Below are 281,966 nucleotides of genomic sequence, written 5' to 3' on the forward strand. Positions count from 1 at the left end.
GTCACGCGTTCCGGAAGAGTTTCTTCTGCTGTTTCCTCCCCTACTCTTCCTTGAACCCGCAGTATCTCCACTTTTATTAAACTATCTCTCCCCAGACTATCAGTGTGCTCCCTTCCTATTCCGCCATCTTGCCGGGAGTCCTATCTCTAATTTTATTGATTTGGGTCTTTTCTCTCCTTTTTTTAGTTAGTTGGGCCATTGTCAATTTTGTTTATTTTTTTTAAAACTCTTTGTTTTGCTGATCTTTTGTATTGTATTTTTGGATTCAATTTTGTTGATTTCTTCTCCAATTTTAATTATTTCTTTTTTCCTACTAGTTTTAGGTTTGATTTGCTGTTATTTTTCTAGATCCTTGAGATGCATTGATAGCTCATTTATTTGGTGCCTTTCCAGTTTTTTGATGTAGGCACCTATTGCTATAAACTTTCCTATTAACACTGCTTTTGCTGTGTCCCATAAGTTTTCATATGTTGTGTTATCATCTTCAATTGTTTCCAGAAAGTTTTTGGTTTTTCTTTTGATTTATTCTGTGACCCACTCTTCATTCAGGAGCATGTTGTTCAGTCTCCATGTGTTTGCATATGCTCTAGAGATTCCTGAATTGCTGATTTCCAGCTTCAATCCATTATGGTACAAAAGATGCATGCTATGATTTTGATATTTTTGAAGTTGCCAATCCTTGCTTTATGGCTTAGTATGTGGTCAGTCCTAGAGAAAGTTCCATGTATTTCTGAGAAGAATATGTATTCTGCAACTGTAGGATGATACTTCCTGTAGTTATCTATTAGATCCATTTGGTCTATAGTGTCAATTAAATCTACTGTTTCCTTGTTGGTTTTTTGTCTGGTTGATCTGTGACTTGGGCCATCTTCAGCTGCTTTCCCAAGTCATAGCTGAGAGCTGAATGGAAAGTGTAGCAGGCAGGACTCAAACCTGCACCCATATGGGATGCCAACACTGCAGGCAGTGGCTTTACTTGTTATGCCATAGCGCGACCCCAGCAATGCCTCTCTGCCAGGCATGTTGGGAAGCAGTCCAGCCACAAAGGCGCTGCATGTATTATGCTGGCCTCCACTCTGGGTCATTCAGGATAACCTCAGCATTTCTACTCTGAACTTGTGGGGAGTCTTGAGAGCGATGTGGCTCTGAGGCATGTGGCTTCTGGGGATGCTGGCAGCCGGGCAGGTGTGAATGCCTCAGGTTATTGACTGGAGAGATGATCATCACCTCTTCATCACTCATCTTGCATTGTGGCAGCTCCCTGCTCATGGCTCTTGACTGTTGTCACACTCCATGTCACCAGTGCACATGTGGCCTCCCAGCTGGGCTTTGGTTTTCTGCTGGAGTCATATCTCTGCCAGCTAAGGAATGGAAATTGTACTTTGACTCTGTTTCCCTCTAATCTCTCCCTCTGGACTCTGAAGCTGTGATATGAATAGAATGAGAGGGGATGAAGAGCAGCAACAGGGGGTGCTGAGCCAGGCATATGGTTACCCAGTCACCCAGTGGGATGAGCCCATATGGCTCTGCTCCCTCCTCTGTCTCAGACAGTACTTCCTTTACATTTGTCCATGAGGGTACACATCCCTTTAACAATCTACTAAGCTGAATTCTTCCTGCACAATAATGATGAGTCTGCTGCTAAAACCCTTGAAAAAGTAGAGCCTTATGATTCTATAATACCTGGCTCCAGAGGCCTAATTGTGCCATAATTTTAACCTACACTGGTGTGGGAGTTCGTACCTGTGCAAGAGTCTAATGATGTAAATCATGTCTTGAGTTTTTCCATTGTGATCCCCATCTGTCAACAGGGGTGAACATCAGTGAATGGCTGCTGTCCTTTCTTCATTCCTTTTCCTTAAGATTCATTTATTGAGCCTTTCTCCCTAACCTCCTCCCTAGTCCTACCTCTGGATCCGTAATTCCCTTCAGTTCGTTCATTGATGAAGCTTGGACTGGTGACACTGACTACGGCAGCCAGGGTGGCGAGGAGGAGGTCTGTTGGTCTCCGTGTTGAGATTGCTCTTAGAAGACATGCCTGTTTTGTGTATCTGGGCATGATTTTGCCAATAGAATCTCAGATTCTTTTTTCAGTATTTTCAAAGGCCCTTTCCCTCCTAGTGTCATATGTTGAGCTGTGATTATTTGTAGACTAAACACAGCACACTGCAATCATAGAGGGATTGTGCAAGGTGCTTTGTCTGGGTCACTACAGATGAATTCTCAAACTTCTCCTAGTTGATGCTTATTTGTTTATAAAATGGAACCCACATTGCATATCTGTGAACAGGTATTTTTAAAATGATGTTAGGTATCCCCTCTCCCAGGTCTGTGATGAGTCTAAATGTGTCCTGGATCCAGAGGCACACACACCTGAGCTGTGCTGAGCATTGCTCCCAGTCTGTGCCAGGGTTCTGACCCTCTATTCCTGCAGCTTCTCTTTCCCTGGAAGTGACTTTTGAGTGAAGCTACAGAACCAGCTGTAAACGTGGGGCCCTTTCCCCTTTGTGGTACATGAAAGTGTGAACACAGCAGATGATTAGGACAACTGCCTGAATATCCAGTCACTGACCCTTTGAATCAGGCTCGTGGTAGCTTTGAACCAGGTACACATAGCTGAGACCCTGTCATTTGTTCTGTTCATGATTCGACATGCCAGATATCTCTTTGTTCTATTTGGTGGCTCTCCTAAAGAGTGCCCAGTTCCTAAGGATCAAAAATAATGCAAACCTTCTCCAGAGAGTACCACGATCCCCATAAATGTACTTCTAAGAGCAGATAGGCAGAGATGATGGAGTTTCACTTGCAGTTTCTGAAAACACAGGTGGAAGTAATGAGATAGAATAGCAAGTAGGCCATGAAAGGATACACAGATATGAGTACTTACATAGACAGTAGCCTACATTTTGAGTCAAGCTTTCTGATTTATGAAGAGATTTCAAATATATTTAATACAGCAATCTAGGGGATGACTTATTTTTTTTATAGAAGAGAAATTTAAAATTCATGGAGAACAAATAGTTTGCCTTAGGTTTTACAATAAATGTAAAGACGTGGAAATTTCACCCAGGTGTGTATGCATATGTTTGTTTTGTTCATGTGTGAGCATTATACATGTGCTTTCATGTGTATGTGTACGAGATTATCAAGGGACATTCAAAAGTGCATGGGAAATGTGTTGTATAAGAAATGCACATATTTCAAAACTTTTTGCAGCAAAATAAACATCATTTTTAAAGTTTACTTTTATTTGAAAGAGAGACACAGCAGAAAAAATGGAAGGGAGTAGGGGAAAAGAGAGAGAGAGAGGAGAAAGATGTCTTCATATACTGATTCTCTCTCCAAATACCTGAAATAGCTGGGGCTAGATCAGGCTGAAGCCAGGAGCCAGGAACTCCATTTGGGTCTCCCACGTGGGTGGCAGAAGCCCAAGTACTTGAGCCATGAGCTGCTGATTCCTGGATGCACAGTAACAGGAAGTTGGATCAGAAGCAAAGGTGAGACTTGATCCCAGACACTCCCAAGTGCTGGCTTACCAATGTCCTCCCCTACATTTTAATTTTAATTCCATTTTCCATGAACTTTTTGAAACATGGCATTTGTTGACATTGAAAACATGAATTTGATTTGTCAAAATATCAGTAGGGATAGTGTGCTTATGGGGTCTCCCTCTCCCTGATTTCAATGGTCCAGGTGCTCCTGCCCAGATATTGATCAAAGCACCCTGTGGACCTGACAGAGATAACAATTTAGCTGATATACTTATCAACACAAAGACATATACATGCATAGCTGAGTCTAGAGTGCTCTATTCTTCCAGGCCATTTCACTCAAAAAGTAGCATAAAAGCTCTGTCAGGGCACACTTTCACAGGAATCCAATTAGAGTTTCTCTTTTCTTAGGCCTGATTGACCCTTTTCTACATTTTCCATGCTGTGCATATATTTTTTAAAAAAATTTAAAAAACCAGGGCTGGTGCTGTGGCGTAGTTGGTAAGGCTGCCTCCTCCAGTGCCGGCATCTCATATGGGAGCTGGCTTGAGTCCTGGTTGCTCCACTTCTGATCCAGCTCTCTGCTATGGCCTGGGAAAGCAGTAGAAGATGGCCCAAGTCCTTGGGCCCCTGCACCAATGTGGGAGACCCAGAGGAAGCTCCTGGCTCCTGGCTTTTGATCAGTGCAGTTCCAGCCGTTACAGCCATCTGGGGAGTGAACCATCGGATGGAAGTCCTCTCTCTCTCTCTCTCTCTCTCTGCTCTCTGTAACTCTGCCTTTCAAATAAATAAATCTTAAAAAAGTTAAAAGACTTACTTATTTGAGAGGCAGAGAGACAGAGAGTAAAAGAGATAGAGATGGAGATTTTCCATCTGTTAGTTAACTCCCCAAGTGCTCACACCAGCCAGAGCTGGGCTAAACCAAAGCCAGGAGCCAGGGACTCAATCTGGAATCAGAAGCAGAGACAGGGACTCAATCTGGATTCCAGCTCTTTGTTATGAGATACAGGTGTTCCAGGTGGTCTCTTCAACATTGTGCTCAATGCCTGTCCCCTGTGCTTATTTTATGTAGCCAAATGGCCCAGAGTCTTTGGGCACTTACAGCCTTGCCACTGACTAACTGGATATCTTTGGTGAGTTCCTTAACTTCTCTGTGCCTCAGTGTACTCATCTCCAGAATGGAAAGCATAAAAATGTCAGAGTCACTTCATGACTCATCGGACTGTTTTGAGGATTGAAGGCTCCTAGTACACACAAATCAAATCTAACAGAAAGGCACTAGTTACAAAACATCACAGGACAGTGCCAGATGCAGATTAAATGCTCAATAAATGCTACCTGCTTATAGTACGCTAGGTAGTGCTGATTACAATGTCCTTAACAGAGTCCTCTGGGAAATTGTATTACAGCTTTTGTGCAGGGCACTGCCATGGAAGCTGGCTTCCCTCCAGGATGCCCTGCACAGAGCTGGGACCTGAGCACTGCCCCAGGAGCACAGCTCTTGAGTACGAGTGATTGGTGTCATGGTCCTGCTCACTGGTATAGGGAGGATATTAAATGTTGTGTGGCAGGAGAAGAAACTGCCTGGTCAAGGTTCAACTGTAAATGTATACTGTATGTGTGAAGGTATGAATACCATAGCAGCTCCCAAGAAGCGTGTTCAGTACCTGCTTTCTCTTGTTTGGGACAATGTAGGGGGCATTTCTACTGATCCTGTATGGGATCAGTTTTGGGTGGTAGAATTTAGGTGAGGAGCATAGAGGAGAACTGGATCGGCTGATTTCTTATCTTGGCTCTGCTGCGAGAGCAGGATCAGTTATATGACCTCCCTGGACCTCAACATTGTCATCTGTAAGATGGAGATAATATTAGTACCTACCCCACAAGTTTTTTTGTTAGGATTGCACACAAAGTGATTCAAACCCAGAGTAAATCCTACACAATATTATTACTGAACATACAAAGTGAACTCCCTAGGAGTTGGTGAGCATGGAGAAGGTGTAACTGATATGAAAGTGGTACCTTCCTTGGTTGTTTTAACATTTGCTCTAGCAATGAAAAGAGTTCTCACCAACACCTTTCCCCTCTCCTATACACGTCAGACTACCTTTCCCAGCCTCCCTTGCAGGAAAGTATGGCCATGACACTAGGTACTGGCCAGTGGAACATGGGCTGACATGATGTGTGCTACTTATAGGCCTGGCCATGCAAGCTTCTAAGGTATCATTCTCCTCCTTCCTCTTTTCTTGTCTGCTGCCTGGATACTGAGATCCTAGGAGATGCTGGAGTCACAGGATATTTCTGCCCACCCCCTCTTCCAAACCAGATAACTCTAGTTCTTGAGCCTTTCCAGAGTGTTACTGGACCCTATGGTACAACATTTCATGTATGTCATAGGTACAATTCTAATAAGGTAACCATACTTCCCTGTCTCTCTCTTTCCCTCCTCAAACTCTTTGCTTCCTTCCTTTCTTTTTTTCTTAATTTTTTTTGCAAAAGCATAATTTCAGACTACTCTATAATCACAGACTTAATGTACCACTAACCATAATATTCAACAAGTAACAAAACAGACCATAGTTCCACAGGATTATAAACAAGGGCAAAAAACAATAATCAAATTTCAAGATGACCATTTTGTTCCTATATATTTTTATATTCTATATTAATTACTACATATCAGAGAAAACATATTTTTAATCTTTTTGGGACTAGCTTTTTTCACTAAATATAATGATTTCCAGTTGCATCCATTTTGTTGCAAAAGACAGGATTTCATTCTTTTTTATGGCTGAGTAGTATTCACAGTGTATATATATCACATTTTCTTTATCCAGTCATCAGTTGATGGTCATCTGGGTTGATTCCATATCTTACCCATTGTGAATTGAGCTGCAATAAACAAGGGGGTATAAATAACTCTTTTATATGTTGGTTTAATTTCATTTGAGTAAATTCCCAGAAGTTGGATAGCTGGGTCATATGGTAGATCTATTTTCAGATTTCTTAGGAATCTCCATACTGTCTTCCCTAATGATTGTACTAGTTTACCTTCCCATCAAAGTGTATTGTGGCACCTTTTCCTCCTTGCCAGCATTTATTATTTTTGATTTTTGAATGATAGCCATTCTAACTGGGGTGAGGTGAAACTTCATTGTGGTTTTGATTTGCATTTCCCTGATGGCTAGTGATCCTGTGCATTTTTTCATGTGTCAGTTTACTATTTGTAATTCATCCTTTAAAAAAAATCCTGTTCTTGTCCTTTGTCATTTATTAGATTATTGGTTTTATTGTTAAGTTTATTGAACTCATTATAGATCCTTGTATTAATCCTTTACCAGTTGCATAGTGTCAACTTTTTCTCTCCCATTCTGTCAGTTACCCCTTCACTTTGTTGAGTGTTTGTAGTGCAGAAGTTTTTAGTCTGGTGTAATCCAGTTTGTCTATTTTTGTTCTTATTATCTGTGTTTCTGGAGTCTTTTCCAAGAAGTCTTTGCCTATGCCAATGTCTTGCTCAGTTTCCTGATTTTTCCTCTAGTAATTTGATGGTATCAAGTCATAGGTTATATCATTGATTAACTGTGAGTTGATTTTTTATAAGGTATAAGATATGGGTCTTGTTTCATTCTTCTACATGGATAGGTGCAATTTTCCCAACACTATTTGTTGAAGAGACTATATTTGCTGCAAAGATTGATTTTAGCTCATTTGTCAAAGATTAGTTGGTTGTAGCTATGTGGATTAATTTTTGGGGTTTTCCAGTTCTGTTCTATTGTTTTACATGTCTATTTTTATGCTAATTCCGGGCTGTTTTGGTTATAACTGCCCTGTAGTATCTCTTGAAAGCTAGTATTCTGATGCTTCCAGCTTTGATTTTGTTTTGAGATGGCTGTAGCTATTCTGCATCTCTTCTATTTTCATATGAATTTTAGCATTTTTTTCTGGGTCTGAGAAGAATGTCATTGGTAATTTGATTGGGATCATATTGAATCTGTAATTTGCTTTGGGAAGCAGGGACATTTTGATGATATTAATTCTTTTAATCCATGAACATTGAATATTCTTCCATTTTTTGGTGTCTTCTGTTTCTTTCTTTAATGTTTTTTAATTTTCATTGTAGAGATCTTTAACCTCCTTGGTTAAGTTTATTCTGAGAAATTTAAATTTTTTTTAGCTGCTATGAATGGGGCTGATCTTACAAGTCCTTTCTCAGTTATGACATTGTGTGTATATACAAAGGTTATTAATTTTTGTGTGTTAACTTTGTATCCTGCCACTCTACCAAACTCTCTTATGAGTTCTAGTAGTCTCTTAGTGGAGTCTTTTGGTTCTTCTATGTATAGAATCATGTCATCTGGAAATAGGGATAATTTGACTTCCTTCTTTCCAATTTATATCCCTTTGATTTTTTTCTCTTGCCTAATGGCTCTGGCTAGAACTTCCAGAACTATACTGAGTAGCAAGGATGAGTAGGCATCCTTGTCTAGTTCTAGATCTTAGTGGAAGTGCTTCCAACTTTTTTCCCATTCAGTAAGATGCTGGCAGTGGGTTTGTTGTATATGGCCTTTATTGTATTGAGGAATGTTCCCACTATATCCAATTTGCCTATGATTTTTTTTATCATGAAGAATGTTGTATTTTTTTAAAGACAGAGTTAGAGTGAGAGGTAGAGACAGAGAGGTCTTCCATCTGCTGGTTCACTCCCCAGATGGTGGCAATGGCCAGAGCTGAGCTGTTCCGAAGCCAGGAGCCAGCAGCTTCTTCTGGGTCTCCCACATGGGTGCAGGGACTCAAGGACTTGGGCCATCTCCTACTGTTATCCCAGGCCATAGCAGAGAGCTAGATTGGAAGAGGAGCAGCCAGTACTAGAACCAGCACCCATATGGGATGCCGGCACTTCAGGCCAGGGTGTTAATCCACTGCGCCCCAGCCCCAGCCCCAGCCCCAGAATGTTGTATTTTATCAAATGCTTTCTCTGCATCTATTCAGATAATCATATGGTTTTTACTCTTCAATTTGTTAATATGATGATTACATTTATTGATTTGCATATGTTGAACCATCCTTGCATCCCTGGGATAAATCCCACTTGGCCTGGGTGAATGATCTTTGAAATATATTGTTGGATTAGATTAGCTAGCATTTTGCTGAGGATTTTTGCATCTATGTTCATCAGGGATATTTGTATATAGTTCTTTTTCTTTGTTGCATCTTTTTCTGGTTTAGAAATTAAGTGATGTTGGCCTCATAAAAGATATTTGGGAGAATTCCTTCCCTTTCATTTGTTTTGAATAGCTTGAGAAGAATTGGAATTAATTCTTTAAAAGTTTGGTAAAATTCAGGAGTGAAGCCATCCAGTCCTGGGCTTTTCTTTGTTAGGAGGATCTTTACAGTTGTTTCAATCTCCATCTTGGTTGTTGGTCTGTTTAGGTTTTCTATGTCTTCATGTCTCTATTTTGATAGACTATGTACAGAAATTCATCCATTTCTTCTAGATTTTCCATTTGTTGGCATAGAGCTCTTTGTAATAATTTCTGATGATTTTTTAAATTTCTGTGGTATCCATTGGAACATCTCCTTTTTCATATCTAATTTTATTAATTTGGGTCTTCTCCCCACTATTTTTTTTTTGTTTAGCTGAATCAAGGTGTATTAATTTTGTTGTTTTTTAAACTTTTATTTAATAAATATAAATTTCCGAAGTACAACTTTTGGATTATAGTGGCTTTTCCCTCCATAACCACCCTCTCACCCTCAACCATCCCATCTCCCACTCCCTCTCCCATCCCATTCTTCATCAAGATTCGTTTTTAATTATCCTTATATACAGAAAATCAACTTAGTATATACTAAGTAAAGATTTCAACAGTTTGCACCCATGCAGACACACAAAGTATAAAATACTGTTTGAGTCATAGTTTTACCATTAATTTGCATAGTACAACACATTAAGGACAGATATCCTACATGGGGAGTAAGTGTACAATGACTCCTGTTGTTGATTTAACAATTGACACTCTTATTTAGGATGTCAGTAATCACCTGAGGCTCTTGTCATGAGCTGCCAAGGCTATGGAAGCCTCTTGAGTTCACAAACTCCGATCTTATTTAGACAATGCCATAGTTAAAGTGGAAGTTCTCTCCTCCCTTCTGAGAAAGGTACCTCCTTCTTTGATGGCCCATTTTTTCCGCTGGGATCTCACTCACAGAGATCTTTCATTTAGGTCATTTTTTTGCCACAGTGTCTTGGCTTTCCATGCCTGAGAAACTCTCATGGGCTTTTTAGCTGGATTCAAATGCCTTAAGGGGTGATTCTGAGGCCAGAGTGCTGTTTAGGATATCTGCCATTCTACGAGTCTGCTGTGTATCTTGCTTCCCATGTTGGATCATTCTCTCCTTTTTAATTCTATCAATTAATATTAGCAGACACTAGTCTTGTTTATGTGATCCCTTTGGCTCTTAGACCTATCAGTATGATCAACTGTGAACTGAAATTGATCATTTTGACTAGTGAGATGGCATTGGTACATGTCACCTTGATGGGATTGATTTGGAATCCCCTGGCACATTTCTAGCTTTACCATGAAGGGTAAGTCTGAGTGAGCATGTGCCGGACTGTACATCTCCTCCCTCTCTTATTCTTACTCTCATATTTAACAGGGATCACTTTTCAGTTAAATTCAAACACCTAAGAATAATTGTGTGTTAATTAAAGAGTTCAACTCATGGTAATAGGTAGAACAAAAAATACTAAAAGGAATACTAAAGGAATACTAAGTTGTTCCTTGACAGTCATGACAAGGGCTCATCAAGTCATTGTTTTTCAAAGCATCCATTTCACTTCTACAGCTCTTCATTTAATTGATCTTTTGTATTTTTTTGGCTTCAATTTTGTTTATTTCCTTCTCTAATTTTAATTATTTCTGTTTCAGATTTGAAGCACAAACTATATGTTATTAATCTACCTTTAATAAATTAAATGATTAATTAGGAATTCAAAGTATGTGTAGCAACTTTAAATAATTTAAAAAGGTAGATGGGACCTTTCTCTTCAGTTTTGCTCATAAGTAGCTTCTTTCCTTGTTGTTCTACTGCTGAGGCTCATGAGGCTGGAAGAGGCCAGCGTGCTCCTTGCAGCATGATGTGCAGGGTACTGAGTACCACATGGACACTTGTGTTAGATGAACTGTACATTCTCACATGCACTGGTGTCTGAGGCTCACTGATCTGATGCTCATCTCTAAATTACTTCTTTTCTACATCAAGAATGAAATTCTCATTGCCTTTGCTTCTCTAACAAAGTCACTGAAACAGCATTCATATGTGTTCCTAAGATTTACTGTGACTCCTTTTTTTTTTTAAAGATTTATGTATTTATTTGAAAGTCAGAGTTACACAGCAGAGAGAGAGAGAGAGAGAGAGATCTTCCATCTGATGGTTCACTCCCCAGTTGGCCACAATGGCCGGAGATGTGCCTATCTGAAGCCAGGAGCCAGGAGCTTCCTCCAGGTCTCCTACATGGATGCAGGGGTCCAAGAATGTGGGCCATCTTCTACTGCTTTCCCAGGCCATAGCAGAGCGCTGGATTGGAAGTGGAGCAGCTGGGTCTTGAACTGGCTCCCATATGGGATACCGGTGCGTCAGGCCAGGGCATTAACCCACTGCGCCACAGCACCAGAACCTGTGACTCCTTTTCCAAAAATGGATCAAGAGGAATTTGGATTGAACTTTACCTCTTTAGGTTCCCTAATTGAAAAGGTGCCACATCTGAGAGGCCACTTTCTCCTCACAGTTGGTGAGGAGCAGTTCATGCCAGGCTTCTGGTTGAACCTGAGAAACTCTTTTGTGACCAGTTGTGACCATTAGAGGGAGCCTAGGCCTTGTGAGAACAGGAAACCCTGACAAGATAAGGATGACACCATAAAAAGAGCAGCCAAGCATAAATTCTCTTATTCAGTTTCTAATTTTACCAATTATGGAAATAATATGCCTGGTAAACACATTTTTATTTCCTGAGGGCACATAGAAAAATCCCATAACCCTGCAAGGGTTCTTATGAAACATTTATTTTTACTATCATTATGAATGATTATACATATTTATGATTTTTTATATTAACAGTAACAAAATATTTACTAATAACTTGTTAGTAGTAGTAATATTTCTAGGTTAGCTGGGAGGCATGTGTGACAGGCTACATCAAGGGACCTGAGGAGAATTAGGACATGTTTTGTGATATGGACATCAACCCCCAGGCAGCTGCTCTCTGTAGCTCCATCGTTGGGTCTGTGGGAGGGTTGAGGGTGCTCCAGGACTCAAAAAGAGATCTTCAGAGACTGGGATCTCCATTTTTTAAAAACTAAATTAGCCTTATCTTGAGTGTCTTCTTGAGTTTGAGTCTTTGCACTTGAATGAATGGGCAGGGAATGAGCCCAACGGATTAGTGGTGATGATGGGGGAAGGCTGGGCATTGAAAAACTGGGCCCAGCACACAGAATCTACTCTGGGTTCCTCTGTCTGTGACATCTGTAGTTCTTGTTCCAGAAGAAGACAGGATAGCCACCTATTCCTCTGGATCTATGGAGGACATGAGTTGTAGCTGAGGACATGCATTGATCCAGGTGATTTCTCCTCATCTGCCTCACACTCCTTGTTGGAGGCAGGTCAGGCATCATTGTCCTTGGTCACCAGGTTGAGTCCAGCCCTCCTTCATGGGCACCAACAGGGTTCAGAATGCTGTGCCTCTCTCCTTGGTGAGACCCTGGCTCTCCTGGGATCTTGTAGGTGACCCAGCAGCCTCACAGACTGGTTTGGCTAGCATTTGGTCCCACAGATCTTTTATTGTTATTATTATTATTATTTTTAAGTAATACAAATTTCAAAAGTACAATTTTAGAAATATAGTCAATCGGGGCCAGCACTGTGACACAGCAGGTTAAAGCCCTGGACTAAAGTGCCGGCATCTAATATAGGTGCCAGTTCTAGTCCCAGCTACTCCTCTTCCAATCCAGCTCTGTGCTATTGCCTGGGATAGCAGTAGATGATGGCCCAAGTGTTTGGGCCCCTGCACCCACGTGGGAGACCTGTAAGAAGCTTCTAGCTTCTGGCTTTGGATCAGCTCAGCTCCGGCCGTTGCGGCCATCTGGGGAGTGAACCAGCTGATGGAATACCTCTCACTCTGTCTCTTTCAAATAAATAAAATAAATCTTTTTTTTTTTAACTTTTATTTAATGAATATAGATTTCCAAAGTACAGCTTATGGATTACAGTGGCTCCCCCCACCCCCGATGACTTCCCTCCCACCCGCAACCCTCCCCTTTCCCGCTCTCTCTCCCCTTCCATTCATATCAAGATTCATTTTCAATTTTCTATATATACAGAAGATCAATTTAGTAAACATTAAGTAAAGATTTCAACAGTTTGCACCCACATAGAAACACACAGTGAAAAATACTGTTTGAGTACTCGTTATAGCATTAAATCTCAATCTACAGCACATTAAGGACAGAGATCCTACATGAGGAGTAAGTGCACAGTGACTCCTGTTGTTGACTTTACAAATTGACACTCCTGTTTATGGCATCAGTAATCTCCCTAGGCTCCAGTCATGAGTTTCCAAGGCTATGGAAGCCTTTTGAGTTCTCCGACTCTTATCTTATTTGGACAAGGTCATAGTCAAAGTGGAAGTTCTCTCCTCCCTTCAGAGAAAGGTACCTCCTTCTTTGAAGACCTGTTCTTTCCCTTTCCACTGGGATCTCACTCACAGAGATCTTTCATTTAGTTTTTTTTTTTTTTTTTTTTTTTTTTTTTTTTTTTTGCCAGAGTGTCTTGGCTTTCCATGCCTGAAATACTCTCATGGGCTCTTCAGCCAGATCCGAATGACTTTAGAGCTGATTCTGAGGCCAGAGTGCTGTTTAGGACATCTGCCATTCTATGAGTCTGCTGAGTATCTCGCTTCCCATGTTTAATCGCTCTCCCCTTTGTTTATTCTATCGGTTAGTATTAGCAGACACTAGACTCGTTTGTGTGATCCCTTTGACTCTTATACCTATCAGTGTCATCAATTGTAAACTGAAATTGATCACTTGGACTAGTGAGATGGCATTGAATTGGAATCCCCTGGTATGTTTCTAACTCTACCATTTGGGGCAAGTCAGCTTGAACATGTCCCAAATTGTACATCTCTTCCCTCTTAAAATAAATCTTTTTTGAAAAAGAAATATAGGTATTCTTCCCACATACCCACCCTCCCACCCACACTCCCACCCCTCCTCCTCCTCCCATTCCCAGTCCCATTCTCCATTGAGATTTATTTTCAATTAACTTTGTACACAGAAGACCAACTCTATACTAGGTACAGATTTCAACAATTTGCACACACATACACACACACAAACTACGTGATAACTAGTTTTACATTTATCTCTCATAATACAAGTCATTGAGGACAGAGGTCTTGCATGGAAAGTTAGTGCACAGTGACTTGTTGTTAATTTAACAATTAACACTCATATATGATGCCAGTGGCCATCTGAGGCTCTTAACATGAGCTGCTTAGGCTATGGAAGCCTTTTGAGTCCACAAACTCCATCAGTATTTGAACAAGGTCATAAGCAAAGTGAAAGTTCTCTCCTCTCTTTAGAGGAAAGTACATACCTCTTTGATGGCCACTTCTTTCCACTGGAGTCTCATTCATAGAGATCCTAGAGATCCTTCATGTAGGATGGTGGATTTTTTTTGCCACAGTGTCTTGGCTTTCCATGCCTGAAATGCTCTCATGGGCTTTTCAGCCACATCCAAATGCCTTAAAGGCTGATTCTGAGGTCAGAGTGTTACTTAAAGCAATCGTCATTCTATGAGTCTGCTGTGTGGACTGCTTCCTATGTTGGAACATTCTCTCCTTTTTCATTCTACTTATTATTATTACCAGGCACTTGATCCTATTTATATGATCACTTTAATACTTAATCCTATCTATATGTTCATGTTAACACTTAATATGATCACTTTAACAATTAAGATGACATTTTTACCACCAAGCTTAATGTTATTTGGAGTCTCGTGACAAGTTTTTAACCTGTATTCTAAGAAGTAAGTCCGAAGGAATGTATGCAGAACTGTACAACTTTACGGTTGCAAACTTCCTCCTCACTAATTATTCCTATTCTTATTTTTTACTGAGTTCTATTTTCAATTGACTTTAAACACATACGATTAACACTATGTTAAGTAAAGAGTTCAACAAATAGTATGAAGAAAAGAAAAACTAAAAAACAAAAAAGCTAAACTGTTCCTCAATAGTCAAGACAAGGGCAGCTCAAGTCATCCCTTCTTGAAGTGTCAATTTCATTTCTACAGATTTGTTTTAGGTGCTCTATAGTTATCATTGATTAGGGAGAACATATGTATTTGTCCCTTTGGGACTGGATTATTTCACTGAGTATGATGTTTTTCAGATTCCTCCATTTCATTGCAAATGACTGGATTTAATTTTTTTTCACTGTGAAGTATTCCATAGTATATATATCCCATAATTTCTTTATCCAGTCTTCTGTTGATAGACATTAGTTTGATTCCATGTCTTAGCTATTGTGAATTGAACTGCAATAAACATGAAGGTGCAGATAGCTTTTTTGTTTACTGATTTCATTTCCCTTGGGTATTTTCCCAGGAGTGGGGTGGCTGGGTCATATGGTAAGTCTATATTCAGATTTTTGAAGTCTCTCCATACTGTCTTCCATAGTGGCTTTACCAGTTTACATTCCCACCAACAGTGGATTACTGTATTTTTTCCCCTACATCCTCACCAGCATTTGTTATTTGTTGATTTCTGTATGAATGCCATTCTAACTGGGGTAGATGAAACCTCATTGTGGTTTTGATTTGCACTTCCTTGACAGCTAGTGATTCTGAACATTTTTTCATGTGTCTGTTGGCCATTTGGATTTCCTTTTTTGAAAAATGCCTGTTTAAGCCTTTGGTCCATCTCCTAAGTGCGTTGTGGAGTTTCTTGATTTCTTTGTAAATTGTGGTTATTAATCCTTTATCAGTTGCATAGTTTGCAAATAATTTCTTCCATTGTGTCAGTTGCTTCTTCACTTTCCTGACTTTCTTTTGCAGTACAAAAGCTTCTTAATTTGATGTAGTCCCATTTTTAAAAATGTATTGGCTTTTATCTACTTTTGAGTGCTATCTTTGTGCTTTTTTTAAAGATTTGTTTATTTTATTTGAAAGAGTCACATAGAGAGACAAGGAAAGGGAGAGAGGGAGAAGGAGAGGGAGAGGAACAGGAAGAGGGAGAGGGAGAGAGAGAGAGAGAAAGAGAGAGAGAGGTCTTCCATTTGCTGGTTCACTCCCTAGCTGGCTGCAAATGCTGGAGCCGCGCTGATCTGAAGCCAGGAGCCAGGAGCCAAGAGCCTCCTCCAGATCTCCCACATGGGTGCAAGGGCCCAAGGACTTGGGCCATTCTCCATTGCTTTCCCAGTTCATAGCAGAGAGCTGGATCAGAAGCAGAGCAGCCAGACTATCCCATTTGTTAATTTTGGCTTTGACTGCCTGTGCCTCTGGAGTTTTTTCCAAGAAGTCTTTACCTGTGCCTATGTTTTGTTGTTTTCCCCAATGTTCTCTTATAATTTGATGATTTCGATCATAGATTTAGATCTTTAATCCATTTTGACTGTATTTTTATATAAGGTGTAAGGAAGGGGTCTTGCTTCATACTTCTGCATGTGGAAATCCAGTTGTCACAGCACCATTTGTTGAAGAGACTGTCTTTGCTCCTGGGATTGGTTTTAGCTCTTTGGTCAAATATAAGTTGGTTATAGATGTGTGGATTGATTTCTGGCATTTCTATTCTGTTCCATTGGTCTATCCATCTGTTTTTGTACCAGTACCAGGCTGTTTTGATTATAACTGCCCTGTAGTATGTCTTGAAATCTGGTATTGTGATGCCTCCGGCTTTATTTTTGTTGTACAAGATTGCTTTAGCTATTCGAGGTCTCCTGTGTCTCCATATGAATTTTAGCATAATTTTTTCTAGATCTGAGAGGAATGTCCTTGGTATTTTGATTGGTATCACATTGAATTTGTAAATTGCTTTTGGGAGAATTGACATTTTGATGATACTTATTTTTCCAATCTATGAACATGGAAGATTTTTTCCATTTTTTACCCTCTTCTATTTCTTTTTTTAATGTTTTGTAATTCTTGTCCTAGAGATCTTTGGTATCCTTGGTTAAATTTATTCCAAGGTATTTGATTTTTTTTTGGTAGCTATTGTGAATGGGATTGATCTTAGTCGTTCTTTCTCAGCTGTGGCATTGTCTGTGTATACAAAGGCCTCTGAATTTTGTATATTGACTTTATATCCTGCTACATTACCAACTCTTCTATGAGTTCCAATAGTCTCTTAGTGGAGTTTTTGGGTCCCCTATATTTAGAATTATGTCATCTGTAAATAGGGATAATTTGACTTCCTCCTTCCCAATTTGTATCTCTTTGCTTTCTTTTTCTTGCCTATTGGCTCTGGCCAAAACTTCCAGGACTGTATTGAATAGCAATGGTGAGAGCAGGCATCCTGTCTGGTACCAGGTCTCAGGGTCCCACAGATTTTAAGGCCACCTGCTGACTTTTGCAGGGACACTCTTAATCCAACACTGGTGGTCTTTGTATCACTCAAGATGTAACTTTTAGAGATAAAAGCAGTTTATGGCCAATGAAGTCACACAAAATTGAAAATATTCTTAATAATGAGACATTTAAAAAACTTAAAATATTGAAAGTTGAACGTTGGTAGGAGACCTTTCAGGTAATAAGCACAATCTTCACACCACCGTTAAAAACAGGGATAAAAGAGAAAGAAAAGGAAAATTTTGGGGACTTGGTAGTGCAGGTGGGGTACTTTTCTCAAACTCATTTCAGCAAAAATTAATGTGTTAGTGGAGGGAAGAATTCTGATTTAAGGAAAAAAGGGTGACCTCAGGAAAGATTTCCAAACCTGAGCCCAAGTACGTTCTCCCTGAAGCTGTCTTTCCTCCACTGTCTCTGCCTCTCTCTGCGGTCTCCTCCCTTAGTGCAATGCACTTCTCCGTGTCTCCAGCACATGGTTAATCCTTTAGCAGGTGTCAGGCCAGAGCATCCATGTAGGAGCCTGCGAGAGCAGACTTACATCATCAGTCTCTCCTGCAACCAGCCCAGTGTGCAGGCTTAACAAAGATGCACCCATTGGAAAGGTGCCTGTGTAAGCCCTTGCTCACTATTCACTCCCCAAAAATCTTAAGACCTGCACTGCTCTGTCTCTGACTGGTTTTTATGTGTTTCTAACAAGGCCAAGTCAGTTATGAGCTTCTGAAAGGGAGCACTCAGTCTGTTCTTCCTTGAATGCTCCCTGGCATCCACTATAGAACTGATAGCTTGGAGAGGGTTTTCTAAATACCTTCTGATCAGCTTTGTAAACAAGTGAGACTCCATTCACAGCTAATTAGGCCTTTCTTTCTCAGGTGTCCCCATTCTCACCGGCTTGCTGTGGCTCCTCCCGTCCCCCAATGCCACTGCATGTGGTTTGATCACTCAGCCAAAAGAAGGAAAAGAAGAAGCCATAATGAAGTCCCATCACAAAGTGTTTTCAGAGAAAATCCTCCTCAGGACCTAAAAAATGTGGGTTAAACGTCTCCAATTCCATAACAATTGTCCTGAGACTCAATAGTGTCCTCTTAATTCTGAGTGATGGATCCAACCCAGCAAGTTGGTTGTGAGAGTGCTTTGCCTCAGTTTTCCCATATGTATAATGGGGTTAATAGCTCCTGCCTCCTACTTTCCCTCCAGTGAGATAATGCTATAATATGTACTGCAGTCTCCAGATGAAAGGCACTATATAAATACCCAATGTTATTAAAGGCCCTTGACATATGGAAGATCATGGAAACTCCATTGCTTATGATGTTCACAGCAAAATACATAAAAAAGATTGCAGTATGCCCAAGGATTTCTTGGCTTCAGGACTTTGGAGCTGCCCTTGAGAATCAGGATATGTTTGTGAAATAAGGACATAGAAGAAATGTGGCAGTGATTTCAAATCCTTTGTAAAAGTCTGAAACAAATTTGTGAAATAACTTATCCTGGTGAATAAATCAAAATTGTGAACTCTTGGAACAAAAAGCTGTAGCAGCTTGCCTCGCCTTTTGTCACTCCTATCCTTTGCCTGGGGTGCTCACTTTTAAATTTTTGACTTACCCATCTCTAAATAAACTTTTTATCATTATATTTTTTGATTGACTAATTTTAGATATTGGTTATTGAATTTTGACCATTGATCTCTTAAGATTTTACCACCCCACATTGCCTTTCCATCAGTCTTTACATGCAGTCGCATCACTATTTGATTACTTTGATCAATTTACTTTGAAACTTCAAGTCATAAACTTACTGCTTTATTTTTCATTCAACAGCAGTCAGTATTTTGGAGTAGGTGGGTGTTTGGCCTAGAGGTGAAGAAACTGGTTAAGATGTTTACATCCCCTATCTAAGTGCCTGGATTCGGTTTCTGGTTCTAGCTCTCTATTCCAATTTCCTGCTAGTGCAGACCGTGGGAGGCAGCAGGTGATGGCTCAGGTATTTGGGTCTCTACCACCCACATAGAAGATTTGAACTGAATTTCTGTCTCATAGTTTCATACTACCTAGTGTTGGCCACTGCTGACATTTGGGGGAGTGAACCAGTGAGTGGGAGTGCTCTCTGTTTACTTCTCTGTTTCTTTTCCTCTCAAATAAAAAAAAATCCAGTTTTTTTAAAAATCCTCCACATTACTTTTGGCTCTTCTTCCTGCTTTCCTCTCCACATCATTTGAAATTTTACATCGGTCAGGTTGATAATATGGTTATCCCTTGGTATTTACGTGGGGTAGGGTCCAGGAATCCCTGAGAATACCAAATTTATGGATGATAAAATCTCTTGCCTAAGAGGACACAGTGTTTGCATATCCTCATGTGCACATCCTCCTGTATACTTTAGATCATCTCTAGAGAATTTAATAATACCTAATCCAATGCAAAGGCTGTGTAAATACTTGTTACACTATATTGTTTAGGGAATAATGGTAAGAAAAAAAGTCTGTACACATGTAATACATGTGCAGTTTTCTCCCAAATGTATTTGACCTGTGGTTGGTTGAATCCACAGGTGTTGAGTCATGGATATAGGTACTGTATATGTTTACATTCCTTTCAAAACCATAACTGCCCTTGGTAACTTGTCTATGGAATTAGTCTAAGAGCTGAAGATCCTTTTTTTTTTTTTTTTGACAGGCAGAGTTAGACAGTGAGAGAGAGAGAGAGAGAGAGAGAGAGAAAGGTCTTCCTTCCGCGGGGTGCGCTGCACCAATCCAAAGCCAGGAGCCAGGTGCTTCCTCCTGGTCTCCCATGTGGATGCAGGGTGCAAGCACTTGGGCCATCCTCCACTGTTTTCCCGGGCCACAGCAGAGAGCTGGACTGGAAGAAGAGCAACTGGGACAGAATCCAGCACCCCAACTGGGACTAGAACCCTGGAGGCCAGTGCTGCAGGCGGAGGATTAGCCCAGTGAGCCGTGGCGCTGGCCGATGGCTCAACTTTTTAACACTCTGAGGCTCCATGAGCGAGATCTTGGAAGAGAGCCATATTTCATAGAGTTTGTTATGGTGAATTTTCATACCATTTGGGTTTGTCTCACTCTGAAGCTGTTGTTCTTAACTATTTCACGTGGCTACCTTCCCTCAAAAGCATGAAGTCAAAAGGCATAGGGGCCAAGACCTAATCCAGGACTGCCTGTCTTCAGTGGCCAGAGAACTAAATCCTCATGGAGGATTTAGAAAGAAGTTTAGTGGTCATAGAGCCTAACACTTGGTTCATAGGTGAGGAGACTGAGATGAAGAGGTCAAGGGCTTTGCTCAAGGTCATATGTAGCAGGACCTTTAGTCAACAATGACTTCAAAATGCCTTTTCTTGTCAATATCAGCACTGAAAAATTCATTCTTAATGAGCAAAGTGTTCTGCCTCTATGACTTTTTGTTATTACTAGCAATATTGCAGGTACTTTTTTGATATGTACACTTTTCCATTTCAGGAACTGAAAGATACTTTCTACATCAGTATCTATCATGCAACTCTTCAGCAAAATTGTTTTAGTATGCACATGGGTTCATCATTGCTCTTCTGTAGCATATACTGTTGATGGCATCTGATCCAAGAATTCCATCATTAGCTTCTTCACTTTCTCTTTAAGCATTATATTGTTTTTCTGGACCTTGAGGCTAGTTTTATGGTTTGGGAAGTATTCAATTAATTAATTTTTATTAAATGCACAAATCTCTCTAGGTTTTGTTTTTTCTCTTCTTTTTTTTTTAAAGATTTATTTATTTATTTGAAAGTCAGAGTTACAAAGAGAGAGAAGGAGAGGCAGGGGGGGTGGTTTCCATATACTGGTTCACTCCCCAGTTGGCTGCAACAGCTGGAGCTGTGCTGATCTGAAGCCAGGAGCCAGGAGCTTCTGGGTCTCCCATGTGGGTACACAGGCCCAAGGATTTCGGTCATCTTCTACTGCTTTCCCAGGCCATAGCAGAGAGCTGCATTGGAAGTGGAGCAGCCAGGACTCAAACCCATATAGGATGCCAGCACTGCAGGCAGTGGCTTTACTACTATGCCATAGCACCAGCCCCTGTGATTACATTTTGAAATACCGTATTTCTATTATTTTAATTATAACTTTCAAACTTCATTGAATCATATTTGGGGTCTTGATCCAACTTGAAAATTGGGGGTATAGTAAAATGCCATAGTTAAGTGAAATGATAATTTAACAAATGTGAATAGTAAGAGGCAAATGAGAAAATGACTGGAGCTGAAACAAGCAATCTTCTTTTGAATATTTGAATACTGGCTAGAACAGACTTACCAAGTCTTTGAGGAGGATGAACAACTTTGAAAAATGTAACCATTATTGGAAATGTTATGAGATTTCTATGACAATCTTCACTTCCTAATTGGCAAAATAACAAATAAATAAATAGTAAATCCATTGTGTTTCTCCAGAAATGGCATCACCATTTGTAGCAAACTTGATAAACCGCTGATTAACATTTGTAGTTGGTGGAGCCCACTTAAACAGTGCTTGAAGAGGTTATTCTAGAAGTGTATGATTATCATCTGGAAATTAAAACATAAAAGATAGATTCTTATACTTTGGACATCCTTGGAGTCTTTCACAGCACCATTTTAATTTGTCTTAGAGTGAATACTTATTCCTGGATTTAAATCTTTGTCTAAATCAGAGGCACACAGTGATTCTTCCCAGAGATTTAAATCCAGGAATAAGTCTTCATTCTGAGACATATGTACCTAAATCTGTATACATGAAATGCATGAAATCTGTATATCTTAAGTAAAATTTAAAAAATAAATAAATAGAGGTACATTTAGGAGGATCAAATAAAAACTGAAATAACCCTAAAACTGGCAACAGTACCAAGCCTTGTATACTATACCTGCACTTTCTCTGTAAAATAACAACAAAAACCAAACCAAAAAAATCTGACGAGTTTCACTGAAAAATATCTTTGATGTTGTTGAAACAGTAGAATTATAAATTTTGTTAAATCCTATTCTTTCATTATTCATCTTCCTAATATTCTATGACAAAATAGGAAGTATTTTTTCTTAATTTTAATATTTGTTATTGGGGCCGGCGCTGTGGCGTAATGGTAAAGTAGCTGTCTGCAGTGTCAGCATCCATATGGGTGCTGATTTGAGTCCCAGTTGCTCCACTTCTGATCCAGCTCTCTGCTATGGCCTGGGAAAGCAGTAGAAGATGGCCTAATACCTTGGGCCCATGTACCCAGAAGAAGCTGCTGGCTCCTAGCTTCGGAATAGCTCAGCTCTTGCTGTTGCCACAATCTGGGGAGTGAGCCAGCGGATGGAAGACTTCTCTCTCCCTGCCTCTCCTTCTCTCTTTGTGTAACTCTGACTTTCAAGTAAATAAATAAATCTTTAAAAAAATTTGGTATTACTATGAAATACTTGCTTGTTTTCAAGGGTACAATGTAACATTCCAGCACATATTACTAAAAACTGACCTCACTAGGCAACCAGACCACACCAGGCAACCAGGCTTTTCATTTCCTTATCCTTCCGTTATCTGGAGACCTCCCACTACTGTTCTTTGTACAGAATATTATATGTCAGCATGAGGCATAGTTACCCCACTGAGCTGCAGAACTCCAGAGTCCTTTGCATTTACTTTATTGTGTTTTGATAATGTGTAAAGTCCTTCTATGGCATATTACATTATGATGACTGACTCAAAGAAATGGAGTCAGATGATTATTTGAGCTTCAAGCTGAATTAGTGTCTTTGTTTCATGGAGCACCACTTTGTTTGAAAGAATTACTGACAGGCAAAATATAATTATGCTAAATTGGAGTTAGGAGGCATTTAAAAAAAATGAGCAAAGCGAGCCTACTGATTCAAGGAAAATAATAGAATATTTTTGACAATGATGAAATTAGGCTTTTGATTAAAAATTAAAATTTTGAAAAAACTGATATGTATCATCATGAGCTTGACAGTTTCCCTAGTACTTAAAAACTTTCCAGTGGTATTAGTCAGGCAGTTACCAAATGCAATTTTTTCTTATTATATTATGAGCTGCATCAGCATTTGTAATGTCTTTATAATTCAGTGAACTAATATTTCGCAAATGAACAGTATATAATATTACAAAATTATGCATGGGCCAAAGGTCATTCCAAGTATAAGGCAGATCAATGAATATTAATGTAAAACTCTATGAAAAGTTCAATAATACAGTTTCAGATTCCACATTGAAGTCAGCCTTTAAGAAACTGTCACTTTCCATTTAGGATTTAGTAACAAAGAAGAATGTTCAAAATCATTTGAAAAGAGAGTAGAATGGTAGTTGCCAGTGGCTCTGGGAGGAGAAATGGGGAATTGCTGTTTAATAGATGATAACGTTTCAGTTATGCAAGATATGTAAGTTCTAGGCATCTGCTGTATAAACTGTACCTACACTCGTAGTTAGCGATGAAAATTGTGAACTTATGGATTTCTAAAAAAATTTTAAAAATCTAAAACAACAAATTTATCTGTATAGGATATTGAAATACTTCATGTTAGGTTTTCTTCATTTTTTCCCAGTGAAAAGAACACATCAGAGTGAACTGCTGTTTTTCTACAATACTTCTACCACCAAGGGTGTGGGTTTTCCCCATAGCAGCAACCAGTTCTCCAACTCTTGACACTGATCAGGTGTCAGATCAGTTCAGTTCTGATGCTCTCTACCCCGAGTATGGGCATCCCAGACTTAAGGACTCAGTCCCAGGAGATTGCCTTCTCTGCAGAGTCCAGTCACAAATGTGGCACCCAGGTTGCCCGCACCACTACCCTTTTGGCTACAAGTTCCCACAACAAACTCCTCAGGTTTGGCAGCTTGTAGGAATGGCTCACAGAACTGAGGAAGTGACTTAACTGTTTCCAGTTTTCCATAAAACATGCAACTCATGAGTAGCCAAATGGAAGAGAGGTACAGGCAAGGTCTGAGGCAGGGTTTAGAGCTTCTGCTCCTTCTCTGGGCACATTACCCCTCCAAGGCCTTAATGTGTTGACCAACCAGAGTGCTCGACAAACCATGGATGCTTCTTTGTATAGGCACAATTGATTAACTCATTGCCTGTTGGTGACTTTGATCTCTACCTCCTCTCTTCCCACAGATTAGGGGCCAGGCTGAATGTCCCAACCTCTGTTCACTCCTTGGTCTTTCTGGTGAGCAGCCTGCCACCTGAAGCTATCTGAGAGTCCCCAGCCACCAGTCATCTCACTGAAACACAGGTCACTCTATCCCTTTGGAGATTCCAAGGGTTTTGGGAGCTGTGTGCTTGGAACTGGGGACAAAGACCAACTCTGTGGCTTCTGTTGTACCACAAACTGAGTGAAGAAGCAGATATGAGAATCCATCAATCTTCTAATAAGCCTAACGTTAATGAGACTTACAGGAATTTGTTATACTAAGCTCATTTTTTTTCTGGTAATTGTAGCTATTTTCCTTAAGCATATACTGTTTCTGTTGGCATGTATGGGCTTACTTTTGTGACCTTAAAATGAACTAGTAAATACTTTTAAATAACTCCATTTTAATTTTCGATAAGCTGATTTTGATAGATTTAAGTGAAATAAATACAGGTTCTTTGGGCTCATCAATACCTTTTAAGAATGTAAAGGGGGGCTGGCATTGTGTTATAGCAGGTAAGGGTGCCATCTGAGATGGCAGCATCCCATATAGGTTCCAGTTCAAGACCTGGTTTCTCCACCTTCCATCCAGATCCCTGCTGATGTACCTGGGAAAGCAGTGGAAGATGACCCAAGTGCTTGGCCAAGTGCTCCCAGCTTTGGGGTGGCCCCGCCCCAGCCATTATGGCCTTTTGGAGAGTGAACCAGCAGATGGAAGATATCTGTCTTTCCCTCTCTCTCTCTGTAACTCTGCCCTTCAAATAAATAAATAATTTAAAAAAAAAGAATGTGAAGGGATCCTGAGACTAAAATGTTGGAGAATGTTTGCTCTCAGGGATGATTCTTGCGTCTGCAGGGTGGACTTCCTGTTATTTCAACCGGACACCTGAGGTGTTAACAAGATATTGTCAAGGTCCCGTAGATACCTGCAGGCCATCAAGCATCCCACAACCTCCCAGCTGCTTGGTCTCCAGTCTTTCTCTTTCTTTCTCTGGCTGGTAGAGTTGTTGGCTCGTTATCCTTGTGTAGCATTGCTCTGTACATGCCCAGGATGGCACAGTTGTTAAATGGAACATTTTAATCCTTTAAGATATGAAAGCCCTTTGGGGAGTATTCGGAGTGGTCCTGTCTTCATTTATCAGTGTTTGTTTGAAGTGAGACTTTGAGGTTGAGTTGCAGGAGGTGTCCTGGAGTGCTAGGAGAGCTGTCTGGCATTGTGGAACAATCCAGTGCAGCAGATGCTTGAGGCTCTCTGCCTTTGTCCATGAGGCCTTCTAACCATTTGGTGTCCTTGATTTCCCTTATCACTGTCCATGTCAAGCTGAATTGTGATGAGGGCTGGTTCTTTTCCACTTTCCTTTTTGAAAATTTTTATTTATTGATTTTAAACTTTTAAACTTTTATTTATTTTCACTTTTTAAACTTCTGTTTTCATTTTATTAGAGAGAGAAAGCAAGTGTATGCTTTTCCATTTGCTGGTTCACTTTTCCAAATGCTCACAACAGCTAGTATATTGGTGTGATTAAATATTTTGATTATACTTAATTTAAATTTAATAACTGATAGCTCAGTCCATGGGAAACATTTAAGCACATTTGGAACAACTTGAATATGTGAATCCACTTTTTCCCCTGGTCAAACTCAGGAGCCTGGAACTCCACCCAGGTCTGCCACATGAGTGGCAGGGACCTAAGTACTTGAGTCATCATCTGCTGCCTTCCATCACGTGCATTAGCAAGGAAGCTGGAGTGGACTTGAATCAAGCACTCCTGTTAGGAAGAGGGCATCCCAAGCAATGACTTAGCTGCCATGCCAAATGCCTGCCCCATTTTTCTTTATTCTTCAGTTGATGCTGAGCTCCTTGGTGGCAGAAGTCACACTGACCTTTCTCCTTGCTGTATCCTCTGTCCCTAACACAGAACTTGGCACATTGTTGGGTTTCACTATCTCTGCTTTGAACAAATACATAAAAAAGCTGTGTGCATGTCTAGAGGTTGGGAGGAATGTCTTGGATTGAAATGTATAAGAACTTCTCTTTTAAGGTCATATTAGCTCAATACTTTGATTAAAAATCAAATCCCCCCCCTCCCCCCCCCCGAAAAACTCCTCCAGTAATGAAGACCAGTGATTCTGAGAGAAGGCTAATGCCATGTATTAAGAGGTTGCTGTGGACATGGGGAAATGCTACATACTGTTTTAGGTAGAATGCTAGCAGTTCTCCCTGTAAAAATGGCTGCTTTTAAGCCAATGGGCCTTTACTATAAAATGCTTTGGGCAAATGAAGCCTTTGATGAAGGTGTGTCGCTTCCACCAATGACATGAAAGATGACACCCTAGATGCGGTCTCACACCACATGAAACAAATCTGTAGGAAGAAGTATCAACACATGAAAACCCCATTCTCTGTCTATATGTGTCTTTCATTAGGGTTTATTGTGGTCTCAAGTGTTCATTCATAAGCATTTATGAAGCACTGCAGAGGTGTTGTTGGGAGATATAAAACACTGAGCAGGTATGGCTACTGTTGTTCTGCTGGAGCTTGCTGGTAGCCAGGGCACAAGTCACAGTGACAGGGCAGCTTATGTAAGACCCACAGCACAGTAGTCATGGACAAAGCAACATTCTGTGGTAGGAATTGAGGTCTGAGGAATTTGAGATCTGTAGAAAGGGGGACAGAGTTGCATTATGGGAAATATTTCTGGAAGAGCAGGATTTTGGTATAGACCTTGAAGGAAGAGGAAGCTGCAGACTAGAGAAATAATGGTATTTGAGGAAAGGAATGTGAGCCTGAATACACTGGAATGGAATTGACAAGACACCTGTTGGCTAGAACATAGGCAAGATGATAAGAAACAGATATGAGATTACAGAGCTATGGGCTGTGGGGAGGTGCCAGCTGCAGGGAGCCAAGATGTAGTTGCAGAATTTTCACTACAAACTGAGAAGTTTGAATTGGATATGAGAAGTATCTAGGAGGCACTAAGTGGAAAGATGCCACATGGAAAACAGAGTCTGACATGGGAATTTCTGGTACAGAGAGAAGATGAGAAGCAAAGCTTGGAAGCACTGGAGGTTCGAGGCCAACTTGGAAGTTGCATTCATTTTAGAGCAGCGTTGCCCAATAGAAATATGTAATACCAGCTACATATGTAACTGTAATTTTCTTGTAGTCACATAAAAAATGTAAACAGGAAAAAAGAATAAACTTAATTTAGTCAGGGATTTATCATATCCCAATCTTATCCTAATATATTAAAAATACAGAATGTATAATCCATATTTAAATTATTAAAATATTTAACAGTTTTTGAACACTAACTTTTGAATCCCTATGTGTAATTACACTTCTGGCACATCTCAATTTGGATGTTAAACTTTTATTGAACATACTGATCTGTGTTTAGATTTTATAAGATTTCCAAGGAAAAAAGTAGATTCATATATTCATGTTTTTCCAAACATGCTTAAATGTTTCCCAGGAACCTAATTAAGTAATAGCTATTAAATATAAATTCATTAAAATTAAAATATTTAATAACACCAATATACTATATAAATATATTTTATTGACTCAATATATAAAAATAAAATATATTTTATTAACTCAATAGCCTTACGTGGTCAGTGGCTACCACAGAAGTGGTAGCTTAGGTTTAGAAGCTTGCTCTGGAGTGACAAATGGGATTTCCCTATTAGAATTGTGCTTTTCCTAATGCTGTAAGGGGCAGAGGGAGGAAATTAATTTCTTTGTTCAGAAAGAATAAAGATGATCTCTTTGTTCTAAGATGTTAACATTGTAAGTTCTCTGAGACGGGACAAAGGTCTCTGCCTCTGTCTAATCGTGCCTGGTACGTGGTAAGTGCTTGTGAGCTACCATCTGATCTAAGGAAACCACTTCCACTTCACTCTGAGTTCTTCTCAGCCTTCTCAGAACACGGTGGTGGTTCTTATTTGAATTTGCACATCCTGCTCATCCTCAGCATCTGATTGGAGAGAGAAGGTGTGAAAGCACACCTGATTTCAGAGTTTCTGACTCCTCCCAGGGCGTGTGGAGCAGAGGCTGAGAAACGCAGGGAGCAGGAGTTGGGGATTTGCTCCTCTTTCCCTGTGCTGACCCTCGTTCCTTTCCAACCCTGTTTCTCTCTCTCTCGTGTTATGATTAATCTCTGTGCTGATGCAGAAAATTGTGCCACAGCTTTATATCAGCCTGAGAGCTCTGCTCTTGTCCCATTATTTCTTCCAAGAGCCTCAGTATTGGTATTGGTAATGGTAATGGTAAGATCAATACCCTGAGGAGGTCCCTCTGATTCTTAGTGAGTACACAGAGTCACTGGGGGCCCTACCACCACTTCCAGGCTGTTTCAATCACCATTGGGTCTAACTCAGTGACATGTGTCCTGAGGCTTGCCACTGGCACTCACTGACTGGTTTCCAAAGTAACCCTCCATGTGTACACTTTTTAAAACTTACGTTTTTTTTAAAGTACACTTTTGGACTTACAACATGGTTGAATAAGTACCACACAGTTCCACATATCCATCTGTACTCCTTGACCTCCGGCACAAAGTTTCCACTATTAACATGTTGCATTGGTGTAGCATGCTTGTTGAAACTAAAAAAAAAAATCAGGGGCCAGTGTCATGGCTGCCACCTACAATACTGGCATCCCATATGGGCACTGGTTTGTGTCCTGGCTGCTCCATTTCTGATCCATTTCCCTGTTAATGGCCTGGGAATATTGGTGGAAGATGGCCCAAGTGCTTGGGCCCCTGCCACCCATGTGGGAGCCCTGGAAGAAATTCCTGGCTTCCACCTGCCCCTGGCCATTGCCACCATCTATGGAGTGAATCAGCAGATGGAAGATTGATGCATCCCTCCCTCCTCCCTCCCTCTTTCCCTCTCTCCCTCTGTCTCCCTCTTTCTTTGGAACTCTGAATTTCAAATAAATAAATCTTACAAAACTAAAATAAAACAATAATTAGCACATTATTATTAGGTAAAGTTTGTGGTTTACATTAAGTTTCACTCTGTATCAGTTTTTTTGTACTTTCTGCAAGTCTTGACAAATGTATAAATGATATGTGTCCATCATTACAATCACATACAGAATTGTTACCATTCTGAAATCCTCAGTGCTAGAAATAAAAAAGGCAATAATGTTTATGATGAGAAAATTATACACAATTTCAATTGTGGTGTCTATAAGTGCAGTTTCATTGGGATTCAGACACACCCACTTGTTGATACACCATCCTTTGCTTCTTTCACTTTGGAACAGGGTTAAGTATTTGCAACGGGGACCATCTAGAAATACTTACTACCTGGCCTTTTCTAGAGCAAAGCTAGAAATACTTACCATCTGGCCTTTTGTAGAAAATTTTGCTGACCCCTAGTATAGACTATAGTTTCTGGAAAGTTCATTCATTTGTTCTGGAAGGTTGTCACCTATTAGCACTTATGAAAAGGATTTGAATTTGCTTGGTTTTTGCTCTAACATAGTTGATTTGAGTCCCCTCCAAAATGTGAGTGAATTTTCCATTTCCGGCTTTCTCCTGGGGTCGCTAGGATCCCTTCTACCATTTTGCTGATGGGTCTTTGGCACATAGGTCTGGATTTTTAAATAAGTGGATCTTGAAAGGGGCTGTACAGGCTGTATGTTCAAAACTCACAAAATTGTGGACCAAAAATTAATTCATTTGTTCATGTGCTCTCTCTCCTTGCCTCTGACAGATAGTTTGGGCTTTTTTGATGTGTGCAGTACTAGTGAAAAATGCAGCCCAGTCTTCAAGGAGGTGAGAAATGAGTGTGGTCACAGACAGATGAAACAGGTGTAAAGCAATGTGGTAAGTGCTATAATGAGGCTCATGAATGAGGTAATAGAATCCTAGGCCCACCAATCATTTATTTAACAAGTATTTAGTAAGTTCCTGTTAAATGTCAAGTATTGTGCCAGGTGTTGGGAATATGACAGTGGGCAAGGCAGATCTTAAAGAGCTTTCAAGTCTAGCTTATATTTATCATAAGTATGGGAGGGACTGGGGGGCCCTGATGCAATTCTCTTATGTTGTGCAAGGATCCTTGCTATGGCTTTCATGGCAAATTCTATTTACTCTGATGTGGTGTATCTTCAATGATATGAAACTCAAGGATTGACTTATGTCTAATGTTGAGTAATTATAAAAGTTGGTTGCTATACTTTCTTTGGAGTGAATGTATAGCAGAAATTAGTCATTTCAGAGCTGAAAAGTTGCTTGCTAGAAATCCTCAATGGATTTTTTTCATGTGATCAAGCAATGTGTTGTCATTGACTGAAATATGAACTCCAGAAGTACAGGGATTTTTGTCATTTGTACATGATGTTACTCGCAGCACACATATGAAGATTGATACTTCTATCAGGATTAATTTCTGAAATGAGCACAGAAAGTTGGTATACAGTTTTGCAAAAATCTGAGAACTTCTGATTTTATCCTATTTCTGCAGAGAACCAAAAATAATAGGTTCATTACTTCTAGTAATAAATAATTTGTGTGTGCATATGTGTCTGAATGTGAGTAAATAATAATAGCTAGCATATACTGGGTATTGGATATATGTCAGGTTTTTACAAATTTATCTTCTTTCTCCTGATAAAACAGCATGTGTGTTAATTCTTATCCAACTGGTGAGTCAACTGATATTTAAATAACCTACTGTGGCTAACAGTAAAAGCTTAGGCTAATGCTGTCTTTGTACCTTCTTGTGGCCAACTGTCATTTTTGCCTATGTTGGCAAGAATGTTGAGTATCCCAGAAGTTTGTCTCCCCTGATACAGGAGGGTAACTGGACAAGTTACATTGAGGGAACAGTCAAGCAAAATACAAGCCATCTTTGTCATGCTGTGGCTGTGGCGCCCAGGGCCACTCTGTGGGAGCCATTGGTAGGCAGTTCACCTATGTTAAGGACAGTAACACTGCTGTCTAATAGCCCTATTTTCTCTCAAATCTGTTCTTGCCTTCCTTCCCCCAACATTTTTACTTAACATGAACTACATTCCACAGACTCTCTTGTCAGCTAACTTCTGGGTGGTGAGGACAATAGGATGCATAGGCAGAGGAGAGCAGAAGCCAGGATATTTCTGCTTCTCCTGATCTGTCTTGGGTGGTACTCCTGCAGTGGTTGTCTCCTCTAAGGCCACCTTCCCTGTTATGGTCTCAGATCTGACAGTTTCCGCTGAGGTTTCAGCTCCACCCGGGCATTCTAGCATCTGAGTTCTGATAACACTGCCTCTCTGTTGTTTCACAGGGCTTAGGGATGAACATCATTCTGCTGTTGCTTCATGGGGTTGCCTCACCATCTTATGCTTAGCTTTCAGTTCTTGTGTTCTTTGTGCAATCAATTCCTTGTATTGAATTCTCTCTGTTGAAATATATGGAGTTGTTTCTGTGCCCTGACTATATTGCCCTAATATGCAGTTAAGCCCTCCAGTTTCAAGGGCTTTGAGCAACACAGTTTTTAAAAATTTTTTAAAAATATTTATTTTAGAAGGAGAGAGATAGAGAGAAAGAGTGAGAGAGAGAGAGTGAAAGTGAGCAAGTACGAGTGCTCCTGTCCACTCGTGCCCTCCCCAAATGCCTTCACCATCCAGAAATGGGCCAGGGCTGAAGCTAGGCACCAGGAAAGCAATCCAGGTCTCCAAGTAACTTGAGCTATCTCTGCAACTTCTTCGGGTCTCTAGTGGCAATTAGCCGGAGTTAGGAGCTAGAACCTGGAACTGAACTCAGGTACCCTAATGTGGGATGTGGGCATCTTAACCATTAGGCTTAATGCTGGCTCCATTAATAGTTTTATTGAGTGCTTAACATATATGGTCAGGCAGACCTACATGATTCCTAGCCCATGAGTGTTCTCCCTAGTGAGTCTGCTTTCTGTGGGTCCTTGGAGCTTTCTCGGCTGCTCTGACAATAGAGGGCACAGAGTAAGAACCACACTTAGCAGGATTTTATGGGCCAGCCATGAAAGTGTTCCATAACACTTCTTTCCCATTCTGAGGGGCAGGACACAGAGGGAGGCTGAGCAGTGTGGTCTTGGCATGGGTGCAGGAGGAGAAGGAGACAGGTTACACGATCATTTCCTACATTGCATGATCATGTACTACACTAGAGTGCTAGAGAAAGCCATCTGCATATCTGGCCAAGCTGGCCTGCGTGTGTACAGTTTGCTGTTCACTCCTTATCTCTCCCATTTGCTCTTCTCAGCTTGCCTTGTTCATGCATAGCTCAGTAGAGAGGCATTCAGTAAAATCTAGGACAAGGTGATGCCTACTCTCAGGGCATCTCACAGAGGAGGGAGAGGTAGATTGGGATATGTTCTGAACCAGCTTTGCAGGTGGACCAAAATATGTCTCCTAAGATCTGAGAAATTAGTACTCAGAGGTAACCATCAGCTGATTGGTGATACCCGGGTGTCCTTTCACACACTCCATCAATGAGGGTAGGAATTGTTCCGGATGCATTATCATGGTATACGTTTTGCTGCTCAGAGAGTAGATACCATCTGTAGCAGCATCATCGCCAACTGAGAGTTTGTCAGAAATGCAGTTTCAGTGGTAGGCATACGGCACAGCAGTTAAGATGCCGCTTGGGAATCCTGCAACCTTTATATGAGTTTCTGGTTTGAGACCTCACTTATTCTGGATGCCGGCACTGCAGGTGGTGGCTTTACCCGCATACCACAGAGCCGGCTCTGCTTTACCTTTTTTTTTTTTAAAGATTTAATTTATTTATTTGAGAGGCAGAGTTACAGACAGTGAGAGGGAGAGACAAAGAGAAAGGTCCCCAGATGGCTGCAATGGCCGAGCTGCGCCGATCTGAAGCCAAGAGCCAGGTGCTTCTTCCAGGTCTCCCATGCGGGTGCAGGGGCCCAAGCACTTGGACCATCTTCTACTGCTTTCCCAGGCCACAGCAGAGAGCTGGATTGGAAGAGGGGCAGCCAGGACTAGAACCAGTGCTCATATGGGATGCCTGCACCACAGGTGGAGGATTAACTTACTGTGCCACAGCGCCGGCTCCCCCTTGCTTTACCTTTTAAACAAGCTAAGATTTTGGACAGCTGGAACGAACACACTCTTAGTGTTTCTAAAAGCAACAGAAAAGTGGAAGAAAAGAGCAGAGGGAGGGAGGGAAGCAGAAATGCAGACAGGCAGGCATGGAGGCTGGCAGATCAAGGTCATGTAGCCCAAGCAGCTTGAGCCAGCCATTCCCAGGCTGTCCAGGGATAGAAATCACTGGGTGCTTGCTCAGCTCTTGGCTCTTTGCCTATGGAGCCTAAAACCATCTATCTCTTATTCTCAAGTATGGCTGTTGGCAGTGAACCAATTCTTGGCAATTTATGAAACAGTAAAATGATTTTAATTTTTTTCTTGCTTCTCTGCCTGCATGCAAAACTTCCTATTCAGCAGTAAAGGCAGCTCAAGTGCCAACTCTCCTGTGATTTCCTGAATGCAAAGCTCACACCACGACTTCAATTTCCTTCTGGACTGACCCTCCAGGGCGCTAAGCTCTGGTAACTCTGCCACTGCCAGCTCCTCTGCACCTTTTTATAACCTAATCTGCTCTGCTACCCACTCCACTCTTTGCAAGGAGGAGGATGCCAGCCAGATCATCAGATTAATGAGCGAATTGTTCTTGGGTGCTGTGAGGAAGGTATAAGACTGGGTCTGATAATAACACAGGAATTCTACTAGAGGCCTTCTAGGATCCTCAGTAAAGTCCAGGAAGCACTTGAAGGAAGGTTTCTGTTCAGGGGGAGAAGGCAGTGGGAAGAGGAGGAAAGAATTTCCTCCCTGCCCTGCTGGGCAACCACATTATCTGGCTGTGTGCAGTGCTTTGTTTCATGCAAATTAATTTGGCAAAAACAGAAATCTTTCCTAGCCTGGAATCTTCCCCAGGGCAATGATGCGTTTACCCCATGGCAGGCTGTGTGTGTCAAGGATGAGGAATATCTCTAACGATTGTAGCTCTCAACAGGGTGGGGGATGGACAGGTGTGTGTGTGTGTGTGTGTGTGTGTGTGTATGTGCATATGTTCAGATCTGTGTTCCAAATTTGATGGTAAAAGTGGAAGGAGTTGCTATGTTTTGAGGAGGATTCCTTGGTGTTTATAATTCTTGTTAATAACTGCCTTAGAGTAAAAATTGAGTCAGTTTTTCCATCCGTTCATTCATTCAGTAAACATATATGATGTGCTGTATTTACTTACTTATCCTCTAAGCACTTGCTTAAACCTCACTCACTTATGAATTTACCCAATTCTTGCCTGTCCTCCCTCCACCCCACTCCTAAAGTGGGAGAACTCTGCTGCCCCTCTCCCTTTAAAAATTAATAGGCTTGGGGCTGGCACTGTGGCATAGCAGCTAAAGTTGCTGCCTGCAGTGCCGGCATCCCATATGGGCACCGGTTCGAGTCCCAGCTGCTCCATTTCTGATCCAGCTCTCTGCTGTGGCCTGGGAAAGCAGTAGAAGATGGCCCAAGTCTTTGGGTCCCTGAACTCGTGTGGAAGACCCAGAAGGTCTTGACTCCTGGCTTCAGATCAGCCCAGCTCTGCTGGTTGCAGCTATTTGGGGAGTGAACTAGTGGATGGAAGATTCTCTTTCTCTTTCTCTCTCTGTCTCTCTCTCTCTCTCTAACTCTGCCTCTCTAACTGTGCCTTTCAAATAAATAAATAAATCTTTAAAAAAGTAATAGGCTTTATTTTTGAGCAGTTTTAGGTTTATAGAAAATTTGAATACAAGGTATAGGGAATCCTCATATACTCCCTACTCAGTTTCTCCTTTTTAAGCACCTTGTATTTAGTGTGATGGATTTGTTAGGGTGATGCGTCAACACTGATACATTATTATTAACTAAAGTTTGCAGTTTGCATTGGGCTTAATTGTGTTGTCCACAGCAAATGTGCAAGGTATCCGCTAGCACCATAGCTTATAGGATGTTTCGCTGCCCCCAAAATTTCTCATCCACCCCACTGTGCTTTCTCTCCTTGTTCTTCTCTAGCTCCACCCCTTCCCCCTATGTCTTCCTGGCCACACAATACTAGAGTAAGTTGACACCGACTTGACTGGAGTCAAGGTGGAGCTGGTTTTTAGGTTACCTTGCTCCACTTCAGCATCTTGGCCAACTTATCACCCAGACACCTCTAAATCTTACCAAACTTGACAAGAAATTCACCCTGTCTACCCAATGGAAAAAAACAGTAGAAGCTGAGAGGCTGTATGTGGAAAAAGTTACAAAGAATCCAGCCCTAAACTGGGCAGTTTGTTTTCCCACTGAGCTGCCTCTGGAAATTTCCCAAGAAATGCCTGGATTTTAGAAATAGCTTTTGTTTCATCTTTGTGACTCACTCCTCTTGAAGAAGCCCAGGTCCTTTAATGGAGTGTTTTGGGGGTATAATTTTAGTGGTGCCACATGTGTCTAATGAAGCGATAATTTGTGGATGCATAGGGTATATGAGGCAACAGTGGGGGCCAGTTTGGGGATCACTGAGCAAAGCCAAGACATCAGCCTGATTGAACAACTGCCCATTTCCCAGGCCCCTCTGCAGGCTGCATGTCGGGTGCTGGGGGAGCTGAGGTTGGGAAGGACACCAGCAATCATTTTATGTCACTTTTCAGTCTTCAAGTGCTTGTTCGGGAAAGCAGTATGGCCTTGGGTGGTCAGTCTGGTTTGCAAGATTGTGTCTAAATTTCCGGACAGAAGTTCTGTGTGAGCTGTGAAAGTTCATTTTCTGGTGGCTACTGGTCTTCTGAAGCAACAATAAAGTTAGATTCCATATGACCTGCAGGGCCACCCCTGAGGGCAGCCAAGAAGGCCAGGACTGCCCTTGACCTTGTTCCAAGAGCTTCTCTGATGTAGCTCTTTCTCTATTCCAGATTGTGGTGAGTTGCTGTCTCATGCCTCTACAAGGCATGAAGCCCCATCTACCCACTGGTCTCAGTAGGTGCTTTTCCTAACAGACCTGTTGCTACTGCATTCCTACTCATCCACAGGTCCCGCTGGACTCTTAGCTCCTTTTTTATTCACTGAGGTCTGGTCAGTTCCTGCAAAAAACGCCTGACAAAATATATAGGCTTGTTGAAGAAATGAATGAATCAAATGGGTTCTTTGTTCCCATCAATGACACTGTTATAAACAAAGAGAAGTCTCAGTGTCCTTCTTGGCAATGTCATTGTTGCCTCAGCAAGTGTTCTCCATTTGGTCACCAATTCCTGTCAATTTTAGTCCTAAAAGGTGTCCTGAAGTCTCTAATTTCTTTATCCCTACCTAGGTTGAAAATCTGAGCATTTCTTTTCAGTGTTGCCAGATAAATTACAGGATGCCCATTTATGTTTGAATTTCAGAAAGACAGCAAATAACTTTTGAGTTTAAATATATCCAAAATATTTCATGGGAAATATTTATGCTAAATTACTATTTGTTGTTCATCTGAATTTGAAATGTAATTGTATTAATTTTTTTTTTGCCAGGCAGAGTTAGACAGTGAGAGAGAGGCAGAGAAAGGTCTTCCTTCCATTGGTTCACTCCTCTAATGGCCATTATGGCTGGCACTACGCTGATCTGAAGCCAGGAGTTGGGTGCTTCCTCCTGGTCTCCCATGCGGGTGCAGGGCCCAAGCACCTGGGCCATCCTCCACTGCCTTCCCGGGCCACAGCAGAGAGCTGGACAGAAAGAGGAGCAACTGGGACAGAATCCAGTGCCCCAACCAGGACTAGAACCCGGGGTGCTGGTGCCACAAGTGGAGGATTAGCCAAGTGAGCCACGGTGCTGGCCCTGTATTAAAATTCTTATTCTGAAATATAACACAATTTGCCATTTCTATCATTTTCAGGAGTACGATTCAGTGATGTTAAGCACATTGATGTACAACTATCATCGTTACCCTTTTCTGGAATTTTGTTATCACCACAAAAGGAAACTCTGTACCCATTAAAAACTAACCTCAGGCACAGGCATTCAGTGTAGTAGTTACAGTAACATTTGGGACACCAGAATCCCACATGGCAGTGCTTAGGTTTGAGTCCCAGCTTTGCTCCAGATTCTACCTTCCTGCTAATGTGCACCCTGGGAGGCAGCAGGTGATGGGTCAAGTAAATGGGTCCCTGTCACCCTTGTGGGAGACCTGGATTGAGTTCCTGGATCCCAGCTTTAGCCTTGGCCCAGCCCCAGGTGTTGAGATCATTTGGCAAGTGAGCTAGTAGTTGAGAGCACTCTCTTTTTATATTTCTATCTCTTTCTTTCTCATTGTCTAAGATAAATATAAGAATAATAATAATAATAACCTCCTGATTCCCTATATTCCCTAGCAACATCTATTATAGTTTCTGTCATGAATTTGCCTATTTCAGGTAATCTATATATATGATGTCATACACTACTTGTCCTTTTGTACCTTAACATTTTCCCCCTTAACATAATGTTTTCAAGGTTCATCCATGCTGTAGCATGTACCAGAATTTCATTCCTTTTTGGGGCTGAATACTCCCATTGCATGTATATGCCATATTTTGCTTAACTGTTTATCTTGTTTATGGACATTTGGATTGTTTCCACATTTTGGCTAATGTGAGCAATACTGATGTGAACGCTGGTGTCCAAGCACCTGCTTAAGTGCTTGCTTTTAGTCATTATGGGTTTGTAGCTGGAGCTGGGATTGCTCAATCATATGGCAACTCTATGTATAACTTTTTGATACTTTCCTTGGCAGTGGCACCATTTTATGTTCTACCAGCAAGGCACAAAGGTTCTAATTTCTTCACATTCTCACCAATATTTACCCTTTGCCACTTAAAAATATAACAATAATCTTAAGGGGTGTGAGGTGTTACATTATAGTTTTGGTTTGCATTTGCAAAATTAATGATATTGAATGAATGTATTTTCTTGTGTTCATTAGACATTTATATACCTTATTTGGAAAAAAAAACCTGTACAAGTCCTTTGGCTATTTTTTTTTTGTTGTTGTTGTTGTTGTTAGAACAAAATGGGTATATTTCTATTAGATTATCTGATACAGAGGATAGTGTGGTACAGATGAGTAGTATGAATAACAAAAATACAAATATATATTACTTGAAACAGAGAAAAATGCTTACACATCTCATTGGATCACTAGGAAACAAACTCTTGCTTGACTGTATTTCTGAGCAAAATCAAAACTGAGGCATAAATACTCATCTTTATTTACATGTATTTGGAGACAGATAGGAAGACACTACTCGATTTCTTAAAAAATTGACCTTCCCTTTAAGGCCTGGCCACAGAAGTATAAGCAATGTAAATGAATACACCATTATCAGTTTTCATATCATACCTATGACATCTGTGTATTCTGAGATCACACACATACCTGCCACTATACCTGGGAAGGGTTGCTTTATCACAGCTACATTTCAGTTCTTGGCAGGCAGGACTGAGGAAAAATAATTTGAAACAAGTATTATATCCTATTTAGAAGAGATCACTAATATTCCCATAAATAACTGGCTATAATAGAAAGACAACTGCTTGGAAATTATCTTTTTCACTTTGGTACAGTTTTCATATTTGCGATTTACATAGTTGATTCATTTCCTCATAGTACAATCCTGCCACAAAGTAATAAAGTATGAGATAACTATTATTCCTTTGATATCTGCATTTTTCAAGTTTTATACTTTATTATATTCATGGTAGTTTGGCAGTTCTTGCATTACAAAAAATGGGTAAAACTGTTCTAAAAATGTAGATGTCTATAACTACAATGGGACTAGCTGGAAAGGAGACAGGAAAAGAAAAAAGGAAGAGGAAAAAAAGGAAACACGCTCATATGCAGGGAATGTGGTTCAAGTCTTTGGATTTAAAAACAAGTTCCCTAGAGAAGCTGACTATAATGGAATTTCCAGAAAATCCCCTTTGCCCCTCACAAAGGACCTGAAAAGCCCCAAGCCAAACTTTTGAAAACTACCATTATGAGATGCTATAAATGATGATCAAAGGAGGAATGTGTCTTCCATTGAACTGTAGTTTGTAGCATGGCCTCTTTACCTGTTGGTGGATCAGTAAAAAACATTTGAAGTACTAGAAGTTCTGAAGGACAGGGGTGAAAAAAGACTAATATTTATCTGTCTAAGTCAGACAGGGCTTCACAGCTAAAAAAAATGTTCTTTGTTTCTTTTTTAAACACCCCAGGAATTTATTTCATGTTTGCTTGAATACATTTTATATAGAAATATTGAGATTGTTATCATTTACTCTAAGTGCCCCTGGTATATCACAGGGATTCCCTGAATTACAAAGGGCTGTAGATTTGGAGACATCAGAAATGGAAATCACAAGCCCAATTTTAGGACTGTTCTCAGGTTAAAGGCTTGTCTCCAGTGAAATTAGACCACTCCCTTAAAAAATGCTCAATCTGTTGAAATACTGTGTGAAAACAGCAGACATTTACAGGGTGTATTCTTTTCTGGTCTTTTGGAAAATTTAAATACTTGCAAATAAAAATTCAGCTTTGAAGTTTTCAATACTGGAAGTCTAGGGTTTGCAGCCAGGAAGGGCGGCTTTGTGTTCCTTAACTTGGACTGTCTCCCACAGGGTTCATCTTCAGTTTTGGCTTCCATTTCTCCTGCATAATCATCTCCATCCACTTCTGCATTTTCTCTCTGGAACCTCTCCAGCTGCCTTGCAAGTTCAGTCTCATCTGAACCATTTGAACGTTAAACGTACCTCTCTTTTCCTTCCTCTTCTCTTTGGTAACAGCCATAGCTTGACTGAGGACAGAGAACTTCCGTTCTGTCTGGGGTTGTTGTAGTCACCACATATTGAGGAGGAGCTGTTAAATTAATTTTGATAGGCATGGTTCCATAGAACAATTCAAACCTGCTCTCAGGGCTTCTATAGTATCAATGTCTTCATAACCATAACAAGCTATTTCTTTTCTTTTTTCTTTTCTTTTTTTTTTTTTTTTTGACAGGCAGAGTGGAGAGTGAGAAAGAGAGACAGAGAGAAAGGTCTTCCTTTGCCGTTGGTTCACCCTCCAATGGCCGCCACGGCTGGCGTGCTGCGGCCGGTGCACCGCGCTGATCTGATGGCAGGAGCCAGGTACTTATCCTGGTCTCCCCTGGGGTGCAGGGCCCAAGGACTTGGGCCATCCTCCACTGCACTCCCTGGCCACAGCAGAGAGCTGGCCTAGAAGAGGGGCAACCGGGACAGAATCTGGCGCCCCGACCAGGACTAGAACCTGGTGTGCCGGTGCCGGAGGTGGTGGATTAGCCTATTGAGCTGTGGCGCCAGCCCCATAACAAGCTATTTCAATATCTGCTCGAATTTTCAGTCTGTGGAGTCAAATGCCTATTAGTGCTATTAACGAGTACTTTCAGTTCATCTTCATTCAAATCTAAACTATCTGGGGCTGGCACTGAGGCAGCCAGTGCTGTGGTGCAGTAGGTTAATCCTCCACATGCGGTGCCAGCATCCCAAAAGGGCACTGGTTCTAGTCCCGTCTGCTCCTCTTCTGATCCAGCTCTCTGCTATGGCCTTGGAAACAGTAGAATGTGACTCAAGAGATTAGGCCCCTGCTCCCATGTGGGAGACCCAGAAGAAGCTCCTAGTTCCTGACTTCCAATTGGCTTGGCTCCGGCCATTGCAGCCATCTGGGGTAGTGAAACAGTAGATGGAAGTCCTCTCTCTCTGTCTCTTCCTCTCACTGTCTTTAACTCTGCCTCTCAAATAAATAAATAAATAAAATATTTAAAGAAAATCTAAAATACCCCAAAATAGATGGGTCTGATACTGCATGTTTGAACGCATCATAGGCACCATATCCAGGTCTCTGGAACAGGCCTTCCAGTTGCTTACCCTTGGTGTATTCTAACACCTCAGCAACATGACAAAGAATGTTAAACGCAGCTTTAGATTTTGTGAATTTGTCTTCACATTTGATTGTCTCCTTTGGAAAAACTCTTCTTTTGGACAAATCAATATATCTTTTTTTCTTTGTCCACCCTAGTGACAACTACACTTCATTCCTGCTCGTTTGAATGAGTTTGTTTATAGAACAAAGTCTTCTGGATAATTCACTCAGAAGAATCATGCCTTTGATGTTGTTTTCCAACAAGCTGATGTAAACCCCCATTTCAGCAATGGGTCCTGCATCATCACTACCTATTCTACCTCAGGAAATTTGGGTTGATAAAATCTACCACTTAGACCTGGCATTCTGAAGTATGTGTGTGAATCCCAAACTGAGGTCCCACATTGTGCCTTCCAAATGGAAAGACCCAGAAAATTTTTTTAAAGATGTATTTATTTATTTGAAAGTCAGTTACATAGAGAGAGGAGAGGCAGAGAGAGAGAGAGAGAGAGGCCTTCTATCCACTGATTCACTCCCCAGATGGCTGAAATGGCTGGAGCTGAACTGATCTGAAGCCAGGAGCCAGGAGCTTCTTCTGGGTCTCCTACGTGGGTGCAGGGGCCCAAGGACTTGGGTCATCTTCTACTGCTTTCCCAGGCCATAGAAGAGAGCTGTATCAGAAGTAGAGCAGCTGGGTCTGGAACCGGCACCTGTATGGGATGCTGGCCCTGCAGGCAATGGCTTAACCTACTATGCCACAGTGCCAGCCCCTAGAAAATTTTCTAAGCAATAAAACTTCAGGATAGATTTCTCTCTCTAACATTAAATATGGGGGGAGGGGTGGCGGCACTATGGCACAGTGAGTTAAAGTCCCAGCTTGCAGCAGTGGCATCCCATATGGGTGCCAGTTTGAGTCCTGGCTGCTCCACTTCCAATACAGCTCTCTGCTATGGCCTGGGAAAGCAGTAGAAGATGGCCCAAGTATTTGGACCCCTCCTCCACCTGGGAGACCTGGAAGAAGCTCCTGGCTCCTGGCTTCAGATCAGCTCAGTTCTAGCTATTGTGGTCATTTGGGGAGTGAACCAATGGAATGGAATGCCATTGAACATTATCATCTTCAGACTAGAGAACCTGAATCTTAAACACTCCAACCACTTGGCTATAGGTGGTGTGGTGGTGAATTTCTACTCTGATCCTCAATTACCACTCCAGAAGTTTTTCGATTGAAACTGATGGCGTTCAATACATGTAATAAAAATCTGTTGCCTGTCTGTAGTTGTAGCAAACACAGTATAGAAGCTGTTGGAATAGTGATCTTTCACATAGGCTCATAAAGCACTGTCAGAAGATTCTCTCCACGACTTCAAGCTTTCATCTATCTCTTCTGGCTTGGGATCACTTGCTTTTTTTCTGTTAAGTGATCAAACTTAATGAAATTTTGTTTCTTGGATCTAAAAACCTGCTTTTACCCATGTCACTGTGCTCTGTAATTGAGAACTGATCTTCATATCCTCTATCTTCACAGGTGTGAACTGATCCATGTTGTACAGGGAAAATGCATGTGCTGCCCCTTCTGTGAGAAGACTGTCATTATTCATTTAATACCTCGTTAAATTTCCCTGGGAGTGCTGGGGTGCTGAATGTAGCAGCTATGGGTGCCTTTTCCTCATCTGACATTTGATCCTTGAAGTTGGCATCTCAGGCTGCTCTGTTTTGCCCATTTTTGAATTAGATTGTTTCATTTTGTTATTGTTGAATTGGAGGAGCTCTTTATATATTTTAGAAATCAATCTCTTATGATATTACATGATTTGAAAATATTTTCTCTCATTATGTAGATTGTCTTTTCAGGGATCTGTATTTCTATTTGTTGAATCTATGCATTAAATATGAGTTTTTCTGTATCATTGGATCTCAATCAGGATGAGTTTGTCCCAAAAGGACATTTAGAAACATCTGGATAAATTTTTTTAAAAAAGATTTATTTATTTATTTGAAAGTCAGAATTACACTGAGAGAGAAGGAGAGGCAGAGGCAGAGGCAGAGAGAGAGAGAGAGAGAGAGAGAGAGAGGTCTTCCATCCGCTGGTTCACTCCCCAATTGACTGCAATGGCCAGAGCTGCACTGATCTGAAGCCAGGAGCCAGGAGCTTCTTCTGGGTCTCCCACATGGGAGCAGGGGCCCAAGGGCTTGGGCCATCTTCTGCTGCTTTCCCAGGTCACAGCTGAGAGCTGAATTGGAAGTGGAGCAGCCAGGACACAAACCAAACTCCATATGGGATGCCTGCACTGCAGGCGGCAGCTTTACCTGCTACACCACAGCACCAGCCCCTGGAGACGTATTTTAATACCTCAAACTTGGGAGGATTGCTACTAGTATTTTAGTGGATAGGAGCCAAGGATACTGCTAAAATTTCACAATGCACAATACTGCTAAAATTTCTCTTTTCTAACAAATACTGTCCAGTCCAAAATGTCAACAGCGCCGAGGCTTAGAAATTCTGTAGACGGCTGATTCTTAGATCACCACCTTCTAAGATCTTTGCAAGTGGCAGCTTCCAGGATGACACTGGTCTTAGAACTTCTTTCACAGTCTTCCGAGACTCAGGTTTACTGCTGTTAGTGGATAAAAGAAACCTGTGGCAGCAGCAGGAGCAAGATCACTGTGAGAGGTATTTACAAAAACAGCTGTTCCCTGGAAACAAAGTAGCCATGAACTTGCTTGACTCTCAGAGCTTCTGATGTGAAGCTTAAGACAAAATAAGTGTGTACTGAGCAACAATCCTATGACCTAGGTACTGTCCTAGGCACTTTACAAGTATAATCTAATTTAATACAACAATGATTTTAGGCACTATTTCCCTTTTACAAAAGGAGTCTTTAAAAAGTCCATGGAAGGTGTGTATTATAAGACATATAATGAAGAAACTATATGTGGATTTCAAAATTTTTTTACACCAAAACAAATTTATCTTTTAATTACATTTTCCCATGAACTCTTTGAAGTACTCTTAGAAATGAATAAATTAAGATTTAGAAGGGTTTTAACTTTATTAAGTGCTTCTTAGCTTAGGTTTTTTTTGTTCCACTTATATATTCTTCATACCAATGTGTATAGTATTTATAGTCTAATATGCACTAGAACCCATTTACTAGTGTTTTAATTCCATTTTTTAAAATATACCCCCAAATATTCCTACTATTATTCTTTTATTAAATTAATGCTTCCTTGTTCGAGATGTGATCACATGTGCCTGCCATCACCACCTGCTGTGATGTGATACAGTCAAGAGAGTCCTCAGCAGAAGTGAGTCCATACAGCCACCATGCCCTTGAACCTATGAGCTAAATAAACCTATTTTTTCATAAGTAGCCTGTTTCAGATATCCTGCTATGGTTGTGAAAACTGATTAATAAATAAGGTCTAACATGTGTCAAGTGACACTTTCAGAAAGAAAGAAATAAAAACATTGAATTATAAAATATGAAATTTTCTAGAACTAAAGACATTCATAGGCAAAGAGTATGACATATCCAAGCAATTTTTAAAAAAATCAATGTCTTGGCATATTGTGTTGAAATCATAACATAGCAAAGACATAAAAAATATGCTGAAAGTTACCAGAAGGAACAGTTGGATCACTGCAAAAGAATGGTAAGTAGACTGGCAGAAAGCTTCCAAAGAGTAGCATCAGAGGCAAGAAAAACAGTATCTTCAAAATACTGAAAGAAGACAACTTAAAATACTAGCTAACCCATCATCTATGGAAAAAGTTAAGACATTTTTACACAAACAAAGGGGAGCATATAAAGTACATTCATTAGCAGTAAAGAAAGTAAATCCAGAGGGAAGAAATGATAGGTAAGAATGAAAATTGAGGTGAAAAAGGAAAGAGATCTGGGGTGGGTTCTAGGCTCAGTGTTGTCTAATAGCCCTCGATGAGAATCACCTTAATCACTTCAAGGACACACCCTCAAGAGCCTAAGGATCTCTTTTTAAATTTTTATTTATTTTACTTATATAAAGTGGACAATTTTTATCAATTTCATATAAACAGATTTAAGAACATAATGATACTTCCAACCATACCCTCCCTCCTGCCCCTTCTCCTGGCCTCCATCCTCCTTCTTTTCTTATGTTTTCTTTTAATTTTTACAATGACAAACTTTCAGTTGATTTTATAACCACAAATTGAACCTTCCACTAAATAAAGAATTCATAAGTAGTAAGTAGAAAAACCACTGTTCCTCAAGAGTATAGACAAAAGCTGTAAACAATAATTAAATCTCAAAGTGTCAATTTTGCTCAGATACATTACTTCTTCTGTACTCTGTATATTAATTACCACAATCACAGAAAACATGATATTTGTCTTTTTGGGACAGAATTATTTCAGTAAGCATAATGATTTCCAGTTGCATCCATTTTGTTGAAAAAGATAGGATTTCATTCTTTTTTTATGGCTGAGTAGTATTCCATAGTGTATATATATAGCATTTTCTTTATGATGGACAAGTGGGTTGATTCCTTATCTTAGCTATTGTGAATTGAGTTGCAATAAACATGGGGGTACAGACAACTCTTTCATGTACTTATTTCATTTTGTTTGGGTGAATTTCCAGGAGAGGGATGGCTGGATCATATGGTAGAACTATTTTCAGATCTCTGAGAAATCACCATACTGTCTTCCATAATGGTTGCACTAGTTTACAATATTAGTTTACATTATTACATTATTAGCTTATATTATTATTACATTATTACATATTAGTTTACATTATTACATTAACAAAAACATTGTGGTTTTTGTTTGCATTTCCCTGATGACTAGTGATCCTGAGCATTTTTTCTTGTGTCTGTTGACCATTTGAATTCCATCCTTTGAAAAATGCCTGTTCATTTCCTTTGCCCATTTCTTAACTGGATTGTTTGTTTTGTTGTTGAGTTTTTTTTTTTAACTCTTTTAGATCCTGTATATTAATCCTTTATCAGTTTTATAGTTTGCAGTTATTTTCTCCTGTTCTGTCAGTTGCCTCTTGACTTTGTTGAGGGTTTCCTTTGCAGTGCAGAAGCTTCTCAATGTAATCATGGTTGTCTATTTTTACTTTTACTGCCTGTGCTTTTGGGGTTTTTCCCAAGAAGTCTTTGCCTCTGCCAATGTCTTGCAGTGTTTCCCTGATGTTTTCCTCTAGTAATTTTATGGTATCAGGTAATAGATTTAGGTCTTTGATCCATGTGAGTTCATTTTTGTATAATGTGTAAGGTAGGGGTTTTGTTTTGTACTTCTACATACAAAGATCTAATTTTCCCAGAACCATTTGTTGAAGGGACTAGCCTTTCTCCAGGGATTTATTTAGTTATTTTATCACAGGTTAGGTGATACAGATGTTTCGATTAATTTCTGGGCTTCTATTCTGTTCCATTAGTCTGCATGTTTATTTTTGTGCCAATACCAGGGTGTTGTAATTATAACTGCCCTATTGTATGTCTTTAAATTTTGTATTTTTATGTCTCTAGCTTTGTTCTTTCTTTTAAGATTGCTTTAGCTATTCTGGATCTCTTAAGTTTCCATATGAATTTTAGCATTGTTTTTTCTAGATCTGAGAAAAATGTCATTGGTATTTTGATTTGGATTACATTGAATCTATAAATTGCTTTGGGTAGTATAGAATTTTGATGATATTAATCCTTATAATCCACAAACATGGAAGATTTTTACATTTTTTTGGTATGTCTTCTCTCTTTAATTCTTTGTAATTGACATTGTAGAGATCTTTCATCTCTTTGGTTAAGCCTAAGGAACTCTTACTAGGCCCTACCTCTGTGAGGTTCCACCATCACCTAACATTGCCTGAATCACAAGAACTCTGAAGGAAACAAACATATCCAAACCATAGCAGGCTTTAATTTTTCCTATCTCAGCCACTCTTTCATATTGCCCATCTTGTTATCTCTTTTTGCTTCATTTTGTTATTTTTATATCCAATTATTTTATTCATTTAACATGTTAATTTGAAAATTCTCAAAAGTTTAAAAACATTGAAAAACATACACAGTTTCACATTATTTATGTATTATTTGAGTAGCAGTCCCAATAGCATGTAGATATTGCCATGGAGGAAACACGGTGTGAAGGCCATGAGTCACTGCCTCTTAAATGACAAACAGTAATGGATGTGCTCTCATACTCCAACACAGAGTGTGTACATAGACTTCAGCACCTTTAATTTTGTGTTTGATCTTATTATTTTCAAAACTTTCTGCATTTTGAATCTCTTATTTATTTTAATTTATACAAGGTGAACAAATTTCATGTATTTCATTAAATCTCTTTACAACTTAACTTTACCCATAATTAAGCTGTCTTCTGTTACTATTTTAAGCATTCAAATATTAGCCATGTGGTTAGCTAATGTCCACAAATCTAAAACTGCAAAATAAAACTACTTAGCCAATTTATGAAGGACATATATTTTAAACTTCAAAACCACCAAGTGCTTTGTGAGTAGTGTGAGTTCTATGTAGAGAGAGGTGGCAATTCTTCAGTTTCCATGCTGTGGACAAACTTTTCAGAAAAGTGTGTGAAAAAAATGGCTGACAAAATTTGTAAAAATTTTTTCAAAAAATTAGTCAAGAATTATAAGAGAAAATATTCTCCAATTCTAATTTTATTTGTACTTGGAAAATACATCAGAAATCTCCATATGCCCATGACCAAGGTTAATTTCAATATATACTATTACTCCAATTTACATAGTTTGCTCTGAACAAAAAAGAGGGAAATGCCTGTGGACTGCCAGCTGGCCTTGACACCTGGGATGCATTACTGCTTGCTTGTTCATGATGATGCATGATTTTCATTTGCCTTTTATCACCTGGCCAGCTTTCTGAGCGTAATAGTGACTGTGAGCCAATGCAGCTGTGGGTAGAGCTGTAAAGCAGCATGTCAGCTGAAGAGAAACATGGCCCACATAATTAAAAACCAGAATTACCACCCAAATCACCACCAAGATGAACTGGACTGATGTGTTTACCTTGATGGTGCATGCTGGCTTTAGTTTAAGGGTGGCAGAGCCAGGCTTAAAGCACTTAGCATGTGTTCTTTGTATTGGAAGGGTCCAATATCTGACATAAAAATGACATCTGTAGGCATTGCAGCTTTGGGAATTATCATACAATTATCATACAAGTTATAATACAAATTATCATACAATTAGGTGACCTTGGAATAAGTTCTGGATAGGTCAAGCTGATATGTCAAGTTGGTATATATATTATATATATATATTATAAATATATAGAGACAGAGAGATATTTCATCAGAAGTGGACAAAGAACACTTCTCCCAGCTGATTTTTCATTGTGCCAATTTTGTGCAATATGTGTATCCAGTAAAGCAGTTAGCCAAGTTAAACCAAGTTAGTGGTTTAATTCTGAAATCTTCTCCAATAATCAAATGACTCCAAACAAGGACCTAGCCAATCCTACTCATAAACGCATAATGTAGTTGTTCATGAGTCTTCCAATGGGGTTGCTCTTAGCAGCAGCATGGGGACCACTTTCCCTGTAATTGATTAGCAGCCCCTCCCAGTTAGTTTTTTATGATTAATCATCCAGTTGATTTATTCTTTCTTTAGGTGTCTAATAAGCTGTTTGAATCATTTACTATTGGTAATTTCAGTGACTGCCTTTTCATTTTTAAAGATCTTATTTTAAAAATCTAACCATTCTATCAGCTAGTATTTGCAGACACTATTCTTGTTTATGTGATCCCTTTGGTTCTTAGTCCTATCATTATGATCAATTGTGAACAGAATTGATCACTGGGACTAGTGAGATGGCATTGGTACATGCCACCTTGATGGGATTGAATTGGAATCCCCTGGTATGTTTCTAACTCTACCGTTTGAGATAAGTCAGAATAAAAAAGGGAGAGAATGATCCAACATGGGAAGTGAGATACACAGCAGACCCATAGAATGGCAGATGTCCTAAACAGCACTCTGGCCTCAGAATCAGCCCTTAAAGCATTCGGATCTGGCTAACAATTCCATGAGAGTATTTCAGGCATGGAAAGCCAAGACATTCTGGGGGAAAAAAAACGTAAATGAAAGATCTGCACGAGTGAGATCCCAGTGGAAAGAACGGGTCATCAAAGAAGGAGGTACCTTTCTCTGAAGGGAGGAGAGAACTTCCACTTTGACCATGGCCTTGTCTAAACATTATCAGAGTCAGTGAACTCAGGGGGCTTCCATAGCATTGGCAGCTCATGACAAGAGCCTACGTTGATTACTGATGCCATAAACAAGAGTGTCAATTTGTTAAGTCAACAACAGGAGTCACTGTGCACTTACTCCTCATGTAGGATCTTTGTCCTTAGTGTGCTGTACATTGAGATTTAATGCTATAACTAGTACTCAAACAGTATTTTTCACTTTATGTTTCTGTGTGGGTGCAAACTGTTGAAATCTTTACTTAATGTATGCTAAACTGATCTTCTGTATATAAAGAGAATCGAAAATGAATCATGATGTGAATGGAAGGGGAGAGGGAGTGGGAAAGGGGAGGGTTGTGGGTGGGAGGGACGTTATGGGGGGGAAGCCATTGTAATCCATAAGCTGTACTTTGGAAATTTATATTCATTAAATAAAAGTTAAAAAAAAATCTAACCATTGCTTTCATTATACCCTTTTCTTATTTTTTATTGATTAATAAGTTTTTTAAAAAAGATTTTATTTATTTGAAAGTCAGTTAGAGAGAGAGAGAGAGAGAGAGAGAGAGAGAGATACATCCACCTCTTCCACCCACTGGTTCACTCTCCAAATGGCCACAATGGCTGGGGGCTGGGCCAGGCCAAAGCCAGGAGCCAAGAGCTTCCTCTGGATCTCCCGTGTGAGTGCAGAGCCCCAAGTATTTGGACCATCCTCTGCTGCTTTCCCAGGCACATCAGCAGTGAATTGGATAGGAAGAAGAATAGCTGGGACTTGAACTGGCACCCTTATGGTATGCTGGATCTGCAGAAGGCTGCTTAACCTGCTGTACCACAGGACCAGGCCCTGAGTTATTTCATATCTTTTAGATAGTGGTTCTATTATCTCAAATTTCTACTAATCATGCTATTTACTGTGTCTTCCAGCTCATGAACATGGTCAATTTTTTCTTCATGTTTTTAACATTTTGATGAACTTCCTTCTTTTTCTCATAAGGAAACTTCAACGTATGGGCTGTGAGAACCTCCCATCACAGTGCTTCTCATTTACTTCTGTAAAAATTAAGCAATGTGTCACTAGCTTGGATTAATTATAAGGAGAATTTCTTGGCCTAGGAATTCTGGGACTATGAGAATAACAAAAGACAAATAACCAAGAAAAAAAATGAATCATTAAGTTCCTGTGAAATACAGCCCTTAGTTTTCAAATTTTCAACTGAGGGTATTTTTATTTTTAATCCTATTTAGACTCCAGGAAAAACCAGTGAAGTTCTTTGTTGTCATTCATTGTTGTGTATTTTTTTTTTTATTTCTTGTTCACTTTTTCTGCTGGAAGTGATCCTGGCTCTGTGTGTGTGTGTGTGTGTGTGTGTGTCTGTGTCTGTGTGTGTGTGTTGGAGGGGGTTTTCAGCTCCAACTTGGTCTTTGCAGGACCAAGAATTGAGCTCCAGTGCTCAGCAGATGGTAAATTCTAAGCCCCTCAGTTACTGAGTTCTATCATTAACTCAGGGAAGTCACAAAGTTAGCTCACACTATTCACTGTCCTCACTGTTCTATGACTTTGTTTTATATCTGATATCTCTTTATTTCTCCTTTTATCTTAAGAGTTCATCTATTCCTTTAAAATAACAATATTTTATGCAGAACTATACTGTTTTGCTGTTACAAACTTTATACATTTCACAATCACAACTTTAGAAACATGGTGATTCTTCCCACAGTGCCCGCACATCCACCCACATTCCCACCCCTCTTCCTCCTCCCTCTCTTATTCTCACTCTTATTTTTTTTACCAAGATCTATTTTCAATTGACTTTATACATATATGATTAACTCTATGTTAAGTATTCAACAAGTAATATAAAAAACATACAAACAGTAAAAAATGTTCCTCAAAAGTCAAGAGAAGGGCTATTCAAAGTAATTGCTGCTAAAACTGTCAGTTTCAATTCTACAGGTTGTCTTTTAGGTGCTCTATTTGTTATCACAGGTCAGGGAGAACATATAGTATTTGTCCCTTTGGGACTGGCTTATTTCACTAAGTATGATGTTTTCTGGTTTCATCCATTTTGTTGCAAATTACTGGATTTCATTTTTCACTGCTGTAGTATTCCATGGTGTATATATCCCATAATTTCCTTATTCAGTCTTTAGTTGATGGGTATTTGGGTTGATTCCATGTCTTTGCTATTGTGAATTGTGCTGTAATAAACATGGGCATACAGATAGCATGTATGCTGATTTCATTTCCCTAGGATAAATTCTCAGGAGTGGGATGATTGGGTCATACGGTAGCTCTATACACAGATTTCTGAGGCAGCCCCATATTGTCTTTCACAGTGGCTTTACCAGTTTACATTCCCACTAACAGTGTATTAGGGTACCTTTTTCTGCACATCCTTGCCAGCATTTGTTATTCGTTGATTTTTGTGTGAAAGTCATTCTAACGGTGTTGAGGTGAAACCTCATTGTGGATTTCATTTGCATTTCCTTGACAGCTAGTGATCCTGAGTATTTTTTCATGTTTCTGTTGGCCATTTGGATTTTCTCTTTTGAAAAATGGCTGTTTGTGTCCTTTGCCCATTTCTTAGCTTGGATTGTTTGTTTGGTTGTTTTTGAGTTTCTTGATCTCCTTATAAATTCTGGCTATTAATGCTTTATCAGTTGCATAGTTCGTAAATAATTTCTCCCATTCTGTCAGTTGACTCTTCACTTCGTTGATTGTTTCTTTTGCAGTGCAGAAGCTTCTCAATTTGATGTAATCGCATTTGTCAATTTTGGCTTTGATTGCTTGTGCCTCTGGGGTCTCTTCCAAGAACTCTTTGCCTATGCCAATGTCTTGCATGGTTTCACAATGTTCTCTAGTAATTTGATGGGTCATAGATTTAGGTCTTTATTTTGTGTGGATTTTAGTGAAAGTTGCAAGGTGGGGGCCTTGCTTCATGCTTCTGCATGTGGCCACCCAGGTTTCCCAGCACAATTTGTTGAAGAGACTGTCTTTGCTCCAGGTTTTGATTTTAGTTCCTTTGTCAAAAATAGGTTGGATGTAGATACCTGGATTGCTTTCTGGTGTTTCTATTGTGTTCACTGGTCTATTCATCTGTTTTTATACCAATACCAGGCTCTTTTGATTATAATTGCCCTGTAGTATGTCTTGAAATCTTTCTCTGCATCTATTGAGATAATCATATGGTTTTTCTTCAGCAGTGTGTTAATGTGATGTATCACATTGATTGATTTGTGAATGTTGAATCATCCCTACATAACAGGGATAAATCCCTCTTGGTCTGGGTAAATGATCTTCAAGATGTGTTGTTGGATTCAATTCACTAATATTTTGTAGAGAATATTTTGCATCTATGTTCATCAGGGAAATTGGTCTGTGTTTCTCTTTGTCTGTTGCCTATTGTTCAGGTTTAGGAACGAAGGTGATTCTGGCCACATAGAAAGAATTTGGGGCCGGCGCTGTGGCTAACTAGGCTAATCCTCCGCCTTGCAGCAGCGGTATACCGGGTTCTAGTCGGATTCTGTCCGGTTGCCCCTCTTCCAGGCCAGCTCTCTGCTATGGCCCGGGAGTACAGTGGAGGATGGCCCAAGTCTTTGGGCCCTGCACCTGCATGGGAGACCAGGATAAGTACCTGGCTCCTGGCTTCGGATCAGCGCGATGCGCCGGCCGCAGCGCGCCAGCTGTGGCGGCCATTGGAGGGTGAACCAACGGCAAAAAGGGAGACCTTTGTCTCTCTCTCTCTCACTGTCCACTCTGCCTGCCTGTCAAAAAAAAAAAAAGAATTTGGGAGGATTCCCTCCCTTTAAGTCTTTTGAATAGCTTAAGAAGAATTGGAATTAGTTCTTCTTTAAAAGTCTGGTAGAATTTAGTGGTGAAACCTTCTGGTCCTGGGCTTTTCTTTGTTGTGAGGGCCTTTATTACTTTTTTTCTTTTTTTCATTTTTATTTAATAAATATACATTTCCAAAGCACAGCTTTTGGATTACAGGGGCTTTTTCACCCCATAATTTACCTCCCACCCACAACCCTCCCATCTCCCGCTCCCTCTCCCATTCCATTCACATCAAGATTCATTTTTAATTATCTTTATATACAGAGGATCAGTTTAGTATATATTAAGTAAAGATTTCAACAGTTTGCACCCACACAGAAACACAAAGTGTAAAGTACTGTTTGAGTACTAGGTATAGCATTAATTCACATTGTACAACACATTAAGGACAGAGATCCTACATGAGGAGTAAGTGCACAGTGACTCCTGTTGTTGATTTAACAATTGAAACTCTTGTTTATGGCATCAGCAGTCACCCTAGGCTCTTGTCATGAGTTTGCAAGGCTATGGAAGCCATTTGAGTTTGCCAACTCCGATCTTATTTAGACAAGGTCATAGTCAAAGTGGAAGTTCTCTCCTCCCTTCAGAGAAAGGTACCTTATTCTTTGATGACCCGTTCTTTCCACTGGGATTTCACTCGCGCAGATCTTTCATTTACGTTTTTTTCCCCCCAGAATGTCTTGGCTTTCCATGACTAAAATACTCTCATGGAATTGTTAGCCAGATCCGAATGCTTTAAGGGCTGATTCTGAGGCCAGAGTGCTGTTTAGGACATCTGCCATTCTATGAGTCTGCTGTGTATCCCACTTCCCATGTTGGATCGTTCTCTCCCTTTTTTATTCTATCAGTTAGTATTTGTAGACATTAGTCTTGTTTATGTGATCCCTTTGACTCTTAATCCTATCATTATGATCAGTTGTGAACTGAAACTGATCATTTTGGCTAGTGAGATGGCATTGGTACATGCCACCTTGTTGGGATTGCATCTATGTTCTTCAGGGATATTGGTCTGTAATTTTCTTTCAATGCTGCATCTTTCTCCAGCTTAGGGATTAATTTGATCCTGGCTTCATAGAAAGAATTTGGGAGGATTCCCTCTTTTTTGATTATTCTGAATAGTTTGAGAAGAATTAGAGTTAGTTCTTCTTTAAATATCTGGTAGAATTCAGCAGTGAATCCATCTGGTCCTGGGCTTTTCTTTGTTGGGAGGGACTTTATTACTGATTCAATTTATGTCTCAGTTATGGGTCTGTTTATGTTTTCTATGTCTTCATGGTTCAATTTAGTAGGTTGCTTGTGTCCAGGAATCTATCTATTTCTGATAGATTTCCCTGTTTGCTGACATACAACTCTTTGTAATAATTTCTGATGATTCTTCTTATTCCCTTTTTCATCCCTGATTTTATTGATTTGGGTCTTTTCTTTTTTTAGTCAGTTGGGTGTGTCAATTTTGATTATTTTTTCAAAAAACCAGCTCTTTGTTGGGCTGATCTTTTGTAATTTTTTTTTTGGATTCAATCCTGTTGATTTATTCTCTGATTTTAATTATTTCTCTTCTACTAGATTTGGGTCTGGTTTGCTGCAGTTTTTCTAGATCTTTGAAAGCATTGAAAGCTTGTTTATTTGGTGCCTTTCTAATTTCTTGATGTAGGCACCTATTGCTATAAACTTTCCTCTTAACACTGCTTTTGCTGTATCCCATAGGTTTTTTTTTTTTTACAGGCAGAGTGGACAGTGAGAGAGAGAGAGAGAGAGACAGAGAGAAAGGTCTTCCTTTGCCATTGGTTCACCCTCCAATGGCTGCCGCAGCCAGCGCACCGCACTGATCCGAAGCCAAGAGCCAGGTGCTTCTCCTGGTCTCCCATGGGGTGCAGGGCCCAAGCACTTGGGCCATCCTCCACTGCACTCCCTGGCCACAGCAGAGAGCTGGCCTGGAAGAGGGGCAACCGGGACAGAATCCGGCACCCCAACCAGGACTAGAACCTGGTGTGCTGGCGCCGCTAGGCGGAGGATTAGCCTATTGAGCCACGGCGCCAGGCATCCCATAAGTTTTGATATGTTGTGCTGTTATCCTCATTTACTTCCAGAAAGTTTTTGATTTCCTGAGTTGCTAATTTCCAACTTCATTCCACTGTGGTCTGAGAAGCTGCATGGTATGATTCTAATTCTTTTGAATTTGCTGAGACTTGCTTTATGGCTTAGTATGTGGTCAATCCTAGAGTAGGTTCCATGTACTGCTGAAAATAATGTAAATTCTTTAAATGTAGGATTGAAAGTTCTGTAGATATCTGTTAGATCCATTTGGGCTATAGTGTCGATTAAATCTGCTATTTCCTTGTTGATCTTCTGTCCTGTTGATCTGTCTGTTTCTGAGAGTGGAGTATTGAATTCCCCTAGTACTATTGTATTGGAGTCTAAGTCTCCCTTTAAGTCCCTTAACATATCTTTTAAATAGACCGGTGCCCTGTAATTAGGTGCATGTACATTTATAATGGTTACATCTTCTTGTTGAATTGATCCCTTAATCATTATATAGTGTCCCTCTTTGTCTCTCTTAACAGTTTTTATATTAAAGTTTATTTTGTCTGATATTAAGATGGCTACACCAGCTTTTTTTTTTTGGTTTCTGTTTGCATAGAATATCTTTTTCCAAACTTTCACTTTCAGTCTGCATGCATCTTTGTTGGAAAGATGTGTTTCTTCTAAGCAGCAAATAGATGAGTTTTGTTACTTAGTCTATTCAGCCAATCTGTGTATTTTAACTGGAGAGTTGAGGACATTAACATTGAGGACATTAACATTCAATGTGACTATTGGTAAGTAGTGACTTTACCCTGCCATTTTCCTAAGATATTTCTAATATATGCTTTGATCTTCCTTTGATCTTTTACTGGGAGATTTTCTTCCTTTACCTTCTTTCATATTGATGACCGTGTTTCTGTGTTTCTGTGTGCAACACATCTTTAAGCATCTTTTGCAGGGCTGGACGAGTGGCTACAAATTATTTCAATTTCTGTTTGCTATGAAAGGTCTTTATTTCACCTTCATTCACAAATGATAGCTTTGCAGGATATAATATTCTGGGCTGGCAGTTTTTATCTCTTAGCACCTGGGCTGTATCTCGCCATTCCCTCCTAGCTTGTAGGGTTTCTGATGAGAAGTTTGCTGTGAGTCTAATTGGAGATCCTCTGAGAGTAATCTGATGTTTCTCTCTTGCACATTTTAGAATCTTTTCTTTATGTTTTACTGTGGTGAGTTTGATTACAACGTGTCGTGGTGAGGATCTCTTTTGGTCATGTTTATTAGGGGTTTTATGAGCTTCCTGTACTTGGATGTCTCTGTCCTTCTCCTAACCTGGGAAATTTTCTGCTGGTATCTCACTGAAAAGGCCTTTTAATCCTTTCTCTCTCTCCATGCCTTCAGGAACTCCTAGAACCCGAATGTTAGTTTTTTAATAGTATCCTGTAGATTCCCAACAATATGTTTTAGATTTCTAATTTCCTCTTCTTTTCTTGGTTTCACTGTATACTTTCCTGTGCTCTGTCTTCTAGGTCTGATATTCTCTCTTCTACTTCACCCCTTCTGTTTTTAAGGCTCTCAAATACATTCATCATTTGATCTATTGAATTCTGCATTTCATTTTGATTTCTCTTCACTATCACAGTTTCCTGTTCTACTAGTTTCTTCATTTCATTTTGATTCCTCCCTAAGATTTCATTTTCTCGAAGGAGATTTTCTATCTTGTCCAGAAAGGACTTCTATAGTTCAAGAATTTGTTTTTGAGAACTTCTAAATGGTCTTATCATAAATTTTTTTGAAATCCATTTCTTGCATTTCTTCTATCTCATCATCTTCATAATCTGGACTTGGAGTGTCATGTTCATTTGGGGACGTCATAAAGTCTTTCTTGTTCTTGTTTCCTCGGTTTTTGCATTTGTTCCTTGGCATTGTTGAGATATTCTTTGGGTTCTTCTTCTTTTTTTTCCTCACTATGGTGTTTTTCTCATTATACTATGACTCTAGATGAAGTGGACTATCTGCTTTTCGTTAATCTCTAGAGGCTTGTGATGTGTGGGGCCGAGAGCTCTGTTCAGTTCTTCAGGGTTAAGGGTGTGCCAAAGGTGACACACCCAGGTTGGGTATGGTAACACTCTCTTTTTATTCAGAAAGGAAGTCATTCCACACAGCCGAGCTATTCTCCTTGAAGGCAGACAGTGTCTGAGCTCTGGCCCCTGTGGGTATAATATTCATCTGCTCTGCCCCAAGGACCACACAAAGGATCTGTGTAGTCCTCAGTGTAAGCTCAGATTCCCCTGCAATCTCCCACCGGGTTGCCAAAGTTACTTTTTTTGTGGCATCTCCCACCGAGTACTCACATCTCAGGCACTCCATGAGTTCTCTCACACACCCTGTGTTTTTTTTTTTTTTCACAGTCTCAGTTCATAAGCTCCACACCTTCACTAGGTCTTAACTTGTTATTTCTGCCCGCACCCCAGAGTCAGGTTTTTTTGCTTGGCTGAGGGCGGGTGCAGCTCTGAGGTGGCACAGCTTTTACATATGTCCAAAATGGTGCCTGCTCTTTGTCTTTCTTGCCTTTGTAAGGTGAGTGGAGAGAGAGAATTGCATCTGTTCCAGTCTATTTATTTATTTCTCTCCTCTAGTTAGCCTGGTGAACTTTCCCCCATGGGGCTTCAAGCCTAGTTCCCTCTAGGCTCTTCCTACTGCTTTCCTGCCAGTGTCTTGGGGTACTGAGGTTTTGCCCCACCTCCGTTTCCAGCGCTGGTGCATATACTCGGTGGCTGGGGTCCTGAGCCATGGGCACCCATGCCCTCCACAGAGTTTCCTCTGCAGTTTTTTCCCTAACTCTCCCCTGAAATGACAGTATCTCCACTTTTATTAAACTATCTTTTCCCAGACTATCAGTGCACTCCCTCCCTATTCTGCCATCTTGGAGTACTGGGCCTTTATTACTGATTCAATTTCTATCTCAGTTATGGGTTGTTTAGGTTTTCTTTTCTTTTCTTTCTTTCTTTCTTTCTTTCTTTCTTTCTTTCTTTTTTTTTTTTTTTGACAGGCAGAGTGGACAGTGAGAGAGAGACAAAGGTCTTCCTTTTTGCTGTTGGTTCACCCTCCAATGGCTGCCGCAGCTGGTGCACTGCGGCCAGTGCACTGGACTGATCTGAAGCTAGGAGCCAGGTGCTTTTCTTGGTCTCCCATGCGGGTGCAGGGCCCAAGGACTTGGGCCATCCTCCACTGCACTCCCAGGCCACAGCAGAGAGCTGGCCTGGAAGAGGGGCAATTGGGATAGAATCTGGCGCCCCAACCGGGACTAGAACCAGGTGTGCCGGCGCCGCAATGCAGAGGATTAGCCTAGTGAGCTGCGGCGCCGGCCTGTTTAGGTTTCTAAGTCTTCATGGCTCATTTTAGGTAATTCATATGTGTCCAGGGATTTATCCATTTCTTCTAGGTTTCTCAGTGTGTTCGCATATAGTTGTTTGTAGTAATTTCTGATGACTCTTTTTATTTCTGTGATGTCTGTTGTTGTAGTTCCTTTTTTATCTTTAATTTTATTAAATTAGGTCTTCTCCCTCCTTTTTTTGGTTAGTTGGGCCAATGGTGTGTCAATTTTATTTAATTTTTCAAAAAACCAGATTTTCATTTTGCTGATATTTTGTAGTTTTTTTGTTTTGATTTTGTTTATTCCTTCTTTAATTTTAATTATTTATTTTCTCCTACTAGTTTTGGATTTGGTTTGCTGTTGTTTTTCTAGGTCCATGAGATGCACTGATAGCTCCTTTATTTGGTGCCTTTCTAATTTCTTGATTTAGGCAGCAATTGCTATAAACTTCCCTCTTACCACTGCTTTTGCTGTATCCCATATGTTTTGATATGTTATATTGTTATATGTATTATTGTATAAGTATATATGTTATATTTCAGAAAGCTTTGATTACTCTTTTGATTTCTTCAATGACCCAATGTTTGTTCAGGAGCATGTTGTTCAGTCTCCATGTGTTTGCCTATGTTCTAGAGATTCATGAGTTGATTACCAACTTCATTCCATTGTGGTCAGAGAAGGTGCATGGTATGATTCGATTTTTTTGAATTTGCTGAGACTTGCTTTATGTCCTAGTATGTGGTCAATCCTAGAGAAAGTTCCATGCACTGGTGAGAAGAATGTGTATTCTGCAGTTGTATGATGAAAAGTTATATAGATATCTGTTGGGTCTATTTTGTTTATAGTGTCTTCCTTATTTTTATTTCATGAAGTTTTATCTTAATTTGTTGGCATTTATAGAATTTTTTATTTGTTTGATGGCTTTTATCTTTGGTCTATATCTCTGTGGCTTAGTGAGATTTCTACACTTTAGCTAGTCCTATCTATAAGGATACTAAGTTGTTCCTAGAGTCGCTGTGTATGGTCCTCCCACCCACATTTGTATTGGTGGGAAAGGTGGTTTTTTCTTCTGGTGTGATCTGTGGTTCACAGATGCACAAAATACCTGCCCACTGTAGTCACACTCTCTTCTCAATAGTGCTGGGCGGGTATGAGAGTCCTGCAGGCAGTGTTTCCGCTCCACTCCCATTGCCAGGCAACTGGCATGGTTCAGCTGGTGTGGAGGAGGAAGGAATTCTTCTAAATTCGCTGACTGGGTGGAGGCTGACCCCTGTGATCGCAGGGTGTGTGCACAGTAGGAGCAGTGGCAACTACCTGCCTGTGTTGTAGCCCTTCCCCTATTGGCTGCAGGTCTCTGCTGCAGCAAGAAAGAGGGAGGGAGAGAGACACACAGCGTTTTTTAAAAAATTTTTTCCAACCTTTGGATGCTTTTAGGCGGTCCACATGGAACTCTGAAAGCAGTTCACCAAGCTTTCCCTCCTGCAGTATCAGCATTGCCATTGGCCCATGTATTCCCCTCTCATCTGGTTTGCTGGGGTGGTCATCTTCCTCCCCAGATCCAAGCTTTTACTGTCTTTTGTTGTGTATTTTCTCTTTCACCATGATCTGGACTGTTGCCTACTCTTCTACTGCTTTAGTAGGGTATCCTGCTGAGGTCATCCTGCAGCTTTATCCTAAAAGTGTACTTTCTCCCTTTTTAAAAATATTAATTTTGTCCTGCATGAATCAGACCATATTGTTATTATTCCTCCATCTTGGAACCCATAAAATAACATATTTTGGATCATAAATTTATCCACCACTTTCTGGGAAAGTGAGTGGAGGATTTTTAAGCACCTTAGCTCTTGCACCATATTACTAGAATTAGAAGCCACTAGCAAGTTCTTCAATTCTTTGAATCTCAGTTTCTAATTTCAATCAGTGAAGTATTTCTTTACTCAAAGGGCATGATTTTTAAAAAATGGTTCTGGCAACATTTTTTTTTGTATTGTCTTTCTAAATTGTTGAAGCAACTGATAATGCCACCAGAACTATATGATTAGGGTAGATTTAATACCATGTTCTAACAAGCATTTTTATTAAGTTTTTCTGATGTCATAGACATAAAATGGTACATCACTCTCATTTAGGCTCATATGGATGTCACTATTTACTCAACTATTCTTCCCAAGACCCCCTTTTCTTTTTTTTTTAAACTTTTATTTAATGAATATAAATTTCCAAAGTATAGCTTATGGATTACAATGGCTTTCCCCCCATAACGTCCCTCCCACCCACAACCCTCCCCTTTCCCACTCCCTCTCCCCTTCCATTCACATCATGATTCATTTTCGATTCTCTTTATATACAGAAGATCAGTTTAGCATACATTAAGTAAAGATTTCAACAGTTTGCTTTCACACAGAAACATAAAGTGAAAAATACTGTTTGAGTACTAGTTATAGCATTAAATCTCAATGTACAGCACACTAAGGACAAAGATCCTACATGAGGAGTAATTGCACAGTGACTCCTGTTGTTGACTTAACAAATTGACACTCTTGTTTATGGCATCAGTAATCAACGTAGGCTCTTGTCATGAGCTGCCAATGCTATGGAAGCCCCCTGAGTTCACTGACTCTGATAATGTTTAGACAAGGCCATGGTCAAAGCAGAAGTTCTCTCCTCCCTTCAGAGAAAGGTACCTCCTTCTTTGATGACCCTAGTATTTTATTCCATACAGCAGCTATGGGCAAAATTGCAAAAATAAGAGCACATATCTCAGACACTTCTGAGCTGTTTGTTGGGTTTCTTTTAATAAATGTTTTACTGATTTAAATATATATGCAGAGAAGAGCATAAACCATGAGTATGTGTGGTGGAATGAGAAGGTGAGAAGGTCATGCCAAGATGGCCACTGACAACAGAAACTGCCTGGCAACAGGCTGTGATTGGGTGACTTCAGAAACCACATGACAATAGAGCCTGACTGACAATAGACCGTGATTGGATGGTTTCAGAAACTGCCTGGCAACAGAGCCTGACTGGCAACAGTTTGTGACTGGATGGCTTTGGAAACTGCCTGGCAACAGGCTGGGATTGGTTAGGGCATTGACCGCCCCTTGACCGGATTGGCTGCCTTGGCTATATAAGCAGCTGTAGCAACTGAAATAAACGAGTCTGCAGATTGCTTGCCTCAGGCCTGCTTTCACCCGACTCCCGGGGTCTGTGTGGTGACTCCATGCCTCTTGCCCCCACTATGTTCCTCCTCTCAGCTCCAGCCATTGTGGTGATCTGGGGAGTAAATCAGTGTATAGAAGTTTTCTCTCTCCCCCTCTCTCTGTAGTTCTTTCAAACAAATAAAAATAAATCTTTTAAAAAAATCCATCTCTGGCCAGGGACTGCAGTGGAGGATGGTTCAAGTCCTTGGGCCCTGCACCCCATGGGAGACCAGGAGAAGTACCTGGCTCCTGCCATCGGATCAGCGCGGTGCGTCGGCCGCAGCGCGCCGGCTGCGGCGGCCATTGGAGGGTGAACCAACGGCAAAGGAAGACCTTTCTCTCTCTCTCTCTCTCTCACTGTCCACTCTGCCTGTCAAAAAAAAAAAAAAAAAAAAGAAAGAAAAAAAATCCACCTCAACAAGTATGCACCCTGAATTTTCACAAGATTAATGCACCTGTGTAATCAGCTCTATGAGTAAGATGCAGAAAACTACTTACAGCATTGAGGAGCCCCTCACACTCACTAGAGGTCATTTCCTACTCCTCCCACCCAGGATAAACATCATCCTTCTAATGCTGTAAGTTGGTTTTCCTTTGTTTTGATCCATAGGAATGGAAACTTGCACTCTGTTTTGTTTCTGGCTCTTGTTATGTTGCATATTATGTGGGTTGTGTGTATTCTCATTGCTTTGCCACATTCCAATGTATGATTCCACCACACTCCCTCAATCGACTTTGTAGTCAAAGAGCATTTGATTGTTTCTGGTACTGCTGTGAATGTTCTTATATGTGACCTTTGGAGAATATAAGTATGCCTTTCTGTTGGGTGTATCCTAACTGCATGAAATGGAGATCTGACAATGGAGACCCAAGAGCTGTAGATTTTGTGTAGTTAAAAAGAATGCTAGATTCCTGGGGGGTGGTTGGAGAAGAGCTTTCACTTAAACTTTACAGAATAAGAGAAGCAAATGGAGCAGGGGGATGAAACAGTCATGCAGCCATGAGCAGGGACCCTGCTGCAGCAGGTGGGCATCACTGGCGACTCCCACAGCTGGTGGCTGGAGGAGATGCCATATTCTTGGGGCAAGGTGAGAGAAACCTATCACTGGTGATATTGGCTGAGGGAGAAGCTTCTGGACCCCATTGACTTTGAGTCCATACTAGAGCACTATCTGGGGAAAGGGTGCTCACCTAAATCTGTGAAGAGACAGCATTGCTTTCTTTTCAACCTCCAACAGGGTACCTAGTGACTAGCAAGTAAGAAGTGCTATCTCAATAATGCAAATAGAGGCTAATGTGGCTTATGCCAGTTGGGGATTTTATTGCAGGGATAAGTCTGTGGTCCCCACTGACATTGAAACTGGCCTGCAATGTTGGCTGGGGGCAGGGTACCCAGTTAGGCCTGGGAAGTTCTCTCCTCCTCTTACTCTATCAAGGTTTCCAGACTTGACTTGCCAAGGCAGAGCACCTATAAACTTCCATCAGGTGGCAACTGGCTCATGCCAAGGCTCTCTCTATGGACAGGGAGGCTTGTGAGGCTGCTAGTGGATAAACTGCTTCCTGTGACTGCGGGAGCCCTGTGTGCTATGATGTGAGAATGCTATGACTGTGTTATAGGGTGTGGGGTGTGACTAGGTCTTTGGGCAATCACTGTGTCTGGCTTCAGAGGTTCAGAGTTTCTTGAGTGCCTGGGGTGGGTCTTCGCTGAAGGTTCCATGCTCACACTGAGGAGTGAACAGATCCTTTGTGTGGTTTATACATGAGCATGAGTGGAGTGTATTGCCACTATGGGCTCACCCAGAGATGGTGCACCTTGTCAGAGAAGGGCTGAGGCTGTGATCATGCCAGCCAGACTAATCATATCCTCCCCACTGTTGATGACAGAGATCTACCACACCCAACTTGGATGTCACTCTGAAATCTTGCCCCACCCTCAAGCTCTGGCCAGAGCTCCCTGGCCCCATCCAGCATATACCTCTGGGTATCTACCTAAGGAGCAGACATTCCACTAAGCCATGGAGGCATATTTCAAAGATAAGAGACCTCAAAAGAGAAAACCACAAGTGTTTCCACAAATGCCTAAAAAAAAACCAGAAATACAAGAAGCATGAAAAAGGAAGACAATATGACTCCCCAAAAGAAACACAACAGCACTTCTATATTATAGTGTGATGACAGATTGATGAAATGCCTGAAAAGGAATTCAAAAGAATGACCGTAAGATTAGTCAGAAACACAGAAGTAATACATACATGACATGGATGAAAAATTTTGCCAGGAGATAGAGATATTGAAGAGATACCGAACTGAAATATTAGAAATGAAGAATTTAGTATGTCAAAAAATACAGTAGAAAGCCTTAACAACAGACTTTTTGAGGTAGAAGAATATCTGAACTAAAAGATAAATCTTTTGAAATATTTCAGTCATAAAAAAGAATAAAAAATTAGAAAAAAACAAAAATTGTGTTTGAGATATATGGGATGCTATCAAGCAGCCATACATGTCAAGGAAATTCCTGAGGGTATGGAAAGAGAATGGATTAAAATACCCATTCAGTGAAATATTGGTAGAATATTTCCCTAAATTGGAGAGAGATAGGGTCATCCAGCTACAGGAAGCACATAGAACTCCTAATAGACATGATCAGAAAAGATCTTCATGATGACACATTACAGTCAAACTTTCAAAAGTAAAGGACAAAAACTGTTTAAAGAGACAAAGAAGGGCATTATGTAATGATTAAGAGAACAATTCAACAGGAAGATGTGACTGTAATAAAAATATATGTCCCAATGCCAGGGTGACTGACTATTTAAAAACAAATGTTAATGGATTCAAAGGGAGACATAAATTCCAACACAACAGTAATGGAGGACTTCAATACCCCACTTTCATCAACTAGACAGAAAATCAACAAAGAAACAACAGAGTTAATTTACACTGTGAATGACATGGACCTGATATCTACAGAATCTTTCATCCCACAGTTGCAGAATACAGATTCTTTTCATCAGTGCATGGAATTTTTTCTAAGATACACAACATGCTAGGTCATAAAGCAATTATTAGCAAATTCAAATAAATTAAAATCATACTATGTATCTTTTCTGACCATCATGGGATAAAGTTGGAAATCCACACCTTAACAAACTTTAAAAAATATGCAAACACATGGAGACTGAACAGCATGCTCTTGAATGAACAGCAGGTCATAGAAAAAAATCAAAAGTTAAATAAAAAATTCCTGGAAACAAATGAAGATGGCAATACAACATGTTAAAACTTATGGGATACAGCAAAAGCATTGTTATGAAGGAAATTTATAGTGATTAGTGCCTATATCAGAAATTAAAGTCATTAATAAATTATCTAACAATATATCTTAAGGACCAAGAAAAACAAGAACAAAAAAAGCTATAATTAATGATAGGAAAGAAATATTTAAGATTAGAGAAGAAATTAAATTAAAACAAAATGATACAAGAGATCATTGAAATGAAGAGCTACCTTTTATGAAAAAATTTATGAAAAAATAAGAATGATACACTGTTGCCTCAACTAACCAAAAAAGAGAGAAGACCCAAATTATTAAAGTCAGAGATGAAATCAGAGATATTACAATGGATAAAATAAATAGATAAATAAATAAATAAATAAATAAACAGAATTGTCAAGAATTATTACAAAGAGCTATATATTAACTGGAAAAATCTATAAGAAATTTATGGATTTCTGGATACATAAAACCTACCTAAATTGAGCCATGAAGACATAGACAATGTAAATAGACAAATATCTGAGATAGAGATTGACTTGGTACTAAAGACCCTCCCAACAAAGAAAAGGCCAAGACCAGATGGCTGTACTATTGAAATCTTCTAAACATGTAAAGAAGAACTAATTCCAATTCTCAAACTAGTCAAAACAATTGAAAAGGAGGGAAACCTCCCAAACTCCCTTCTATGAGGCCAATATCATCTTAATTCTAAAACCAAGAAAAGATACAGCAGAGAGAGAGAAGCATAAACCAACATTACTGATGGACATAGATGCAAAAATCTTCAACAAATACTGACTAATTGAATTCACCCACACTTCAGAAAGATCATTCACCTGGACCAAGTGTGATTTGTCTCAGGGATGCAGGGCTGGTTCAACATATGCAAATCACTAAATGGTTTCATCACATTAACAAATTGCAGAAGAAAAACTCTACGATTATCTCAATAGATGCAGAGAAAGTATTTGATAAAATACAAAACCCTTTCATGATGAAAACCTTAGGCAATTTGGGTGTAGAAGTAACATTCCTCAACACAATCAAGGTAATCTATGATAAACCCACAGCCAGCATCTTACTGAATGAGGAAAAGTTAGAAGCGTTTGTACTAAGATCTGGAACCAGACAAAAATGACCACTTTAACGATTGCTATTTAATATAGTTCTGTAAGTTTTATACAGAGCCATTAGGTAAGAAAAATAAATCAAAGGGGTACAAATTAGAAAGGAGGAAGTCAAATTATCCCTGTCTGCAGATAACATGATCCTATAAATGGGGAAACAAAAAGACTCAACTAAGAGATTACTGGAACTCATAAGAGAGATTATTTTTTTTTTAACTTTTATTTAATGAATATACGTTTCCAAAGTACGAATAATGGATTACTATGGCTTCCCCCCCATACCGTCCCTCCCACCCACAACCCTCCCCTTTCCCACTCCCTCTCCCCTTCCATTCACATCAAGATTCATTTTCGATTATCTTAATATACAGAAGATCAGCTTAGTATACATTAAGTAAGGATTTCAACAGTTTGCTCCCACACAGAAACATAAAGTGAAAAATAATAGATGATTTTTTTTAATGATGATGAAATCAGATCAGACCTATTGTCATGTTTAATCCCAATGAGAGTCAAGTTGGGAGTTGATAATTTCTTTTTTTTTTTTTTTTAACAGAGGATCAGTTTAGTATGCATTAAGTAAAGATTTCAACAGTTTGCACCCCCATAGAAACACAAAGTGAAATATATTGTTTGAGTACTCGTTATAGCATTAAATCTCAATGCACAGCACATTAAGGACAGAGATCCTACATGAGGAGTAAGTGCACAGTGACTCCTGTTGTTGACTTTACCAATTGACACTCCTGTCTATGGCATCAGTAGTCTCCCTATGCTCCAGTCATGAGTTTCCAAGGCTATGGAAGCCTTCTGAGTTCTCCGATTCTTATCTTGTTTAGACAAGGTCATAGTCAAAGTGGAGGTTCTCTCCTCCCTTCAGAGAAAGGTGCCTTCCTTCTTCCTGTTCTTTCCACTGGGATCTCACTCACAGAGATCTTTTGCCAGAGTGTCTTGGCTTTCCATGCCTGAAATACTCTCATGGGCTTTTCAGCCAGATCCGAATGCCTTTAGGGCTGATTCTGAGGCCAGAGTGCTATTTAGGACATCTGCCATTCTATGAGTCTGCTGAGTATCTCACTTCCCATGTTGGATCACTCTCCCCTTTATTTATTCTATCGGTTAGTGTTAGCAGGTACTAGACTTGCTTATGTGCTCCCTTTGACTCTTAGTCCTTTCATTATGATCAATTGTGAACTGAAATTGATCGCTTGGACTAGTGAGATGGCATTGGTACATGCCACCTTGATGGGATTAAATTGGAGTCCCCTGGTATGTTTCTAACTCTACCATTTGGGGCAAGTCAGCTTGAGCATGTCCCAAATTATATATCTCTTCCCTCTCTTATTCCTATTCCATAAGAGAGATTATTGAAACTCGTGTTTGGTAAAGTTGCAGAATATAAAACGAACACAAAATCAGTAGCCTTTCTATATACAAACAATGCCATGGCATTTGTAAAATCAGTCCCATTCACAAAAGTTACAGAAAATTTTAAATACCTTGGAATAAACTTAACCAAGGAGGTGAAAGACCTCTACAATGAAAATTAAAGACATGGAAGAAGAAACAAAAAATGGAAAATCTTCCATGTTGATGGAGTAGAAGAAAAAATATCAAAATGTTCATACTAACCAAAGCAATTTGCAGATTCATTGTAATCCCAATCAAAATACTAAGGACATTCTCCTCAGATCTAGGAAAAAGCTGAAATTCATATGGAAACACAGGAGACGCTGAATAGCTAAAGCAATCATAAAGAACAAAAACAAAGCTGGAGGCATCACAATACCAGATTTCAAGACATATTGTAATTGAAACAGCTTGGAACTGGCACACAAATAGACATGTAGACAAATGGAATGGATACAAATCCCAGAAATGAACCCACAACGTTACAATCAATTGATCTTTGACAAATGAGCTAAGTCAATCTCTGGAGAAAGGGCAGTCTTTTCAACAAATTGTCCTGGGAAAATTGGATCTCTACATGCATAAGTATGAAACAAGACCCCTAATTTTCACCTTATACAAAAATCAACTCATGTGGACCAAGGATCTAAATCTACAACTTGCTACCATCAAATTACTAGAGAAAAACATTGGGGGAAATTCTGTAACATATTGGCATAGGCAAAGATTTCTTAGAAAAAGGCCCAGAAGCATAGGCAATAAAAACAAAAATAGATGAATGGGATTACAGCAAACTAAGAAACTTCTACACTGCAAAGGAAACCCTCAACAAAGTAAGAGGCACTTACTGAATAGGAGAAATATCTGCAGATTATGTAAATGATAATGGATCAATCCAGAATCTATAAAAAACTCAAGAAAACAACAACAAAACAATCAAGATAAAAAATGGGCAAAGGACATAAACAGGTATTTTCAAATGATAAATACAAATGACCAACAGATACATAAAAAATGCTCAGGATCACTAGCCATCAGGTAAATGCAAATTAAAACCACAATTAGGTTATACCTCACCCTAGTTAGAATGGCTATCACCCCAAAATCAAAAAATAATAAATTAATAAATTCTGGTGAAGATGTTGGGAAAAAAGCTATCCTAATACACTGTTGGGAATATAAACTAGTACAGTCATTGTGGAAGATGGTATGGAGATTCCTCAGAAATCTAAAAATATGTCTGTCATATGACCTACCCATTCCACTCCTGGGCATTTACTCAAATTAAATGAAATCAACATATGAAAGAATTATTTTTACTCCCCCCACCCCGCCATAAACATTGGAGCCCAATTAATAATGACTAAGAGATGGAATCAACCCAGATGTCCATCAACTGTTGACTGGATAAAGAAATTATGATACACACACACACACACACACACACACACTATGGAATACAACTGCCTGTCAAAAAAAATGAAATCCTGTCTTTTGTGACAAAATGATGCAACTGTAAACCATTATACTTAGTGAAGTAAGCCAGTCCCAAAAAGACAGATATCATGTTTTCCCTAATCTGTGGTAACTAATAAAGTACCTAAAATGTAATGTATTAGAGTGAAATTGACATTTTGAGATTCTATGATCATTTACAGCCCTGGTCTCTACTGTTGAGGGACAGTGTTTATTTCTTCAAACTATTGTTAAACTCTTTAGTTAGTGCAGGATTAATCTTATGAGTATAAAGCAAACTGAAAATAGATGTTTGTAAAAATTAAGAGTGTGAATAGGAGAAAGAGGAGGAAGAAGGGTGGGAATGTGGGTGGGAGGGAAGACAGAGTGAGCAGTATCACCATGTTCTTAAATCTGTATATATGAAATACATGAAAGTTGTATGCTTAAAATAAAATTTAAAAAAAGAAAATGTGCTATGTATATTCTGTGGAATACTACTCAGCCATAAAAAAGGAAATATTGCCTTTTGCAACAAAATGGATGCAACTGGAAACCATTTTACTTAGTGAAATAAGCCTGTCCCCAAAGGACAAATATCCTATATTTTTTCTGATATGTAGTAGTTTATATAGAATACAAAAAATGTATAGGAATGAAATAGACATCTTGTAGGTTTTTTTTAAAAAAAGATTTATTTATTTGAAAGGCAGGGTTACAGAGAGGCAGAGGCAGAGAGAGAGAGAGAGAGAGAGCCTTTAATCTGCTGGTTCACTCCCCAAATGGCTGCAAGGGCCAGGGCTGGATCAACCTAAGCCAGGCGCTTCTTTGGGATCTCCCATGCAGGCTCAGGGGCCTAAGCACTTGGGCCATCTTCTACTGCTTTTTTTTTAAAATATTTATTTATTTATTTATTTTAAAGACAGAGGTACAAAGAGGCAGAGGCAGAGAGAGAGAGAGAGAGAGAGAGAGAGAGAGAGAGAGATGAAAGAGAAAGAGAATGAAGAGAGAAGCCTTCCATCTGCTGGTTCACTTCCCAAATGGCTAAAATGGCTGGAGCTGTTCCTATCTGAAGCCAGGAGCCAGGAGGGTCTTCTGGGTCTCCCACGTGGGTTCAGGGGCCCAAGGACCTGGGCCATCTTCTACTGCTTTCCCAGGCCATAGCAGAGAGCTGGATTGGAAGTATAGTGGCCCAAATGGGATGCCAGCACTGCAAGCAGCAGCTTTACATACTATGCCACAGCGCTGGCCCTCATCTTGTGATTTGAGTGTTGTTTTTAGCTCTTGTTTATACTGTGAAGCAACTGTGGTCTTCTTAATTTTTACTTGTTGAATATTATGGTTAGTCGTGCATTAAGCCTGTGGTTATGGATTGGATTGAAATCATATTTTTGCACAAATTCTTGCAAAAAAGAACCAAAGAAAGAAAGGAAGGACGGGGATTGAGGGAGTGAGAGGGTGAGGGAGGAAAGTATGATTATTTTCTGGGAATTGTACCTATGAAATAAATTAAATCTATTCTCTTTATATTAATAAAAAATTTTAAAAATGAATGCTAGGGGCCAGTGTTGTGGCACAACAAATTGGGCTGCTACTGCAGTGCCAGTATCTCATATTGGAGTGCTGAGTTGAGTCCTGGCTGCTTTGCTTTGTGACCAAGCTCTCTGCTAATGTGCCTTGGAAGGCAGCAGAAGATGGCCCAGGTGTTTGGGCCCTGCCACCCACGTAGGAGACCCAGATGGAGGTCTGGCTTCTGGCTTCTGTATGGCCCAGTCTTGGCTGTTATGGGCATCTGGGGACCGAACCAGAGGATGGAAGATCTCTGTCTCTTCCTCTTGTTATTCTTTTTAAATAAGCAGGAAAAAAACTAAAAAAGAATTGGAAATCTTTGTTGACTGTGCTCTTTGTTCTCTCAGGGCTTGAAATGGGAGAGTTTGTTTCTAGTAAGGTGAAGGCAGCAACATTTATCATTGTTATTGTGGATACTGCTCACTTTAAAAATGTCTTTTATTTATCATTTTTATCCAGTATCTATTGACAGTTTTTATAATATTCATTAAATAGGACTGGTAGTAATAGGTTAGCTCAGCTTAATATATTACTGTGTAAATTTTAAGAATACTCTCATCATTAAATAAAAATGAGGACCTCTCTTAGGAGGATTATTATTTGGCCTGAGCCATTTCAGCAGTGTTGTTTCAGGTTATGAGGATAATCTTGTTTCCTTGGGCATCATTTAAAATGAATATAAATGGAGAGACCTTAAGCAGATCCTGGTAATTCCAGTGACCTGGATCTGCCTATTTTAGAGAACTGAGCATTTTTACAATGTAGATGCTCATCTGAAAACAAATTCTGTCTATCTCACTGGGAAAGGTGGCCACTGCAGCTAGTGAAGATAGGCTGAACAGCCATTACTTGGTATGTCAAGGCCACATTAAAGCAAGAAACACATTAGCATAACCATTGGCATAGCTAGTAATTCAATAACTTTGCAACAGACTTGACCAATAACTAGGACCTGTCACAGGAAAGCTGCCAGCTCTTTGTGGCATGCAGGGTGGAGTGTGGACCCTTAAAAAGTATGGCTTGAACTCTGGCCTCAGAATCAGCCCTTAAGGCATGCAGATCCGGCTGACAAGCCCATGAGAGTATTTCAGGCATGGAAAGCCAAGACACTCTGGGGGAAAAAAAAGAAACCTAAATGAAAGATGTCCACGAGTGAGATCCCAGTGGAAAGAATGGGTCATCAAAGAAGGAGGTACCTTTCTCTGAAGGGAGGAGAGAACTTCCACTTTGACCATGGCCTTGTCTAAACATTATCAGAGTCAGTGAACTCAGGGGGCTTCCATAGCCTTGGCAGCTCATGACAAGAGCCTAGGTTGATTACTGATGCCATAAACAAGAGTGCCAATTTGTTAAGTCAACAACAGGAGTCACTGTAGGATCTTTGTCCTTAGTGTGCTGTACATTGAGATTTAATGCTATAACTAGTACTCAAACAGTATTTTTCACTTTATGTTTCTGTGTGGGAGCAAACTGTTGAAATCTTTACTTAATGTATGCTAAACTGATCTTCTGTATAAAGAGAATCGAAAATGAATCATGATGTGAATGGAAGGGGAGAGGGAGTGGGAAAGGGGAGGGTTGTGGGTGGGAGGGACGTTATGGGGGGGAAGCCATTGTAATCCATAAGCTGTACTTTGGAAATTTATATTCATTAAATAAAAGTTTTAAAAAAATACTGTTAAGTGCATAGGTATTTTCTTTTTTTAGAAGCTTTTAATTAATTAATTAATTTTTAAAGATTATTTATTTGAAAGTCAGAGTTACACAGAGAAGCAGAGAGAGAGAGAGAGACAGAGAGGTCTTCCATTTGCTGGTTTACTCCCCAAATGGCTGCAAAGGCAGGAACTGCGCCAATTGGAAGCCAGGAGCTTCTTCCAGGTCTCCTACACGGGTTCAGGGGCCCAAGGACTTAGGCCACCTTCCACTACTTTCCCAGGCCATAGCAGAGAGCTGGATAGGAAATGCAGCAGCTGGGACTCAAAATGGCACCCACAGCACTGGCCTCTATTTTTTTTTAAAGATTTATTTATTTATTTGAAAGTGAGAGTTACACAGAGAGAGGAGAGGCAGAGAGAGACAGAGGTCTTCCATCCTCTGGTTCACTCCCCAGTTGGCTGCAATGACTGGAGCTGTGCTGATCTGAAGCCAGGAGCCAAGAGCCTCCTCCAGGTCTCCCATTTAGGTGCAGGGGCCCAAGGACCTGGGCCATCTTTCAGTGCTTTCCCAGGCCACAGCAGAGAGCCAGATCGGAAGTGGAGCAGCTGGGACTCGAACCGGCACCCACATGAGATGCCAGCACCACAGGCGGCAGCTTTACCCACAGTGCTGGCCCCAGCTTTTATTTATTAAATATAAATTTCATAGGTACAACTTTTGGAATATAGCGCCCTGCCACCCCTTCTCTCATTCTACCTCCTACTCCCTCTCCCATCCCATTTTTCATTAAGATTCATTTTTAGTTACCTTTATATACGGAAGATCAACCCTATACTAAGTAAAGATTTCAACAGTTTGCACCTACACAGACACACATAGTATAAAGTACTGTTTGAAGACTAGTTTTACCATTAAATCTCATAGTACAACACATTAAGGACAGAAGTCCTACATGGGGAGCAAGTGCACAGTGACTCCTGTTGTTGATTTAACAATTGACACTCTTATTTATGATGTCAGTGATCACCTAAGGCTCTCGTCATGAGCTGCTAAGGCTATGGAAGCCTTTTGAGTCCACAAACTCTGTCATTATTTAGATAGAGCAATAATGAAAGTGGAAGTTCTCTCCTCCCTTCAGAGAAAGGTACCTCCTTCTTTGACGTCCCGTTCTTTCCACTGGGATCTCATTCACAGAGATTTTTCATATAGGCCATTTTTTTTTTTTTGCCACAGTGTCTTAGCTTTCCATGCCTGAAATGCTCTCATGGGCTTTTTAGCCAGATATGAATGCCTTAAGGGCTAATTCTGAGGCAGAGTGTTATTTAAGGTGTTTGTCATTCTGTAAGTTTGCTGTGTGGCCTGCTTCCCATGCTGGATCATATTCTCCTTTTTAATGCTATCTATTGTTAGTAGCAAACACTTGGTCTTATTTATGTGATCCCTTTGACACTTATTCATATCTTTATGATCAGTTAGTGCACAGGTATTTTCAATGTGGTACGTGCTACCTAAATAAATATAATGGCTAGAATATAGGAGGTGATTAATTTGGGACAGAAATTTTTAAGCAATTTAAATATACCACAAGTTATTATTCTGATGGGTCTATGAGGTTGAAACTATCATTATTCTCTCTCTCTCTCTCTCTCTCTTTTTGATAGGCAGAGTTAGACAGTGAGAGAGAGAGACAGAGAGAAAAGTCTTCCTTTTCCATTGGTTCACTCCCCAAATGGCCACTACAGCCTGCGTGCTGCACTGATCTGAAGCCAGGAGCCAAGTACTTCCTCCTGGTCTCCCATGCAGATGCAGGGCCCAAGGACCTGGGCCATCCTCTACTGCACTCCTGGGCCACAGCAGAGAGCTGGACTGGGAGAGGGGCAACCGGGACAGAATCCGGTGCCCCGAGCGGGTGTGTGCCGGTGTGCCGGTGCCGCAAGGCGGAGGATTAGCCTAGTGAGCCATGGTGCTGGCCTTCAATGGGTTTTTTCTTTATATAAAATTTCTTCTTTTATAGGAATTGGAGATAACAGGCTATTCGAATTAGGCAGACTCTATGGAGCAATCTAGCCTACTTCATGTTGACAACATAAAAAAAAGATGCTCTCAGAAGTAACAGAAGTACTGGTTTTTAATGAGAAAGTTTTCAGAATAATACATATGCATTCTTTATACTAGGAAGAGCTTTAACAGTATTAGTAACCTTAAAGTATAGATCCAATGAACCAGATTCTAACTTATCAGAACCATAAATTATTCTCAATCCTGCCATATGATTCCACTTGGAGGAGAAATAAGCAAGCGACAAGAAAGCATTTGTTATAAAAGATCGCCGAAGAAAAAACAACTCTAGGTCTAGTCTTGAGATCAGTTAACATTCATGGGTCACCATCTCTACTCTGCAGAGCTATGATGAGCCCTGGTGACTCTGGCTCAGCAGGATGGCGATCAGTTAAGTTCATTATTCTATAATAAGGCAAGGATCTTTGACAGGCAGTATAGAACATTTTTCAAATAACAGACTCATTCATTTATTTAACAAACACTTATTGTGCACTGAACTCTGTATCAGGGCTTTTCAGGAGCTGAGGTTTCCTTCAGAAGAAGGAAGTTCTTGAGCTGAGGCCAAGGATGGAGTCCATCAGGTAGACAAGCAGGAAGGAAGTGAATTCCAGGCTGGGGGCGTGGGGACTTCGGAGCCCATGTTGAAACTGCGTGGTTTGCAGGCTTACAAGCTCTTCATGGTGGAGTATAGAGTCGGGAGAGGCGTGTGAAGCGGTGCAGCTATACGGGTTCTCAGCAACTGGTTGAAGGAGGGCCTTTTATTCTGCAAAGAAGGTTAAACGGGGTGGGTCATGATCAGATTTGTGTAATAGAGCACTTGGCAGGCGCAGAGTGGAGACCAGCCAAGATGTGAGATAATGACTGTCTCAAGTGGGGACTTGTGGCGAACAGGAAAGGTGCTAGGATTGTCTAAGGAGGCAGTGATGGTGACTGTGGCAGAAACTGAGAGGGGAGGGTGTAGGAGGAACCTGGGTTTCTGGCCCAGGCCCCTGCCAGTGGGATCCAGCAGGAGGAGCATGTGTGGGGCTTAAGATGTGAATCAGGGTGACCTCAACCCCAAAGCCACCCTTTCATAACCAAAGACCTACAGTCTCTGCTGATGGAATAACTCAAGGCCAACCGACCCGATTGTAACATGGAAGCATCACTTCTCATTTCTTTCTAAGGAGCAAAATGGAGCCCATTTACTTTTTCTTTCTTTTTAATTGTACAAACTACCCTTGACTGTATGCTTGTTGGAATTCAAGTAACATAATTTACATTTTTGTTAGGCTTGTTAGATAAGCAGTTCTCAATCTTTCAAACTCAAGGCTTCTTGATACTCTTAAAAATTATGGAAGATTCGAGGGGCGGAGCCAAGATGGCGGAATAGTGAGGGCGCGCACCGATAGTCCGGGAAAATTTAGTTTAATAAAAGGGGAGTTATGGTAGCCTCAGAAAAAAGAACCAGGAAAATATTGGAGAGGAAACTCTTCTGGATCGAGTGGCCGTGAATCGAAGGACCTACTGGGAGAACAAGGTCGCCCACCGCGCGGAAGCCGAGCCGCGGGACCGAGCCGCGGAAGTCGAGCCGGGGGACCGAGCTGCACAAGCCGCAGGGTCTGCGTGCCAGTGCTCGAAGGGGAGTGCATGCCACACAGACAACAGCGGGGAGACTTGGGACATCCAGGGCTCCGAGTCCACACATCGGCACTGGAAGGGGAGCGGACCTGCGTGGAGAGCGTGGGAGCCCACAGTTCGGGACACCAGCAGCAGACTCAACACACCAGCACTGGAACGCGAGGTGAGCCGAACCTCAATAGCCCGAGACACCGGCAGGCAAGCGGAGAGAGGAGACTAGAGGGAACGACCCCCGGGGCGGGGGGAACTTCACCAGGCTAACTGGAAGAGAGAGAGAGGAAAAAAAAAAAAGGTGACTGGTACGGACACGGGTTTCTCTCTCTCCGCTCACCTCTCAAGGGCGAGCAAGACAAAGAGCAGGCGCCATCTTGGACATACGTCATAAGCAGAGTGACCTCAGGTCTGCACCGGCCCTGAGCCTAGCAGAAAAACCTGACTCTGGGCAGGGCGAATTAACAGGAGATTAGGACCTAGTAAATTTGTGGTGCTACTGAACTGAGACTGTGAAAAAAGAGACGGTGGGGGAGAGAACTCACGGAATTCACGTGAGCACTCTCCAGAGACGCTACAATTCCGTAACTTTGGCAACCCAGTGGGAGACTGAAGGAGAATTTGAGCCCACTCTGAGGGCCGAACAGATTCCCTGTGTGGTCCTTGGGAAAGAGCTTCTGATCTCTGGCTCCTGTGGGTATATCATTTGCCTGCTAACTACCTCCAACTTCGTTCAGCTGTGCAGAATTACTTCCCTTTTGAATCAAAAAAAAAAGAAAGAGAGAGAGAGAGAGAGAGAGAGGTTTACCACGCCTAACCTGGGAGTGTCACCTTTGGCACACCAAACAGAGCTCTCAGGCCACACCCATCTCAAGCCCTAAGGCTCCATCAAAAACAGATAGTCCACTTAATCTAGAGTCATAGTATAACAAGAAAAAGCACCACAGTGAAGAAACCAAATATCTCCAATATGCCAAATAACAAACACAACAACCAAGGTAATAAAAACAAGGAAGTCACCATGAAGCCCTCAAATGAAAAAGACACCCCAATTCAAGATTATGAGGATGATTACATAGAAGAAATGCAAGAAGCAGATCTCAAAAAATTGATAAGAACATTAAGAAGTTCTCAAAAACAAATTCTTGAACTACAGAAATCCTTAATGGACAAGATAGAAAATCTCTCTCGTGAAAATGAAATATTAAGGAGGAATCAAAATGAAACGAAACAACTAGTACAACAGGAAACTGGGATAGTGACTGAAGTGAAGAATTCAATAGATCAAATGAAAAACACAATAGAGAGCCTTACAAACAGAATGGGTGAAGCAGAAGAGAGAATATCGGACTTAGAAAACAGAGAACAGGAAAGGATACAGTCAGACCAAAGAAAAGAAGAGGAAATTAGAAATCTAAAACATATTGTCGGGAATCTTCAGGATACTATTAAAAAACCCAACATTCGGGTTCTAGGAGTTCCTGAAGGCATGGAGAGGGAGAAAGGATTAGAAGGCCTTTTTAGTGAGATATTAGCAGAAAATTTCCCAGGTTTGGAGAAGGACAGAGAAATCCTGGTACAGGAAGCTCACAGAACCCCTAATAAACACGACCAAAAGAGATCCTCACCACGACACGTTGTAATTAAACTCTCCACAGTGAAACGTAAAGAAAAGATCCTAAAATGTGCAAGAGAGAAACGTCAGATTACTCTCAGAGGATCTCCAATCAGACTCACAGCTGACTTCTCATCAGAAACTCTACAAGCTAGGAGGGAATGGCGAGATATAGCCCAGGTACTAAGAGAGAACAACTGCCAGCCCAGAATATTATATCCTGCAAAGCTATCATTTGTGAATGAAGGTGAAATAAAGACTTTTCATAGCAAACAGAAATTGAAAGAATTTGTTGCCACTCGTCCAGCCCTGCAAAAGATGCTTAAAGATGTGTTACACACAGAAACAAAGAAACACGGTCATCAATATGAAAGAAGGTAAAGGAAGGAAACCAAGGAAGGAAAGCTCACAGCAAAAGATCACAGGGAATTCAAAGCATATATTAGAACTTATCTTTGGCAAATGGCAGGGCAAAGTTACCACTTATCATTAGTCACATTGAACGTGAATGGCCTGAACTGTCCAGTTAAAAGACACCGATTGGCTGATTGGGTTAAGGAACAAAACCCATCTATTTGCTGCTTACAAGAAACACATCTTTCCAACAAAGATCCATACAGACTGAAAGTGAAAGGCTGGAAAAAGATATACCATGCCAACAGAAATGAAAAAAGAGCGGGCGTAGCCATCTTAATATCATACAACATAAACTTTACCACAAAAACCATTAAGAGAGACAAAGACGGACACTACATAATGATTAAGGGATCAATTCAACAGGAAGATATAACAATTATCAATGTATATGCACCTAACTACAGGGCACCGATTTATCTAAAAGATTTGTTAACGGACTTAAAGGGAGACTTAGACCCCAATACAATAGTACTGGGGGACTTCAATACTCCACTCTCAGAAATAGACAGATCAATAGGACAGAAGATCAACAAGGATACAGTAGACTTAAACGACACTATAGCCCAAATGGATCTAACAGATATATACAGAACTTTCAATCCTACAGCTAAAGATTTTACATTCTTCTCAGCAGTACATGGAACCTTCTCTAGGATTGACCACATACTAGGCCATAAAGCAAGTCTCAGCAAATTTAAAAGAATTAGAATCATACCATGCAGCTTCTCAGACCATAAAGGAATGAAGTTGGAAATTAGCAACTCAGGAATCCCTAGAGCATACGCAAACACATGGAGATTGAACAACATGCTCCTGAATGAACAATGGGTCATAGAAGAAATCAAAAGAGAAATCAAAAACTTTCTGGAAGTAAATGAGGATAACAGCACAACATACCAAAACTTATGGGACGCAGCAAAAGCAGTGTTAAGAGGAAAGTTTATATCAATAGGTGCCTACATCAAGAAATTGGAAAGGCACCAAATAGATGAGCTTTCAGCGCACCTCAAGGATCTAGAAAACCTACAGCAAACCAGACCCAAATCTAGTAGGAGAAGAGAAATAATTAAAATCAGAGAAGAAATCAACAGGATTGAATCAAGAAAAACATTACAAAAAATCAGCGAAACGAGGAGCTGGTTTTTTGAAAAAATAAACAAAATTGACACCCCATTGGCCCAACTAACGAAAAAAAGAAGAGAAAAGACCCAAATCAATAAAATCAGAGATGAAAAAGGAAACGTAACAACAGACACCACAGAAATAAAAAGAATCATCAGAAATTACTACAAGGACTTGTATGCCAGCAAACAGGGAAACCTATCAGAAATGGATAGATTCCTGGACACATGCAACCTACCTAAATTGAACCAGGAAGACATCGAAAACCTAAACAGACCCATAACTGAGACAGAAATTGAAACAGTAATAAAGGCCCTCCCAACAAAGAAAATCCCAGGACCAGATGGATTCACTGCTGAATTCTACCAGACATTTAAAGAAGAACTAACTCCAATTCTTCTCAAACTATTCAGAACAATTGAAGAAGAGGGAATCCTCCCAAATTCTTTCTATGAAGCCAGCATCACCTTAATTCCTAAGCCGGAAAAAGATGCAGCACTGAAAGAGAATTACAGACCAATATCCCTGATGAACATAGATGCAAAAATCCTCAATAAAATTCTTGCCAATAGAATGCAACAACACATCAGAAAGATCATCCACCCAGACCAAGTGGGATTTATCCCTGGTATGCAGGGATGGTTTAATGTGTGCAAGACAATCAATGTGATACACCACATTAACAGACTGCAGAAGAAAAACCATATGATTATCTCAATAGATGCCGAGAAAGCATTTGATAAAATACAACACCCGTTCATGATGAAAACTCTAAGCAAACTGGGTTTGGAAGGAACATTCCTCAATACAATCAAAGCAATCTATGAAAAACCCACAGCCAACATCCTATTGAATGGGGAAAAGTTGGAAGCATTTCCACTGAGATCTGGTACCAGACAGGGATGTCCACTCTCACCACTGCTATTCAATATAGTTCTGGAGGTTCTAGCCAGAGCTATTAGGCAAGAAAAAGAAATTAAAGGGATACCAATTGGGAAGGAAGAACTCAAACTATCCCTCTTTGCAGATGACATGATTCTTTATTTAGGGGACCCAAAGAACTCTACTAAGAGACTATTGGAACTCATAGAAGATTTTGGCAAAGTAGCAGGGTATAAAATCAATGCACAAAAATCAACAGCCTTTGTATACACAGACAATGCCATGGCTGAGGAAGAACTTCTAAGATCAATCCCATTCACAATGGCTACAAAAACAATCAAATACCTTGGAATAAACTTAACCAAGGACGTTAAAGATCTCTACGATGAAAATTACAAAACCTTAAAGAAAGAAATAGAAGAGGATACTAAGAAATGGAAAAATCTTCCATGCTCATGGATTGGAAGAATCAATATCATCAAAATGTCCATTCTCCCAAAAGCAATTTATAAATTCAATGCAATACCAATCAAGATACCGAAGACCTTCTTCTCAGATCTGGAAAAATTGGTGCTGAAATTTATATGGAGGCACAAGAGACCTCGAATAGCTAAAGCAATCTTGTACAACAAAAACAAAGCCGGAGGCATCACAATACCAGATTTCAGGACATACTACAGGGCAGTTGTAATTAAAACAGCATGGTACTGGTACAGAAACAGATGGATAGACCAATGGAACAGAATTGAAACACCAGAAATCAACCCAAACATCTACAGCCAACTTATATTTGATCAAGGATCTAAAACCAATTCCTGGAGCAAGGACAGTCTATTCAATAAATGGTGCTGGGAAAATTGGATTTCCACATGCAGAAGCATGAAGCAAGACCCCTACCTTTCACCTTACACAAAAATCCACTCAACATGGATTAAAGACCTAAATCTACGACCTGACACCATCAAGTTATTAGAGAACATTGGAGAAACCCTTCAAGATATTGGCACAGGCAAAGAGTTTCTGGAAAAGACCCGGGAGGCACAGGCAGTCAAAGCCAAAATTAACTATTGGGATTGCATCAAATTGAGAAGTTTCTGTACTGCAAAACAAACAGGAAAGTGAAGAGACAACCGACAGAATGGGAAAAAATATTTGCAAACTATGCAACAGATAAAGGGTTAATAACCAGAATCTACAAAGAGATCAAGAAACTCCACAAAAACAAAACCAACAACCCACTTAAGAGATGGGCCAAGGACCTCAATAGACATTTTTCAAAAGAGGAAATCCAAATGGCCAACAGGCACATGAAAAAATGTTCAAGGTCATTAGTAATCAGGGAAATGCAAATCAAAACCACAATGAGGTTTCACCTCACCCCGGTTAGAATGGCTCACATTCAGAAATCTACCAACAACAGATGCTGGCGAGGATGTGGGGAAAAAGGGACACTAACCCACTGTTGGTGGGAATGCAAACTGGTCAAGCCACTATGGAAGTCAGTCTGGAGATTCCTCAGAAACCTGAATATAACCCTACCATTCGACCCAGCCATCCCACTCCTTGGAATTTACCCAAAGGAATTTAAATTGGCAAACAAAAAAGCGGTCTGCACCCTAATGTTTATTGCAGCTCAATTCACAATAGCTAAGACCTGGATCCGACCTAAATGCCCATCAACGGTAGACTGGATAAAGAAATTATGGGATATGTACTCTTTAGAATACTATACCGCAGTAAGAAACAACGAAATCCAGTCATTTGCAACAAAATGGAGGAATCTGGAACACATCCTGCTGAGTGAATTAAGCCAGTCCCAAAGGGACAAATACCATATGTTCTCCCTGATCGGTGACAACTGACTGAACACCAAAAAGGAAACCTCCTGAAGTGAAATGGACACTATGGGAAACGGTGTCTTGATCACCATAGCCCTGACTGTTAATGAACAACTTAATACATTATCCCTCTTAGTAGTTTTTTTGTCTGTTCTACTTAATATGACTGGTTTAATTCTGTAATTAATACACAGTTATTCTTAAGTGTTAAAAATTAACTGAAATGTGATCCCTGTTAAACATAAGAGTGGGAATAAGAGAGGGAAGAGATGTATAATTTGGGACATGCTCAAGCTGACTTGCCCCAAATGGTAGAGTTAAAAACATACCAGGGGATTCCAACTCAATCCCATCAAGGTGGCATGTACCAATGCCATCTCACTATTCCAAGTGATCAATTTCAGTTCACAATTGATCATAATGAAAGGACTAAGAGTCAAAGGGAGCACATGAACAAGTCTAGTACCTGCTAACACTAACCGATAGAATAAATAAAGGGGAGAGTGATCCAACATGGGAAGTGAGATACTCAGCAGACTCATAGAATGGCAGATGTCCTAAATAGCACTCTGGCCTCAGAATCAGCCCTAAAGGCATTCGGATCTGGCTGAAAAGCCCATGAGAGTATTTCAGGCATGGAAAGCCAAGACACTCTGGCAAAAGATCTCTGTGAGTGAGATCCCAGTGGAAAGAACAGGTCTTCAAAGAAGGAGGTACCTTTCTCTGAAGGGAGGAGAGAACCTCCACTTTGACTATGACCTTGTCTAAACAAGATAAGAATTAGAGAACTCAGAGGGCTTCCATAGCCTTGGAAACTCATGACTGGAGCATAGGGAGACTACTGATGCCATAGACAGGAGTGTCAATTTGTAAAGTCAACAACAGGAGTCACTGTGCACTTACTCCTCATGTAGGATCTCTGTCCTTAATGTGCTGTGCATTGAGATTTAATGCTATAACGAGTACTCAAACAATATATATTCACTTTGTGTTTCTATGGGGGTGCAAACTGTTGAAATCTTTACTTAATGTATACTGAACTGATCCTCTGTAAAAAAAAAAGAAAGAAATTATCAACTCCCAACTTGACTCTCACTGGGATTAAACATGACAATAGGTCTGATCTGATTTCATCATCATTTAAAAAAATCATCTATTATTTTTCACTTTATGTTTCTGTGTGGGAGCAAACTGTTGAAATCCTTACTTAATGTATACTAAGCTGATCTTCTGTATATTAAGATAATCGAAAATGAATCTTGATGTGAATGGAAGGGGAGAGGGAGTGGGAAAGGGGAGGGTAGTGGGTGGGAGGGACGGTATGGGGGGGAAGCCATTGTAATCCATAAATCGTACTTTGGAAATTTATATTCATTAAATAAAAGTTAAAAAAAATTATGGAAGATTCCAAAGAGCTTTAGTTTACATGGATTATAACTATTGATATTGATCATATTAGAAATGAAAACTAATAAGTTTAAAAAATACTGAGTTCATCTTCAGAATAGTAAATGTTAACATAAAACATATTAAATATTAACATTAAATATCATAATTCTAAAATGAAAGATATTTTCCAAAAATGTATTTGGTAAGAAGAGTGGTATATTTATTTATTTTTATTTTTTAATTTTTATTTTTGCAACACGTTCAATGTAGTCTCATTATTTTCCTGTTTTCTTCTGCCATCAAACCCTGTGATATCACAGGTCATATAGTGCCTGGAAAATGGAAATGTTATGTTCTTGACAGTATGAGAGTCACAAGACCAAATATTAGCTTGACGTATCTTTGCAAAAACAGTTTTAACCTTGCAGATTCCTCTGAAAGGATCTTGGGGACCTCCAGGGCTCCTGGGCTATACTTTGAGAATCACTGAACTAGTCCCATTAGGGCAGTACTGTGGTCACAGCATAAGTGGGTTTAGGTGAGAGGAAGGACAGACTCAAGTGAGATAGCCGTGTGTGGCCACCCGGGTTCTTGCTAAATGCAGCTGCAAGTCAGGCAGCTCTCTGCGCCTCAGTCACACTCTCTGTGAAATGATGGGTCAGACTAGCACATCACTAAGCACCATTCCTGCTCTGCCACTCTGTGCATTTGTGAGTCTGCCTGTAGCAGGTGCTCAGTACATATTTTTTGAATGTATGAATAAATGAATGAAGAATACATGTTGTTGAAGGGACTTTTGCATAGAGTGGAAAGCTGGACCAGGATTCAGGGGTATACACGGGCCTGCAGGCCAAGAGTCTGAACAGATGTAGTGAACAGTAGGGCAGTTAGGAGTGGTGGGGTGTTTGATGAACTGGAGGACCATATCTTCCTTAAAGGAAGCCACATTCAGATTTTATTATATACTATGTTAGGCCAGCAATGCAGGCTGGAGTTGGCAGGTTGGCTACGGATGGAGACTTCTGAACTAGATGGTTGCCTGATTTCCTTCTGACTCAAAGCAGAGTCTTTGTGAAGGCTTCTCCTGGAAGACCAGGTGGCTCCTGCTCTCTATTCCTCCTACCTGTCTGAATCTGTTCATGGGAAAGAATCTAATAAACTCATTCGATGAAGGTAACCGCAACCTGTGAGATGAATACTGTGAGATATTTGCATTTTTACGGGGTTAATCTGAAGCAAAAATAAGAACATTCCCTCTGATTGTGGAACTCAGAATGAGTGATCAGGCCAGAGCAGGGAGTTCTTGGCTGTGCTCCAGGATCCATGCCACATGTGTCTGCCTGCCCAAACCTGGGCGCTGGAGCTGCACCTATAAAACCTTTCTCTATACAATGGCTGGCTGCTTTGATCATGAATGTGTTTCTCCTGGGAATCCATACCCCAGGGAGGTCTCAGCTAAAGCAGCTACCACCTGGAGCCAGGGCCCTCTTTTCTAACAGGAACCCACTTTCTGCAGCTACCACACCCAGAAATGTGCTACAGTTAATCAGCATCTTTGATGTCCTACACTAGGCTTTCTTGAGGAACCGTATTTCTTGGGTACGCTTTTTAGAAAGTGCTGGGGTGAGCAGCCTGGTACCTTCCACAAAAATAAGTTGGAAGTCATAGAGTGCTTCCCCAGTGCTCCGCACAGATCCTCTGTCTTCAGTAGGCCTGGGTCACCTTTGGTGTACTCAGGAAAGCCCTAGTAAGCCATTACTGAGGCATAGAAGAGTGGAGAGAAGAGAGAGGCTCTTCCATATCCCAGTAAAGGGGATCTGGAATCTGGATTCACCTTCAACCAAACAATCCTAGATATTGTTCTGTTTTTCCTGATGGCTTCACACAGAAAGTACCCTGAAACCCACAGACCTCAGACAAAGGAAATCTCTCTTTCTCTTTAGGCCTTCTTCTCTGGTCATTACTTATGATGGAAATTGGAGTTTTCTCCACTAGCATAAATCAATGCTGTTAGAAAGCAAGATTGTTACAAAACAAGCTTCAATGTACAAGGAGGACCCACTTACATAAAATATTGGATGGACACACAAACTTCTAGACACAATAGAAGGATCCTGAGAGCTCTGTTGCTATGGAAGTGGACTTTTTACTGACTGCTCAAGTAGTCCTGTTAACTACCTGATTTCTATATGTCTGAACTGAGAACACAAAAGGAAGTTTCAAGACCTTTTGGTGAATTGTTTAGATGAAATGATCACATACCATCTACCAAAGTTATAACTCAGCTGGTAGGAGGGTGGCAGGGTGTGTTATAGGAAAGAGATGGTGAAGGGTAACCCTGTCCTATGGAGGAATGAATGAACACCTGACCCTTTAGTCATGGAAAGAGGCAGGTGATGGGTCTCTGGAATCTTTCTAGCTCTTTTCTCTAGTTTTTTTCCTTGAATGAAAAACACAAAATATGGCCTCAAGGGTCTTGAATTGTTGCCCATGAGATTTGCTATGGGAAAACTCTATGTCTGGACAACAGAGGCCAGATGGTGTCCTGCCTTCAAAAGCCCAAGCACTTGAGCTAGGAAGAGAGCTGGATGCCTGAATCCAGTGTTGTCCTTAGACATGGGTAATAGGGCTCCTGTGCAGAGCCACAGCCCTCAGGCAGTCCCTTGTTTGTAGTGCCTTCCTCAAAGGTGGTTCCTTTCTGGGAACTATCTGCGCCCAGCAGTGCCATCTTGGCCAGTGACTCTGAGCCCAGACAGGAACCTGCAGGGCCTTGGCCTCCAGTCCCAGTTTTCCTTTCAGGGAAACTCTCTCACCTTCTAGCTTGGGTATGGGGTTGACCAGATACCCCACAACTAAGGGACTGGTATTACCAGGTTGTCCCAAGGTCATCTAGCCAGCTCTAGTTCCAGGAAGGTGGCTGTTTGGGTAGATGGTTCCTGCTTGCAGGCATGACATTTGTTCACTGTGTAATACTGAGCTCCCAGAATGGTGCTGCTTCTCAGCCTGTTTATATAGGCTCCCATCCTGCCCGTGTTCACCCTCGGGGTAACTTCGCTGGAACTCATCCAGATCTACGTGTGAAATAGCGCTGGGAGCTTGCATCACCTTGCTGGGCTGTGTTGGTTTGGGTAGAGGGAGGGAAGACAGGAGAGAGTGAACAGGAGTCAAGTCCCTCTGCTCTCTCTTCGCTGTACCTGTGCTTGGAGGCTGGCTCTCAAGAGTTGCAGGCACCAAGGTTGGCCTCTGGCATGTGAGGCATCACCAGGCAACTCTCCAGGGAGGAACAAGTCTGAAAGTGGAAGTTCCTACTGGACAGGGATGTGGCCCATTAACTTTCCTCCTTGAACTCAACCAAAGTATCTGTCAGGCCCATCATGGGCGATGATGACAGTGGGTGGAGTTTCCAGGCATGAGGCTCCTATGTGCTTTATTGTATCCTATAAAATATTAGTGTGCTTCAGCACAAGCTGCTGAGCCACCACCCGGAACACCTCAGACACCTGCACATGCAGTGAGTTTCTCCCCATACTGTGCAGCTTGGGTGTAACTTGAACTTCACTGATCTCATCACAATATTTAATGAATGCATAAAATTTGTTTATTGTTTGTAATCTGCTTCTTTAACTACCATGTAAGCTCTTTGAAAACAGTGTCATGTCTGTCTCTTTCTCAGTAGACTACAGCAGTATCTCCCACTAGTCAGAGAATCAGTAAGTACCTTCAAATGATTGAATGAGTGATTTCATCATAGGACTTTCATTTTTTTGGAGCATTTGCTCATATGTATTCCACCTTTGTTCCTTTGAAATGCTTCGGTGTTGACAGCAGGCATTTAGTGCAGTAATAAAGCTGTTCCTTGGAACATTTGAATCCTGAATCAGTGGAGTGCCTGGGTTCAAGTCCCAGCTCTGTTCTCCATCCCACCTCCTGTTAATGCTCATGCTGGGGGCAGTAGGTAATAGCCCAAGTAGTTGGGTCTCTTCCATCCACATAGGAGATCTGGATTGAATTCTAGGCTCCTGGTTTTAGCCTGGTCCAACCCCAGCTGGTGTGGGCATTTGGGGAGTGAATTAGCAGATGGGAGACCTGACACTTTCTATCTCTCTGTGTCTATATCTGTATTTCAAACAAAGAAGTACATTTTTAAATCCTTAGATATTTTTTGTTTAAGGAAACCTCTTGTTTAAAAATTTATTTATTTATTGAAAGGCTGATACACAAAGAGAGAAGGAGAGAGAGTTAGAGATCTTCCATCTGCTGGTTTATTCCCCAAATGGCCACAATGGCTGGGGTTGGCCAGGCCAAAGCCAGGAGCCCAGAGCTTCTTCTTGATCTCCCAAATGGGTGGCAGGGCTCCAGACACTTGGGTCATCTTCCACTGCTTTCCCAGGCACATTAGCAGGAAGCTGGATCAGAAGTGGAGCAGCAGGGATTCAAATTGGTGCCTGTATGGGATGCCGGCACTGCAGGTGGCTGAGACAACCTTTGTGATAGTCAAGGATTGTTGTTTCAAAACAGTGCATGCAATCTTCCTCATAATTACCTTTAAAAATCCATCCTTGCCTTAATCTCCATGAATATGCCTGGGACCCTTCACAGCATACATAGCTTGACTTTGTAAATTCATCTATCATGTATCAGAAATTGGGGACACAGAGATGGACCAGGCTGAATGGTTGTCTGTGAGGAACCTGTGTGGAGTGTGTGTGTGTGTAGGAGGGCAGACAAGTAAAGAGGTGATTACTGTGCTGTGGTGAGTGTCATGGTCAAGGTGTGTATGGCACTGATGGGAACACAGGTGAAGGGTATGCTGGGTGCCACAATGATGACTTAAGCATGCACTGTGAGTTCAGAAGAGGCACTCAGTCCTAGCCATCAGATCGATGTCAGCCTTGAAAGTCAAGTGCAGGCCATCAGCCCCTATCCTGAAGGCCATGGGAAGCCTCTGAAACACCTCAACCAGTGGAGAGACCTGGTCACTCGCATCCATGACAGCAGTTAGGAAACTGCAGGACTCCGGGTAGAAAATAATGATGTGCCAACAAGGACCAAAGGGTCCTAATGAGGTTGGAGAGCCAAGATCTACTGTGGCAGAGCAAAGAGGGGGCTGGGCTGATGGAGCTGGTGGTCAGAGTGTGTGATATCATGAGTTTTTGAGTTTTGAGGAGTATTGGATGCATCCTCAAAACACGCAAGAAGTTGGGGCAAGAGTTTGGTGCAGTGATACACCTCCCGCCTGGGACCTCCACATCACAGTGTATGGGTTCAGGTTCTGGCTGAGTCCCCAATTCTAGCTTCCTGTTAATGTGTATACTCGGAAGCAACAGAAGGTAGCTTAAGTAGTTGGGCCCCTACCACCCACATGGGAGATCTATATTGAGTTCTGGGCTTCTGCTTTCGGTAGTTGTGGGCATTTGGGGATATCAGTGGATAGAAGATTTCTTTCTTTCTGCCTGTCTGGATCATTTGTTCATTCATTCATTCTCTTTCTCTCATTCACTCATTCTCTCTCTCTCTCTCTCTCTGCCTTTAAAATAAATAAATAAATATAAAAGGTAAAACATTTAAAGAATAGGACAGCCAATTTTGCCAGTCACTTTTTACTTATTTAAAATTACACCTCAGGGAACGGTGCTGGGGTGCAGCAGGTTAGCAGGTTAAACCTCCACTTGCAATACCAGCATCCCAAATGGGCAGTTGAAGTCCTGGCTGCTTCACTTCTGGTCCAGTTCCCCACAAATGTGCTTGGGAGAGCAGTGGAGGATGGCTTAAGTGGAGGGTGCACCCATGTGAGAGACCCATAAGAAGCTCTGGGCTCTTGGCTTCGGCCTGGCCCAATTCCAGCCATTTTGGCCATTTGGGGAGGGACCCAGTAGATAGAAACACACTCTCTCTCTCTCTTTCTCTGTGTCTCTCCTCCTCTCTATATAACTCTGCTTTCAAATAAATTAAAAAAATTTAAAATTGCAAATCAGCTAAGGCTATCTAGAATATTATTTTTCTACACTGGATTCTCCTACTGAAAGTTGTGTTTGAATATCCTATGCTATATTTCAGAGAAACATGATTTGACCCATGATTGTCTTTTTCTTGTTTTAATACCTGATACCAAATTCATTGGACAGTGAGCAATTCGAGAGTGAGTACATGGGACGGACTCCCTCAGGTAGTAGGTGCTTGACACCTGGTGAGTTTCTCTAATTGAATTATGTCCAAGAAGAGTACAGGAGAGTTGAAAGTATTTGCTAGCATTATCACTCACAGATATTGCCAGTAACAGCCTGTATTTAACTGTGATTTTTAGAAGAGTTTCATTAGGCACAATTCATTCTCTCATACCAGATCTTCTCTTGTCTTTATATCTTACAGAGTTCATTTGTATTGTCCCATGTAGGGAGGAATTTAAGAGAATTTTCCAGGAACCATATTTCATTGCTTTTAGGAAACTCTTTCCTCAATTCTTGTGTAGCCAAGTAGTAACAATACTTAGTATCAGGTTCTCTGCTACCAATGAGTTTTCTTGACCTGGTCTATCTTCTCGCAAGTACAGTTTTGAACCAGAGTTAGGTGATATCTCCCCAGTGTTTGCATGATAAGCATACTGTATTCTGGGCAGGAAAGTTAACCACTTTGTCTGTTTGATCTGTATCATTTATATTTCTTGTTCCTCTTGTCTAAAAGAATAACGAAGCTTTTGATAGGCCTCAATTAGCCCTTAAGGCATGCGGACCTGGCTGAAAAGCCCATGAGAGTATTACAGGCATGGAAAGCCAAAACACTCTGGCAAAAACAAAACAAAACAAAACAAAACAAAAAAACCACCTAAATGAAAGATCTCCGCGAGTGAGATCCCATTGAAAAGAACAGGTCATCAAAGAAGGAGGTACCTTTCTCTGAAGGGAGGAGAGAACTTCCACTTTGACCATGGCCTTGTCTAAATATGATCAGAGTCGGTGAACTCGAAAGGCTTCCATAGCCTTGGCAACTCATGACAAGAGCCTAGGGTGATTACTGATGCCATAAACAGGAGTATCAATTTGTAAAGTCAACAACAGGAGTCACTGTGCACTTACTCCTCATGTAGGATCTCTGTCCTTAATGTGCTGTACATTGTGATTTAATGCTATAACTAGTACTGAAACAGTATTTTTCACTTTGTGTTTTTATGTGGGTGCAAACTGCTAAACTGATCTTCTGTATATAAAGAGAAACGAAAATGAATCTTGATGTGAATTGAAGGGGGGAGGGAGAGGGAAAGGGGAGGGTTGTGGGTGGGAGGGAAGTTATGGGGGAGGGAAGCCATTGTAATCCATAAGCTGTACTTTGGAAATTTATATTCATTAAATAAAAGTTTAAAAAAAAAGATAATTGAAAAAAAAAAAAGCCAAAAAAAAAAAAAAAAGCCCATGAGAACATTTCAGGCATGGAAAGCCAAGACACTATGGCAAAAAATGACCTACATGAAAGATCTCTGTGAATGAGATCCCAGTGGAAAGAACGGGCCATCAGAGAAGGAGGTACCTTTCTCTGAAGGGAGGAGAGAACTTCCACTTTGACTATGACCTTATCTAAATAAGATCAGAGTCGGTGAACTCAAGAGGCTTCCATAGCCTTGGCAGCTCATGACAAGAGCCTTGGGTGATCGCTGACATCATAAATAAGAGTGTCAACTGTTAAATCAACAACAGGAGTCACTGTGCACTTCCTCCCCGTGTAGGACTTCTGTCTTTAATGTGTTGTGCTATGCGAACTAACAGTAAAACTACTACTCAAACAGTACTCTATACTTTGTGTGTCTGTGTGGGTACAGTCTGTTGAAATCTTTACTTAGTATATACCAAGTTGATCTTTTGTATATAAAGATAATTAAAAATGAATCTTAAGAATGGGATGGGAGAAGAAGTGGGAGGTGGGATGGTTTGGAGGTGGGAGGGCAGGCGGGCATGGGGAAAAGATCTGGTATAATCCAAGAGTTGTACTTATGAAATTTATATTTATTAAATAAAAGCTTTCTATAAAAAAAGAGTGTGGCTATGAAACAGAATGCTCAGTGTATATTTTATTAAGATATATGTTAATTTAAAACCTGTGCTATAGGATACCCACGGAGTTCTGCCATTTATAGCCAAAGAACTCTTCTTGGAGACTGCTTGAGGGCACAGCAGACTTTGAGAAAAGGTACTGAAGAGAGAGTAGGAGGGTGGGTGGAAATGGCAGTCCGCCAGCACGCAGCTGATAGAATCTTTCGGGGGTGTGAATGGGGCTGAAGGACAGTGTGGATGACTGAGCGCTCACGCTGTGCCTGGGGCTGTGACGAGCTCCTGCAGATGACATCTTTTTCAATCTTCCTAAGGCTCCCTCCGTGTGTGTTTTGCAGACTGAGGCTCAGAAGTGGTGAAGAGATTCCTCCGTGGTAAATGGTGAGACTCAGGCTGGAATCCAGTCTGTCTTCCCTCCAACTCCAGGGGGTTACTTCCTTCCTGCTGTGGCTGTCGCCACCGCCACCGGAGCAGCTGTGTGTGGGGATGGGATTGGCTCTGTTCCAAGGTTGAAGGAGGTCTCTTTACACATGGAGATTCTAGGTCACAGATTAGAGCTCACAGAGGAAGGACACTCCCTTTTTCCTTTCTGACCTGAGGACTGGATGCTGGACTCTGTCTTTGTGTGCCTGAAGGGTACTCCTGGGTCATCATTCCCACACATTCCGAGAAGGGAGTGGTGGCCTCAAATTGTAGCTGAACTGGCAGTCAAGTCGCTCAGTTTTCCTGGTGGGACTTGAGAGGATTTGGAGGAGCTGGTGCCTGAGCAGAAGGAGTAGAAGCAGGGTTTTATAGCGCTGTTGTGAACTTTATGATGCGGGCTGATTGTTTCATGTAGCCTCATAAAACGAGTTGGAGGGTGATTACGTCACTCCCTTTGCCTCCCAACAGAGGTGAGCCTTCCTGAGTGCTTGGGATACTTCCTGATGCTCCCCCATATAGGCCAGCCCCCTTTTCAGATTTTAATATGTTCCTGTAATAGGTGTGGAGAAGAAAAAAAAAAAAAAAGAAGAACCAGGGGTGCGAGAAACCTGTCAGCCCAAGTTGTACCACCATTCTCAGAAGAGATGAGTGACTAATGTCCCACCAGAGCAGCAAAACTGAGAGAAACAGGCCTGCTTGGCTTGGGCAGTAAATAAATAATCCAGTTACACATCTCTCGGATGGCTGGCAGGAGTTCGTTGTCATTGCAACTCTCCCATAGAGATTGCTCTGCTTGCACAACTGGTACGTCTCTGTCCCAACCCCAAGCTACCTCAGGAGGAGGAGCTGGGCCTCATCCATTGCTTATTTATAACCAGCCCTGAGAGAGGAGGAGGGGCCAACAGGGTGTCTCTTGCACCAGCGGCTTGCCCGGGTTACATCCACAAATGCCTCGGAAGCAGCCTGCTGGCTGCATCCTCCTCGCATTCCTGGGTCTGTCTGGGCTGGTCGGTGCAGTCACCAGGACATACTACATTGGAATTGTGGAAGAATACTGGAACTATGTTCCCCAAGGGAAGGATGTTATTACGGGCAAAAGTTTCTCAGAAGACAAGTGAGTGAACTTGGGGTCCTCACAGACTCCCAGGTTTGGCTTCTTTTTGACTCTGCATGGGGAGGGTTGTATTGCTTGGGTGGTCATATGGTGGGTGAGTTGGTCTGGATCAACTGGAGGGTTTTGCTTCTGCCTGAAGAGACCTACTGTGGGTGAGTCTGTAACCCAGATAAGAAATTCTTAGCTCCATTATTCATTGAGCCATCTATTCTCGGCCTTGTCTGTGAAGGGATGTATACATGACCAGGTGTTTTGAGAGTGGTTTTTTCTATGAAAGGACCATTTTCACAAGGCACCATTAGTCACTTCCAGGGGGCTCTCCACTCTGTTTTAAAAAAAGATAACGATACACTTGGCTAAAAATTTGAACATTTTCAAGAATTCTGCCATATTAAAACACATAGCGTTTTCTTAGTTTTTACTTTTTTTAAATGGAGATAGATATGCTAAGTTGTGTTTTGGCTTGCTTTTGCAATGTTTAAAAGAAGAAGTTACACTCAATTTGGTTGGATTTTTGAGAATTTCCTTGAATCCACTCAGAAATGGCTCCTTCATGGGTGAGAGGTTTGTCCCAGCCTCAGTTCATTCACTCTGGGGTAATATATCTCGAGCCTGTGGCATAGCAGGGTGAGATGCCCTGGATTTTTAATTTTTGCAGAAGATAGCCCTTGTCCACACCCTGCACTCCGGGGTTCTGTGTCGTAAATATTTCACTTGTTCCCTGAATCCCTCTCTGAAGTCACATCTGGTTCTAGAAGCTGTCATATGTATTTTCTTCTTTTGATTCCTAGAACATTTTCCAAAATGCTTTAACACCCACTGGACATTTGCATACTCACTTCCTTTCTGATAGGCATTCAACAACCATGTTCCATTTCCCAGACATGAGCTTAGTTGCTAAAATTTAGGAATGGCTTGGGGTCTACCAACAAGTCTTTAAGAGCCAGGTGCTGCTGCCTGTAGGAAAGATTCACAATCCAGTTGGTTTGGACACGCAGCATGCAGGTATTCTAGCAAAACAAAGGTGGGGTCATTGTGTTTTGTTTGCTAAAGAAAAGATGATGCTGCGGAAGAAAAACTTTTCTGTAAGCTGCCTACCAGGAAACTTAATGTCTTTAGGGCTATTTCCAAAGAAAACTCTTGACTCCTTTCCATCCCACACCTGCAAAGTGTGGGTGCTGGTAGTCTTTACTGTGAAAAATGGGTGTGGGATTGAAGGTAGCCTAACTGCCAATCGCCTTCTCTAAAAATAGAACTCTGCCACCTCTGAGAGCACTCACTAGAAAATGGGCAGCATGACCAGCTGCTGGGCATCAGAATGCTCAATGCCCATGTGTTGTGTGAGGTGACCATGGCTTTAAGCTAAACGTGATGGGGGGATGCCTTTCTCTCTGAGTAAAAAGCACTGAAATTCTCTTTCACCTGAAATACTCAGGTTGGTGTAGCTGCTGTTGGCATTCGCTGCTGCTGTCAGACGTTACTATTCTCATTCCACAAACCCGGAACCGAGGCTCTGAGCTTAAATGCTTGCTGGAGTTTACAGAGTAAGTGGCAGCCCTAAACTCAGCTAGCTCTAGTAATGGAGCCTGTATTTCTTTTTACCATACGACCTGGCTTTTTCCAAAGGTGATCCTTTCTCACTGAATAAATCCAGCTGTGATGAAAGCCAGGGATCCCAGTAATTGAAACTTTTTGAAAATCTTGTTTCCTACTAAAGGAATATTTGGCCTCACTTGTCATTCTTTTCAGAGGGATGTTGAAAACCATCACTGGTGGTCAGTGACCAAAGTGGCTTACCTGGGTTCACTGAAACCCAAAGTATCTCAAATAGTCAAATGTGAGGATGCTCTTTCCACAGAGCTAGGTACAGGAAGAAGTATGGGCTCTCTGTTGACCAACTGAGCTCAAACATGACACTTTTAAGAAAGCCAATAAAATGTAGAAGATGATTATAGTGAAGTAGAAATTAAGAATGATGGAAACTACTTGACATCGGATTGCAGTGAGGAGGTCCCACAAATGCTATATTTGGGAGCAGCTGCTAGGCTAAGATGTCACTCTTGGAAAGCCAGGGGTCACAGGTGTTTCCTGCTGGTGTACAAAGGGCCAGTGTTGTGGAGAGCTGAGTCTTGAAATGGGAGCCCAGCTTTGGTTCAAGACCTAGAGGCCTTTATCAGAGAGCAGAGCTCTCTGTGGCTGTGGCAGGGGTTCAAGGCAAGACCTTAGGAAGTTTGGTTGTAGCCAGCTGATGGCCTCCTTACAGACCACAGGATGCATGAGCCGGGAGCATGAGGAGGGCGTGGTTGAGGCACATGTGTGGAGTTCAGCATGCGTCCTTTGCGTTGTATCATTTCCTCGGAGCAGGAAGGAGCCGGCCTGGGTGAGGTCAGCACACCTCAGGCTCCTGCGGGATGAGTAGACATCATGTCTGAGGACAGTCTGCTGTGTCAGGCATTCAGGCTCCGACAGAGGCCGGGTATTCAGAGCATTCTGAGAGCCAGGTGCCCAGTGTTCCACCACGAGGAGAAAGATCCTGGGACAGGAAGTCAGAGCCCTTTCGGTCCTAGGTCTGCCCCAACTTGCTGTGAGATCTTTGAGCACTTCACTTCATCTCGCTGAATATCACTTCTCTTAATTTGTGTGACAAGGAAGTAGAAATATGATCCCTAAAGTCACTTGGGTATTGTAATTCCAAAGCATCAGACATATATTTTTGAAACTGTATAACAAAAAAACACCATATGTTTTGTCAGTACTTGGAAGAATTTTGCAATGAGTAATGAAAGAAGAGAGATAGTTTGCAAAGTTCAGCCCTAAGAATTAGAGATGGAGGAGACCTGGGACTAATAGTGGGAATATGTGACAATTTTTCAAGTATTCATAATTTTTCCTTATCCATCTTTCTTTACTTAAGAACTATCTCCAATTCCTCACTTCACACATAATGCATTTTTCCTACAATTCTGGCTTATTCCTTTTATTTTTTAAAAAAGCTTTATTTATATATTTAAAAGGCAAAGCGACAAACAGGGGGAGAAGGAGGGAGAGATACCAAGCGAGCGAGAGTGAGTGCTTCCATCCACTGTTTCATTCACCAAATGGTCACAATAGCCAGGTCTGGGCCGGGCCAAAGTCAGGAGCCAAGAACTCTATCCAGGTCTCCCCACATGGGTGGCAGGGACCCATGTATCTGGGCCATCTTCCACTGCCTTTCTAGGCACAGTAACAGGAAGCTGGATTAGAAATGGAGTAGCCAGCACTCTAATATACAATGCTGGCATAGTGAATGGTGGCTTAATCAGCTGTGCCACAATGCCAGTCCAAGCCCGGCTTATTCTGATCTGTTTCCTTCCTAACTGCTCACAGAGCACTGGGTCTTTGTCATCCCCTCGGGCCCAGAATTTTCTTCTCTCTGCATTGCTCTCATGGTCTGATGTGCATCAGTCACCTCTGGGGCTAGAGTAAAAGCAGCATGATAGGGAACAGGCCCGGCAGCTATTGGACAACCCCTTTCCTCCACGAGATTTGTTCATGAGAACATCCTAAGGAGGACTGAGTACAAGGCTAGGCATTTGGCATCACAGAAGCAAAAACGAATCACTTTGTCAATTCAATTGTTCTGGTTACTTCATCTTTGAATAAAGGGAATGGGCAAGCCTTAGGAAAACACGAGGGTAGGTGTCAAAGTTTCAGTGATGTAAAGACATTTGGAAACTAAAATTAGGCAGTGCTAAGAGCATAATTCTAATGTACCAGAAGAGGATAGGAAATAAAATTGAAATCATTTCAGTGAGACTCTGCGGCAGCCAGGTGCTACAAATGAACTTTCCATCTTGACCACAGGCCTCAAAAAATATAATTGAGACTAAAACCACTGGTGTTTCTTAGAAAGCAATGGACTTGGAGGCCGGCGCTGCGGCTCACTAGGCTAATCCTTCGCCTTGCAGTGATGGCACACCGGGTTCTAGTCCCGGTCAGGGCGCCGGTTCTGTCCCGGTTGCCCCTCTTCCAGGCCAGCTCTCTGCTGTGGCCAGGGAGTCAGTGGAGGATGGCCCAAGTGCTTGGGCCCTGCACCTGCATGGGAGACCAGGATAAGTACCTGGCTCCTGCCATCTGATCAGCACGGTGTGCCGGCTGCAGTGTGCCGGCCGCAGCGGCCATTGGAGGGTGAACCAACAGCAAAGGAAGACCTTTCTCTCTATCTCTCTCACTGTCCACTCTGTCAAAAAAAAAAAAAAAAAAAAAAAAGCAATGGACTTGGGAGCTAAATTCTAGTTAGAAATATTTTCTCTTGGAAAATACGCTCCCCACCCCTCCTCCTGCTGGCTGGGCTTAATGAGGACATCAGGCTCCTTTGATTTGCCTGGGGATGGTGTCAGCATTTTGATTCCTTCATGCCAGTCCTGCTCAGGCTCATAAAGTCCTTAATTAAGGTGTGACTGTGCTTCAGCTGTAAAGCCTGGTGTTTAATGGAACCAGAGTGGGGTCACCTTAGTCGAAGCCATGGTTCTCACCACAGACCTCAGCAGGTAACCCACATATACACAGTGAGATGCAGTGTTTTGTGGATGCTAACTCATGGGCAACCCTGTCTTCCAACATGAGCGGGGCTGATCCCTGCTTAGCCCCACGCTGGGAGGGTCTGTTAGAGGGAGTTTACCTAAGCGGCAGCTCAGGTGACAGCCAGGGGTTCTGAGTACTCCCTAGCAGCAGGACCCAGGAGGGGAGTGAGGGAGATGTCTCTACTTGTGTCTGAGAGGAGGCCCAGTGAGGGGAGGTGGGGGATGGAAGAGAGGCTTTTATGAGCTTTGAAATAAAAGGAAGGATGGCATCTCATTAGTGCTTGGTCACAGACCAATGGAGACTTTCTAATGTCAAGTCCTATCTTAGCATCAAAAATCATGTTGTGGCCCTGGTCCCTTGTTAATCTCTTATAGCTGCTGTTATTCCCTGTGTCAGTAAGTGGTTGCTTCAGCTGCCAGTAAACACTGGAATATCTTGACTTAAACCAGTGAGGGTTTTTTTATCTGCTGTAAAAGAGATCCAGGGATGTGCTGTGCAAGGCTAATACAACAGGTGGAATGATGGGGTCTCAGGGGCTTTCTGTATTTCTGATGTACCATCCTCAGGATGTGGTTTCCTTCCTCAAGGATGTTCATGGTCACAGGATGGCTGCTGGAACTCCAGTCATCGTGTTCGTGTTCCAGGAAGGAAAAGAAGAAAGAAGGCACAAAGTGCATAATGCCTGCTGTGTAAGCCCTTAGAAGGGCTGTAATGGAAACTCTACCTAACTCGTCCTACTCACGTCTCACTGGGTACTCCCAGCCAGTGTGTATTGGAAGGCATAGTCCTTCAGCTATAGGCTTTCTGTCTGAAAAGAGAAACCAACTTTAATTATGTTCCTAAGAAAGAAGGGCAGTATGAATGTTGCAAGGTGGCTGGCAGTCTCTGTCCCCATGTGTGCCTCTGCTCTTGGCTGTTTCCTGTCATTCATGAGCATCTTCTCAGTCCTCCTCTTCCTTCCCCCAACTCCATGTATGAGCCTCGAGGCTTATCAGCAGGATTCGAGAGAACTCACAGAATAATAGCTAAAGGTCACTGAATCCTACTGTTTTCTAGGTGTTATTCTAAAACCCCTGGGCAGGCCCTGTGGTACAGCCACCCCTGGGATGCTGCATCCTGAATCAGGTGTGGGTTTGAGTGCTGGTGCCTCCACTTGCCATCCCGCTTCCTGCTAATGTGCTTGGGAAGGTAGCAGCAGATGACCCAAGTGCTTGGGCTCCAGCCACCCATGTGTTTCTGGCTTCTGGCTTCAAGCTGGCCCAGAGCTAGCTGTTATAGTCATTTAGGGAGTAAACCAGCAGATAGAGGTTCTCTTTGTTGTCTCTCCTCTATTTCTGTCACTCTGAAAGACAGAGTTACAGAGAGAGGTAGAGACAGAAAGAAAGGTCTTCCATCTGCTGGTTCACTCCCCAGATGGCCGCAATGGCCGGAGCTGCACCGAACCGAAGCCAGGAGCCTCTTCCAAGTCTCCCATGTGGGTGCAGGGGCCCAAGGACTTGAGCCATCTTTTACTGCTTTCCCAGACCATAGTAGAGAGCTGGATGGGAAGAGGAGTAGCCAGGACTTGAACCAGCACCCATATGGGATGCCTGCGCTTCAGGCCAGGGCATTAACCCACTGCGCCACAGCGCTGGCCCTATAAACAAATCTTAAAAAGAAAATCTTTATATGCAATGTTATGGGCACCAAGAGGCAATAGGAGGGTTCCCGTAGCACAGTGTAGCCCAGCAGTGCTCTAACAGACGCCAAGGAAGCCCTAGCTTGCTGATGACGTGGGGGGCTCTGACCGACAAGTTCAGATTCTTGCTTCACTTACTGGGCAAGCCATTGAAACTTTCATTGCTTCGGTTTTCTCATTAGTAAGACAAGATAATGCTATTACTTGCTTCAGGGGGTGTATTAATTTCCTGTGGTGGCTGTAACAAGTTACCAAGTAGGTGGCTTCAAACAACAGCAATGCCTCCTCCCTCTCCCTCTGTGGTGGAGTCCAGAAGTCTAGAATGAAGGTGATGTCAGCCGCCCTCCTTTCAGAACTCCAGGGAGGCCCAGTCCTTGCCTGTGCCAGTGTCTGGTTTGTGGCTGCTTCGCTCCAATCTCTGCTTCCATTTCCATGCCGCCTTCTCCTCTGCCTATGCTGCTATCTTACAAGGACACTCTTGATGGTATTTAGGGCCCACCTGGATAATCCAGGATCATCTCCCCGGCTCCAGACCCTTTACTTAATCGTATCTGCAAAGCTCACTTTCCACACAGGGTTATGTGGTTCAGGATCTTGGGGTTGTCTTTGGGAGCCATGTCTGCCTGCCCTTTGGGGAGGCCCCAATGACACGGGATTTGCAAGTACTCAGATCTCATGCCTGACACTGGGTGAGCACCTTATAAATGCTGTCCCCCATGGCAGCTCTTTTACCCCAAGGAGTTCTTGAGAGTACAAGTTCTGTGGGAAAGAGGTCTCAAATGGTTGCATTTCTCTGCCTTGTAACAGAGCTTGCCCAGAAATAATCAGAACTACCATTGATGGCATGCTACTCTCCTAGGTGCTGTGTGCCCACACTTCTCATTTAATCCTCATCATGGCCACAAAGACTTTGGTTGACAGCCAAGAAAACTGGAGTTCAGAAAAGTTAAGTCCCTTCCCTGGGATCTTACCACCAGCAAGCAGGGAGGTCTAATTCAAGCTTGTGCTCTTTCCCTTTCACCACAGGGATTTGTTTTTTAATACAAGTTGTGCACACACATTGCAAGGGGCTTCTGTGGAAATGAAGTGTGAGAAGGAAGCACCCAAGACTTGGGTGGGACCAGGGGACTTGGGGTGAAAGAATGTATACAGGAGCACATCCCCTGGATGACTTAGAAAATTACTAATGTAATTAGGGTGGGCGTGGCTGTGCCGAGCAGTATTCTCCATCTCCACCCTTCTTTTTGCCAAATGGCATTGTTGTAGTCTGGCTCTGTTTTCTCCATGGCAAACAATGTCCCTTCTCAAGCACTGCTTGTCCTCATTCTGAGTGGAACAATCTCACTCATGGGCTCCGGCTACACCCTCTGCTGGGGCCTTGCTATAGCTCCTGTTCACCCATGCCCACAGCCCACTCCTCAACATTCAGGCTCTGTGCACTGCAGATGACATTTTCTATATAAAGCTGTGCTGTGATTTAGTCTCCAATGCCTGCATTTCATCTTCCCAACAAGATTGTTAGTCTCCTGAGTGCAGGGACAAAATATATGGTGGCTCCAGTTGATGGTTTCATACAGACGCTCAACACATTTCTCTATGGTGAATGAGTGGGAAAGTATTGCCACTGAAGGGCCTGGGGGAATGAACTTTTCCAATCTAACCTGGAAGCCCAGCTCCTCACTGTGTAGCTGATTCCCACAGGCAGGTTTGGTCTGACAGTGATCACTGTCATCTGGTTTTGGCAGGTGTCTCTTTCACAGCACCTCCTGGACTTGGCAATATGATGCTCTTAATCCCCATCCTGTCTTTATGGCAGTTGCTGATGTGAAAATTTCTAATCCTACATAGCAATAGACAGTTCCTCAGCTTGAGTCAAAATGCTGGTATGGGGGTGCACATGTGATGCAGCAGTTAAGATGCTGCTTGGGGGACTGCCACTGGGGCATCGTTTGTGAAGCTGCTGCCTGCAGTGCCCACATCCCATATGGGTGCTGGTTCGAGTCTTGGCTGCTCTTCCAACCCATTTCCCTGCTGATATGCCTGGGAAGGTACCAGAAATGGCCCAAGTCTTTGGGCCCCTGCACCTGCTTGGGAGACCTGGAGGAAGCTCCTGGCATTGGCCTGGCTCAGCTCTGGCCATTGCAGCCATTTGGGGAGTGAACCAGCAAATGGAAGATCTTTCTCTCTCTCTCTCTCTCTCTCTCTCTCTCTCTCTCTCTCTCTCTTTCTCTCTCTCTTCTCTGTAACTCTGACTTTCAAATTAAAAAGAAAAAAAAAAACCACGATGCTGCTTAGGATGACCATATCCCATATTGCAGTGCCTGGGTTTGAGTTCCAATTCCAGTTGCCTGCTGATGAAGTCCCTGGGACACAGTAGCTTAAATAATTAGGTCCCTGCCACTCTGGCACAAGGCCTGGATTGAGTTCCTAGCTCATGGGTTTGGCCTGGCCCAGCCCTGGCTGTTATGGGCAGTTGGGTAGTAAACTAGTAGGTGAAAGATTTGTCTATCAGTCTCAGTCTATGTGTGTGTGTGTATGTCTCACAAACAGAATTTTTAAATGCTTGACTGTAGTTTGGAAATGTTCCTAAGGGGTATGGATTGCTCATCCCTCACATTGGGGCCATCCTGTGTGCACACCATAAGGAACAGATAGCTTACCAGCACCGACACTCTAATGAAGGGGCTCTATCTAAGCTGGAGGTGCAAGCCAATGAATAGCTCCCTTTAAATGAGTTTCTTGCTTTTTTGGCGGGGGCAGTACTTGTATCTCCTAGGACTCATGGGAACGATAGCTTCTGTTCTAATGTGACAAAGGTATAATGTGTTCTTAAGGGGTGATTTGCTGCATAGATACTGAAGAAAAGGTTATTTCTTTCTCTTCTCTCCTTACCCCTACACCCTTTCTTGTTCACATGCATTGGGTTTCTGTCCACTAGTTATTGTGGATTTTGTTTCATGCCAAGCACTGTAGAAATGTGGTTCTCAAACTTGAAAGCGCAGCAGAATTGTGTTGGTCAGAATAGGTCAGGTCAGGCGGAAGTAACGAACACCCCACTCTTCAGGTCTTAATGTCACAAAGGATTATTTCCCACCGCTTCATAGAGGTTCATAGAGGTCCATGTGACTCTAGGCCAACATCTGCTCTGGGTGACCCAGAAATCCGGACTGCCTTGATGTTAAGACTTCGCTGTCACTACAGGGGACTTTCTGTGCAGCAAAGGAAGAAGAGGTGTTGCAATGACAGAGTCTCCCTGTGCCAGGAGTGACACTGTCACTCACATTCACAGCATGTTTTCTGGAACTCCGTGAATCCGCCTCACTGCAAATGCAGGATCTTTGTGCTCCCCTCCTGCTGGGAGGACAGAGAATCAGAACGGACAAGTCCTGGAAAGCTCTCCTCCCAGAATCATTTGGTGACACTAGGGAAACAGTAGAAGCTGCAGCCTTGCTACCAGCAAATCTAAACTGGGGTCGGAAACTAAAAATCTCACAAATACTTCCAGTGCTAAAATGGCAGCCCATGTAATACATGCTGAAGGGACACAGCAGGCTCTTCCCTTCCCTCTGATGCTCCACTTTACTTCCTGTTCAAGCGGCTTTGCCAGACAACTCCTGCTCTCCTAGAGGGGATGGAGAAAGGTCTTGGGCAGAGATGGGGGGCAGGGTGTTTTAGCAGCTTAAAAGGAGCTGTGTGTGTGTGTGTGTGTGTGAGAGAGAGAGAGAGAGAGAGAGAGTTAGCATGTGTTTGCAGGTGTGTGTACTCGTGTGTACTGGAGGAATAGGATGGAGAAGCATGGAGGATCAAGTGTCCCTCCTTCTAGAGCCTCTGCAATGGGCAAGGCCCTATGAATAACCTCCCATAGCTTTCTACCCATGAGGCTGAACCCAAAGCACCCCACGGATTCTGAATCTAACCCTTGCTCTGACCCATCCTTACTGGGTGAGCTAGAGCCAGCTATAAAGCTAAGCAACTCTGTGTGCTCTGGGATCGTTAGCCAGCTCATGAATGACTCTTCCTCCACCATCTCCTTCTTAACAGCCTGTTCAATCAGGAGTTGTTTTAAGGTGCTGGGTAATAGAAACCTGAAACACAGTGCCTTAAATATATTATGTGTTCATTTATTATTATTATTTTTTTATTTTGCTTACACCAAAAGCAATCCAGAGGTTGCTTGTCATTAGGGTCCTAAGTTCCTGTTGGCTTTCTGCTTGACCACCCCTAGGGTGTTAACCTATTCCTCACTATCACAATGTGGCTGCTGGAATTCCAGTCATCATGTCTTCATTTCAGGCATGAATAAGAGGAAGAGCAAAGGACCAAAAGGCTCTCTACATCCAGTTACATACAAAGATGCATTCTTAAGTGATTCTGCTTACATCTCATTGGCTAGAACTATATCATATGATTATCCCAAGCTGCCAGTGAGGCTGAGAAATATAAAAAACTGTATAATAAAGGCCTAGAGTCAGGCACTGAGATTTTTTTAAATCCCATTCATTTGCACAGGTAAATGCAGGCTTCTGTCTTGTAGAGCAGAAGAGGGCAGACCCAAACTTGCTCAGGCTCAGGAGATGTATGAAGGCAGAGGGCCCAGCATGTGACAGACAGGCCCAAGACCTCAGTCCCAATGCCAGAGGCTGCCCAGGGATTCTGTTTCCTTTAACTCAGTGAGCAGGCCACTCTGCTGTCTGCCCAGGAGGGCATTCCCCTGGCGGGGAAGAGAACCGACCCTGACAGCACGCTTTGTTATGACAGCTTGGTTTCCAGGTGCCCTGGGCAAGTTGGCAGTCTTGGTGTCTGGCATCACTTGGTGTCCAGATGAAAAAAAAAAAAAAAGCAACCAACCTTGTTTAACTCTTACTTGGAGGATCAGGCCAGAAGGTGAGATGGGGCTGGAAGCTCTCACCCTGCCTTTTGCTGCAAGTATGAAGGTGCACACTCTGCAGTGCATAGGACCAATTCCCCTTGAAGGAGACTTTAGTGGGCACCTGTTGTTACTAAAGCACAGCCCTTGGGGTTCGCCTTTCCCAAACCCCATCTCAAGCAGCTTTTCAAGACCTTTCCAACCACATACCTACTCACCCCAGAGACGCTCCAGGAATTGTAGTTTTCTCTGTCTTCAGTATAATTTCCCAGTGCTCTTTAGAGCTGGGGCCTGGCTGGTTCATCCTTAGCCCTGGTCAGCTGAGGCTCCCTGGAGGTTCTCCAGCCTCTGAGCCAAAGCCACCTTCATTAAGGGGTCTTGTTGCTGAGAGGTTCAATGTGGCTCATTATCATGGTAGCTGGGTAGACTGGAGCCTTAACCAGTTAGAGAACATGTAAGATTGACTCTAAGAACCTATTATGTTTGTTTTAAATTCTTTTTTTTTTTTTAATTTTGCTGTGCAGTGAGCTTCAGATTATCAATTTGAAGAAGGCAAAGTGGTTGAAAACCATACTTGTCAGTAGGTTCCTAGGTGGAAGAAAAGTTTTTGTAAGGCAGGCCCAGCAAAATGAGGATCACAAAGTCATATGTTGAATTTCTAAAAGATTCCAACTGGATATGATAGCTACAAATGCTAGCCTGGACTCAGGCATCGTCAGATAAATACCTTGTATATGAATGAACGTGAGTAGATTCTTCTCTAGTCATTGCCACCATGAGAAACGACTGAGTGTGTGCTCTGCCAGTGGTGAGATATTATGTCATCCAGGTGTGGAGAGGGCCACACCCACAGATCTGGGAATTGCCTGGCCATCTATGTAGATAAAGCAAGGAGAGCAAGTGCTTGCCAAGTGTGCATCCAGCCCGTATCTGCAGCAGACACTGTGTGTGGATCAAGGCATACTTCCTGTCTGATTCAACCCAATCTTGACTCATTTTCTAAGCACTCACTACTAGTCAATCAGATTTGGTGCTCAAGATAAAATCTAGTTGCCATCCTAAGCCTAGAGGTTATTCAAAGCCAAGACTGGCAACATACACTTCTCTGACAATATGGTTTACACACAACTATCCCAACTTAAACTCACAAATTCAAATTCACTTTTTTTTTAAAGATCCAAAAGCCATTGCACAACTTGGAATTTTCAGGCAATATAGAATAGGAAATTAGGAATTAGGCATTAGGAAATTAGACATTAGAATAAAATAGATATTTGAGGGGTTTTTGTCTTCAGGAACCCCACAAACCAAAGATATACATATTTTATATAAAATTTTGTGCATGATCATAGAAAAGAGAGCACACTGTGACTAGTGCCATCACTGGCGTATGAACAGTGCATTGTGTGGGTAGAGAGGGAGAAAGGAGGAAGAGAGTGAAGCAAGCTTGAAGGATACTTGGCAGCTTCAGAATGAGGAAGACCCTTGGGGCCCAGGAAAAACACTGTGTGCAGGTGCTGCCCTGCTGAGAGACAAGGTATCTTCACTGGCAGAAGTGTGAGAGCCTGGAGTCAGAAAAGAAGGAGGAAATGAGCCTGGAAAGACGACCAGGGCTGAGTGTTGCAATGAGGACTTTTCCTGCTTTGATTTGAACATTTGGTACCTTCTTCCTGGCTTGACTCAGGTGACCTTTCCTCCATCTGCCCAAGCCATTCTTCTGCCATCAAGCAGGCTTCCCAGATTCTACTCCATGTTGATCTTCAGCTCTGTCATCCTGAAGATTCCGCATGGTGGGCAAAGTCATAATTCATAATGGAGACTGCTGGGGAGCTGTGTATCAGGAACTGCTTAGGCTCGTATACCTGAGTCATTGCTGTCCTGATATTTGATAATCTCTTTGAGGAAATGAAGATAAAGCTCTAAAAATATTTTTTTTTTTTAGTTTTTGGATCTGTACTTTATTTCCCAACCTTCATGAAGTGAACAAAAATCCACTGGTTAATGCAGAGTTGGGAGACCTGGTGTGGTTCTGTTCACAAAGGAATGGCTCTGCTTGAACATGGTCAGGAAGAGGAGAGAGGAGTCGGGTCAAAGTAAAGAGAAGTTGTCAAACTTCTGCCAAAGAAAGGTTTGGCTGTATCAGTCAAGCAGATGCCACCTCTGGGCCACTGCATTGGGAGATTTGGCTGAATCAGGTCCCAAGGAACAGAACCCCCTCAGTCTGGTCTTAAGCTAGAGGCTTGCTCAGTCTTACAGGTGTCGTGACTCAGTATTCAGAGGTAGAAGCTTAGGAAGAGGCTTGATCCAGTGAGCAGAGCACATGAAAAAGTCATATGGTCAGGTTCATGAAAAGAATTTGGGTATGGAATCCTTCAGAAATTTTCTTCCTGAAACATCCATTTGATCAAATGTCTCTGCTTAAGAATCTTCAGAGGCTCTTATTTATAGATATAATAATATCTAAATTCCCTAGCCCAACACTCAAATTTCTCCATGATGTCACTCCCATCAAGTATTTAGGCCATTTACAACTGCTGTTGCTTCCTCAAACTGACCTCTAACCCCTCAGCCTGCTACTTTCTCTGTCTATTCCGTCCTCTTGGTCCCTCCTGTTTCCTGGATTCACAGAGCACATTCATTGTTCTGCTGTTAACAGTTCTCAGTAGTCTCATTTGTGCCCACGTCAACGTCTTTGTCCCTGCCTCTTGGTCCTAATTATGCTTATTCAAGCTTGTGTCCAAAATGACATCTAACCCAGAACTTCAATCTGTGCTTGTTGAAAGTCAGTGGAGTACCTTACAAACCCACTCTAGGACTTGGAGGAAATGCACTGGGATCTTCTGGTCAGGTTCTCAAGAAGGCCACATTTGATGATGGAGGCAGACAGAACCCATTACACAGGCAAGCAGAGCCTTTCTGTTCGTCTCCATCCAGAGTGGGCATGTAAGTCTTTAAGAGCCTATCCCATTGTGGGGACACAGTCACCCATGGCTATAAACATCATGTATATTTTGGTCTAGGAAATATATCTATCTCAGGAGGAATACTTCCGTTGGGTCTGTTTCTGGGAACAGTGGGAATGTGACTGATGTCCAGTTAAAGGCTGAACCCCAAGGGGCAGTGGGCTAATAGCTCCATCTGTTGCTATCTATGGGTTAATTGCTCCATCTGCGCTAGGCTTAGTGCTTAGGACAGGACAATGATATCTGACTCAGAGTCCAATTAGGATTCTGACTCAGGACAGAGAAGAATAAAAGGGAAGCATTGTGCCCTATGCTGCGAGGGGTTGGGGGCACTTTGGAAGATCCTGGAAGAGTCGAGTCATTGCAGGATGCTTCAGGCTGCTGTGTCATATAGAAGATGCTCTAGGGACTTCTTCCCTTGGTCTAGCCATCCTAGAATTATTCACTGTGGACCTGCAGTGGACAGAACTGCAGAGTGAGCTGTCTGATTACTCCACTAAAGCTATTGGATCATAGGCTAGGGTAGGTTTCTATTGAGAAGAACCAGAAAGGAGGGGGAAAAACTAGAAAAGAATTGGGGAGTACATAAGGATAGAAAGGGAGTGCTGGGTCTGGCCTCAGAATCAGCCCTAAAGGCACTCGGATCTGGCTGAAAAGCCCATGAGAGTATTTCAGGCATGGAAAGCCAAGACACTCTGGCAAAAAGATCTCTGTGAGTGAGATCCCAGTGGAAAGAACAGGTCTTCAAAGAGGGAGGTGCCTTTCTCTGAAGGGAGGAGAGAACCTCCACTTTGACTATGACCGTGTCTAAACAAGATAAGAGTCGGAGAACTCAAGGGGCTTCCATAGCCTTGGAAACTCATAACTGGTGCATAGGGAGATTACTGATGCCATAAACAGGAGTGTCAATTTGTAAAGTCAACAACAGGAGTCACTGTGCACTTACTCCTCATGTAGGATCTCTGTCCTTAACGTGCTGTACACTGAGGCTTAATGCTATAACGAGTACTCAAACAGTATATTTCACTTTGTGTTTCTATGGGGGTGCAAACGATTGAAATCTTTACTTAATGTACACTAAACTGATCTTCTGTAAAAAAAAAAAAAGGAAAGAAATTATCAATTCCCAACTTGACTCTCACTGGGTTTAAACATGACAATAGGTCTGATCTGATTTCATCATCATTTAAAAAAAATCATCTATTATTTTTCACTTTATGTTTCTGTGTGGGAGCAAACTGTTGAAATCCTTACTTAAGGTATACTAAGCTGATCTTCTGTATATTAAGATAATCGAAAATGAATCTTGATGTGAATGGAAGGGGAGAGGGAGTGGGAAAGGGGAGGGTTGTGGGTGGGAGGGACGGTTTTGGGGGGAAGCCATTGTAACCCATGAGTCATACTTTGGAAATTTATATTCATTAAATAAAAGATAAAAAAAAATAAAAAAAAAAGAAAGGGAGTGCTGGGGCTGTGGCATAGTGGGTAATGCTGCCATCTTCAGTGCTGGCATCCCATGTAGGTGTTGGTTTGAGTCCTGGCTGCTCCACTTTTGATCCAGCTCTCTTCTAATGCACCTGGGAAAATGAACCAAGTCCTTGTGTTCCTGCATCCATGTGGGAGACCCAGAAGAAGCTTCTGGCTCCTGGCTTCAGCTAGGCCTAGCCCTGACTGTTGTGGCCATTTGGGGAGTGAACAAGCAAATGGAAGATATCTCTCTCGCTGCCTCTGCCATTTCTTCTCTGTAACTTTGACTTTCTAATAAATAAATAAATCTTTAAAGAAGGGTAGAAAAGATTTAATGATACCTCATAGGTACTTAATACCTTTTAAAATTAATTAGATGAATGATTGAATTATTGGAAGCAACTCAGAGAATAGACTGTTCAATAGATGGGAAAGAGACAAACATAAGGAATAGTGACATAATAACGGAGGTGAGTAGAAGTGGATGAGAGGGGAGAATTAAGTGGTAAAATTTAAATGATTAGAAGAACAAGTGCCAGCTCTCAGGGAACTTCTCTTCTTGGTTAGCCATATAATTGCCAGATGTCCAACATCCACACCCCACAGTACACAGTAAAGGGATCCTTCACAAGTCCCTAGGTTCCCCTGGATTGAACCAATCTGCCCATCTGTGACAGCCCTTGAACTAATCACTATGGTTCAGGATGAACTTATTGGGGGTGAATGACAAGTATGGGTCAAAAGTCTCACCATGTGTTCAGTGTATTAGGGGACTTGACATGCCCACAGATGAAGGTTAGTTCCCTGCTCCACCACCATAACTGGGCATGGGACCTTATTAGAAGCATAGAGGAGAATGAGAAGGGAAAAGTGTGCTCTCAGACAAAAGAGAAAAGTTTTTCCATCTCCTTTGCTTAGATAACATCCCTTTGTTCCTTGGGAGAATATTTAGGCATTATTTTCTCTAGGAAACTTCTCCTGGCCTGTTTTCCACTCAATATTAAAGACCCCAGAATATAATCATTATTCTCCTAACTCTCCCTTCCCGAGTGGGAGCTCCTTCAAGGCAGGGACTTTGTCTTGTTTGTCTGTGTCTCGAGCATTGAGTACAGGGCTTGTCATAATTACTGTCTGTGGAATGACTGAGAGGGAACACATGCATGTGCACCTGCAGGGGTATCTGCCTGAACGGGCCATGGCTTCCAGCTCTCAGAGGGGCACAGCTGCACTGCGATGACTGTGCTTTCCCTGAAACAGGAGCCAGGACCTCCAGGATTGGAGCTAGGCTTGGAACTCCATGCTAGGCACATAGACTTGGAGTGGGAAAGGGGATTTCAACTCCACAGGGATATGTTATGGTCACCCTGAAGTGGTATCCCTAGTGCTGCTATGGTGTTAGACTCCCAGAACTCCTGCACTGTCTCCTTACTTTGGGGTGCCAGAAGGACACAGGGTCACATAGAGTCTTAGGATTCTGCCCCCTCCCATGCATCCTTTCTCCCTATTGTACTATCCCCTCTGGTATCCATGCAGTCTCTCTGCCCCTCATCTTGGCTCTCCTCTTGCCTGACCCTCTAAAGCTTTCATACCACTGCCATAAGAATGGTCCTTAAACACTGATGATCATGTCACCCATTTTATGAAACATCTCAGGGAGTCCTTTAATTTTTCAGCCTGGAGGTAGAGTTCATTATCAGACCACCCTCAGAACTTGCATGCATCTGCGTTTCCCACTGCTCACTCTCTTAGACCTGTGCCCAGTCTGTACCCTGCTCTCCCTCTCCATGTGCATTTCTTCCTCCTTGTTGCTCATGCCTTGCCCCTGTCCTCACTCTCCCTTTGATACCCACACCTACTTCTCTCATAGTATTTTATGACCTCATCTACTCACAACCATATTTCCCATCTTTCAACTGCTATATTCCTGGAAAAGGTGAGCTTATATTGTTGTCTGAGGGGATCTTCGTGGAAGTTCATGAAAATGCATCTTATGAAAAAAAAAACTCTGTATGGTTTTCAATTCTTTTGCATCAAAATGAACTTACCTTTTAAAATCCATTTCCTATTAGCCCTTTGAGCTATCTTTTTACCACTCAGTTGCTACTTCATCATATACTCTCTGCACAGGCACTTAATTCTTCCATTATTAGATGATAACACTTCTGCATCCCTCCACAGTACCCAGCAAAGGGCTGGGGATACAGTAAGTGCACAGTAAGTGCTTGTTCAATGAAGAAGTGAAGGGGTGGGGGAATGTGTTGAATAAAAAGGGGCAAATGAGTACTGTGACTCTTGAGGGTCCTTTGGTTTTGTTGTAGTTTGGCTGTGAACACTATTTGTCCCTTTTGGCTTGGTAATTCACTTACTGAGCCTTGTTTCCACATTGGTAAACTGAAGATAATCTTACTGGTCCTACAGAGGTCACAGATTGTGGTGAACTCCAAGTGGGAATCCATATAGGCAAGTACTTTGCGAACATGTAAAAGGTAAGCTGTTAGGATTTCTCCATTAATTTTAATCATAAAATATTTTCCTTCTTACTTTTAGACTTGCGACTTTATTTCTCGAAAGAGGGCCCAACAGGATAGGCGGTATTTACAAAAAGGCTGTTTACAGACACTTCACGGATGGCACCTATTCCACGGAGATCCCCAAACCCTCGTGGCTCGGATTCCTGGGCCCCATTTTGAGGGCTGAAGTAGGTGATGTGATTGTCATTCATTTAAGGAACTTTGCTTCCCGACCTTACTCTTTGCACCCGCATGGCGTTTTCTACAACAAAGATTCAGAAGGTAAATATTCATCCTTTACTATTGGCATTTTCTCTTTAGTTCATAAGTAGGGTAACTGCAGTTACATGTCCAGGAACTGTAAGACCTTGTGATTACAGATGTTTTTGTGTTTTCTTCTTCTCTTCCCTTCAATGTCTCTCTTCTTTCTTCTCTTCCTGTTTTGTTCCCTTATTTCCTTCTTCCCATCCTTGTTACTCTTATGTTGACACTGGACTGGGTGCTGGGTTCCCTTGGCCCCTGTCCCACCATACCCCCAGGAGCATCCTTGCTTTCTTCCCATTCTGTCCTGCTGTCCTGGTAGCACACTGGGTGCAGAGCTGTGTGTTCCTGTCAACACCCATCCAGGTCATGTTCTGGGTAGGATTAACTCAGTACAAGGGGATCTTCACTGTCCTGCACCAGGCTTCTGTCTTCGGTGCTTCCTTTGTCTTCTTGTGTGTGCTATGGGAGTTTCAACAGAGTAGCTTCTGAAGATTCCTCTTGAATATGTATATTTTAATTTAAATAACATTCTTAAACTTTTGAGTTAGAAATGTTTCTTAGACACCAGAAGAAGTTTTTGCACTTCTCATTGCATTTTTATTAAAAGCATTTTGTTGAAATACTGTATACATACCAAGAAATGCACATAAGTGTACAGATAAATGGGGTTTTTTTTTTGGTCACCTGATCACACTCATGCCCAAGACTCAAATTAAGAACAAAGCATTGCTAGTACCCCAACAGTCCTTACTATTCTCCTCTCTCCATTTCTTTTGTTCCTTTTTTATTAACATGTGGAAGAAGTGCATATTGTCATTTACAGGGTAGCATTCCTGCTCATGACCAGGTAGAATGGATTGGATGGTGCTATACCTGCTACGCCACTGCCTCTGGGGGAATGTGGCAGCACTCCACCATCTGCTTTGATGCAACACACCTTGCTATCATCAGGGAAGAGCTTCTGGGTATTAACAAATGTCCCATGGCACCCAAACTTGCTTGACAGTTGCTTCAGCAAGGTGTGCATAAGCAGCCAGAAGAAGGAACCCTGATGATGAACATAAGATTGAATTTTACCTTGTTCTTGGATCTTTTCCCCAAACTGAAGTACAGCAAAGATTTAGCACTTCTTAGTTACTGAGCATGCACACATAAAATTGTGCTGGCTAAACTTTAAGTTGAAATTTTGCAAATAAAAGGGATCATTACTGATGTATCTTTCTTTATTATGGTTTTGTAAAAGTATTACTTATACTACAGGTAGAAAATGAAGATGCAAAATAGATATGCCTGTCTTTTTACACAAGGAGATAATAGAGCTGTTTTGAAGTCTTTAATTTTTTTTATTCAGTACTCCACTTGTCTCTGGAAAGCATACTGTGATAGAGTGAAGGTGTGCTGAGAGATCATTTAGGCTAGTGATTATTTTTGTGTTCTTACTTATTTTTAATTTTAATTAGATTTTAACAATTTCAATATATATTGTACATACAGTTCTAAGAATATAATGGTTGCCCTTCCTCCCTCCCACCTTGCCTCCTACCCCTTCCTCCATTCCTTCCTTCCTTCTTTCTTTTTTTAACTTTATTTAATAAATATAAATTTCCAAAGTACAGTTTATGCATTACAATGGCTTCCCCCCCCATAACTTCCCTCCCATCCACATCCTTCCTTCTTTTTTCCTTTTGTTTTTGAGATAACATAGTTTAAGTTTACATTACAATAAAAAGGTTTAATGCTTCACCAACTGAGAAATTTCACAAGTAAAAGCAAAAAGACCCTAGTTTAGTGGGAATATAGACAATGGCTATAAACAATAATTGAATAGAAAAATGACCCTTTCACCCATATACAGTTAATTTTAAAGTAATCACAAGTCATTAAAATTATAGTAGTATCACAGTCATAACCATTAGTTTAGCAAAGATATAAAGCAAAGTTTTACAAAGCCTCATGGGGCCATGGGTCCTTTTAAAAAATTTTGTGGTAAAAATATATAACATAAAGTTTACCATTTGAACCGTAATCCAGGGTATAACCCAGTGGCATTAATTACAGTCACAATGGTATACAACTATTGCCACTGTTCATCTCCAGAACTGTTTCATCACTCAAAGAGAAATCCTGTATCAATGAAACAATACCCTCTCCTCTTCCCCTCAGCCTCTGGTAACCTCTATTCTACTTTCTCTATGTCCCTGAACTTGCCTGTTGTAAGTAGCCCATGTAACCAGAACCATACAATATCTATTGTCTTGTATATGGTTTATGACAGCACAGCATTTTCAAGGTTCATTCCTGTTGCAGCATCTGTCATTCTTTTCTACAGCTGAAAATGCCTCATTTTCAATATGTACAAGATTTTGCCTATGCATTTGTCTCTTGATAGATTCTTGGGTTGCTTCCACTCTTAACTATTACAAATGATGCTAATGTAGACATTGGTATACCACAGATCCTTCTCAGCACTCATGAAAGCAAGGAGGCCTCCCACAAGAAAAACACATGTGTGCTCAAAATTTGGAATTTAAGGAGTTCTCAGAGCCCCTGAAATATCCATGGGTCTTTAAAATCAAAACTCTTTAATATCACTTACCCAGGAAGCCTTCTCTATTCCTGGTCTTATGTAGGTCTCTCCCACATTAGGAGTCTCTTGGTTTATCTCACAGTACTTAGCAAAGCTTGCACAGTAAGTATGCATCCTTGTATCTACCTGTTTATTAGAACATAGGGGTCTAGTGAGCAGAGATTATCCTGGACTGTGCGAATCACTGTCCCCAGTGCCTGGCTCAGGGCTTGGCTTTGTGGTAAGTGCTCTCTCAACACGTTGAATGTATCCAAGATCTATGCTAAAATCATCATTTTATAAGTGAAAAATCAAGACCAAATTTTTGCTGCTGGCTGGGATCTGAGTTATAATGGACACGGACTGTCTGCCACATTCTATTCCCCATTCCAGGGCACTACCACCACTCCATACTGCTCCTTTGCCCTCTCCTTCCTGTGTGCAAATCTCAGCAAGGTGTATTGAAGCTTGGATTCTTAACTGTCCTGAGTCTTTCAGAGGGCTCTTGGGAAAGTGCAGAGCAGTGGTCGGATCCTTGCTTCATGTGATTTAGGGACCTTGATTCTCTTTAATATTCTCTCTCTCTCTCTCTATATATATATACATATATATATGTATATATATATAAACATTAAATTTTATTAAATTTTTATTAACAAAAACTTTGTATATTTTCTTTTAATACGTGTGGAATTTTACATCTAGATAAAATTACAACACATTCAAAATTTACCATTTATACAAATTGTTACAGAATAACAACCACTGGGTTAAATAAGTAAAGTAAACCACATTGATATTTTAAAATTACCTACAAAAGATTTGACTTTCTTCAAAATTCCCCAAAGCACAAAAAATAAATTAATTTTATTTTTCAATTAAATCTACCAATTGGAAGTATTATAAATCAAAATATCAATGTTACAAACTTTTCACAATACAAAACGGATTCACAAAACCTTATCTACAGAAATGAGTTAAGGACTGTGCAATGTTTAACCAAGAGACATGTTGCAGAATTAACATGTTCTTCCAGCTAAGTACACAGTGGAGGTCTAATTATAGCCGGGTCTTTTCCACTAATAACTTATACCTTTAAGAACTGTTCAATGATTATATCCCCAATTCTTTTTTTTTACTTTTATTAAGTAGATATAAATTTCGAAAAGTACAGTTTATGGATTACAATGGCTTACCCCCCCCATAACTTCCCTCCCACCCGCAACCCTCCCATCTCCTGTTCCCTCTCCCATCCCATTCACATCAAGATTCCTTTTCAGAACAGGTCTTCAAAGAGGGAGGTGCCTTTCTCTGAAGGGAGGAGAGAACCTCCACTTTGACTATGACCGTGTCTAAACAAGATAAGAGTCGGAGAACTCAAGGGGCTTCCATAGCCTTGGAAACTCATAACGGGTGCATAGGGAGATTACTGATGCCATAAACAGGAGTGTCAATTGGTAAAGTCAACAACAGGAGTCACTGTGCACTTACTCCTCATGTAGGATCTCTGTCCTTAACGTGCTGTACACTGAGGCTTAATGCTATAACGAGTACTCAAACAGTATATTTCACTTTGTGTTTCTATGGGGGTGCAAACGATTGAAATCTTTACTTAATGTACACTAAACTGATCTTCTGTAAAAAAAAAAAAAAAAAAAAAGAAAGAAAGAAATTATCAATTCCCAACTTGACTCTCACTGGGATTAAACATGACAATAGGTCTGATCTGATTTCATCATCATTTAAAAAAAATCATCTATTATTTTTCACTTTATGTTTCTGTGTGGGAGCAAACTGTTGAAATCCTTACTTAAGGTATACTAAGCTGATCTTCTGTATATTAAGATAATCGAAAATGAATCTTGATGTGAATGGAAGGGGAGAGGGAGTGGGAAAGGGGAGGGTTGTGGGTGGGAGGGACGGTATGGGGGGGGAAGCCATTGTAACACATGAGTCGTGCTTTGGAAATTTATATTCATTAAATAAAAGATTAAAAAAAAAAGATTCCTTTTCAATTATCTTTATATACAGAAGATCAATTTAGTATATATTAAGTAAAGATTTCATCAGTTTGCATCCACACAGAACATAAAGTGTAAAGTACTGTTTCAGTACTAGTTATAGCATTAATTCACATTGAACAACACATTAAGGACAGAGATCCTACATGAGGAGTAAGTACACAGTGACTCCTGTTGTTGACTTAACAATTGGACACTCTTGTTTATGGCATCAGTAATCTCCCTAGGCTCTAGTCATGAGTTGCCAAGGCTATGGAAGCCTTTTGAGTTCACCCACTTTGATCTTATTTAAACAAGGTCATAGTCAAAGTGGAAGTTCACTCCTCTCTTCAGAGAAAGGTACCTCCTTCTTTGATGACCCGTTCTTTCCACTGGGATCTCACTCGTGGGGATCTTTCATTTAGGTGGTCCCCCCCACCCCAGAGTGTCTTGGCTTTCCATGCCTGAAATACTCTCATGGGCTCTTCAGCCAGATCTGAATGCCTTAAGGGCTGATTCTGAGGCCAGAGTGCTATTTAGGACATCTGCCATTCTATGAGTCTGCTGTGTATCCCACTTCCCATGTTGGATCATTTTCTCCCTTTTAGATTCTATCAGTTAGTATTTGTAGACACTAGTCTTGTTTATGTGATCCCTTTGACTCTTAGACCTATCATTATAATCAATTGTGAACTGAAATTGACCACTTGGACTAGTGAGATGGCATTGGTACATGCAACCTTGATGAACATCCCCAATTCTTTAATTTACTCCTCTGCCATATATTACATCAAGATCATATCTTTTATTCACCACTAATGTATTTTTTAAATGGTTTGCATTCATTCATGAATCTGCCATTTAGTACTCAATAGGACTAGAGATTGATTCTGGGTGCTGGAAATAATAGATGAATGAATGAATCATAGTCTACAGTCACTGATGGATGAGCATAAGTATAAGGGGTTTGTTATAGAGCTCAATTCTCTTTTGTTGATCTATGTTTATCCATGCACCAATGCCACACTGTGTTGGTTACTGTGGACTTACCACATGTTTTGGAATTAAGTAGTATAAATCTTATAACTTTATTCTTCTCTTTAAGATTTTTGAACATCCTTTGTATTTATACATGAATTTTATATATAATTGGTAATTTTTTAAAAGAAAGAAAAGCTAGCTGGGATGTTGGTGGGGATTGCATTGAGTTTACCAATTAATTATGGGAAAATTGCCACGTGGGTTTTAAATATGAATTGATATCTTAACTATATTGAGTGTTTTAATCTATGAAATAAACATGGAATTTAAATTTTACTTATTAATTTTAATATTATTTATTTGAGAGGGAGGAAAGAAAGTGAGGAAGAGAAGGAGAACTCTCCTAGCCACTGATTTATTCCCCAAATGCTTGCAAAAGCCAAGGCTGAGGCAGGTTGAAGCTGGCACCTGGAAACTCAATCTGGGTCTCCCACATGGGCAGCAAAAACCTGAATACTTGAGTCATTACTGGCTGCCTCCCAGGTTGTGCATTAGGAGAAGCAGAGCCAGAGCACAAACCCAGGCACTCCAGTATGGAATGTGGTTGTCCCGAGGGGTGTGTTAACCACTGTGCCAAATGCCTGCCCCAAGAGTTTATATCTTTAATTGCTCTCTGCAAAGTTTTGGTTTTCAGTGTACCAGGTTGCATTTGTGTTGCTAAATTTTTTCTGAAATGGTTGATTTGTTCTGATGTTGTTGTTAATGGAATGGTTTTCTTAATTTCAACTTTGGATTATTTATTGCTAATGCAATTGATTTGGATATATTGATGTTGTATACTACTACCTTGATAAATTTGTCTTAAAATTAGTGGATGTTTAGTAGGTTCTATGGAACTTTCTCTATATAGTTTCATGGTATGAATAGAGACAGTTCTACTTCTTCCTTGGGCATCTGTATACCTTCAGTGCTTTTTTTCTTTTACCTTATTATACTGCCTTAAACTTCCAGAACAATAGTTAATAATAGTGATGAGAACAAACATTCTTTCCTTACTTTCAATCTTAGGAAGAGAGCATTTAGTCTTCTTCCATTAAGACTAATGTTAACTGTGGATTTTTCCTAAGTACTCCTTAGCAGGTAGAGGAAATTGCCTGTTATTCCTATTCTGTTGAGAGTTTTCAATTTAACAATTACTAGATTTTGTTAAATGCTTTTTTGCATCATTGAGATAATTGTGCCAATATCTACCATTTTTTAAAATTCTTGCTTTCAGTTTAGTTTGTTTTTTGTCCTTGATTTTATTTACATGCAGTAGTAAATTACTTGGTTTGTAATATTGAAATCATGGGATAAATCTCACTTGTCATGGTGCTGTTTCATGGTGTTATAACATGTTTTTGTATGTTACTGGATTTGTTTTGCTAATATTTTGTGTCTGCATTTATGAGGAGTAGGAGTCTGTAGTTCTCTTGTGATGTCTTCACCTGATTTTGTTATCAAGGTAATGCCTACCTCATAGAATGAATTAGGACATTTCCCCTTCCTTCTCTATTTTGTGAAAGATTTTTTTTTATTTGACAGAGTTAGACAGAGAGAGAGAGACAGAGAGAAAGGTCTTCCTTCCGTTGGTTCACCCCCAACTGGCCGCTACGGCTGGCGCTGTGCCAATCCGAAGCCAGGAGCCAGGTGCCTCTCCCGGTCTCCCATGCGGGTGCAGGGACCAAGCACTTGGGCCATCCTCCACTGCCTCCCCGGGCCACAGCAGAGAGCTGGACTGGAAGAGGAGCAACCGGGACTAGAACCCGGCACCCATATGGGATGCCGGTGCCGCAGGCGGAGGATTAGCCAAATGAACCACAGCACCGGCCCTATTTTCTGAAAGTTACTTTTTAAAATTGCCGTTGTTTCTTTTTCATAATTGAAAGCCTTATAAGGTTGGGATTTTTCTTTCAGGGAAGATTTTTAATTACTGTCTCCCTTTTTTTTACTAGTTACAAATATATTCCGTTTTAAAGAAATATTTATTTGACAGGCAGAGAGAGAGAGAGAGAGAGCGAGCGAGCAATTCTTCCATCTGCTTGTTCACTCCCCAAATTGCTGCAACAGCCAGAGCTGGGCTAGTCTAAAACTACGATCCAGGAACTTCATCCATGTCTCCCATGTGGATGCTGGGGTTCAAGTACTTGTGCCATCCTTCTCTGCTTTCCCAGGCACATTAACAGGGAGCTGATTTGGGAGTGGAGCAGCTGGGACTTGAACTGGCATCCATATGGGATACCAGCATTGAAGGCGGTGGTGGCTTAACCTGTTAGGCCACGGTGCCTGCCCCATCTATTCCATTTTTTTAATTTCTTCTTGAGTCAGTTTTTGCAATTTGTGTCTTTTTAAAAATTTGTCATGTTTTCTAAATTGTCCCACATTTTGGCACAAAACCACTTTTTAATATGCCCCATGAATCTTGTACTATTTGTGTGGTCAGTGGCTTTGTCCTCTCATTCCTGATCTGATGATTTGTACGCTCACTCTCTTGGTCAGTCTAGATAACATATTCTTAATTTTGTTGATATTTTCAAAGAGCCAACATTTGTTTTCACCTATTTTATAATTGACTTTTTCCTGATTTCTCTCACCTTGATTTCTTTTAATTTTTGTTCCAATATCTATCATTTTTTTAAATTCTTGCTTTCAGTTTAGTTTACTTTTTCTAAAATTGCTTACAGTGAAAACTGAGGTTGTTAACTTAAGATTTTTCTTTCTTAAATATCTAAATTTCCTTTTTAAGCACTGATTAACCTATATCCCATACATTTTGATATGTTTTATCTTCATTCTAATTCACTTAAAAACATTTTACACTTTCGCTTGTGTTTTATTTTTTGACCCATGGACTAGTTAGAAATGTATTGTTTGATTTCCAAATATTTTTAGAAAAATTTATTCCTGTTTTCTAATTTAATTTCACTGATATTGGAGAATGTACCTTATATAATATCAATACTTTTACATTTTTTGAGGTTTCTTTGATGATTTGCATATGCTGTGTCCTGGGGAATGGTCCATATGACCTTATGAAGCAAGTATACTTGGTAGTCCTTGGGTGGAATGTTCTATAGTTGTCAGTTAAGTGGAGTTGGTTGTTAGTATTAATTTAAGTCTTCTATATTCTTGTTGATTTTCTGTGTTGAAATCTCAAAAAACTATTGTTGAGTTTTTTATTTGTCCCTTCAGTTATGTCAGTATTTGCTTCATATATTTTGAGGTTCTTCACATATGTGGCTACATTTTTTAACTTTCATTTAATAAATACACATTTCCAAAGTATAGCTTTTAGATTACAGTGGCTTCCCCCCCCCCCCATAACTTCCATCCCACTCGCAACCCTCCCATCTCCTGCTCCCTGTCCCATCCCATTCACATCAAGATTCATTTTCAATTATCTTTATATACAGAAGATCAATTTAGTATATACTAAGTAAAGATTTCAACAGTTTGCACCCACACAGAAACACAAAGTGTAAAGTACCGTTTGAGTACTAGTTATAGCATTAATTCACATTGTACATCACATTAAGGACAGAGATCCTACATGGGGAGTAAGTTTACAGTGACTCCTGTTGTGGATTTAACAATCGACACTCTTGTTTATGGAGTCAGTAATCTCCCTAGGCTCTAGTCATGAATTGCCAAGGCTATGGAAGCCTTTTGAGTTTGCCAACTCTGATCTTATTTAGACAAGGTATGACTACATTTATAATTGGTATATTTTCATGATACATTGACCTTTCTCTTACTATGTAATATCTATCTTTACCTCTATTAATATTTGTATCAGAAATATATTTTTCAGTTATTAACATGGTTTTACATTTTCCCTATTTGAATTATTTAATTTCAACCAATTTGAGTCTGAGATACAAATACAAGGGTACTTCAAAAAGTCCATGGAAAATGTATTAAAGTATAAGGTTTGTTTTAATTGATTAGTTACTTTTATTTATTTGAGAAGCAGAGAGAGAGAGAGAGAGAGAGAAGCTTTCCTCTTCTGGTTTACTCCCCAAATTCCTGAAACAGTTGGGGCAGGGCCAGGCCAAAGTCTGGAGCCAGAAACTAGAGTCCATCTCTACAATCAAGCTGAAGCTTTGGCAAAAAGGGATAGGAGCTGCCCCAGGCGAGAATATACAGATTTCCACTCTTAGCTGATGTTCAATTTTTTTTTTTTTTAGCATGAATACAGCTGAATACCTCTATTAGATTTCCAGAAAACTGAAAAAATTTTAATGAACTGATTATGTCCAACTTTATAGTTCCTTTTGGGAAAGAGGATTTGCTGACCTCCTTGTCCTACTTTAATCAGTTTTTTCTTGTCTTCAAGACTGCAAGCTTATTAATGTTGAGGTCTCTGCTTAATGCAACTTAGTATTTACTGTGACCCAGACACAACCCTGGCTAATAGGGCAGGACAGTTGAGTAGATACACAATTGCTACCTCCAACAGTCATCAAGGGGAGGGGTAGAGAATGGAACTTAGAAGTGGGCAAATGGGTGGAACTAACTTTAATCTAGCAGCTACTGGATTCCAAGGCCAGTGCTAGAGTTCTTACATGCATTTTTTCATTTAATGACCAAATGAATTAGTATTTTCTGATCTTCATTAAACTATGTTTAATCATTATTACTTTTTTAAAAAGACTTATTTATTTCTTTGAAAGGCAGAGTTAGAGTGAGAGAGAAGAAGAGACAGAAAGAGTGACCTTCCATTCAGTGATTCATTTCCCAAATGGCTGTAATGGCCAGGGCTGGGCCAGACCAGAGCCAGGAGCCAGGAGCTAAGAGTTTTATCCAAGTCTCCCAAGTGGGTGCAGGGGCCCAAGGACTTGGGCCATCTTCCACTGCTTTCCCAGGCCACAGCAGAGAGCTGGATTGGAAGTGGAGCAGCTGGGAGTTGAATGAGCACCCAAATGGGATGCCGGTGCTGCAGATGGTGGCTTAACCTGCTGTGCCACAACCCTGGCCTCATTAGTACAATTTATGAAAATGAATATTATTGTTTTTTAAATACAAAATGGTATATAAAGAAAGGAAAAATGGCACACAATCTGATTGTTTACAATCTCTTTAAAATTAATTTCAAAGACAAAGGAAAAAAGTAGTATATGAACATAGTTACAAATTTTTAAGGTTACAGAAAACTGAAAAGATTGGAAGAAAATTCCCTTTCACTTACCTCTTCTAATAAAGACAGCCATTTTAATAATTTCTTATAAATTTTTCTTGAAAATTTCTCCATAATGTATTAACACATGCGTGTCTATGCCTACATATGTGTATATCCTTGTTCATTTATAAGAAGAGATTATGCTATGCTATTATACTTTCTATTTTTCACCTTTTATCTTCAATAATTTCTATTTTTAAAGATTTTTATTTATTTTAAATTGAAAGGCAGAGTCACAGAGGTAAAGAGAGGAAGGGAATTAAGGATAGAGAGAGAGATCTTCCATCTTCTGATTTACTTTCTACATGGCCACAATGGCCGGGATTGGGCTGGGCTAGGCTGAAGTCCAGAGCCAGGAGTTTTATCCAGTCTCCAATTTGGTGGCAGGGGCCCAAGCACTTGGACCATCTTCTGCTGCTTTCCCAGGTATAATAGCAGGGAGCTGGATCAGAAGTGAAGCACCTGGAACTCCAACTGGCACTCATATGGGATTGCAGTATTGCTGATGGCAGCCTAACCTGCTGTGGCACATGCAGTCCCAGGATTTTCTCATATTAACACATATGTAAAGATCGTTTTTAACAGTTTTTCCATATTGCACTGTATGAATGTGTAATTTAGATTGCTTCCAGTTTGTGTATTTTGAAAAACATTTTCAAGTGTGTCTCTATAGTAAATTCTTTAGAGCATGTTTACTGGTTATATGCAAATATGTACTTTTTTTTTTGGACAGGAATTGGTAAATTTTTCTTTGGAAGATTATTCATTTCATTCTTCTACCATTTGTTAATGAGCCAGCTTGTTTCTTACAAAATACCACCAGTCCTCAAAATTCTAAAATATGATGAGTTTAAAATTGTATATTACAAGTTTTTAAAATGTATTTACCCTAGTAATCGTGTTTTATTCTTTTTTTTGTTGTAAATGTACCATTGTTCAAGATTCTTATTAAACTCCCTTTTGGGGCATGCCTTTCAGGATAATTTAATAAACTATCCACCTCCAAATCACTTCTTGTTTTATATTTACACTTTATTTTGGATTCCAAGTGGTAGCCCTCATCTTGAGAGGCAGCACCAGTAGTTCGTCAGAGGCTCCACCTCCTTATTTCAATAATAGCTATTAGCAACTCCCAATAATAATCATCAAAAGTAAGGCCCATTCAGTAAATTCTGAGTAGAAGAATCTATAAACAATTGCTATATGCACTGATTTTTTAAAATATTTTATTTATTTATTTGAGAGGTAGCATTAGAGAGGAGAAGCAGAGAAAGAGGTCTTCCATCTGCTGGTTCACTCCCCAAATGACCACAATGGCTGGAGCTGGGCTGATTTGAAGCCAAGAGCCAGGAGCTTCTTCCAGGTCTCTTATGTGGGTGCAGGGGCCCAAGGACTTGGGTCATCTTCCACTGCTTTCCTAGGCCATAGCAGAGAGCTGGATTAAAAGAGGAGCAACTGGGACTATAATCGGCTCTATATGGGAGGCCAGCACCACCCGCAGAGGATTAGCCCACTGCACCACAGCACCGGCTCCTATATGCATTGATTTGTATCATACAATCAGAGTAAAATTAGTGAGCTCAATAGAAGACTAATAGAATACCAAAAAATATAATGTATAGGAGTGAAATTGACAATTTGAGATTTAATGATTATTTATAGCCCTTGTCTCTACTGTTGAGGAGCAATATTTTTTCTTCTTGAGGGGAAGTGGAGGATTTTTTTTTAAAGTTATATTTATTTATTTGAAAAGTAGAGTTACAGGTGGCGAGGAGTAGGGGGGAAACAGAGAGGAGAGAGATCTTCCATTCACTGAATCATTCCCCAAATGGTTACAATGGTCAGAGCTGGTCTAATTCAAAGCCAGGAGCCAGAAGCTTCTGCTGGGTATCCCACATGGGTGCAGGAGTCCAAACACTTGGGCCATCCTCCGCTGCTTTCCCAGGCACATTATCAGGGAGCTGGATTGGAAGTGGAGCAGCTGGGACTCGAACCAGCATCTGTATGGGATGCCAGAACTGCAGGCAGTGGCTTTACCTGCTACTCCGCAGTGCCAGCCCAATAAAATAAAATTTAAAAAAATTGAAGCTCTAAGGCACACCCATCTCCTACTCACCCTCCCCCTTACTCCTGACTCTTAGCTTCTCAATATATAAATTCAGAATCTCCCAAGCCATGCATTTTACTCATATGGCTTTGGATAAAGGCAGTGTAAGACAAACTCACTCACTCTAATTTTCAACAGATACATATTGAACATCTACCACAGTAAGCCTTGGAGTTGACCATGTGGATACCATAATGAGCAAAAAGTTGCCTGGTAGTTGCTTTCATAGAACTTACAGTCTGACACAGGAGACAGAAATTAACCAAGCAATCACACACACACACACACACACACACAGAGTATATACCTGTAAACACACACACACTTGCACACATTTGAAAACCATGGATTTTAAGGATCTTCAAAAATTTTATGGAAAATGTGTATTATGAAAAGAACTATGAATGGATTTCAGCAATTTTGCATCAAAATAAGCTTATTTTTTAACTCCAGCTTCCATGAACTTTTTGAAGTACCCTTGTATAATTAAAAACAATAATAAAAAGCTTGAATAAATAGTAATTGGTGTTTATGAAATGATTACTATATACCAGACACTGTGATAAGTGCCTTACAAATATTGTATAATATAAGCCCCAGTGACTCTGTGGCGTACACCTATAATTACTGTCATCTTACAATTAAGAAACTGAGACTCATAGAAAAGAAGGAACTTGCCCTGATTCCATAGCCAACACATGATGGAGAAAGGATTTTATCCTAGGCATTCTAACTTCAGTGGCTATAAACGAAAGCATGAATTGGGCTTCCTTTTATTCTGTGTAGATGTGTTTCAGAGAACTGATCTAATGCAGGGAGTTTAAGATTACCTGAGTCAGGCCATGCTTTGACCTTCATCCCATACTTAACGTTCATCTCAACATTGATGGAAAGCCATGGGATCATTTTAATCAGGGAACAATGTAATCAAATTTGAGATTGGAAAAGATCACTCTTGCTATTGCTTGAAAAATGGATCAGAGAGGCAAAATACATGGAGGAGCCAGCCAGGAGTTTATTTCAGAAGTCAGAAGAGAGATGTTAGTAGTGTGGACTGTAGTTGTGATGGTGGGGATGGGTGGAAATGGATGGATTTGAGAAGAAGCAGGGGCAGGACCTGTGGTGGTTTGGAAATGGAGGAGAAGGGGGAGGAGCCTGAAGATAAGAATGCTTGTTTTGTTTCTGGCTTCTGATGTTGGATACTGGTGTTGTCTTTCACTGGGAAAGGAGGCAGTGGCTGAGGATCAGGCTTGGGAGAAGAGATAATATTCCATGGGAAGTGTTGCATTTGAGATCTCTTTGAGATGTCAGGTGGGTAGTTAGATATCAATGTCGAGTTCAGAGTTGATGTCCAGGCTGGAGATGAACGTGGGAGTCATTGACATGTGGTTGATTGGCTGATTGGCGGCGCTGTGGGGATCAGTTCTACCAACAGGATGGGAGAACTGTGGATGGAAGGAAGGAGCCAGCATCATAATTTCCAGATTTCTGACAGTGAATGGCAGACAGAGGTGAGTTACATTCTACATGCCATTCTGCTTTCTTATCAGTGTGCCCCATGTATTCATGGCACATACTCTGATCTGCCCAACAGAACTGTAAAACCTTAAGAGGAGGAAGTGTCTTATCCTTCCTTCTCATTTCTCTGTGCACCTGTACAGGTGCTGAACCTGTAATAAGTCCCTAAGAAGTGTTCATCATGTCTTCTGCTGCTTCTCCTTCCCTTCTTGAGTTGATGCTAAGTGAGGTGAATTGAGTCTTCCTGATTGGTACAATAGTACAATAGCTCCATCAGAAAGTTAAGATACTGAACATTTATTAAGTTCCTGTGTCTGGGAAAAAATACCCTGTACACATTCTCTCATTTAGTTCTCATATTCCCGCAAGAATAAACAACCTTCTAGTTTTACTAATAGAAAACAAAGGCATTAAGAATTTAAGGAACTTCTCTCATATCCTTTAGCAAATAAATTTAAATTCAGTTATGTTTGATTCCAAAGCTCTGGCCTTTTCTATGATAACATGTGATATCTGTGTTTTAACTATGTTTCATCTTTTTCTTGGAAGGAGCCCTATATCCAGATGGAACATCTGGAAGGAACAAGAATGATGACATGGTTCCTCCTGGCAAAAACTACACCTATGTCTGGCCAGTGAGAGAAGAATATGCACCTGCTCCAGCGGATGCCAACTGCCTGACCTGGGTGTACCATTCACACATCGATGCACCCAAGGACATCTGCTCTGGGCTAATAGGCCCCCTGCTGGTGTGTAAGGGAGGTAAGGAGGCCACCAACTCCACTGCACCCTTTATCCCAGATACCTGATGTTTTCAAATTGTGAATAATTTTGAGGTCGTGAATTCACCTACCTCCCTTGCTCCACCCATTGGCTCTTCTTCCAAATTTTCTGAGGTTAGGGACATTCTTCTAATTTGGAAGATAAATCTGACGCCATAGCAGAGAGCGATAACACTAAAAATTGTCATGATCATTCTGAAATATGTATGCTTTTCTGAGAAAAATTACATTGCATAACACCATACATAGAAAAGTGAGAAATTTAGTCAAATGTTCAAGGTGTCTTTTACTTCATTATTTCAGCCAAATAGTCAGTTTGTTATTTTATTTGCATTAGTTGATTCAGTGTGTCTCTGCTCTGTCAATTAGGTTGACTTCTTTCAGGGACATCCAGATTTTGAAGTGTGAAGTTGTGAAGATTTCTGTTTTGTGACTTTTCTTTTCTATACTCTGTCATTTGCATTACGGCCCTTTGCTGTTATTATACTATGGGTTATTCTTGTATTTATAGATCTTTGACAAAGTTCATATTTGTCTGACACCTTTGGCAGAAAGCAAAGAACACTGTCTTAGTCCATTTTCTGTTACTGTAACAAAATATCTGAAGAAGGATAATTTGTAAAGGATCAAAGTTTATTTGGGTTCATGCTTCTGGAGTCCAAGAGCAGGAGACCAGCAGCTCCTCTGCTTCTGGTGTGGGCCATGTGCTGCTCCCTGTGCGGTGGAAAAGCAGGAGGACAAGTAGGCATTTGTGAAGATATCACCTGGCAAACAAGGAGGCAGGAGAGAGCCAAACTCACTCTATACAACCCACTCTCAGGATAACCAACCCTCTCTCAAAGGAGCGGCATTAATCTCTCCGTGAAGGTGGAGTCCCGATGATCCAATCACCTTGTGAAGGTTCTACCACCTCTTAATCCTGCTACATGGGGAATCAAATTTCTTTCTTTTTTTTAACTTTTATTTAATGAATATAAATTACCAAAGTACAGCTTATGGATTACAATGGCTCCCCCCGCCCCATAACTTCCCTCCCACCCGCAACCCTCCCCTTTCCCTCTCCCTCTCCCCTTCCATTCACATCAAGATTCATTTTCAATTCTCTTTATATACAGAAAATCAGTTTAGCATACATTAAGTAAAGATTTCAACAGTTTGCTCCCACATAGAAACACAAAGTGAAAAATACTGTTTGAGTACTAGTTATAGCATTAAATCACAATGTACAGCACATTAAGGACAGAGATCCTACATGAGGAGTAAGTGCACAGTGACTCCTGTTGTTGACTTAACAATTGGACACTCTTGTTTATGGCCTCAGTAATCACCCTAGGCTCTTGTCATGAGTCGCCAACGCTATGGAAGCCTTTTGAGTTCTCCGACTCTGATCATATTTAGGCAAGGTCGTAGTCAGAGTGGAAGTTCTCTCCTCTCTTCAGAGAAAGGTACCTCCTTCTTTGATGACCTGTTCACCTGTTCTTTTCAATGGGATCTCACTTGCGGAGATCTTTCATGTAGAGTGTGTGGTGGTTTTTTTTTTTTTTTTTTTTTTTTTTTTTTTTTTTTTTTTTTTTTTTTTACCAGAGTGTTTTGGCTTTCCATGCCTGTAATACTCTCATGGGCTTTTCAGCCAGATCTGTGTGCCTTAAGGGCTGATTCTGAGGCCAGAGTGCTGTTTAGAACATCTGCCATTCTATGGGTCTGCTGTGTATCTCGCTTCCCATGTTGGATCGTTCTCTCCCTTTTTGATTCTATCAGCTAGTATTTGCAGACACTAGTCTTGTTTATGTGCTCCCTTTGGCTCTTAGTCCTTTCATTATGATCAATTGTGAATAGAAATTGATCACCGGGACTAATGAGATGGCATTGGTACATGCCACCTTGATGGGATTGAATTGGAATCCCCTGGTATGTTTCTAACTCTACAGTTTGAAGTAAGTCAGCTTGAGCATGTCCTGAATTGCACATCTCGGGGAATCAAATTTCAACATGAGTTTTGGTGGGAATAAGCCATGTCTGAACCATAGCACGCACCTTGTTTTATTTCACCTTGGACTTTTTCTTTACTCCTTTGGTTGTGCCTGATAGGTATACTGAATAGATATTCAGGGACAAGGACTGATGTGGATCGGGAGTTTGTTATTATGTTTACTCTGGTGGATGAGAACCAAAGCTGGTACCTTGATGAAAATATCAGACATTTCTGCACTGATCCCAATTCAGTTGACAAAAAAGATGCTGTTTTCCAGAGAAGTAATAAAATGCATGGTGAGTATTTCATTTGTTCTCAAATATGTACCAGTGCCTTTATATGATAAAGTACTATAAGGGCTGCAAAATACTCAGACATGTTGCGCTTAGTTTTGAAAAGTTTATACTTAGTGATGAAAATGATTGGAAAATGATGTACGACATAGTACATGTCAGAACCTAAAACACTTTGAAGAAGATAAGGCATTAGATACATGTGAAATTAGCTATGAAATTTGGACAAAGATGTGGCACAGAAAATGCAGGGATCAATGTGATAATTAGGACTGAATCTAAGCCCATAGGATGAATGGATTTAGATTGACAGAGGGGGAAAAGGAGAATGAAACCACCACTGTATATAATAATCCTATGTTTTGCAACCTCTACTTTGCCCAGTAACCATTTTCTGGGTGGTTACTAACTGTAAGAACTATGCTATGCATAAAGGTTAAATATACATTTGTGAATTTATTATGTTTCCCAGACATTTTAAAATCAACAAAATGTACTGAGGGAGCCTCCCCTACACACCAGACCCTGTATGTGCTTAAAAGAATCAAGTTCCATAGTTATCCTCAACTGAGGCAGTACACTTCACCTCACCTATGTTGAGGACAGTGACTTACTGCAATATTTTATGTGGGGATTAAGTGATCTCTAGTGATTGCAAGGGAAATCTTCAATGAAAACCTCCCCCTTCATTCATTGACAAATCTTCTCCATCTTTTGTCTATCTGTCTCTAAAAATCATCCTGAGGCAGTCTAATATAATCACAAAACCCTAAGAGAAATGGGCCAGTGCTGTGGCGTAACTGATAAAGTTGTTGCCTGTGATACCAGCATCCCACATGGGTGCTAGTTCATATCCTGATTGCTCCACTTCCCATCCAGCTCTCTGCTAATGGCCTAGGAAAAGCAGCAGAAGATGGCCCAAATGTTTGAGTCCCTGCCCCCCATGTGGGAGGCCCAGATGAAACCCCTGGTTCCTGGCCTCCATCTGGCCCACCGCTGGCTGTGGTGGCCATCTGGGGAGCGAAGTGATAGATGGAAGATCTCATCTTGGTTTCTGTCTCTCCTGCTCATTCTGTAACTCTGGCTTTTGAAAGAAAGAGAGAAAGGAAGGAAGGGAGGAAGGGAGGAAGGAAAGAAGGGAGGAAGGGAGGAAGGAAGGAAGGAAGGAAGGGAGGGAGAAAGAAGGAAAGAAATCTTTTTTCAAAAAATCCTAAGAGAAAGGGAAGGAGCTGAAGATCATCTGACCTCTCCAATTTACAGGTGATGAAGCTAAGGTCGGGGAGATCATCAGTGACTGTCTAAGATCAGATTGGTGACAGGTGTTAGGGAGTTGCCTGGGAGAACCTCATAGCAAATGAGTTTTTTATTTTTTTTATTTTTATTTTTTGACATGCAGAGTGGACAGTGAGAGAGACAGAGGTAAAGGTCTTCCTTTTGCCATTGGTTCACCCTCCAATGGCCACTGCGGCCGGCGCACCGTGCTGATCCGAAGCCAGGAGCCAGGTGCTTCTCCTGGTCTCCCATGCAGGTGCAGGGCCCAAGCACTTGGGCCATCCTCCACTGCACTCCCTGGCCACAGCAGAGAGCTGGCCTGGAAGAGGGGCAACTGGGACAGAATCCGGCGCCCCGACCGGGACTAGAACCCGGTGTGCCGGCGCCGCAAGTGGAGGATTAGCCTAGTGAGCCGTGGCGCCGGCTGCAAATGAGTTTTGATCTGGCTGTGTTGATTCTAAGTACATAGGGGTGTGATTGTCAGGATGCTGTTTCCGTTGAGTACACACGCTCTTTTCCTGCTAGTGGTATTTCTGCAACCTTGGATGTGGGGTAGTTGGCAAACGTCTTAGCAGGTAAGAAAGTGAGGGAGAGGAGAGGATGAGGAAGAGAAGCTCAGATGAAGTAAAGGGTGGAGCTAAACAAAGTCCTAAATTCAAGCTCTTGTTTGACCCGTGTTATTCCTGCTCTTTACAAAATGAGAGTGATGATCTCAGATTTGCTGAGAAGTACTAATTGGCACTGATTCATTAAGACTCCATTGCACACATAATCCTTCTTACTAGTATTCCAAAAAGGAAACCTCCTGAAGTGAAATGGACACTATGGGAAACGGTGACTTGATCAGCATAGCCCTGACTGTTAATGAACAACTTAACACATTATCCCTCTTAGTAGTTTTTTTTGTCTGTTCTACTTAATATGACTGGTTTAATTCTGTAATTAATGCACAGTTATTCTTAAGTGTTAAAAATTAACTGAAATGTGATCCCTGTTAAACATAAGAGTGGGAATAAGAGAGGGAAGAGATGTATAATTTGGGACATGCTCAAGCTGACTTGCCCCAAATGGTAGAGTTAAAAACATACCAGGGGATTCTAATTCAATCCCATCAGGGTGGCATGTACCAATGCCATCTCACTATTCCAAGTGATCAATTTCAGTTCACAATTGATCATAATGAAAGGACTAAGAGTCAAAGGGAGCACATAAACAAGTCTAGTACCTGCTAACACTAACCGATGGAATAAATAAAGGGGAGAGTGATCCAACATGGGAAGTGAGATACTCAGCAGACTCATAGAATGGCAGATGTCCTAAATAGCACTCTGGCCTCAGAATCAGCCCTAAAGGCACTCGGATCTGGCTGAAAAGCCCATGAGAGTATTTCAGGCATGGAAAGCCAAGACACTCTGGCAAAAGATCTCTGCGAGTGAGATCCCAGTGGAAAGAATAGGTCTTCAAAGAAGGAGGTACCTTTCTCTGAAGGGAGGAGAGAACCTCCACTTTGACTATGACCTTGTCTAAACAAGATAAGAATCGGAGAACTCAGAGGGCTTCCATAGCCTTGGAAACTCATGACTGGAGCATAGGGAGACTACTGATGCCATAGACAGGAGTGTCAATTGGTAAAGTCAACAACAGGAGTCACTGTGCACTTACTCCTCATGTAGGATCTCTGTCCTTAATGTGCTGTGTATTGAGATTTAATGCTATAACGAGTACTCAAACAATATATTTCACTTTGTGTTTCTATGGGGGTGCAAACTGTTGAAATCTTTACTTAATGCATACTAAACTGATCCTCTGTAAAAAAAAAAAAAGAAATTATCAACTCCCAACTTGACTCTCACTGGGATTAAACATGACAATAGGTCTGATCTGATTTCATCATCATTTAAAAAAAACATCTATTATTTTTCACTTTATGTTTCTGTGTGGGAGCAAACTGTTGAAATCCTTACTTAATGTATACTAAGCTGATCTTCTGTATATTAAGATAATCGAAAATGAATCTTGATGTGAATGGAAGGGGAGAGGGAGTGGGAAAGGGGAGGGTAGTGAGTGGGAGGGACGGGATGTGGGGGAAGCCATTGTAATCCATAAATCGTACTTTGGAAATTTATATTCATTAAATAAAAGTTAAAAAAAAAAAGACTCCATTGCACACATAATCCTTCTTACTAGTATTGATTCTTTTTTTTTATCTTTTATTTAATGAATATAAATTTCCAAAGTACGACTCATGGGTTACAATGGCTTCCCCCCCCATACCATCCCTCCAACCCACAACCCTCCCCTTTCTCACTCCCTCTCCCCTTCCATTCACATCAAGATTCATTTTCGATTATCTTAATATACGGAAGATCAGCTTAGTATACATTAAGTAAGGATTTCAACAGTTTGCTCCCACACAGAAACATAAAGTGAAAAATAATAGATGATTTTTTTTAAATGATGATGAAATCAGATCAGACCTATTGTCATGTTTAATCCCAGTGAGAGTCAAGTTGGGAATTGATAATTTCTTTTCTTTCTTTCTTTTTTTTTTTTTTTTTTTTTTTTACAGAAGATCAGTTTAGTGTACATTAAGTAAAGATTTCAATCGTTTGCACCCCCATAGAAACACAAAGTGAAATATACTGTTTGAGTACTCGTTATAGCATTAAGCCTCAGTGTACAGCACATTAAGGACAGAGATCCTACATGAGGAGTAAGTGCACAGTGACTCCTGTTGTTGACTTAACAAATTGACACTCCTGTTTATGGCATCAGTAATCTCCCTATGCACCAGTTATGAGTTTCCAAGGCTATGGAAGCCCCTTGAGTTCTCCGACTCTTATCTTGTTTAGACACGGTCATAGTCAAAGTGGAGGTTCTCTCCTCCCTTCAGAGAAAGGCACCTCCCTCTTTGAAGACCTGTTTTTCCACTGGGATCTCACTCACAGAGATCTTTTTGCCAGAGTGTCTTGGCTTTCCATGCCTGAAATACTCTCATGGGCTTTTCAGCCAGATCCGAGTGCCTTTAGGGCTGATTCTGAGGCCAGAGTGCTATTTAGGACATCTGCCATTCTATGAGTCTGCTGAGTATCTCACTTCCCATGTTGGATCACTCTCCCCTTTATTTATTCCATCGGTTAGTGTTAGCAGATAACTAGTATTGATTCTTTTGAAGTGAAAATGTCCAACAAAAAGGAGTTATTTATGCAAGAAACACAGACTACATTTAAAATAAAAACTAGCCTGTGTGTAATAAGTCTTTCTTAAATATTGGCAAGGAAAACTTCTATAAATGCAGAAGAAAAAATTAAAGAACAACTAGACTATAGAAAAATAATTAATCTAAGAATTATTGATTAATTTATTTAAACTTATGGGACTAAGTTAAATTAATTGTGCTTCCTGAATCATTTTTTAACAATGATATTTTTAATTTATTTGACAGATAGAGTTAGTGAGAGAGACAGAGAGAAAGGTCTTCCTTCCATTGGGTCACCCCCCAAATGGCTGCTATGGCCAGAGCTATGCCAAGATGAAGCCAGGTGCTACTTCCTGGTCTCCCATGTGGATGCAGGAGCCCAAGCACCTGGGCCATCCTCCACTGCCTTCCCAGGCCACAGCAGAAAGCTGGATTGGAAGAGGAGCAACCAGGACTAGAACCCGGCGCCCATATGGGATGCCAGCACCGCAGGCAGAGGATTAACCAAGTGAGCCATGGAGCCGGCCCCTTAACAATGATTTTTAACAATTATAACAATTTTTTAAAATCAATTGGAATTTAAGAAGGAATATTGTGGCTTTTGACTGTTCTAAATCAAGTTCTCTCTGTACTCATTCAGTGCAAGTTGTTATTTTGATGGTTTATAAGTATTATTTGGTGCCAGACTTAATGGTGGATTCTACCCTCCCAACAGCAAGTAAAACTGCTTTTCCTGTCTTCTTTTTTTTCTTTAACGATTTATTAATTCATTTGAAAGGCAGAGTTACAGAGGCAGAGAAAGAGAGAGAGAGAGAGACAGACAAACAGACAAAGAGAGGTCTTCTACCTGCTGGTTCATTCCCTAGATGGCCACAAACAGCTGGAGCTGTGCCAATCTGAAGCCAGGAGCCAGGATCTTCCCCTAGATCTCCCACATGCGTGCAGGGACCCAAGGACTTGGGCCATCTTCTACTGATTTGCCAGGTCATAGAAAAGAGCTGGATTGGAAGTGGAGCAGCTGGGTCTTGAACTGGCAACCACGTGGGATGCCAGCACCACAGGCAGTGGCTTTTAACTGCTATGTCACAGTGCCAGCCCCTCCTGTCTGCTTCTTAAAGCAACAAAATGCAAACATGCCTTATAGATTCTTCCTAATCAACTCATTTCCTGTCCTTGCTGCCTGGTTTGTCACTTAATTCTGTGCCAGCTTCTTTGTTGGGTCCCGATAGCTGCAAGATGAGTGAGGCTGGTGTCTAGTTCTAAGGAGCACTGCCTGGTGCTGGGGCAAATATGGGTGAGGACAGGAGGGCACTGAACCTCCTGTTTATGCCTGGCCCCTTTATTGGGCTCAGGGCTATTTTCAGTGTGTGCTGACCTTCACTTTCAGTGAGTATTTTCTCTCAGAAAAGAGCAATGCAAAGCTTGTCATTCCCTTCTGGGACATTTGTTTTTAGAGAGTCAAGCTCTTCAACATTACAGCCATTGATTTGCACTGATCTTCCAGTATGTTCTCTGTTCCTGGTCCTGCTCACCTCTGCAGGGAAGTCTCTCCCACTAGTGTGCTTCTGCTTTCAGCCCTCAATGGATACCTCTTTGGAAACTTCCCTGAGCCTGAAATGTGTGTGGGTGAATCTGTGTCCTGGCACCTCTTTGGAATGGGGAATGAGATAGACATCCATTCCATCTATTTCTACGGTAACACCTTCATCAGCAGAGGGCACCGGACTGATGTCGTCAACCTGTTCCCAGCCACTTTCCTCACAACTGAAATGATAGTGGTGAATCCTGGGAAGTGGATGATAACCTGCCAAGTCAGTGACCACCTGCAGGGTAAGAAGGACAAAGACTGGTGTGTGTGTGGTGTGCTTAGAATGGTACAACTAAACCACACAGAGGAAGTGCTCATCAAACATGTGATTTAGGTAGATTCTTATTTGATTAAACATTAAGGGTATGGAAAAACACAATGCACATTTACTTGGTAGCCTATCAACAGATATATATTCATCACTTTTCCATGACCAAGGTGGGGAATGATGAGACCTTCAAAGAACCTATAATCTAGCAATTAGACATTTACAAAATGAATATGACTTGAGGAAGATTGAGATAAGTGCTTTTAGGTTGCCATTGCCGTTGCTCTAGAACAAGCAGAGAGATCTCCTGAGCAGCTGGCTCCTAACCTGAGTGTTGACATAGGCAGGAGATGACTAGACAAGGAAGGGAAGAAGGGCTTTCCAGGTAGAGGAAAATCGCATTCTCGTTTTCAGTGGCTCTAAATAACATAAGAAAGTTTTAGCACTTTAGAACTTTCTAGATAAACTGGACCAGTCTGCTACCCAATTCTTTTTTTTTTTCTTTAAAGTCAGCTCTTGTAAGCAACTGCATCAGCTCATCTCATTCTGTACTGCTCTATTAAAATGTTTTTTATATTAAGACAAAAAATCCTTGAGCTGTAGCTGTCCTCATGGCCATGATACATTCTGAATAAATATTAATTAACTTAGAGACTTGTTGAATGATGTGGTCTAGATTCCTTAGAATAGCTCTTACTCAGCTAGATGGTAAGGTTCATATGAGAGGAGTGATGAGACAGAAGCCCAGGGGAGCAGAATGGGCCTTGCTGGAAAAAGACCTTTCAATGTCAAGGCAACTGTAAGTCCTGGAATCTGTTGTAGACTAGTGACCTACTGCAATCAGTGCAGCATTATGGGAAGATTAACATATGAGGGTACTTCAAAAAACATTGTGGAACTAGGATTAAAAGAAATTATTTTATTGCAAAAAATTGAAATCTCTATTTTTTAAAAAATGATATGCCTTTCTGTGAACTTTTTGAAGTCCCCACATGTGTATACAGAAATGATTTGCTGGAAAAATTCAGGCTACTGAGCACCAGTTAAGAATCATTGGCAACACGAGAGTTATGACACATAAAGAATCTGGTCCAAGTTGGTGAAAACAAGAACAGAAAAAAAAATATGTCAGTGAGATAGACACTCAATAAACTTATTAACTATACCAATAGTGCAGGTGCAGGCATCCAGCTGTTCAGGACTGCTTTGATAACACACAACTGCTCCCATTAACTCTATGTAGCTGATGGTAGTGTTAGTCAGCTAGCTTATCCCAAATCAATTCAACTCAAGAATTGATCAGTTATGGTGTGAGTGGCCTGGTGGATGAGATCCCAGTTAAGATGACCGCATTCCATAAAGGAGTGCCTGGGCCTGATGCTCAGCTCTGGCTTCCGATTCCAGCCGTTGCAGGTGATGGTTTGAGTCCCTGTCACCCACGTGGGAAATTTAGATTAAGTTGCTGCCTCCCAATTTTGACGTGGTCCAGTCCCTGGCTGTTGCAGGCATTTGGAGGAGTGAACCAGCAGATGGGAGCTCTGTCTCTGTTTCTGCAATAATAATAATTATAAGTATGTTGTAAATATAATTATAAATTAATATAAATAATAAATTATGTATTATGTTAATATGCCCTGGGTATGCTTCTGGGAAGACTAAAACAAAAAAGGCACGTTTCCTTTTCTTAAAGGTTCTCACGCTGTTAAACCTGGGAGACATTGTAGCTTTAAAATCAAGACATAAGTGAGCATCTGAAGACTAGTTAAGATTGCTAGATTCGGCCAGGAGTTGTGGACATAAACTGCTCTTTGTACATTCACTGGAATATAGTATTTCCTAAATTGTCCATATCTGCAGAAAAAAATTGTTGAAACATTAGAAAATACATATAATTCAATTTTTAAAATCAGTAATCCTATATAGAGATAATGGCATTGCATTTTGATGAATATCAAAATGCATCTTTCCCAAGTAGCATCTTTTTTATTTTATTATTTATTTATTTACTTGACAGACAGAGTTAGAGAGAGAGAGACAGAGAGAAAGATCTTCCTTCCATTGGTTCACCCCCCACCCCCAAATGGCTACCACGGCCTGTGCGCTGCGCTGATCCAAAGCCAGGAGCCAGATGCTAACTCCTGGTTTCCCATGCAGGTAAAGGGCCCAAGGACTTGGGCTATGCTCCACTACCTTCCCTGGCCACAGCAGAGAACTAGACTGAAAGAGGAGCAACCGAGACAGATTCCGGTGCCCCAACCGGGACTAGAATCTGGGGTGCCAGCGCCGCAGGCAGAGGATTAGCCTAGTGAGCCATGGCGCTGGCCCCAAGTAGCATCTTAACCACTGGGCAAAAAGCCTACTCCCTTCTTTATTTTGAAAAGTGATTGGTATATTTATCTTTTGTCACATGTTAAAAATATCCCCCTATTCACTGTTTACCATTTGTTTTTAACTTTTTATGTTTCTTGTACAAAATTGTCAATGTTCCTGGCTTCAAATCTATCAGTCTGTTCCTAGATGGTTTATCTTGTGCACATTTTTACCTCACCTTCTGATTGTCTTTTGTTCTGCAGCTGGGATGCTGGGGCAATACAATGTTGGTAACTGCAAAAGTGATGTGTCTCACTCCAAGGTGAAGGGTCATCAAAGGCGCTACTTTATAGCAGCTGAGAAGATTCTTTGGGATTATGGTCCTCAAGGCTATGACAAATTTAGTGGTCTTCCCCTCAATGCCTCTGGCAGGTAAGCACTCTTCGGTGTTCCCAATCCTCTGATCTCATCAGTTTTCTAGGCACTGCTCTGATGGCATAAGGCTACTGCTTAAGGAGTTCTCAGCCCTGTAATTTAGGAACAGCGGAGACTGGCAGAGTAGTTATTACCTGTGCTCTGATGCCAAAATCCAAATACTAGAACCACTCATTCATTCATTCAACAATTCTTGAGTACCTAGTTCCTGCAAATTGCAGTGGTAGAATGCCACAAGAAATACTAAGCTAGCAATGATTAGAATAAGGCCTTTGTACATGCAGAGTAGGCAGTCTTGAAGAGGAAATAAGATGAGACTCTCCTTCAGTGGAGATAAGCTTTTGAGTTCATGGGCAGCCTGGTTTGTAAGTTATGAATATCCTTACTTTCCCCGTCCAGTAAAATGTCAATTTTTCTTCAAAGCCTAACCCTAATGTCACCTCTCAAATGCAGCCTCCCCTGACCTCCCAACCATAATTAATTATTTTCTCTCTGGACTCCCATAGTACATACTGTTTCCTAATAGAATCTAGCAATTCATTAAATGGATGTTTACTCCTGTAACTGGTTATTACAGAATCATATGCAATAATGTCTGTAAAAGCACTTAAAAATGTAGAGTGCAATATACCAAGAATGATGGTTGTTACTCTCTGATCCTTTTGTATTTGAAGGAATGTCTTAAAAATTTCCCTATCAGTGACCATACACTTTTGTTTCTTTTACATTTTTTATTAGTCTTTTTTTAGAGATTTATTTTATTTATTTGAAAGACAGAGTTACAGAGAGAGGTAGAGACAGAGATGGCTACTCCCCAGATGGCATCGGCCAGAGTTTTGCTGATCCGAAGCCAGGAGCCAGGAGCCTCCTCTAGGTCGCCCACATGGGTGCAGGGGCCCAAGGACTTGGGCCATCTTCTACTGCCTTCCCAGGCCACAGCAGAGAGCTGGATCAGAAGAGCAGCAGCAGGGACTAGAACCAGTGTCCGTATGGGATTCCGGCGCTTCAGGCCAGGGCTTTAACACACTGTGCCACAGTGCCAGCCCCATGTTTCTTTAATTGCATATTTCAGTCAGTTATTCATGCATTCATTCTTTCACCAAACTGAAGCTTTGAATCACCTTGCCTAAGAATTTGTGTGAACCATATACAAAAAAACTTTGTGATATCAACATTTTCTATTGATTTCTGTTTATTGTTTCATAAACGGATTAATGAGAATTAACATTTACAGCTATGTCATGGAAGCCTTGTAGGATTCTGAAGTTTCTTCTGTAATATGAAACATTAAAGTATATTCAATCAATTGATTAAAATAATTAATATAATAAATGAAAGCATAAGGTACTAGATGACATAAAGGGTATAAAGATGTTTGAGACGACCTTCCTATTCGTAGGCAGAGAAAGCATCTGTGTTTACAAGACAAGAGAAGTATCTTTGCAAGCTACAAATAAGAGTAAGATTAGTCATCCAGACAGTGAGTTCTTTGGGTGTTTGGAAACAGAAATGGTAGCCAGGAAACACTTCACAGAGGAAATGGGAGTTATACAGGATCTCAAAGAAGGATGGAATTTAATTAAGTGAATAGCAAATAGATGTAGTAGGTGGCTAAAACAATCAGAATGAGTGGAGTGGAAGGTTTGCACAGGGAATTGGGTATTTATCCATAGAAATAGGCAATGAATTAGAGGAAACTAGGTATTAATTGCTAATACTTTTGAACTTTATTTGATTGGCTTTGGGAAAAATCGAAGATTTTGGAGGTGGTGAATGCCAATGGAATTTACCATTTTGGAGATTAATGTCATAATGGTGCATATGCTGAAAACAAAATGAGTCTGTGTGAGACAAGGGTGCAATGTGCAGTTAGGAGGTTCTTATAATGGTCCAAACCCAGGGTGATAAGGGCATGAGCTGGATTTGTTGAGGTAGGAGGAAAGGAAAAGAACAGATAAAAAATGATGCTGAAAAGGAAGGTACAAAAATTTTTTACAAAGTAAGTCTACGTGACTGCAAGAGTGACTGTGCCATTGATAGTAATAAGATAATATAGAAATGGTTTTAGGCAGAATTTATATGATTGCACTTTACAAAATTGAAATTTGATACTTCATATGTAAAGTTTATAAGATATGTTCTCCATTATTGAAGCTATTTGCTGACTAGCCCCTCAGTTCCTTACTTTGGCCAGATCAGTGAGCTTGCTATATGCAGAGACTATTCATATTGACATCAGCAAGAGTTAGAGGGATGCTTATTCTGCAAGGAAACCAGTTAGCTCTTTGTTACTTTGTAGGACACCATCCTGGGATGCCAGTGTTGGTAAGTAAGCAGTATTTGTCTGTGACTTCTTCCGTTGCTGGGCCTCTGGGTGAACAAGTGTGATGGCTAAGAGCGAAATGAGCTTGAGCATCACCCAGCTTCTGAAGACTCTGAAGGCTTCCTGATGACTGCTGGGAACTTTGCTGAAGCCTGAGCTGTCTTTTATGGGGATAGAGGTGCAAGAGTGGAATAAAGATAACAAAACAAAATGCTAAAGTTAAGGCATTTGGTGGGTGTGTTGAAACATATTCTCAATCAGATTGCTACGTCTTTTCACAGTGACTCAGAATTCTTCTTCACACAAGGGAAAAACAGAATAGGAGGAAAATATTGGAAAGCTCAGTATGTGGAGTATGTTGATGCAACCTTTACTCAAAGAAAGAGACTCTCTGGGACAGAGGCCCATCTTGGAATTCTTGGTACAGTAAAACTATCCTCATATTTTGAAACAGGAGAAATGTTTTAGCTGGACATACTCATGTACATACATTAACTATTCTTCTGCCCCTTTTCATTTATTTTGTCCCTTTTCATCCTTTTCTCCTCCCCCGTTTGATGCTTTCCAGGGCCAGTCATCAGGGCAGAGGTGGGTGACACAATATTAGTGACATTTGCCAACAAAGCTGACAAGGTCTACAGTATTCTGCCCCATGGTGTGTTCTATGACAAGGCATCTGATGCAGCCCCAAATGTAGATGGTAAGTCTCAGCCTGCACTTAAAGAAATAAGATGGTATTTAGTACTAGCACAGTATGAGCAAGCTAAGGACTTAGAACTAGAGAGACCTTGGTTTAAATCTCAGCCTTCCCATTAGCCCTGAGAGCTCGGGCAACTACTCAAATTTTCTGAATGTTATTCTTCTCTCCTATCAGATATGGATGATAACACTCAGCTAATTGGGCTTTGGAAAGTGATGGAGAGAATTCAGGAAGGGGTCTGACTTACTGTAGGTTCTTGGGAAATGTTACCCTCTTTCCATTTCCCTTAGGAATGTAGTAAATCTCAAAGTAAGCTCCCTCCACAGTCACTTCCATTTCTCTGAAATGGAGAGCACTTCTCCTGCAGGTGCATTGGATTCTGTGGTTGGAGGCTGAGGGTAATCTAATTTCCAATGTTTTGGTAACATCAAAGTCTCACACATGGCTTTTTCTCTCTAAATACTTATTTAAAACTTGTGTTATGTGCTTGCCATCATATATAGGCTCTCCCCATCATAGAGCAGGGAGCACAGGCTTCCAGTACATAAGAAAAGCAGGTTTGGCCCAATGGCTTCAGGAACCATCCTTGCATTCATAACACTGCTCTTGGGGAACTCCTGTCCTCATCATGGCAACAGACACCATGGCCATCAGGGATGCTTCCTCATGCCCAGGTGTGATGCCAGGCCCAGTCATGACATCAGGGGATGGAGAAAGAAGAAATGGAGGGAGAGATTCCCTCTTCTGAAACATATCTTCGCCCTCTTCCATCGCAGCAACATTTCTTAGAACTGTGGTCAAAATGCTCAGAATGAGCAGAAAGAACACCAGAGAAGAGAAACCAAAATATTCATATTTTCCTTCTTTTTTTTAACTAAGAAAATGTTCTAGGCACCTTTTTGCAAAGCACTGGAAAAGTTTCAGAGTGAATCCTTGGGCTGTACTATGAAATCCATTGTGTTCTTGGGTTATTTTCTAGTTTAATTTCCCAGATTCCAAACTCTTTAAAGATAAGTTCCTTGTTTAACTTTTTAAGGTATCTTATATAGGGCCAAATGTAATATATTCTATTTAGAAGGGACTCTATGACATTTAATTGTTGAATGAACAACTAACTTAATATTTGCTAAATCTGTTAATTTGAGTAAGAAATAATATGAAGGAGATAATCCTTTGATTTAAGCTTCTATCTCATAAAACAGCAGACTTTGGGCAGTGCCCCGCCCTTGGTAGGATACTTAAGAGAACACAACCATCTTTCCACGAAATATGTTATCATCAGGGGGAGACACTCTGGCCTGGGAGACCCATATGACAAGTATACAGTTCTTGGACATTGCTTTGAGTGGTTGTTTCTATTTCCTCAGGGTTTCTGAAACCAGGCGCACATGTTAAACCAGGTGAAACCTTTACATATAGGTGGACAGTGCCTGAGAGTGTAAGCCCGACAGCTGATGATCCTCCCTGTCTGACCTATGTGTACTTCTCAGCAGTTGAACCCATCAAGGACACCAGCGCTGGCCTTGTGGGGCCTCTGCTAGTTTGTAAAAAGGGAGTTCTCAATGCTGATGGCACACAGGTAAGCCATCAAATGTTACTAAGTTCTTCATAGGGTGCATGTGGGAGATATTGGTGTGCTCCAACTGGAGATTAGCTAGTGATAAGGAATTAGTTACAAAAAGCAGTTTCTCTTGAAACTGACTTCTACATAAGGGAGTTCTATTCTATTTTTTTGTAAATTAAGGAACTGAACTTGCACAGTTAACTGATGCCCACCCAGGAACCTAGATTTATACCTGTTATTCCTGGAATACAGTGTTTCTTTTCCCCTGTGCATTGTTTTGATTCTGGAATTTTCAGAGATCTTCATGGAATTCTATTGGGATTCTTCTTGCTGGACAAGGTTCTTCAGGCTTGACCCACACCTTAGCACCACCTGATTGAGATGCTCCAGACAAATTAAATCAGAATCTCTGGGTGATTTTAATGCGTAGCCATGACCAAGAACCACTGTATCTCACTGTCATAGACTGGCAGTTCATCACTATGATAAAGGAAAAAGAAAGCATGTTGATAACTTTTTGTTAAGACCTGAGTTAGAGGCATGTGGCAAAGCATAGTGTGGCAAAGCATAGCGTTTCAAGCTTTGTCTACACAATGTTAAACATATTTATTAAAGGGGAAGCATCCATTCATTTACCCATTTACTTCACCAATTCTACTATCAATCACAAATCACAAGGCAATTTACTTAAAAGGTATATTTTATAATGTTTATCATAGTATAGACCCATTTCTGTGATCAAAGGAATTTCTAGGTTGAGGGGACACAAAGTATCTTATTCTACCTCAGATTTCATTTTCTATCATGAAGGCCCAATCATGGAAATGTCTATGGTGTATATAATAAATATTTATAATGTACTTCCATAATCATATTAAGTAAAGCAGAATGATTGCCAACACATTAAAACTGAAAAAATTGAGGCTCAGAAACACTGAATGATATCCCTGGAAAGTCATTAGTAAAACAGGGCTTTGACCATCCAACTTTGTTATTTTCTCAAATGCTGTCTTGCTTCTTACCAGCTAAATATCTGAACCAAGGACAGCAAACGCCAGAAAATGTTTGTGAGGTAGTTCTGACTTTGCTCCAGCTATGTGCATACAGAGGTAACTGAAATTTGCTAGAAGTATCTTAGTGTTTATGTAAATTGTTATATAAGCTAAATACAATTCATGATCAGTCTGCTTATATAAAATTCATGAAAAAAAGTAACCTGAAACACCCTATATCTGGAATTTGGCTGAGGGAGAAATCCAATTGTTCAGATAGAAAGTTATTTCTAATGCAATGAATACTTAGGAAACACCTACCATGTGTTAGGCTTCTATTGGTATGAACTTGGTCAGGGGTCTTCTAGGCAGGCAGGGAGGTTTGTAGGTTCATGGAAGAGCAAAAGGCCAGTGTGGCTGGAGCCAGCTAAGTGGGAAGAGCAGGGGATGAAGCCAGAGAGACAGAGGGGTTGGAGCTGGGGTGTGAGGTCTTGATAAGGAGAAAATGACTGAGGACCAGCCTGACAGCAGGCGAATCAGAGTAGAAAGGCTGCTGAGCAGAGACTTACTTCCTTGGAGGAAGTCATGTGGAAAGAGGGAAGGATATAATGAGGAAGAGGAATTTTCTAGATGTGGAAAGAATTCATCAGAATCATGTTCAGAATCCTGATATACACAATGATCCAGTGGCTCCATGACTAGTATTAATCAGCCCTAATCCACTATGTATTCATTTCTTTCTTTAGAAAGGGATAGACAAGGAATTCCACCTACTGTTCACAGTCTTTGATGAGAATCTGAGCAGGTATATTGATGAAAACATTCGGAGGTTTACCTGGTATCCATACAGTGTTGACAAAGAAGACAAGGAGTTCATGGAATCTAACAGAATGCATGGTATGATATGAATGGCTTTCCCTCCTGCAAATGAAAGGCTTCGTGCATTTGAAATGAAGATGTTCTAAATATATTAATTTTGATTGCTTGGGTACTGTTCTTGGTCATATAGATATTTCATAGCTTCAGGTTCATGAGGGATGGCAAAACTTTTCTATAGGGGCATGTCATGGCGTAGCTGGTAAAGCCGCCACTTGTAACACTGACATCCTATATGGGTGCTGGTTGAAGTCTCAGCTGCTCTGCTTCTGATCCAGCCCCATTCTGTTGGCCTGGAAAAAGCAACAGAAGATTGTCCAAGTGTTTGCGTCCCTGCCTACCATGTGGGAGACCCGGGTGGGGCTCCTGGCTCCTGGCTCCTGGGTTTGGCTTGGCCCAGCCCTAGCCATTGTGGCCATCTGGAGAGTGAACCAGAGGATGGAAGATCTCTGTCTCTCCTTCTTTCTCTATCACTCTTTCAAATAAAGTAAATAGATCTAAAAAAAAAATCCCTCTTCCCTATCTCTCAGAGCTTTGAAAGTTAATTAGTATGTCTAAAACAGCTTATCAACCTTAGATGCAGTAATGCAAATTTTGAACTAACAAAGATCACAGCACACCATAAGTATAAAAAATTACTGGCTTACCACTCTCCCTTTGTTTCACAATAATGTCAAGTCTAATAACCCAAATGATGACAGGTGATAACAATTATACAGCTAAGTATCTCTAATCAAGTAATATGAGTGACTGGTGAAAGTGTTAATTTGTAAATTACTATCTGTTCCTATCCTAGATCTTTATTTGGGAGGAATTACTCAGTTCTCCTTCCCTGTCTCTCTTTATGTCAAGTGTTACAATAGCAAACCACATGGTAATTGCATGTGACTAACACGGGATTCCCATTAGTCTTGGGCACATTACCTAAGATGGCAGAGCGATGAGAAAGAGTACAAACTCAATACCTGCAAGAGCATGTAGCCAACAAAAGTGCCAAAAGCAAGCACTGTAAGATAATAGATATGAACTGCTTGTTTTAGGACCAAGTATAATATCTATGAAAGGTCATCAAAAATTCACATTATGAAAAAACATGCCTGAATTTTAAATCTGTTTTATTTGAAAGAGTTATAGAAAGAGGAGGAGAGACAGAGGTAAAGGGAGGGGAGGAGAGGAAGAGAGAGAGGAAACTAACTTCCATCTGCTGATTCACTCCCCAGATGGCCACAACAGCCAGGATTGGGCCAGGCTGAACCAGGAGCCAGGAGCTTCTTCTGGGTCTCCCACGTGGGTGCAGGGGCCCAATGACTTGGGCCCTCTTCTACTGCTTTCCCAGGCCATAGCAGAGAGCTGGATTGGAAGTGGAGCAGCCGGGACTCAAACTCAGCGCCCCTATGGGATGCTGGCACTGCAGGCAGTGGCTTTAGGTGCTACGCCATGGTGCCAGCCCTGCACCACTGGTTTTGCAGACACAAAAATTAGAAGTAATTTTATTTGACAGTGGGATTATAACAGAAGTCATTCATGTGTGTGATAGTTGTTCTTTCCTATGCTGGGCACATAAGAAGTAGGAGGGCAATAGAATATTTATTTCTTTAAAGAACATCAAGCATGAGACATGATTATGTGGACTCACTCATCAGACATTGCTGTTTGACCATGACATTCATCCCCGCAGGGGAAATGTGGTTTCTAAGTTCCTGAGTCATTATGCCAACTAACCTCTATCAGTGGGTTGGAGTTGATGCAAAAGATAATAGTTTGCCACTGTGCAAGTGCAGAGGGTCTGCATATGTATGTAATCATTGCCCTTCACTTATTTTGGGGATAAGGAACTGAAAGTTACAAAACAAATTTATTTACTTAAGGACTAATCTTTTATAAATTTAGTGCCTCCTCTCTCCCAAAATGTCCCTCTCTCCTGGCAGGGAATGCAATATAATATCCACCTTTCAAATGATGCAGAATTCATGAAATCAGCAAAGGAGTATCTGATAATTCTCAGGTCAAATGCAAAGTCATTGGCAAATGCTAGTTTGACAGAATTAGGTGCATTTGTAACAAAGGAAGTGACATTTAACAAGGAAGGATACAGGACTAAAAACTTCAAAAGAAAATGATTTTCATAGCAAGAGTTTTAGAGAAGCATATGAGGAAATTGATAAAATCATCAGCACATATTTTTACAAGGATGATGTTCTTCATGATCTGCAAACATAAAATGTAAAATGAAGGACATCATGAAATAGCTTTTTTTTTCAGAAAAGTTGTGCTAGAAAAAAAATAACCTTATTCCTTATTGATTCATAGAATTGGCACTGTTGTGTATGTGTTGCTAAAGCATCAACAATTTTAGTACATTATCACTATTCATTGTTAATTTTGGTCTCCACTTTAAATTGATTCTCTATGTGGCTTTTCTCTAGTACTATTTATTCTCTGGTAACAAAGATTTTCTTGTTGAATCCCCTGCTCCAGATCCATAGATATTGTTTCACTAAGGTGGTGTATCTTCAGCCTGTATACATAATTGTTGTGGGCTCTGACTATATTTTCTATATTTCTCCTTCCATTTAGCTGTTAATGGCTATATGTATGGCAACCAGCCAGGCCTAAGCATGTGCAAAAAGGATAGGGTTTCCTGGCATCTGATTGGAATGGGCACTGACACCGACATGCACGGAGTTTATTTTCAAGGGAACACCATCCACCTGCGAGGGACTCACCGTGACTCCCTGGCTCTGTTCCCCCACATGTCCACCACGGCGTTCATGCAGCCAGACCATGCAGGTAAACTTGGTGGGGCCAACCCAAGTGACCAAATTCCTATCCTGAGGCTCATCCTTGTAGGATTCTCTCCCATAAGAAATTGGTAGACTTTGTTTGAAACAGATACAAACTTGATTGGAATCAGAGAATCCCAGCTAGTCTAGTCCAAACACACAGGATAAAGGATAGAAGAGAACCATCTCGAGTGACATCCAGGTGTGGGCATTTAGCCTGCAGTCTGTATCAGAGCATCCAGATTCTAGTCTCAGCTCTGACCTTTGATTCCAGCTTCCTGCCAGGGCAGACTCTGGGAGACAGCAGGTGATGGCTCAAGTAGTTGGGTTCCTGCCACCCACAGGGCACCTAAATTGAATTCAGAGCTTCTGATTTCTCCCTGATCAAGTCCAGCCCAGCCCCTCTTCCTCCATTCCCCACCCTGTTTCTGTCTCTCTGCCTCTTGATTAAATTAAAAAAAAGTTTATAAAGAGACATCCACAAAGTAGTAGGAGCTTTCTAAATTACTTTGCTGCATAAATCCCATGTGAATGTTTTTGACTTCATATCCATGAAAAATTCAGCCCTGAGAAGGAGGTTAGGTTTACTCTCCTTAGGCATAGACATCATTCTAGTTACTGCTCTGGAGCATCTACCTGGCAAAGATAGCACACTGGATGCTTCTGGATTATGGATACAGCCAAACTGTATATGCCTGGTGCCCTTTATCTAGAGACTGATAGTGCCCTCTTGATGAGTCATTTGGGAATACCTCCATTGTCATTCTGCTGGGTACACTTGGGCAAGCTGCATTGGGTCTGCAGTCCTTGGATGTCCCATTAAAAGTTAGTACCTGGAACTTCTTCTCTTAGAGACTCCAAGTGAATTAGATAATTTGGGCATTTTTATAAAAGGCATAGAGCAACATAGATTAGCATATGCTAACTGCTTCATGAATGTGAGGAGGGCTAGTACTATGGGTATTCAACATGTTTTTTCAACCCAACTTTTTCATCAGCCTTAACAAGAAACAAATATGCAATGTGAGATGAATACTTGCCAACTCTATCTCATATATTAATGGACATTCTATTTCTTTGTTTCACACTAGAGCCACAGTTTAGATGCCTTTCTGTCATCAGTTAAGATTTTGAACCTTGGTCTTCAAAATCTATGCTTAAGAGCTGAGCCTAGGAGCGCCATAACCTTTGTTTTATAAACTTCTTGTAGTGTTCTACCTCCCTACACTAGTGTAGGTGATCAATTATGAGGCATAAAAACTGAGAGATGCATTGGACTCCAATTTTTAAAAGAATTTTAATGCACTCTTCAAGACCAAAGAGGGGAGCGTATTGCGAAACTGTCAAATTGTTTTAATATATAGAAATCAGCACTCAGAGCTAGAGATGGAATAATTTCAGGAAGTTGGCTACTTATTCTCATGCCTTGAATATTACCTATGTGTCCTACAGAGCTCTAAAGTGCATCATAGCAATGTTTTCTGGTTTATGTTTGATGATAAGCATAAATCTGTGACTACTTAAATGCTCGATCATTTTACTAATTCCTGTTCCTTACCTATAAGTTAAGAAGGATACTCAAAATGTGGGTAGATTATAGGCTGCAACTTAAACATTTCCACTTTGTTCGTGGAGACTATAATTTCTTGACTATTGAAGAACCACGATGGACATGTAAAAATAATGGGCTGCCTGGAAAAAAATCATACACAGAGGAAGTTCTTTCCAGGTCTGTCTTTAATCTTTGTGGTTTTGCAAAGACTCTTCCTTATGAGGATACAATTCAATGGTGGTGCTCAGGTATGAATTGGATCAACAGATTTTGCTCATCCAGAAAGGGTAGTTTGGCAATATTTAGACAAGAAGTATGGTATAGAACAAGATATAGCTCTCTTTGTGTGTTGTAGATGGTGAGTGAGAGGCTCAGTAATCACTCACCTCTAAAAATAGGGTCTATTAGAAAAGATTCATTGATCCAGTAATTCCATTGAGAGTTTTTCATAATTTTATTTTATATAATTTTATGAAGGGTTCAATTAGGATTATTTCTCTGATGCCAAAATAACTAGGAAATTCAGTGTAAAATATTACATGATTTTCATTCAGACATGATTATAGTTTTACATAAAGAACCCTAGTTAAATTTTCTTTTCTCTTGTTCCTTTTTATCTGGGATAATATAGATCTACCATTGGAAATGAAAAGGCTTATTGAAGGAATACATTTGACTTTAATAATACCTTACATATTTATTGTGCTCTGTAATTTATAAACTTCTTTAGGAAAAAATGTATGACCTCATAAATGTGTCCTAATTTGGACTTTGTCTAGAATATTCAACCTACAGGTGATTAGTTCATTTTAAACTGTGTTGGGCTAAGAGAGTCACACCTACAGTGATTTTCCAGGAATGACTCTTCCAACAGGTATGTGTCATAGGAAAGATTCTGAGAAGTCACTTTTTGACAAAGAAAGAAAGAAAGAAAGGGGGGAGGGAGGGAGAAAGACTACATTTCTTTCTTTCTTTTAAATTTTATTTATTTATTTGAGAGGTAGAGTTACAGACAGGGAGAGGGAGAGACAGAGAGAAAGCTCCTCCGTCTGTTGGTTCACTCTCCAAATGGCCACAATGGCGGGAGCTGCGCTGATCCTCCTCCCGGTCTCCCACATGGGTGCAGGGGCCCAAAGACTTGGGCCATCTTCCACTGCTTTCTCAGGCCACAGCAGAGAGCTGGATTGGAAGAGGAGCAGCCGGGACTAGAACCAGCATCCATATGGGATGCTGGTGCCGTAGACGGAGGATTAACCTACTGCGCCACGGTGCTGGACCCAGGGTTTATTTTTCTACTCAAATGAATTTCAGATGACATTTCTGGCACCAGAAATAAATATGTTTGAAGTAATTTATTCTTTTTTAAAAAGATTTATTTTGATTTATTTGAAAGAGTTACAGAGAGAAGTAGAGACACAGAGAGAGAGGTCTTCCATCTGCTGGTTCACTCCCCAAATGGTCGAAAAAAAATGGTCGGAGCTGAGCCCATCTGAAGTCAAGAGCCAGGAGCTTCTTCCAGGTCTCCCACACTGGTGCAGGAGCCCAGAGACTTGGGCCATCTTCTCCTGCTTTCCCAGGCCATAGCAGAGAGCTGGATTGGAAGTGGAGCAGCCAGGACTCGAACTGGTGTGCAAGTGGGATGCCGATGCTTCAGGCTGGGGCTTTAACCTGCTGTGCCACAGTGCCAGCCCCAAGTCATTTATTCTTATAGAGGCCTGATAATAAAATATTATAAAATTGATTATTAAAAAACCCCACCCTACTGTTTATTTCTTTTGGAATAAAAATACAGATTTGTTAAACCCCCCCCCCCCCCCCCACACACACACAACAATCGAGCACCACACACAAGGCCAAGCCTTTCTCTTTCAGGCATTTTCAAGGTGTTCTGTTCCACCTTGCACCACTTCGCGAGGGGCATGGCTCAGATCTATGAAGTCAACAGCTGTGGCAACAAGGACCCTTCTGAACAGCCATACGGGATGATAAGAACCTTTTACATCGCCGCTGAAGAGGTAGAATGGGATTATGCCCCTAACAAAAACTGGGAGTTCGAAAAGCAGCACTTGGACGCAGGAGGGGAAAGGTACCGCCAGCGAAGCCGCCAAGTCTCTTCGGTGGGATTGCGCATGCTCTGTAGGCCTTTATCAAAGGTGGAACCCTAACAATGACCCGGTTTTATCTGCACAGTTAGAGCAGACAGAGGCTCTTCCCTACCATCATGGAAAGTTAGGGAAGCTGCCCATCTTTACCCCTGGTAGGAAGTCCGGGGTTATCTTGAGGGCACCCTTGCCACAGGTGCTGGTTCACGTGAATGGATGTGTGTGAGTGTGCTATGTGCTAAGGTCTAGGGAAAGAGGCAGACCCCACAGTGATAGCGGGGCTGGGAAGACCAATGGGGTCACCGGAGGCAAAGATCCTGTGAAAGGATAGGGAGCTATAGATTGTGGAGCCTGGGGAAGGGGAGCCAAGGATGAGCCATTGGCCAAATGGACCCAGCAGGTGGAGAACCATGGAGGATAGGTGGCCATTGTCTTCAGAGAGATCCCTGAACTGGGTGAGGAAGAACAGGTCTCTGCAGTAGGCACTGTAAGTCCACAAGATTGACCTTCCCTTGAAAGTGCTGTCAGTCAGCCAAATGCCAAAGAATCAGCAGTGCTGTGTGGGGAGCAGGCATGGAATATTCATCCTCTACTGCCCTAAGCTGTAAAGTCCGGGAACCAAACTCCCCAGTGTGCAGGAGAATAGAGCTAAGCCAAGAAGTTAGGCACAGACTGCAGACCTCTTCCCCAGTATCTTCCATGTCACAACAACCTGCTGCTTGGCAGTAGTGTGCTGATATACAGACGAGGAGAATCAGGAGCAAACAGGCCCTTCCACTACTCACCGGTAGAGCTGGAACGGAACAGAGATCTTTGAAAGACTGAGCTGTGTTTTCTCCAGCGTACTATGTGTTCTTTCATGCCACTGTTCCTCTTTGTCCCTTCTTACCATCTACCCCAGACCCCTCCCCACATCTTATAGGAATCTTCTAAGGTTGTGACACACACAAATTACACTACACATTATTGTTCCTAATCTCTTTAAAAATTTATTTATTAAATATTTTATTAAGGCAGAGACGGGGAGAGCTCCTATCCACCGGTTCACGTCCTAAATGCCTGCAAAAGCTGGGGCTGGGTCAGGGCAAAGCCAGGAACCAGGAACTCATCTGTGTCTCCCATCTGGGTGGCTCAAGTAGTTGGGTCTCTATATATGAGTTTATTAAACAGTTGCTATGCTGGGCATTCTGCAAAGCATTGATAAAACAGTGTGGAAAAAGACAAAGTCCTTTCCCATACAGAATTCACTGTCCATGGGGAAGATGTTAGAAGAAACATATGAAAAGAGGCACTCTCTGAGAGGGCAGTGCAGTCAGTGGGAGCTCATGGTGGCAGTGCACAGCCTCACCTTGGGGAAAGGCAAGAACAGGTTAAGTGGTCAGTGGAAGAAGTGAGCACCATGTTCTTGGCAGAGGGAGCAATGTGCATGAGGGCCTGGGGGGTAAAGGGCAGAGCAGTTGATGTTCAAGAGGATGAATGTCCTTGGGGTTTGACACAGTGGTTAAGTTGCAGTTTGGGACATCCACTTCCCTTATCAGTGTGCCTTGGTTTGAGTCTTGGCACCACTTCTGTTCCAGCTTCTTGCTATGTGCAGCCTGGGAGTTAGTAGGTGATGGCTCAAGTGCTTGAGTCTCTGCTTTCCACATGCGAGAGACAGATTGAGTTCCTGGCTCCTGGCTTTGGCCTGGCCCAGATTCAGCTGTTGCAGGCATTTGGAGAGTGAACCATAAGTTAGAAGATCTCTGTCTGTTAATCTCAAATAAAATAAAAATCAATCAGTAAAAAAATTTTTAAAGAGAGAGGAAATGCTCAGAATGACTAGAGTGCAGGGTATGTAGGGCCAGGATGGGAAAGGAAGCTGGGGAGGTGACAAAGTCAATAGTGGAGGGAGTTCAAAACCCAAGTTGAGTTTGTCAGTGGGAAACCACAAAAAGGTTGACCAAGGAGAAACTTGTACCAAACTTAGAGCTTAGGATCACTCTGCCTGCAGTGTAAAGAATAGAGGGAGGGAGGAGTGCTCATGCTGGGGAGAATGATAAACACAGTTACAGTCAACACAGGTCAGTGATGGAGGTGGCTGGGGTTAGAAAGCAGGCAGTTAAGGGAGGAAGTGGAAGGGTATGAGACTCACTGTGTTAGGGAGATTGAATGGATAGGCTTAATTTTTATTTTGAAGATTTATTTTATGTGTTTTAAAGGCACAGTCAGAGAGAGAGAGAGAGAGAGAGAGAGAGAGTTAGAGAGAGTTAGAGAGAAAGAGACCTTTCATCTGCTAGTTCACTCCCCAAGTGGATACAATGGCCAGGAATGGGACAGATCGAAGCCAGGAGCCAGGAACTTCTTCCAGGTCTCCCACACGGGCACAGGAGCCCAAAGACTTGGGCCATCTTCTGCTGCTTTCCTGGGCACATTAGTAGGGAGCTGGATTGGAAGTGGAGCAGCTGGGACTCAAACTGGTGCCAATATGGAATGCTGGCATTACATGTGGCAGTTTTTTCTGCTATGTCACACCACCAGCCCCGAACGGATGGATTTTAAATCTATCTCCTGTGGGGATCTACCTTGTTGAGTACATATATATGCTTCAGCTCTCATACTAGACACAAGTGTCATTTTTGAGTCTATTTAAGGGTACAAGTTTTATGTATTTTTACTTTATATGGATGATTTCACTGTTTAAAAAAATATCCTACCCCCCAACTCCAGGATGGGTGTTTGGCTCAGCTGTTAAGGCCATTCCATATTGGAATGCCTGGTTTGAGTCCTGCTCCTTTGCTTCTGATCCAGCTTCCTGCAGCACACCTTGGGAGGCAGCAGATGAAGACTGAAATCCTTAGATTCCTGCCACCCACATGGGAGACCCAGACTGTTTCATGCTCCTAGCTTCAGCCTGTCCTAGCCCAGCTGTTGCAGGCATTTGGGGAGTGAACTTGTGTACTGGATATCTCTATCTTTCTGACTTTTAATTTATATGTATATTTAATTTATATATGTATTTATAAGTTATATATAATATATATTCAATTTATATAATATATGTTTTATTTTAAAGATAAGCAATAAGCTATATAAATTCATATATTTATGTATATATATGTTCTCAGAGACTTTCTAGAACCTAACCACCATGAGTTACAAGAATTGAGTGTATCTGTATTTGTACATAGGTATAAGCATAATATAGAACATGTAGGCCTTCTTGAGATCTTTCAAAGTTGAAAAGCATTATAAGGTTCAGAATGATCAGAAGGTACATGTGAAACCTGGAAGAATTCTAAGTGATAGAGGGCAAGCGTGAGTGTGTGTGGGTATAGGTGTGCATGTGTACATGGGCATGTTTTGGAGGTTAGTTAGTCCTGAGAAAAGAAATGCAACTTCAGAGGTCCCGAGAATCTCTAGGGTTCACCCTATTCAGCCCTAGCAGTGTTTAGAGCGATGGCTCCTGAGCGGGCTGTGAGCCAGTTCTGGGCTACTCATCTCAGAATGTGGTGAGCTCTAAGTGCAGATTCCTGGCCCTACTCCCAGAGAGTGGTACAAAAGGCCAGTTCCCCAGGGAGACCCTGCTCATAACTGGGTTTGGGGAGCACTTCTCTGGAGCACCCCGAGTCCCTCAGAAGCACTTGAGGATTTCCCACCTTCTAACGAGTTTAACTTCCAATGCTTGTGATTTGCAGACATGGAGACATATTCATGAACCATACTGAAAACTGGATTGGCTCTCAGTATAAGAAGGTGGTTTACAGGGAGTACACGAATGGAGAATTTGTGGAGATCAAAGCCCGACCACCGCGAGAGCAGCACTTAGAACTGCTGGGTATGGCACAGATTTCAGCCACGCACTGTCAGCCCCAAGCACGCACGTGCCTGTGTGTATGCACACACACACACATGCACACATGCGGCTGAGACAGAGGGGAGTCTCACTGCATTCATCTAGCTGAAGCAACTTCCGGTTCTACCATTACCAGGGAGCAGGCTGTATGCTCAGCTCAGGCAAAGAATGGTCACAGTGAGACTATGGAATAACACATCAGAGGAGTCAATATCATCAGGGCAGGCCAGCCTTCTTTCCTACCCCTCCGCTGAGTCAGAAAATGCTAACTTTGAAACAATTCAATATTTCAGAACATCAGGAGGTATTTTGTATGACCACTTCCAGGTCCTGGATCTTCCATGCACAGTGCCTACACAAAGCAAACCCCTGATATGAGTTGGATGTGAAGGGTGAAAGCTCTGGCTTCATTCTAGAGGCTTCACTCATTGCCTTCTCAGATCCCCCTGGGGCTATTAGGAGCCCCAGATGTCTGGGCTGGCCATCAAGCCATCAGATAAGCTCTCCCTGCTTTCTTTCCCCTACTTTTCCTCACCTGAGGGTCACTAGACCTGACCGCATCTTGAAGATGAAGTCTTAAGGCTGATGGCTATCCTGGAACACTTTTTGGAACTCTTGTTTTATTTTTTTTTTCTTAATGCAAAGGGAACTTAGATGGACAGTGTGGCTTTACAGGGTGCTGTTCAGGATTAAAATAAGATACCATGGCTCCTAGCTTGATATGCATGTCCCATCCCCATCCTCCCCGACCTATTAACTCTGGCACAGGAGCTTGTTTATCAACCCAGTGAGTAAGTCAGCCCTGAAGGAACAGTCACTCATCTGAGCTATGTAGAGCAACAGAGCTCTGAAGAAGGGCACTGGTCCTGCTAAGGGGAGTGGGCTGTACCCGCAAAGAGCCCTGTTTCAGTTCTGCTCAGTAAAACACACAAATGAATGATTTTATGGTAAGCAAGGCCAGCAGCACTTCAGCCAGGGGAGCATGAGGCCTGGCCCCTCATTTTCTACTGCTTACAGAGAGGCCAGAGCTGCTAGAATTGCCCAAAGGGCACGTGGCAGCCACACCTTGACTCATTTCTGCTCCCAGCAGCCTGTTGCACAGTAAAGGCATTTGCTCCTACTCACCAGTCCACCAAGGCACGTGCAATTTCCATGGTAATAAGTGTACAAATAATGATTTTAATATGTCACTATAGTAGAATGTATTGCTTAAAATATGCATAGCATTCTGTCTAGCTTTGTCATAGAAAAGAGTTACGTTCATACACTTCCTGATTCATGCTAAGTATTTGATTCTGAAGAGAGTAATAGCCCAGCAAATTTTAAAATTACTTATGCCTTTAGTGGGTTTTTCAGAAAAGCTATTAAAACCATGACTTAAATCAGTGAAGAATGGATGGATGAGGCCAGACCACTGACTGTGAGTGAATCCCTCTATGGCTGGTGAAGGCACAAAATACTCAGGAGAGGACCACAGGGATCAGATCTGAGGTGCTTCCAAAGTGGGAGTCTACTGATCACGAAACAGGGCCTCAAGAAGCTTCTGGGATTATGAGGCTCCACCAGTGTGGGTGTGCCTGTTCTGAGCACTGTAAGGGGAGAGGCTTCCAGCCACAGGCATGCTGGCACAGGCTCATCTCCCTTGGCACACAGGCTGGTTGCTTGCAACAGAAATGTGCAGATGTGAGGAACTAAGATTGCATGTCTCAAGGAATCTGTCTATTGAGAAAGAGTGTTAGACATGCATTGGCGAAATCATTGTCTTGATCGTAAATCAATGTCTTCTTATTTGGCCCTTATATTTCCCTGGATCCTCCTTCTCCTCTCCATTTATTTGACAATGAGCAATTTCAGACTTATCAAAGGGTTTACACATGAGGTTTATAACTGAGACACCACATCATGTGGGTATGGATTTCTCTGGGATCATTTCTCAGCAACAGGCAAGAGTTAAGCATTTATTGAGCACTTACTGTGCTTCAATGTACTGAAATAGCACTTCTCATACATTATCTTATTTAATCTTTACTGTAATCTCATGAGAAGATTATCATTACACACATTTTACAGATGAGAAAATTGAGATTCAGGGAGATTATAAGAATCATCCAAGACCTAATAAATGAAGAAGTATTTATTCAAACTCAGCTTGATCCCACAGTCAAACACTATGTGATATTTAACACTACACAATGCTGTCCTCTAAAGGAAGTAACCTAATGAAGATGCTAACTTCTGTTTTGCTTTGTTAAATATCTACATTTAAATTACACCAGTGTGGAAAGGGCAATGATAATGCACACAGGCCTGTTTGCCTTTAGGCCCAATGATTCACGCTGAGGTGGGCGACTCCATCTTGATCATATTTAAGAACAAAGCCAGCCGGCCCTACTCCATCTCAGCCCAGGGTGTGGAGGACATGGATAGTGGAAAGCGACTCCAAGTGCCCATCACACAGCCAGGTAAGTTACACCAGATATCTGCGCCATCATAATGAGGATGCCAAGTTCAACTCTTTTCTCATCTCTGAGGGATCTTGGAGAGCTCATCTTAATGTCAGTGTGTGTCAGCCATCACCCACACTCCCAGGGTGAGCTCATCATTCATTCAATAAGTGTTTAATAAATAATAATGGCTAACTCACAGTGGGTGTCAAACTTGCCAGGTGCTAGGCTTCATATTAGAAAAAAAAAAAAAAAGAAACTGGGAAGCTCATTTATCCTTACAGCCCAGCAAGGTAAATACTAAAATACTGCATGAAATCTGACATCATGGATTATAATACCCATCATTATTTTATCTATTACTAAAAAAAGAAAAACATAGGGCCAATTAAACCTTAACATACTACAGAGTAAATAATGCATCTTGACTTCAGATATTTTAAAATGTAAAAGTTTTTCCTATATTTGACCAACTGTGGAATTGTTATGTCATTTAACACATGTCTAAAACTAGAGAGCTAAAGAACTCGATTATGTCCTATCTTAGAAATGGTGGAATCTCAGCTGTTTGACTCCAGAACCTAGGCTGTTGACAAAATATTTCTCTTGAGATGATTAAGATGCATTGGGGGTAAAAAGGACAAGCAGAATCACTTTAGTAGTTAGGAAGATTATTCATGCTAGGTGATGACAAAGTTCCAGAATATTCCTGCGAGTGTTTAAAATATTTTTAGAGAAGGAAAAATCCATGAAAGCTATTGATTCATTAGGATAAATCAACTAGGAGAAAGGAGTAATTAGGGCAATTTTTTCATTTTTTTATTTTGCAAAAGTTTATTTGTGAATGTACTACAGGCTCCCTTAGTCTTTGCTATGGTGGCAAAAGATGCTATGGCAGGAAATCCAGATGTTTAGACAGAAATGGAATCAAGGCTCACCATAGGAACAAGAAACAGCTTAATTTTTCCCCCAGATTCCTCCATCCACCTGTGGTTAAGGGACACTTCCCTTTAGCCTTTGTTTTAGCTCCTTGAGCTTCTCCTCTTTTTGTTTTGCTTGAAAGCCTCAGCTTCCTCATCAGTCTCCTTGCCTGCTTCTTGGTCTGTTTCAGTTACTTCTTGCCATCTTCCCAGCTGGATGTGGTGCCTGCTTCTTCCCCAGACGCTGCCAACCTAGGGAAAGCTTCATAAAGGAAGTAGAACACCAGTTTTATTTTTAATTAATAAATCTTATTTTGTAGAGCATTTTTAGGTTCACAGAAAATTGATCAGAAAGTAGGAATTTTCTATATACCTCTTGTGTCTACAGTTGTATACTTTCCCACAATATCAGTATTCCCCTGGGAGTGGCACATTTATTTAACTGATGAACCTATATCATTATCAACAAAGTCCATTCACTCTTGATGTATACACCCTATAGTTTGTAACAAATGTACAGTGACATGTATCCACCATTGTAGTACCACACAGAGTTAGTTTCATTGCCCTAAAAATTCTCTGATTTGTCCATTTATTTCTCTCTCTCCGGAAACTACTGATTTTTATGTTGTCTTTATGATTTTGCTTTTTCCAGAATGTCATGTAGTTGGAATGATCTAGTATGTACACTTTTAAAGGATTTTTTTTTTTTGACAGGCAGAGTGGACAGTGAGAGAGAGAGACAGAGAGAAAGGTCTTCCTTTTGCCGTTGGTTCACCTTCCAATGGCCGCCGCGGCCGGGGTGATGCGGCCGGCGCACCGTGCTGATCCAAAGGCAGGAGCCAGGTGCTTCTCCTGGTCTCCCATGGGGTGCAGGGCCCAAGGACTTGGGCCATCCTCCACTGCACTCCCTGGCCACAGCAGAGAGCTGGCCTGGAAGAGGGGCAACCGGGACAGAATCCAGCACCCCGACCGGGACTAGAACCCGGTGTGCTGGCGCCGCAAGGTGGAGGATTAGCCTAGTGAGCCATGGCGCTGGCCTCTTTTAAAGGATTTTAACAACTTCATTTACTTTGTTGACAGAATAATGGTGAGGGCAAAGGTGAGGGAGAGAGAGAAAAAGAAAGTGAAGGAGAGAGGGAAGGGTGAGGAGGAGAGAGAGAGAGAGAAAAAGAGAGAGAGAGAGAAAGGGAGGGAGGGAGAGAGAGAGAGAGAAAAAGAGAGAGAGAAAGGGAGGGAGGGAGAGAGAGGAGAAATGATGCTCCTATCTGCTAGTTCACCCCCTAAATGCCTGCCATGATCAGGACTGGCTGGGTGGAAGATGGGAGCCAGGAATTCAATTCAGGTATCCGATGTGAGTGGCAGGAAACCAACTACTTGAACCATTGTCTGTTGCCTCCTAGGGTCTGTATTAGCAGGAAGCTGGAATCAGAAGCTGGATCCAAGAATCTAACCCAGGCTGTCTTATGGAGAATGCAGGTGTTCAACCAGTGACTTAACTGCTAAGCTAAACACCTGCCCATAGTCTTTTTTTTAAATTTTTATTTAGTAAATATAAATTTCCAAAATGCAGTTTATAGATTACAATGGCTTCCTCCCCCCCATAGCTTCCCTCCCACTCATACCCTTCACATCTCCTGCTCCCTCTCCTATTCCATTCACATCAAGATTCATTTTCAATTATCTTTATATACAGAAGATCGATTTAGTATATATTAAGTAAAGATTTCATCAGTTGGCACCCACACAGAAACACAAAATGTAAAATATAGTCTTTTTAAAAATTGAATCCTTTTATTCAGTGATTTGCATTTAAGTTTTCTCTGTGTCTTTTCATGGCTTGATAGCTTGTTTCTTTTTCTCACTGAATAATATTCCATTGTGTGGCTATACCACAGTTTGTCCACTGACAGGCTCCAGGACACCTTGGTTTCTTCTAAGTTTTTATAATTATGAAGACAGCTACTATAAATAGTCATGTGCAGGTTTTTGTATAGACATAATTTTCAAACCCTTTGAGTAAATATTAAGGAACACTAATGCAGGGTCATATGGTAAGAATATGTGCAGTTTTGTGAAAAATGGCCAAACTGCCTCCCAAGGTGGCTGTACTATTTTGCATTCTCAACAGTAATGAATGAGAAGTCATATGGTAAGAATATGTGCAGTTTTGTGAAAAATGGCCAAACTGCCTCCCAAGGTGGCTGTACTATTTTGCATTCTCAACAGTAATGAATGAGAAATCCTGTCAGTATTTGATGTTCTTTATATTCTGGATTTTGGCTATGCTAATTGATATACAGTGGTATGACATCATTGATTTTATACACAATTCCCTAATAACATGTGATGGCAATTATTTTTTGCTATGCTTACTTGCCCCCTGTATATCTTCTTTGGTGAGATGTCTGTTTAGGTCTATTTTGGTATCTATTTGGTTCTATTTTAAAATCATGTTGTTTTCTCGCTGTTGAATTTTGCTAATTCTCTGTTCATTTTGTATTAACAGGCCTTTATCAAATGCGTTCTTTGCAAATGTTTTCTTTCAATGTGGGCTTGTCTTCTCATTCTCTTGACATTATCTTCACAGAGAAGTTTTCAGTTTTAATGGACTCCAGCTTAGCAATTTTTACTCTCATGGATCATGTTGATGGTTTTATGTCTAAAATGCCATTACCATATCCAAGTCATCTAGATTTTCTCCTACATTATCTTCTGGGAGTTTTATAAGTTTACATTATCATTTACTTCTGTGGTTCATTTTGAGTTCATTTCTGTAAAAGGTTCAAGGTCTGTGTCTAGATTTTTTTTTTAATGTACATACCCATGGGTTGGGAATGGGCCGCAGATAGTTCTAAAGGAGACAATGATTTAAATGTGGCTTTTACTTGGGACTTCTATGTTATAGTATGGTTCTATTGCTAATTCGTGTGGATGTACTGGTTCCTCCTTTATGCAAGGCTCTGGGTCAGCCCTGTGGGGTGGATATATATGATTCCTTCCCACAGATTTGCTATGGATATTCATAAAAATTTACATTTATTTACTTCCTTCAATGTGAGGCACTATCCCATGTATTTAATTTTATATTTATGTAATCCTCACAACAATCTGGAAACTGGGGTGACTGGCCCACTTTATAGGTAGGAAACTAAGCATCAATGAAGAAAAGTAGCTTGGTAAATTATGGATAAATAGAAAGGCATAGAGTTGAGATTTAGAACTAGATGTCTCGAATTATCTCTGGTTCTACCTTACTCACCTGAGAAGCTCTCAAAAATACTAGTACCTGGGACTCAGACCCTAGTACTCTGATTTCACTGGGTTGGGGTGAGGCCTGAGCACTTAAGTACTGAAAGTTTAGAAAGTTCCCTGGTGACTCCCATAAAAGGCCAAGGCTGAGATTATTGATGATTAAAGTATGCTCAAGGCTAATTCCTGAACAGAAGATACAAAATTTGAAGAAGAAAAACAGTGAAGTATAAATCACATCTTCATATCTGAAAATATACCTGTTGACAAATGATAAAGGCACATTAGAAGGAAGGCTGGAGTCAGAAATGACAAAATTTCACTTTGAAATTATAGAAATCAATGTGTGAGCTTAAAAAGGCAATTTTTAATGACTGGGTGATTCTTTCTAGCAACACACATTGACTAAAGTGAATAAAGACCAGTTTGTACTTTTCTAGGTCCAAACACTACAAAACATTAGTAAATTCTTTCCATTTCTTCTCATTTATTTCAGGAGAAATAAAAACTTACAGATGGAATGTCCCTAAAAGATCTGGTCCAGGGCCCTCTGATCCCAATTGTATTCCATGGGTTTACTATTCAACAGTAAACTTTGTGAAGGTAAAGGGGAGAGAGCAACCAAAATGCTTAAAGTAATGTGGCTGTAAGTTGACTATGCACGTCATCACAACTCGGGTTGGTATAAGTGAAGGGGTGCAATGGTTTATAGCATAGGGCTCCAAGTATGGCCCAGGGGCCAAATCCAGTCATGTTCACTCATTAACATTGCCTGTGGTTGAGTCAAAAGTTAAATAGTTGTGGGAGAGAAAACATGGCCCACTAAGTAAAAAAATCTTTACTATCTGGTGCTTTACAAAAAATAGTGTTTGCTGACTCTTCAGTTAAAGTCTAGGGGAATAAAGACAATATTTCAGTACCATATTTAGAACTTACAGATAATTTGAAACAGAATAGGATATGTAAAAACATTAAAATAAGTGAAAGTATGTTAGAATGAAATGCACGGATGATGTTGCATATGTGAGTTATTAATTTTAATGACATTACCAAAACTACCAGGGCACAAGAAAAGTAAACGTACTTTAAACATAGTATCTGAAAGCACGAAACTAGTAGAATGATAAATAGGGCATATTATAATGGCAAAGATTCAATTCTATCTGAGCCAGATATGTGTATGTAAAACAACTATTGTATTTAATTACATGTTGTAAACCAAAGTCCAAACTAAAGTCATATCTGATATAATATGTAAGCATTATCCATTATAAAAAAGTGAAATATTATCTTAACTTTTTTATTGGTTATTAAATGGCTTGTATTAATGTCCTTGAGTTATACTGGACAGTGCTGGGGTTCTGGAGACATATATGCAAGATGCTTAAAAAAATAAACTTACATATTAGAATTATGGGAAACATAGTTATTTGTTCATTCATTCATGCATCCCAATGAGTATTTGTTTAAGCATTTGTAATGTGCAAATAATCAAATACTATGAACGATGCAAAATATTCTTGCCATGGAGAAACTTACAGCTTTGTGGGGGAAAATAATACATGTTTACACTTATAACTAAAATACAGCTATGAACTTGCTGAGTTCTATAGGAGCAGGAGGCGATCTAGGGTGCCAAAGGAGGCTTTGGAAAGAGAGTCTTGGGAGAGAGAATATCATGAGCAAAGCTGAAGACAGGAAAGTATGAGGCATGTTGGAGAAGCTTGTAGAGTCTCATTTGTGTACCAGATAGGGTCCAAAGGGAGCAACGGGAAGCCTAAGCCAGAAGTTCAATCAAGGAACACACAGAGGGGCTTAAGGACTTGTTAAGGATTTGAAGTTTATTTTGTAGGCTGCAGAAAGTCTCTGAAGACTTCTAGATACGGAAGTGTCGAGATTGATCAGATGGTGGTCAACAAGATGGGTGAGAGATGGAGTGAGTCTGACACCAGAGAGGACCTGAATTCTAGTCCAGAGTGGGGGAGTAGGAGCCTACAGTAGCATGGTGGATGGTGGTATGTGAATCAATTATTTAATGGCTTTTATAATTGTTTATTTTTCTTTCAGGATACATACAGCGGTTTGATGGGTCCTCTGATTACATGCCGAGAAGGAATATTGAATGAAAAGGGAAGAAGAAGTGATGTCGATTATGAGTTTGCACTCTTGTTTTTGGTGGTAAATGAGAATGAATCCTGGTATCTGGATGACAATATTAAGAAGTATCTCAACAAAGATCCGCGAGATTTTAAGCGCAGTGATGATTTTGAGGAGAGCAACAAAATGCATGGTATATTAGGAGTTTAAAAAGACCATTGTTGAGATAGAATCAGAGGAATTCCTATAACTGCAGGAAGCTTGCAGCCTCCTTCTTTGAGCCTTTCTCCTTCCTGGGGGCACCGAAACTGAAGAAAATGTTCTGGAGCTTTCTTTCAGAGTGACCCAGCCTAGCCATTGGTTTGGTAGTAGGAAAGTCATTGAAGTTTTGGGCCATCTCTGTAGTGGTATCTATCTCTGAATGCTGTTAACTTCTAACCTCTAAGACTGGGAAATAATTCTTTAAAAATAAATCTTCACTCATTGGTATATTTCTATAAGAATGCACCATAACTCTGTTTGATAACATTTAGTGGTATGGTTTAATTGTCTCTGGGACATGAAACTTTGTCACCAAACTTCTGTTTCAATGTATCTACATTTTAAGATTCTTGGTCATTTCAGATAGTGTGACTGGAGTAATGTGTTCAAATTGATATATCCATCAATTTTCACCAAGTTTTACTTTTGCCCAGAAGTATATAAAAATATAGACCTTGTCCAGGGTCACAAAGCTAGTTGTCAATAGAGATTCAAACAAAGTAGCCTGGCTTCTGATTCAGCCACTCTTTCACCTCTCTATTTTGTTGCCCTCTCCCAAAATTTCTCACTCTGCTCTCCTTGACTAATGAATGCTACTCATTTGATTGTCTGTCATGATGCATAGGTTCATAAATAGTGGAGACATCAGAATCACAGCATGGAAATCCAGTTTGCTTTGGTCATTGTTAGATCATGGGTTCAGTCCACCTGAAATTCTCCTTTTGGAGATTCAGCCAAGCTTGAGCTAGTGAAATATTAAGAAAATACCTTCTAATTCATTCCATTTTGATTTCTATAATGTTGATTCTTTGTGCCATAGTTCACTTATCCATAGAATGGTATGGATATGGCTATTCACCCATGAGCCTGGAAAGAGATTATGTTGAATAAACACTGCCACCCCAGATGTAGCTTTAAAAATCAAACTACAAGGTCCCCTTTCTGGCTCTCTTTGCATAAAGATTTCATGGTAATATGAATTATGGGTCTAGGATGTTAGGGGCATTGGTAAACGTGAGTAAATTTGTTACCTGTTCATCAGGTAGATCAACATATTGATGATCTAAAGATCTTCTTGAACCGCATCTAAAACCAAATTAAGTATAAGTATGCTTTTTCACTAACCAAAGACTATGTTCTTTTCTCCCTCTTAGCCATCAATGGGAAGATTTTTGGGAATCTCCATGGCCTCATAATGAATGAAGATACAATGACGAACTGGTACTTGTTAGGCATAGGAAGTGAAGTGGACATTCATACCATCCATTATCATGCCGAGAGCTTTCTCTTCAAGGTGAGTATAAGGAAACAGAAGTTTGGTGACAAAGTTTCATGTCCCAGAGACAATTAAACCATACCACTAAATGTTATCAAACAGAGTTATGGTGCATTCTTATAGAAATATACCAATGAGTGAAGATTTATTTTTAAAGAATTATTTCCCAGTCTTAGAGTTTAGAAGTTACAGCATTCAGAGATAGATGCCACTACAGAGATGGCCCAAAACTTCAATGACTTTCCTACTACCAAACCAATGGCTAGGCTGGGTCACTCTGAAAGGGAAGAATTTTTAAACTAACAGATCAACTGTATTTCCACTGGGAAATGAGATAGTTACTTGGCAATAGTGTTTGTAAAAGACGGTGGTTTGTATTAGAGAATGGAGCACAGTAATGTGATTATACTCTTCTCCTGGCTGATATTTGTAATATGTATATGTATATGTACTTGTTATTGAATTCTAAGAACCTCTCTGAGCCACAGGTTAGAGTTTCCTCCTCAGTTACGTGGCCATCATGCAGGCTGCAAATACTACATATGAAGGCACTCAGGGCACTTGTCCTTGTTCTTGCCCCTTACATATTTTCCTTTCCTTTTTCCTTTCTGATTAGCAGACAGAATAGCCCTATGCAGTAAAGCAGATACTTTGAGTTCTGACTCGGGCCCCCAGACTCTAGCTTAACTTTTAGCCTTGCAAGCTGGCTGGCCCACATGCAACTGACCTTCTGCTCTCTGGATTCAAGTTGTACTGTATGGGTGGTGCTGGCGGTATAGCACAAACACCTGTTTGTAGAACAGATTGTCAGGCTCCACCGCAGACCTGCTGAATCAGAATCTATCAGTATAAAGTCCAATTAGGCTGCCATCTCAAATTCTCAGTGCCATTTACAAGGAAGTAGAATAGAAAACAATAACAATAATTAATCTGTGGAGGAAACCAGAATCTAGTTATACATTAACAAACATTAATTTAATAAAATCTCTAAATCTTCTCCCCTTTGTATATTTCAACATCATTTAGGGCAGCAAGTATTAGCCTATAATGGTTAGAGTTTCACATGGTAAATAGTTATGCAGCTTTTCGGAATTTTTTTAACCCACATTTTAAAAACTCTGCTACTAAATAATAATTTATAAATTCAGTTAAATTTATGAAATTATAAGTATATATAAATAAATATTTAGTACTCAAATAGTTTGCATTGCATTGGATTTACCCTACTTCCTGTGCTGTTCTGAAAAACACACACAGTGATGCAACCAACATCAAACTATAGAACACTTGCTTTGCCTCCCATCCCAAATTTTCCTTTGTTACTCTCTAGCATCAACTTCTTCCCTATGTTCAACATGGGGCAACCACTGATCTGTCTTGTGTCTTTATCATTTTGCTCTTTCTGAAATGTCACATGGAAATCAGTTTGGAGACATTCAAATCAGGCTTGTTTCATTTAGGATAGGCATTTGAATCACATTCATCTTGTTATCAGTGTTTTGTTGTATTTGTTGAGTAGTATTCTATTGTATGGACATAGTGCACTTTGTTCCTCTGTTCTCCCACTGAGGAACATTTGTTTCCACTGTTGTTTATTACAAATAAAGTCATTGTGAACATTTGTGCACATGCTTTTGTGTGAATATAAGACTTCATTTCTTTTGAGAAAACACTCTGGAGTAGGATGCTAAGCCGTGTGACTTGTATGTTTAACTTTACAATGAACTGGGAAACTGTTTTCCAAAGAGACAGTACCATTTTGCATTCCTAACAGAAATACGTGAGAGCTCTATTTCTTCCACATCTACGTCAGCACTTCATATTTTTAGTTTCTGTTTCATTTTTTTCTTAGTCATTCTATTAAGCATGCAGTAATATCTTGTTATTTTTTTCTTTACATTTTCCTACTAATTAATGATACTGTGCACATTTTCATGTGTTCATTTATCATTTCCCTTGATAAATCTTCTTTAGAGACATATCCAAATTTTATTTATATTTTAAATTGAGCTGTTTTTTCCCTTAATGTAGGTTGGAGGGCTTTCTACTTTCTAGATAAAAATCCAATATCAGCTATGTATTGCAGATATTTACTCCCAGTTTATGGTTTACCTTTTCATCCTCTTAAATTTTTTTTCAAATAGCAGAATTTTTACATTTTTTATTAAGTCCAATTATTTTTTGTTTTAAAAAGATTTATTTATTATTTGGTTGAAATGTAGAATGACAGAGTGAGTGAGAATGAGAAAGAGACAGAGAAAGAAATACAGATCTTTCTTTCACTGATCACTTCCCAAATAGCTCCAATAGCCAGGTCTTGGCCAGGCCAAAACCAGAAGTCACAAACTCCATCCGGGTCTCAGACATAGGTAGCAGAGGCCAAGTTCTTGAGTCATTAGCTGATGCCCTCCCAAGTGCATTAGCAGGAAGCCAGATTAGAAATGGAGCAGCTGGGACCTGAATCAGCACTTGGATATAGGATGCAGGATTGTAAGCAGTGGCTTAATGTGCACCACGATGGCAGACTCCATCATTTTTATATTATACAGATCATGCTTTTGGTGTCCTACTTGTAAGAAATTTTCATCTAACTCTTCTCTTTTTATTTAGGAAGTTTTACCATTTTAGGTTTGCATTATGGCTGCGATCCATTTGAAGTAATTTTCATGTATGGTTTCATGTATGGATTGTGATTCGTTATTTTGCCTATGGGTGTCCGTATATTCCATCACTACTTATTGAAAAAGTTTTTTTCCCTGATTATTTTTGCACTTTTGTCAAAGTAATGTTAACATAATGTTGACATAATATTGATTCTTTATTCTGTTACATTGACCTTTGTCCCTTCTTGAATGCCATGCCTTGATAACTTTAGTGTTAGAGTAAGTCTTCTTTTTTTTTGACAGGCAGAGTTAGACAGTGAGAGAGAGAGACAGGGAGAAAAGTCTTCCTTTTTCCATTGGTTCACCCCCAAGTGGCTGCTACAGCTGGTGCGTAGCGGCTGGTATGCTGTGCCAATCCAAAGCCAGGAGCCAGGTGCTTCCTCATGGTCTCCCATGTGGGTGCAGGGCCCAAGGACCTGGGTCATCCTCCACAGCAGAGAGCTGGACTGGAAGAGGAGCAACCGGGACAGAATCCAGCACCCCAACCGGGACTAGAACCTGGTGTGCCAGCGCCGCAGGTGGAGGATTAGCCTAGTGAGCTGCGGCGCCAGCCCAGAGTAAGTCTTTTTTTTTTCTTTTATTTTTTTTGACAGGCAGAGTGGACAGTGAAAGAGAGAGACAGAGAGAAAGGTCTTCCTTCACCCTCCAATGGCCGCCGCGGCTGGCGCGCTGTGGCCGGCATACTGCACTGATCCGAAGGCAGGAGCCAGGTGCTTCTCCTGGTCTCCCATGTGGGTGCAGGGCCCAAGCACTTGGGCCATCCTCCACTGCACTCCCGGGTCACAGCAGAGAGCTGGCTTGGAAGAGGGGCAACTGGGACAGAATCTGGCACCCTGACCAGGACTAGAACCCAGGGTGCCGGCACCGCAGGCGGAGGATTAGCCTATTGAGCTGCGGCGCCAGCCCCAGAGTAAGTCTTGAAATACAGTGGTGGATGTTTCAGGTTTTCTAAATCTTTTCCTGCCATATAAATTTTAGAAATAGCTTTTAATTTCAATTAAAAATTCTAATGTGATTTTGATTGGAATTGCATTGAATCCATATAAGGATTTTGGAGAATTTATATCCTAAAAAAATATTGATACTGAGGCCAGCATTGTGGCACAGTGGGTTAAAGCCCAGGCCTGAAGCACTGGCATCCCGTATAGGTGCCGTTTCTAGTCCTGGCTGATGGTCTTCCAATCCTGCTCTCTGCTATTGCCTGGCCACAATGGCTGGAGCTGTGCCAATCCGAAGCCAGGAGCCAGGAGCTTCTTCCGGATCTCCCACGTGGGTGCAGGGGCCCAAGGACTTGGGCCATCTTCCACTGCTTTCCCAGGCCATAGCAGAGAGCTGGATGGGAAGTGGAGCATCTGGGTCTCGAACTGGTGCCCATATGGGATGCCAGCACTTCAGGCCAGGGTATTAACTGCTGCGCCACAATGCCGGCCCCTATAATTTTCATAGTTTGAAAATATTTTCACCTGTTCTGTTGGTTGCCTCTTCACTTGCCGAGTGTTTCTTTTGCCATGCAGAAGCTTCTCATCTTGGTGTAATCTCATTTGTCAACTTTGGCTTTGATTGCCTGTGCCTCTGGGGTGTTTTCCATCAAGTCTTTGCCTATGCCAATGTCTTGAAGAGTTTCACCAATGTTCTCAAGTAGTTTGATGGTATTGGGTTGTAGATTTAGATTCATGATCCATTTTGAGTGTATTTAAGTGTAAGTGTAAGGTAGGGTCTTTTTTCATCCATCTGCACATGGTGATCCAGTTTTCCAAGCATTATTGCTTGAAGTGAGTGTCCATGCTCCAGGGGTGATTTTTAGCTCCTTTGTCAAAGATAACTTGGTTATAGATGTTAGACTGATTTCTGCAATTTCCATTCTGTTCCATTGGTATATCCACCTATTTTTGTACCAGTACCAGGCTGTTTTGATTACAACTGCCTTGTATTATGTCTTGAAATCTGGTATTGTGATGCTTCGAGCTTTGTTTTTGTTATATAAGGATGCTTTAACTATTTGGGTCTCTCAAATTCCATATGAATTTTAGCCTCGGTTTTCTAGATCTGAGAAGAATACCATTAGTGTTTTGATTGGGATCATGTTGAATCTGTAAATTGCTTTTTTGTAGTATGGACATTTTGATGATATTAATTCTTCCAATCCATGAACATGGAAGATCTTTCCATTTTTTGTATCTTCTTCTATTTCTTTCTTTAATGTTATATAATTTTCATTGTAGAGATCTTTGATCTCCTTGGTTATATTAATTCCAAGGTATTTAAATGTTTTTGTAGCTATTGTGAACGGGGTTGATCTTGGAAATTCTTTTTCAGCCATGGAATTGTTTGTGTATACAAAGGCTATTGATTCTCTTTTGTGTTAATTTTATATCCTGCCTCTTTCCCAAACTCTTCTATGAGTTCCAATAGTCTCTTAGTGGAGTCTTTTGGTTCTTCTCTATATAGAATTATGTCATCTGCAAATGGGGATAGTTTTATTTCCTCCTTCCCAATTTGTATCCCTTTGAGTTCTTTATCTTGCCTAATGGCTCTGGCTAAAACTTCCAGGGCTATATTTAATAACAATGGTGAGAGTGGGTGGTCTTTTCTTGTTCTGGTTCTTAGTGGGAATGCTTCCAACTTTTTCCTATTAAATAGGATGCTGGCTGTTAGCTTGTCATAAATTGCCTTGATTGTGTTGAGGAATGTTCCTTCTATACCCAATTTGTTTAAGGTCTTCATCAGGAAAGGATGAAGCATTTATCAAATGCTTTATCTACATCTATTGAGATAATCATATAACTTCTGTTCTTCAGTTTTTTTCATGTGATGTATCACAATTATTGATTTGCAAATGTTGAGCCATCCCTGCATCCCAAGGATAAATCCCACTTCGTGTGGGTGAATGAAATTTTTGATGTGTTGTTGGATTCGAATAGCTAGTGTTTTATTGAGGATTTTTGAATCTGTGTTCATTAGGGATATTGGTCTGTAGTTCTCTTTCTCTGTTGTATCTTTTTCTGGTTTAGGAATTGAAGGGATGCTGGCTTCATAGAATGTGTTTGGGAGGATTACCTCCATTTCAATTGTTTTGAATAACGAGGAAAATTGGAATTAGTTCTTTGAATGTCTGGTAGAATTCAGCAGTGAAGCCATCTGGTCCTGAGCTTTTCTTTGTTGGGAGGGTCATTATTACTGATATAATCTCTGCCTTGGTTATTGGTCTATTTAGGTTTTCTACGTCTTCATGATTCACTTTTGGTAGATTTTATGTGTCCAGGAATCTATCCATGTTTTCTTGATTTTCCAATTTGTTAGCATATATCTTTTTATAGTAATTACTGATGATTTTTTTATTTATGTGGTACCTGTTGTTATATTTCCTTTTTTATCTCTGATTTTATCGATTTGGGCCTTCTCCCTCTTTTTTTGTTTGTTTGGGCCAATGCTATATCAATTTTACTATTTTTTTAAAAAAATAGCTTTTAATTTCACTGATCTTTTACATTTTTAAAATTTTATTTATTTTTTCTCTAATTTTAATTATTTCTTTCCTCTTATTAATTTTGTGTTTGGTTTATTGTTGTTTTCCTAGGTCCTTGAGATGCATTGATAGTTCACATATTTGGTGTCTTTCTAATTTCCTGATGTAGGCATCAATTGAGATAAACTTCCCTCTTAACACTGCTTTTGCCGTATCCCCTATGTTTTGATAAGTTGCAATGTCATCTTCATTCCATGGACTTCCATGCAAAGATAAAAAAATGTGTTTTCCACAACTATGAAATGAGATATCAGTTAGGTCCATTTGGTCCTCCATAGTGTCAATTATCTCTGTTGTTTCTTTGTAGATGTTCTATCTAGTTGATCTATCCATTACTGAAAGTGGGGTGTTGAAGTCCCCCATTGCTATTGTATTGGAGTCTATGTCCCCCTTTAGATACATTAACATTTCTTTTAAATAGCCATGTGCCCTGGCATTGGGTGCATATATACTTATTATAGTTTTATCTTCCTGTTGAATTGATCCCTTAATCATTAAATAATGCCCTTCTTTGTCTCTTTCAACAGTTTTTTTTTTTTTGATAAATTCTATTTGCTTGATTTTAGGATGGCTAGATGTCGCTCCCCCTCTTCATGGAGGAACGACACTAAGCCCTGCCTAGGCTTCATATCCGAGTCACGGCACCATTATGTCGCTCCCCCTCTTCGTGGAGGAACGACACAGGACCCTGCGCTGTTCTTTTGTCTGCTCGGCCCTCCCCGGGTTTACTGCTGGTTCTTCCCGGGTTGGCTACTGTCCCTTCCACCTCTGTGGAAGGGCGGTTCCCCCTGGCCGCTTTCCCCACTTCTGCAGGGGAGCGGCACACCGCCGGCGGGCTCTCTCGGGGGCTGCACAAGCGTTCCCTCAGATGTTCCCCTTAGATGTTCCCTGGTGCATGCCGTCTCTCTCCTCCTTTATAGTCCTCCTCCGCCAATCCTAACTCGGCTGCCCACACGCCGAGTACGCTGCTCTCCTCCAATCAGGAGCAAGTCCTACAGTTTATTGGTTGAACTGGAGGCAGCTGTGCAGAAGCTGTTTACTTCTCTCCCAGCGCCATATTGTGGGAGAGCAGATGCATAGAATAAGTCTTAATTCCAGTAACTCAGTCCAGTCCGGGCTGCTCCCCACAGCTAGACCTGCTCATTTCTGCTTTCTGTTAGCATGGAATATCTTTTTCCATCATTTCACTTTCAGTCTGCTTGTATCTTTGTTATAGATGGGTCTTGTTTTCCTAATCCATCCAGCCATCCTGTATCTTTTATTTGGATAATTTAGGTCATTTACATTCACAGTTACTATTGGTAAGTAATGACTTTGCCCTTTCATTTTTCCATTAATATTCCTATTGTCTGCTTTGGATTTCCTTTGTACTTTGACTAGGAGATGATTCTGCCTTCACATTCTTTCATAATGATGACTATCTTTCTGTGTTTCTGTGTGTAGCACATCCTTAAACATCTTTTGTAAGGCTGGATGAGTGGTGACAAATTCTCTCAATTTCTGTTTGTTATAGACGGTCTTTATTGTACCTTCATTCATCAATGAGAGCTTTTCAGGGTATAATATTCTGGGTTGACAGATTTTTTCTCTTATGGCTTGGACTATGTCTCCCTATTCTCTCCAAGCTTGTGGGGTTTCTGATGAGAAGTCAGTTGTGAGTATAATTGGAGATCCTCTGAAATTAACATGGCATTTTTCTCATGCATGGTTTAGAATCTTTTCTTTATGTTTCAGTTTTGAAAGTTTAACTACAGTATGTTTTGGTGAAGATTTTTTCTGTTCTTATTTATAAGAAGTTCTATCTACCTCATGTACTTGGATGTCCCTTCCTTTGTCTAAATTAGGGAAGTTTTCTGTAATTATCTCACTGAATAGGCCTTTTAATCCATTCATTCTTTCCACACCTTTAAGAACTCCTAAGATCAGTATGTTGGGTTGTTTGATAGTATCCCATAAATCCCCAACACTGTTTTTAATTTTTCTAATTTCTTCTTTTGTTGGTCTGACTGAAAAACTTCTAAAGATTTGTATTCTATCTTGGATATTCTTTCTTCTGCCTCATTAAGTCTGTTAAGGCTTTGCACAGTATTTTTATTTGACATATTGAATTCTTCATTTCTACTATTTATTTTGATTTCTCTTCAAAATCTCAATTTCATGGGAAAATTTTTCATCCATGTCATGTATGGATTTCTTTTATTCATGAATTTGCTTCTGAGTAATCATATGATTACTTTTTTGAATTCTGTTGCAGGCATTTCATCAATTTCTTCATCTTCACGTTATAATATTAAAGTGTTGTGTTTCTTTGGGGACATCATGTTGTCTTCCTTATTCTTGTTTCTTGGATTTCTATGTTTATTTTTAGGCATTTGTGGAAATACTTGTTGGTTCTTTTCCTCTGATGGCTTTTATCTTTGAACTGTGTCTCTGTGGCTTAGTGGAGTGTTTGCTTTTTTATTGAATGCCCAGAGGTGTGTGCTGGGTGTGGCCAGTGAGTTCTGGTGAGTGCTTCAGGGCAGGGTGAATATCCAGGGTGACTCCCAAGTTGGATGAGGTAGAACTTCTCTTGTTAGCAGAAAGGTGGGTATGATCACCTCTGTTGGCATAATCACTCCCTCACCTCCTCTGTTCCAAGTTGATCAATGCCCAAGTGTGAGCCCACAGTGGGTGGAATACTTACCCATGCTGCCACATGAGCTGCACAAAGAATTTCTGCACAAAGGATCCCACTTCATTGACCCACCCCAGGCAATCAGGGAGCTCTGAGCATGTGGAGCTGCACATAGTGATTGCCCAGAGAACCAGCTGTACCCTGAGCCATCTCATGGAGTCAGAGTCCATACAGTCTCAGCATGTAAGGCTCCAACAGTCACAGGGTGCAGAGGCTCTGCTCAGTGCTACAATCATGTTCTGTCCACAGACAGGCAGAGGCATTCTCAGAGACAGCTGCCTGCGGGTGTTCTGCCTAGGTGGTTTGAGCCCCGGAGCCTGTGATATGTTGAGAGCCTGGGGGCACTTTATAGTTGTATGTGGGTACCCAACCCCATGTCAATTCTCCAAGTCTCAAAGTCATTGGGAACATGGATTTTTTCCTCTGGTAAAATCTCTGAATCACACGCATGTGCATGAACCACTGACTGTAGCCCCTACTCATATCACAATGGCTCCTTCTCCCCACCCATTGCCAGGTACATGCACTTGAGCTGCCATTGCTATTACTGGTGTCAAGGTGCTGTCTTTTCCTTGCCAGTTGCTGGATGTGCACATAAGAGCTGCCACAGTGGCTATTGATGTTCAAAATGATGCCTGCCCTCTCTCATCCAGTTGCCAGTTACCATTGTTGGGGGGATTTTGAGAGGGAAACCTGCCTTTTTAATTTCTGCTGTGTTTGTGGGTACTCTGGCCCCTTAAGGCTCCAGGCTGGTTTCAGACACAGTGTAGTCTGCCAGGTTCTCCCTCCAGCTATATCACCAGTGGCATGGGCTGCTGCAGTCTAATCATCTCGCCTCTCTTTCCAAAGCTGGTGCTTTCTCTGGCTCTTGCTTCTGGGGTCATGTGTTGTGTCCATCCTTATTGCTGCATGTCTGTACCTTCCTCACATATCCAAGGCATTCTTCTTCCTTCCATAGAATTTCCACTGTAGTTTTTTCTCTAATTCTCCCTGAGAATGTACTTCATCCACTTTTTTTTTAACTATCTTCCCCTAACCTAGAACTGTACACTCTTTCCCTATGCTGCCATCTTGGAATCCTCAACAATTGTTAAGTTCTATGAATGATTTGTCCAATATTTGTCCAGTATTTCTTTATTATCCTTTTTAATGTCTGTAAGGTCTCAGTGATGTATTCTCTTTTATTCCTGGTATTTTAATTTGTGTCTTCCTTTCTTTTCTTTTCTGACAATCTATCTAGAGATTTTTTAGTTTTCTATTAGTGCACGACCTATTAAAACAGTGGACTAAACCAACAACTATTTATATCTCACAGTTTCTCTGCGTCAGGAATCTGAGAGTAATTTAGCTACTTAAATCTGATTCAGCATCTGTCATAAAGCTGTTATCAATTTGTTAGCTGGGGCTGCAGTTATCAAAGGTTTGGAGCTGAAGGAGTCACCTCCAAGCTCACTAAAATGAGTGCTAACTGGAAGCTTCAGTTAGTTCCTCAGCAGATAAGTATGGCACAGGTACTTGATTCCCCAAGAGTAAGTGATCCAGGAGAAGGGTATGAAAGAGGATGTTTAAGACAGAAGTTATGGTCTGCCTGATCTTGGAAGATTAATGCCATCACTTGGGCCATATAAACTTTCATCCAGTGTAGGAGGGGACTACAAAGGCTTTGAAAACCAGGAGATAGGGATCACTTTGGGGTATCATGGAAGCTGGCTACTACAAAGCTTCTTTGATTTCTCTATGTTGTGCGTCTCATCCTGATTTTATTAGTTTCTGCTCTGTATTATTTTCTTCCTTTTGTTTACTATGCATTTGTGTTTTTCCTCTTTGTTTCCTTCTTGCTATTTTGAGCAAAGAAAGCCATGAGCTGCGTTGTGTAATTTTTGCAGATAGAAAACTCTTACCGAGAAGACGTGTATGATCTCTTTCCTGGGACCTTCCAAACCATCGAACTGTTTGCAGATCACCCGGGGACATGGCTGCTGCATTGTCATGTGTCTGATCACATCCATGCTGGCATGGAGACAACCTACACGGTTCTCCGAAACATAGGTACTGTTGCCTGTCAGTGATGCCAGATGATGGCACCAAGCTTCCTGTAGACCCTGAAAACAGGAGGCATAAGGAAAACCCAGATACAGACCCCAAGGAACTCATGGTCAAGTAAGAGAAACATGTAACCATATGTGAACATGTAACCATGACAGAGTAGGATAATGTGCTGTAACAGAGTGCAGGGTGAAGGAGGCAGTGGCAGTAATAGGAGGGAATAACCAAGAGTTCAGGGATGTGAGCCAAAGTAACAGAGGCTGTGATACTCACGATGGATCTGAATGGATTAGCAGAAGCTGCAAAGGTGGATGGGGTAAGAAAGCAGGTGCACTAGTGTGAAGCTAAGTGAGACTCCAAGAAAGACTGGTAGATACTAGTGGGTTAAAGTTCTCACTGGTGAAATGAAAAGACTCATATCATGAAAAGAAAATCCCTCTGTAGTTCACAGAACAACCAATCTGTGTTCTTTGTTCAGATAACAGGATTCCTTACTCCACCAAGTCTCCGTCTGGAGGAGCACCACATCCGGCGACAGTGTCCCCCAACGGTAATGATGCCCTCTCTTGCACCCTGCGTGTGAACGCATCATGTTTGACTCCTCAGTGAAAGGCAGGTACCTGACATCTCACTCTACTTTTCCACAGAACCACCTGGCAAGGGGATGCTGTATTTCTTGGGCAGGAATCTGGGTCCAAGAGGAGCCAAGGCAGCCTTGGTTATCCTTTTCATCATAGGACTCCTCCTCCTGACGGCCACTGTGATTCTTTCTCTCCGACTCCGCTCCGTGAGGAGGCAGATGACATACCAGGAAGTCCAGTCCTGTGCGCTCCCCACGGATGCTCTGTGAACCACCTGGCCTTCCTAGGCAGGGAGCAGGGAGGTCCGACAGCTGGATGGAAGCCAGCAAGGGAAGCAACCACGGCCTCGTTCACCAAGGAAGGTTGACATTGACACCGAATCTTGGATTGGGCTTCGGATCCTCTGGAACATCACTCAAAGCAATTTGCTTTTATTTATTTATTTATTTTTAGATGGGCTGTGAATAATCCTCATGTGTAAAATACCACAACAGAAGAATGTGTGGAACTGACTGGGAAAAGCCAATGCTTAGTCTGTTTTCTGAACAAATTTGTTCAAGTAGGAGACCTTCTGAAAGATATCTTTATATTCCATCTTTTATAATTCTTAGGAACAGTGCTTCCTTAATTAACCATCACAATCTCTAAATGGAAAACTTCTAGAAAGAGTTTTAGTGCTTAAACGTCTCACTAGAATGGCACTGATTGTTCAACTCTGTCAAGTGAGGTGCTTCCCTTAGTTGATTCAGGGAAACATAACTTTCTGAGGACTTCATGTATGTTTCTTAAGACAGAATCTACTGACAGAATTGAACCAAATGAAGTTTTTGGAGGCTTTACAACTAGCTCTCCTGGCCTTTCCTCCTTTGATATAAATAACCTGTGTACTGTTAGTCACAAAAGGTATCATAAGCTTAAAAAAATCAAATTCCTGTTGTTTTTATGAAAACCTGCAGAAATACTTGAATGTTTACAACTCTCTTCATGTTATATGTTTTCACAATATGTTTCCATGGCAAGGTTTGTGTTTTTCAAAGTCAACCAGAGAACCTCTATTTCCATTTCAGACTGTGGGAGGGCTGGAATCTGTGAGCAAGAGTCAGACGGCCCCTCAGGCAGGTGAGTGAGAACTCTCACTAAGGGAGGGAAACTCTGCAGGATGCGAGTCTGAGCTTGCATCTTCAGTCTGATTTCTGTTCACAGGGGGACCCTTTCCAAGTCTCCATTCTTTGACACTGCACTAACCTAATCAGTGAGAAGCCCCAGGAGGAATTCATCAGTGCAGCTGACCGAGTGGGAGGAGAGGGGATCTCTCAAAACCCTAGATTCCACGCCTCTTAAAGATAGCCCACTGGGTGAAGAGAAAACAAGGAAAAGCAAAGGCTAGAATAAGGGAGTCTCACTGGTTCTTCTTGAACCATTAAATCAGCTTTGAAGATAAGCATTATAATTCCCAAGGAAGAAATGCAAAAATAAAATACTGAAGAATAGAATTCAATCCTTTACAAGGCATTCCACACTCTCTGTAGGCAAGCCTAGACTTTAGATGTAAGATGGATGAAAGCAACATTGTTTATTACTAGCCAGAAGAAATTGCCATTAGCTCAGGTCAAGATGCCCTGGGAAGCTGATGGCAGATGAGTGATATTAGTGTACCTGCCTTAGCGGTGGTCATTTGAATGTCCAGGTGAATGAGTAGGACCCATAAGTACCCTGGTGGAGGGACCTTTCATACTTTCTTGTCTTTATCTTGGTGAGGGGAACCAGGTAATTTAATAGAAGCTCTTCTCTTACGTAGAACAGGATGCAGATACTAACAGTTTTGTTCATAGTTTTCTTGAATGTCATATCAAACAGGATATTCAAAAGATTTCAAATCTCAGCCCGTTAACCACTGAAAATGTGATTTTGTAGTCCACCCTCTACAGTTTTCATACATGTGTAAGCTGTGTAATTACATAATAATAATTATGGTAAATGCCTTATTTATTACTCATCTTTAATAAGACAACATGTTTGGTTATAAGTTTTTTTCTCTTTCAGTTTTTTTTTTAAAGATGAAAACAAAAGCACAAAGTAGTTTGCACCATTTCTCTTTTTAATAAAGTTTCACATATTATCAGAGGGCTACTTTATTTTTTTCATTCAAAATTACTTCTCAATAACCTTGTGGAGGAGTTATAGGAGGTTATCTTTTAGACGCAAATATTTAGCCACTATGACTATGCCACTTACACTTTCTAGGTGAGATGAAGTAAAATACTCTATCTCCACAAATGATGTGACTCCTCAAATGTTATTTCCTTGAACATGGCACAGTCCTTCGTTTTCAGCATATCTCATAGGGAATTCAACCCTAGCCTAATTTACACATACCTTCTCCTCTGCTTCTGCCAGCAGAGCCAGGTTCTCCATTTGGCTTTGGACCTCACCCTTCCTGCTTTTTCAAATACTTTATTCCCTCTCCTGCATCATTTCATGAAACCATCAGTGATGTCCGCCATTAAAAACAGAAAATGATGGGCTTTCTTTCCTTTTCTTTCTTAAAGATTTATTTATTTATCTGAGAAGCAGAATTACAGACAGAGAAAGTGACAGACAGAGATCTTCCATCTGTTGGTTCACTCCCCAAATGGCTGCAAGGGGCAGGGCTGGCCAGACAGAAGCCAAGAGCCAAGAGCTTCTTTTGGGTCTCTCATGTGGCTGCAGAGGCCCAAGTATTTGAGCTACCTTCTACTGCTTTCCCAAGCCACTAGTACGGAGCTGGATTGGAAGTGGAGCAGCCAGGACATGAACTGGTGCTCGTATAGGATGCTGGTGCCACTGGCGGAGGCTTAACCTACTATGCCACAGTGGCAGCCCCTGGGCTATCTTTCTTACCGTACCACCTCCTGCAACCCAGTGTCTCTCTTCCCTTGATTGCAGAAAGTAAAGAGCTGTCCACTTGCTGCCTGTACCACCTCAGACCATGCATTTCTCAGTACTCCAATGGCTTCCAATTCAATGTGTCCAACCCCTGCAACCTGATTTGCTGTTGTCAAGATCACCAACCAGGATGACATTTCCAGTGTTTCTCACCACCTCCATCTTTACCTTACTCAACCTCAGTATCCATGGACAGCTCCTTCTATCCTGACTCCCCCGGCTCTGCATCATGGCTCCCTGGCAACCTTCCCTCTTCCTCAATTGCTATTCCTTTACAGTCTCTTTTGCTAGCTGCTCCCATACGTCTAGAAAATGTTAGTATGCCTCAGAACTTGAAACTGGGCCCCTTTCCCTCTTTTACCTTTTGTGGCAGACTGTATAATGTTCTCAAACATTTGATACCCTAGGCTTGAACTTGTGAATGTTGTATGACAAAAGGGACTTTGCAGTTATAATTAAGGATCTGGAGATGAGAAGTTTGGCCCTAAAAGGAATCCACAGTGATTCTGTAGAAGAGCTGCGGAGGGAGATTTGACTACAGAAGAAGAAGAAGGCAACGGAACAGCTGAAGCAAGATGCCATGCTTCTGGCTTTTGGGATCCAAGAAGGGACCACACCAAATGCAGCTCTAGAAACTGGAAAGGGCAAGAGGATGTATTCTCCTCTAGAGCTTCCAGAGGAAGTTTGGCCCTGCCAATGCCTTGAAACTGACTTCAGTTTTCAAATTGTGGGAGTTAATGAGTGCCACCAATTCTGTGGTAATTTGTTACATTCCTCTCTGGACCTCACTCCATCTGTCTTCCAGATCTGAAAGCCAGCTAGTAAATTAAAAGTGCACTTCTCTAACCCAGACTCTGGGCTGCAGACTCACAGATCCTGCTCCAGCAGGGTCACTGTTCCAGTCTCCTTTCCACTGTCACCATCTCCAAACTGCCCACACAGAGTCACGGTGTTCTTCCAAATCTGATGGCATCACTTTCTCAGTTATTAAAGTCTCTGGGGGCCGGCACTGTGGCGCGCAGCAGGTTAAAGCCCTGGTCTGAAGCGCCAGCGTCCCATATGGGCGCTGGTTCTAGTCCTGGCTGCTCCTCTTCCAATCCAGCTCTCTGCTGTGGCCTGGGATAGCAGTAGAAGATGGCACAAGTCCTTGGGTCCCTGCACATGCATGGGAGACCCGGAGGAAGCTCCTGGCTCCTGGCTTCATATCGGTGCAGCTCCGGCCTTTGCAGCCATCTGGGGAGTGAACCAGCGGATGGAAGACCTTTTTCTCTTTCTCTACCTCTCTCTGTAACTCTGTATTTCAAATAAATAAAATAAATCTTTAAAAAAAATCTCTGACTTCCCACTTCCCATTTCATAGCATCCAAATTCTTAGGCTAGAGTTTTGGCTCAGCGTGTTAAGCCACTGTCTTCAACGCTGGCATCCATGTATGGGTGCTGAGTTCTAGCTGCTCTGCTTCCAGTTCAATTCCCTGCTAATGTGCCTAGGAGAGCAGCAGAAGATGGCCCAACTGCTTGAGCACCTACACCCATGTGGGAGGCCTGGATGGAGTTCCAGACTCCTGGCTTTGGCCTGGCCCAGCCCCTGGCCATTGCAGTCATTTGGAGAGTAAACCAGCAAAAGGAAGCTTTCTCTCTCTGTCTCTGTCTCTCCTTCTGTCTGTAACTCTATCTTTAAAATAAATAACTAAATATTAGAAAAGAAAAGTAAAGTAATAGTATCCAAATTATTTACCTTGGTCCATAAGGCCCAGCCTGATTTGGTTCATGTTTACCTCTCCAACTTCATCTACTTTCTTTGAAAGGTGGAGTTACAGAGAGAAGATGAGAGATATACAGAGAGATATATCTTACATCTACTGGTTCACTTCCCAAATGGCCACAATGGCCAAAGCCAGGAGACCAGACTTCTTACAGGTCTCCCATGTGGGTGTAGGGGCCCAAGGACTTGAGCCATCTGCTGCTGCTTTCCCAGGTACATTAGCAGGGAGCTGGATTGAAGTGGAACAGCCGGGACACAAACTGGTGCCCACATGGGATGGCAGCATTGCAGGCAGTGGCTTAACCTGCTGTTCCACAGTGTAGCCCCTCCAACTTCATCTCGGACTCTTCTTTGCTCCAGCTTCTAATGCTGCCTATGTCCTCCTTGCCTCAGGGCCTTTGCATGTGCTACTTCCTATGCCTGGAATGTTCTCCCTATGCAGCACTCCTAATCCCTTTCCTAGGCTTCCGAGCTCATATATGAACTCCCCAGACTGCATTTTTAAAGGGGGGGGGGTCCCTTCCCTTGTGAGTTACTATTCCATTGTTTCCTTTTGTAGCACTTATTACAGGGCATACTCATTTCATCTGAATTAAATGTGGGCGCTGTAGAAGCCAGGACCCCGGACCTGCTTTGCTCACTGCTGCCTTCCAACATGGACCACAGTACTGATACATAATCATTGCTCAGCACGGATTTCTTGAGTGAATGAAAATATAAACAGAGCAGGCAGTCTAATGAGCTTGACCATTTTGCCTTTCACTATTTTGATTGGGAAAGACCTTGCTTTCAAATGTCAAGGATCTCAAACAGGCAAAATGGGGTTCTGTGAGAGCAGCTGTGTGACTCACAATATACCTTGGTTTGTTTCTAACAAAGGACACAGGGGCAAGAGGTGGGGGCAGGGCAGGCTGGGGAAGAGGATGTGTAATTTAATCCCCAAAGGCCTTTTATGATTACAAAAAAGTTATGTCATCAAAAACAAAGAAAGCTGAGAAACTGTCCTGACCAAGAGGAACTGAGTCACTATAACTAAACATAATTGGTACGAGGTGGGATCCTGGAACAAAAGAAGGATTTTAGGTAGGAATTCAGGGAATCTTTCATGTGTTGATATTAGTCCACTAATTGTAACAAATGTACCATACCAATGTAAGATGTTACTAATAGAACCTGGATGCAGGAGAGGGGTATATAGCAACCCTCTGTACCACCTGCTCAATTTTTCTGGAAATATAAAACTAATAGTTGAGTTAAAATCTAGAAATTAAAGACTATTTTAAATAAAAAGCAATGTTATCTAAACTTTCATTTGACATATACTGTCCCTGAGGTTGGTAATGGCAGTTATCAAATGTCAAATTCCTATCATAATGCAGCAGGCACTGTAAAATATGCTATCACATTCAATCCTCGGAACAACATGACATGGTAGGTAGTAGGATCTCTATGTGGCAAATGAGGTAATGGAGCCTTAGAGGTATCCAGAGACACATCCTTGGTTACACAGCATGTAAGTGGTAAACCCAGGAGTTGAACCAAATCTCTTGCCTTCCCATTTCCTCCCAAAGAACGTTGGCTTGTGCAAGATTGTTTGATTTAATTTCTGTCGTAGGAAAAAGGCTCCCTTATCTACCATGCCCTCTGTGCCACTTGTCTCTGTCCTCAAAGCCACAGCAACAGTCTGTGCACAGGCAAAATCTTGGCAATCTCTTCCCTGTCCTCCCCAGCTCCACTCTCTGCCTTCCAGTCCATTATAACGTGGCTGGTGGATTAGTCAATTGAAAGTACAGCTCCTTTTCTATTACTCCCTTCCAAAAATTCCCTATGTCTACCTGGAAAAAGCCAACACTACCTTCACTGACCCCAAGTGAAAAGTCATCTTCGACTGCTCCCTCATCTTTCCTACTGCTATGGGGGGTGTTTCTACTTCTTATTTTTTTAAAAAGCTCTCTTTCTTGTCTATTCTAAATTCAACAGTACTTCTTAACATAAAACAAAACAAAACAAAACAAAACACAAAAATAAACCCAAATAAAGCAGCCTGGCAAGTCCCAGGGAAATTTACAAAACTGCTGAGGTTCAGTCCAGATCCTCAGAGCATCTTGTGTGTAAAAAGCAGACGTGTCATCCACCATCACATAAGGCAGAGTGAATTAAATGCTAGCCCAGAGGAGGTGAGTGCCAAGGGAGGGAGTGATTATCCAGGAGAGCATCCTAAAGAAGGGCTATGGGAGCCCACGGGCTGCGTAGATTTTGACATGGAGAGGAGAAAGCATGCATATGTCCTCACTCCCAGAGAGCCCCTATCTCAGCTCAGTCTGCCCTAAATCAAATCCTCCTCCAAGCCCTACTCCTCCTCTGCACCTTTCTTGGCACCCCCCCCCCCCCCTTCACAACACTCACGCTTTCTAACGTGTGTGAGAATTAACTGTCTATACCTTATTTTTCTTACTAAGCTGGAAGGTCTTTTGAGGAAATGGAATGCATTCATTTCATTTTTGCTTCTCCATCCATTGAGCTCAGGACTGGATCATCTGGTGATTGTTGTAATTGTGATTTTTGTGGAGATGGAAAACTATCAAGAATAGCAGATCATTTTGTATAGTGTTCATCAGTTTCCAGGTGCTAAACTAGGCAAACTTCACAAGTAAGCTAACTCATGTGACCCTTACCACACCCTAAGTAGTAGTTCCATTTCACAGGTGGGAGAACTGAGGTAAAGGAGGATCAAGTAACTTCCCCAAGAGCCCCAGCCAGTAACAGGGTGGTGACAATATTATGAGCATATTTAACAAAGGGACCTAACCTAGTTTGTCTACTCCAAGGTTTCCCTGGCAGAGTGACATAGAGTCAATGACAGGAGAGTCAATGAGAGTTGGTCAGGCACAGGCCACTGTGGGGTGTTTTGGGCAGGGGAAAGGGCCTGGCTGATCTGAGGAACTGAAGGGGGTTAGCAGGGATGGTGTCAAGGTCAGCAGTGGCCATGTTAATAAATATGGGTTTTATTCTAAAAGCGATGTACACTTTAAGTACGGAGTATGATGACTAGACTGGAGCTTTTAAAAACTCTCTCCCCGTAGCCGTGGGACAGAGCAGCTTGGGGGGCCCTGGGAGGACGTTTCTGAGTGGGCTTAGGGGACAGGACGGGGAGCTGAATCCGGGTGTTGGCAGTGCTGTCAGATTTGCTGGCTGTCAGACGGGGAAGCAGGAGAATGTGGGCACAGGTCTGGCGGCTGGGAGCGGTGGAAATGTTAACCACAGCTCTAGGACTCTGGCTTGAGCGCCTGGGCTGGGGTTGGGGAGTGGGGGTTGTGGTGCCTTCAGTGAGATGGGGAAGTAGAGTTCAAGTTGAAGGGGAAGATGAGGAGTGACACCTCGGCCATTGGGAGTTTGGAGTCCCACAGGACGCTCCATCGGAGTGGAGAGTTATGCAGACCCCTGGCTGTCTGTGTAGAGGATGATCCGGGGCCATGAGCTGAGGCTTCCTCATGGCCTGGCGCTTGCAAAGAGCAGAGACGCCAGCCAAGCCCGGCCGCAGGCAGCCCTCACGTTTGAAGGTCCTGCCTGCTCCAGGGGTTGCTGTTGGGAGCATTTCCTCCTGCCTTTCTCATCCTCCGCTTCCTAGGAGAGGTGTAGGGGCTGCCCTCTGCGGCTCCCCCGCAGCAGGCACCCCACGACCAGCTCCAGAGCAAGGCTGACTGGAGAGGCAGGAGAAAGGGACGCGGGGGGCCACGCAGCGCTAATGGAGGCCCAAGACCCCAGCACGCGCAGCGCTCTCCGCGGAGCTCCGAGAAAGGTCTGCGCGGCCCGAACGGCCTTGCGAGGCACCCGTTCTTTGAAACTTCTTAGCTCCTGTTAACCCGATCTCTCGGTGTAGACACGTTGTGCGTGGGCCGCAAGAAGAGTCCACAGGGGAAAGGCCATTTACAGAGACGGTTTTAAAAATCCCGGGCCCTGGGGGGATGGGAGGGAAACGAGGATGCAACGGCCCCGCAAATTCCCATAGATGCCCCTGGCTGGGAAGCTCTTTCCTTGGGCGGGCACGAGGGGCGCGGGTGCACCCCGCCCCGCGTCAGCGCCGCTTCCGGAAACTCCACGCCCCTTGCTACTCGGTTTCCCCGGTGGTTCCGGAAGAGCGCGGAGGGCTGGGACGGCGTGCAGCGGCCGGGGGCGCGCGCAGGGGACTGGGCACAGGGAAGCGCTTTGTTCCTGGTTGTTGCTGGCGCCTACGGGCTCGCAGCGGAGGCGTGGAGCCCGGGTTTGGGGCGTCCCCGGGGGATCTGCCGGGGCTGAGCGCGCGGGGCGGAGCCGCTGGGCCCCAAGCGCCTGGGTCGAGCTTGGCCGGCGTTCCAGGCAGGAGCTGGAGAGCTCGTGCGCCCGCGCGTTGGGAGCCGAGTGGAGGCCGCTGGGGGCCCGACGGCCCTAGACGCAAAAGGCGGCAAGGATGAGGGAGCAGCTGCGGGGCGCACGGCGAAGGGAAAGCGAAACCCGCGCGCCCGGCCGGTGACAGCGTGAAGGCGCCGCGCCGCCCTCCCGACGCCGGCGGCACCCGGTCCTGCCCGGCTGAGCCCCGCGCCCCGCAGCCATGGCCATCGCCCACCTGGCCACGGAATACGTGTTCTCGGACTTCTTGCTGAAGGAGCCCGCCGAGCCCAAGTTCAAGGGGCTGCGGCTCGAGCTGGCCGTGGACAAGATGGTCACCTGCATCGCCGTGGGGCTGCCACTGTTGCTCATTTCTCTGGCCTTCGCCCAGGAGATCTCCATCGGTAAGATATGGGGGCCGGAGGGGCTGGGCCAGCCTTATTGCGAGCTGCGGGCTCCGGGGAGGTGGGATTTTCCGGGGGCGCAGGCCTGGGACTCGCCCAGATTTGGGGTCCGAAGCGGTTTGAACCCTTGTCAACCATGCTCACATCCCTCACTCCTCAGTTCTTTTGTTCCCTGCGCCTGAATGATCAGACTGTGGCTTAATAGTTCGTGTTCCGTTTGCTTGACGGATTTACCACCAGATTTGCCAAGAACCAGCGTCTCCCCCCCACGTTTTTACTTCCCCACCCCAGTCCCCGTGTTTGTAAAGTCACCTAAAATTTTGTGCCAGAGAAGTTACTGGGTAGCTGAAGGCAGAGAGGCAGAGGTGGTGACGACAGGTGCTCCATGAAACTCGTGGCCTCCCTCACTCCCTTACATTTCATTGATACTCCCTGAGACTTGAACTGTGGAGTGACAGAAAGCGGCTGCCTTTGGACAGCAGTATTATGAATACGAGATGTGCAGGTCCCCCTCATGTACGTTTAGATTGCATCATAGTACCAGATTGGCAACCCTGGTGGTTTGGGAAGGGTCACGTGGCTAAGTGGCTCCTGTTCCTCAACAGCTGTTGAGACTTAGGGCGCAGGAGAGAGTGTTAATGACTCAACGGGAAAGTGCTGAAGTCTGTTCTGTAGTGGGGGAGACCAGGGGCCCTGGACCTTGGGGAGGGCTATGTCAGAGGGTGGGCGGGAGTTGCAGGAGCACAGGTGAAACCTTGGCTGAGATTTTGAGATGGCTGAGGGCATTCACGTTCCTGTAAGGGGAGACACAGTGGCTGTCCTAGCCGAGGCAGGAAGGTTAGTAAAGGTTCCTGGATGAGTTAGGACACAAGAGTGAGCCCTGATGGACTCAGGCAGGTGAAGTGATTTGAACAGACAGACTGGTAGAAAGCAGCAGTCAGTAGTCAATAGCCTGGTTGTGGCAAGCAGGGTCTGCATGGGAAGCAGCGGAGAGGATGGAGCGAGGGGACCTGGAGGCCATGGGGTGGGAATCCATTGAGGTCTTGTACATGGTGGTGCAAAGAGTGATGGGAAGGGATGGTGATTTCTGACAGATCAAGGAACAATAAGAAGCACTTGGGTACCTGAGTTTTTATTTTTTCCATTTATTTGAAAGGCAGGGAGACAGGGAGAAAGAGATCTTCCACCTGCCGGTTCATTCCCCGAAATGCCCGCAATAGCTGGGGCTGGTCCAGGCCAAAGCCCGGAACCCAGAACTCAATCCAAGTCTCCCATGTGCATGGCAGGGACCCAAGTACTTGAGCCATCATCACTGCTTCCCAGGGTATGCTTTACTCAGAAGTTGAATCAAAAGCAGAGGCAGGACTCACAGCAGGATGCGGTTTAGGTATAGGATGCTGGCGTCCCAAGCAGTGTCTTAAACGCCTGCCCAGGCTGCCTGGATTTTAATAGGCCCATCATGGGCAGAAACTGGTTAAACTTGTTGCGAAGGTTGTAGGCTTGATTGATTGGAGGATGATGATTGTGTTGATGGAAATAGTGGCATTGAAGGAAGCTTTGGTTAGAAAAGGGTGATGATGGGGGCCGGCGCTGTGGTGCAACGGGTTAACACCCTGGTCTGAAGCGCTGGCATCCCGTATGGGCCAGTTCTAGTCCCGGCTGCTCCTCTTCTGATCCAGCTCTCTGCTGTGGCCTGGGATAGCAGTAGAAGATGGCCCAAGTCCTTTGACCCCTGAACCTGCGTGGGGGACCTGGAGGAGGTTCCTGGCTCCTGGCTTCAGATCGGCGCAGCTCCAGCTGTTGCGGCCATCTGGGGAGTGAACCATCGGATGAAAGTCCTCTCTCTCTCTCTCTCTCTCTCTCTCTCTCTGGTTCTCCTCTCTTTGTGTAACTCTGACTTTTGAATAAATAAATAAATCTTTAAAAGAAAAAAAAGGGTGATGATGAATTTGACCTTATGGTGTGCAGTACTGTTGTTCCTTTTGTCAGGAAGTGGCCAAATTCATTGTGGAAAATAAAGTTTCAGTTCTGCTGATCTTTGGGCAGGTGTGGTCAGCAGGGTTTCTCTTTTGCTTTCCAGATGGCAGGAGGTTGAGTCTTCCAGCTGGAAGGAAAACCACAAGTAGCATGGGTCCGGGAGATAATCTCTTCTTTCAGTGGTTGCCCCTTAGTACTGTAGCTCATGCTCATCCCAGTGCCAGGCACCAAGGCCACAAGAATACATGAGGCATGGTCCCTGTTCTGGAGGAGCAAGTCTTGGGCATTTGGTGGGGACAGAGAGCAGGAGGGGAGGAATTAGTCACCCTGTGTGACCAAGCTACACCTTAAGTCCATGTACCAGAGGACTCCTCTAAGTCCCCTTCCCTAGTAATGCCTTAAATACATCCAAATTGATGGGTTGTCTGAGAGGCATTCTTGGGGATCTTAAGTGGGTATACCCAGCAAGGGTCTGAGCTCCTTATGCAGTAGCACTGCTGTATGTTGAGGGGGATCAGAAAGGATTTTGAGACAAGGTCCTCTAGAACTGGGCACTAGAACAGATGTGCTAGCATCATTCCACGTCAGTGATAGACGGCTGTGGCACTCTGAGCACCAGGCGAGGGAAGTTTGGCAGGCATTTAGGGGAAGAGCTGTGGGGTAGACTCCCACGGGTTCTGGGCCTGGGGGACAGGTGTGCAGCATGAGGCCATCAGGACCAGGGAAGACTTATCAGCCTGAGTATGCATCTAAGTAAGCCCAGAAGCAGAGCGTTAGAGACAAGGGAGACTGGCACGGGAGGAGTGTGTCATGCAGCACTTGACGTACGTGGAGCAGTCACTTTGCCTACCACGTTGGTCTAAGAACCTAGGCCCAGAAGGCACATGAGAGGGCTTGCAAACGTCAAACCTGGCCTCATGGATGCCTGCATTCATTACTCTTTCATTACTGTACACATTGCACTGCAGCCTTGCCCACGGGGCTGCCTCACCTGCAAGATACTTAAGATACGGATCCCTAGAAGCTGGTGCATTGCGTGGCATGCAGAGAACCCTGTGCAAACATCTGAGTCAGTGAAAGGTGATAGCTCTGGCATCATTGCCTGCTTATTGAGCCAGGTGTATGTGGTGCTGTTTCTTGGCAGTGGAGCGTCAGACACGTGTAAGCTGTGGACTCTGGCTCTCGGAAGCACAGCCAGCAAAGTTGACAAGTAACAGTCCGGATACAGGAGTCACGGAGTCTGGGTGGTGTCGGAGGTGTGTACCAAGGCCTGGGCTAGTGGGAAGCAAAAGGAGAGGTTGCTTCTGACTCAGAAGAACATAGGAGTTCAGGACAGGAAAAAACGTTGCATTGAGCCCCAAGGCAGGAGTCCCTGGAGCAGGGACTTGACTTGAAGTGGGAGATGTGGGAGCGAGTGTGGTCACTGGAGCCTCAGGGCACCACCTCCTTGAGAGGTGAGAGCTCTGAGACTGTGGATGGCCCGTATGGAAGGGAATGCAGCAGTTCTTATTGTTTTCTCATTTGCTTGGGGTGTGTGTGTGTAAAATTAGAAATAAGATCACTGTTAATGCTTATGCCAATCACAGCTGTCACATGTCCTTCTGCTACGATTTGAATCTGATCCACCCTCAATGCTCATCAGGCATTTAGTCCCTGTAGTCTTATGTTAGTGAGATTAATAAGATGGAAATTTTAAAATTTTATCTGACTCAAGTGGTTTTTTTTTTTTTTAATTTATTTATTTGCAAGACAGAGTGACAGAGAAGGAGAGACAAAGAGATCTTCCATCAGCTGGTTTACTTCTTAAATGGCTACAACAGCCTGGACTGGGCCAGGAATTCTCCCCAGGTTTCCCACATGGGTGGCAGGGCCCCAAGCACTTGGGCCGTCCTCCTCTGCTTGCCCAGGCTCATTAGCAGGAAGCTGGTTTGGAAGTGGAGCAGCTAGGCCTTGAACTGGCACTCGGATATAGGTCACAGTTTAATCTGTGCCACAGTGCTGGCCCCGGTGTAGTGTTTATGGAGTACCATATGATATTGTATAATGTCGAATCAGGAAAAATGTCTTTCTCTCTTCCAGCATTTAACTTTTCTTTTTGTCGAACACATCCAGAATCCTATCTTCCAATTGACCATTGGTGTTAGAGGTAGGGCCTTTGGAAAGTGATTAGATTAGGTTGTGGTCATTGACATGGAGCCCTGGTGACTTTGTAAGGACTGGAGTGAGACCACACAGATAGGGACAGACACACAGGTTGCCTGTCTCTCTTAAAGTGTGATGCTCTTTGCTGCCTTGGGACCCTGCCAGCACTGTGGCAGATCTGTGACCCAAAATAAACCTCTTTCCTATAGAAAGTTAGCCTGCCTCAGATATTTTGTTACAGTAATATAGCACTGGCTACTATATCTCTTTTCCACTTGTCTTAATAAACATGTATTATCAAAATTCATCAATTAATTATGTTATAAGATCCTTGAGCAGAAAATGAAAAATTTTTAGTAATTTCTGAAAACTAAAATTTCTATTAGCTGGTATTCTGTAAAATAGTATTTGGGTTATAACTGGTTTTTACTTTAAAGAAACATCTTTAGTTTAAGAGCTTAGTTTTTAGCTCCATTTTCCATGTACTTTCTTTCTCCCACTTAGTAGTTTTGGAGGGTTTTCCATGTGAATACATATGTGTCACCTCACTGTTTTTTAACAGGTGGGACAATACTCTGTAGCATAGGATATTCTCAGTAAAATTCACATAGCAGTCTCTTAGTGCTGGGAATTTGTATTCTTTCACAATTTCTACTCTTACACAAATGCTCCCCTCCTTCCAACACTGAGAGGAAATGAGAAGGAGACAATATGGGTTTCCAGAAGTGTGAATCATTGTCCAGGATAGTTTTGCATTCTTGAGTTCCTATTTCAAGTAAGTAGAAAAAACACTTTATGCAGTGTGCTACTCTATTTCCCTCTGAATGCGACTCTTATCAGGTTGACAGGTGTCCTATATGCTCTGGGTTTTAAGAAAGAGAGGGCCTGTTTTCCTGGGTAAAAGTGCAACTTTAATTTGGGCTTCTTGATACATGTTCTTATAACATACAAAATGTTTCCTTCCTAACACCACACATTGCAGTTAGGTAATTACTTATATAATTATTTGATGATTACCATCTCCCCACCAAACTGTACGTTCATCAAGGGCAGGGACCTTTGTTCTGTGTTTTTTAAAGATTTATTTATTTGTGGGGCCAGTTCTGTGGCGCAGTATGTTAACCCTCCACCTGCGGCGCCAGCATCCCATGTGGGCACTGATTCTAGTCTCAGCTGCTTCTCTCCTGATCTAGCTCTCTGCTGTGGCCTAAGAAAGCAATGGTGGATGGCCCAGGTCCCTGGGCCCCTGCACTCACGTGGGAGACTGGGAGGAGGCACCTGGCTCCTGGCTTTGGTTTGGTGCAGCTCCAGCCATTGCAGCCATTTGGGGAGTGAACTAATGGAGGGAAGACCTTTCTCTCTGTCTTTCCCTCTCTCTGTAACTCTACCTCTCAAATAAATAAATCTTTTTTTAAAGATTTATTTTATTTATATGAGAGGTAGAGTTACAGTAAGGGAAAGACACAGAGAGAGGTCTTCTTCTATCCACTGGTTCACTCCTCGAGTGGCCACAATGGCCATAACTGGGCCAGGTAGAATCCAGGAGCCAGGAGATTCCTCCAGGTTTCCCACATGGGTGCAGAGGCCCAAGGACTTGGGCCATCCTTCACAGCCTTCCCAGGTGCATTATCAGGGAGCTGGATTGGAAGTGGAGTAGCCAAGACTCAAACTGGCACACATATGGGATGCTGGTGCCACAGACGGAGGCTTAACCCCCTAACGCCGCAATGCTGGCCCCTGGGACCATTGTTCTTTTTTTTTTTTTAAGATTTATTTATTTATTCAAAAGTCAGAATTACACAGAGAGAGGAGGACCAGAGAGAGAGAGAGAGAGAGAGGTCTTCCACTGATGGTTCACTCCCCAGTTGGCCACAACGGCTGGAGCTGCGCCGATCTGAAGCCAGGAGCCAGGAGCTTCCTCCGGGTCTCCCACGTGGGTGCAGGGGCCCAAAGACTTGGGCCGTCTTCCACTGCTTTCCCAGACCATAGCAGAGAACTGGATCAGAAGTGGAGCATCTGGGTCTCGAACTGGTGGCCATATGGGATGTCGGCACTTCAGGCCAGGGTGTTAACCTACTATGCTACAGCGCTGGTCCCGGGACCTTTGTTCTTAAACTTGATACACAGTAGGCATTCAGTAAAGTGTGTGTAAGTGAATAGAATGAAGAACTATGTGAGTATGATTTTAGCACTCTTGAGTGTTGGTTATTATTGTCTCTAAAATGGGATTTTATATCTTGAAAGATTCAGTGTTAAATACAGTCGTAAATGACAACTAACTGAGCTCCTAAAAGGAAACCTGTTGAAGTGAAATGGATACTATGAGAAACAATGACTTGATCAGCCCTTGTCCTGACTGTTGAGGAACAACTTTACTATTTTATTCCTTTTAGTATTTTTTTGTTCTACTTAATACCATTGGTTGAACTCTTTAATTAACACACAATTATTCTTAGGTGTTTAAATTTAACTGAAAAATGATCCCTGTTAAATATAAGAGTGGGAATAAGAGAGGGAGCAGATGTATAGTTTGGCACATGCTCACTCAGACTTACCCCTAATGGTAGAGTTAGAAATGTGCCAGGGGATTCCAATTCAATCCCATCAATGTAGCATGTACCAATGCCATCTCACTAGTCAGAGTGATCAGTTTCAGTTCATAATTGATCATAATGATAGGATTAAGTGTCAAAGGGATCACATAAACAAGACTAGTGTCTGCTAATACTAACTGATAGAATAAAAAAGGGAGAGAACAATCCAACATGGGAAGTAGGATACACAGCAGACTCATAGAATGGCAGATGTCCTAAACAGCACTCTGGCCTCAGAATCAGCCCTTAAGGCATTTGGATCTGGCTAAAAAGCCCATGAGAGTATTTTAGGCATGGAAAGCCAAGACACTGTAGCAAAAACAACAACAACAAAAAACAAAAAACCTAAATAAAAGATCTCTGTGAGTGAGATCCCAGCGGAAAGAATGGGCCATCAATGAAGGAGGTACTTTTCTCTGAAGGGAGGAGAGAACTTCCACTTTGATTATGGCCTTGTCTAAATAAGATCAGAGTTGGTGAACTCAAGAGGCTTCCATAGCCTTGGCAGCTCATGACAAGAGCCTTGGGTGATTACTGACGTCATAAATAAGAGTGTCAATTGTTAAATCAACAACAGGAGTCACTGTGCACTTACTCCCCATGTAGGATCTCTGTCCTTAATGTGTTGAACTATGTGAATTAATGGTATAACTAGTACTCAAACAGTACTTTATACTTGGGCTTTCTCGGAATCTCTATTTGGACCAGCAGCAGCATTTTTTCAGAGCCACACAAACACTGTGCTTTCGTAGCAGGTTACTCCCTTGTCACCCTTCCTGAGGCAGTGAGGGTTTCATTCAAAAAGGGGCCGGAGGAGCTGTTTGGGCCTGCTGTGCACTGGTTGAGTTAGGCAGCGCTGAACCAGGTGGACCCGGCTGTGAGCCACAAGGTTGCTGAGGACAGCAGGGCCCCATTAATGTCTGGGGGAATGGGATCCAACAGAAAATCTGGTGCCCGCCACACCTGGTCCTGTGGGGCAGAGTGGAGAGGGCATTGTTCTCTTTCTCATTTTTTAACTCTCTCTCTAAAGCTTATGTTCCTTTTTCTCTTTAAGTATTTAAATATATATACCTGATTATAAAGTTAAGGCTTTCTGTATAAAAAAAAAAAATGGAAAATATAGACAAGAACATAGCAGTAATTCCACTACCAGAGATAACTGCCAGTCTGTCTTGGTGCATTTTCCCCCAGGCTTTCTTATGTACACTACACTAAGGGTCTTCAAAAAAGTTCATGGGGAGGCAGGCATTGTGGTGCAGCTGGTTAAGCCACTGCCTGTGACACAAGCATCCCATAAGAGCCCTGGTTCAAGTCAGAGGTGCTCCACGTCTGCTCCAGCTCCCTGCTAATGTGCCTGGGAGGGCAGCAGAAGATGGCCCAACTGGCTGGGCCCCTGCCATCCATGTAGGAGACCTGGATGGAATTCTGGGCTCCTGGCTTTGGCCTGGACCAGGCTGTTATGGCTATTTGGGGAGTTAACTAGCGGATGGAAGGTATCTCTCTCTGTTTTTTTCTTTTTGTGTCTGTCTCTTCCTCTCTTTCTGTAACTCTACCTTTCAAATAAATAAATTTTTTTAAATCAGCGGAAACTGCCTTTTATATTAAAAAAAAAACTCTGCATGCATTTTAACTTTTTTGTTCTTTTTGGCACCAAAATGAGCTTGTACTGACTAGTTAGAATATGAATAGGGATTAAATTGAAACATGGAGAAGAGTGAGGTATCAGTTTGAAAAGGGCCCCTATCAGCAGCGTGAATTCTGTGAAACTGAAACGAGCATCCACCCCATTGTGCTGAAACTTGGGTGAAGAATGGTGAAATCCTTGACGCTTTACAAATGTTTATGGCACAAAGGAACAGCGGTTTACAAATGGATCACTTTTTTTTTTTCTTTTTAAAGATTTATTTATTTATTTGGAAGCAGAGTTACAGAGAGGCAAAGGTAAAGGCAGAAAGAGAGAGAGAGAGAGGGAGGGAGGGAAGGAGGGAGGTTGGTTTTCCATCTGCTGGTTTATTCCTCAGATGGCCGCCAACAGCCAAGCTGTTCCGATCTGAAGCCGGGAGAGGAGCCTCCTCCACATCTCCCATGCAGGTGCAGGGGCCCAAGGACTTGGGCCATCTTCTACTGCTTTCCCAGGCCATAGCACAGAGCTGGATTGGAAGTGGGGCAGCTGGCACTGCAGGCAGTGGCTTTACCTGCTACGCCACAGCACCGGCCCCATGGATCACTTCTTTAATAGAAGACTGGTGGTGTTAAAGAAGAAGCCTGCACAAGCAGACTGTGCACATCAGTATAAAGGAAAAAATGAACGGTGTTCATGCTGTAATTGAAGAAGACTGACAATTAATAGAAGACACAAGAGCCAACTGGCTCAGCTGATAAAACTATGAAAAATTAGGTGGAACAAACTTAGTGCTTAATGGGTGTTAGAACGATGATGAGAGCAGAGCTTCCAAAGGGCATTTTGAACAAGTGGGACCAAGATCCTGGAGCATTTCTTCCAAGAACTGGAACAGGAGATGAAACATGGCTTTACTCAGTGTGATCCTGAAGACAAAGCACATTCAGAGCCATGGCTACTCAGAGGCAGCCGTGGTCCAGTCACAGCAAAGCCTGCTGGTTTGGAGCAAAGATCATGGTGACAGTTTTTTTGGGATGCTTGAGGCGTTTTGCTTGTTGACTTTCTGCAGGACCGAAGAATGATACTGATTGTTAAGAGTGTTTTCAAGGGCTGGCACTGTGGCATAGCAGGTAAAACCCACCACCTGCAGTGCCGGCATCCCATGTGGGCGCTGGTTCAAGTCCCAGCTGTTCCACTTCCTATCCAGCTCTCTGCTATGGCCTGGGAAGGCAGTAGAAGATGGCCCAAGTCCCTGGGCCCTGTGCCCACATGGGAGACCCAGAGCAGCTCCTGGTTCCTGTCTTTGGATCAACTCAGCTCCAGCTGTTGAGGCCAATTGGGGAGTGAACCATCAGATGGAAGACCTCTCTCTTTCTCTCTGCCTCTCCTTCTCTCTCTGGGTAACTCTGACTTTCAAATCTTTTTTTTTTTAAGTGTTTTGAGAAAGCTAGCCAAAGCTTTAGCAGAAAAATGCCTGGGAAGGGTTCACTGAGAGTCCTCCAATGCCCCTGTTCATTCCTTGAGAGCAAATAAAGGCAGATTTGTGAGAATTTTGAAGGGAAGTCATTAGGCTTCCACCTTATAGTTATGATTTGGTTCCTTCTGACTTAATTTTTCTTTCCCTAATTTTTCCCCCAAAGATCTATGTATGTATTTGAGAAGGAGGGAGGGGGAGAGGGTAGGGAGGAGTGAGAAGGAGAGGGAAAGGGAAAGGGAAAGTGAAAGGGAGAGAGAGAGAGAATGTCTTTCATCTTCTGCTTCACTTCTCAAATGTGCACAACAGCCAGGGCTAGGCCAGGCCAAAGCCACGCGGACCACCATCTGCTGCCTCGCAGGTGCATTATCAGGAATCTGCATTGGATGCAGAGCAGCCAGGAGTTGAATCAGCCACTCCAGTGTGGGAAGTGGGCATCCCCTGTGGTGACTGACCTGCACAACATTGCATGCCTCCACTTTTTATCTTTATGTTGTGATATCCCTTGTCAGTAGCCTTTGGAAACTCACTGTACACTTGTTTTTTTTTTTTATTTTTTTTTTTATTTTGACATGCAGAGTTAGAGAGAGAGAGACAAAGATCTTCCTTACGTTGGTTCACCCCCCAAAAGGCCACAACGGCTGGAGCTGTGCCAATCCGAAGTCAGGAGCCAGGTGCCTCTCCTGGTCTCCCATGCGGGTGCAGGGCCCAAGCACTTGAGCCATCCTCCACTGCACTCCCGGGCCACAGTAGAGAGAGCTGGACTGGAAGAGGAGCAACTGGGACAGAATCCGGCACCCCAACCTGGTCTAGAACCCAGAGGGCTGGCACCACAGGCGGAGGATTAGCCTAGTGAGCTGCGGCGCCGGCCCTCACTGTACAATTGTAAGAAAATAAGAATAAAGAGGCAAGTCCCAGTGTGAGGTTTTTGTGGAAACAGGTTCCACATCAAGAATCTCCTCCTGCAAAAGATCTCTGGTTCCACGGTGGCCAGGCTACCCACTGAGAATCAGTGCTCCAGAGTCAGACTCCTGAATGGCTTAGAAGTCACAGGGTCGGAGCTGGTGTAGTGGATGGGGCCACCGCCCATGTTTCCTGCATCTGTTAGGACTGCCGGTCTGTGGCCTGGCTGCTCTGTTTCCAATCCAGCTTCCTGCTAATGGCCTGGGAAAAGCAGTGGTTGATGGCCCAATGTGTTTGGGCCTCTGCTACCCACATAGGAGACCTGGATGTAGCTCCTAGATTTGGCCTGACCCAGTGCTGGCTGTTGCAGCCATCTGGGGAGTGAACCAGCATATGGAAGATCTCACTTTCTCTATCTCTGTCTCTGCCCCTCTCTTTATAACTGATTTTCAAAATAAATAAATAAATCTTTTAAAAAAAAGGAAGTCACAGGGTCAGGTTACCTTTTATATTTAAAAGGTGCTTCTAATGGCCCTTCAGAATTTATACTCTTTCAGAATTTACTTTAGTTGAAGGCAGATTGACATAGAAAGACTAAAAAAAGATCTTCATCTGTGACTCCCGCCCCCCCCCTTTTAAAGATTATTTATTTATTTGAAAGGAAGAGTTAGAGGGACACACACACACACACACACAGATCATCCATATACTGGTTCACTCCCCAGATGGCCACAATGGCTGCTTTCCCAGGTGCATTAGCTGGGAAGTGGAGCAGCTGGGGCTCAAACTGGAACTCTCTGGAGTGCAGGTTTCCTAATTGGCAGCTTAATCCACTTCACTGTGTCATCTCTACTGGTTACTCTTTTTTTTTTTTTTTTTTTTTTTTTTAAGATTTATTTTATTTATTTAAAAGGTGAAGTTACAGAGAGAGGGAGACACACACAGAGATCTTCCAGCCCCTGGCCTACGCCCCTAATAGCTGGAGCTGGGTCGATCCGAAGCCAGGAGCCAGGAACTTCTTCCAGGCTCCCACATGGGTTCAGGGGCCAAAGGACTTGGACCATTCTCTGCTGTTTTCCCAGGCACATTAGCAGGGAGCTGGATGGGCAGTAGAGCAGCCAGGACTTGAACTGGTGCCCATATGAGGTGCTAGCACTGTAGGCAGCAGCTTTACCCACCATGCCACAGTGCCAGCCCCTGCTGGTCGCTGTTAATGTAGGGGAATGCTGCTTTCCCCACGTCTCTATGGGTACTTAACGTTCTCAGAGTTTTGAGTTTCCATTTTTTTCTATTTTTATTTTTTTAGGATTTACTTATTTGGAAGGCAGAACGAGAGAGGGAGAGACAGATTTCTATCCACTTTTCGCTCCTCAAATGCCCACAGCAGCTTGGGCCAAATCCAGGAGCCCAGAATTCTATGTGGGACTCCTACATGGGTGAAGGACTCCTAGTACCCTGGTACTTGGGCCATCATCTGCTGCATCCTAGGCACGTTAGCAGGGAGCTGGATCTGAAGTAGAGAAGCTGGGACTCTAATGTGGGATGTGGGTGTCCTGAGTGGCAGCTTAACCAGCTGCACCACAGTGCCCACTCCAAGTGTGCCATTCTTGCAGTTGAGGTGGTATCTCATCATCTTGGCTTCTGGCTCCCTGCTATACTGGGACTTCCCAGGACCTATTCTGGGACCTTGCTGTCAGTCACGCAGTAGAGTCTGGAGCCTGCCTCTCCTCTCCTGGCTGCCTGTGTTACGGTTTAGTCTGGACCATTTGATCCTAGAGAAACTGACAGTGCCAGTTTGTTGCCCTTGGCTTCTGATATCTTGTCCCTTCTCTTCTGAAATCCATCTTAACTTTTTCCTTGAACCTATTATTTAAGCTAAAAGGTTAAAAGCCAGTTATTTGACTTCTGAGCCTTCTGTTTTGTTTTTAAATTTAGCCCACTTGTAAAACCAGCAAATGCCATATATTAGGAAGTGTGAAAATGTCATTTTAAATGTTTTCTTTTTTTGATTTAATTTGAAAGGCAAAGTTAGAGAGAGAGAGATGCTCCATCCACTGGTTTACCCTCCAAATGGCTGCAACGGCCTGGCCTGGGCCAGGCTGAAGCTAGGAGCCAAGAGCTTCATTTGGGTCTCCCACATGAGTGCAGGGTCCCAAGCACTTGGGCCATCTGCTGCTGCTTTCCTAGGTGCATTAGCAGGGAGCTGTATCAGAAGTGGAGCAGGAGGACTCAGAACTGGTACAAATATGGGATGCTGGTCTTGCAGGCAGCTTAACCTGCTATACCAGAATGCTAGCCCCTTAAGTTTCTTTTAAATGCTTACATCATTTCCACATTTGAAGACTTAGTATAAGAGTTTTTAAATTTTTTGAAAAGCACAGTGTGTTTCCCATGGAAAGGTTGCTTTTCAGAGAGAAAAGTTCTTTTTATTTATTTTATTTATTTATTTTTTAGAGGAAATGTTTATTGTCGAGTGGGGGAAGCCCAACAGGCCAGGGGGAGAGGGCAAGAGAGAGAGAGCAAGAGAGTAGGAGAGCATAAGAGAAAAAGAGAGCATGTGTTTGGGAACAGAATAGCTCCTGTTAAACCTTTGCCAGGGGTCGTGCAGCCAATCCCATTAGAGTGGGAGTGGAGCTGACACCTGTGGTTGGACAATGTGTTCACCTGGCTTCCAGCCATGGTGGCAGGGGCTAGAGCCCAGGATGGTATCTGGGGTATAGATTGCGCCACAGATAAGACTGCACCATTTTACTAACATTCTCCCCCTCTTTTGTTTTTTATAAAACAAGAGTTGTATGGGATTACATCAGCCCCAAAAGTCCAGGAGGGATAGAGGGACGATGATCTGTCTTTAGAGCTACTTCCTGCTGACATGGGGCGACGAGGTGCTCTTCGCTGGCATGGGGCCATGTCTCAAGCTGCTGTCTCCTGGGTGGGAGCCAAATATTTCCCTGTAGCAGCATTTGGTTGACTGCCTGGTTGCTGAAGGCTTTGGTTCCTTCTGTTAACAACTCCTGTAAACACTTAAACAGACACAGTAGTATAAAAGACAGGGTGCCTAAGAGTGGTATTAACCAAGTAATGAGAGGATTTCAGAGAGAAGAGGAAATGAGGAAGGCATGGTCTCTGGACCCTTGTGAAGACTGATGGACATGGTTTGAAGCTGATCCCAACCAAGACTGGGAGAAAAGCCACTCATCCTTTGTGGGTTGAGGGGTTTGTCTGTAGAGAAAATTCTGAGCAATCATACAACATCAAGTAGGGGAGAGGACCATCAATACACACAGGTCAGGAATAGAGCCATTGATGTTAGAGTAGAGGCTATGATTACAAAGGAATGAGGCCCTAAGTGGGCTAGACAGGGTGTAGAACAAACAACAGAGTCATTATTGGAGGACCTAAGAAAGATGCTGTCTAAACACGAGTAAGTTTTCTGATTGAGAGGCAAATAGAACCTGACAGAGGGCCCTGATAATAATCAGATGGGCTTTAAGGCCTTGTCAGTTATGAGGCCCAGACCTATCCATCTCTTCACATGGGGCACATCACAGGGGAGGTGTGAACCTCCTTGGGGAAGGCACCCTGTTGACTTCCATCACGGAGCAGGCCTGGGAGGAGAGCTGGCCAGGTAAAGACAGGTTGCATCTCTAATAGGAAATTTACAGTTCTGCCTGCCTGCAATGTTGCTGACCCTACTGGCCATCTCCTCAGCAGTGGTGGTTACTTTGGAAGCCAGACTGAGTGGAGGGCTTTTCAGCCTAGAGTCAACAGAGTCTGTGGCTCTGACCTGAAGTTCTTTGACTCCAGGGTAATTCCATTTCCAGTGATCCAACTCTTGGCTGGCAGAGCTGCCAGGGCTCTTCATAAGCTGACTTCTGCTGAAGCCCAGGCTTACCACATTGAAAGCCACTGCAGTGAACTGGCCTGTTGGGTCTCCTTGATGGCAGATCACTATGTAAAGCAGCCTTAATTGGCCTGCCACCTATCTTTACATTGCTTCTGATACCTGGCTTTCTTTTCCTCCTGGTTTTTGTTAAAGCAAACCAGAGGATGCAAGTCAAGAGGGTGCTCAAGTCCCATCTCTAATATTTGGTGGCCTCAACTAGAAGTCTACAGTCACAGGCATGTTCTGATAGTGGTTTTTCTGTGAGGTAGACAATGCCCATGAGAAAAGCTATGTCTTCACTTGAAAATGTTCTCTCCCTTTGTTTGGTCTGAAAGGGAGGTTTTGTCTGTTTGCTGTGCCCATAGTGAAGTAAATCTAGCTGTGAAATAGTAATTTAAGCTCTCATTTTGGCTATGGTATTATTATAAAAAAATGTTAACTATCCCTTTTATAAGATCCAAAAATCAAATTGTGTATCTTGGAGAGTCCTTCAGTATAGAGTCAGTTTCCCATCTTGAAGAGAATAGAGAAACGAGGGAGCCAGTCAGGCTTCCCACATCACTTACTGACAATAACAATATCAAGTGAATCTTAGCAAGCAATTTCAACCATTAGATTGATTGATTTTTTTGACAGGCAGAGTGGACAGAGAGAGAGGCAGAGAGAAAGGTCTTCCTTTTTTCCGTTGGTTCACCCTCCAATGGCCGCTGCGGCCGGTGTGCTGTGGCCTGCGCACCGAGCTGATCAGAAGCCAGGAGCCAGGTGCTTCTCCTGGTCTCCCATGGGGTGCAGGGCCCAAGCACTTGGGCCATCCTCCACTGCACTCCCAGGCTACAGCAGGGAGCTGGCCTGGAAGAGGGGCAACCGGGACAGAATCCGGCACCCTGACCGGGACTAGAATCCAGTGTGCTAGTGCCGCAGGCGGAGGATTAGCCTAGTGAGCCACGGCGCCGGCCAGATTTATTTATTTATTTGAAAGGCAGAGTTACAGAGAGACAGAGACAGAGAGAGGTGTCTTCCATTCGATGGGTCCCTCCCCAAATGGCCATAATGGCCAGAGCTGTGCCCATCCAAAGCAAGGAGCTTTTTCTGGGTCTCCCATGCATGTGCAGGGCCCCAAGGACTTGGGCCATCTTCTACTGCTTTCCCAGGCCATAGCAGAGAGCGAGATCAGAAGTGGAGCAGCCAGGACTTGAACTGGCGCCCATATGGGATGCGGGCACTGCAGGCGGTGGCTTTACCTGCTCCACCACAGCATCAGCCCCGAGAAAACTTCTTACACTGTTGTGTCTTTGGTTGTTCTTTGCAGAACCTGTTAAATGAGGTGATACGTGGAAAGAGGCCTGACGCTGAGTAGGCCCTCAGTAGATGGTTGGCCCTCAGCGAGTGTCAGCTGAGCGTCTACGACCTGAGCATACTTGCAGGATTGTAAGCAGCCTGAAGAGCTGAGAGGGCCGATCACACGTCTCTCTCCAGAGCCGTGTAGCAGCTCTGTGGGCTCCACTGGCAGAGTGAGTGACGGTGGTGACTGTGGCTTGCTGCCCTTCCTTCCTCCGGTGTCTTTGGAGGGAGGAGGGCCCAGGGGCTGATGGCCATGACATTCTTCTTCTTAATAAGGCTTCGTTCCTTTTCCATAAATACTCTGAGCCTTTCTGCTCTCAGCTTGTTTACCCTGCTGCACACATCGAAGGGAATTCTGGAACAGAAAACCGATATCCTTTTAAGAATGAAGGAACACTTGCTCCCTTGATACTTACTGCTTGACAGCAGGGAACAACCACAGGGTGCAGATGAAACCAAGGGCATCCAGCCTGGGGATTCGTCTCACCCGTACGGGGCACTGGGCTAAAATGAGTTATCAGATGTACTCCGTGCCCTCTGGCTATGGCAGTGCGGTTCACGCCTGCTGCACAGTAATTAGGCTTTTTTTTTTTTATCTCTTATCTCCATTCCTTCATGTTCTCATTCATTGGACAGAGTATGCAGTACACCAGGGATCACTCAGTTAAAAGGCAGACATGGTGCTGGGAGCCCACAGCAGGGACGCCATCCCCGTGGTTTCTGGATTGTAGCTATGCTAAGTGCTTTGGAAGAAGTGCCCCCTCCAGGGAGCCTCTCCTGGTCAGAGGTAACGAGGATGGCTTAGGAAATGCCACCTTAACCGAGTGACCCATCGCTGCGTCTCTTAGGGAAAGACAGGCAGGTCTTGTCAGAGAAACGGAAGTGGCACTGGAAGTGGAGCGGTGTAGAGAGATCGGAGAAGGGGCAGAGATCTGGTCATGGAGGACCCTGGAGGGTTCGCATTTGAGAGCTCATCCAGAGAGAAGTCGTAGGGCTCTTAGCTGTGGGCATTTAAACTCTCCCCGAATACTTGATGGGTAGAGGAGAAGACTAGCTCGGGGCTGCTGCCATAAGTTCAGGCTTTCTTGCTGTGTGTGCTCTGAGGTCTGCTCCACCAGGGCTGCCTTGGGATCTGCCGTGGCACTTTGGCTGGGGCCGGCGTTTTGTGAACCTGGATCAGGAACTGTTGCTGGGAGCTGCATGGGCACGCCCAGCACCTTCCTCTTTTCCTGGGGAAGCTGGCACTGATGGGGAAGAGCCAGGGCAGGTTTGCCCTGGGGGCTTCCTGGTGGCTTTGGAAGCCAGGCCTGACACAGGGGGTAAGGCTCTGCCTGTCAGTTTAGGGGGCCAGGTCTGGGTGTTGGGTCTTGCTGGGTGGGCCCCAGCAGTTGGCCCTTGTTACCAGCAGCAAGCTGTGTCTGCTGAGGGCCTATAAGAAGCTTGCGTGCTGGGAGAGCCTGGACAGGGCCCTGCAGGGGAGCAGCCAAAGGTCAGTGTCCCCTGGGGAAATACTCACGTGCACCTGTGCACTTAGGCAGTGGAACAGTGGGGAAGACAGGAGTTTGGGAGCCAGACTACCTGATGCAGCCTGTCACCCATTCACTGTGAGAACTCAGGCAAGTGGCAGGATTTCTGTGTGCTCCAGCTTTCTTGTCAGGAAATGGAGTCCCAGGGTAGTGGGAACTGGATGGAGTTCTCATGTCAGGGGCCGTGGAGTAGTTCCTGGAGCATGGATAGCACTCGGTGTAGGTGAGCAGCTGAACACGCCCTTGATCATGGTGGTGGGCCCTTTGACAGTTGAGAAACTGGGGCCCTCAGGGGCCATGCAGTGTGTGCCAGGGGTGCACAGAGCTGGATTGGATTGCAGCTGCCATTCCAAAGCCCGGGTTCTCAGCTAGGCTGTGCACCCTCTGCCCTTTACCTGTTGTGCGCCCCGAGGACAGCAGAGTAGAGTAAGCTTGCACTTCAGTGAGAGGCGGCTAGTCTGCTGCAGTGGGATCACCCTTCCCCAGCTTCTTGGATTCCTGCTAGGCCAGTGCCTGCTCTGTTGGAGTCACAGTCATGCTCTCCCCGAGTCAGTGCTGCTCTCTCAGCAGGTCATCAGGAACAGGTGCATGGACTACATACAGCACTGAGGACACACCCCACCCCACCTTGCTGAGTCTCCTTGCCTTTGCCATAGCATCAAGTCTGAACCACTGGCCTGTGATCCCAGAATAACCTTGACCTGATCGTTGCCCTAAGTGGGCTGTCAACTTACTTTTTTCTTTCTTTCTTTTTTTCAAAAAATTGATTGATTTTATTTTATAGCTCTAAAAAATAATTGACATATTATAAACTGTGCACAATTTTTTTTTATCTTTTATTTAATGAATATAAATTTCCAAAGTACAACTCATGTGTTACAATGGCTTCCCCCCCATACCGTCCCTCCCACCCACAACCCTCCCCTTTCCCACTCCCTCTCCCCTTCCATTCACATCAAGATTCATTTCGATTATCTTAATATACAGAAGATCAGCTTAGTATACATTAAGTAAGGATTTCAACAGTTTGCTCCCACACAGAAACATAAAGTGAAAAATAATAGATGATTTTTTTTAAATGATGATGAAATCAGATCAGACCTATTGTCATGTTTAATCCCAGTGAGAGTCAAGTTGGGAATTGATAATTTCTTTTTTCTTTTTTTTTTTTTACAGAAGATCAGTTTAGTGTACATTAAGTAAAGATTTCAATCGTTTGCACCCCCATAGAAACACAAAGTGAAATATACTGTTTGAGTACTCGTTATAGCATTAAGCCTCAGTGTACAGCACGTTAAGGACAGAGATCCTACATGAGGAGTAAGTGCACAGTGACTCCTGTTGTTGACTTACAAATTGACACTCCTGTTTATGGCATCAGTAATCTCCCTATGCACCAGTTATGAGTTTCCAAGGCTATGGAAGCCCCTTGAGTTCTCCGACTCTTATCTTGTTTAGACAAGGTCATAGTCAAAGTGGAGGTTCTCTCCTCCCTTCAGAGAAAGGCACCTCCCTCTTTGAAGACCTGTTCTTTCCACTGGGATCTCACTCACAGAGATCTTTTTGCCAGAGTGTCTTGGCTTTCCATGCCTGAAATACTCTCATGGGCTTTTCAGCCAGATCCGAGTGCCTTTAGGGCTGATTCTGAGGCCAGAGTGCTATTTAGGACATCCGCCATTCTATGAGTCTGCTGAGTATCTCACTTCCCATGTTGGATCACTCTCCCCTTTATTTATTCTATCGGTTGGTGTTAGCAGATACTAGACTTGTTTATGTGCTCCCTTTGACTCTTAGTCCTTTCATTATGATCAATTGTGAACTGAAATTGATCACTTGGACTAGTGAGATGGCATTGGCACATGCCACCTTGATGGGATTGAATTGGAATCCCCTGGTATGTTTCCAACTAAGATTTTATTTATTTATTTGAAAGAGTTACACAGAGAGAGAGGAGGGGCAGAGGCAGAGAGAGAGAGGTCTTCCATTGTGGGGAGCAACTCGGACTAGACTAAGTTACTGGAATTAAGACTTATTCTATGCATCTGCTCTCCCACAATATGGCGCTGGGAGAGGAGGAAACAGCTTCTACGCAGCTGCCTCCAGTTCAACCAATAAACTGCAGGACCTGCTCCTGATTGGAGGAGAGCAGCGTGCTCGGCGTGTGGGTAGCAGAGTTGGGATTGGTGGAAGAGGACTATAAAGGAGGAGAGAGGCAACATGCACCAGGAACACCTGAGGAACATCTGAGCAGCCCCCGAGAGAGCCGGCCAGTGGTGTGCCGCTCCCCCGCGGAAGTGGGGAAAGTGGCAGGGGGGCCCGCCCCTCCACGGAGGTGGAGGGACGGCAGCCAACCCGGGAAGAACCAGCAGCAAACCCGGGGAGGGCCGAGCAGACAAAAGAACAGCGCAGGGTCCTGTGTCGTTCCTCCGCGAAGAGGGGGAGCGACATTCCATCTGCTGGTTCACTCCCCAATTGGCCTCAACAGCTGGAGCTGAGCCAATCCGAAGTCAGGAGCCAGGAGCTTCCTGGGTCTCCCATGTGGGTGCAGGGGCCCAAGGACTTGGGCCATCTTCTACTGTTTTCCCAGGCCATAGCAGAGAGCTAGTTTGGAAGTAGAGCAGCCGGGACTCGAACTGGCGGATATGGGATGTCAGCACTGCAGGCTGCGGCTTTACCTGCTACCCCACCGCACCAGCCCCTGGCTGTCAACTTTAAAGACACAGGGAGTTTGCTTGTGTTGTTTCCTCAGCCCAGCTTCCCTGCACTTCTCTCTCTGAATACGAACATTTTCCATGGTTCAGCCGTTACCCTGGTGCAGCTAGTATTTTCAGACACTATTCTTGTTTATGTGACCCCTTTGGTTCTTAGTCCTATCATTATGATCAATTGTGAACAGAAATTGATCACTGGGACTAGTGAGATGGCATTGGTACATGCCACCTCGATGGGATTGAATTGGAATCCCCTGGTATGTTTCTAACTCTATCGTTTGAGGTAAGTCAGCTTGAGCATTTCCCGAATTGCACATCTCTTCCCTCTATTATTCCCACTCTTATATTTAACAGTGATCACTTTTCAGTTAAGTTTCAGCGCTTAAGAAGAATTGTGTATTGATTACAGCATTCTCATCAACAATCATTAGTGGTTTCAACCATCTGGTTGCCTCCATGGGACTATAAGCATGGCAGGGCAGGGGCCATGCCCTCCCCCGCTGCATTGCATAGGGTACCATGTACGTGACAGAGGCCCAGTGAGTACCTTTTGGGTTGAGCTCAGCATTGTGGAGCTCTGTGACATGTGGGGACGATGTGCTCTCGTGCCTCATGTAGAAGTGGCAAGAATGGAGCCCTTGGGGCTGTGAGAGTCCTTGGCTGTCTCTGATGGCACAAGGGCCACGTGCTCTCAAGCACCCTACTCTGATGGAAATCTTGGAAGTTCCTTTTCTTTTCCAAGGGTCCTTGAAAAGAAAGCACTTGCCACTTTAGCTTCTGCGTCTGTCACATGAACGTCATGATGGCCTATTTAGAAAGGTCTTCTATTTGCAAAGGAGTCTCATGACCAGTTAGCAGTAACAGTCCTCCTAAGTTCTTGTCCTTTTTGCCAAGTCACTAGTCTGATTCGGAACTGAATATAGGTTCTCAAGGCCAACTCTTACACAAAAGGGTCTCTTTGTTGCAGGAGCTACAAAAGCTAGCTTTTAAAAGGCGACTTTGAAGGAGAGGTGGTGTTAAAGGACTTAGCGAAGTTGGATCTAGTTTCACACTGTGGCCTCTTTCAGTTTCAAGTTAACCAAGGCCCACTTCCATGGTGCTTGGGGCCCAGAATTGTAGGAGCGCAGACAGACAAGCCACTTAATTTTTTTTTTTAAGATTTATTTATTTATTTGAAAGAGTTACACAGAGAGAGGCAGAGAGAGAGGTCTTCCATCCACTGGCTCACCTTCCAATTGGCTGCAATGGCCGGAGCTATGCCGATCTGAAGCCAGGAGCCAGGAGCTTCTTCTGGGTCTCCCATGTGGGTGCAGGGGTTCAAGGATTTGCGCCATCTTCTACTGCTTTCCCAGGCCATAGCAGAGAAGTAGATGGGAAATGGAGCAGCCAGGACTCGAACTGGTGCCCATATGGGATGTTGGCACTGCAGATGGTGACTTTACCTGCTACGACACAACACTGGCCCCTAAGCCACTTAATTGTTCATGCACTGTGACAGTGGCATCCTATGTCCTTGTGTCTTCAGTGCTTACCATGGTCCCTGACTTGTAGAACTAAAAATCATTGTCACCATTTACTGAGTTCCTACTATGTGCTGGCATGGTGGCAGACAGTTCCATAATCTTCGTAAGAATTCTGTGAGGTTTTAACAAATGAGGAGAGTTAAGTCCAAAGAGCTTAATCAACTTGCTAGGAAATGGGAACACTTCATGCCTGTTGAATATGATGGGATCTTTTTAAAAGCAGCATTCAGGAATAAAAGGTCCCAGGACCCCTATTTAATGAAGATTTACGCAACTTCCCTCCTTTAGGCTGAAGGCTCTCCTGCATATCTACCTGGACGCTCATATTATTTGATCCACTAGGTCTCCGTGTTGGTGAAGACCCTCGCAGCAGTAATTTTGCTTTAACTCTTCTACCTAAAGGAATCCATCCAGTTGCCCCTTGGCCTTAAATCATTCCGTTAACCTTCCCACCCCCTTTTTTCCTGCAGCATCTTTGTTTTTCACACTCTTCTTGGGATCATGCCTGCTTTCTTCCACAACCCACTTCCAGTGCAAACACTGAGACCAGATGCACTGGCTATGGTGGAAGTGTGGCCCATCTAGGGTTGCTGCACACGTCATGATCCTGTTGTGACATTTTTGCTGATGTTGTTAGTTGACTCTGACTCTTCCCTTGCATAGGTCCCCCTCTGTCCCCTCCACCCTGTCATCAGTTGTTCTGATGCCCCCTGGAGTAGCATGAGGTGCTTTGGGTAAAATCCACATACACCAGCCATCAGCTGCAGGTCATGTAGGCTTTCTAGGTTTTAATGACACTTTTGATGAACTTGGGCTTAGAGCTGAGGTTTAAGTTGCTGGGGAGATTGATGCTGGCCCTTTTGTGCTGCTGCTTGGGTGTTGGCTGGCCTGACCATCTGCAGTGCCTAATCGTCCGCACTCCACCTGGCCACATGCTCTGATTCTACCTGAGTCACTGATTCCCAGGGTGTCACAGTGTTGGGCAGTGCATGGCCAGATGCTCAGGGTTGAATCTTAATTTGACCCAGAATTAGCTGTTATCACCTAACCTCTATCTCCTCATCTGTAAAATGGGAACGATGATGCTACTTCTCAGATTTCTTTTGTTGGATTGAATGAGAGCATCAGATTCCTGGCTCATCATTGTGTTTAGTAAATACTCCTCTCCTTTGAAGAGGTGGTTTTGTATTGGTATAAAGCTCACCGTGATCAGTGTTGGTTCATGTGTGGCTGTTATTTCCAGCATGAGAATGATTTGTGCCACCAGATAAGAGCATGGCACATTCATTGTGCAGTCTTCAGGCATTTCCCCAGAGATTTACTTCAAAAGGAAAGAGGCACTTTTATAGCAGAGAGACTTGGCAGACAGCACTTGAACCAAATGACTGCCACAGGTGACATCGTCAGTCATGGTGGACTCTGTCACCCGGTATCTCCCGGGGAGCCCCACCTTGGGGTTCCCGCCACAGTGCAGCCCTTGGATCAGGGCGTGGAGAATCATCAGACAAATGCCAAGTTCAGGGCGCTGCACAGAATTGAGAGCCTGTGCTCGCCACACATTAGGATATGAAGGACAGAGAAAGACAGAAGGGACTAGGGTGAGGTGGTGGCTAAATGCAGCATGTGGTGGTAGATTGGCTCCTGGCTGGAAAAAGAAAAAGTGGCTCTTGAGGATAGTGTGAGAAATCTAAATAGACATGACAGATTGCGTCAGAGTGTGTGTATATGTGGTAATTGCACTGACTTAAGCAAATGTCCTTATTCTTACAAGATACACACTCCTGAGAGTAAAGGGTCATGAGCTCCCCACTCTCAAGAGGGTCAGAAAACAAAGAATGTTGTATATATGGAGCGAGGGTGTGTGGTAGTGTTGGCAGTGGCTGAATCTGACTGCCAAGTATGTGGGAGGTCATTGTAATTCTCTCATAACTTTTCCGTAGGTTGAAAACATTTTCCAAATGAAATATTTAATGTTCAAAAATGAGGTCAGTACAGCACAATGTCAATATTGTGTTAAACTCCTATGAGTCTGTCCTATTCTCTATAATTTCCTGCATGTTTGAGTTAAATTTGTTAAAGATTTATTTGAAAGGCAGAGAGAGAGAGAGAGAGACTGAGAGAGACTGACTGACTTCCATTTGCTGGTTCACTTCCCCAGTGGCCACACTAAGCTGCACTGGGTGGGAGCATGGGATTCTATCTGGATCTCCCATGTGGGTGGCAGGCACCCAAGTACCTGGGCCATCATCTGCTACCTCCTGGGTTCAGTAGCAGGAACTTGGATCAAAAGCATGGAGTGGCAGGGACTCAAACGAGGCAGTGTGATATGGGATGCTGACATCCCATGCACAGGCTTAACCCTCTGTGCCACAAAGCCCTCTGATGTTGGATTTAATTACTCTCAGGTGACAAGCATTTTAAGAATAAATACATTCAGTACTTCTTATGTCTTTAACAGACCACTGAGTTCTTAGGCCTTTCCTTCCCCTGGTCATGGAAAACAGCTGTCAGGTTTTACATTAAATTTATGCAAGTTCCTCTTTTGTGTGGTGTAGACGTTCCGGATGGTGTGGTAAGGACTGGCCTTAACACACAGGAGAGGAACCCCTCACAGTGCCGCTGGGTTCCCTCGTCTGTTCGGGGTGTAAGCCTGGCCCCAGACTTCCTTGTGACTGTCTCTCGGTCCAGCTTCCTTTTCACTCCTGTTCTTGTGCTTCGCAGGCTGTTTGGTTGACACCATTGTTCACTGAATTGAACCAGCCCCACAGGTGCCCTCTGAGGCTCACCGGCTTGGCTGGCTGTTCCCTTTGGCTATGGGGCCCCCTGGTCACATATCCTGGCCTGTCCGTGAGATGGGTACACATGTTAACTGCCTCCATACGGTGAGAGGATTGCTGTATGATGGGGCCTAAGAGCACTCATCCCAGAATGCTGAGCTGTGTTTGTTGCTGTGTACAACAGGGGATGGGTAGGGAAGCAGCTGAGACTCCCTGGAACGTCAACAGAAGTCACAGTTGCTTATGCCCATCTTGGTGAAGGCGCAGGTGTTAGCCGTGATGTGTGCTCTTAAAAAGTCAGACTTAGCTGCTGAGTCAGCTTTGTTAGCCTTCACAAATGAGTGGAGACTTGCCATGTTTGTGTTCCTGCTGCCTTCACTCAGTATCTTCCAGCTCCATCCGTGTGGCTGCGGATGACAGGATTCCATCTTTCTATGGCTGGGTAGTGTCCATTGTGTTTATATAATATATTTTCTCTGTCTAGTCATCTGTTGGACGTTTCGGTTGATTCCATATCTTGGCTATTGTGAACAGTGCTGCAGTAAACAGGAATGCAGGTGTCTCCCATTACTTCATTCAGTTTTGTTGTGTGGGGATCACAGCTACTTTAAGTACATTCAGACCTGTTTCATCCTCATGAGTGCTTGTTCTGTGTGTGTGTTTTAAAGATTTAAGATTTCTTTATTTGAAAGACAGAGTTACAGAGAGAAGGGGAGACACACACACACACACACACACACATACATACATTTCATTCACTGATTCATTCCCCAAATGGCCACAATGGCTAGAGCTGGGGCCAGGCTGAAGCCAGGAGCATGGAACTCCATACAGGTCTCCCACATGGATGGCAGGAGCCCAAGTACTTGGGCATCTTCCACTGTTTTCCCAGCTATGTTAGCAGGGAGCTGGATCAGAAGTGGAGCAGCTGAGAGTTAAACTGGTGCTCATATGGGATGTCGGTGTCACAATCTACCACAGATCTGGCCCATGTTTATTTTTAAGAGCTGACCCTTACCCATCTCTTCCTGTCTATCCCATGCATTGCAAGTCTTCTTTGTATGAATATTCTCATCGAAGTTGGGATTTTCGTAGTTTTCACATTTTTGTCAACTTTGGTATACAGCCATGAGGTGGGCACGGTGGGACCCAGTAGTTAAGCTGCTTGTTAGGACACCTGTACGTCACGTTGCAGTGCCTGGGCTCAGTCCAGGCCTGGCTCCTGACTCCAGCTTCCTACTCCTGCCCACCCTGGGAGCAGTGGTGACAGCTGAGGTTGGATTCCTGCCACCCATGGGGGAGACACGGATTGTGTTTTTGGATCCCCATGTCCTTTGTCTGGCCCAGTGCTGGCTGTCGTAGGTGTTGACAGGCAGGTAGGATGGTGCTCTTATGTGTTCTCGCTTGCTCTGTCACTCGCTCTTTGTCTCTCTGCCTCTCAGATTAAAAACATTTAGAACTTTGAAGTTTATAGGTTGTGTTATGATCTGCCTAGGTCCCGTTTGTGTGAGACAGGCTGTGTATATATAGTTTACGTTGAGGTGAAGGAGGACTGTTTTTCTAATTAGATTCTAATGATTATAATTGGTATGTTCGTTATTATACTCTTGGTTTTCTTTTTGTGCCTCCCAGTACAACAATGCCAGGATTTACTGTTCCTCTAAAAAAACACCACACACACACACACACACACACACAACAACAACAACAACAAAACTTCTCCTGGCTTCTTCCTTTTCCTTCCCTCTTCTCTCATCCAGTTTTGTTCAGTGACCTGTGCCTCTCGCTTCCTCTCTGTTGGGTACGAAGATGGATGTGGGACCTGGGTGAGGAGCCTGGCTCTGCCACCCATGAGCCATGCCATCTCAGGGCTTCTCCTTCCTCATCTTGAAGAGGAGGGCAAAGTGCACAGCACGGGGTGCTGCCTGGCCTTATCTCTGCTGCCCCCTGCAGCCTCTTCCTGGTGGCAGTTACTGCAGCTTAGAATTGCTTCACTGGGAAGCCTCTTTACTTCTCCCAGCTGGCTGGTGGCTGCGTTTGTGGTGTTCTGGGTTGGATGGGTTAACTCCCCATGGGGCCTGATTCCCTTGCTAGCCCACAGCTCTGGGGAGCACCTCAGTGCAGGAGCAGTGCGGGAGACTTACTGCCGGCCTGTGGGCTGGGCCTGTGGGGAGAGGGACACAGTCAGGAGCAAAGGGGAGCCAGAGTCCCTCTGGGTGAGGTCAGGCAGGAAGAGTGTTGACCCCATGTGACCTCGGTGCCAGTGGGAAACCCCTGGCTCCCCCGTCCTGCTTCTCCTGTGCGTGTTGCTCTCTGGTACGGTCATGGGCATGGCTCTAGGCGGCAGCAGGGCAGCCTGGGCTGCCCCTCAGGAAGGAGTGACAGCACCCAGGCCTCGGGAGGGTGGGCAGGGAGACGGCTGCGGTGCGATCCTTGCTGCAGTGCTTCCCCGGGGCAGCAAGCAGAGTTTCTGCCTTGTGGTCTCCCGTCATAAACAGTCAGACACTGTCTCTGCACTGCTGCCAGCTGGAGGTATTGCTCTTTGTCATTCTGGTGCAAAACGCACAGGCGTTCCTTGCTTTCTGCATGGTGTGACGGGCAGTGCCTGTCTCATGATAGCCAATCCCTAGAAATGATCTTGTACTTGTTCAGCCATCACAGTGTGGAGCAAGGAGCTGGCTGGAGGTTGTCATAGGCTCTGTTTTGTCAACCAGGGGATTGAGCAGTGCGTTCTTACAGGGGTATCTGAGCACTGGTTGAGAGGGTGTTTATGATTGTACTTTGAAACATGGCAGCACCTGCAAATGTTGGTGACTTGATAGAGGGTGGCGTGTGATTTTGCAAAGACTTGATATTCCTAGAGGAGCTAAGGCATGTGTGGGTAGTTCTGGGTGTGGTTAAAGGTGATTTCTACGTGGCCCTTATGGCTGTTAGGTGCTCTGGGAGGTCAGTGGAGAGGAAACCACGTGCCCAAGGTGACCAAGGTTTTGAAAGATGGGCCATTGAGGTATGTGGTGTGGATGGTGCATCGGATTAGCAAATATTGGAGAGACCGCCTTCCGAGCAGAGGGAATAGGGTGAGGCAAGGCGCAGATTTGGGAATGTGTAGGCCTGAACAAGCCACAGCAGTCACTGTGTTGGATTGGAGCGTTGGTTTGGATTTGTATCCTGGGCACTGGAGGACCAGTGAAAGATGGCAAGCCAGGGGAGTGTTTGTGTCAGAGCGGAGCTGCAGGATGATCTATCCATGGGCTAGGCGGGTGGGGTAGGGAGAGGCAGGAAACACCTCACTGGGAGGCTACCGAGTGTGCATGCCTCCTGATTTGATTTTTTTTTTTTTTTTGTGACAGGCAGAGTGGACAGTGAGAGAGAGAGACAGAGAGAAAGGTCTTCCTTTGCCATTGGTTCACCCTCCAATGGCCGCCGCGGAGGCGCGCTGCGGCCGGCACACCGCGCTGATCCGATGGCAGGAGCCAGGAGCCAGGTGCTTTTCCTGGTCTCCCATGGGGTGCAGGGCCCAAGCACTTGGGCCATCCTCCACTGCACTCCCTGGCCACAGCAGAGAGCTGGCCTGGAAGAGGGGCAACCGGGACAGAATCCGGCGCCCCGACCGGGACTAGAACCCGGTGTGCCGGTGCCGCTAAGCGGAGGATTAGCCTAGTGAGCCGCGGCGCCTGATTTGATTTTGAGGAGTAAATGAGGTCAGCAGTGGGGAAGTAGTGTTGGGCATGTGTCAGGAGCTGTCCAGCCCCACACTGCAGGTGCCCGCCCCAATGCAGTGCCCTGGAGCCAGGCTGCGTTGTCACCCTGGAGGGCTGCAGTCCCTGCACCCTCCTGCTGTGCCTGCTCCCACCCCTATGGCGGCTCCTTCCCCTGCTTGCCTCTTGACTTTCTGGATTTTGTAGGCTGTTTCTGGCCTGGGGGTAGCTAGATTAAGTACTTGGGGCTTGATCTGTTTCTTTGCCTGGCTTGTCCTTGACCCTTCCTGGGCTGCTGTCTGTTGCCCTCCTGGTTCCTTGGAGAAACCGCCTGCTCAGACCACCATGCCCCTCCCCACCCCATCCCGTGTTGTCAAAACCCCAGTCCCTGGACCCCTCCACTTGCTGGAGGGACTGGCCCAGAGAGGAGTGTGCAGGGAGACCTTGAGTGGCTCTGGTGCTACCATACACTAGCTTGGGTAGAGATTCCTGAGATGTTTTGAGCTTTGGTTTCCTCCCAGAGAAAAGACAACAGGAAGGATTGTGAGGTCTCAGTGAGCTCATGATCGGGGGAGCGGTTGGTGTCCCGTGAGTACTGGCTGCCCCCAGTCTTGCCTTCTGACCTTTCTTTCCTTATGAACTCAGCTGGCCCTCAGTCTCAGTCTCTCTTGACTCAGCTACTTCTCTCATTCTTTGTAAAAGCATTGGTATGAAATGTCTATTACTTCTGCACCAGGAGCTTCTACCACTGCCTTGGGGATGGTTTCTGAGATCCCAAGCCAGAATTTGAAGCATCTTTTCCTATAGAAAAATGTCAGTAGATGCTGAATACATGCACCGTGAGGACTTAACCTTAGGAACATTCTGGGCCAGGCAGGTGAAATATTGACAGTGTTCATTTTTATGACTGATAGGTGTTTCCAAGCAAGCAGTTTAACAGTGAACTTACCAGAAGCTCTCTGTTTATCACCCGGGGGCTGCCTGCCCTTCTTATGTGTCTTGCTGCTGCTCTCGTGAGCCTTGGCAGGTGAATGACATGGGAAACATTGAACAGAGCCACAGTGATGCAAGCACAGGGTGAGGGCATCCCTGAGATCCTGGGCCATCCCGAACACCCTGTTTGCTTGCTTGAGAGGCAGAGGGATAGACAGAGCTACCATCCACTGGTTCCCTTCCAGATACCCGAGTTGAGCCAAGACTGAAGCTGAGAACTAGAACCCAACCTAGCCTTCTACATGAGTGGCAGGAACCCAAATAGTTGAGCTGTCACTGCTGGCTTCCAGGGCCTGCACTGGCAGGAAGCTGGAGTCAGGAGCCAGAGTGGGGTATCAAGCCTACATTGGTCTGATGTGTACTACAAGCATCATTTAACTGCCAGCTTAATGCCCACTCCTCTATTTCTTACAAAAATGCAATAAATCAAGTTAATGGGATAAGAGTCTGAAAAGACCTTGAAATTGTCTTACTCACCCCCTACTCTCGCTTCAGCCCTTGCAGGGTGGCAAAAACTACCGCTGTCATTGTACATTTTATGGTATTTGGTGATTTTTTGTTATGCCCTCCCTCACGGCTCCCCTTGAGATATCTTTTCATTTTAAATAATCATGCATTTTCAGAGCTTGGTTCTTTTTTTGAAAGGTTTATTTATTAACTTGAAGGACAGAGTTGTTGCTCCCCCTCTTCGTGGAGGAACGACACAGGACCCTGCGCTGTTCTTTTGTCTGCTCTGCCCTCCCCGGGTTTGCTGCTGGTTCTTCCCAGGTTGGCTGCCATCCCTTCCACCTCCGTGGAAGGGCGGTTCCCCCTGGCCACTTTCCCCACTTCCACGGGGGAGCGGCACACCGCCGGCCGGCTCTCTCGGGGGCTGCACAGGTGTTCCCCTTAGATGTTCCTGGTGCATGCCGTCTCTCTCCTCCTTTATAGTCCTCTTCCACCAATCCCAACTCTGCTACCCACACGCCGAGTACGCTGCTCTCCTCCAATCAGGAGTAAGTCCTACAGTTTATTGGTTGAACTGGAGGCAGCTGTGTAGAAGCTGTTTCTCCCGTCTCAGCGCCATATTGTGGGAGAGCAGATGCATAGAATAAGTCTTAATTCCAGTAACTTAGTCTAGTCCGAGTTGCTCCCCACAGATCCCCCTTTCTTTTTATTTTTTGGTGTTGATACGCGCCTGTCTTCAGTGCCCCGCGGCACACACTCCGCTCTGCTTGCTAGAGTTGCCCACAGGTGCTCACAAGCCCTATCAATCAGGCAAACCGAATCCGGGTCCTCTCTTCGCCATGTTGTGAGGAGGTTTTTAGGCACCGATGCGCGCCTGTGTTCGGTGCCCTGCAGCGCATGCTCTGCTCTGCTAGAACTGCCTGCAGGTGCTTACAAGCCCTAGCAATCAGGCAAACCGAATCCAAGCCTTCTCCTTGCCATCTTGTGGGGAGACTTATTGGTGTTAATAACGTGCCTATCTTCGGTGACCTGCAGCTCATACTCTGGTCGAGCTGCCTGCTGGTGCTTATCGCCTAATCAGGCAGACCGAATCCAAGCTCTCTCATTGCGGTATTGTGGGGAGACTTATTGATGTTAATTCGTGCCTGTCTTCAGTGACCTGCGGCGCATAAGCTGCTAGCCGCCTGCAGGTGCTCACCACCTCCCTAATCAGGCAGACCGAATCCAAGCTCTCTCATTGCCATGTTGAGGGGAGGCCTTATTTTTCTCTATTTCTCTATCTCCAGGCATTCCTATTTCTCCTATTTTACTTCTATCTACCAGCATTCCTATTTCTCTCATTTTACTTCTAAACTTCTGTTTCTCTTATCCCTGCGGCTTCCTGGCGCCCGCCCCGAGGCTGCTTCTCGGCGGCTTCCCGGCTCTGAGCCGCTTCAGCCCGCGCTTCTCTCATCTGTGCGGCTTCCCGGCTTCGCGCGCGCACTCCGCGGTCTCCGCGCCCCTTCGCGCCCACACCACGGCCTCGCACTAGCCCCACGTTCCCTATCTATTCACGCCCCGTGCTCTCTCTGCACGCGGCGGCTTCCGCGAGTCACACAGTGTAGCTTACGTTTCCGCCACCACCGGTATTCAATCTAAGTTCCCCGGGCTAACTTGAAGAATTCCAAGCTGGCTTACGTCTCCGCCTCGGCCTGCCCCCGCAGCTTCAATTTCCCTAACATTTTTCTCTACCCGGTATGTTTCCCTAACTTTTCTTCCAACAATATTCCCCTCTCATTTCTCCTGGCTTCTCCCCACAGTCCGCATCCGAGTCCAAGCCTCCTCCAGGTTTCACTTTCACTTTCAATCTCCTAGCTTCCCCGCCATAGTCCGCATCCGAGTCTATGAAAGCTTTCACTTTCGCTTTCAATCCTAACTTCTTTCCCACAGTCCATATCTGAGTCTATGCCTAGGCTTTCGATAGCTTCTTCCGGCACCTTTTCCGTCCGGCTTTCCCCTAGGCTCTTTGCTAATCTCTCTCACCGGTATTTTCCCACTTCTTCCCGTTTCTTCCCTCCTAGGTTTCCTATCCGAGTCACGGCACCATTATGTCGCTCCCTGTCTTCGTGGAGGAACGACACAGGACCCTGCGCTGTTCTTTTGTCTGCTCGGCCCTCCCCGGGTTTGCTGCTGGTTCTTCCCGGGTTGGCTGCCATCCCTTCCACCTCCGTGGAAGGGCGGTTCCCCCTGGCCACTTTCCCCACTTCCGCGGGGGAGCGGCACACCGCCGGCCGGCTCTCTCGGGGGCTGCACAGGTGTTCCTTCAGATAGATGTTCCCCTTTAGATGTTCCTGGTGCATGTTGTCTCGCTCCTCCTTTATAGTCCTCTTCCACCAATCCCAACTCTGCTACCCACACGCCGAGTACGCTGCTCTCCTCCAATCAAGAGCAGGTCCTGCAGTTTATTGGTTGAACTGGAGGCAGCTGTGTAGAAGCTGTTTCTCCCGTCTCAGCGCCATATTATGGGAGAGCAGATGCATAGAATAAGTCTTAATTCCAGTAACTTAGTCTAGTCCGAGTTGCTCCCCACACAGAGTGATAGAGTAGGACAGACAGACATCTCCCATCTGCTGGTTCAATTTCCCCAGTGCCTGCAGCAGCCAGGGCTGGGCCAGCCCAAAGCCAGGAGCCAGGGACTCCCTCCAGGTCTCCCACACAGGTAGCAGGAACCCGAGTACTCCGGTTATCATCTGCTGCCTCCCAGGCACATTAGTAGGAAGCTGAATTAGAAATGGAGTTGCTGGGACTCAAACCAAGTGTTTGAGTATGGGATGCAGATGCCCCATGTGGCAGCTAAACCCACTCCACCACGCCAGCCCCAGAAGAACTTGATCCATGGCTGTGAGGGTCAAGGCACCTGCTGAGGAAGGTGTGCTCAGGGTCTTGCCCAGGCACCCTTCCCATCACAGGAATCTGTTCTGATAAGCCCCTCCCCCACATCCCTCTCCTGCCACAGGTGTTAAAGATCACCTCCTTCTCCTCTTGTGCCAGAGCCTAGGGCAGTTCAACTGGATGGCTTCCTACTGTCCCTTCTCACAGGGTGGGGGGTAGGTGGTGGGCATGTCTGCCACTCCCATCTGTACAGCAATACCCGAAACTGCTCATTATGTCATCCAAAAAGATGTAACACTGAGCAACTCATGGGAACCAGGCGCTGTAGGAGTACTGCAGTGACTATATATGTGTGTATTTTGTCACCATAACAAATCTTTATGTGGTTGTTAATGTCATCTCCATTTCTGGAGTGCCTTGGCTTTGCAAGGGGAGTGACTTGCCAGCTGTGAGTCACCCATCTCTGAGTGGCAGAGCCTGGGGACTTGGCACTCTCCACGAAGCGTAGGAAGGAGGAGGGAGTGTGCCTATAGTGGGTCCCTGGGCTTGTGGTGCACACATCTTGTGGGTCTCAGTGGGTTCAGGGGAACAGGGTTGGGTTGGGGGAGGCTCAGTGCCAGCCCCACTGCCCGTGTGAGAAGGGAGGGTGTGGCTCTCGCCTGGGTCTCACGTCACTGCCATGGCTCTTGTGCGTCAGGAGCACAGAGAGTCTTGCAGGTGTCACTTTGACCAACCTCACAGCAGTATCTGCAGAGGAAAGCAAGTCACAGGGTCCCTTCCCAGAAAGCTGGGTTCATGGCAGAGCTACGAGGGAGACCAGAGTCTCCAGCATCCCCTGGGACCATCCGCCTTCCACGTGTAACCATCTGGGCTGCAGTTTGGCCTTGGTCATCTTGATTCCTAGAGACTGGAAAATGCTGGTTTGCCAATGCCCTATACCTTGTGTGGTTGTGTGAGTGCAGCCTGTTGAAATCCTTGCTTAGTGTATACTAAGTTGATCTTCTGTACATGAAGGTAATTGAAAATGAAACTCGATGAAGGGCGGGATGGGAGGGAGGGAGGTTGGGGGGGGAGCCACAACAATACAAAAGTTGCACTTTGTAAATTCACATTTATTAAAGAAGAAAAAGAAAAAAAGAAAATGCTGGTTTGCTACCGGTGATCTGTAACCAGATCTTTCTTCTGCCTTCTCTCCTAGACTGAACATTCCTTGCTTCTCTGTTCCATAGACTCCTTTCTAGGCTGGCTTCCTGCATTGCCTTTCTTCCTCAGACCCCCTACCCAACAGTTGGACAACTTCCCCTGCCCCATCCTGCCCCTGCCCCAGTCCTTGCCCAGCCTGAACCATCACTGCCTATGTTCACCTCACGTGCTGTGATGCTTGGGGTCTTGCCCTGCACCCTTTTTCTTTTGTTGATGCATTTATTTATTTTTAACACGTATTTATCTGAAAGGCAGAGCAACAGAGGAGGAGAGACAGAGATTGTCATCTGCTTGTCCACTCCCCAAGTGGCCACAACAATCTGGTCTGGGCAAGGTCAAAGCCAGGAGCCTGGGACTCCATCTGGTCTCCCACATGGATGGCAGGGGCCCAAGCACTGGGGCCATCTCCGACTGCCTTCCCAGGTGCATAAGCAGGGAGCTGGCTGGGAAGCGGACCAGCCAGGACTTGAACTGGTGCCCATATGGGATGCTGGCTGCTACTTAACCTGCTGTACCAGAACACTGCTCCCACTTTTCACAAGTTTTCCCCAACTGAGCCCCAGCTCTGGACATGACCGGTGTGGGCCAGAAAACCAGTTCTCAGTTTTAATGTGAACTCTGTGTGTGTGTGTGTGTGTGTGTGTGTGTGTATTCTGTCCTCGCTAATGCCCCCACTTCCTGTCCTCGTGCCGTGTGACCTGGATGACATTTGTTAGAAACAAAGCCATGAGGCGGTTTGGCGGGATGGGAGGGCTGTGGGTAACTGCGCCTCATTCATCTGAATGATCTGTTTGCTTCTCAGGTACACAGATAAGCTGCTTCTCCCCGAGCTCCTTCTCCTGGCGTCAGGCCGCCTTCGTGGATTCTTACTGCTGGGCTGCCGTTCAGCAGAAGGAGTCCCTGCGGAGCGATTCTGGGAACCTGCCCCTGTGGCTGCATAAGGTAGGAAACGCTCGCATATCCAGCCAGTTCACTTTGCAGCTGGGGAAACTGAGGCCCAAAGAGACTGCGGGCCAGGGGTGCATCTCAGACCAGAAAACCACAGCATGCTGAAGTCAGGGGCAGCCAAAAAGGTTGGTTAGTCTGGCCCTTTTGTATAGCAGTTGGGGAAACAGAAGTGTTCTTGGGAGCTTAGCTCTCTGATGGCAGCCCAGGAGGCTGTGTGGCCCTTCTTGGGAACTCAGTACATTCTGAACATGGGAGTGGCAGAGCTAGGACTCCAGTTGGCTTCTTGGCTGGTGTCCTCGCTGCAACACACAGAGTCTTGGACAAAGCAGGGACCAAGTGGTGTTGAGCCAGTGGGCCACTGGGGCACCGAGAAGCCCAGTGAAGACTCCCAGGAGTGCTTGCTGTAGCACGGCTTTTGGAGTAAATTCTTTTGTTCTCTGTTTGATCCACATACTGCAGGGAAGGGAGAAGGAGCAGGGGTCAGGAGCTCTGTGGTCGGGAATGTGTGTGTGTACATGTGCACGTGTGCAAGGTGAGGGGCGTAGGTGGGGGATGCATTGAGGCTGGGCACTGAGGGACCTGGGCTGCAGCTGGTGAGTTTGTACAGAAGAAAACCCTTAGATAATGATGAGACTCGGAGACTCCGTTAGGTCTTCTCTGTGCTTATGAAAATGACTTTGTTTCAATCACTGGTTCTTTTGTCTGTCATGGAAGCAAAATAGAACATGGGTGTATCCTCTGCACCCAAGTATCTATCTGTATCTATCTGTTACATGCTGAGAAAACACCACTTTCACTTCTAAAAAGCCAGAGGCTGAACTTTGTTGATTCTCTCCTGCCTTGACCTGCTCCTGAACTCGCAGTTAGCATCTTTCTTTCTCAGAAGAGCTGTTTCTGTGGGCTATGACTCAGCCTGTATCCCCCATGTTCACTGCAGGCCGTTTGGCCTAGTGATGCCTGATAGTGGCTCCTTCCTTCATCTGGGTCAGGCCTTTCACTTTGACGTCCAGCCTGAGTGTCAGGTGGCTCCTATGTCGGCTTTGCGAGGCTTGGTAGCCGGGGAATGAACGATAAGGATCTGCTGTATGAATGGACACGGTTCTTGAACTTAAACAATTTTGTAAGTGGAAACCCATGCTGTTGCAGCTTAAGTCCGTGTGTCTTAATGGCTTAGGAAAATGGAGCGCTCTAATCAGTCTCTTGGCTGAACATTGGCAGATTCGCAGAAGAGGAACATACCAGTCTGGGATTGTCTGGCGTAAGCCTTGGCAGGGACATTAGTGATTGTGAAACTTTTATAGCAGGAAGAGATGCAAAGGTTTGCGTCCAGGTGGCGTTTCCTGGGTAAGGGAGCCTGGAGGGTTCAGGCCAAGGGTCCCAGTGCTGGTGCTGGAGTTCTACCCTGCCGCCCCTGACTGAGGAAGGGGGAATCTGCCAGCAGTAGTGGTAGGCACACCTTAGGCCACCTGGTGTGAGTGGAGATCTGGAGTCAGCAGTGTCCCTAGGATACCCACTTACCAGAAGCAAAAAAAAAATCCTTCCATTCAGAGCCTGAAATTCTCACTGTGGTTTTTCATGTACGGTATTCAGCACTCACTCAGAAATAATCAGGTGTGCAAAAAAACCAAGAGAAATCAGATTCCTGGGTGATTGACAAGCCATACATTTAAAATAATCACCAAGAGTATGTTCAAAGAATTGCAATAGAATTGCAGAAGTGGGAACTACGTCAAGGAGTGAAATGGAAATTATGGAGCTGGAAAGAGAGGGTGGATCGTAGCTGACGCTGATAGAGGGCCGAATGCCGGGACACAAGCTGTGCATCAGGAGCCGCCAATGTCTCAGGCCCCGCCTGGGGCAGCCCACCGTTGAGTGGAGGGAAAACCGTGCGGGAGAACTCGGAAAAGACATCATGAGAAAGCTGGATGGGAAAAGGAGATGGTTATCCTAGATGCCCAGGAAGAGCACGAGCGGAGCGGGTGAGACGGAGCTTGCCGTGGTTCATGAAATCCTCAGTGATCCCGGCAGTAAGGATTTTGTGAAGACGGAGGGGCCAGCTGGCCGTGGGCGAGGAGTCGATGGGAGGGGGACAAGATGGGAACAGATGGTTTCTCTAGACCTGTTTTTTTTTCTTTTCGAGAAATTTTCTCTTCCTGGTAACCAGAGATAGAGTTAACTCAATGTTTGAGTGGTGGTTGGGGTTGGGTTGTGCCCCCTAAAAGGTCTGTTGAAGTCTTAACCCCCTGGCCCCAAACATGTGACTCTGGCATAGAGTCGTGTCCAGTGTAACTAGTTAAGGTGGAGTCGTACCTGAGTAGGGTGGGCGCCTGCTCTGATGTGACTGATGCCTTCCTAGGAAGAGGAACATTTGGGACACAACAGTATGAAGACCCCTGGGCGGGAGGATGGCCACGGGACCACGAAGGCTCGTACTGGAGCAATGGTGCCAAGCTGCAGGGTGCCTGGGCCTTCTAGGAAAAGGAGGGATCCCTGCACTGAGAGGTTGCAGTAGGAGTGTGGTCCTGCTGACACCTTGACTTTGGACTTCTGACAGCCAGAACTGAGACACGATCCTTATGGTGTGTGAAGCTGTCCGGTGTGGGGGCAGAGAGAACCAGGTTCAGAGCAGCTGAGCCAGACGTGAACGTTAGCATGCCCTTCTCAGCCCAGACTGACTCTGGCATCTCAGCTCCTTTATTTCCATGGTCGATATCTTTTTTGAGCTTTTCCATTTTTAAATACATAGCATTTGCCTTCTGAACCACTTTTAGGCATATGGTTCTGTGACATTAAGGAGCTTGGCATCGTGCACCTGTCACCACTTGATGCATGGAAGATGAAGACATTCTGCACATAAACAGTGACTCCCCCTTGCCTCCCAGCCCCTGGCAAACACCTGTCTGTTGTAGACACCTCACAGTGTTTGTCCTTCTGTGTCAGACTTACTTCATTTAGCATCATGTTTTTAAGGTCCTCCTCCTTGTAGCCTGTGTCAAGTTCATTCCCTTCTAAGCCTGAACAGAGCACATGTGGGTCTGTTCTGTTCACAGACAGCCCTTGGCCTTTGTGCCTAAGGCCGCCATGAACATCTGTTCCAGTCTCCGCTTCCAGTTCTCTTGGGTGCCCTGAAGTGGAACTTAGGAAGGCTTTCCTGTTGGCTTCTTTGGCTGCTCCACACTGAGTAGACGGGGGACAGTCACAGCGCCGGGACATCCTCAGGCTCTTCACTTCTCAGCGGTGACTCTGAGGGCCCGAGCTGTGGATGCCTTGCCCAAGACCCCACAGCCTCCTTCAGATTCCAGATGCTTCCACGTGTTATAGAAAGCCACAGGTGACGGTGGTGTGCCTTCGGGGGGCTGTCCCGTCTCCTTGGTGGAAGTTACCGGCTGGTGATCTTGAGTGCATCCAGGAAGGAATCTGCTGGCAGAGGAGCCCACTGTTGGCCCGGGATGTGCTTGGGTCCAGAGGCCACTGGTGATGTCCTCAGCCTCGCTGCTCTGCCCTCCCCCTCTCCATCACCCTGTTTATCCATGATGAGGATTCGTGGTCTTCACCTCCTGGACAGCATGCCTGGCGCTGCCACCTGTCCACCCTCCAAGGAGGTTGACCTTTCCCCTTCACGCCTGCATCTCCATGGCCCTCACTCTGAACTGGTTGCCTTGAGCCAAGTCAGGTTCCCACCTTGCCCTCCCGGGTCACTCATGGAGTTAGTGACAGCTCCATAGGAGATCCTCAGACCTCTCCATGCCCCCCTGCAGCACCAACCTTTCCCATCCCCAAGGGCTGGGTCCACTTCATGTCCTGTTGGGGTCTGGGCCACACCCCCTGCTTTCATTCTCTATTTCTCTCCTCTGCATTGTCAACCATTCTCCTTCTGTGATCTCCTTCCCCATTAACATTTTAACCATGTGTCTCCCCCTCACAGGGGAAGACAGGGGGGCCTGCTTTGTCCTTTGGTGTCTCCATCATTCTCTGCCCCCCAAAGTACCAGAGTCTGTACTGTCTCACCTCCCCTCGCCCCAGACCCTGCCCCACCCAGGCCACTTGGACTTGCTCACTCCCCGGGGCTTACCATACTTGGCCCCTCTCCTTGTGAGGGTGAGCCCTTGCCGCACACTCAGTCTCCTTTGCAGAGGCCTTTTCTTTAGAAGCAGGGGTCCTCGGGGGCTGCATGCTAGGCAGCCCTTCTCTTGCCATCTCCTCCACTCCTGAGTCTCACCTGCTGCCTGGATGCCACCCTGGCTAATTCCTGCTGCATTGCTCTGGGCTCAGCTGAAGGGCCTTTTCCACCTAAAAGGTTGTGCTGATCCTCGAAGTGGGGCACTACTGGCTGTGATGCTGGGGATTTTTCAGAGAATGCGGAGAATTTGATCCCGCGGAATACCTGGAGAGGGCGAAGTCTTGGGCAATAGATTGATCGCTCCGGTTGAATGTTTTTTTCCTGGAAGTAGGTGGGTTTGATCGAGAACATTTTGTACTCCTGTGGGGATAATAGAGAAAGATTCTTTTCGTGGCTGCACTTTTTCTTTTCAGGGGGAATTATTAATAAAAGTATAAAGAGCAATTTGGAGGAAGTCACAAGAAAGAATTAGAGGATTTCGGGATGGCTGCTTCCTCAGAGGTTTAGCTGGTTCGGTGTGTTTCTCTGCAGTGAGCCTCTCCTGCCCCCTGCACTGCATCCCAGGTTCATGAACGGGCTGATGTGCAGGCATATCAACCTGTACTCTGAGGACAGAGCAAGTTGCAATCTGTGGGGGACAGGTGAAACATTTCTGTCTTCCGAGCAGAATTATTTTGTGTTCCATGGAAATAAAACGTCTGCTTTATCTCACCCTGGCTGTGCATCCCTCCAGCAGCTGCCACTATACCTTTGGGTATAGTGACTCTCACCTTAGTTCTAGCTCGTTCATGAGCTCTAACGTTGTGAGTTCCACACAGGCAGAGGCCATGCCTGTGTCTGTCATCCCCGCGCCCTGGGACACTGCATCGCCCACCTGGGGCACTCAGAACATACGGGAGCACTTCAGGAAGTTTGTTGGAGATGGAATTAAAAGATGTTTTTTTTTTTTTTTTTTTGTCATGTGCGTTTTCACAGCTTTTTACACCAAAATAAACTTTACTTTTCCTTCTGTCACCCACAAACTCTTTGAAGTACCCTTAACTGCAGGGAGGAGAGAAGTAAGACGGCTTGTGTGTCTCTACAGAGCCAGGCTTAGTTCTCCAGGAGCACGGTGATGGTGGGGAACGAGAGACTCCGGGTGTACCTGAACATTTCTTTAATTCTGATGCTGAAGTTAAAACATGGGGAGTCAAATGTCACCAAGGAAGTTATTTGATGCAATGTTCAAGTGAATATCAGTGCAGAGTGCGTGGTGCGGATATGACCTGTGGTGTGCTTTCTCCCGTTCGCTTTTTCAATGACTTCTTTTCTTTCCCTCCTTCCTTTCCTGCTCATTGACTCTTGATGGTTCCCAGTTTGTGCTCAGGAGAGCGAGTCTTTGCTGGAGATGTGGGTGCATCTGGGAGGCCAGCAGGTGGCGCTCTAGGACTGCTTGATAACTGGACTTTCTGCGTGTTCAGGTTTAGAGTGTCGGCAACTGTTCCGCAAGATTTCTCTCCAAAGTGGAAAAATCGGCTTTTTACTAAAAAAACTTAACAGAGTGAGCAAATCTGACATCATCTGAAATAGATTCACAGAAGCGTGGTTGGAGGGGTCCTCTGACAGAGTTGTAGGACCAGAGATTTCCAAACCTTAGCGTTACCTTGGGGACCCTGTGAAAATACAGGGTCCTGGGCCCCTTCTGAGCCTCTGGGCTTGACGCCAGGAATGTGGCTTTGCTGGGCTTCCCAGAAGACTGTGATGCCGGTTGGTGGCCTGGCGTGGGGCCCTGGGTGGGCACCGGCAGTGTGCAGCAGTGTTTCTGAAATTCTCTGTGCTCGCAGGTCACCATCTGGCTAGACCGTAGACTGGTGGGGCCTGGGTGATTCTGGCCATGCTGGTCTGTGGGTCACACCCTGTTTGAGAAGAATTGGGACCCAGGCTCCCTCTGAATCCAGCCCGGCACTTGTTTAGTAAAGGAAGTTTTACTGGGACACTGTCTGCACCCTGTGAAGGGAGGGTTGGGTGACTGCTGCAGGGACCGTGTGGCTCACAGCTGGGCCTGTGACGCATGGCACGGAAGCCCCCAGAGGATCACCTGCTCCACTGCCGGGAGCCCCGGCCTCAGGGCGCACCGTTCTGCTTGCATGCAGCTCCGGGAGCAGGCTCTGGCTTGTTTCCTTGCAGGCTGCTTCTCATTCTCTCCTGAGTCTTTTCCTTCCATGCACCGAATGTGTGCTCATCACCTGCCCTTCCCCAGGTCTCCCCCGTACTGGGCCCTTCCAACACGAGGCGCAGGACCTTGGCGCCATCTGCTCCATGCCGCCACCTAGACCCTCACGTAAGCTGGAAAGCAGCACTGTCCTCCGTCCTGGCCATTTCTGGCCCTCACTTCTGAGCAGGCGCTGACACGCTTGGCCCCTCTGCCTGGAGCTCTCAGACCCGCCTTGCCTCCCCTCTGTCCCTGCCTCTTGCTTGGCTGCAGTGAGTGCCCACCTTCTCTCTACTCACTGGCCTGCTGCTGTGGTTTTCTGGAATGAGTGCTCATACCCTGCACCGGGGGCTTCCCAATTCAGAGAGTGTGGTGCTTTGGGGGTCTTCATAACTCAGTGTCTGCCCGCCCTTTGTGTGCGTGCTCCAGAGCTGCCATGACTAACTGACCACAATTTGGACTTCTCGTCTCCAGAAGAGAAATAAAGTCAAGGTGCTGGCAGGGTTGATTCCGTCTGTGGGGTGGGGAAATCTGTTCCTTGCCCCTCTCCTCCTTCCCAGTGGTTTGCTGCCTGTCGCTGGTATACCTTGGATAGGAGATGCATCATGCCAGTCTCTGCCTTTGCCTATACACGGCTTCTCCCTGTGTTGCTTCCAGTGGCCTTTTAGAAGGACAGAGCCCATTAGAGTCGGGCAGCTCCTAATTTGGCACAACCTCATTTTAACTACTTCTGTCAAAACCTTGTTTCCAAACAATATCCCATTCTGAGGTTTGCAGTAGATGTGAATTGGGGAGGGACAGTGTTCAGCCCATGGTACCCTTCCAGCCTCAGCAGTTTCTTCTTCCTCATCTCTGAGCCTGTTGGTGTGCTTTGGTGCTTCGAAGGGCTTAGGGTGGCCCAGGTAGAGGGAAGAGAACGTGGAAGAGGAAGAACTCGAGCAGAGCCTTCATGTAATACGGCTTCACTTTGTCTTCCAGTGCAATGAGGCAGGAAGACATAGCAGGTGTGACCTCTTGGATCTTGGATGAGGCTCCCCTATCCCCTTAGCATTTATGTAGGCCGTGACCAGTGCTTTTATGTTTGGCCTACGTGGTCCTGGGGGAAGACTCTACATTTAGTGGAGATATTGTTGAGGTGGTTTACCTATCCACATCTAACATCCCAAGGTTGGTCACGTCCACATCAAGAGAGGAGTTGTTCAGTTCTCATCAGATGGTTCTTTCCTTTGATGAGGTGGAGGTGACTTGACCGTGGACAGAGGTTGTGTACATAACCTTCAAGCTTCCTTCCATTGGGAGGTTCTGTCGTCCTGACTCTTCTAGAAACAGCACAGATTATAAGGGCACAGAGACCGAAAATTGTGGTTGGAACTGGTTGGTCCCCTCTGCAGGACAGTTTCCCTGTCCTTGCAGAGCTCAGGAACAACGCCAGCCCCGTCCAGCAGGGGGACTCTCAGAGAACTCCAGTGTGAATACACCCCTCATTTGCAAAAACAGGTCTTAAAGATTGTAATTTAATGCTTTTTAGATTTTTAGATCAGTGGAATTGATTTTACTATCTTATTACAGACTCACTGAAAGTAGTCTTTGTTTGTTTGTTTATTTTTAAATAGGGAAAAGTGTTTTACTTTGGAGGAACCCAAGAAAGGGCACATTAAGTTATATAGTTACATAGGTAATCAGGGTACAAGGATATTTTAGCAGAAAGGCAAATACCCAGTAAGTTATACCCTTAAACTTTTGTTTTCCCAATTACAAGGAACTGTACGGCACTATTCTTAGTTCTAATTATTGCACCACGTAGATATGTTAGAAAGACTGCCATGGACCACAAACAATCGCTTTTTAATTGAGAACAATTTGAATATGATTCAGACAGCTTTGAAACAAAAGTGACAAAAATACTTCACAAGCCCAAGCTACAAATACTTTCCCTTCCGTAATTCCTGGAGAAAATGTCATGTTCTCTTGGCTATGGAAGCAGGACAAACTCCGTATCATGCAATTATGGTTTTATGTTAATGGGCACCCTGTAGAGTGGGCAAAGATTGAACATTGCTTTCCCTACAGCCAGCTTTGAATCATGCAGCCAAATGTAGCTGATCATAGCCTGCTGGGTGTGTTCTTGTGTAGCAACCCTTTGCAAATTGGGTTAATCATTTTGAGAAACCCCATTGCTATGGTTTAAATGAGAAATATCCTCTAAAATATTGTATTTAAAGGCTTGCTCCACAGGGTGGCGCTCTTTCAGTGGTCCTTGTGGGTGTGCCCTGGAGGGGGCTCTTGTGAAAGCCTTAGTTTGTGCCCCGCCACTTGCTGCTTCCTGGCTCCCTATGTGATCCTCCCTCTGCCATCCACCAGGGGACACTTGCCAGAGTTGGAGCATACACTAGGCCATTGGAGGCCAACCCTCCAAAACCATGAGCCAAAGTCAACTTGTCTTTTGCTTACCTTGTCTCTGGTACCATGTTGTAATGATGGGAAGCTGATTTATGCACATCTCCTCCTGGAGCCTCCAAGATTAGGAGGCTTCACAAAGTCCCAGGGCCATTGGTGCTTGCTTATCTCTTCCTCTGGGGCAGAGATCCCTAATGCAGGTCCATAGACATGTTTGAGAGGCCTGTGAAAATAGGAAAATACTTGATAGCTTTGCTTTGTTTTAGGATTTACTTGTTTAGTTGAGCGGCACAGTTAGAGAAAGAGATCTTCCACCTACTGGTTCACTCCCTGAGTGGCCGCAATGGCCAGGGCAGAGCCAGGAACTCCATCTGGGTCTCCCATGTGGGTACAGGGACCCAAGCACTTAGGCCATCTTCCACTGCTTTCCCAGGCACATTAGCTGGGAACCGGATTGGAAGTGTAGCAGCCGGGACTCAAACCAGTGCCTATATGGGATGCCAATGTTTTAGGCAGCGTTTAAGCTTCTGCTGGCCCCTTTCCCTGACTTGCAAATCCTCTCCACCTTGCCTGTGCCCCTGGGTCCTGCTGCCCACTGTGATTGGCGTCTCTGAACTCAGGTGTCCACTGTAAAGTCAAAGTCTGCTCCGTGTCCAGTGAACATCAGCTGCAGGTTTCAGCTGTTTTACTTGGCTAATGACTATCTCTGAAGCTGTGTCTTCTGTGGCATTTTCCCAAATCCCAGAGAGTGGGGAGAAAAACAGCCTAGGTCTCAGCTTTTAAAATCATAACAGTGGGAACAAAAATTGCGACACTCACCTGTTTTTCGGTGGGCATTTTGTTCAGGAGCTACTGGAAGGAACACAGGAGTAATTTCCCCTTTTCTTTTCCTTCCTTGATTAGAAAGGAGATACCATGCAGTTGCCAGTTACTTCAAATGAGTGTCCGTTGGGTTTTTTAAAAGGCGGTTTCCAGTGTGGGGGGATTAGCTGGGCAGGTGAAGGTAGCCATATGAAGTGGTTAGTATGGACACATGAGCTCAGTGTCCACAGGCGACAGGGGCCTGCACACCGTCCCACAGTGGGAGCAGCCTGGGCACAGGCCGTGCCTTGGGGGCGGGGTCTGCTAACCTGGCCTTGCTCTCTTGTCTTTCAGTTTTTCCCCTACATCCTGCTGTTGTTCGCCATCCTTCTGTACCTGCCGCACCTGTTCTGGCGTTTCGCAGCTGCTCCTCACCTGTGCTCAGACTTGAAATTTATCATGGAGGAACTGGACAAAGTTTACAACCGTGCAATCAAGGCTGCAAAGAGCGCACGTAACCTCGACCTCACAGACGGTGTCTGCCCAGCTCCAGGGTTTCCAGGAGTTAAGGAGAACGTAGGACAGAGGTAGTAACTTCACCCCAGCAGGCAGACTGTCGGGGTTTGCAGTGCGAGTTTGCTGTCTTTCCTCCTGCCCAGCTGGGCCCAGACCTCCCATTGCTAGGGGATGGGAGGGGGGCCATCCCCCTGTGGACGGTTGCTGGGAGCCAGGAACACCCACCTGTCTGTCTCAGCACCTGTCCTGCTCTCGAGATCCATTCCTGGTTGAGTGACATATCCCCATCGGGTTACAGGCTAACGGCCCACGTGTAGCTTGCTTGGTGTGGCCTACTCCTTCCTGGAAAAACATAGAGGACCCTGGGGGCAGCAGAGTGCAGAGAGAGGGTGTGAGAGAGATGGGGAAGAGCAGGTAGTGCCTTGCCTTTCCCCTTCTGGTTCTTGTCACTGACAGCAGTCAAATTAATATTAAAGAGCTAGCATTTCTGGAACCTTTGCTATATCCTAGGCACCGTGTTGAATTCAAGACGTTGTGTCAGTGTATTTATTTATCCCCACGTGCATACTTTTCTAGATACAAACACCATCCCGTAGCTGCAGCCTCGCCCACATCCACTGAGCTTACTCCACCCTCCCCGGATGAGTTGGGCTAAAAGATTCTTTATCCTGCACGTTTTAGTAGAAATAATTAAAAAAAGAAGAAAAGCTATTAACAGTTCCTTATTCACAAACATTTCTCATGTTCTAGGTGCCAGGCATTGCTGTCAGAATGTCTGAATATTAACTCTTGTACTAGATCTCTCTCCTTCCTTTTGGAAAACCGGCTTCCAGTCCCGGTCCTCTGAGGCAGCCAGGCTGTCTGAGGTTTCCCATGGGCGGCCACGAGCAGGTCTCTGCGGTCTGACCGTCTCAGGGTCTGTATTCGTTTTATGTCCTTTCCTTTGCAGTTTATGGGAGATATCTGAAAGTCACTTCAAGTACCCCATTGTGGAGCAGTACTTGAAGACCAAGAAGAACTCGCACCGGTTAATCGCGGAGTACCTGGGCTGCCGGCTGCTGACGCTTGCCATCGTCCTGGTGGCCTGCGTCTACCTGGGCTATTACTTCAGCCTCTCCTCGCTCTCGGACGAGTTTGTGTGCAGCGTCAAGTCGGGGATCCTGCGCAACGACAGCAGCGTGCCCGACCAGTTCCAGTGCAAGCTCATCGCCGTGGGCGTCTTCCAGCTGCTCAGCCTCATGAACCTGCTGGTGTACGTGCTGCTGGCGCCCGTGCTGGTCTACACGCTCTTCGTCCCGTGCCGGCAGAAGACCAATGTCCTCAAGGTCTACGAGATCCTGCCTACCTTTGACGTCCTGCAGTTCCAGTCGGAAGGGTACAACGACCTGAGCCTCTACAACCTCTTCTTGGAGGAGAACGTGAGTGAGCTCAAGTCCTACAAGTGCCTCAGGGTGCTGGAGAACATTAAGAGCAGCAGCGAGGGCATTGACCCCATGCTGCTGCTCACCAACCTCGGCATGATCAAGATGGACGTGATCGACGGCAAAACTCCCAGGCCCGCGGAGATGACGGGAGAGGAGCCCGGGAGCCGAGTGGCCGAACTCACAGGTAGGGCCCACGCGACCTTCGGGGCAGCCTTCTGAACCCTGCCCCCATCCTAAAACCATTTTCCTGCTGTGGTCTTAGGTGAAGCCCCTGGGGCTGGGGAGAGGGGGAGGGAAGAACTACGGCTGCCCTTACCCTAGCGCTGACTATCTGGTGGCTCTCTCTTCCTTCTCTGTCCCTCCAGCATTGTTCCCGATTGTCCAGCTCACTTATTTTTGTGTGATCTCGCTGGCTTTGAAAAGGGATTCAGTGCTTGTTGATTGATTTGCTGCCACGTTCTACCTTCCTTGTGCCCTGAAATTAGGCTAAGGATGTAAGATAGACTCTTTAGCAGCCGAAGAGCTAATAGCACGGATGGTCCCAGCTACAGGTCTGTCATAAATATTTGTTTTCAGTTTTGACAGATTTCGCTGAACAGAGTGGAGCTAAAGCAACTAACGGAGATAAGCACGCTCGGCAGAGACTTCTGAATTCTTCTTGCTGATGCTATTTTTCTTGAACATCAAATCCGTGACTTCTGTGACATGGGATTCATCTGGTCTCAGGCACCCCTATTTGGTTCATAGTTGGTTGGTTTGCAGCAAATTGTTCTTGGTAGAGATATTGAGTGTGTCTTACTGAGTCCCTAATGAACACAGTGGTCAACACGGTGTTGCAGAAGATGGCTTATGAACTCCTTCCAAGAAGCAATGCATCATCAAGTCTGCGTGTGGGTCCTGCTTGAAAAATGCAAAGAGTTGGTAAGAGTCGTCAGGAGTAGGAGCCCTCTTACCAGGGTAAGCACCTCTCTGCTCCTGTGCAGTCACTGGACAGCGAGAACTTTAGGGGACTTGTTATTTTATGAGATAATAATAAACGTGCCAGAATACAACTTAGTATGAGTCTCTTACGTGCCCTTTGTGACTGTGGGACAAGAAGAGTATTCCTCGTGGACCCCTCAGTCGAGCTGCACTGGGCAGGTCCTTAATCGGTGTGTGTCTGGTGCTGTGGTCCTCTTGCACACGGGTGCGTGTCGACCCTGGCTCATAACACTCCTCTGACCACTGGTGGTTGCACACTGCCCTGAAGGGCAGCAGCCCAAGCACTGCTTCACCGGAAACTTAGTCAAGGATAGAAGCTCCAGGAGTCCTACCTTGCTGGCTTCAGCTCAAGAAGGAACACGTAAAGCCCAGTGGAGAGATCTCAGTTCAGTCACTTTCCAAGGGGTTAGCTACAAGGTGGTTCTGTTATCAAAGGCATTTGAAAGATGATTTACATACTGTCTCAGAACACAGGGACATTGAACACGAGTGGCATCTGCCACATGGTGCCCTTGGAGATGACAGGTTAGAAGGTTATCATGTTTGTACAATGTCAGAATCGAGGCCATGTGGGAAGACCGTCCTAGCAGCGAAGGAGCGTGATAGAATCAGTGTTACAAATGGGCGGGTCAGATAAAACAAGCTTCTTTCTTTCATTAAGAGTTATGGCTGGGGCTATAGTGTAGTGGGCTAAGCCTCTGCCCGCAGTGCCAGTATCCCATATGGATGCCGGTTCGAGTCCTGGCTGCTCCTCTTCTGATCCAGCTCTCTGCTATGGCCAGGGAAAGCAGTAGAAGATGGCCAAGTGCTTGGGCCCCTGTACCTGTGTGGAAGACCCAGAGGATTTGCCTGGCTTTGGATCGGCTCAGGTCCAGCTGTTGCAGCCATTTGGGGAGTGAACCAGCAGATGGAAGAACTTTCTGTCTTTCCCTCTCTGTCTGTAACTTTGCCTCTCAAATAAAGAAATAGAATCTTAAAAAAAATTAGTTAAATTTGACTTGGCATATGACAAAAACTTTTCCATGTTCTGACCATGTAAATAGCTCTTAGAAAATATTCTTACAGCATTAACACCTTGTTTAGGTGAGTAGTTTGGCGAGTAGAGCCTTGAAGTTTGCATCTGGCTCTGGGCAGTGTTGCTTACCCAATGCAGTGACTGTCTTGTGAGGAACAGAAGGTGCGGAAGGTGCTGTCTGCCTTTCGCGGTGTTCAGAAAGGCAGATTTCACTTGTATGTCTACTGATCAGTGTGTCAAGGATGCAGTCAATGCTTTGTTATGCATTATGTGATATTTAATACTGTGAATTATAGTGTGACTTAGAAATGGCAGGAACAAGTAACTGATGTTGCTACATTTTTATATCGCTGTGTCTGACACAGTCCATCGTGATCTCTGCTCTGGTTTCTTTGGAAAATTTGAAATTTGTTTAATTTATTTTTCTATGATATGATTTTTTAAAAGTTTCCCTTACTGCTAATTTGTATTTGGATTGAAATGATAAACATGGGTGCTTTGTTTGAGACCAGGAACTCTCCATGCCCTAGCACATGTAGTTGTTTCACTCGAAGGGGTATAATTGGATCCTTGGCCTCTGTTTGAGTTGATCTTTCCGTTTCCACTCTGAGCTCCAGTGGAGTCTGTGATGCCCAGGCACTGCGCACAGCACCAGCTGTGCAGCTGTGAATAGGCAGGCCCCATCCTGAGGGGCTCCGAGTCTCGTGAGAGGCAGCATAGACAGAGGCAGGTGCTAGGAGGAGGAAGAGCAGCCCCAGCAAAGGCCCTGCCAGCAAAGGAGCAGATCCTCTCTGTTCTCAGGAGGCACCGTGCTGGTTTTTGTCTCTCCCAGAGTTTTCATCACTCATGGTGTTTGAGAGTCTAGTTATGACTTTTCCCAGAGGCTGATGACTCTCATGAGTTTCTGTAGGCACTGTCCTGTAAGTTGCACAACACTTAGTGATTTTGAGCAGTAAGGGCTGCAGGTTTTCAGACCCTCCCTTGCTGAAGGTCAAGAGAACAACAGTGTGTCTCCACAAGGCTTGTGTGAATGCCTGATGAGACACTTCACCTTGGAAGCATCAGGAAAGCTAACTCATCTGTCCACTGGGAGGTGCCAATTGAGCAGACTGCTGTGTGGAAGCCGGGGTCCTGAGGGTGAGGAGAAATGCTCGCATAAAACACCCGCTGCTTTATAAAAGGAGATGAGCAGGTCTCAATGATGTGATCCAAATGAAAGCAGGCTTCTAGCACGCCTTAATTTCACCAAGAGACAGGAGACCTCTTATGGAAAGGTTTTTAATCTTCCAGGGCTTCCAAACTCCCTAGCAATTATATTTAAAGCTGTGACCCTCTGCTCAGAGATCCCTACACTCGGTGGCTCTGAAGTCAAGGAGCTGAACTCTAAGGGCTGAAGAACAAGCCCCCCAGGGCAGGGAACACAGCTCCCTTTGCCCTTGGGAAAGTTACTTCTTTCAGCAAAAAGACTCTGGCTTTAGTTCATTTAATTAACTGCTTGCATTCTTCTGAATGAGCTGCATCTTTTCAATACCTGTGTTTACTTTCTAGAGTCAGACTGAACAAGGTCAAGGGTGAGTAGGGCCCAACATGACCAGGCAGCTGACCTTGATCGTTATTTTCTCCCTGGCCACAAGGCATTATCTTCTTCCAGACTCAGATGATTGTCATCTTCCCCCACTTTGCAATGTGCAAAGGATGAACATACCTCTGATAAAATGCATGCTCCTGCCCTGTGGTACTGTGAGAAAGCTAGAAACGTCAAGCCACACAGATGTCTGGTTTGCATGTTAATGTGTAGTGTGGATACTACCTGTTCACTGCATAATGTCTTCCCATCCAGGACTAAACTCAGAGGGGAATGTCGGGGCCAGTTTAGCCATGTACCTGTGAGAACTGGCACACCTTTTAAAATGTGTTCTTTGTATTTAGGGGCCAGCGTTGTGTCTTAGCAGGTAAAGCTGCCCCTATGATGCTGGCATCCCACATGGGTGCTGATTAGTGTTCCTTCTGCTCTACTTCCAATCCAACTCCCTGCTAATGCGCCTGGGAAAGCAGCAGAAGATGGCCCAAATGCTTGGGCCCCTGCCATGCATGTGGGAGACCTGGAAGAAGCTCCTGGCTTTGGCCTGATTCAGTCCTAAACATTGCAGCAATCTGGGGAGTAAACCGGTGGATGGAAGATCTCTCATCTCTCCTTCTAACTGCCTTTCAAATAAGTAAATCAATTTTTTTTAAGAGAGCGAGAGGCAGAGAAAAGTCATCCATCTACTGGTTCACTCCCTAAATGGCCACAACAGCTGGAACTGAGCTGATTCAAAGCCAGGAGCCAGGAGCTTCTTCCAGGTCTCCCACATGGGTGCAGGGACCCAAAAATCTGGGCCATCTTCCACTGCTTTGCCAGGCTGTTAGCAGAGAGCTGGATCCAAAGAGCAGCAGCCGAGACACAAACTGGTGCCCATGTGGGATGCTGGCTCTGCAGAACCACTATACCACAGTGCTGCCCCCGCCCCACTTTTTTTTTTTTAATATGTTCATGTTTAGTTTCTTTTGCTTATTGTCAGTCCAGGTTGTCAATAGGAGATCTCCCAGGGTGGGAGTTCTCATCCACTGCTCCAATGCCCAGCTCCTAAAGCCGTGACTGACACATAACAGGCATCCTATAAATTTTGTTGAGTGAACAAACTTCTAAGACAAGTCCTAGTCTGTTGGTACCAGTGGTTCTGTTTTAAAGGGCACATGCTCCTCCGTAGGAGAGGGGTTGGTTCATGTAACCTCCTGGTAGAGAGAAGAGCATTTCTGCTGATGAACAGTTTTCCAGTTAGGTAGTAGCTGCTCAGATTCTCATTGTAGAGTGAGTTGTGACCCCTTTGCAAGTTCAGTACAAGTTCAGTGTTGCTCGGTGATTAGGGAAATTGAAGTTTTAAAGGTTCTGATTTCTTAATTCCCCAGAAAGAACCTCTTTAAAGGGGATGTTGACTGAGATGTGCAATTACCTGTAACTAAGGCTGGGCCTGAGGGCATTGGAGGTAAAATGCCTCCCTTGGGCAGTCCTTGGCATTCTGGCCCTATTTTTCACAAATAAAATGAAACCTTTAAAAAAGATTGACAGAGGTAATACTGTGTCATAATAGATGTCAATTTCTGATTGTCCTGGATGCTTTCATGAAATGTGCTTTGTTTTAGGGTTCTCTTTTTAGCTGCAAAAATATTTGGTCACCAAAGCATGTGTTTTGATCACTGTTTATTCTTTAGGTGTCTCAAAGTTAGAAAAGTTTCTCAGAAAAGTTTCTCATGCCTTGAGTGCTCTCCCCTGCCTATCAAAGGAGAGAAATCCTTGTAGAATTCCACAGTGCAACAGAGTTCTAAAAACCAGAACAATCAGCGCCTCTGTAACAAGTTGGCTTTTTAAAAGCACCATAATTGCAATTTAATGGTATTCTGTAAAGTGGTGTTCTAGGGCTAAATTACATTTTTTAACGACTAAATTTCTTCAAAACTTTTAAAGAAAAAAATTTTTTCTTTCCTTGTCATTTGGTGAGAATGTGCCAACAGATGAAGAATGACTTGAAAAATTAAGATCTTCGATTGTGTTCCACAAAGATAGGAAGATGAAGACAATTTATGGTGTTAACAAAATGATCCTTAAAAACACACAAGAATTTTCAAAGCTCTGCAGTTTGGGAGTTATCGTTGTTACATTTTTTATTTCCATGGAAGTCACTTTTCAAGGCTCTGTATTCTAATCACCCTGTTTTCCAGCAAAGAGAAATGGGCTGGAGATCAAGGCTGTTGTGTCTTCTGGTAACAAGGAAGTGGTGTTTTAGTTCTGCACTGTTTATTCACCTGAATAAAACTGAGTAATGAAAAATGTTCTCCTATTTCTTGCTTTCCATTCAGGGACTGTTATTTCACGGAAAATATAACAGGAGATGAGTCCTGAAATATCTTGTGGCTCATTGCTCTCTGCTGGATACACAGAATTCACTAGGCTCCTTTGGTAGTTGCTAAAATTCAGCTGGCAATTACTAAAGGAAGGAAGTCTTTGATTGAGGGCCCATCAATTCTAGAATATCTAAAGCAGAAATCACAAGTTTCCTGATTGAGCATTGTCTGCCTGGACTTGGGGAGGAAGGCTGCTAACATGGTTGACCTGCCCCCCTCCTTCAACAGGACTCCATTATACAATGATCAATCAATGCAGCACTGTTGTGGATAAGAAATCAAAGCCATGCGTGGTGCCAAAAATACAGCAAATCCTCCACAAATGCTAGCTCTGAGTATCGTCACTGTCTCCTTTCTCCAGCTCATCCACCCACCCTCTCTCCCCCAGCCACCTTGGATGTTGTATTAGGTTTCTGTTGCTCCATAACAAGTTACCACAAGCTTAGCAACTTGAAACACTATGTGTGTATTCTCTTGAAGTTTTGTGGTCAGGAGTCTGGACACAGGGTACCTGGGTCTCCTGCACAGGGGTGCACAAGCTGTAATGGAGATGTGGACAGGTTGTCTTCTCACCTGGAGACTCTACCCAAGGAAGCAAGCTTAGCTCAATATCTGCTGGTTTGGAAACTTAAACATACCTGTGCAGTGCCTCCACCATTGCCATGGGTTGGTTAGAATCAAGTCATAGCTCCTACTTCTGTGTACACCAGGAAATTATGTAGAGCGTGAACATCAGGGGAATCATGGGGCTGCCTGACAACACTCTGTCTGCCATGGAAGTTATCCTGAATCCCAGGTGGTCAGGGTAATGAACAAGTGGTGGGATGGACCATGTGAGGCCCTACCTCCTGTCCACCTCTTCAAGTTGGCACCCACCACTCTTGTTCCCATCAAATACTCAGTATTGAGGAGATCGCCAGGTTAGAAGTGAACCCTCCAGTTAGAGCCAATCATTCATCACCACCTTTGCTACAGGTTGCCCAGTTCAAGGTAGCCAAGTACAGCGCCTCCATTTCTTCCTCCCATTGTAGAGACTGGGGGCTTACCTGGGTTCCCTTCTGAAACAGTTGTATTAGCTTTTTGTTGCCACAACAAAATACCAGAGGAAACTAATTTTTTAGGGAGGAAAAGTGTATCTGGTTCACAGCATTGGAAGTGCAACTCCAGATTGGATAGTCCCGGTGGTTTGGCCTCTGGTGGTGGAATGAGTGCAGAGGAAGAAGCACATGATGAGCTGGGGAGCAGAGAGTGTTTGAGTGTTCTACATGTCTATTGTGACAGACCCTCTCATGGGAACTGCCTTTCAAAGGCATGCCCCAATGTGTACCCCTTAAGTACCTACCAGTAGGAGCACCTGTTAAGTACTATAATTGGATTGTTTCTGTACTCTTAGTACCATTCATAATGAGCATGAATTCAGAAGCCACATTATACTCAAACCATAGCATCCCACCCCTAGGTTCCCTGAAACTCAAGTCTTTCTCATTTACAACATACATTCCTTCTATTCCTGACTTTTAACTCAGTCTGACATTAATCCAAAAGTCTAAATCCAAAGTTCACCTCAGACTCAAGCTCTCTTACATATTTCCAGGGCCAGCACTGTGACATAGTGGGTTATGCTGCCACCTGCAGCACCAGCATCCCCTGTGAGTACTGGGTCAATTGTTGGCTGCTCTACTTTCAATCCAGCTCCTTACTAATGTACCTGGGAAAGCAGTGGAAGATGGTCCAAGGGCTCAGGCCCTTGTACCCACATAGGAGTCCAGGAAAAAGTTCCTGGCTCCTGGTTTCAATATGGCTGAGCTGACTGTTGCAGCCATTTGGGGAAGATCACTATCCCTCTTTCTCTAACTCTGCCTTTCAAATAAATAAAGATACATACTCCTAAGATGCAATGACAGGACAAGCATGGGTTATACAGTTCCATTCCAAAAAAAGAAAATAGGCAAATAGAAAAGATTCATCAGACCAAAGCAAGGCCAAAATCCACTGGGGGAAACAAATGCTAAATCTCCATGTCAGGCATGCAGGGCACACTGGGCACACTGTTGTGGGTGATGAGCTCCCAAGGGCCCCTGTATCCTTCCTGTCATAGCCTAGGCTTTAGTTCCCATGGGTTGGGTGCTCTTGTCTACTGCTCCACTAGGCCTCACCTCATCGGGGACTAACTGTGGCAACTCCAATCCCACATTTCCACTTTGCATAGCCCTGGCCAGGGACTCTAGAGTGGTTGTACTCCATGATAAATCTCTGCCTGTGTCCCCAGGTTGTCTAGGCATCCTTTTTAGTCCAGGTGGACATCTCTAAGCTTCCATGGCTCCATAGTCCCTTCTACCTTGGCTGCTCTCTGGGGTTGTCTGCAGGTGTCTCTGGCTTTCCCAAGGAGGTCTTGCATGCTCTGATCACTTCACCTTGCTGAGGTCTCCACAGTGACTTCCTTCCCACAGTTTGACTACACATTGCCCCAACAGGCTCCACGTAGGGCCTCCACCCTCATTCTACAATTCTGTTTGGTCCTCCCGGCTTTCTTTTGAAATTTTAGTGGAAGCCACCCTGAACCCTGATTCTTGTACCCTATGTGTAAAACCAGCATCACATGGATGCTGCCAAAGTCTGCCCCCAGCACAGCCACTCCCGGGCCTACTTGAACTCTGCTGCAGCCACAGAGTGCTGGCTGCATGCAGGGAAACAAAGCCTGAGGTAGTCAGGGGAAGCTTGTTGAGAGCACCTTGGGGGTTACTAAATAATGCTGCTCTTCCAAGCCTCTGGGGCTGTGTTGGGAGGGACAGGCTCCAGGACTTCAGAGTTGCCCTCCAGACCTTTTCCCCCTTTCTTGTCAATTAGTACATGGTTCCCTTTTACCTCTGCATATCTGTTAAACAAAGGATTAACAATACTCTCGTATCTGGGCACACTGTTTTCTTCACGCCTTCTTTGGCCAGGTTTCACATTTTCCTAATTTTTCTGCTATGCTCCTCTTAAAAGTTTATTTCATTTTATTTGGAAGGTAGACACTGAGATAGAGAGACCGATTTTCTATTCATGCATTCACCATCCCTGCCCCCCCCCCCCATCCCAAATCCCTGCCATAGCCAGGACTCAGCCAAGTTGAAGCCAGGAGCCCAGAACTCACTCTGGGTCTCCCAAGTACTTGAGCCATCATCTACTGCTTCCCAGGTACACACCAGCAGAACACAGTGTGAGAAGCAGAGAGGCTGGAAGTCTATGGAGACAGTCTGAAATGGAGCATGGGCATCCTAAGTGGCAGCTTAGCTGCTGTGCCAAATGTCTGGCCCTGCTCTGCTCCTTCTTGCTTGAGATTCTCACTGCCAAACTTCTCAGCAGCTGTCAGTAATACCCATGCTGCAGCGTGAGTGCTTTGCTGCTTGCAGTCTCCTCCATCGACTAACTAGTCTACCATCTTTGAGTCCAGTCTCCCGATGAAGTATGTAGACAAGGATGCAATGCAGTCAGGCTGTTTTCCACTGTGTAACAAGGGGGGCTTGTTTGCCTCTGAAACCTCATCAGCACGCCCTTCACTGTCCGCATTTATACCAGCATTCTGCTCCTCTAAGCCTGCACCAGAATCAGCTGTAACACTTGGCTCACAGCGTTCTAGGCCTTGTCTCACCTGTTCCTCCAACCCCCCCCCCCCCCAGGAAACTCTTCCAAAGGTTCCTCCACATCCTCAAGCATGGTTATTAGCAATGACCCTGCTCCATGGTACCAATATTCTATGTTAGCTTTTCATTACCACAAAATATCCAAGGAAACTAATTTTATAAAGACAAAATGCTTATTTAGCTCACTTGGGAGATTCAAGTCCAAGATCAGGCTGCTCTGTTCATTTGGCCCCCTTTGAGGGTGGCCATGGTGGTGGGACACCTGCAGAGAAAGAATTGCATGCTGAGCTAGGAAGCAGAGAAGGGTACTTCTCACTAGGCTCACCTGCTAAACACCTATTTGGATTAGGTTTCCACTCTCTTAGTATTGTTACCAGCAGTGGCTGGCTTGCCTTGATTCCTTTGAGCTGACAGAGTAACAAGTTGTAGTTCAGAGCTGAAAGTAGGGATAGTAAAACACATTGAAATACTTTCCAAGGGAGGAATAGACCAGTGGAGAGGGCACATGGCGCCCTTTCTTCCTGATTCGGGGCTTTCATCCATTGGCTAGTGATGTGGCCATGGTGCTCATGATCGGCATTTGTGGTTGACAACTGGAAGGTGCATACTTCTGGGCTCTTTACATATGGCTATAAACTAGACTTTTCCAGTTTGGCTGAGTTCCCATTTTGTCAGGATAGTTTAATGACAAGTTAAACTGCAAAGTGTGTGGTATTGAGTGGGTTGCAGCAAAAAGGAGGGTCCCTGGCCACTCCCCTGTCACTCATGTCTAATTATCTGCCTGAGAACTATCATCATCTTGTGACTTCTTGAGACCTGGCATGAGTTTGGAAGCCAAATCATGTTCCAACAACTTCTAAGTAACTTTGCTTGGTGATGGTTTCTCCTGTCTATACCCATGTTCTGTCTACACCATTTCTGAGTACCCTCATTTCATTTTTAAGGGTTCTGACTCACACTACCTTATCCACACCACACAGTTGGGTGCACTGATTGGATATACTGATGCTGTTGTAGTAAGAACAGTGATGCCTTTCCTAGTCACAGTTTGTGATCAGTTAGGAAACAGATGACTTCTATAATGTGCTTCAACATCCTGTGGGCCTCAGGGGTGTGTGTGTGTGTGTGCAAAAAAGCTGAGCCAGAGGCTACTGACCTAGACCTGCAGCTCATGGGCTCTCCTTATTAAACTGAATTGCAGTAGCTAAAATGCAAAATTGAAAATGTACCAATTCAGATCCTACATGTTCCTCCTTGTGCATTCTCCGCCCTGAAAGTAGAGTGGAAGGAGGGAGGAAACCGTGCCCCTGTGTGGTACACCAGAGACTGGGCACACGCCTCCAGGGAAGAGAGGCAAGGCAAGTCCACAAATAAGGGAGAACCAAGATCCATTCTCCCAGAGCCAGTTCCAATGTGGCACTGTGTCTTTTCTCAAACCCAAGTGAAGGAAAGACAAAAGAAACGAACGTGCTATCTGAAATCACTTGCAAATCCCCAGAAATGAACTGTGATTTACCTCAGGAAGCAGAGTTCAACAGAACCCAAGCTTCCATGGAAACTTCCACGTGAAAGGAAATGTTCTATGGCAATTTCAAAGGCAAAGAGATTCGGATTTTAACATTCATCTCACTTGTTCATTTTGAATATCAAAACTGTCTGTTTCAAAGGAAGCATTGTTGAGTACGGAGGCCCTGGAGACTCCTTATCATCTTTCTAAGTACCTTATAAATAATATCACCCCTTGAGATACTAGAAGCTTCATTTAAGGAAAAAGAATCAGAAAAAAAAGAGAAGAGTACATGTTAGAAATAATAGGATGGTCTGGCCAGTGTGTCCAACAGAATAGAATGAGAGACACTGAAGTGATTTTAAACTTTCTAGCAGCTAGGTTGTAAAAAATGAGTTAATGTTAATTTTTAAACAAAATATTTATAAAAAAATATTTTAAAATGTAATAACATAAATACATTGTAGTTGTACCATTCCTAAAATTTAGCACGCGTTTTTTTCTTTCCAGCAGATCTCTTTCCAGAGTAGCCTCATGTAAATTGCTCAGGAGTTGCATGTGGTCTCCAGCTATTCTACTGGACAAAGGGGTCTGTGGTAACAGACTGCATTAGTTACCACATCTGCTCCCATGCATCTAATGGCATGCGTGTCAACGCCCTTATGTCCTTGCCACTCTCTTTACTTTTTCAAGATTTGACAGGCAGAGTGACAGCAAAATGGAAAGGGAGAGGAAGATCTTCCACTTACTGGTTTATTCAGCAAATGGACACAATAGCCAGGGCTGGGCCAGGCCAAAGACAGGGGTGCTGTATGGATCTCCCACCTGGGTGCAGGGATTCAGGCACTTGGGCTACCTTCATGTGCTTTCTCAGTAGGGAGCTGGATCGGAAGTGGAGCATCTGAGACTTGAACCAGTGCTCCACTGTGGGATGTTGGTGTCTCAAGCAGTGGCTTAACTGCTACACTACAATGCCAGCCCCAGTGTCTTTCTTCTGGCCTAAGGTTTTCTTCCCTTGTCTATCTCCTTAAGATTTTTAGGGAATAGGTTTTGTGGTACAGAAATACCCGTATCCTGCATTGGAGTGATGATTCAAATCTAGGCTATTCTCTTTCTGATCCAGCTTCCTGCCAAATGCCTGGGAATACAGTGGATGTTAGAGCAAATAACTGTGTCCCTCCCACCCCTAAGGGAGACCTGGATGAAACTCCTGGCTCCTGACTTAGGTCTGGCCTAGCCCTGACTATGGTGGGCATTTGGGGAGTGAACCAGTGGATGGAATACATCTCTCTCTCCCTTTTCCATCTCTCCCTCTTCTCCCTGTCATTAGCCTTTCAAATAAATAAGTAAATCTTTCTTAAAAAAGGACTTTTTGTCCTTCTGAGCTGAAGTCATTAAAACTTGAGTACACAAAAACTCCCCTTTGAGTTACCTTTAATGTACAGTAAGAATCAGTTACAGTTGTTGGCTGCTTTGCCAACCCCCACGCTACCTTCTGTGTTCGTCAGCAATTTGTTACTACAACATACCTAAGGCAGGTCACTCATAAAAGGAGTTTATTTTGGCTCAGAACATAGGAGTTTCACAGTTCAAGAGTAGGTGGCAAGGCTGGCACTGTAGTGTAGTGGGTAAAGCCACTACCTGCAGTGCCAGCATCCCATATGGGCACCTGTTTGAGTCCCAGCTGCTCTACTTCTGATCCAGCTCTCTGCTATGGCCTGGGAAAGCAGTAGAAGTCCTTAGGCCCCTCCCCTGCATGGGAGATCTGGAAGAAGCTCCTGGCTCCTGGCTTCAAATCAGCTCAGCTCCAGCTGTAGTGGCCAACTGGAGAGTAAACCAGAGAATGGAAGACCTCGCCCGCTCTCTCTTGCTCTCTCTCTCTCTGCCTCTCCTCTCTGTGTAACTCTGACTTTCAAATAAATGAATAAATCTTAAAAAAAAAGAGTAGGTAGTCCCATTGGTTTGACATCACCAGATGGTTCTTGCTGGCAGTCCTGAGGTGACACAGAGCACTACATGGCAAGAAGGAACACATGTCCATGTCTGTCCTTATAAAGCCACCATGATTTTGGGCCCCACCCTAGCAACCTAATCCAATCTAATCACTTCCCAGGGGCCCCACATACCATTAACATAGGCATCTGTGGACCAAGCCTTTAATATACTGTGAAAAAACTCTTAGCATTTGCTTACCCTCCCTCCCTCCCTCCCTCCCTCCCTCCCTCCCTCCCTTCCTCCCTCCCTCCTTCCCTCCTTCCCTCCTTCCTTCTCCTCAAACAGGACCTAATCTCTGTGAAATTCAGGCATCTTGTCTTAGTGCCTTCTTAGGCTTTGTTGAAGAAAGATTAGTCAATGACCCTTTTTAAAACATGGTAAAGAAAGCTTTTTGGGGGACCATTTTAATAGGTATAAGAGCACTACAATGCAATTTTGCAATTTGGAGAGAGATTAAGCTCTGATTACAGCATAAGCAAAGGGAAATTTATAGTCAAGAACAGAGTGAGGAGTCAGCAGATGGAAAATTACTGGGAGAAAACATCAAAGGTAGGGGGATTCTGGCTAACTTGACCTAGCAGGATTCTTATTGAATACAGGGCAGGATGACTAGACATCACCAGGGGGAATGTGGAGGGCCAGACGCTGGATCAGATTACTAAAGGGATCAGGCAGCTCTTGCAGGGAGGGGATTCTGTCTGAGACTGGATTTCCTAAGCCCATTCATAGATGAGCCTAGTATAAGGTGCAGGAGCCTCACTCAAGTTGATCAAGTTGTTTGTTTACCACCATACTCCAACGTTGTTCTAGCAACTTGCTGAGCACATAGCATGCTGAAGGGCGATGGGAGGGAGCTGAGCAAGCCAAAGGGTGGGTGATGAAGTGTGGTTTACCCCTCTGAGAGCAAATCACAGGTGCACAGTCATTCTTTATCCTCCACAAGAGCCCTGGTGGAGGCAGAGAAATAACAGCATACCAGGGAGTGCCTCAAAGGCTTTCCCACCAACTGAGCCAGCTACGCCAGGCTCCCCCGGCCTCAGAGGAAAATACTCCTTCCCCATGTGCTTTCTTGGTGGGAGTGGACACTAGACCACTCTTAAGAGAAGCAGACAAGAGTTTGGGACCGTGTAGGCCAGCCACATCAATGCCCTGTGATGGGGAGGGCTATTCATAACTTCAGGCTAAGAGAAGTGGAATCAAATCCGTAACTTCCTGTTCACAGCTGTGTGATCTCGATGCACCCAAGTCTCTCATCTGTAGAATAGGAGAGTAGCATCTCACAGGCTTCCCTTCCCTGCTTTAAATTTTGCACAGAAAGGTGCAAAAATAGCATAACCCATAGAGAGAGGCCACCTCTAACCTCAATGGTAACAGTGTTCCACAACACTAACATCTTACATAATTATAGTACAATAGCAAAACCATCAGTGCAACATACGGATGGTTTCAGATTTGGCTGGTTTTCTACGTAGTCATTCGTGTGTGGGTAGAGTTCTGTGCAATTTCATCTCATGTATAGATTTGAGTGACCACCACAATCAAGATAAAGCACTGCTCACATGCACAAATTCCACCCGGCTACCTTTGTATAGCTGTAGAGAAAGAGGGTCCCCGAGGCAGGGTTTGAGAAGAGTGGATGATGGGCCAATTCCAAGCAAATTCCACCCTTCTGGGGAAAAACAAAATGTACAAAAACATAATTCAGAATAGACTCAAGGCAGGAAGTGGGATGATATTGTGGTAGAAGTCTTTGTCTTTTAACTAAACTTATTTCTAACTGACAAGATTAAAATTGCGGTAAAAGCCTTCCCAAGGTCAGAGGAATAAAAAGGGAGGAGTCTGTCCTGGGAATGAAATGTGGTTGTTATCTTGCCTATATGAATGTTTCAGCTGTAGGTATTATCTGCTTATATGTAATCACATCAGATTTCGCTTGCTGGTACAGAGCAATGGTGTTAACCCTTGCCAGACAGCAGACAACTCAGTATATGTGTGGAAAAAAACATCATCAGTAACTATGTATGCATGCACAGTATTATATCAATTCCTGTGGCTGCCATGTAGCATTAGAATATCCAATCAGATGCATTCATGCAACCATATAAGGGAGACAAAGAAGCTAAAACTATATATAAGAAAATATGCCTCTTTGTTCTGGGCTCAGGCTTTTGGATAAGAAATTGCACCTGGGACTTATGTTGGCATAAATAATAAATGACTACTTCCTGTTAAAAGGCCTTGGTGTATTGTCTGTCATAAATCCTACTACAATGTGGCACCTAAGGGGCCAGCACTATGGTGTAGAATGCTAAGCCTCCACTCGCGGTGCCAGCATTCCATATGGGTGCTGGTTCGTGTCCTGGCTGCTCCTTTTCCAATCTAGCTCTCGGCTTGCGGCCTGGGAAAGCAGTAGAAAATGGCCTAAGCGCTTGGGCCCCTGTACCAATGTGGGAGACCTGAAAGAAACTCCTGGCTTCGGATCAGCTCAGCTCTGGCCATTGTGGCCATTTGGGGAGTGAACCAGGGGATGGAAGATCTTTCTCTCACTCCTTCTCTGTAACTCTACCTCTCAAATAAATAAATAAAATCTTTTTTAAAAAAAATGGCACCTAAGACAAGAGTAGGTGGTATGGAAAAATATTAACCAGCCACGGCCCTTCTCACAGAGGTGGGTGGAGATCCAATTACCAACCACTTCTGTGCCTGGAAGCCAATCCAAATACAACCCCTACTGCGTGGTGAGGGGCCAGTACATCACAAATAAGGGAGGAGAGAGAGAAAAAACAGGCCTGCAGAGGCACCAGATTCCTAGCTCTGGGGCCCCTCACCTGCATGGAGGCGTTTTTGCTGCTTCTTGCAAATAAACTCACCTCAGCTCTTGCGCTGTATTTCCGAATATTCTCTTTGTTTCTATGCTGAGCATCAGGTCTGTGGACCAGGGGGAGCTACTCCCCTGACAGCCAGGATGCATCCTAGCCCTGCCTATACCCACACTCTTTCTTTCACCGCTGGCAACTCCTAATCTGGTCTGCTTCTCTCTGATTTTGTCACTAATGGAGTCATGCAGTTGGTAACTTCATGAGCTCGCCTGCTCTCCCTAGGAGAGTGCCCTTGTGGTCCATTCAAGCGTGCATCAGTAGCAGTTCCTGATTGCTGAAGAGTGTTCTGCGGCTCTGACATGATGACATAAAGGCAGTTCCCCGGCACACTGCTCAGAGAGCTTAGTTCTTTCCTGGCGGGCTGTTCTGAGCTCTTGTTGCAGACAGACCCCAGTCTGGACAGCAACTTCCACTGCCCATGGATCGCCACCCCACCTCGTTTCTGTTTCTTCCCTGAAAAGCCCTGTGGTTGGAGCTCTTCTCGTCCCTTCCTCGCCCTTTAGAGCTGAGGGTGTTAAAGCCCAGAAAAGGGAAGTGCCGTGCAGGACAAGGCCCAGGTTGCTGGCTCCCAGCTCTGTGCTCTCTCCACTGTACTGCCCCTGGGGGTCTAAGCCAGCTGGTAAATCTTCCATGGGGTCCTCGGAAGTCTTCCTGCAGAACGTAGCTAGGAGATTGGGCTCCTTACTGAGCTAGTGAGTCATCCCTGAGCCCTGATCAAGTTGGGGAAAGGAGCCAAAGGTACTTAGGTTTCCCCTAGATAGCAAGCTGTCATGGAGTTTTCCTGACTTCAGACTCTGCTCAGATGCAAAATGAGACTAACATTCATTCATTCATGCCGTGTTTTGTTTTGTTTTGTTTTGCCCCAAATACCTATTGTGCCCTGATGGTGAACACATGAATAACCAGCAGGCCACTGGATTCATGGAATTTCCTAGGAATGTTGGTGGAGAGGCCAAGAAATGGGAAAGCATCCTTTCCACCCATAATTTCATCTCTCTGAGCCATTTGTTCAATGAGAGGCTTGGAATCAACAACCTCTAAAGTGTACTGGTCTATGCTTCTGGGACCTAAATTTTCACCTGTAATGTCTCACACAAAATCCCTGGAACCCACATGGAAAGAAGAAAGGAAAGTAATATTTGTTGAGCTGCTATGTGCCAGGCATTTAAAAATGTGCATTAATTCATTAAATCTTCACAAGGCATGAAAGATGTTCCTTAGTTTAGGGGTGCAGAGCATCAAGAAAAGGGGTCCCAAGAGAAGCTGCCTGAGTCCCAGGCTGCTCATTGACCACTGAGTTCCTGACTCTGCTACACATGGGTTTTCATTTCCTTATCTCTAATGAAGTCCAAGGTTCATATGAGAATTAAAGTAGGTTAAATAAAAGCTAATGTTTGCATACTGCCACAGCATGGGAAACATTCCATTTTTAAAAAGATTTATTTATTTGAAAGGTAGAGTGAGAGTAAGAGTGAGAGAAGAGATCTTCCTTCCATATGGTTGTTCACTCCCCAAATGGCCACAATGGCTGGAGCTGGACCAATCAGAAGTCAGGAGCCAGGAGCCTCCTCCGGGTGTTCCTTGTGGGTACAGAGGCCCAAGTACTTGGGCCATCTGCTGCTGCTTTCCCAGGTGTATACGCAGGGAGCTGGAATGGAAGTGGAGTAGCCAGGACTGGAACCAGCGCCCATATGGGATGCTGGCTTCACAGGCAGCAGCTTTACCAACTACGCACAGTACCGGCCCCTCTTTTTAAGTCTACTAGCATTTTGCCAACCATATTTGAAAAGCAGAAAAATACCAACATATTGGAGCATAACTGAAAGGCAGTTGGGCATACTGAAAAGGCTCAATTTTGTTTGAAGTCGTAGCTTTAATACTTACAAGTGGTGGCCCTGGGAATCATTTCCAGTGCTTTTTCTGCACCAGTGTCTACCTTTGAGGGCTGTTATGAAGACTCAATGAGATAGTGCACCTGGCACTCAATAGGAGCTCAACAAAGAGTAGCTATTTCTGGAGTAGGAACACTGGTAACAGCTTAGCCAGAGGAACTCCTTACTTTAGATTTTCTTCATAGACCTCCTGGTGAGGAATTCGGCTGGGGGGAGGATCTTGGAAAGGGCATTGCTAAGATAGGAAAACCCCTTCCTCTCCAAGAGCAGTCACTTGCCCTTAATCCTGTTTTGTCATTTGGAATAGAGTGAGTAGCAGCAAGGATCTGGCAGAGCTGTGAGAGCAACTTGGGTATTTTCAAAACTATTTAGGAGTATCTTTGACTCAGACAGCCCCAAGATGAGCCAGATGGCCCCTGTGGGTGTCAAGCTCTCAAGCATTTGGAGCGGAGGCTAGAGAAGCTACCTGGGGAACTCCAGCCCTCAGGGCCCTTGCACAAGGTGGCATAGGCACCATGGAGACTAACACACACTCTGTCAGCATGCCTGTACCTTGGATAGGAGCACCAACTCATTCTTCCCAGCCTAACAGGGGCAACAATTGGTGAATCCCCCAAATAGGCCCCTGCACCTCTTGGCTTCTACTCCTCCTTTCTCTTTTCTCATTTATAAATTTTATTTTTAAGGCAAGCTATTCATGTTGCATATTCACTGCATAAACAAAAAAAATCAGATCCTACAATAAGTAAAGGGGCTGGCACTGTGGTGCATCACATTAAAAGCCACAGCCTGCAGTGTCCGCATCCCATATGGGTGTCGATTCAAGTCCTGGTTGCTCCACTTCCAATCCAACTCCCTACTGATGTGCCTAGGAAAGAAGCACAAGATGGCCCAAGTCCTTGGGCCCCTGCACCCATGTGTGAGACCTGGAAGAAGCTCCTGGCTCCTGACTTTGGATCAGCCCAGCTCCAACCATTGCGACCATTTGGGGAGTGAACCAGTGGATGGAAGTCTTCTCTCTCTCTCTGTCTCCATCTCTCTCTTTAACTGTCTTTCAAATAACTAAAACAAATCTTTAAAAAAAGAGAAATAAGTAGAGTGAATCATTCTTTACTGCCTCTTCCTAGCCCTGTCTTGCTGCCCAGTCTGGGTGCTGTTATAGCTCAGGGGTCTATCTGCACACTCACGTGTCCACTCCCCACATTAAACTTGGCTTTGGCTAGACACCTGCCTCGCTTGCCCAGTGTGTGATTTTATGTTGGAATTGTTCCAGCAAGGAAAGGGTCTCATAGTTTGCTAGCCCATATTAAGTACATTTCTCCATGAAGATAGGACATTTCAGTCAAGTGTTACTGGGTTTCAGAGGAATTCTTTTTCAAGTGGAGTTACAGAGGATGTTCTGCAGCTCCTTATTCAGGATGCAGTATCCTTTCAATATTCATCTAAAAAACAGGGGTGGTATCACTGCAGGAGATGGTGGGAGAGTTCAGTTAGGGCAACCAGGTAAAGAGCTACAGTACCTGGCACACACGAGGCTAACATTAATTCTTCTTACTTTATTGGAATTTTTTGTGTTTGCCTTAGAATTTAACGCTCAGGCAGTAATCCTTTATGGCATTTTCAGCGTCTTTCAGTGGTCACTTCATATAGGAATCCATCGAGTTTACAGTCTCCAAAAGGAGCCTTGTGAACTTTGGCTTCTGATGATCTAGAATCCAAGTGCACAAGAGGCAGGGCTTAGTGGCAGGTATATACATGTTTCCCTGGCTAGATTAGTAATGCGCACCCACAGGGGAGAATTTGAAAGGTATACCAAGAAATAAAGCAGAAAACATCTGTAATGTGTATGGCTTAGATTTGGCAGGGGTTGTGGATATTGAGGGTTTATTATGTGTCAGGCACAATCAGCCTTCAGAACTGTGAGGAATAAATGTTGTTTAAGCCATGTAGTCTATGGTTTCTGTTACTGCAGCCCAGACTGATGAAGATGACCAATAAAGTGACTCCCTCCACAAAAAGGCTATTTCTGACCATTTGGCCCCTTTCCAAGTAAGAATGGCCAACCACAACTGGAACATGTTTTCTACACATTCAGTCGATAGCCATAACCCCTGTGTGAGATAGATACTGCCAACCCCAATTGCACAGATGTGGCAAATGAAGCTTACAGATATTAATACTCCTCAAGTCAGTTTTTAAGGGAGAGAAGTAGAATTTGAACGCCAAAGCCTGTGCTCCCAAACATGGTGAGAGATGGACCCTATTCTTGGAAGGCTGAAGACTGAGGTTCTTGCAGCAGAATCAGCTTGGTATCATCCATTCATCTACTCATTGCGCAAGCATGTTAGATGCTTCACCCCTGCAGCCAGCTCTGTAACAGACACAGTCTTTGCTCTGCAGGGTTCCCTCACTATCAAAGGGTGTGTGTTTAGTGTTTATGTAATGGGAACCACCCCTGAATACTGCTCAGGAACAAACACAGAGAAGGGAAAGAGGCCATGCTTGCGAAAGTCCAAGATGGCCCAGTAGGGAAGGGCATACTGCTCTAGGCTAAGGGTGAATAGTTTTTTTAAAAAAGGAGAAAGTACATTCTCAGGGGAGAGTTAGAAAACCATGATGGAAATTCTACAGAAGGAGGAGTGAAAGGTGTGGACGCACAGCATGAGCATGGACACAACACACAATCCCAGCAGCATGGAACTGGAGAGAGTGCCAGCTTTGGAAAGTGAGGTGAGGTCAGAATGAAGCAGCCTGTGCCACTGGTGATATAGCTGGAGGGAGAGCTTGGCACAAGTCTGGCCTGGAGCCCTAAGCGGGAAAGGGTACCCACTAGCCTTCTGAAAAAAGGAGTAACTTTTCTCTCCCTATCCCTCCACAATGGCACCTGGTAACTGGGTGAGAGAGGGTGGGCACCATTTGGGGCATAAACAGCATCTGTGGAAGCTCTTGTGCGCATGCCCAGCAACTGGCCAGGACAAAATGCCATCTCATCAACAATAGCAAAGCAGCAACTCAGGTGTGCACACCCCGTAACTGGCAGGGAGGAAGCAACATTGTGAAATGAGGAGAGGCTGCGGCAGGCAGCTCTGTGCACGTGTGTGATCCAGGTTTTTTTTTTTAACCAGAGAGAAAAATTGCCATTCTGCACTGACTTTGAGTCTGGATGAGAGGACTGAGAGGGAGCTGGGCACCCATGTATGACTGTGAGATTTCCCCAGACTCTCAACATATAATAGGCTCCAGGGCCCAAACCATCTAGGCAGAACACACACCAGAAGCTGGCTCTGGGAACATCTCTGCCTCTCTGTAGACAGGACAGAATAGTGGGGCGGAGCAGATCCTCTGCACGCTGTGACCATGGGAGCCTTGTGTACTGATTCTGTGAGAACTCTGTGACAGCAGAGTGTGCACCAGGTAGCTGGGCCTCTGGGCAATCAGTGTGAACAGCTCCACGTATTCAGAGCTCCCTGACTGCCTGGAGTAGGTTATTGCGACAAATCCATGCTGACACTGAGGATTGCACAAATCCTTTCTGTGGTTCATACAGCAGTGTGGATGAGTATCGCACCCACATGGACTGACACCCAGGCACTGATCACTGTGAAAGTTAGGAGGTGAGGGGGTGATTATGCCAAATCAGGTAATCATACCCTTCTTTCTGCTAAAAAGAAGAGAACCACCATGCCCCTCTTGGGTATTACCCTTTATATTCACTGTACCCTGGAGCACTGACCAGAGCTCCCTAAACATTCCCTGCATACAACTCTGGGTATTCACTGCAAAAGCTGACACACCACTAAGCCACAGAGACATAGTTCAAACATAAAAGGCATCAGAAGAGAAAACCAACAAGTATCTTCACAAATGCCTAAAAATAAGCACAGTATTCAAGAAACAATTATAAGAAAGACAACATGACCCCCCCCCAAAGGAACATACAACAACACTTAAATATTAGAATGTGAAGATGAAGATATTGATGAAATGCCTGAAACAGAATTCAAAAGATTAATTATGGATTACTCAGAAGCAATGAAAAACAAATTCATGAATCAAAAAAACTATACATGACATGAAACAGATTTTGAAGAGAAATCACAATGCAATATTAGAAATGAAGAGTTCAATATGTGAAATAAAAAATATAGTGGAAAGCCTTAACAGCAGACTTGGTGAAGCAGAAGAAAGAATATCCAAGCTAGAAGACAAATCATTGGAAATTTTTCAGTCAGATCAAAGGGAAGGGGGAGAAGAAATTAGAAAAATTAAAAACAGTGTTGGAGACTTATGGGATACTATTAAACAACCCAATATAGAGGTCATAGGAGCTCCTGAGGGTGTGGAAAGAGAGAATGTATTAGAAGGTCATTTTAGTGAAATAATTACAGAAAAATTCCCCAATTTGGAGAAAGAAAACATTCAAGTACATGAGGCACATAGATCTCCTAATAGGCATGACCAGAAAAGCTCCTCACCATGACATGTTGTAGTCAAGCTTTCAACAGTGAAAATAAAGAAAAGATTCTAAAATGTGCAGGAAAGAAATGCCAGATTAATTTGAGAGGATCTCCAATTAGACTCACAGTTGATTCTCATCAGAAATCCTGCAGGGTAGGAGAGAGTGGAGAGACATAGTCCAAGTTTTAAGAGAAAAAACTTTTAACCAGAATACTGTAGCCTGCAAAGCTCTCATTTATGAATAAAGGTGAAATAAAGGCCTCCCATAATAGAAATTCAAAGAGTTTGTTATCACTTGTCCAGCCTTACAAATGATGAATGAAGATGTGCTACAACAGAAACACAGAAAGACGGCCATCATTACAAAACAATGTGAAGGCAGAAAATCCTCCAGTAAAAGTGCAAAAGAAATCCAAAGTAAACAATAGGAGTATTTATGGAAAAATGACAGGGTCAAGTCATTACTTACCAATATTACCTTGAATGTAAATGGCCTTAACTCACCAGTTAGGTGATACAACCTGGCTGAATGTATTAAAAAAAAAAAACATCCATTTATTTGCTGCCTACAAGAAGCACATTTCACCAACAAAAATACATGCAGACTGATAGAGGAAGAATGGAAAAAGATATACCATGCTAATGGAAAGCAGAAAAGGACAGATGTTGCCATCCTAATATCAGACAATACAGACTTTAATACAAAAACTGTGAAAAGAGATGAAGAAGAGAACTACTTAATGATTAAGGGGTCAATAGGAAGATGTGATTATAATAAATGTATATGTACCCAATTGCAGAGTGCCTTGTATTTAAAATAAATGCTTAGGGATATAAAGGGAGATATAGACCCCAAAACAATAGTAATGAGGTATTTCAATATCGCACTTTCATCAATAGACAGATCAACTCAACAGAAAATCAGCAAAGAACCAACAGAGCTAATTGACACTATGAAACAAATGGACCTAACTGATATCTATAGAACTTTTCATGCCACAGTGGCAAAATAAACATTCTTCTCATCAGTACTTAGAATTTTCTTCTCATCAGTACCTAGAGCTTTCTCTAGGACAGACAATATGTTAGTCCACATAGCAAGTCTTAGAAAACTCAAAAAATTTGAAATCATACAATGCATCTTATCTGACCACAATGTATGAAGCTGGTAATCAACAACCCAAGAATCTCCAGATCATATGCAAACACATGGAGACTGAACAACATGTTCATGGATGAACAGTGGGTCATAGAAGAAATCAAAAGAGAAATAAAAAATTTCTGGAAAGGAATGAAGATAGCAATACACCATATCAAAATTAATGAGATACAGCAAAAGCAATGTTAAGAGGAAAGTTTACAGCAATCAGTGCTTATGCAAAGAAATTGGAAAGGTACCAAATAAATGAGCTATCAATGCATCTCAATGACCTAAAAAACAACAAACCAAATTCCAAATTAGCAGGAGGAAATAATTAAAATTAGAGAACAAAATTGAAACAAAAAAATACAAAATATCAATGAAATGAAGAGTTGATTTTATGAAAAAATAAACAAAATTAATATACCATTGGTGCAACTAACCACCACCAACAACAACAAAAGAGTGGGAAGACCCAAATAAATAAAATCAGAGATTAAAAAGGAAATATTACAACAGATACCAAGAACCAAAAAGATCATCAGGAATTACTACAACAAAAAACTGTATGTCAACAAATTGGGAATCCTAGAAGAAATGGATAGATTTGTAGACACATACAATCTACTAAAATTGATTCATGAAGACATAGAAAACCTAAACAGACCAATAACCAAGACATAAATTAAATCAGTAATACTCTCCCAACAAAGAAAAACCCAGGGCTGGTGACTTTACTGCTGAATTCTAATCAGACATTTAAAAAAGAACTAACTTAAATTCTTCTCAAGCTATTCAAAACAATTGAGGGGGAGGGAATCCTTCCAACCTCCTCCTGTGAAGCCTGCATCACCTCAATTCCTAAACCATAAAAAGAAACAGAGAAAGAGAACTATCCCTAATTAAAATACACACAAAAAAGTTCTCAATAAAATATTAGCTAATTGAATCCAAAAACACATAAGAAAAATCATTCACCCAGATCAACTGGGATTTATCCCAGTATGCAGGGGTGATTCAACATTTGCAAATCAGTGTGATGCATCACATTAACAACATGAAGAACAAATATCATACATTATCTCAATCAATGCAAAGAAAGCATTTGATAAAATACAACATCCCTTCATAATGAGGACCTTAAGCAAATTGGGTACAGAAGGAACATTCCTCAACACAATCAAGGCAATCTATGACAAACCCATGGTGAGCATCCTATTGGATATGGAAAAGCTGAAAGCATTCCCCTAAGACACAGAATCAGTCAAGGACTCCCCCTCTCACCAATGCTATTCAATTTAATCCTGGAAGTTTTATCCAGAGCCATTAAGCAAGAAAAACAAATCAAAGGATACAAATTGGAAAGGAGGAAATAAAGCTATCCCTATTTTCAGATGACAATATTCTATATATAGGGGATCTAAAAGACTCCAGTAAGAGACTATTGGAAAAATGATGCTAAAATTCATATAGAAACACAAGAGATCCTGAAGAGCTAAAGCAATCTTACACAACAAAAACAAAGTCAGTGGCATCACATACCTGATTTCAAGACTCTGTAGAGCAGTTATAAACAAAATAGCCTGGTATCGGCACAAAAACAGATATGTAGATCAATGGAACAGAACAGAAACCCCAGAAATCAATCCATATCTAAAAGAAATTTATCTGAACAAAGGAGCCAGATTCAATCCTTGGGGCAAGGACAGTCTCTTCAACAAATGGTGCTGCGAAATTTTGATCTCCAGATGCAGAAATTTGAAACTAGACCCCTACCTTACACCTTACACAAAAAGCCATTCAAAATTAAGGAAAGACATAAATCTGCAACCTGATACCACCAAATTACTAGAGAACGTTGGGGAAACTCCGCAAGAAATTGGCATAGGCAAAGAGTTCTTGGAAAGGCCCCAGAGGCACAGGCAATCAAAGTCAAAATTGACAAATGGGATTACATTAAGTTGAGAAGCTTCTGCACTGCAAAAAGAATCACTCCAAGTGAAGAAGCAACACAGAATAGGAGAAAATATTTGTAAAATATGCAGCTGTTAAAAGGTTAACATCCAGAAACTCGAAAACAACAAAACAAACAATCTAGTTAAGAAATGTGCAAAAGACTTAAACAGGCATTTTTCAAAAGAGAAATCTAAATGGCCAACAGACACATGAAAAAATATACTTCTACTGGGGAAATGCAAATCAAAACCACAAAGAAGGGGCTGGCACTGTGGTCTAGTGGGTAAAGCCACCGCCTGCAGTGCTGACATCCCACATGGGTGCTGGTTCGAGTCCCAGCTGCTCCACTCCTGATCCAGCTCTCTTCTGTGGCCTGGGAAAGCAGTAGAAGATGGCCCAAGTCCTTGGGCCCCTGCACCCATGTGGGAGACCTGGAAGAAGCTTCTGGCTCCTGGCTTCAGATAGGTACAATTCTGGCTGTTGTGGCCAACTGGTGAGTGAACCAGCAGATTGAGGATCTCTCTCTCTCTCTCTGCCTCTCCTCTCTGTGTGTAACTCATTCAAATAAATAAATAAATCTTTAAAAAAAACACAAAGAGATTTCACCTCACCCATGTTAGAATGGCTGTCATACAGAAATCAACAAGCAATAATAGCTGGCAAGGATGTAGGGATGAAGTCACCCTAATTCACCATTTGTGGGAATGTATACTGGTACAGCCACTGTGGAAGAAGTATAGAGATACCTCAGAAATCTGAATATATAGACCTACCAAATGATCTAGCCATCCCACTCCTGGGAATTTACCCACACCACAAGAAAGCATCTGAAAGAGTTATGTGTACCCTCATGTTCAATGCAGCCCCATTCACAATAGCTAATATATGGAATCAACCCAGATGTTCATAACTATTGGCTGGCTTAAGAAATTATGGTATATATCCACTATAGAGTACTAATAATCTGTAAAAAAAAAATGAAATCTTGTCTTTTGTAGCAAAATGGACGCAATTGGAAACCATTATACTTACTGAAATAAGCCAGTCCCAAAAAGAAAGATATCATATATTTTCTCTGATCCGAGGTAACTAAAAGTACCTAAAATGTAATGCCTAGGAGTGAAATGCACATTTTGAGGTTCCTTGATTGCTTATAGCCCTTGTTTCTTCTGTTGAGGAACAGTGTTTTTTCCTTCTTCTTTGTACTATTTGTTGAACTCTTTTACTTAGTAGGGTTAACCATACAATCAATAAATAAACTGAAAATAGATCTTTGTAAAAATTAAGAGTGGGAATGTGAGAAGAAAGAGGAAGAAAGGTTAGAACTTGGGTGGGAGGGACAACAGTGGGGGAAAGTACCACCATGTTCCTAAATCTGTATATAAAAGAATGAAACTTCACTTGTTGCAAGATGGTGGAATAGGGAGGGAGCTTTCTGCTCTAGTCTAAGGGAAGATAGTTTAAAAAAAAAGTAGAGAGAGTGCAGTCTTAGAGAAAAGTTAGGGAGAAAACAGCAGAGGAAACTTTGTGTAAATTAAAGGGACACTGTGGGCCTATGTGGAGGGTGTGAATGAGCAAAACTCTTGACCCCAGCAGCCCGGAGCCTCAGCACTAGCCTTGGAGAATGAAGTGAGACCAGTCTGCAAAAGGCCAAGCCACTGGCAATAAAGCTGTGGGAAGAGCCTCCCATGGGCCAGGCTTGGAGCCTTGTGGGAAACAGTGTACCTGCCAAAGTAGAGGAGAATAAAAGGGGGGCACATTTCTCTCTTCCAAACCACAGTGCACAAGTGTCCTATAAGAAGCTGAGAGAGGACGGGCACCATATGGACGTATGTAACAACAGTGCCAGGTCATGTCTGCACCCCAGGAACCAGCCCAGGGGAGATGCCTGAGTCTGGCTGGGAGAATATGCAGGGGGCTGGGTGCTTGTGACTGTGGGAGGCTTGTGTGCCAGAACTTTGAAAACACTGTGGCATCATCGGAGGGCATAGGGTGTGGCTGGGACTTTGGGTGGTCACTGGGTCGCTCCACATGTTCAGGGCTCCCTGATTCCCTGGTGAGGGTCATTGCTGGGGAATCCATGCTCACACCAAGGACTGAACGATCCTTTGTGAGGATCATGGATGAATATTGTACCCGCTGGGGTTAGCTCCCAGGCACTCATCTCCTTTGAGGATTGGAAGTGAGTGTGAGACACCAATGGAGCAGGAAGACTTTCTACTCTGATAAAAAAAAAGAGAGATTTCCCACAGCAACCTGGGTGTTCCATGGGACACTCCCTTCATTATGGAGTACTGAATAGAGCTCCCAGGCCACACCCACCACATCTCTGGGTATTCACTGAAAGAGCAGAAAGTCCACTAAGCCACAGAGGCAGAGTCCAAAGATAAAAGCCATCACGGGGGAAAAAAAAAAAGAAACCAACAAATATCTCTACAAATGCTGAATAATAAATGAAGCAATTCAAGAAGCAAGAGTAAGGTAGACAACATAACGCACCAAAAAGAACACAACAACTCAATACTAGAATGTGAAGATGAAGAGACTGAAGAAATGCTTGAAACAGAATTCAAAAGATTGATTGTAGGGGCCAGTGCCATGGCTCAATAGGCTAATCCTCACCTAGCGGCGCCGGCACATCGGGTTCTAGTCTCGATCCAGGCGCCAGATTCTTTCCTGGTTGCCCCTCTTCAGGCCAGCTCTCTGCTGTGGCCCGGGAAGGCAGTGGAGGATGGCCCAAGTGCTTGGGCCCTGAGCCCCATGGGAGACCAGGAGAAGCACATGGCTCCTGCCATCGGATCAGCACGGTGCGCCGGCCGCGGCGGCCATTGGAGGGTGAACCAACGGCAAAGGAAGACCTTTCTCTCTGTCTCTCTCTCTCACTATCCACTCTGCCTGTCAAAAAAAAATTGATTGTAGGATTACTTAGAAGTAATCAGAGGCAATTCCATGAACTAATGAAATCCATTCATAAAAAGAAAGAAAATTTCTCCTATGAAATTGAGATCTTAAAGAGAAATCAAAATGAAATACTAGAAATGAAGAATTCAACAGATCAAATAAAGGTGGTGGAAAGCCTTAACAGATTCAGTGAAGCAGAAGAAAGAATATCCAAATTAGAAGACAAATCTCCAAAGGGATCACATAAATAAGACCAGTGTCTGCTAATAATTGATAGAATTAAAAGAGAGAGAATGATACAACATGGGAAGCAGGATACACAGCAGACTCATAGAATGGCAAATGTCCTAAACAGCACTCTGGCCTCAGAATCAGTCCTTAAGGCATTTGGATCTGGCTAAAAAGCCCATGAGAGTTTCTCAGGCATGGAAAGCCAAGACACTCTGGGGAAAAAATGATCTAAATGAAAGATCTCTGTAAGTGAGATAACAGTGGAAAGAAGGGGCCATCAAAGAAGGAGGTACCTTTCTCTGAAGGGAGGAGAGAACTTCAACTTTGATTATGGCCTTGTCTAAATAAGGTCAGAGTCTGTGAACTCAAAAGGCTTCCATAGCCTTGGCAGCTCATAGCAAGAGCCTCAGGTGATTGCTTACATCATAAATGAGAGTGTCAATTGTTAAATCAACAAAAGGAGTCACTGTGCACTTACTCCCCACACAGGATCTCTATCCTTAATGTGTTGTACTATGTGAATTAACAGTAAAACTAATAATCATACAGTACTTTATAATTTGTGTGATTGTGTGGGTGCAATCTGTTGAAATCTTCACTTAGTATATTCTAAGTTGATCTTCTGTTTATAAAGAATTAAAAATGAATCTTAATGAAGAGTGGGATGGGAGAGGGTGTAGGGGATGGGAGAGGGTGTAGGGGATGGGATGGTTTGTGGGTGGGAGGGTGGTTATGGGGGGAAAACTACTATAATCCAAAAGTTGTACTTTAGAAATTTATATTTATTAAATAAAAGTTTTCTAAAAATATAAAACCTTAAAAGGAAAGTTTACCTGAATTGAATAAATAAAATTAGGACTAAAAAAATAAAAAAACAAACAAACAAAAAAGAAGACAAATCTCTGGAAATTTTAAGTCAGACCAAAAACAAGCATAATAAATTAGAAAACTAAACACTGTTGGAGATATACAGGATACTATGAAATGATCCAACACAGAGGTCTTAGGAGTTCCTGAAGGCGTGGAAAGAGAATGGATTAGAATGCCTTTTTAGTGAAATAATTACACAAAACTTCCCTAATTTGGAGAAAGAGACATCTAAGTACAGGAAGCACATAAGATTCCTAATAGACATGACCAAAAAAGATTCTCAACATGACTCATTGTAGCCAAGCTCTCCACTCGAAAAACTAAAGAAAAGATTGTAAAATGTGCATGAGAGAAGTGCCAGATTACTTTTAAAGGAACTCCAATTAGACTCACAGCAGACTTATTAGAAACCCCACAGGGTAGAAGAGAATGATGAGATATATTTCAAGTCTTAAAAGAAAAAAATCTGTCAACCCAGAATACTGTACCCTGCAAAACTTTCATTTATGAATGAAGTTAAATTAAAGACCTTCCATAACAAAGAGTAATTGAAAGAATTTGTTACTTCCCATCTAGCCTTACAAAAGGTGTGGTACACACAAAAACATAGAAACATGGTCATCACTACAAAAGAAGGTGAAGGCAGAAAATCTCCTAGTAAAAATACAAAGGAAATTCAAAGTAAGCAACAGGAATATTTATAGAAAAATTGTCAGGGCCTAATCATTACTTATCAATACTCACCTTGAATGTAAATGGCCTCAACTCTCCAGTTAAAAGTCATGGACTGGCTAAATTGATTAAAAAACAAAACCCATCCATTTGCTGCCTCCAATAAGAACATCTCACCAGCAAAGATACCCACAGACTGAAAGTGAAAGGATGGAAAAACATTTTCCATGCCAGCAGAAAGCAAAAAAGAGCTGGTGTAGCCATCCTAATATTAGAAAAAATAGACATTAACACAAAAAGTGTTCAAAGAAACAAAGAAGGGCACTATGTAATGATTAATGGATCAATTCAACAGGAAGATATGACTATTATAATTATATATGCACCTAATCACAGGGCATGCGGCTATTTAAGAGAAATGTTAAGGGATCTAAAGGGAGACATAGACTCCAATACAATAGTAATAGGGGACTTCAATACCCCACTTTCAGCAATGGACAGATCAACCAGACAGAAAATCAGCAAGGAAAAAACAGAGTTAATTGACACTATAGACCAAATGGACCTAACAGATATCTACAGAATGTTCTATCCTACAGCCACAGAATACACATTCTTCTCACCATTTCATGGAAATTTCTCTAGGAATGACTATATGGTGGGCCATAAAACAAGTCTCAGCAAATTCAAACACATGGAGACTGAAGAACATGCTCCTGAATGAACTGTGGCTCATAGAAGAAATCAAAAGAGAAATTAAAAATTTCTGGAAACAAAATGAAGAGGACAATACAACATATCAAACTTCTAAGATACAGCAAAGGGGGCCAGCGCCATGGCTCACTTGGTTAATCCTCCTCCTGTGGTGCTAGCATCCTATATGGGTGCTGGTTTCTAGTCCCGGTTGCCCCTCTTCCAGTCCAGCTCTCTGCTATGGCCCTGGAGGGCAGTAGAGGATGGTCCAAGTGCTTGGGCCCCTGCATCCACATGGGAGACCAGGAAGGAGCACCTGGCTCCTGGCTTCGGATCAGCACAGCACTGGCCGTAGCAGCCATTTGGAGAGTGAACCAATGGAGGGAAGGCCTTTCTGTCTGTCTCTCTCTCTGTCTATAACTACCTGTCAATTACATTTTTTAAAAAGATACAGCAAAAGCAGTGTTAAGAGGGAAGTATAAAAAAAAAAGAGGGAAGTATATAGCAATTGGTGCCTACATCAAGAAATTGCAAAGGCACCAAGTAGATGAGCTAACAATGCATCTCAAGGACCTAGAAAAACAACAGCAAAACAAACTCAAAACTCTAGGAGAAAAGAAATAATTAAAATTAGGGGAAGAAATCAACAAAACTGAAACTAAAAACTATACAAAAGATCAGAAAAATGAAGAGCTTTTTTTTTTTCAAAAAATAAACACAATTAACACACCATTGGCCTAACTAACCAAAAAAAGAAGACTAAAATAAGTAAAATTGGAGTTGATCACAACAGAAAGGAATCATCATCAGAAATTACTACAAAAAGCTATCTACCAACATACTGGGAAACTAGAAGAAATGCATAGATTCATGGGCACATACAACCTACTTAAATTGAGCCATGAAGACACAGAATGCCTAGATAGACCCATTATCAAAAAGGAAATTGAATCAGTAATAAAGACCCTCCCAACAAAAAGGCTGGGACCAGATGGCTTCTCTGCTGAATTTTACCAGACATTTAAAGAAAAACTAACTCCAATTCTTCTAATGTTATTCAAAACAATTGAAAGTCCTCCCAAATTCTTTTATGAAGCCAGCATCACATTAATTTGTAAACCTCAAAAAGATACATCAGAGAAAGAGAGCTATAGACCAATTTCCTTGATGAACATAGAAACAAAAATCCTCAGCAAAATACTACCTAAACAAATCCAACAACACATCAGAAAGATCATTCACCTCGACCAAATGGAATTTAAGCAGGTATATATCAACATTCCCTAATCAATCAATGTGATACATCACATTAACAAATTGAAGAACAAAAAACAATAGATGCACAGAAAACATTTTTTTTAAACTTTTATTTAATGCATATAAATTTCCAAAGTACGACTTATGGATTACAATGGCTTCCCCCCCATATCGTCCCTCCCACCCACAACCCTCCCCTTTCCCACTCCCTCTCCCCTTCCATTCACATCAAGATTCATTTTTGATTATCTTAATATACAGAAGATCAGCTTAGTATACATCAAGTATGGATTTCAACAGTTTGCTCCCACACAGAAACATAAAGTGAAAAATAATAGATGATTTTTTTTAAATGATGATGAAATCAGATCAGACCTATTGTCATGTTTAATCCCAGTGAGAGTCAAGTTGGGAATTGATAATTTCTTTTTTTTTTTTTTTTTTTTTTTTTTTTTTTTTTTACAGAGGATCAGTTTAGTATGCATTAAGTAAGGATTTCAACAGTTTGCACCCCCATAGAAACACAAAGTGAAATATATTGTTTGAGTACTCGTTATAGCATTAAATCTCAATGTACAGCACATTAAGGATAGAGATCCTACATGAGGAGTAAGTGCACAGTGACTCCTGTTGTTGACTTTACCAATTGACACTCCTGTCTATGGCATCAGTAATCTCCCTATGCTCCAGTCATGAGTTTCCAAGGCTATGGAAGCCCTCTGAGTTCTCCGACTCTTATCTTGTTTAGACAAGGTCATAGTCAAAGTGGAGGTTCTCTCCTCCCTTCAGAGAAAGGTACCTCCTTCTTTGATGACCTGTTCTTTCCACTGGGATCTCACTCACAGAGATCTTTTGCCAGAGTGTCTTGGCTTTCCATGCCTGAAGTACTCTCATGAGCTTTTCAGCCAGCTCCGAATGCCTTTAGGGCTGATTCTGAGGCCAGAGTGCTATTTAGGACATCTGCCATTCTATGAGTCTGCTGCGTATCTCACTTCCCATGTTGGATCACTCTCCCCTTTATTTACTCCATCGGTTAGCGTTAGCAGGTACTAGACTTGTCTATGTGCTCCCTTTGATTCCCAGTCCCTCCACCATGACCAACTGTGAACTGAAACTGATCACCTGGAACAGTGAGATGGCATTGGTACATGCCACCTCGATGGGATTGAATTGGAATCCCCTGGTATGCTTCCAACTCCACCACTTGGGGCAAGTCAGCCTGAGCATGTCCCAAATTATACATCTCTTCCCTCTCCCATTCCCACCACCATGTTCAACAGGGATCACATTTCAGTTAATTTTCAACACTTAAGAATAACTGTGCATCAATTACAGATCTAAACCAGTCATATTAAGTAGAACAGATAAAAAAAACTACTAAGAGGGATAATGTATTAAGTTGTTCATTAACAGTCAGGGCTATGCTGATCAAGCCACCGTTTCCCATAGTGTCCACCTCACTCCAACAGGTTTCCCTCTTGGTGTTCAGTCAGTCGTCACCGATCAGGGAGAACATATGGTATTTGTCCCTTTGGGACTGGCTTATTTCACTCAGCATGATGTGTTCCAGATTCCTCCATTTTGTTGCAAATGACTGGATTTCGTTGTTTCTTACTGCGGTATAGTATTCTAAAGAGTACATATCCCATAATTTCTTTATCCAGTCTACCGTTGATGGGCATTTAGGTTGGTTCCAGGTCTTAGCTATTGTGAATTGAGCTGCAATAAACATTAGGCTGCAGACCGCTTTTTTGTTTGCCAATTTAAATTCCTTTGGGTAAATTCCAAGGAGTGGGATGGCTGGGTTGAACGGTAGGGTTATATTCAGGTTTCTGAGGAATCTCCAGACTGACTTCCATAGTGGCTTGACCAGTTTGCATTCCCACCAACAGTGGGTTAGTGTCCCTTTTTCCCCACATCCTCGCCAGCATCTGTTGTTGGTAGATTTCTGTATGTGAGCCATTCTAACCGGGGTGAGGTGAAACCTCATTGTGGTTTTGATTTGCATTTCCCTGATTGCTAATGACCTTGAACATTTTTTCATGTGCCTGTTGGCCATTTGGATTTCCTCTTTTGAAAAATGTCTATTGAGGTCCTTGGCCCATCTCTTAAGTGGGTTGTTCGTTTTGATGCTGTGGAGTTTCTTGATCTCTTTGTAGATTCTGGTTATTAACCCTTTATCTGTTGCATAGTTTGCAAATATTTTTTCCCATTCTGTCGGTTGTCTCTTCACTCTCCTGACTGTTTCTTTTGCAGTACAGAAACTTCTCAATTTGATGCAATCCCAATAGTTGATTTTGGCTTTGACTGCCTGTGCCTCCCGGGTCTTTTCCAGAAATTCTTTGCCTGTGCCAATATCTTGAAGGGTTTCTCCAATGTTCTCTAGTAACTTGATGGTGTCAGGTCGTAGATTTAGGTCTTTAATCCATGTTGAGTGGATTTTTGTGTAAGGTGTAAGGTAGGGGTCTTGCTTCATGCTTCTGCACGTGGAAATCCAGTTTTCCCAGCACCATTTATTGAATAGACTGTCCTTGCTCCAGGAATTAGTTTTAGATCCTTGATCAAATATAAGTTGGCTGTAGATGTTTGGGTTGATTTCTGGTGTTTCAATTCTGTTCCATTGGTCTATCCATCTGTTTCTGTACCAGTACCATGCTGTTTTAATTACAACTGCCCTGTAGTATGTCCTGAAATCTGGTATTGTGATGCCTCCGGCTTTGTTTTTGTTGTACAAGATTGCTTTAGCTATTCGAGGTCTCTTGTGCCTCCATATAAATTTCAGCACCATTTTTTCCAGATCTGAGAAGAAGGTCTTCGGTATCTTGATTGGTATTGCATTGAATCTGTAAATTGCTTTTGGGAGAATGGACATTTTGATGATATTGATTCTTCCAATCCATGAGCATGGAAGATTTTTCCATTTCTTGGTATCCTCTTCTATTTCTTTCTTTAAGGTTTTGTAATTTTAATCGTAGAGATCTTTAACGTCCTTGGTTAAGTTTATTCCAAGGTATTTGATTGTTTTTGTAGCTATTGTGAATGGGATAGATCTTAGAAATTCTTCCTCAGCCATGGCATTGTCTGTGTATACAAAGGCTGTTGATTTTTGTGCATTGATTTTATACCCTGCTACTTTCATTTGATAATATACAACATCCTCTCATGATGAAAACTCTAAGCAAGTTTCCCGTTTGGTGCTCAGTTAGTTGTCGCCGATCAGGGAGAACATATGATAGTTGTCCCTTTGGGACTGGTTTAATTCACTCAGCATGATGTTTTCCAGATTCCTCCATCTTGTTGCAAATGACCGGGTTTCGTTGTTTTTGACTGCTGTATAGTATTCGATAGAGAACATGTCCCATAATTTCTTTATCCAGTCTACTGTTGTTGAAGTGAAATGGACACTATGAGAAACAGTAACTTGATCAGCTCTTGTCCTAACGGTTGATGTACAATGTAATGCTTTATCCGTTTTAGTATTTTTTTGTTCTAGTACCATTAGTTAAACTCTGTAATTAACACACAATTATTCTTAGGTGTTTAAATTTTAACTGAAAAGTGATCCCTGTTAGGAATTTGGAAAACATTATGCTGAGTGAAATAAGCCAATCCCAAAGGGACAAATAGCATATGTTCTCCCTGATCGATGAAAACTAGCTGAGCACCAAAAAGGAAACCTGTTAAAGTGAAATGAACACTATGAGAAACGGTGACTTGATCAGCTCTCACCCTGATTGTTGATGAACAACTTAATATGTTATCCCTCTTAGTATTTTTTTTGTTTGTTCTACTTCATACTTTTGGTTGAATACTGTAATCAATACACAATTCTTCTTAAATGTTGAAACTTAACTGAAAATTGATCACTGTTAAATATAAGAGTGGGAATAAGAGAGGGAAGAGATGTGCAAATCGGGACATGCTCAAGCTGACTTACATCAAACGGTAGAGTTAGAAACATACCAGCGTATTCCAATTCAATCCCATCAAGGTGGCATGTACCAATGCCATCTCACTAGTCCCAGTGATCAATTTTAGTTCACAATTGATCATAATGAAAGGACTAAGAACCAAAGGGATCACATAAACAAGACTAGTGTCTGCAAATACTAGCTGATAGAATCAAAAAGGAAGAGAACGATCCATCATGGGAAGTGAGATACACAGCAGACACATAGAACAGCACTCTGGCCTCAGCATCCGCCCTTAAGGCATGCAGATCTGGTTGAATAGCCCATGAGAGTATTTCAGGCATGGAAAGCCAAGACACTCTGGGGAAAAAAAAACCTAAATGAAAGATCCCTGCGAGTGAGATCCCAGTGGAAAGAACGGGTCATCAAAGAAGGAGGTACCTTTCTCTGAAGGGAGGAGAGAACTTCCACTTTGACCATGGCCTTGTCTAAATATGATCAGAGTCGGTGAACTCAGGGGGCTTCCATAGCCTTGGCAGCTCATGACAAGAGCCTAGGGTGATTACTGATGCCATAAACAAGAGTGTCAATTTGTAAAGTCAACAACAGGAGTCACTGTGCACTTACTCCTCATGTAGGATCTCTGTCCTTAGTGTGCTGTACATTGAGATTTAATGCTATAACTAGTATTCAAACAGTATTTTTCACTTTATGTTTCTGTGTGGGAGCAAACTGTTGAAATCTTTACTTAATGTATACTAAACTGATCTTCTGTATATTAAGAGAATCGAAAATGAATCTTGATGTGAATGGAAGGGGAGCGGGAGTGGGAAAGGGGAGGGTTGCGGGTGGGAGGGACGGTATGGGGGGGAAGCCATTGTAATCCATAAGCCGTACTTTGGAAATTTATATTCATTAAATAAAAGTTAAAAAAAAACTCTAAGCAAATTGGATATAGAAGGAATATTCCTCAACACAATCAAGGCAATTTATGAAAAATCCATGGCAAGCATCCTACTGAATGGAGAAAAGCTGGAAGCATTTCCACTGAGATCTGGAACAAGATAAGGATGCCCATTTTCAGTGCTGCTTTTCAATATAGTCCTGGAAGTTTTAGCCAGAGCCATTAGGTAAGAAAAAAAAATCAAAGAGATAAAAACTGGGAAGGAAGAAGTCAAGAAATCCCTATTTTCAGATAACATGATTCTTTTTTTTTTTAACTTTTATTTAGTAAATATAAATTTACAAAGTACACCTTATGGATTACAATGGTTTCCCTCCCCCATAACTTCCCTGCCATTCGCAGCCCTCCCATCTCCTGCTCCCTCTCCCATTCCATTCACATCAAGATTCATTTTCAATTCTCTTTATATACAGAAGATCAGTTTAGTATATATTAAGTAAAGATTTCATCAGTTCACACCCACACAGAAACACAAAGTGTAAAATACTGTTTGAGTACTAGTTATAGCATTAATTCACATTGGACAACACATTAAGGACAGAAATCCCACATGAGGAGTAAGTACACAGTGACTCCTGTTGTTGACTTAACAATTTGACACTCTTGTTTATGGCGTCAGTAATCTCCCTAGGCTCTAGTCATGAGTTGCCAAAGCTATGGAAGCCTTTTGAGTTTGCCAACTTCAATCTTATTTCGACAAGGCCATAGTCAAAGTGAAAGTTCTCTCCTCCCTTCAGAGAAAGGTACCTCCTTCTTTGATGGCCCCGTTCTTTCCACTGGGATCTCACTAGCAGAGATCTTTAACTTAGGTCCTCTATTTTTTTTCTGCCAGAGTGTCTTGGCTTTCCATGCCTAAAATACTCTCATGGGCTCTTCAGCCAGATCCGAATGCCTTAAGGGCTGATTCTGAGGCCAGAGTGCTGTTTAGGACATCTGCCATTCTATGAGTCTGCTGTGTATCCCATTTCCCATATTGGATTGTTCTCTCCCTTTTTGATTCTATCAGTTAGTATTAGTAGACACTAGTCTTGTTTGTGTGATCCCTTTGACTCTTAGACCTATCAGTGTGATCAATTGTGAACTGAAATTGATCACTGGGACTAGTGAGATGGCATTGGTACATGCCACCTTGATGGGATTGTATTGGAATCCCCTGGCACGTTTCTAACTCCACCATTTGGGGCAAGTCCGATTGAGCATGTTCCAGATTGTACATCTCCTCCCTCTCTTATTCCCACTCTTATATTTAACAGCGATCACTTTTCAGTTAAAATTTAACACCTAAGAATAATTGGGTGTTAATTACAGAGTTTAACCAATAGTACTAGAACAAAAAAAAATACTAAAAGGGATAGAGTATTAAATTGTACATCAACAGTCACTGTTTCTCATAATGTCCATTTCACATAACATGATTCTATATAGAAGGGATCCAAAAGACTCCAGTAAGACACTATTGGAATTCTTCAAAAAGTTTAGTAAATTAGCACACACAAAAGAAGTTTAGTTGTGAACACACAAAAATCAACAGTGTCTGTATACACAATGCCATGGCTGAGAAAGAACTTCTAAGATCAAACCCTTTCATAATAGCTACAAAAATTCAAATACCTTGAAATAAATTTAATCAAGGATGGCAAAGATCTCTATGAGGATAATTAATAACATTAAATAAATAGAAGAAGATATAAAAAATAAAAACTCTTCCTTGTTCATGGATTGGAAGAATCAATATCATCAAAATGTCCATACTAGCATTAGCAATTTACAGATTCACTGTGATACCAATCAAAATACCAAGGTCATTCTTCTCACATATAGATAAAAGATGATGTTTAAATTCATATTGAATCACAGGTGACCCTGAATAGTAGAGCAATCTTATACAACAAAAACAAAGTTGGAGGCATCACAATACCAGATTTCAAGACATACTACAGTTATATAATTATAATCAGTTATAATCATAACAACCTGATACTGGTACAGAAACAGATGGATAGACCAATGGAATATAATAGAAATGCCAGAAATCAATCCAAGCATCTACAACCAACTTATCTTTGACAAAGGAGCTAAAATCAATCCTTGGAGAATGGACAGTCTCTTCAACAAATGGTCCTGGGAAAACTGGATCACTACATGTGGAAGCATGAAGCAAGACCCCTACTTTACATGTTACACAAAAATGCACTCAAAATGGATGAAAGACATAAATCCTTGAATCAATACCATCACATTATCAGAGAACAGTGGGGGAATCCTTTCAAGACACTGGCTTAGGCAAAGTGTTCCTGGAAAAGACCCCAGAGGCACAGACAATCAAAGCCAAAATTGACAAATGGGATTACATCTAATTGAGAAACTTCTGTACTGCACACAAGCACTCAGCAAAGTGAAGAGGCAACCGAAGATTGGGAGAAATTCTTTGCAAACCCTGCGACAGATAAAGGATTAATAACCAGAATATATAAAGTGATCAAAAAATGAAAACAAAACAAACAACCCAGTCAAGAAATGGGCAAAGGACTTAAACAGGCATTTTTCAAAAGAGGAAATCCAAATGGCCAACAGACACATGAAAAAATGCTCAGAATCACTAGTCACTAGGGAAATGTAAATCAAAACACAATGTGATTTCACCTCACCCTCATTAGAATGGCTTTCAGACAGAAATCAACAACAAATATGGCAAGGATGTGGGAAAAAGTATCCTAATCCACTGTTTTTGGGAATGTAAACCAGTAAAACCACTATGGATGACTGAATGGAGATACCTCAGAAATATGAATATAGACCTATCATATGACCAAGCCAACCCACTCCTAGGAATTTACCCAAGGGAAATGAAATCAGGAAATCAAAGAGCTATCTGTACCTCCATGTTTATTGCAGCTCAATCACAGTAGCTAAGATATGCAATCAACCTAAATCCCCAAATACTGAAGACTGGACAAAGAAATATGGGATATATACACCATGAAATATTACACAGCAGTTAAAAAAAGAAATCTGGTCGCTTGCAACAAAATGGATGAAACTGGAAAGCGTCATAATAAGTAAATAAGCCAGTTCCAAAAGGACAAATACCATATGTTCCCTGGCCTATAATAACTAATAGAGCACCTAAAACCTAATATAGAAGAAGTGAAATTGACACTTTGAGAATCAATGACTTTGAACAGCCCTTATTTCAATTGTTGAGGAACATTTTTTTCCCATACTATCTGCTGAACTCGTTACTCAACAGAGTTAATCATATGTGTATAAAGTGAATTGAAAATAGATCTCAGTAAAAAATAAGAATGGGAATAGGAGAGGGAGGATGAAGAGGAGTGGGAGAATGGATATGGTGGAAAAATCACCGTGTTTCTAAAGTTGTAGTTATGAAATGTATGATGTTTGTATTTGTGAAATAAAAGGTTTCTGGGGAAAAATTAAATAATGAAGCTTGGAAAACTTAAAATTTTAAAAGCATTTTAAAAATCTAACAAGACAAAAAAAGAATTTGTCATCACTTGTCCAGCCTTACAAAAGATGATTAAGGATGTGCTACACACAGAAACATGATTGTCACTATGAAACAAAGTGAAGGGAGAGAATCTCCCAGTGAAAGTACAAAGGGACTCCAAAGCAAATAATATGAAGATTTATGGAAAATGGTAAGAACAAGTCATTACCTATCAATAGCATTGACTGTAAATGGCCTAAACTCTCCAACAAAAGATACAGGTTGGCTGAAAGGATTAAAAAAATCCATCTATTTTCTGCTACAAAACACACCTCACTAACAAAGATCCAAACAGACTGAAAGTGAATGGATGGAAAAAGCTAATGTAGCCATCCTAATATCAGACAAAACAGGTTTTAACTCAAAAGCTGTTAAAGAGACAAGGGCATTATGTAATGATTAAGGAATCAATTCATCAGGAATATCTGACCATAATAAATATGTATGCCAGGGAGCCTGGCTACTTAAAAGAAATGTTAATCCATCTAAAGAGAGACATAGACTCCAATACAATAGTAATGGGGGACTTCAACACACCACTTTCATCATTGGACAGATAAACTAGACAGAAAATCAACAAAGAAATAACAGAGCTAATCTAAATTGTGGACCAGATGGAACTTACCAATATCTACAGAACCTTTTATCCCACAGTTGCAGAATATAAATTCTTTTCATCAGTTCATGGAAATTTCTCTAGGATAAACCATATGTTAGTTCATAAATCAAGTCCCAGCAAATTAAAAAAAAAAAAAAACTGAAACCATGCCATGCATCTTTTCTGACCACAATGGAATGAAGCTGGAAATTAACAACTCAAGAATCTCAAATACACATGCAGACACATGGAGACTGAACAGACAAAGAAGCTGGGACTGTGGTGGCATGGTATCAAAGATAAGAATGTCTGCCTCCTATCAGGTAAAAGCCAGACACCTCTCAAGAGGAATGAGGGGTGAAAAAAGGCTGGGCTGGCTTTCATATCTTTCATTGGCTATCCTGGAGTTACCTCCATATTCAGGTAATCCCTAGAAACAGCCAGCAGTGGAGCTATAGATGCACAAGGACATACATGTTCAGGGGACAGGAAGGAAGGAAGGAAGTGTGGCCCCAGGAAAGAGCTGCTTTTACCAAACACCTGCGTTTTGGGTGCTTTGCTGAAGTACTTTACCAAATTCACTGACTTACACTCTACCATACATCAGCACCCTCCTGAGGAGGAAATATGCCCAAGAACCTCAGCAACCTGCTCTAATTACACTGCCCGGCCCTAACCCTGGTCCAGCCTGACCCCCGAGCCCAGGCCATGTTAATGTGATCTGTGGCCTACAGACCACGTGTATGAGAAGAAAAGAGAAGAAAGAAAGGTTTCTGCAAACCTAAGGAGTTAGGACCTTGGGTAGAGCCTGGGGTTGTGCATGTATTATGCCTTCCTGGTGATTGAAGGATGTCAGCATTTGAAAATCCATGCCCTGGGCTGAACTACCTCCCTTTGCGCTGAACAAGCGGGACCAAGAGGAAGACAGCTCAGAGGAGAGGAAGCTTTTCCAGCAGAGGGAACAAAACTGATGCACCCCTGTAAGAAAACTGTGGAACTTCCAGAAGCTGCAGGAATAGTGATGGTCCCCAAGGACATCACTACTTCAGGCCCTGCTGGCCACCTGGTTCCCCTGTGTTCCCTTCATGCACACATCTAAGGTGCTTCACCAGTTCCAAGAGAAATTCTCCAGTGCTGCTTGGGGGCACCTGCATTCACAGATGCAATGGGGCTGTGCCAGCTCTTGCCCACAGGACATGCTCAGCTGCCTGTCCTCATCCATGGGATGGGCCTACCTTGAGCCCTATGACTCCCACTCCCAGTGCAGCCTGCTCTGACCTCAAGACCATGTGCTGCCCGTGTGAGTGGTCAGCCTTTGATGGAAAGAGGCCAGACATATCAGAAATTTGTTTTTTGTTACGCCAGAAAAGAGCACTTTGCTGTTTTCATAGCTCCATTATGAACCTTGGACTGCAGTGGCACAGTGTGAAAGATGAGAGCATGTGGCCTGTTGCTCTGAGAAGGGCTAGAGGCCTCTTGGTGAAGAGGAATTAGGGGCGAGCCAAGGCTGGGCCACAGAAAAACATCATAGTCTCCATGCTAATGTGACGTCTGTGATCAGAGGAAGAGCCGAGCCACCATGAGCTGCTGGGGTTGGAGGGGATGACAGGGGGCCTGGTTCCAATCTTTCCTGCTGAGGGTTTTACCCATGGCCTGGTCAGCAGGGGCTGGAGATGGCATCATAGCTGCACAGCAGTTACCCTGGAATATTTCAGTTTTGATAATTTATATTTATGTTAAGAATACATAAAACTCACCATCCCTTTGAATGTGTTCAATTCTCCTCCCTATTTGTTCTGCTTATAAAATTCCCAATTAAGGGGCCAGTGCTGTGGCACAGTGGGTTAAGCCTTCTTGGAGTCATGGCTGCCCCACTTATGATCCAATTCCCTGCTAATGCACCTGGAAAAGCAACAGAGGTGGCACCTTGGGCCCTGCCACCCACATGGGAGACTCAGATGAAGCTCCTGGCTTCAGTCTGGCCCAGCCCAGGCCATTGTGGCAATTTAAGGAGTGAACCAGTACATGGAAGCTCTCTCTCTGACTCTCTAACTCTGACTTTCAAATAAATAAATAAAATCATTATAAAAAATAATTTCCAGTGAAAACGCACAGTGATGTGTGCTTAAAAAGGTTAGGGTTGGTGGTGGCATAACCCATTATAATCGTCATGAGACCCAATCTCCTGCCCCAAATGTATCTGCAATTTAAGTGAAAGTCAATATGCTTTCTGAGTAAATGCAATTTTATGACAAAACCTTTAGTCCTGTAGCAGTTAAGATGCCTGCATCCCACATCAGAATGTCTGGTTTTTATTCCAAGCTCTGGTTTCTGTCTAATGTGGCCCTTGGGAGTCAGTCGTGATGGCTCAAATAATTGCCACACATGTAGGAAACCTGGATTACGTTCCCAGCTTCAGCCATGCTCATTGCAGACATTTGGGGAATGAACTAATAGATGGGGTTTCTCTTCCTTCTTCTCTTCCCCCTTTCTGTACATCTCAGATAATAAATAATAATAATCACTTTTAGCCCATGCTAAACTAACTCTATGGCTGCCCTGGTTTCTTCTGGCATAGACCTCAGGGGCTTCCAGAGTTTCTGTTAAAATATATGAATGCATTGAGCCAGCAGCAGTTGCTGTGGGATCCAGAGTGGTGGGCAACAGCTCAGAGTAGTGTCTGTCTGTCTCAGTCACAGCCAACTTCCAACCCCTCCCCTCACACAGACTTGGCACAGGGTAGTAACCACACCTATTCCCACAGCTCACTCTGTCCCTTTCATCTTTGTGTCACTGCCCCCACTCCCCTTCCCTGTTTCTCACCCCTAGATTGGGCTCAGTTGCAACACCAGGCTGGGTTACAAGTGATGGTTCAACAACTTCTTATTGACTGATGCACTCTGTTGCTATGGGAACAACAAGATTCGACTAATGGGACTCAATCCTGACTCTACACTTGACAAAACGCCAACTCTCTGGGTTTGCATCTCCTCCATGTGCCAACTTCATCTGGTTCTGGAAGAGCAAGTGAAAGGGAAAGCTCTCAGAAAACGGTGGGAATGGTGGTAAACCTTAGGGAGAAAGTAAGATGAGGTGGGGCAATAGCCCCAAGAGTGAAAAATTCCTTCAGAGGCAGGTGTCCAGTGAGTGTGGGTTTTAAGGTTTTGGATTCAAGCTAGACCTGGATTCTAATCCCAGTTCCTTCACTTTCTAGGCTTGAGTTTAGTTAAGCCTTTTGGCCTTTGTCTCCTCAATTATAAAATTGGCATAATACTATCTGAGTCTCTTACTTGCTTGGAGAAGTGATTGAGATCATGTAGATAAGGCATAAAGCAGAGTACCTGGTACCTAGGGAGCCTGGCCCAGCTCATGAGGGGTCAAGCCATCATGTTTTTAAAGGCTGTTGAATAGAAAAGGAAATATTATTACTTAGCAAATAATATTAATAAATTAAAGTTGAGTTTAAATGCACACATGTAGTGAACTATTTCTTTTAGTACAAAAATACAATGCTAAATGATTACAGGAATTCTAGAAAATATTAAAGATTCTTATACACTGTGTCCACAGTTAGATGTAAGTGTATATGATGAATATTTTCTTTGTATGGACTCTGAGATTTTATTTATAACCTTTCTGAACATGAAATCAATAGCTAAATCCATGATGCTTTGTGAATGAGGTACACAGATGAACTTTCTTCCCTCAGAAACCTTCCTGAGTACAGAGTAAGAGTTCAACAAGTGTTAGCGATTTTAGGCATCATTGTACTGTCTCCAGTGGAGATGAAACCACCATGTATATGCAGGTGGAGTCATGGCACTGGGAGCACAGTGATGGAGATACCTGGAGCACACAAAGGTGACAGGCGCACCTGCACACTGACTTCCTAGACCACAGGGAACAGGGTGACTCAAGCTATACCTCTGGACTCTGTTCAAGTGGCTGCTCTTCTTTAACCCAGACCCCAGTTACCCACTCACAGTAATGCTCCTGTGCATGTGCCAGTTTCATATCTTTGTGTAATAACCGTAATAGTGTTTACCCAGGTTTCCAGTTCTCCCTCTCCTCCCTTGTCGTTCAGTTCCTCCCCGCTCCCTTAGAGGTAAGTATGGCCATATGACTTTGACAAATCAAATGCCAGACTCCCTTTTCTTCTGCCATGGGAACCAGCAATGGCTACTCTGTCAATCTGGGACCTAGAATCAGACCAGCACTAGTGCAGGTAATGGACATATAGCATGAAACTTGGCTGTTTTGTTACTACAGCATTAACTGGTCTATACTAATTGATACATTCTATTTTTGAGCACCTGATGATTCTGTGTCTCGTTCATGTTCTGTTGCTATAACAGAACACCTGAGACTAAGTACATTATAAGAAAGGAGTTTTATTTAGCTCAAGGTTCTAGAGGCTGAAAGTCCAGCTTCTGTTAAGGGCCTCGTATTGTGTCATGCAGAGCAAAACAGCCGAGAGGTAAGCAGGCACACGCAGAGAGGAGAGGACAGAGGAAGTCAGATGCTTTATAACAACTGCTCTTGTGGTAAATAACCCACTCTTAAGGGAACTGCATTAATCTCTTCATGTTGGCAGAGTTCAAAGACCCAAGCACCTCTATGTCTCCATCACCTGTCAATATTGTTACATTGACAACTATATTTCAACATGAGTTTTGGCAGGGACAAATCACATTGAAACTGTAATAATGCATTTGTCCTCACTGTGAAAGTTTGATGGGCAGAGACTACTCATTTCTGATTCTGGATCTTCCAACAACAGTGGCAGTATTAATATCTGTTTACTGGATAGAAAAACCTTAAGTGTAGTCTGTTTGCACCATTGACAGCTTCATGACATTGGAACGTGGATGTCTATTTTGAAATAAGGTCCTTATAACTAAGAGTCAAAGGGATCACATAAACAAGAATAGTGTCTGCTAATACTAACTGATAGAATAAAAAAGGGAGAGAACGATCCAACATGGGAAGTGGGATACACAGCAGACTCATAGAATGGCAGATGTCTTAAATAGCACTCTGGCCTCAGAATCAGCCCTTAAAGGCATTCAAATCTGGCTGAAGAGCCCATGAGAGTATTTTAGGCATGGAAAGCCAAGACACTCTGGCAAAATCAAAAGAAGACCTAAATGAAAGATCTCTGTAAGTGAGATCCCAGTGTAAAGAACGGGCCATCAAAGAAGGAGGTACCTTTCTCTGAAGGGAGGAGAGAACTTTCACTTTGACTATGGCCTTGTCGAAATAAGATTGAAGTTGGCAAACTCAAAAGGCTTCCATAGCCTTGGCAGCTCATGACTAGAGCCTAGGGAGATTACTGACACCATAAACGAGAGTGTCAAATTGTTAAGTCAACAACAGGAGTCACTGTGCACTTACTCCTCATGTAGGATTTCTGTCCTTAATGTGTTGTCCAATGTGAATTAATGCTATAACTAGTACTCAAACAGTATTTTTCACTTTGTGTTTCTGTGTGGGTGCAAACTGATGAAATCTTTTCTTAGTATATACTAAATTGGTCTTCTGTATATAAAGAGAATTGAAAATGAATCTTGATGTGAATGGAATGGGAGAGGGAGTGAGAGATGGGAGAGTTGCGGGTAGGAGGGAAGTTATGGGGGGAGCCACTGTAATTCATAAGCTGTACTTTGGAAATTTATATTTATTAAATAAAAGTTAAAAAAAGAAATAATGTCCTTATATTCCATTCTTTTCTGTTTCCAGGTGGTCCTTTAGCATAAGAGGTCATCTCCCACCACATCATGGATAATTCCTATATCTTCAGCTATTCTCCTGATTATTTCAGGTATCTATCCATCTATCCATCCCTCCCTTCACTCATTTATACATATATTCATTTATTCATCAAATATTGTCTAAATGTCTCCTGTTTGTCAGGCCGGGAATATGGGGAAGTGTAAAGCATCTCTCCCTCTTTCCTTTCCTCCCTCTCCTCCCTCCCTCTTCTCCCTCCCTCTCCCTCTCCTCCTTCCTTCTCCTCCCTCCCTCTCCCTCTGCCTCTGCCTCTGCCTCTGCCTCTGCCTCTGCCTCTGCCTCTCCCTCTCCCTCTCCCTCTCCCTCTCCCTCTCCCTCTCCCTCTCTCTATATATATCCTCCCGCCATGGGAGGATAGCAAGAAGACTGTGTATAAGCCAGAGAATTAGTCCTCACCAGACACTGGACACCACATCCTGGTTTTGGAATTCCTGATTTCCAGAGCTTAACATGGGAAATAAATGAGAAATAAATGTTTGTTGTTGTGCCAGCATTGTGGCACAGTGGGCTAAGCTGCCACCTGAAACTCTGGCATCCCATAGGAGTGCCAGTTGGAGTCCCAGCTGCTCCACTTCCAATCTAGCTCCCCATTAATGTACCTAGCAAAGCAGCAGAAGATGGTCCAAGTGCCTGGGCCCTGGGCCCTCCCAAGGGAAACCTGGATGGAGTTCTGAACTCCTGGCTTTGGCCAGGCCTAGCCCCAGCTGTTGTGACCATTTTGGGGAATGGATCAGTGAATGGAAGGTCTCTCTCTCTCTCTCCCTCTAACTTGGCTTTTCAAATATATAAATAAATTTTTAAAAGTGTTTGTTAATGTTTAAGCTACACAGTCTAATATTTGTTAAAGCAACCAGAACTAATATGGGGAGAAAAAGGCACATAAACATGTAAATAATGCATATTTTTAAAACATTTTTTGTCAATTTTAAGGGTCTGCAATTTTTATCTCATGAAGGAAAACATTCAAGTGTGAAAAATACTTCCCTAGTCTTAATGCTCTTGTTTTTAGATAAGGAAATTGAGGACTACTGGGCCAAGGAAGCAGTGTTTGCCGTATGTTCTGCTATGTGGCTTCAAATACTTGAGAAACAGGGAGGTCTGGCCTGGTCCAACAAATATGAGGAGTCAGAGCCAAATCTCAGCCTCGGCTTGTCAGTCTGCTTCTCCAGATCCCCTTCTTTGGCGAAGCACACAAGGTTTCTGTAAAAATTAAAAAGCAATGGCCAAACTGGTAACTGAATACGCCTAGCCCCACATTTGTCAACAGGCCACAGGGCATCTGTAGTGAAACAACCCTGGGAATCTGCCATCGTTCTCCTTGTGTATGTATTGGCTGCTAGGAGCCTTGACTGTCACAGGGCCAGAACACATGGCCAAGTCAGCAACATCTAGGTGTGGAAAGGGTATTAGGGTTTGGCTAAGTTGGATATGCCTTCTTACCTTTAAGGAAGCCAATGTGACCTTGTGGATAGTGTATGGCCTTGTCCTGGACAGATGTGCATGAAAATTCTGGTCCACCCCCTTGATACATACGTGTGTGCTTTGTTTATCCATAGATAAAATGAGACTACAACAGAGTTTTTGATAACATCCACTTACTAATCTGCACCAAGTACAGTATCTAGTCAATGGAAATCTACACACAGAGCAAATGCTATTGCTCTCAATGTCGAATAAAACCGCAAAGTTTTCAGGCAAGATAATGCTGAATATAAATTATCCATTACTGATGTCATTATCAATATCATATGCAGAGCATGACATTTTTAGGAAACCAACTTTGAGGGAAACTATTGTGGGTTATGTTGCCACTTGAGAAACCCACATCCCATATCAGAGTCCAGTCTGAGTCCCAGCTACTCTATTCCCAATACAGCTCCAGGTGATGGCTCAAGTACTGAGTTCTTGCCACCCACATGGGAGACCATAAGTGAACTCCTGGCTCCTGGATTCAGCCTGGCCCAGCCAGCTGCTATGAATATTTGAGAAGTGAGATAGCAGATAGAAGATCTCTCCCTCTCTCTTTCTCTCTAATAAATATCCAAAAAAGAGGAATCAACTTTGAAATGTCAGCAAGGTGAAAGGACAGGAGTTGTCATTCCTCATAGAAGCATCAATTTTGATAACTACCTAAAAAAGAAAAGTACCTTTGTGGGAGTTGGGAGTACAATGGGAGATGTTCCAGCACATTGTCGAAGTAAAAAAAGTATGAGAATAAACACAGTGAAATGATTAAGAGGAACAATTTCACTTTATCCACATCACCCCTCCCCAAGGTGGTATAGCTCAACCAGACACCCTCATCCTGTAATTTATCCCATGGGGAAAACTGAGAGCATAGTGAAGGATTTACATGCTATTCCACGAATAGAGGGCACTTCCAAGGGACCCTCTTTTGCTTGCCTCACTCATATTACTGAGGTGACCAGCCCAGCTTAGAGGTTAGGAGAGCCCAAGAGTAAGGAAGAGAAGTTCTGTATCCTATTTACTGCTACACAAACTCCGTCAAGAAAATTGGCCATGAGTCGATACCTCACAGGCAAGACACTTCCCCCATGAAAAGATCCCCAGCTCAAATTCTTTGCACACCTCAGTTTCCTAGGTCAGATTCTTTTCAAGCATGCCTCCAAAGATGACGAGTTGTATCTCATGCAGGAAGCTGGCTCAACTCTGCAGATTTGGGAGCAGGCACACAAACCTGAGCACTTCAAAGAATTTATATAAGGGAAAAACAAATGGGAGGGCTTGCAGCACTGGGTTTGGCTCTGTGGGATCAAGAAAGGCCTATACACTTAAGCCCACTGCCCTTGCTTTGGTTCCAAGTTGGTGGAATATCAACAGGGTGGTCTGATTTAGGCTGAGTGAAATTAACATAGAAAAGTGGAGAAAATGCACTCTTGGAGTAAAGCTGCAGGGGAAACTGTAGTGGAAGATCCTGTGAAAGCAGTAGAAATGGCCTGGACCTATCCAGAAAGTGCAGACACACAGCAAGGTGCAAGGAGACAATAAAAGACCTAGCAGCTTCCATCCAGGGAAGAAAGTACCTGCCCTGGCAAACCAGGTGAGATTGGACTGTATGGGCCCATGCCACTGTGATAGAGTGGTAGAGAGAGCTTAGTGAACTGCATCTTTTTGAGTCTGGCCTGGATTTCTCAGGACAGCAGGTAGCATGGTGACTACTCACCCAGGGGGTGGGGAAGCAGCACTTCTCTCTCTCCCCTTCTCCCTGCTACAACAGTGACCTGCAGTCAGCAGTGGGAGTGCTGGTGCCATTTTAGGACACAGGCAGGTAGTGGCCACCCAAGTTCATGTGTGCACACCCAGCAATTATTGGGATCACCCCCCAATGCAGTTGATGGGGGCAACCACAGCAGATCAAGAGCAACCTATGGAGATGGTCTCCACTGTGCCAGTTGCACCTACCTGGCAATGGGAGGGAAGGGGGAGGCATTCCTACAGAAGGGAAATGCAGCCTATGGAACCCTCCTAACACCCAGCACAGCTATGAAGAGAGTGGGGCTGTGGCTGGCAGGTATTTTGCATGCCTATGAACCAGAGATCTTACCAGAGGAAAAAAAC

At 43.0% G+C, this 281,966-nt stretch overlaps 2 protein-coding genes, 1 long non-coding RNA gene and 2 pseudogenes across 6 annotated transcripts; 2 read left to right on the forward strand and 3 right to left on the reverse strand.

Annotated features, from left to right (window-relative positions):
• Nucleotides 1–39,677: 39,677 nt before the first annotated feature.
• On the reverse strand, nucleotides 39,678–41,484 carry LOC100350462 (eukaryotic translation initiation factor 2 subunit 1 pseudogene; annotated as a pseudogene).
• Nucleotides 41,485–42,172: 688 nt separating this feature from the next.
• Nucleotides 42,173–75,953, reverse strand: LOC100350222 (F-actin-capping protein subunit alpha-1 pseudogene; annotated as a pseudogene).
• A 16,586-nt stretch (nucleotides 75,954–92,539) lies between these two features.
• HEPHL1 (hephaestin like 1) lies at nucleotides 92,540–178,107 on the forward strand. 4 transcript variants are annotated; one of them, XM_051850017.2, is made up of 21 exons: nucleotides 92,651–92,772; nucleotides 94,208–94,316; nucleotides 110,858–111,102; nucleotides 126,024–126,236; nucleotides 128,345–128,524; nucleotides 134,568–134,822; nucleotides 137,422–137,590; nucleotides 140,198–140,337; nucleotides 140,485–140,616; nucleotides 141,984–142,195; nucleotides 143,919–144,069; nucleotides 146,626–146,838; nucleotides 150,256–150,469; nucleotides 154,160–154,299; nucleotides 156,639–156,779; nucleotides 161,430–161,536; nucleotides 163,001–163,223; nucleotides 164,446–164,585; nucleotides 175,317–175,479; nucleotides 175,955–176,026; nucleotides 176,124–178,107. In XM_051850017.2, the coding sequence occupies exons 1-21, from the start codon at nucleotides 92,721–92,723 to the stop codon at nucleotides 176,324–176,326; spliced, it is 3,474 nt and encodes a 1,157-aa protein (XP_051705977.2). In that variant the 5' UTR covers nucleotides 92,651–92,720; the 3' UTR covers nucleotides 176,327–178,107. The 4 variants fall into 4 exon arrangements, 3 of the variants coding, with proteins under 3 accessions (XP_008260807.2, XP_051705977.2, XP_051705979.2); XM_008262585.4 differs by lacking the exon at nucleotides 94,208–94,316 and having other exon boundaries at nucleotides 92,541–92,772; XM_051850019.2 differs by lacking the exon at nucleotides 94,208–94,316 and having other exon boundaries at nucleotides 92,664–92,805.
• A 6,722-nt stretch (nucleotides 178,108–184,829) lies between these two features.
• PANX1 (pannexin 1) lies at nucleotides 184,830–232,653 on the forward strand. The gene is made up of 5 exons (XM_008262563.4): nucleotides 184,830–185,513; nucleotides 220,003–220,142; nucleotides 230,012–230,244; nucleotides 231,123–231,781; nucleotides 232,174–232,653. Exons 1-5 carry the CDS (start codon nucleotides 185,333–185,335, stop codon nucleotides 232,260–232,262), a joined length of 1,302 nt encoding a protein of 433 aa, XP_008260785.3. The 5' UTR covers nucleotides 184,830–185,332; the 3' UTR covers nucleotides 232,263–232,653.
• On the reverse strand, nucleotides 224,227–238,752 carry LOC127492025 (uncharacterized). Its single transcript, XR_007920950.2, has 4 exons — nucleotides 238,582–238,752; nucleotides 230,399–230,535; nucleotides 228,911–229,079; nucleotides 224,227–224,628 (listed from the first exon to the last, which is right to left on the reverse strand). It is a non-coding gene; the product is annotated as an uncharacterized lncRNA (long non-coding RNA).
• Nucleotides 238,753–281,966: the final 43,214 nt, after the last annotated feature.

Source organism: Oryctolagus cuniculus, chromosome 1 (assembly GCF_964237555.1).
Source record: "Oryctolagus cuniculus chromosome 1, mOryCun1.1, whole genome shotgun sequence".
Taxonomy (NCBI): domain Eukaryota; kingdom Metazoa; phylum Chordata; class Mammalia; order Lagomorpha; family Leporidae; genus Oryctolagus; species Oryctolagus cuniculus.

Coding starts and splice junctions, on each gene's coding strand:
- HEPHL1 (XM_008262585.4), top strand. CDS start 92,606: ATGCCTCGGAAGCAGCCTGCTGGCTGCATCCTCCTCGCATTCCTGGGT. Junction 128,525..134,567: donor GAGAAGTAATAAAATGCATG/GTGAGTATTTCA, acceptor TTCTGCTTTCAG/CCCTCAATGGATACCTCTTT. Junction 144,070..146,625: donor GGAATCTAACAGAATGCATG/GTATGATATGAA, acceptor CCTTCCATTTAG/CTGTTAATGGCTATATGTAT.
- PANX1 (XM_008262563.4), top strand. CDS start 185,333: ATGGCCATCGCCCACCTGGCCACGGAATACGTGTTCTCGGACTTCTTG. Junction 220,143..230,011: donor TGCCCCTGTGGCTGCATAAG/GTAGGAAACGCT, acceptor CTTGTCTTTCAG/TTTTTCCCCTACATCCTGCT. Junction 230,245..231,122: donor AAGGAGAACGTAGGACAGAG/GTAGTAACTTCA, acceptor TTTCCTTTGCAG/TTTATGGGAGATATCTGAAA.